General features: G+C 55.2%; 17 protein-coding genes and 2 non-coding genes across 33 annotated transcripts; 11 read left to right on the forward strand and 8 right to left on the reverse strand.

The window, feature by feature from the left end:
* Window positions 1-21,982: 21,982 nt before the first annotated feature.
* Window positions 21,983-35,468, reverse strand: SLC13A2 (solute carrier family 13 member 2). The gene is made up of 12 exons (XM_038157973.1): window positions 35,321-35,468; window positions 32,134-32,262; window positions 31,667-31,803; window positions 30,377-30,597; window positions 29,270-29,447; window positions 28,931-29,053; window positions 27,748-27,969; window positions 27,549-27,646; window positions 26,816-26,937; window positions 24,495-24,656; window positions 23,506-23,643; window positions 21,983-22,769 (listed from the first exon to the last, which is right to left on the reverse strand). The coding sequence occupies exons 1-12, from the start codon at window positions 35,420-35,422 to the stop codon at window positions 22,638-22,640; spliced, it is 1,764 nt and encodes a 587-aa protein (XP_038013901.1). The 5' UTR covers window positions 35,423-35,468; the 3' UTR covers window positions 21,983-22,637.
* A 2,675-nt stretch (window positions 35,469-38,143) lies between these two features.
* Window positions 38,144-43,218, forward strand: SLC46A1 (solute carrier family 46 member 1). The gene is made up of 5 exons (XM_038158411.1): window positions 38,144-38,545; window positions 38,983-39,835; window positions 40,172-40,255; window positions 41,185-41,341; window positions 41,877-43,218. The coding sequence occupies exons 1-5, from the start codon at window positions 38,303-38,305 to the stop codon at window positions 41,950-41,952; spliced, it is 1,413 nt and encodes a 470-aa protein (XP_038014339.1). The 5' UTR covers window positions 38,144-38,302; the 3' UTR covers window positions 41,953-43,218.
* Window positions 43,219-44,100: 882 nt separating this feature from the next.
* On the reverse strand, window positions 44,101-54,150 carry SARM1 (sterile alpha and TIR motif containing 1). The gene is made up of 9 exons (XM_038158401.1): window positions 53,513-54,150; window positions 50,435-51,053; window positions 49,615-49,827; window positions 49,401-49,492; window positions 48,149-48,384; window positions 47,962-48,055; window positions 46,982-47,171; window positions 46,768-46,889; window positions 44,101-46,285 (listed from the first exon to the last, which is right to left on the reverse strand). Exons 1-9 carry the CDS (start codon window positions 53,941-53,943, stop codon window positions 46,156-46,158), a joined length of 2,127 nt encoding a protein of 708 aa, XP_038014329.1. The 5' UTR covers window positions 53,944-54,150; the 3' UTR covers window positions 44,101-46,155.
* A 958-nt stretch (window positions 54,151-55,108) lies between these two features.
* On the forward strand, window positions 55,109-60,645 carry VTN (vitronectin). Of its 2 annotated transcripts, XM_038158397.1 has the most exons (9): window positions 55,109-55,345; window positions 57,022-57,152; window positions 57,621-57,740; window positions 58,224-58,508; window positions 58,615-58,754; window positions 59,000-59,156; window positions 59,264-59,413; window positions 59,977-60,249; window positions 60,424-60,645. In XM_038158397.1, the coding sequence occupies exons 2-9, from the start codon at window positions 57,092-57,094 to the stop codon at window positions 60,540-60,542; spliced, it is 1,305 nt and encodes a 434-aa protein (XP_038014325.1). In that variant the 5' UTR covers window positions 55,109-55,345; window positions 57,022-57,091; the 3' UTR covers window positions 60,543-60,645. The 2 variants fall into 2 exon arrangements, with proteins under 2 accessions (XP_038014325.1, XP_038014324.1); XM_038158396.1 differs by lacking the exon at window positions 55,109-55,345 and having other exon boundaries at window positions 56,932-57,152.
* Window positions 60,625-65,372, reverse strand: KIF12 (kinesin family member 12). Of its 3 annotated transcripts, none has more exons than XM_038158393.1 (17): window positions 64,884-65,372; window positions 64,496-64,561; window positions 64,290-64,368; window positions 64,087-64,208; window positions 63,860-63,935; window positions 63,613-63,747; window positions 63,393-63,528; window positions 63,070-63,161; window positions 62,708-62,843; window positions 62,504-62,622; window positions 62,281-62,385; window positions 61,934-62,193; window positions 61,574-61,808; window positions 61,401-61,484; window positions 61,203-61,324; window positions 60,962-61,098; window positions 60,625-60,830 (listed from the first exon to the last, which is right to left on the reverse strand). In XM_038158393.1, the coding sequence occupies exons 1-17, from the start codon at window positions 65,318-65,320 to the stop codon at window positions 60,766-60,768; spliced, it is 2,406 nt and encodes an 801-aa protein (XP_038014321.1). In that variant the 5' UTR covers window positions 65,321-65,372; the 3' UTR covers window positions 60,625-60,765. The 3 variants fall into 3 exon arrangements, with proteins under 3 accessions (XP_038014321.1, XP_038014322.1, XP_038014323.1); XM_038158394.1 differs by having other exon boundaries at window positions 61,574-61,757; window positions 64,884-65,371; XM_038158395.1 differs by having other exon boundaries at window positions 61,574-61,700; window positions 64,884-65,366.
* Window positions 65,373-65,471: 99 nt separating this feature from the next.
* On the forward strand, window positions 65,472-66,453 carry SEBOX (SEBOX homeobox). Its single transcript, XM_038157610.1, has 2 exons — window positions 65,472-65,757; window positions 65,882-66,453. The coding sequence occupies exons 1-2, from the start codon at window positions 65,473-65,475 to the stop codon at window positions 66,128-66,130; spliced, it is 534 nt and encodes a 177-aa protein (XP_038013538.1). The 5' UTR covers window position 65,472; the 3' UTR covers window positions 66,131-66,453.
* A 363-nt stretch (window positions 66,454-66,816) lies between these two features.
* Window positions 66,817-69,198, reverse strand: TMEM199 (transmembrane protein 199). Of its 2 annotated transcripts, XM_038157609.1 has the most exons (6): window positions 68,916-69,187; window positions 68,769-68,842; window positions 68,599-68,688; window positions 67,693-67,729; window positions 67,303-67,415; window positions 66,817-67,219 (listed from the first exon to the last, which is right to left on the reverse strand). In XM_038157609.1, the coding sequence occupies exons 1-6, from the start codon at window positions 69,085-69,087 to the stop codon at window positions 67,124-67,126; spliced, it is 582 nt and encodes a 193-aa protein (XP_038013537.1). In that variant the 5' UTR covers window positions 69,088-69,187; the 3' UTR covers window positions 66,817-67,123. The 2 variants fall into 2 exon arrangements, with proteins under 2 accessions (XP_038013537.1, XP_038013536.1); XM_038157608.1 differs by having other exon boundaries at window positions 66,817-67,415; window positions 68,916-69,198.
* On the forward strand, window positions 69,192-78,371 carry POLDIP2 (DNA polymerase delta interacting protein 2). Its single transcript, XM_038157605.1, has 11 exons — window positions 69,192-69,403; window positions 69,786-69,867; window positions 70,452-70,549; window positions 71,300-71,396; window positions 71,866-71,941; window positions 72,534-72,641; window positions 72,857-72,993; window positions 73,941-73,967; window positions 74,153-74,278; window positions 74,685-74,764; window positions 76,245-78,371. Exons 1-11 carry the CDS (start codon window positions 69,228-69,230, stop codon window positions 76,357-76,359), a joined length of 1,122 nt encoding a protein of 373 aa, XP_038013533.1. The 5' UTR covers window positions 69,192-69,227; the 3' UTR covers window positions 76,360-78,371.
* Window positions 78,372-78,509: 138 nt separating this feature from the next.
* Window positions 78,510-84,920, forward strand: TSR1 (TSR1 ribosome maturation factor). The gene is made up of 15 exons (XM_038157603.1): window positions 78,510-78,665; window positions 78,742-78,845; window positions 79,132-79,345; window positions 79,426-79,560; window positions 80,288-80,715; window positions 80,971-81,130; window positions 81,439-81,608; window positions 81,896-82,095; window positions 82,504-82,666; window positions 82,892-83,002; window positions 83,276-83,408; window positions 83,761-83,877; window positions 84,143-84,283; window positions 84,392-84,466; window positions 84,563-84,920. The coding sequence occupies exons 1-15, from the start codon at window positions 78,560-78,562 to the stop codon at window positions 84,739-84,741; spliced, it is 2,436 nt and encodes an 811-aa protein (XP_038013531.1). The 5' UTR covers window positions 78,510-78,559; the 3' UTR covers window positions 84,742-84,920.
* LOC119710019 lies at window positions 82,155-82,245 on the forward strand. Its single transcript, XR_005259478.1, has one exon. It is a non-coding gene; the product is annotated as a small nucleolar RNA SNORD91 family (small nucleolar RNA).
* Window positions 83,456-83,548, forward strand: LOC119710018. The gene has a single exon (XR_005259477.1). It is a non-coding gene; the product is annotated as a small nucleolar RNA SNORD91 family (small nucleolar RNA).
* Window positions 84,921-85,249: 329 nt separating the features above from the next.
* SRR (serine racemase) lies at window positions 85,250-87,364 on the reverse strand. Its single transcript, XM_038157607.1, has 7 exons — window positions 87,168-87,364; window positions 86,870-87,005; window positions 86,564-86,667; window positions 86,371-86,490; window positions 86,205-86,279; window positions 85,794-86,003; window positions 85,250-85,533 (listed from the first exon to the last, which is right to left on the reverse strand). The coding sequence occupies exons 1-7, from the start codon at window positions 87,345-87,347 to the stop codon at window positions 85,336-85,338; spliced, it is 1,023 nt and encodes a 340-aa protein (XP_038013535.1). The 5' UTR covers window positions 87,348-87,364; the 3' UTR covers window positions 85,250-85,335.
* Window positions 87,365-87,382: 18 nt separating this feature from the next.
* On the forward strand, window positions 87,383-193,124 carry SMG6 (SMG6 nonsense mediated mRNA decay factor). Of its 2 annotated transcripts, none has more exons than XM_038157601.1 (19): window positions 87,383-87,521; window positions 88,379-90,122; window positions 91,977-92,169; window positions 92,863-92,973; window positions 93,678-93,784; window positions 94,416-94,494; window positions 95,201-95,311; window positions 95,895-96,107; window positions 110,507-110,568; window positions 114,143-114,288; window positions 138,020-138,136; window positions 138,641-138,809; window positions 147,036-147,237; window positions 175,586-175,762; window positions 178,710-178,859; window positions 185,700-185,853; window positions 189,015-189,226; window positions 189,478-189,559; window positions 191,092-193,124. In XM_038157601.1, exons 1-19 carry the CDS (start codon window positions 87,431-87,433, stop codon window positions 191,220-191,222), a joined length of 4,251 nt encoding a protein of 1,416 aa, XP_038013529.1. In that variant the 5' UTR covers window positions 87,383-87,430; the 3' UTR covers window positions 191,223-193,124. The 2 variants fall into 2 exon arrangements, with proteins under 2 accessions (XP_038013529.1, XP_038013530.1); XM_038157602.1 differs by having other exon boundaries at window positions 178,713-178,859; window positions 191,092-191,228.
* A 295-nt stretch (window positions 193,125-193,419) lies between these two features.
* On the reverse strand, window positions 193,420-197,969 carry HIC1 (HIC ZBTB transcriptional repressor 1). The gene is given in 3 exon segments (XM_038157604.1): window positions 193,420-196,128; window positions 196,130-196,878; window positions 197,579-197,969. Coding segments are annotated over 3 exon segments (1,998 nt in total). The 5' UTR covers window positions 197,631-197,969; the 3' UTR covers window positions 193,420-194,931.
* Window positions 197,970-202,412: 4,443 nt separating this feature from the next.
* LOC119709882 (lysine-rich arabinogalactan protein 19-like) lies at window positions 202,413-209,941 on the forward strand. 10 transcript variants are annotated; one of them, XR_005259435.1, is made up of 4 exons: window positions 202,413-202,987; window positions 203,902-204,089; window positions 205,015-205,065; window positions 206,888-209,941. XR_005259435.1 is itself a non-coding variant. In XM_038158178.1 (3 exons), exons 1-3 carry the CDS (start codon window positions 203,920-203,922, stop codon window positions 209,804-209,806), a joined length of 252 nt encoding a protein of 83 aa, XP_038014106.1. In that variant the 5' UTR covers window positions 202,413-203,919; the 3' UTR covers window positions 209,807-209,941. The 10 variants fall into 10 exon arrangements, 3 of the variants coding, with proteins under 3 accessions (XP_038014106.1, XP_038014104.1, XP_038014105.1); XR_005259438.1 differs by having other exon boundaries at window positions 202,413-202,629; XR_005259433.1 differs by having other exon boundaries at window positions 202,413-204,089.
* LOC119709880 (collagen alpha-1(I) chain-like) lies at window positions 205,084-209,941 on the forward strand. The gene has a single exon (XM_038158174.1). The coding sequence runs from the start codon at window positions 205,133-205,135 to the stop codon at window positions 206,180-206,182; it is 1,050 nt and encodes a 349-aa protein (XP_038014102.1). The 5' UTR covers window positions 205,084-205,132; the 3' UTR covers window positions 206,183-209,941.
* Window positions 209,942-210,309: 368 nt separating this feature from the next.
* Window positions 210,310-211,922, reverse strand: OVCA2 (OVCA2 serine hydrolase domain containing). Its single transcript, XM_038158175.1, has one exon. The coding sequence runs from the start codon at window positions 211,551-211,553 to the stop codon at window positions 210,537-210,539; it is 1,017 nt and encodes a 338-aa protein (XP_038014103.1). The 5' UTR covers window positions 211,554-211,922; the 3' UTR covers window positions 210,310-210,536.
* DPH1 (diphthamide biosynthesis 1) lies at window positions 210,486-229,196 on the reverse strand. The gene is made up of 12 exons (XM_038158173.1): window positions 229,105-229,196; window positions 228,239-228,385; window positions 225,952-226,015; window positions 218,486-218,607; window positions 216,615-216,769; window positions 215,874-215,995; window positions 214,606-214,674; window positions 213,741-213,897; window positions 212,766-212,866; window positions 212,456-212,534; window positions 212,019-212,150; window positions 210,486-211,688 (listed from the first exon to the last, which is right to left on the reverse strand). Exons 1-12 carry the CDS (start codon window positions 229,151-229,153, stop codon window positions 211,614-211,616), a joined length of 1,272 nt encoding a protein of 423 aa, XP_038014101.1. The 5' UTR covers window positions 229,154-229,196; the 3' UTR covers window positions 210,486-211,613.
* A 1,399-nt stretch (window positions 229,197-230,595) lies between these two features.
* On the forward strand, window positions 230,596-260,448 carry RTN4RL1 (reticulon 4 receptor like 1). The gene is made up of 2 exons (XM_038158363.1): window positions 230,596-230,983; window positions 257,315-260,448. Exons 1-2 carry the CDS (start codon window positions 230,971-230,973, stop codon window positions 258,676-258,678), a joined length of 1,377 nt encoding a protein of 458 aa, XP_038014291.1. The 5' UTR covers window positions 230,596-230,970; the 3' UTR covers window positions 258,679-260,448.
* The last annotated feature ends 246 nt before the right edge of the window (window positions 260,449-260,694 follow it).

Genomic DNA, 260,694 nt, shown 5'->3' on the forward strand with positions numbered 1-260,694 from the left:
CATATGGGTAATTTCATGGAGTTCACTCCTGACACTTCCCACCTTCACTTTCAGTATTCACAGATTCCACATTTTCATTCTCTCTTGAATTCCACTTTGCCTTTATTTCACTTTTTTTTTTTTTTTACCTTAACAGTGTCTTTATATGTGGGAAAATATTCTATTCCTGTGTAGCTGATATTTTTTCCTATTTTTGTTGAACAGATTTTTAAAAATGGCTTTTTTCTGAGGAGCCTTTCAACAATGAGGAACGTCATCAGTTTTAGCCAAATTTTGCAGCCTCCTTTGCAGTTTTGTTGAACATTCCTGCATAGATAAATCTGACTTATTTTCCCTGTTGAAAACAGTTTCCTGCTGGATTCCTGTAGAATCAGAGAGGAAAAGGAGCAGGTGACAGAATTATGCTGGGTTTTAGCTGTTAAGTTTGCTCAACACTGAGCTTCAGGGCACTCTCTCCTCTGTGAGGATGAGCAGAAATCTAGGAAATTTTACCTTTTTTAAGGAAGAATTCTAGAGTGTTTTAACCACTAAATTTTTTTTTTATTTTGAGGCAAAGAGCTTTTCCACATAGGTATTTTATGCTGTGTGCTGAAGTGGTAAATACCCACGAACAGTAAATTTCCATAGATTTAAATAAGTGGCATTATTGCTCAACACCTCACAAGACTGTGTGCAGACTATCCAAAAAAAAAAAATTACTTTGCATGAGTGGCTAATCTTGGGTAAGTTGGTCCTGGTTTATAATTTTTCAATCCTTTGAAAGGTTCTTATAAAAGATGTTGGACAGTAATACTTGCTGCATGTTCCCAAAACAGAATCCAGGTGTCACAAAGCTGACCCCAAACCCATAGGGTAGAACAGGTGCTCTCTAGACACTCTGCACTTCAAAGAAAAAAAAAAAAAAAAAAAAAGAACCCATCCCAAATCTATTCCTGGGTGGAAAAGTAGGGCAAACATTAATTACTGACCTTAAAGCACAGTGGAAAACTAACGGGGCATTGCCAAGTCAGAGGATGAGAAATTCTGGAATATTAATGGTGTTTGCCTGTGATCTCACCCGTGGAAGAATACCTGTGTTCTCACCTCCCAGAGGACAGGGCTGGGGCTTTGTGAGGTCTCCAGGTTCAGTGGCCCCAATTAATTTAGTTCAGGTGAATTTTAGAGAATCAGCTGAAATTACTGCAGAGCTGCAGGTCTGAGAATTGCCTGGCTACGAGTGGATTTACAAGGCTCAAAGGAGGTAAATCACTCCCTGTCATCAAAGTAGAAAGGGTGAGGGAATTACTGGTGGCAGATTTAAATGTAACTCCCAGAAAAGGACAAGATTTTAAACTCACTGAAGTAAGGGGGAGAAAAAAAAGGCAGAAGTAGAAAAGGACAAGATTTTAAACTCACTGAAGTAAGGGGGAGAAAAAAAAGGCAGAAATAGAAAAGGACAAGATTTTAAACTCACTGAACTAAGGGGAAGAAAAAAAAGGCAGAAATAGAAAAGGACAAGATTTTAAACTCACCAAACTAAGGGGGGGAGGAAGGCAAAAGTAGAAAAGGACAAGATTTTAAACTCACCAAACTAAGGGGGAAAAAGAAGGCAAAAGTAGAAGCTCTTGTGAATTTGCCAAGGAGGAATGGTCCTGGCAGTGTAGTTTCCCTGGATCTCGTCCTTGCAAGGAGAGAACAATACAGATTGTACAGCTGGGTATTAGTGAGGCTGCTCTGCTTTTGCCTGTGATGTTCCCATAAGCAAGCTGAGAAAATGTATTTGAGATAAAACTCTAAGAGAGGAGGTAAAGCTGGGTGGAGCAGAGCATTAGGAGGAGTTGGAGACTGGCTGCTGTCAGAATGAAAGGGTATTTGGAGGGGATTTCTTCAAGAGCTTGCCACTACTTGGTATTTTCACTAATGACTTGAGTGCTAGGCTGCAGAGGAGCTCTAATCAGATTTGGAGACAACTGGAGATGGGAGGCTTTGCCTCTCTAGGTGGAGGGCAGGATTAATATTCAAAAGCAGCCAGGAAAAAGAGTCTGCAGACAGCAAAATAGAGTTCAGTGATAACTGAGCTCGGCATCCAGGCAGGAATAAGAAACCCTGCAGACAGTGAGGGAGGAGAAAGCAGCAATTCTGCATGGGAACATCTTGGGGGCTTAAAGGGTTGTGAGCTGAGCCTAAAGCAGCCAGGCTGTGGCATAATGGAACAGGCAGACAGGCTGGCAGGAATGTGTCCTGTGAGACCTGGGAAGGGAAATGCTCTTGGTCAAGTGTCAGCTGAAGGTTTGGGGTTTGGGTCAGAGCATTTCAGAAGGTTGCTCTCCAGTTTGAAGTGCACAGGAGAGGAGGGAGAACGGTCAGAGCCCTGGGGATTCTGGCTTGTGAGGAAAGACTTACAGAATTAAGTTTGTTTGCTCTGGAGGAGAATTTACACTGCAGGACATTCCAGCTCTTTCCCCCCCCCTCTTCCTTGCTCTTCTTTGCAGCAGCTCAGGAGGACAGTGCCTCGCTGTTTAATTATTCCAGCTGGGAAAATAGTAAATTATTTCCTTCTATGAATTACTTGCATTCCTGGGAGAACAGGTTCCTGTCTAATATTTCTGGCATCCTACCATTTGCCCACAGAGGGGAATGTTGCAGGGACCTGTCCTGGCAGGTCTGTTGAACCAGCAGTTAGGAGTTTGCAGGGCAGGGATACCTACCCATTCCAGGAGTAAAGTACTGGATAGGTGTGGAAGTTGTAAGCTGACACTGGATGAGCTCCTTTGAGAGGCTCTAACAAACTGGTGAGGCAGCAGTACAGAGGGAAACAAATTGGGTTAAAATGACAGCATGTTCAGCTTCATTACATGACTCTGATGGAACCTCACCCTCGATGCTTCATTCATTTCTGAGCACTTCACCAACAGAAAGATAATAATGCTCTGCATTGCAGTGGCCCTGTCTCATCCAAACACCTTTAAATGATTTTACATATATTTACTGAGCCTCAAAAGGCACTGCTGAGATTTGTAAAGGCTGCCCAGGAATCACTTTGCTAACCACACGTTTAGCAGCTCCCTGCAGTACTCAGCAAACATTCAGCAGGGCCTATAGAATGCAGGTTTGGTTTGAAAATGGAGGGAGTTTAGGTAAAAGACATTTAATGACCTTATGTGTTATTATTTTGTTCATAGAATGCAAAAAGAGGAACCATGCCAGATAGCTCTAAGCCCTTGCATCCTGAATAAAATAAAGAATAATATATTCTAGCACAGCTGTTTGGAGCAGCCTGGTCTAGTGGAAGGTGTCCCTGCCCGTGGAACAAGATGAGCTTTAAGGCTGCTTCCAATCCAAACCATCCTGTGATTTTATGGTTCTGTGTGGGCTATTTTAATTGCTTTTTTAAGGAATAATAGTGGCACATATTCCCCTGGGAAGGGGGACTTTTTTCCCCCGAAAAAGAGATTTTTTTCTTGCAAGAAACCAGCAAGCACAGAGCTCTGGGTCACCCAGGTCTCAGCTCTCTTGGCATGATGGAAACAAGCACTGCTGGTATCTCACGTGTGACCAGATCACAAGATGGGTGAAAAAAACCCCAAAATGGGCAATGTTGTGTACAGGACTCCATTGATTTTAAGGGAAACAACAGAAAACCCAGGATGTTTGTCCATGGGGTGAAGAAACAGCTGGGGAAGTAGCAGAGGATGTGCTAATGAGGGCACGACTTGGATTTATGTCTGAAATGCGGCAGAAAAGTTAATTATTGCCCCAGCCTTATCAGAAGTGGCAAAGTGTCTTTGATCTATAGGACTGGCCAAGACTTTGCTTTTAGTTTCCAATATTCCAAGCAGCATCCCGTGGCTGGCAGCACAGCAGGGCATTGATCCCAGGGTGACTCAGCAGGAAGAGCAGCACCTCACAGCTCTGACCCTGACCCACAAATCCATGGAATTGTTGGGGTGGGGAAGGACCTTAAAGCTTAAACCTTCCACCAGAGCAGGTTGTGGTGATTTGCTCAGGATAAATCACTTTGCTCTGGCAGCTCCCACCCTGCTCTTAAAGCAGTGCCACCATGAAGAATTCCTTGGGAAGACACAGCCCTGGCTGTGCTCACGGAGGCAGCAGAGGAGGATGTGATTTGTAGCTCCCTCCTAATCTGCATTATCTCCATAATTAATCTCTTTGTCTTTGGAGCTAATGATTTTTGAGGTGCAGGAGAGCAGGGAGGTGTGTTTGACCCAAATCTCTGAGCTGGGGCTGCCTGAGGAACGAGAAAGGGCAAGGCCACCACCAGCAAATCCTCTCTGCTGGGAAAAATCCCCATTTCCTGTGGCTTGGGGACACTGAGCCCCACCTGCTGCTTCACCACATTTTCCTCACATCCCACCCAACTTTTCCTGACTTTCCAAGGGGCACAGGCAGCAGGAGCCAGCTCCAAAGCTGCAGCAGGAGCCAGGCTGGAGTGCTTTGCATGTGTAATTGTTTGGTTTGTAAGCAATATCTGTAAAAATCCTCCATGAGACACTCCAGTGCTTTGAGTCCCTGCTTTTTAAAGGGTAAATACATGTAGTGGTTTTAATTGTCTTTTTCATTTTGTTTGGGTCTATTTGTAATTTTATGCTTTTGAAAATGTCTTGCATGGACTAATGCAGGACTTCTGCCTCCCAACCTATCGTGGTCACTTTAGGCTGTAACCAAAGGATCAGTTTGGTTCTAACATGAATCAATTATCAATATTTCCTGCAGGGGCTTGGAAATTTCTGTTTCTGATTTTTTTGAGGCTCTATCTCTGCCTCCTGTCCTTGGTCATTTACCAGCACATGAAATCAGGTTATGGGAGTGATTTCATGAGTGAAAGTAGATCTGACACCACTTCTTGTCTGAAGTATCTGGAACTTTGTGGCCAAAAATATCAGATTATTGTTGTTGTGGTTAATGTTTAGTTTCCAGAAATCCTAAAAAATTACATTTTAATTTCTGTTTTACAACACAGATGCTCTGAAAGGACAGAGAATTGAAAGGACATTTTCTGATTTTTTTATATGTATTTTTCTCATTATCCCTTGTGCCTGAGCTGCAAACTATTGTCCTAAAAAAGGAAAGCCTGTTGTGACCAGGGATGGATCTGAAGGATTTTGCTCCATGTAGGTGAATCTTCCCTCTCTCTACACTTTCAGGTCAATAAAAGCAAATGTTTTGTGTCTTCCTGGCAGGTTCCTGTGCTCACCTACCACAGTGGCATGTTACAGATATTTCCATTTGCTCCCCAGAGTGCTGGACTGACTCCTGTCTCTGGCACGTGGCTGCAGTAACACCCCCAGGACCTCAGCAATGTCACAGCAGGATCTCTGCTCTTCTACAAGCCAGCACTTTCTCACACTCTACTTTTACATTTGAAGCTCAGATTATTTCATTTACATTTACCCTTCTTCTGCCAGTGCCCATCTGCCCTCACCAGGATAAACAATCTGCTTCAGTGGTGTATTTTCTTGGCTATATATATCATAACTGGCTGACAGAAAACTTCACAATCCTTTGCTCTATCAGAAATGTACTTTATCCATCCAACATTTTTTCCCTTTATGCCCATAATTAGTTATTAACAAAATAAATACATTTGCAGCCTACACCTCACCCAGTTCAACATATCTCATATAGCATTCAAATTAGAAACATATGATCCTGATAAAGCAAACTGAAACATTTATAAAGTCTAATTCCCCAAGATTTAATCTGCTGTCCAGGAAGGCAGGAGGGTCAAGAGTTGAATGACAGATGGTTGTTATTTATAGGTTTAGATAATTATTGTGTTTGTAACACAAACAGTCCCTTCTTGCTGGAAATCTAACAGTCTGAAACTAAAAAGTGAAAAGAAAGCGATAAAAATAAATAAGAATTCAGTTTCTACTGGCAGTGCTCAAATTCAGCCATTCCTGCCCTTAACACCTCCTGGCTTCTCTCTGGATGTGACTTCAGCCACCTTTCCATATGGGAACAAATCCAAACAAAGTTTTCATCCTCTGCTACAAACCACGCGAGGCAGGAGCACCAGATTTCAAAGAGCAGCAAAAACAAGCTTGGTTTCAAAACGCAGAACTTCCCAAGGTTTTGATTCCCCGCTGGAAAAGTTTGACACAAATCTTTCAAGAATTGGTGAGACGTGGGGCTTCTTGTATTTTTTTCAGCAATACTTTTCGTGGTTTGTTGTTTAATTCCCCCTGTTTGTTTTTGCCTTTCAGGTAATGCAAACACTTCCAGCTTTCTTTATAATTATGGAGCAGAAGGATTGGATTAAGCTGCACCCGAGACGAGAAAAGCGACTTTTTTCCTTTGGGAAGTCACCTCCAATCTTCCTTTCTCCCAGCACCAATGGATCCATGAACTCACCTGGATTTCCTTGGCTCCTTCTCCTGCTCCTCTGCGCTGCCGGCTGGGAAATACCTACAGGAGCTGCCGAGGAACAGGATGGAGGTGCTGACCTTCCCTTCCCTCAGCCTGGAGTTCTTCAAAGTCAGCCCCAGGGACTTCACATTAAATAGAGGAGCCAAGGCAGGAGAGCTCTGCTCCCCCTTCTGTTTGGCTTTCACGGCTGAGTTCTAAAAAGCTGCACGGAGCTGTCAGAGGTTTCCTCTTACCTTTCTACTGAAGCACAACGGCGTGGTGCTGCTCCAGGACAGGATTAGGTCATTCAAACAGCCCTGCAGAGAGAGTGGAGCTCAGCGGGCTCCAAAGGCTGGAAAGATCTGATCTTACATCAGGTGAGAGAAGGCAGCTGGCTGGGCAAGCCAATAATTATGATATCAGCTCTTGTTCGCCTCAGGCACTCCTGCATTTAATAAGAATACAAATATGACTAAGCTGCATTTTTTTTTTAACTTGTTCTCTTGGTAATTCCTCAGAGAAGTTGGGCAGGTACGGAGCTCTAACTGTCTGGAAGGAGAGAGCTCCCTCTCCACCTCTCTGTTTTCCTTTTGATTTAAAACACCCATCTGTTACCGTGTTTTGCAAACCTATTATCCACCTGTGGTTATTAAAAACACTCTTTCCTGGCATGGAGCTTGCCAGAGGATCCCAAAAGCCTCCAGCTCCCAGAAATAGGTGCCTTTCTTGCATTTGTTCAGCCTGAACTCTCAGCATGGAAAGGAGCCGTGGCTCCACGTTGGAATGTCAAAACATCTTGCACTGTTTAAAGCCTCAGAGGAGCACTACAAAACCAGGGCACTCGAGATTTTATTCCTTCCCAAAACCAGAGTGTCTTACACAGGACTAAATCAGAGGACTAGGTTAGTGTGGGCCTGATTTTGTACATCTATTTATGCGGAGAGGTCTTTTTGTGTGCAGAGAGGAGCAGGAATTGCAGTGTGCAGTTGCAGGAACGTGTGTTCTGCTGCCCTTACCTGGCTTTGTGCACACTCTCCAATCCCCTGATCACACCTACTGTAATAATACTCACCTACCTCATAGGGTGTTGTGGGGATTAATTAATGTTTGTAAAGTGCTTTGAAGATGAAAAGCCCTGAATGAGTGCTAAATATAATTATCATCATTCCACAAAACAGTAGAAACATCTCCATGGCCCCCAGGTCATTGTATAGGTACACCCATGTTTATCTCCCACGATTATGGTCAGATACTGAACCAGGTATTGAAACTTTGATAAAAATTCCCTCTCTGCTCTGGAGGATGTATTTAAATTCATGTTAAGTTCGTGCTGTTTGTGAGGTGTTTTTCTGTGATACCTGTTGGAGGATATTTTGCACTGATCTGTGATAGAAAAGCTCTGCCAGGGCGTCCACGTGCCACAAAAACAGGAGGAGGAAAATCCATGTTTTCCCCTGTGCTGAATCATTTCCTATCATAAGTTCTCCAGTTTGATTTTATTAAATCTATCAGAGACTTCTGATACTAGAAATGAAGACTTTGTCAATTTATCTGCTGGATCTTCTAGTAATGTGGCGTGTTGGTGGATATGCTCTTTCCTGTCTGGAAGATGCCAAAGATAGTGCTGGGTAATGACTTGTCTTTTCCAAGGATTCCACGTTTGATGTTCCTCAGAGCTGTGTGTCTAAAGCTGCCAGGGAAGGCTCTGAGATGGCTGGGATGGCACTCCACGTCTCCACTTCATTATTCCCAAATTCTGCACCACCTTTAATCTGCACTTCTCGCTGCGATGGCTGCGACAGACAAATCTGAGATGGTTTTTGTGTGGTGCCAGCCCAGAAGCAAAGGCAGCCCTGGCCTGGGTGTCCCCCCAGGCTGCTGGGGTGCAGCTGCTGGCCCCTAAATTTGCTGGTTTAGCATCAGCCTGGTGGGTGGGCTCCCTCCAGCTGGAGCGGGTCGGTTGCAGGGCAGAGATAAGAGCCTGAATGAAAGTGAGCCACTGACTGGAGAGCATTGTCTCCTCACTCCTGGGATGAGTATCAGGAGGAAACACCCCGAGGAAAGCAGGGTGTCAGGATTTGCTGCACATTTTTCTGTTTCTTACCAATGTGGGTCACAGCCTTGGATCAACACCCACTTTTGTGGATGTGAGGAGCACAGCCCAGCACTGCTTCCTGGGGTGTCTCCTTTCCAGTGGCACAGCAGTTTTGTGGCATTTAAAACCAGCAATTTTTTCCCTTAGAGAGTTTTGTTTAAAGCAGTTTTTTTCTTCAGGAGACGAAGTTGAACAACAGGAGAGATCAAGATGTTTAAATCAGAACAACCTTGGTTTTGTCAGATCCAGACTAGACTACTGTAATGTGATAACTTTATATCTCCTTGGTCTGGGCTCTTAGGGAAAGACTGAGCTGTTGATTTGCTGTACTGGCAGTGATGCTAAACTGATTAAATTGTGTTCCCTAATCTTATATTTAATTTTAGGGGGGAAAAATTAAAATTACAGCCATCAAAGTTGTAAAGTAAATATTCAAAAAGCGAGTCAGTGGAACCCATTCAGTGCTGTCTGACTGTGTCTTCAGCCTGAAGTAACAATGTCAGGTGGAAATAGCTCCTATCCACTTCCAGCAGAGCTCCTTGTTTTCCACAGTTTGATCCTTGTCCCAGAACTTTTCCCTGGACTGGTGCTTTCTGCTTTCCGAAGGAAGAGGATAAGCTGAGCTCAAAGCTGTGCATGACACCCTGTGTGCAATTCAGAGCATTTGATCCATTTTAGCATTAAATATTCTTCAATTCCTTGACATGGAAAAGCACTGCTGACCTCATTATAAACCCCTCCTGCTATTTATAATTGGCAAGAACAGTCTTGTTGATCTGGAAATTTGTCAACCAGTAGTTCTCCCTATGAACTTCACTTTTTGCCCAGCCAAAGCATAAATTAATCCCTTTGATTCAATATTCCTGCTTAATTTAGCAGTGGGATAATTGCTTATTTTTAATACATTGTTTATATTTTATTATGCAGTGATGGCAGCAGTATTTGTTATCACGAATAGCTTTGTAGGCTTACAATTTTTGTGTCCTAACATTTGGATGATAAGCTTCCAAAATGACTTAGGACGTAATCTAACCAGCTATTCTGCCACCATTAAATAGGAAAAGTGGCCCAGCATCTCTCCCTTGGGATCACCTGAGGGAAGACACACCTGGGTGTAACTTTACCCGTCTGCTGGGCTGCCTTTAAATAGTAGTTAGGACTTGCTTTTTATCTTCTGAGATATCCCTAGGGAATACACACCTTGGTTTAACCTACATACACTGCAGTCCATTTCTGTCCCTCAGAAGTAATCACAAGTGCATTTATCTGGCAGTTTGATGTGTGGAGAAAAACATATTGGTTCAACCAAGCTCGGCAATGTCAGCATCCCAAATATTGCACCAAATCAGGGAATGGTTTGGGCTGGAAGGGACCCTGAAGACCATTTGTTCCACCCCTTGCCACGAGCAGGGACATCTTCCGCTCAACCAGGTCGTTCCAACCTGGACTTGAACAATTCCAAGGATTTAAGAGAGTACAGTTCTCACTCCCTCTTCTTTTGGCAGAATTTATCTGTCCTTTGCCCTGTTATTGTTATAGAGGAGCTGTGAGCTGGAAGAGTGAGGGATAAAATTCACCAGGGAGATCTGGATGACAGCCTCCAAATCTGGCACACACAGAAGATGCTCTTTTGTTGGCATTTGCAGAACTTTCAGCTTGCTAATTGTTCAATCTTAAATTAAAATACAAAGAACCATCATTACACACGAAATGTCATTTCCTGACCAGTGATTTAGTGCTGCCCATAAAGCACAGCATGAGGAGCAGTGTGGCAGCCACCGGAAGGTGTTATTTTGTTATTTTGGAAATGAGGCTGAGCTCAAGACGGTGTTAGACTTGACTCCGTGCCTTTCTGCTCTAGGTGAAATTCAGGAAGGTGATCTAGGCACGTGTTACAGTCATTGTGTCACCAGCACTGGGCTTTGCTTTGCATTTTTGACCAGACTGCTCTTAGTGTGCAGCTTGCAGTGCAGAAGGGAGATAGTTAATTAAAGAGAGGCAGAGATTGGGCTAATAATTGGGAGTAATAATCTCTGATTGCTCTCACAGGTTTATTTTGTCCCGTGCTGAGTTATTTGGTCCTTCTATATTCAGTAGCAGGACCCTGCATTGTTTCAGGGTAGCTGGAGCTGGAGCCTCCTCCTGTCCTCAGGGAGGAATTCTCATTCCTCCTTGGAGCTGATCACTGTAGAAATACGGAATTTCAGACCTCAGAACCAGGCTGGAATGCCTTGTGACAGATCATAAACCTTCTCTCCTCACAGAAAACACTTAGTGAAGAGTTGGCAGCATTCTGCGAACTTTCCCCTTTTTGTTGACACTGCACTTCAGAAAAAGCCTTTTGTGATTTTCCCCCTTTTTATTTTTTTTTTTTTTTGTTACGAGGTTAACAGAAAGAGAGCAGGCTTTCCTAGCCTGCAGCTGCTGGATAAGTGGTAGCTTGGCAGGCTGTCTTTGTTTGTTTGGTCTTATGGCTTCTGCATTTTTGGCTGCCAGGCTGTTTCCAACATCACAGAGCTGTGCAGAGCGAGGCTGTCGGGGGAGTTTTGGTGACATGACAAGGAAAGGAGAGATCCTGCCTTCCACCAGCTTCCAGAGCATGGGAATTGGATGGATGTCAAAGCCAGGGCTGTAGAAGAATGTGGCCAATGTCACAAGACAATGATGGAATCCCAGCAGTGCTGCTGATATTGGAGGGGTTGTTCTCTGTCTCAGCTCCGGCTCCTCCATCTGAGCAGGACCTTCTGAAGGTGAGACCACGGGAGATTCAGAGGAGAATGCTGCTGCATCCTGGTTTTAAGGCCCTGAGGGACTGTGGGAGTTTCAAGAACATGTGGATCTCCAAGGGAGACCTTTGAACCACATGAGTCTTCCCAACCCAGTCCTGTCACACTCCTGACTCTGAATATGTCATGCAGGTTTGGCCACTTAGTGCCCAGGCATGAGCAGGGAAATGATCACTCATCCATGACTTCATTCTGTTGTTTCTAAGGCTTGCTGCCTGCTCTTTTTATTTTCCATTTATTTGAGGCTGAGTGGTGATTTCAGAGGTGTTGAATAACCCACGCCTTCCCCCAGTAGTGCCCAACTTTTTATTCTTGGGTTCAGTTTTTTTTTTTTTCCTGTACCTCCTTGCTGATGCTCTGTGGTGAACATACAGCCTCATTTCTGGAGCTGTGGCAGAGCTCAGAAGCAGAATTAGTTTGTGAATAAGATGTAGGTTGGTGGTTCAGATGAAAATGTTTGCAATTCCCTGCACTTCACAACCCGAGGTGAAACACTGTGCTCTGGCACTGCTCCTCTACAGCAGCAGAAGAGAACCTTGTCGGAACTGCTGGAGTGTCTCTCCACATCCTCAGCTTGCAGAGCCTCCTAAATCCCTCCCAAAAAATTATGAACTCAGGAATATTGCTCTGGATTTTGCCTTGCTCAATGTATTTTCTGTAGAAGTCAGGGAATCCTTCAGCTGGAGATAAAACACTAAACTCTCTTGGCACCACAACCTTTAACCAAGTTTCTCTCCAGTTAGTGACATGATTGGTTCTAAACAGGATGATTAATATTTAGCCAGCTAGAAGACAGCTAACAGTGTTTTACTCCTGCCAGAGGCTTAGGCTAGCACATGATTATCTTCTTATAACTGGCTTGGCAGAAACGTGTGTGTGTGTGTGTGTGTGTTGGTTTGGTGTTTCTTTTCTTTTCTTTTTTTTTTTTTTTTTTTTTAGCCCCTTAACCATGTCTAATAACCAGAACAACTGGTCTGTCTTCTTTCCTTCTTGGAGTGTGTGCTTGGATGTTCCTGACTGCTCCATGAGCAGCCAGTGCCAATACATGCACACCCTTTTCTGTGTTTCTCCACTTCCAGAGAATCCGGGGGAATGTTTTTCCCAAGCTTTCCAAAGTATCAATGGGAGAAACACAGATGCATCAGCAGAACTGTATTTTATTGCAGAAAAACTGGTTTAGGAGCACAACTCAAATTTAGCTCTGGAATCACAGAGTCCCAGGATGGTTTGGGTTGGAAGGGACCTTAAAGATCATCCCATTGCAAGCCCTACCCAAACATAACCAGGCTGAAGTGTGAATTTCTTGAGATCTCCTGAAGAGAACACAGTTATACCTGCAGGACCAACAGGGGAAGCTGACGGGTGTGTGATCTCACCCCTCCAAGGTGCTGTCTCAAATCCTACCAGCCATTCTTGTATTGATTTTGAAACAGAAAGGAGAACTGGGAAGAGCTGACCTGGGACATTGGAAAGCACTGACCTACTTGGGTTTTCCTGGCCTGGGATGAATTATTTGAGCCAGACTAGAGCAGTGCCTGGATTTAGGGAAATAAGCAGCATGTTCAGCAGGAAGGTTATGGAGTTATAGCTGTCTGTGGTCAGGCTTTGAGCTGACCTCCCAGCTCCTGTGTTCAGGACTTTGGAGCCATCAGGTCAATAATCAGAATTCCCAGGTTCTCCCAATCCTGTCCAAACCATTTCCCCATCTTTCTTGGACTATCTTCATCTTCACCTTCACCCCTAAAAGTGGAAAACACAAAAACTCAGTGCTTCCTCAAGCAGCCACTGAAATCATCCCAGAGGTATTATCTTAAAAATGAGAAAATGATTCAATGAAAGAAGGAGTGAATCACGTAAATACCCAGAGTGTTGTACCTCAGCAATGTCCCTCCCTTCTGAGTACAAAGCAAAGAACAAAAGCAGGCTGCTGCCTGGCATGGGCCCCTCCTAGATGACTTACTGGGACTGTGAAATCATCAGAAGCCTCAGAAAGAAGTGCTTAGGCAGCGTTTATAACTTGATTTTCTTCTCTTCAGTCCTCTGTGAGCGTGGACCTTCTCACTGTGCTTAGTGCAGGAGATGGATGAGGAAGGCAAATATTTAATGCTCACAGAATTCTGGATGCCTGTTACATTTTAGAGGCTGACAATGGGTTTTTTAGAGCTAAAACATTGCATGGAGGAAGGGGCATAAACATTACAAGGTCATGAAAATATGAAACCGCATTTTTACTGTTGAGGATGATTTTAAACACACTCTTAGAAAACAGGCAATGTGAAATCTTGTGGTCTGTTCAAATGGAGAGTTATAATGGGAGGTAAAAAATCCTCAGCAGGCCATTAATTCCTCCCTGGCAGCCAAAGCAAGATTGCTTCAGCACTTAGAGGAGCTTCAGTTAGAATGAAATATTGATCTCAGATTGCCAGATTTAAAATTAAGTGAGTGAGACACAAGAGTCAGAGTAATCCACTCCAGAAGGTGTTCAGTGCAAAGCATGCTGTGAAAGATCCTAATTATTTTATGAAAAATCATTGCACAAAAGATGAAAAGACCCAAGGAGGATAAAAAGGAAGTAATTGCAACCCTGAGGTTTCCATTCTAAATTCAGTTAAAAAGGGTTTCAACTTAAACCAAGTGTTTTGAGTTCATGTGATTCTCCACAGGCTCCAGCCCATGCAGCTCCTTAGGAAGAACAGGATCAGCTCTCCCTCACTGTCAGCCCTCTGTAAGCCCTGAGTGTTTAATGGTTTATTCAGTGAGATGGGAATACTCTGCAGCTACTCCACACTGCTGAAATGTCTTTGTCAGTGGTTTTTTTTTTCCCTTTCTCATTGCCCTCCTCAGTTGTTTTTCTGCACTGTGTGCTTTTCACTCTGGCTCTTGTGACATCAGTGGCGAATGTCTGTGAGGAATTGCCTCGGGCCAGTGTGACTTTCAAAGGATAAGACAATTTGTTCTCTTGCCAATGAACAGTTTATTACATTTCTAATTATTGTTATTAGTCTGGCAGGTGGTGCCATGCATGATATTTTTACAACTGCCAAAGATGCAGGTACTTCTTTCATGATGAAAAAATAACCTGGGCAAGATTTAAAGGAAAACCAGGTGCTCTGCTGTTGTATGTGCTGGATAATTCTTTGCACTAATGTGGTGTGCTGGTTATTTTCAAATCTTAAGTTGAAACATCCTGACTCCTGAAAGATTTTGTTGTGAGACCAATTGTAATTAGAGTGTGTTAGCAGCCTAGGTTAGATATGGAGATTTCTCTCCCTCCCTCCCTCTCAAGTTCTTTCCTCTAATCTTTATTACTCTACTTGTTGTGCAAATTAAAGACTCATCATATTTATAAACTCTAACTCAGAGTTCACGTTAATCACTGCCTAAGAATATTAAATACCCCTTTCCCAACGAAGATCTGGGTTCCTGAACACAGAGTTTGACTTTCTCTGCTCTGTGGGGTTGCATGCAGTCAGATTAAAGACATAAAAATGATATAAATACTCTGTGCTGGTGCAATGCCTTAATTTCCCTCTGGAGCAGCCCAGTCCAGTTCCACCCACTGCTACCTGTGCAGAGCAGTTTATAAAACTCTGAGTGACCTGGTCTAGTGAAAGGTGTCCCTGCCCATGGCAGGGTGTTGGAATGAGATGGTTTTTAATGGTTTTAGCCTCAAACACTCCATTATTCCATGATAAATTGTGTCATTTGTGCCTTTTGCACTCTCCTGGTATTGTGTGGCAAAATACACTTTCCTAAAGCAGTTTCACACTGTTTATCCAGTGAATCTGGATGATTTCATGTTACTCTGCCACTAAAGAGAAGAAGTGAATTCAACAGCAACAGAGAAATAAAACTGATTTATTCACTGATGGTTTCGATAGCCCAGCTGGCAATAATTAGAAAGGCCAAAGTCCAGCTAGAACTTAATCTGACCGCTGCTGTAAAAGGCAATAAAACCGTTCTATAAATACATCAGTGACAGAGGAAGAGCAAAGGAGATTCTCCCTCCTTCACCGTTTGTAGAGGGAAGCCCAGTGACAGCAGATGAGGAGGAAGCTGGATCCTTCCAAGGACACTGAGGGAGCTGCTGGAAATGCTCCCTGAGCCCCCTTTTCCATCATTCCCCAGCAGCCCAGGCTGACTGGAGCTGGCAGGAGATGTGGCAGCCACCTCCAAAAAAAAAAAAAATCTGAAGGGGAATCCAGGGCGTTACAGAGCTGCCCTTGGTGCCAGGACAGGCTGCAGAGCAACCCTCAGGAATGCCATCCCATGGCACAGATGGGACAGCCAGGTGATGGTGCCCAGCTGGCAGAGATCCACCAAGGGCAGGTCCTGCCTGACCAGCCTGATCTGCTCCTGGCAGGGTCAGGATGTCAGGACAGGCTCTGACACCGCTTCCCACAGGATTCTCCTGGGGAAACTCATGGCTTGGATGGGTGCACTGCTGGTGGAACACGGCTGGAGCCCAGGGAATGGTGGGGAATGGGGTCACAGCCATTCCCTGCTCACCTGAGCTGCTCCCCAGGCTCAGGAGCCAGTCCTGGCTCACATCCTCATCCGTGGTCTGGGTGGGGAGGGTGGGACAGCCTCAGCAAGATCGGATCTCAGGAGAAACATCTTCACTGGAAGGGCCATCAGTGGTGGAGTCACTGGGGACTGACCAGAGCGTGGATGTGGCACCTGGGGACAGGGCTGAGGGGTGGCTTTGGCAGAGCTGGGTTAACGGTCGGACCCGGTGATCCTAAAGGTCTCTGCCAACCCAAACAACTCCATCATTCCATGTTTGGATTCCATCAGCATTGCAGCAGCAGCCACCTTGCTGTTACTCGCGTGGCTGCTGTCTTAGCAAACACAAAGCAGCTCTCTCTGTCATTCTCATGACAAAAAGAAATTTATTCTGGTGAAAAATTAATTTAATCTTTTCATGTATACTCCTCTTTTATTCTCCTTTTGCCCAGGAATATCAAACAATCCTATTCAGTAAAACCAGACACTCAAATTTGCTATAATTAATGCAAATGGATTTTACTGAATTGTACTTTGGTTTGAGGAGTTAAAGAGGTGGGACACTCTTCAGCTCTGTCCCCTACCCTGATGTTTTATCGTGACAGGACACGTTTCTTTAATGCCACATTTTTACTTCATAAAAATGGGTCATCAACTGGCAGCACCAGAATATTAGGAATGTCCTGTGAGAAAAACAAATCAATAGAATAATTCAGTACAAAACTGAGTGTGAAATTTTGTCTTTCTGTGACTTGCAGGAGCTGCAGCTGTGCTGGGATGGGTTCAGGATTTGGCTGACTTGTGTCTGCACCCGCCAGGGCTCCAGGAAAGAGCAGATCCTGCTGGAGCAGGGAGCATGGGCATGTTTTGGAGTCACTCCCTGCAGGGGCTGTTCAGCAGGTACAGGAGGCCAACAGTGGCACTGAGTCAAAATAGAGGCCGCAGAGATATTCCAGAGCCGACTGCACCTGGTGCAGAGGAAAATAAAGATGTCAGTGCCCTCCCCTTTCCCCATCACTTGTCTCATATTTCTGAGATACAGGTGTGTGGTTACTGTGTAAACACAGCAAAGATTTTTCTTCTAGGCTAATAAGCTGAATGTTTTGGTTTGGGTTTGTTTTTTGTTTTTTCTTCCTTACAGTATCTCTGCCAAATTACAAAAGCTTACAGTGTGAACTCCTGCACTTCCACACCCCCTGTGCTCACTTGGGAGAAAGGCTTTGGTTTCTGAGCCAGGATTCAGTCAGAGCCTGCTCCTCTGGCAGCTCTACCTCAGCCTTTTCTGAATACGTTTCAGGAATTTATTTTTGCCTTGTCCATGCACCGTGTAACCCACCAGCAGTCAGAGCATCTCAAATTAACAAATAATGCATGAGCATGAAATTGGTGCTTGTTTTTACTGCCCCTTCACCAATCTGCTGTGACTATCCGGGTCGCTCTGGCTGTGGTCATTGATTTTTGCCAATAACTGGGGGGGCAAACTGCCCTATCTGCACCCTAAAAGTCCACAGAACTAATTCTGCTGATCTTGCTATCTGCCACAGAGCCTGGGTGATAAAACCATGACACTGAAGGGATTACAAAGGTTATTTTGGGTTATTTCCATGGAATCTTGTGGGACTGCTCTTTCTCCTGTGCCGGCTGCAGCTCTCAGTGCCACAAGAGCACTTGCTGAGGTCTGAGGAGAAAAGCAAAAGCACAGGTGGGAGGAGGCTGCCACTGCCCAGCTGTGTTATCCGGGATGCACACAAGTGATTTATGGTTGCAGGTTTCATGTAGCAGCAATGACATTGCCAGGGGTAAGAGCAAGGAGGAAAACTCAGGCTCCCTTCGGGTGACAGACCAAAAGAAAGAGGATCCTCTTTCAGCTTTCTGGCAAGTCTCATCAGGAGAGTCCTGGAGCAAAAAAGGGAAATGTGGCTTTGCTTTTGCAGTCACTGAACTGCCCCAGACTAACCAGTACTCACCAAAGTCCTCTCAAGAGAAAACTGGGAATCCTGGTGCCAGTGGAGCTGACTGGAACACTGCACGCACCCTGCTGGGCTCCCATTGTGCAATTCCATAGAAATGCACTTTATTTCCATGGACAACCCTGAGCACTTCTCCTTGTGCTTGATGGAAAGGAACAAGAATCAGCAGAATTACTGAAATTGGGTTTCTGAACTGGGAAATTACTGAAATCGCTTTCCAAAGAATGGAAAGTCCTAGATGGGGAAAACTTGGAATTGCTCTACTCCTCATGGACTGGACAGGGACCAAGGGAAATGAGGAAATTCCTGAAATTTTTCCATTTAATTCCTGAAATCCAGGTGATTTCAGGATGATTTCAGGACCTGAAATCATCTGAATGGTATAAATTGGGAGCAGAGTAAGTTTCTGATGGTCTAAATAATTGCAGTTAATATTTCAAGTGCAGTGCTAACTAAAAGTAGTTGTGATTCATTGTTAGATCACAAATACCTCACACAGGCATCCAACATCTGAGCCTTGAAGCAGTTGAATCTGATCTGATTCATAAAAATAAATGTGTTGAACCCCTGAATAATCACTCTGTTCCTTCTCTATTTTCAAGTTCATTTGGTTTTGCTGTTTTGATTTTTTTTTCCCTTTGAACAATTTTCATAAATGTTATTAAATGTATGACTCTGCTGCCCTGCATTGATTTGAGAAGTGTTCCCTCATTCCATTCCTTTTAAAGGGAATTTTCCAAGGAAAATCAACACCAGGCCAGGTGCTTGGCCTGGATTTGGGGACCCTGGGCATGGCCTGGTGCAGTGTCTGCAGCCAGGAGGTGACACGTGGGGAGGGAACCTGCACCTCCTGCACGGCACCTGGCTGGTTTTGGTGTGTTCATATGATTAAAGGATAAATAATACTAAATGTTTCCTTAATAGGAGAAAATACCCAGCATTGACAGTAGTGATTAAGTTCCATTAAACAGTTGTTAGTTTGAACACCAGGTGATTAGTACATCCAAACCACTTCATTTCCAGACTTTGGCACCTTGGTCATTATGAACTCAAGCCATAAAGTTCAGTGAATCAAGTTGTAAATAGTTTTATTGGTCCCATGTTGAGAAAAAAAAATAAAAATTGAGGGTTGTGAAATTCCTGGGTGATTTCAAGTTAGGTATTTCTTAAGTCCTTAAGTTTCTGCTTTCTGTTCTTTAGTTATTCATCATTGCAGAGGGTTTAAACTCTGTTTCTGCTTTGGCAAGCAGTAAATCCAGTGGGCAAGTTGAGAGCAGAGAGTTGTATTCCTGAAATAAAATAAAGCAAATGGAGAGAGGGCTGGAGGTGCACACAGCTGCCAACATGCCATAGTTCTCCAAGGGAGGAATTTCCTCAAGGACACAAGAGGAACAGCTTTTACAGCTCCTGGAGACAGGTCCACAGTTACCCACTTGCTGCTAATTATTGAATAAAACACAGAACCTCACGTTTCTGTTTGTCTGCTGAAAAGAATTTTCACCTTTTTGAGAATTGTTTAGTGTCCATTTTATGATAAGGTGTCCTTCCAAGCAGTTTTTGTTTATTTACTTTTATTTTTAATGAAAGTTTCGGAATTGAGTTGTATGTCCTGGACAAATTTCAGTGTGGCAGTGCTATGCAACAAGTCTCATTTTAATACCTCTTAAGTGACTGGGAGCAAATTTTTGGTTTCTCCAAAGCAATTTGAGGATTAGAAAGATGTGTTGGCTTCACCCTGGTTTAGCTTTCAAATTGCCATGTGTCCTGTTAAGTCTGTTTATGATTTCAGTGACCCTTGCATCACTCCCATGCCACTTTACAAATTGCTGCCGAGGTGTTTATGGCCAGGTGCCTTTCCCAAATGTAAGCAATTTTTCAGCAGCCTGCCCAGAAACCATCAGCTTTTATGGTGTGGTCACAGAAATGGTGTTTTTTCACCAGGGCAAGGCCTCCCTGCTCCCTCAGAGTGCATGTGTGTGCCTGCAGAAGCTGTGTGTGTGCAAGGCAAGGCAGGACAGCTCCATAACTGCAGGGAGAATCAGGAGGTGACTCCGAGTCACCCACTTACTCACTGCTGGAAACCTGTATTTTGTGGTTTTGCTGGGTAGTTTTTTAGGCCAAGGCAGGCAAAAAAAAAAAATACACAGGTCCCCTCCTCGTTACCAAATTTATCACTTGTGGAAAGCAAACTTGGTCTCAGCTGGGAGATGAGGAGCTGCAGTGGGAATCCCAGCTAAGCACGGCAGGTGCTGAGCTGGCAGTTTCACAGCAGATTGTGAAATTCGATCTCACAATGGGAAATGGAGCCACTCCTTGAGGGCAATATCTGGAAACATAATGGGGAACCACCCTTCAAAGGTGATCCGGGTAATAATGGGGCTTAGAAACACTTTCTACCTGCTTTGCTTAGAAAATTATGAAAATTTTTAATAGTGTTACTGGTTTTTGCACAAGCACACTATATTTAGCTGTACCTCGACTGGTCCTGAGCTCAGACACACCCAAGGCAGTAAACTGCCCAGTGCCACCACCACTGCAAGGTGGAAAGTGGTCACGGAATTCTCAGTTCTCCTTGAGTCCTGTTTGTTCTTCTTCTCTTCTCTTCTCTTCTCTTCTCTTCTCTTCTCTTCTCTTCTCTTCTCTTCTCTTCTCTTCTCTTCTCTTCTCTTCTCTTCTCTTCTCTTCTCTTCTCTTCTCTTCTCTTCCCTTCTCTCTTCTCTTCTCCTACACATTTTCACCCCTATTTTTTTCTGGAATTTGGGCATTTTTACACCCTCTGAGTAACTTCCACTGCAGATACTCCCTGGTAAATCTGTGCTCACCCACGTTAATGAAGGTGGAACACCCAGCATTAATGCATTGGCCCCATGACACTCTGTGCTACTTGATGTCTCCCTCCTTTCTTCTTGAGATTGGCATAAAGATTGCACCTGTGCTCCTGCAGGTACTTTATGCACACCACAGCCTCTGAATAATGTAGACTAATAGAAAAGACTTCAAAGAAACATAACAGAGTTTTAAAAGGGCTGGAAGGAGAGGCTGACGGGAAATGTTATAAGAATTCCACCTTTCCTGCTTAGCTAAGCAGTAATTTAGGAGGACATGTAAAGTCTACGGGAGGATTTCAAAGAAAACAAAAAGCAAACAAAAGCAGAGCACACTGCCCTGATGCTGGAGACAAAGGGAGGGAGAAGGGAGAGGATCTCAGCAAATCATCTGCTCCAGTCTGGCTTTTGGAAGTTCTCATACAGACAGTGAGCAGAGTAAGGAAAATATTTAGAGAGGTTTGGGTGTTATTTGGTAGAGGTAAATGCAAAGGGAAAGGAGAGTGGTGTAGCAGTGACCTGAGCAAGTCATTATGTGATTGAAATCTGTTACCCAGGAGCTCATTAGCAGCAGAGGATAAATGCCTTTCCTTCTGGAGCTGTGGATATTCTGCTGGATCTCTATCTCACATCAAATTAAAACTGTCAAAGCCACAGGAGGATTCACACCAGGCTGTTCTTTCCAAGACAATGATTTCCACAGAACCATCAGTGCTGAGGAATCAATGAGTGGCAGACACCAGAATCATCTGGATCTTTGGAATTGGAAAAAAGCTGCTGCAAGTCAGTGAATTTGGACATTTGCTGAATCAAAATTACACTGCAAACTGCTCTCATTTCCTAATAATTAGGGTGGAGAAAGAAAAAAGAAAGATTTCCATGAAAACATGCTGCTTTAGAGTGAAATTCCCTCATTTTCACTCCGATGGAACCAGTAGGGAGATCCCACCAGAGTGGGATTTCAGAAATGCACGTGGTGCACAATTGAAGCAGGTAACAACAGAACAAAGGTTTCAGGGCAAACTTCAGGGGCACACATTGAGTAACTGCTCTGCCTGAACCCAACCTCATTTATGGCACCAAGAGATCGTTTTGGCAAAGTGCTTTTGGACATTTTTCACTTTGGTCATTAGGAATTTATCTGCTACTGAAAGTCAGCCCCAGCAGAATAGGGATTAGATATGGAACAGCATTACATAATAGGCTTTTACAAAGGAAAATCTTGGGCTGCACAGTCCAAGAAAATTTGACTCAGTAATCATAACAACATAATTACTACTTTAAAGATAAGAGAAAATCAACTGTGCTGATTTCTCTGATTATTTAAAGATATTGTAAGTGAGAACATGGACAAGCAGTTGATACCTGGAAGATAGAAGCAGTGATTTATAATTAAAAAAAAAAAGCCAACCCTCTAGAACACAAGGGTACATTAAAAAAAAACCACTTTAATTCAATCATACATATTTTAGGACACAGGGATTCTCTCCCTTTCGAGGAAATGTCTTACCATGAATTTGCAGGCTGTAATCTGACATAAATAACACCGGGGTGGATATTCTGGGAGAAAATTAATCTTTTACATTCCTAACAAGGGGACTGCAAATAAATATATTTCAAAATAGGAGGGGCTGACAGTGATTTTTCTGTGATCACACAACGCACAGCTTGCTGTCAGTGCCCACAGAGTATATAACAATCATGTACACCTTGAACATTTACACATATACAGGTGGAGAGCTGTGACAGCACAGACCTGTGCACGAAATCAGGAACTCAGAGTCTCTCTCCTTCCTTTTCTCTACTCACACCTCTCTCTTTTTTCTTGCTGCAGATTTCAGACTTACTGGAAAAGCACTGGAGGCAAACACCCCTGAAGAGGCAGAAAACCTAAAGGTGGGAGGGCTGGAGAGCCAAAAATCACCTCATGCTCCTGCAGAGGTGACAAACCCCAACAGCAACCGGGCAGTTTCCCTGCTGTTACCATTGGGAGGATTTTGCTTGTCCTTTCCCACAGAAGAGGCTTTTCTCCAAACCTCTGCGGGTGAGAGCCCTGCTCTCCTTGCAGCTCTGCCAGGAGCAGTCCTGGCTCTGTCTCCTCCCCACGTCACAGGCAGGTCCCTGTCCTGTTGGCCCACGAGGGGAACGTCTGCAGCTGGAACAAGGATGAAGCCCAGGTGTTGATGGCCAGAGTTATGGTCAGAACGCCCAGAATGTTGAGTACAAACCCAGCTTTGGCCTAGAATTAGAAAGGAGAAGTGTTGTTAGCAGCCCTGAGCACTTTTTTCCGTCCTTGCTGGTTAGGATGGTTTGCATGGTTTGATTTTCTCTTTGGTGATTTTTTTCATACCCCCACCAAATTATATTTAAGTTGGTTTCCTTCACAAATATAATTTGTATAAAGGGAAAGGTTTCCATTGGATAAAACTCTTAAAACTAGAAGTCCCCAAATCCTTTTAATCCACTTCTCCTCTGACCTGGTATTTCTCTTTAAGTTACTTTGGGCTTCTTCTTGGATCAATTATAACTAGAGAAGTTATCAAGAGACATGGCACTGCTGTCCTTGCATCTTTAGTGACTTCTTGAGGCGTCAGGGCACTCAGTGAGCTGTGCCAGGCTGTTCCCTGTCCCTGCAGAAGGACTGCCCAGCTGACAGGGCCCTTTGACTCCCTCATGCTCCACATTTGGGGTTTTCAAGCAGTTAGACATTGACGGCTCTTATTACAAAATCTTCAGGAGGCCCTGGCTGTTCTTTAAAGGCTCATTAGCACCTTTCTAAGATTCTCAGAGTGTGTTAGAGACAGTGTGACCCTTCATTAATGCACACACATCTTCTTTCCACTTGACATAAGCCGGGCACACTGACTTTTCTAACGCTCCCCCGAGAAGAACCAGCATTAGGAAAATGAAAGATCAAACTTAGGGGTGAAAATTCTGGGGAAAAAAGTGTTGTTGTTGTTGTTTTTTTCTCTCACCATATCAATAACCCTGAGCTGTCCGTAGGAGAAGACAATGGCATTGGGAGGAGTTGCCACGGGGAGCATGAAGGCCAGCGATGCAGAGAGTGTGCAGGGCAGCATGACATAGAGAGGGTTGAGGCAAATGGCTTCAGCCTGGGCACAACAAGAGAGCAGAGGTGATGGGTTTGACACCCAGAAATGCACAGAAACCTGATTGCATTTGTCCATGTCAGAAGGCTCATTCTTCCCCCAGCACTGCAGCCACTCATGTTTTGGTGCTGCTTTAGACACTTCCAGCCTCTTTACGCAGCAAATGCAAGAATTGATTTTGTGGTCAGGCCTTTGTATAAATGGATAAATAATGCTTATATTCAGCCATAAACCCTGGCTTTGAATTGGTTAAGAGCAAAATTAAGTTATCAGGGGAGGCAGGTGAAGCTCTGGAGGTGAGAGCTTTGGTTTAGGGGCTGGCTGGAGCCTGTGGCCTATGCAAAAAGATTTTGGAGGAGCCCATTCCAGTTTCTGTCTGGAACCAGCTTTTCAGTTTGCAGAACTCTGTCTGCCCCAGCAGCAGGAATCTCCTGTGGAAATGCAGAAGTCTGAATTAGGTCATGCTATCACCTTCAGAGACTTCTGCAAGGCCTTGGTGGGGGTGAAATACACTCATGGAATGTTGCAGGCGAGGAAATCCTGCTGCTGCTGTCTCCGTGCAGAACAAATTGGAAAAAACAAGTACAGCTGGCAGTGACCTCATGTTTAGGCCAGAAGGCAAAGTCTTCATATGCCAATGAATTTAATCCCTTTGCTTTTCCCCAGCAATGACTTCAGAAAGGTTGAGCTCAGCACGGTGTGTGTTCCTATATGCACACACAGATTTTAGGTTTAGCCCTGGTACCTGTGATGGGATACAGGAACCAGCGCTTGGCTTTGCCAGCCAGATCCTTTTGGCAACTGAGGAGCTGAAAACTGCCCTTAGAAGAGCATTTTGACAAGCTGGGACTCACCATAGAAGCCAGAATGGGGAGGAAGAGGGTGGTGGTGGCCACGTTGCTGGTGCACTCGGTGAAGGTGGCGATGAGGAGGCACAGCAGGAAGGCAATGGCTGGGTGAGGGATGTTCTGCAGAGGGGTCAGTTTGGTGCCCAGCCATGCAGACAGACCAGATTCCTGCAGGAGAGCAGAGAGGGATGCCAGGTTGGAGAGGGAAGAGCCACATCAGTGTTCTGTTGCAGTTCTCAGGCCAGTTCAGCCCTCCCTCCTCAGAGCAGCTCTCGTGCAAACTGCAGGAAAACACAGCCTGTGCTCACAGGCAGGACTGTCCAGTAAGTTAAACAAAACAAACAAACAAGAAACCCCCAAAAAACCCCACAAACAAACGAAAAAAAATCAACATTATTCCCCATCCAAGGAACTGGAAAGTAGGAGATCCAGCATTTATAGAGCATTAAGGACAGCAGATAATTATTTCTCTGTTCAGATCGTTACTTGTACATGATCAATATTTGAGGTGCTTTTTTTTACAAATAAGCAAACATATTTTAATTGATTTCCTAAAATATTTTAATATAAATCTTATCAGATGCTGTAGTGATTTAATGTCATTTCATCACAGTGTCTGAGATCTTGATAACTGCCTGAATCTTTTCACACCCTTCATCCTTGTCATCACTGGGAAGTAGCAGCATCCTCCCTGTCATTCTGGGCTTTCTGCAGCAGCTTTTATGTATTTGGTTAATTATTGAGGATAAATTAACGTAATTTCCTAAATATTTCATTTTCCAAACATGTACTTTTCCATTTTAATGTTGATCTTTGAATTCTAAACTAGTATTTCTAGGCACTTGAAGCCTTTCAGAATTTCTTTATTGTCTATGGATTTAATAAATGGATTGTCAGTTCCATCACTTAAATCATTACTGAAAGTTTCTCTAGCAAGCTCTACATTTCTCTTCTAATAGTTGAATTTAAATCCTATTTCCATAAATCCTTGGTTTGAAATACTTTGGAGACCCCTCCTGGGTAAATCATTCTCCTCATGCTGGCTGCATCAATAACATTTTGTTTAAAATAATATTATTTAATGTGTTCATTAAATAATATTCTTAATATTAGTTTAATATTAAGATATTAGTTTAATATTATTCCTTAATATTAGGGCAGTTTCTTAATCAGCCACTTTTCTAGAAACACGTTTAATGGAGCTGGCATGGGGAACAAGCAGGATTTGATGCCAGCACTCCAAGGATGGTCCTGCTGCCAGGAACTGGGGAAAGGAGCATCGGATGCTCCCGGTGTAGGAGCATTGGATGCTCCCGATGCAGGAGCACGGGATGCTCCCGGTGTAGGAGCATTGGATGCTCCAGTGCAGGAGCACGGGATGCTCCTGGTGCAGGAGCATTGGATGCTCCAGTTCAGGAACACTGGATGCTCCCGGTGTAGGAGCATTGGATGCTCCCGGTGCAGGAGCACGGGATGCTCCCGGTGCAGGAGCACGGGATGCTCCCGGTGTAGGAGCATGGGATGCTCCCGGTGTAGGAGCATGGGATGCTCCCGGTGCAGGAGCACGGGATGCTCCCGGTGTAGGAGCATTGGATGCTCCAGTTCAGGAAGACTGGATGCTCCCGGTGTAGGAGAATCGGATGCTCCAGTTCAGGAACACTGGATGCTCCCGGCGTAGGAGAATCGGATGCTCCCGGTGTAGGAGCATTGGATGCTCCAGTGCAGGAGCACGGGATGCTCCCGGTGCAGGAGCACTGGATGCTCCTGGTGTAGGAGCACGGGATGCTCCCGGTGTAGGAGAATCGGATGCTCCCGGTATAGGAGCATTGGATGCTCCAGTGCAGGAACACTGGATGCTCCCGGTGTAGGAGCACGGGATGCTCCCGGTGTAGGAGAATCGGATGCTCCTGGTGCAGGAACATTGGATGCTCCCGGTGTAGGAGCACGGGATGCTCCCGGTGTAGGAGCACTGGATGCTCCCAGTGTAGGAGCATGGGATGCTCCCGGTGCAGGAGCACTGGATGCTCCCGGTGTAGGAGCACGGGATGCTCCCGGTGTAGGAGCACGGGATGCTCCCGGTGTAGGAGAATCGGATGCTCCCGGTGTAGGAGCATGGGATGCTCCTGGTGCAGGAACATTGGATGCTCCCGGTGTAGGAGCACGGGATGCTCCTGGTGCAGGAACATTGGATGCTCCCGCTGCAGGAGCACTGGATGCTCCCGGTGTAGGAGGATTTGATGCTCCTGCTGTGCCCTCTTGTGTCCTGGGAGAGCACGAAGAGCAAGGTGGAAAAGGAACCAGCCGGGAAGACACCCAAGGAATGTTACCTCACTGCCTTTGGCCAAGGCAAAGCCACCTCCCAGCAGGAACACGATGTTCCACGGCATCTTCTCCTGAACAACCTTCCAGTCCAGCAGGGGTGGAGGGGCCCGGAACTTTGCCCTGCCCCCTGGAACCCAAAAGAGATTTTGTGAAGCCACAAAAAAGCCCAAAGAAAGGACAAAGAACTTCTTGGTGGGAGGTGAGCTTAGTCTGAACGTCAGGAATCCCTCCTGTCAGCAAACTCTGGAATTATCTCCCGAAGCAAAGGCTGGGAGCACCAGCAACAATGGTTTTAAAACTTGACTTGCAAAAGCCGTAATGAATGATCTGTAGCTGCTCCAAGAAGCACAGCAGGAGGCAGGGAAGGGTGAGTTAAAGGTGTGGCAGCAACTCTGTGTGTTTCTGGTAAATTGTTTATTCCCTCCTGAAGATTCCAGCTCGGAATCCTTTACAAATGTGAATAACAGTGGCAGGAACACTGCTGGGATAAGAGTTTCCTAATTAGCTGATGAGAAACGGATTAGTTGGTGAGTTCCTGATTAGTTGATGAGTTTCCTAATAAAATGATGAGAAACAGAGAATTTTATGCCATATGTGCTTTGCCAAACCTAAAGCACACAGCTGGAAGAGCAGTTTGAAGTGTTATTTGATATTTGAAATTTCCTTTGTAAACCCAAAACGTGAACATTTCCCACATGCCTATTCAGACAGCAGATTTTTGGTGCTTCTGTGACTCACCTGTTTGCTCTTGGTCTCTGTGCTGGTTGGAAAAGCCAGAAGGGAGGATGAAGAGCAGCATTGAGATGAAGAGGGCGACTGTGGCATCAGTGACATAGCTGCGGGAGAGCAGGCAGGAATTTAGTCAGCTGTGATTGCAGCTGGATAAAACCCACCCTGCTTCATTTTCATTCAGAGTGAGGAGGAGAAGGGGCACTACCTTGTGTTATCTTTGTTGAAGAGAACTGTTGCCCAGCCTGGGATGAACCCAGGTTCTCTGGTAAACCACAACACCACCAGGAGGATGAAGAGGATTGACACTTCTATTTCTGCAAAGTTCATTTTGCCCAGTTTCTTGCTCTCTTCCTTGATGATTGCATAGGCCTGTTTCTCCTTAGCCTTGGCAGCAGGACTGGCACCACAACCAAAATTCTTCTTAAAACTGGAAGGAAATGGATGAGAAATGTCAGAGAAATTTGCCACGTATCCAGAGAGTTAAGAATCCAAATTTTATACTCAATCATAATGTTCTTATATGTATTTATATATGAATATTGAAATTAAATATATTGTAATTGCAACCATGGTGAGTAGGAGCTGCATGTCTTGACAAGATGATTAGAAAAAAAAAGCCCCTAAAAGCTCATTACTTAAATGTAAAGAAGTGAAATATCTGGGCACGTGAGGAAAAAAAAAATTACAGAATCACAGAATGGTTTGTGTTGGAAGAGACTCTAAATTCCATTTCATTCAAATGAATGGGCAGGGACACTTTCCACTAGACCAGCACACTGTTAGTATGATTGACAAGGCTGTTTGATCACTTTACTAGGAAGTAAGGAGTTGCCAAGCTTTTTAAAATGACAGAAAATTTTAAAGGAGGAATTTTGAAGGTGAAAACACCATTTAATGTGTTACAGCACTCTTTCCATGTAGCATGAGGGAAGTTGGGAAAACACAAACATGAAAAGCTGAGTATTAAACAGGCAGGCAATGCAGGCTGGATGTGTGGGGTGATCTGCCCCAGAACCAGCCCAGAACTAATCCTCTAGGTCTGAAGCAACCCTGGTCACAAAGGCATTTACAGCTCTCTGTAGAAATCAATTTCCTGCTTTGGAGCACAGCAATCTCCTAGGACACGCCAGCAATGCTGCAGAACAGGTCATGAGCACTCAGAGCTCCCTGTTTTCATCTACAGAGTACATTTGGCTGGGATTTAATCAGATTCCTCAAAGGAAAACTTGCAGAATTTTAACAGGCACCGAGTGCTGTTCTGGTCTCTGTTGTGTGTCTGGACTTTGCCACCTGCTGTGTGATTTTTCTCACCAATAAAAAGGTCACTGGTGTTGAACAAGTCCTGCTCAGAGCCCCCCAGGTGGATGGCAGGGGCTCAGGGTACTCACTTGAAGCCCAAGTACAGGATCTGCAGCCAAATCCAGGCCAAAATCAGCAGCACCAGCATGGTGGGGAAGGCGAAGGAGAACCAGGAGGCAAAGTTGATGATGCCACCGTTGTCTTTATAGATGCTGGAAAATGCAGGTGGCTGTTAGCATCCCAAATTCCACACTCTCTTCTGTCCTTCATTAATGAGTCAGGAAAGGGGAGGTTCTGTGGGGCCCATTAAGGAAGAGCAGCTCACTTCCCAGGAAAGGGACCAAACTGACATTTTCCTTCTCTGTGCTGCCTGGGAGCCAGCTGGAGCAGAATGCAGCACTTTGGAGGGTGTGTTATCCCAGACTTACTCATTAACTTGTCCTTGCAGCACCAGATTTGGGGTTGTCCCAGTCAGAGTGGCAATCCCTCCAATGCTGGACGAGTAACAAATACAGAGGGACATTCCCTTGGACAGCTTCAAGTGTTTCTTCTCAGTCTCTTCATTTCTCTTTCTCTCCTCCTCAACTACCAGGACATGAGAATTACCTGGATCCCAAGGAACAAAAGAGATGCAGGAGCTATATTGGACAGGAAAAGGCCTTGGGCCTGCATAATTTAATTTTTCAAGGTTAGGACACAAAGGATTCAAAGCTGAAGGAACCAAAGTTCCTCATTTTAAGGCTGGCGTTGTTAATTTTTTTGATCTTCTGCCCATTCTCACTGGTTGTCTTGACACAGAGCATTTTTTCAAAGGGGAATTTGAAATGTGTACTAAAGTTTGAACCCACTGCTGCCACTTCCTTGTGAATGAGGGTGATGTCTGAACTGCACATGGAGGGGAGTGGGGCAAGAATTCGGGGAATTATAACAGAGCTGGAGGAGCTGGGCTAAAAGGAACTTTTTCTGCACCAGCTCCTGTCTGCTGGCACTGAGATTTATGTTCAGAAACTCTGGAATCAACTCAAAAATGGGGAGAGGGCAAGACAGCTGGTAAAGAGATATTGTTGCTTGATTGTGTACCTTTGGATTAGAAAGATCTTTTTAATCCCTAACCTTCCAGCTGGAAATAGGCCAGAAATTTTGCCTTGGGAATCCCCTATTATATGATAAGTTACACAGTAGATAATAATTGAACTAACATAAATATGCAGGGAAATAGCAAGCCTGATATAAAGGCTTCCCCTAGTGGAGAGTTTGTCCTTTTTTGTCAGTTTGTTGAGTAGTTATGACCTTTTTGTATTTTTGATTTAACTCCGGCCAAGTCAGAATAACAATAAAAAATAACAATAAATAATAACAATAAATTATAACAATAAGTAACAATTGTGGTTTTGTCTGGTTCATGGAAGACCTTCATCAGGGCTGTGGGGTGCAGTCAGGATGCTTTGGGGACAGCCTTCTTTTAGGATTTACTAGGAACTGCTAGGACAGAAGAAAGGTCACCCTGAAGAAAAAAACACCCCCAACCCATTCACCTTTTTCCTCTGGCTCTTTGAAGCTGTCAGGTGACTTTTCCTGCAGCTCAAAGGCTTTGTTGGTGTGTTCAGACCCTTGGCCAGCAGTGCCAGACTCTGCCTCTGACTTGTGCAGCTGCTCCATCACGGCCTGTGCGATGGGGACCATCATGGCAGTGGTGGCTGTGTTGCTGATCCACATGGACAGGAAAGCTGTCACCACCATGAAACCCATCAGGAGTCTGGAATGAGAAGGTTTGGGAAAGCTGGATCAGAACTCAGCCCCTCAGTGCTCTTTGTTTTTATTACAGAGTCAGCCACAAAAGCTGGGTTTGGAGAATGCTCAGCAATCCCCACCCAGCATTTCCTCCTGCCCTGGTTGGCTTTGTGAGCGACCCAGTTAAGATTTAACATCAATTTCTCTTTTTCAACCAATTTTTTGACATTCCTATGGCTAAGGAAGTGGAAGCTGGTAGCTTGGAGCAAGCAGTTTATCCAATCAGATCCTGCTTATCCCACAACCTTCAGAGGAAGACATTTCTCAATAACACATGTTAATGCATTATAATAGGTTTTGGAGAGGGATTGCAAGCTGAATTTGATCCCAAATGGCAATCAGTTTAAGCCATAAGGAAGATGATCTCTTTTTTTTTTTTCTCATGTTATTTTATCCCACCTCTATTACTGAAGATTCTCTTCTGACTCATCTAAAATTCTAATCCTCATTTCAGTATTACTCTGTTATTTGTCTCAAAATTATTCTTTAGATGAGATGCAGATTATATATGAGATGAAAAGGGGTTTATCTTGTATGCATTTTTATTCTATTGCTTTGTAATTTCCTTCAGTATTCCCTCTTCTTATGAGCTGAAACTGATTAAACAGGGTGGTGTAACCTGCTCATAGCTTAAAGTTCTAGTCTGGAAAACATTTGTTGTTTTCCACACAAGCATCCTCATATTTTCTCTTCTCTGTGCAATCAGCAGCAGGCAGAGAGTCCAGGTTCCTTGTGTTCCAGCTGTGGTTTTTCCTGACTGTCCAAAGCTGTGCTCCTGGCCCAGCCTGGCAGCACCCTTCTCTTTCCAGCATTGACTCTCTTGTTGCTATTTCTCCACCTAAAAGCCTTTTGGAATTAAAAAATCAAATAAAAAGAAGACACACCAGGTGTGCAGCACCTCAACATTTACAAGGCTTGCTCAGGCACTAACTCACTCGGGCTGCAGGAAAGCATTTGCAGGGAAAGATTTGCAGGTTCCCATCAGAGATGGGGTCTAATGCCACAAAACCCTTTGTCCCACCCCTGTCACTCACAGGGCTGGCCTGACACCCGTGATCAGCAGGACCCTCAGAGCCACTCGCTTGTGCAGGTTCCAGGTCTCAATGGCAATGGCCATCACCAGGCCCCCCAAAAAGAGCATGTTGGTGTCCTTCAAGTACTCCTGACAGACCTGTGAGGTGGGAGAGGGGAGAGGGAGAGTCATAAGAGAGGGGGGACATTTCCTGAGGGAGTTTATTCCAAAGGCATTAGCAGGGAGTAACTTTGGGGAGTTGAATGGGGAATTTGCTTTGACTTCAGATTAGCAGCTCCACCCAGAGCTCACTCTGGGCTCATGCAAGTCCCAGTCCATGGAGAAGACAGAGAATAATAATAATAAAGTTAAAATAAAATAATAATACTATCAATAATATAAATATAATGATGGTCACCATATAATCCCAGGGAATAAGCCCAGAATAAAAGCAGCTGACTGATTAATACATGGAACAAGATCTCTTACTGTTGTTGAATCCATGATATTCATTAGTGGGAACAGCAGGACGGGCAGGAGAGCTGTGACAGCCAAAGGCAGGGCTTCTGTGCACCAGAAAAGTGCCATCACTATGATCACATAGCCACACAGTGCCTCCTGCCAGGGAAGGGGACAGGCTGTCAGAACACAATGAACATCGAACCGGGGCTTCCCCCAAAGCCAAGGCCCCACAATTACATTCACTGCCTGATAAAGGGATTAGAGAAAAGGTTATTTCCTGTGCTTCTCCCCCATCTAGCCTCTGACCTATGCAGATCCTAATCAAATGTCAAACTGTGCAGCAATCTCATCAGAACTCTGAGGAGCAGATGAGACCTTCAGCGGGGGCAAAAATAGTGCCAGAGGAAAAGAAGCATGGATGACTTTGGACCTTTCATGATAAGGGATTGGCAATCACGGAATTCTTGATTGTGCTGATGGTGTTCTATTCTGATATTCTGATTGTGCTGATGGTGTTATGTTCTGTATTTATGTCCTTGAGCTGTAGAATCAGTTGCTGATCCAGTCAAGGCTTCTCCACCTGTTTTCACACGGGCTTCAGGTCATGGCCCAGGTGAGCCACAGCTAATTTCAACAGCCTGCACTCCTTGTACTGTAAATACTTTTATAACTTTTCACTGGATTTTTTAGCTTAGTAGAGACTTTGAAAGGCTTACTGGCAGACTGGTCACAGATCATTTCAGCTTCCACTGACTTTGTCGTGTTGGTTTGAGGAAAGTGAGAAGCCCTATTTCATGTCACTCTTTTTCTGAGAAAACCTTGATTTAGTTCTGCTTTGGACAACCACTCCAAATTTCATGAAAAAATGATTCAGACAGTCCCTGTACACTGAAAAGATTCAAAGTTACTTGTCACAACAGTGGCATTTGGTTGGGCTGGGAAAGAATGTAAAGGAGGTTTTGGTGTCTTCTGTGTTTTGGAACTTGCACAGTTATGGGAGACACCAAAGCCAGAGGAAGAAAACCATGGACGTGTGGTCTTGGATAAAGGATAAAATATACTGCTCAGTCAGAACGAAACTGCAGGGCTGCTTTTGGAGGCTGGATTACCGAGGATTAAAGCAAGGAGCTGGAATAATGGGTGGCAGGATTGAATTTGAGATGCTTGGGAACAGGCTCAGGAATTCTGGATGTGGTGGGGAGGTTACAGAGCTGTGAAGGGAAAGGATGAGCAGGGAGCTGAGCAGTCCAGAGGAAAGAAGAAGACAGCAATCTAGGAGTGAATTATCAAAGCAGCCAGGCTGAAGAAGTGAGTCTGAGAGATTCCCAAAGATACTAAAATATTCCTTTTTGAGCCTAGTTTTTTGAATGAGAGCATTAAGAACCTTAATTATTCATTCCACTGATCACTGAGATCAGTGATCACTTTTTACAATCCCTTTTCTCCATTTTTTGTTATTAAAAGACACAGATGGGTGCCTTTTGAGAGGCCCTAGCAGAGCTTTGGGATGTATCTCACAGGCACAGTGCCATCGTCTTCCATCCTGCTGTGAACAGTCAAAGCTGGAAAAAGGGTTTTCCCAAAGTCAGCCATCCTGTAAGGACATTCTTCTGCCTTTAAGCAAGATTTTTAGCATTGTTTGCCCTCAATTATAATAGCTCAGTGTCCAGTGCTATGTCATTTTAGGGCAGGTTAATAGATGAACAGAATAGAAAAAATGTGAAATTCCACCCTGTAGCTGCTGGCTCACACCACTGTGTGCAGAGGCACCAGCTTTTCCTGCTCAGCAGTGGCACAGTGCACAATTTAACCCCAAAAAACCCTTCTCAAAGGCTTCCTTGAGTTGCAAAGGGAAAGATCCAGGACGTTTAGGACTTTTTTTCTTGTTGCTGACTGCATAGAAACCAGAGAGAGTAATTTTGAAGGAGCAACTGAACCAAGACTGCCAAATCATTCCACAGGTAACTCCAAGGACTCACTGTATGTAACAATGCCTCCAGTAAGTGAGTTTGAACTCATGGCTTTAGGACAAAAAAAAACCCAAAACAAAACAATACAAAAAAAAAAAAGAAAGAAAAAGAAAAAAAAGAAAAAACTCTCTGTCTCCTTAGAACTTTCCTGATCCTGATCTCTTTTCACTTCAGTGACTCCTTTGCCTACTGAACGTTAACTAGCAAAAAAAAGGTACTTCTTATTTTTCTTTTTTTTTTTTTTTTTTTGACTTCTCGGTGAGCTTTTAAGTAATAATTTAAACTATTTTATTTACCCAGCGAGGGAGTGAGACGCCACACCTGACCAGCTGCCACACTCGGAGCTGTGAGGAGGACAGAGCTTTGGGACAGGCAGGGAAGGGTTAGGGAGGTGGGGAATGGAACTTGGAGAAGAAATCCAAACTGGGAATCAGCAGGGAATTGGGAGGCAGAGACCAGGGGAAGAGGAAGGATTTGCTGTCCAAGGAGAAGCGACAGGAGGGGCAGTTTGGGATGAGCAATTCCGTGGCACTGGGGCTGTAATAAGAGACCAGAGATCAGATCTTTCTGCATGAAGAGGTTGGGAGTGCAAGAAACAGAGAAGAAGCAGCAGAAGACTGGGAGTCTGTCAGCTCACAGCTCTCTCTTTAAATGATCAATACCCCAGAAATACCAACCCAGCTACTGCAGCTCCTCAGTCAACTTTTCCTGAAGGAACCCTAAGCCAGGTCTCTTCCAGACTTGGTATTTTAAATTTAAAATCCTTGTTTGGGAGGATTCTTGCAGAAATAAGTTAAAGCAAGACTGAAATATATGTTATTTTCCCTTATGTATCAGGATGCCTTGTCTCTAAGCAGCAGTGACAACAAGGAAAAAAATAAAAGAAGATGTGGACTGAACACTGTTAGAAAATAAAAAGGGGGATTAAAATTGAGCTTTATGTCCACATGAATGTCTTCAGCATAGAATAGATCAGCCAGATGCAACGCAAGAGTCCCAAAATCTCTCTCATGTCACTGGGTGCTCCTCTAGAAGATGCAATCCCAGATGTAGCTCCTCATCCATCTGTGCCCCACTGCTGTTTTATTGCCCCAATATGCTCAGGAAAAAAAAAAAAAAATAAAAGAAGAAGAGAGATCTCCAAGCAGCAGATGCAGGTGCTCTGAGAAAGAACCTCTTCACCCTCGAGGAGAGCAGCTCTGAGAGGCGGAGGCTTTTAGACTGAATTTTAAAAATTCCCTTACCTTGGTGGGCAGAACCAGAGGCAGAGGGAGAAACACGAGGGGTACCAGGACGATGATGAGGTATTTCCTGCAGGCCAGCACTGCCTGCCAGGAGAAAGCCATGGTGCTGGAGCTAGCCCAGTGCTGAAGGGCCTGGAATCTGCTCTTGGAGCCTATATAAACACCAGGGAATATTAACCATTGACCCTGGGAGATTGGGTGTTGTTTTTGGAACTGTAATCGGAGAAAGAAGGAAGCGAACAAAGAAGGGAGGAGACAGTAAAAGAGTGTCAGAGCAGGAACTTTCTGAAGAGAATCTTGCAGAAAGGTGATAAATCCATCAGAGAATTAATTCCTTGTGGTGCAAGTGGGTTTTGAAAGCATGACCTACACTTTAAAAAACATAATATTAATGATTGGGTCTCTAATAATGCCCTCTTTGAATAGGTACTGTTATTCCTCCTATTAAAAAAGAGAAACTTATTCCTCCAAAACAGGTTGAAAAATAATTTCATTTTTCAAAAAACATGGGGAAACACTGAAAATGGCATCTGCAATGCTCAGATACAGGGATTAGAAACACCAGTGTAAAATGTTAAAAAAGCATAATTGTTTATGATGTTTATGTTTGTTCACTGAGAAATTCACTTTGGGCAGCAAAACCCACTGGGCAGAGCTGCTGTCACCAGGTGCCACATCAAGTCCCCAAACAGAAAGGGACTGACAGGCCTTCCCTTAGGTCTTAGAGGATTGGGAAAGACTTGACTACAGGAGATCTCTTTGCAGACACTGGGCTATTTTTTATATTTTTTTCCACGTGTTTGATCTTGCAGGTTCATAGGCACAGCTTTGGAAACTTGCAGGGAGTATTGGGCTGGGGGGAAATTAAGAAGAAAAAGTGCTACAGGGAATCATCAGTGATTCTTGTCCCAGTTGCAGGCAACTTCCAAAATACAAGCTGTGAATCACTAGATTCTATACCTTAACAGGAATAGCACTAAATATTTGAAGTCCAGAGGATAATAATAAGTTAATGAAAGTAATAATAAAATAATAATAAAATAAATACAATAAATGAAGTCCAAAGGGTAATTTCTTATTAATGCCACGCTGATGGCTTTATTAGATCATGCAGGTAAATCCCTCAGCTAACGATGATAACATTTCCATTTTATTGCAATAAATTATCTCGGTACTGTTTGTAGCTTACTCAAGAGAGACAAAGGGAAGCACAGCCATCAGGTCATCTGGTGTCAGCTCCACAAAAAGCTTCTGCTGTTTCTGCCTCTCCTCCCTTTTCTGCCAGGGCTTGTTTTCTCTCAAGAATGTGCTAATGATGGAAAATCAGCTGCCAGATTTGCAAGCTGGACTTGGGCATGCTGCTCTCAACAAACAGCATCACATTTCTTGGTGCCAGCCCTGAGCTTCAGCATCTCACCCTTGGTACAAAAAAGAATGAGAAAAAGCTTTCAAAATAATTCTGTTCCCCCACATCTTGCATCCATTGAATGTTTAATTGCTGTCTGACAAGGTGCAGTGACAGCAGCCAACAGCAAGGTCATTTTTCTGCTTTTTACTCTTATGCCCTAAGGCTGCAATGGAAACCTAAAAGAACACCTCGTTTCTGTATCTCTGCAACACAAATGTTGGCCTCCAGCTGCAGCCTCATTCATGGAGTGTAAATACCAATGTGGAAGGGTCTCAGCGGAAGAATTGTGCCTGTGTTTTAAAAACAGCACCTCCACAGGGATGGTTGCTGCTGTCATGTGAGGCACAACACTTTCAAAGACACTAAAAATGAGTTCTAGAAGTGCTTTACTGCAAAATGAGTGGTTTATAGCTTGTCCAAGCTTTTCCTGTGGCCCAGGAGCACCCCAGTGCTGTCAGAGGAGTGAGGCAAATTTACAGTAGTTTGGAACTGCTCCAGTTTATATAAACAGGTTCGTACAATGCTCTGAATTGTGTGCTTTGAATTTCAAGGACAACTTGGTCTTTGCTTCCTGATCTGCTCTTCGAGGCAGCCAAACCTCAGAGGAAACCAAACAGCACAGCCAAAACCTTCTTTATTAACTGAGTTTCTAAGTTATTTTGTCCTTTATAAAAAGCAGTATTTTCTAACGCACTGTGAATTAATGGAAGTGATCGTACATTGCTAAATACAGTATTTTGCTGGTCCTAGTGCAGTTAAAATGTTGGGTTTTGTTTTGCTTGGTTTGTTGAGCCTGGAGAACACTGCGGGGAGCCTTCATCGCATCCTGCAGCTTCCTCGTGAGGGTGTTGGAGGGGCAGGGGCTGTTCTCTCCTCTCTGGTGACCAGTGACCATGAAGGCATGTCAGGGGGTTTAGGCTGGATATTAGGAAACGGTTTTTCACCCAGAGGGTGTTTGGGCACTAGCACAGGCTGCTCAGGCAAGATGTGGATCCCCATCCCTGCCGGGAGTTAACTGTGTGAAGATGTGGCACTCGGGGACGTGGTTTAGCGGTGGCTTTGGCCGCGCTGGGTTAACCTTGCACTCACTGATCTCAGAGGGCTTTTCTCGCCTCAAAAATTACATGATTTTGTGGAACATCATCCCCGGAGAGCTGCACCTTTAGCACCTGCAGCGCCAGCGCCGAGGGCTCTCGGGAACCCCCGCGGTCCCCGGGCAGCGGAGGGAGCGGAGCCGGTCCCGTCCCGGGCGGAGCCGAGCCTGGACCGCTCTGAGCGGAGCCGCTCCCGTTCCGGGCGGAGCCGAGCCTGGACCGCTCTGAGCGGAGCCGGGCCAGTCCCATCCCGGGTAGAGCAGAGCCAGTCCCGTTCCGGGCGGAGCAGAACCGGTCCCGTTCCGGGCGGAGCCGTGTCCGTGCCATCTCGGGCGGAGCAGAGCCAGTCCCGTTCCGGGCGGAGCAGTGTCCGTGCCATCCCGGGCGGAGCAGAGCCAGTCCCGTTCCGGGCGGAGCAGTGTCCGTGCCATCCCGGGCGGAGCAGAGCCAGTCCCGTTCCGGCGGAGCCTCCGCCCCTCCATGGCCGCCATGGCCGCTCCGCCGCCCGCCGAGCCCCCGGTGCCCCCCGGCCGGCGCCGCCTGTCGCTGCTCGCCGTGGAGCCGCTGCTGTTCCTGGCCACCTTGTCGCTGGGGCTGCAGGGCCCGCTGGCCACCCAGTACCTGTGGGACCGGCTGGGAGCCGAGCACGGCTACAGCGACCGCAACAGCACCGACTCCTCCGGCTGCGGGGACGGCAACGCTACCGCCGACCCCCTGCGGCAGGTGGGGACACCGGGGGACACGGCGGGGCCGGGGGACGGGAGAGTCCGGGGACTCTGGTGTGGATGAAGAGCTGAGCGGGAGAGCCCAGGGGAGGCACGGGATGGATGGGACCGGGAGGAAAGGCGGGTCCGTGCGATTGGGGAGCCCCGGAGGGAGCGGGAGGCTCACGGTGAGCAGGAGGTCCCAGGGGAGAGAGAAGCTCTGGTGGTGCAGGGGAGGAGAGGGGTGCCACGGGGGAACAGGGAGCCCCAAGGGGAACAGGGAGTTTGAGAGGAGCTGGGAGTCCCTGGAAGCAGAGTCAGGAGGGAACATGAAGCCCCAAAGGGAGCAGGGAGCCCGGAGGGGAAGGGGAGCGTGGTGGAAGCAGGGAGCCCCAGGAGGAGTGGGAAGCCCAGTGGGTGCTGTTGGAGCTCCTCAGCTGCCTGTTTCTCCTGCAGGAGGTGGAAGCTCTGGTGTCCCACTGGAACCTCTACATCAACCTGGGAGGTTTCTTTGCCAGCCTGTTCTCCGTGACTCTCTTGGGCGCATGGAGCGACAGCGTGGGCCGGCGCCCGGCGCTCATCCTGCCGACAGCAGGCATGGCCCTGCAGACAGCCATCTACCTGCTGGTCATGTACCTGGAGCTGCACGTCGCCTTCTTCCTCCTGGGCCGCATCCTGAGCGGCCTGACGGGCGACTACAACCTGATCCTGGCCAGCTGCTTCTCCTACGTGGCCGACACCAGCGAGCGGCGAGCGCGGACGTTCCGGGTGGCCATCCTCGAGGCGTGCCTGGGCACCGCGGGCATGGTGGCCAGCATCGGCGGTGGCCAGTGGCGCAAGGCCCAGGGCTACATCAACCCCTTCTGGATGGCCTTTGCTGCCAGCCTTGCTGCCACTCTCTACGCCGCTTTCTTCCTCCGCGAGTCGGTGAAGCAGAAGAAGGCGGCCAAGCTGTTCACGCTCAGCCACTACAGGGCTGTGTTCAGGCTGTACACGGCCCCCGAGCAGCCGAGCTCCAGGTGGAAGCTGGCTCTGTACTCCCTGGCTTTCTTTCTGATTGTCACGGTGCATTTTGGAGCCAAGGACATTTATGTTTTGTACGAGCTCGGCTTCCCTCTGTGCTGGACTTCTGATCTCATCGGGTACGGCTCGGCCGCCAGCTACCTGGCTTACCTGAGCAGCCTGGTGGGGCTGAGGCTGCTGCAGCTCTGCCTTGAGGACACCTGGGTGGCAGAGATAGGATTGATCTCCAATATTGCTGGGCTGGTGGTGATGTCCCTTGCTACCACAACGCCACTGATGTTTACAGGTGATGCTGAAGGCTTAAATCCCTAGTGCTGGTAGTGTGCTTCACGGGGAGTTCAGGCATGTGAGGAAGTTCTGCCTTGTGCACCAGCAAAACTGTGCCTTGCTAAGGGCAGTGTTGGCCAAACACTGAAGTTGGAAGTGCATCCATGTAGTTCCTAGAACATTAGGCTTCCCAGAACTGCAGACACAGACTGAAGTGCCTTATGAGATCCAGGAGGGTGAATTGTGTCTAAATATAGCAGGGAGACACTGCCAGCAGCTGCAGATTTCTGGGACTGACTTGGGAGGCTTTATTTTTCAGGTGAGCTTTCCCTAACGTGCTGTGTCTTGCTCACAGGTTACGGAATTCTGTTCCTTTCCATGGCAGCCACTCCAGTCATCAGATCCAAGCTCTCCAAGCTGGTCAGTGAGACAGAACAAGGTAAGGAATAAACCTCTGTGCTTAAGCCAGATCCTGAAACACTTTTTTCTTGGAATATTGAAACCAGACTCTGGGGAGGTTAGGAGTTCCCTGGCTCCTCTGGACTCATGTGCCCCTGCATTCACCCTCAGGCCCACGGTAATTTTAATTTTTTTCCCCAAATAATTGTCTTTCCTTGATTCAGACTTGCTGCGTTTCCGAGATGAGAACAAGGGAGGAAAAGCAGGAATAGCTCATTCACCCATACATTCATTTCCAAAACTTTTACAAGGAGCAGGAGTTAAAATGGATTATATAACAAAGAGAAAAGAGTCATTCTCCTGACCATAACTTTCCTCTGTAGATCAGTAACAGTGGGGAGAACCAGGTGCTGTTGGAGGGTTATATCATTGACCACGGTGAAAGATCACGGATAACCCACAGGAGGAGCATATTTGCCTTTTGTCCAGTTATGTGTTTGGAGGGTTTGCACTTGCTGTGAAACACAGCACAGGAATGTCTCCGGGGCAGACAGGAGGAGGAGGGAGTCCAGGTGGCAACAATGAGAGGTGATTTTGCAATACTCAGGTTTCTTATTTTAGAACGGCGATGGCACGTACGGTGCATTTATGGTGCTAAATCTTGTGCTGTACTTAATGTTTAACAAGTGATAAGAGGTGCCCTGGCCTGGAGCATTTACAATCCAGCTGATGGATGATATCCTGGTCATCTCCTGATACAAATCCTGCAGGTTGGTGAGGTGGTCATGGCCGCAAGGCTGGACGTGCCAGGCCAGTCCTGTCCCACACTTGATATTCACACACCTTTCTGATGGCAAGTGCAAATCCTTGGCAAGATTGCCAGAATGCACTGAGGGTGATGTGTTACAGCTGTTTACAGGCAATAACCACCTGCCTATCTCACCATTAACCTCTTATCTCTCTTTCCAGGTGCTCTCTTTGCTTCTGTTGCCTGCGTTCAAGGGCTGTGTTCACTCGTGTCTACAGGAGTGTTCAACTCTCTCTACCCTGCCACCTTGAACTTCATGAGGGGATTCCCATTTCTTTTTGGGGCTATAATCCTCCTTATTCCAGCAGCTATCCTTGGGTAATTTACTTCAAATGTCCACGCTTTGCCATGCAGTGTTATATGGAAAACACTGTTTACTCTTAGGATAGAAGCTGGCAGTTTTTAAGGCATATTCTCAGTTCTGGTTGTGAGAGAATGTCTGGTGCTCCAGTAAAAAGAAGTGCAGGTCATTTCCTTTGGAATCTGAATCCTAGGGATGAACCTGCAGCCTGAGTAATGTAGCTCCCAGTATTCAAAGTGCTTCAAAGCCTCGCTGCAGCCTCAATGGAATCCAAAATCTGGAATTGAATTTGAGAGTTCTTCATGGAAGAGATGGAGCTCTCTCAGCAGTTTCTCTTCCTGTAATTTCTTTAGTAATTGAAGCAGAAGTTTTGTTGTGATAGAAAACAAATCCCTGGCAGGTTCTGGGAGAGGGCATGTATTTGGATTTGCAGAAGTCCAGCAGCTCCTGGCGGGGTCATTTTGTTTTGTTCCTCTGAAACTTTTAAGACTCACCAGATTCAGCAACATCTCCATGTGCCTTTGGAAGCTGAAACTGTTCATTCTTTTCCAGGGGGATACAAATTTGGGATTCAAAACACGACTACGACGACTTCCAAGAGGCTTCCCTGTCCCCCCCAAAAGACTGAATTTAGCACCAAGGGATCGGCCAGCATGGCAGTGTCCACCTGAAGACTGCACTTTATTCTTCCCTCGAAGGACTGATCAGTGTGGGAGGGACACTCTGCTTGTCCTTACTGACTTTTAAATGCCAAATAATTGGAAATCACAGGAGGAACTTGATTTGGAGCTGTGAATGCCTCCTCAACATTGTGTTGGCTCATCTGTCAGAGAAAACCCAAGAGACCCAAGAGCCAATCAAGCTGTTGTGGGCCTTTTGCAAGGCTGATTCGTGGTTTGGGGTTTGGTGGGGCCAGAAGGCTCTGCCATGCTTTTAGTGGGGAGAGGGGACTGAGTTCTGCTTTAATTGCTGAGCATTTTCCCCTCAGGGTTTTCCAGTGTGCAGACATGAGCTGTTGGTGTGGGTGAGGCACAGGCTGAAGCAGAGGCACCCAACAGTGTCCTGCTGGGGGGAGAAGATCTGTGCTCCAGAACATCGCATTGCCAGTGAAAACCCAACAAATGTGACATGCCAGACCACAAAACTCCTTATGGAGAGGGGTGGTTTAGCACAGGAGTGCTATTGCTGTCCTTACTGACTGAACCAGCTTTAGTTTTGCAAGTCAGAGGTGTCCTAAGAAGAGGATCTAGTTCATGAAGCGTTGGTGGGAGTGCCAGTGGTATGTCCTGCCTGTCTGCAGCTCAGCCCAGGATCTCAGAGGTGGTTTTGGGAAGTAGTAGATCATCTGAGAATACTGCAGGGCCAGTAGAATAAATCCTGGGTTGGGAGGGACCCACGAGGATCCTTGGAGCAACTTCTGCAGGTGCCTTAATTGACAGCTGCCAAAAGCTATGAAGTCAAGGAGGAAATTGTCAGAATTGTTCTCCCCTTACACTGCAGATCTGAGCTCCAGTTTGAAAGGTGTGCCCCAGTCATGTGAAATCCCTGCTGTGCTTACCCAGAGGCCTTCCTTAGCAAGCTGGGGATAGGACTAGTGTCTTTAGGATTAATCTTTTTTGTTGTATGTGGCATAATCTTGTGTTAATGACCTCAGTGCTGCTTGCCCTGGGCTCTGTTGAGGCCAGCAAGCAAACCCCATGTCCATGGTACTTCTAATTGTTCTTTCCAAAGCATTACATGTGTTGCTGCAATCCTTTTTTTTTTCCTCTTCAACGTGCCATAAACCAGTTCTGTGTACACTGCACTGCACTTGCTGTTCAGGTACATGCAGTAATGACTTTACTGTTACTTTCAGAATGAATAAAACCTCCATGCTCTTTTATGGTTCATAAAACTCTGGATATCTTGTGCAGCTGTTGATATCGTTTGTCCTTGACTCATTTGAGGTTTCTCTCCATTATTTTACTTCTCAGTCCTTTATTGAAGACTGCAGTAAAGAAGGGGCAGCAGGAATTTATCTGTCTCATGGAGAATGAGTGTGTGAAAGTGAAAAGTCAGGGAAAATGCAGGTTTGGGACTTGCAAGCAGCCAAAACTTGCTTGTCCTGACCACCGGAGTAAAGCTTGCAGGAGAGCTTCATCTGAAACCTGTCCTTCAGTGTGCAGAAAATGTGAAATGCTTGTACTCAGCTTCATCCCTGTCCATTGGGAGTTTGTGGTAAAAGCAGAACTGGGGAGCAGAGAAGCAGGGAGGCTTTAAGAACTTGGTGTTATGCCACTTGCCCCAAGCAGTTTTGCCAGGGAAGGTTGGAGTTACAGGTCTGATTGCTGGGCTCAGCCTGGAATTGGCCTCCCTGAGGAACAGGGCATGCTGTGAATGTTGCAGTAGATGTTTGTGGCTGAACTGATTGTGAAGTGAAGCCCTCTCCACCCCGTGGGTGCCAATTCAAGCAGCTGCTCAGTGTTGTGCAGGGAGGTGAAACCTGGCTCTGCATGGGGACAGATTCAATGGCAGCTATTATGCCTCATTAAAAAAATTAAACCAAAGTTTTTCTAGGCTGTCCTCCAAGAGTTGCAGCTGTGGAGCCATGGCTGGTGACAGCAGGCAGTGTTCCTGGGGGTGCAGTGCCTCCATCCATGCAAAGGTGAGTGGGCAGTGAGGGGTTCCTGCAGGAATGGTGCTTGGGAATGTCAGTTCTGCTTCATGGTGGCAAGGAAAAGCAAGTGTGAAAAGCCTGCAGGGAGAGAAACGCATGATACAGACAGAGAGGAGGGGCTTTAGAGTAAAAACCAGATTTATTAATAATGCCTGATTGAATAACATCAAACACTTTTGACGTGGCAGAGCAAAGGAATGAGGGAGGGTGAGGACAGAGGAATTCATTTCCTTGGGACTGCTCCAGCTGGAAGGGGCTGGGTATGGGATGCTTTGCCAGAAGCAGGGCAAGTTCATTAAGGTGAAGATAATGATGGGGAAACAGGAGGAGTCACAGTCCGGGCAGCTGGAGCAGGAGATGGGATCTCGTGTCAGGTGAGACACCTGAGCTGTGGAGAACAAGTAAAGCTCCACACTTGAGGAGGCTGATTGCTACAGAGCTCCTGGCAAACAAGACACAATCATCTTACCAGATTATTGCAGGGAGAAAAATCCTTAGGACTGTTTGTGTAGGACTCCTTCAGTGGCCATGGAGGCCTTGACATTCAGTTACTGAAGGCTTTTCCCTGAAGCAGCTCCCAAGAGGCTTTTATCCTTGGGCAGATTCACCTTTGGGCTCATCTGCTGCCTTCTTGTTATTTATTCTGGAGATTAGATGGATTCTAATTCTGATGAATGCTGGGCAAATATGGCTATTAACCTTTCACTGGAGAGCAAAGATGCCATTAACTGTGAGCTGATAAGAACTATCCATAAAGCACCAGAATTAACTTTTTTTTTTTTTTGCCTTGATATGTTAGTGGATCCAAGCCAAAAAGAAGAAAGTGTTTGTGTTCCTGACAGTTAAAGCAGGGCTCCAGGGAGAGCCAGGAGGAGGACAAGGTGGCTGAGACTCCTTGTTACCTCCCGAAAAGGTTGAGTTCTTCTTGAGCAAGGATAGGAAGAGGAGCCTGTTGCTTCTGCAAGGTGATTCAGCAGCCTGGAGTGTGGAATGCAGGGATTTGGGTCAGGATGCCCATGGTTCCTCACCTGCAGTGTTGGCAGCAGGCACTGATGGTCCTGGAGCATCCTTTGCCAGCCCTTGGCATCAACTCCACTTTTTCTGATGTTTTAAGGTAAGGAGCTGCAAGGAGCCCAGGTGGGTGTTGAGAAGAGGTTGATAGGAAGAAGCGAGTGCTACTTGGAACTGCATCCAGCAGTGAGTAGGGACAACCCCAGGGAGCTCAGCCAGGGCTGTGGGGGTGTGGTGGTCAGCAGAGAGATTCACCAGCTCCTGCTGAAGGCACAGACCACAGGAGCAGGATAAAATACAGCCACAGTGTAGAATAACTCCACAAGTACAGCGATTAGCATCTTCCCTGCATGTATTTCAATTTTTCCAGGGTCACAATCCAGCCTCCAGTGCCCTGGAAATACAGACCTGATAAAGTGGTGAAGCTGAGACTTCAGATGGAGGGAAGGAGGGTATTTTAAAAGCACTTTTTGCAGGGATCCTGCAGAAGCTTCACGTGGTCTAACCCCAAATTTCCACTGCCAGAGGTAAGAGCACAAAGTGGTTTTGCAGCACTGGGAGGTGGAAGTCTTTTGAGGAGGGAAGGTGCTCTTGTGATAAAGGGACATTGCTGGGAAAGATAAAGCACTTTGGAAGGCCTCTCTGGGTTATCTTTCCCAAACACAAAGATTTTGTTAGGGCTTAATTTTTATTTGCCCTTTCCTGCTCTCTGTTTCTGACCACAAGGATATTCCTGGGGCACACGGCACAGCCTCACCTTCCTCTCAATTGCTCTTCTCTCCCTTGTGTCCTCTTACGATGGATTCTCAACACTTCTCCAATTTTCAGTCCTCCAAAGATTCTCCCTCTGTGGACGTGTTTCTGGGGGAAGCTGCTGCTGCCTGTGGGGGTCTGGATGGTGCCAGTCTCCCTCACACCCCTTGCATGTCCTGCCACCCCACAGCAGGACACAGAAGACACATAATCCATCCCAGAGTCCAGCCTGGCTTGGCTCCCCAGGCACTGGGGGGGTGAGTGCTGGGGCCAGGGGCTTGTATTTGGAGGGAGAGGAGGGAGTAAGAGCCACAGGTTTTCTCTCAAAGATAGGAAAAAGTCAGGAGGGATAAATTTGGACTCCTACAAAAAAAGGGGTCACCTGGGAGTCTCTGAGGCTGCTGTGCTGTTCTAGCTCTGCCCCAGGGAGTGCAGGCAGTCCAGCCCGTTCTCCGAGCCGGCCGAGGAGTCCCGGGAGGAGCGGCCCTGCAGGAAGCGGATGATTTTATCAATCGTGGCCTCCTGGTACTCGTGGGACCACCTGTATCGAGGGGAAAAATGTGATGCTGACGTTTTCTGCTGTGTGTGGGGTGCCACAAGATAGCTCAGTTCATTTGGACCAGGAGCCAGAGACCCCTTTCCCCACCCCAGCTCTCTAGGGGCTCCCTTTTCCCATGGGTGCTGCAGAATGCCCTGCCAGGCCGGGATGCACAAAGGGAAAGCAGGGGGGAAATAAACCCTGGTGAGCTGTGAAACCTGCCAGCATCACTGAGGATGGGTGTCTCCCAGCAGTGACCCCTCTGTCACCCAGAGGAGCCCCAGCACAACGCCAGCAGCAGGGATGTGGTGGGAACCTTTGCTCCCTGCAAGCTCCGGAGCACCTGGAGTGACTCAGTGTCCCTTTGACCTGTTCTGCCACCCTCATCTGTTTGTCTCAATGTCCTCGGGCTCTTTGCTGCTCCTTATGCAAGCTGTTCTCCCCAGGTGTCAAGGAACCCCATGGCACAGGTGGCTTTTACTTACATGATACCATTGAATTTCAGGACAGCCCTCATGTCCTTGGGAAGCGTTTCTGGGTCTGGCCACTCAAAATGGTCTGTAACAGGTACAATGTTCTTCCCAGAGTTCAGGGCTGTCACAATCTCCTGCAGGAACAGAACATGCAGGTGCTCTCTGCCTGTATCAGCCCCTCACCAACTCCCTCCCACCAGAGGTCCCACCTGGTGGCATCTCTTACCTTGTGTACCCAGTCCTTGCACTCGGGGTCCTCCATGCATTTATCCAGTGCGTTTGGTGAGAGGACCAGCACAAAATTCCGGGCACTCAGGACGCTCTGGATCAGCTTATCCTCAAACTTCCCTGCCTCCAGCTTCTCCACGTCGATGAACACGCTGAAGCCGTGGAGCTGCAGGTGGACCTTCAGCAGGCTGGTGGCAAGAGGGGACAGCACCATGAGGAGAGGTTTCATTCGCTCTCTCACCACGTTGGCGGAGACACCGTGAGACAGAGGAGCAGGGAATGGGATCCCAGCTCCAGCCCAGCTGTCTGGGCACATGCAGAGGACACGAGGAGCTGACATTGACTCTGTGCTGTGATCCCCTACAGCCATAGGAGCATGAGGAAAAGGTCACTCAGAGCCAAAGTGGTATTGTATCAAGGCCACCCCCAGCCAGGGAACAACCTGCATTGACTCCAGTGATTTCAGAAGGCTGAACAATTCTTTATGAAGTTATACTATATACTACATACTACACTAATACTGCACTATATACTAAAGAAAAACCCTTGAGCCCTTACAGACAGTCACGACACAGCTTTGACCTATTTGGTCAATCAATCAAAACAACCATCACCAGAGTCTAATTAAAAAATCCCTTTTGGTAAACAATCTCCGTAACACATTCCACATGCGCTAAACAGCAGGAGCAGCAAGTAGAGATAAGAATTGTTTTCTTCTTTGTCTTTGCTGTCTCACAGACTTTCCCCAGGAGAAACCCTGGGCAGGTTGTGCCTGCTGCTCTCTGTGAAGAGAGCTGCGGCCACAAAGCGGCGGTGACAGGACTGGGCACTGGCCTGTCCACTGCGCAGCTCATCACATGTGCTGTCCCCATTTCCTCTGCAGCTTTGGCCAGCCTCTCCCTCCTCCCCATTCCCCACTTTTCCCACAAGTGACCACCCGCCTTCCCTCTGTGCTTCTCCATTCCCCGCAGGCCCCACCTGGCCAGCTGCGAGCCGGTGCTCCTGCGGTAGCTGATGAACACATCGGTCCCGTTGCACGTGGTTTGCAGCGTGATGGGGGAGTGCAGCGTTTCTACACAGCGCAAAACGACCACCAGAAGTTACAAACCACCCCGCAGCTCATCCCAAACACCCCTGCACCCCTTCCCTGCCCGCGGAGCCGCACCCCTGGCCGCGGTGAGGATGCGCACGCGGTGGAAGCCGGTGTGGATGTGGCAGTCCTCCTGCAGCTGCTGCTCCGTCACGCGGTGCAGGAAGTTGCGGTCGATGCCGCAGGTGAGCAGGTTGTAGGTGTACTGCCGGAATTTGGGGTCGATGCCCCCCAGCCAGTCGGCCAGGTTGCTGCGGTCACACGTGGAGTAGTTGGCGAAGGTCTTGAGCTCCGTCAGCTCCCGGAAAAACCTGGTGGAGGGACAAGTGGAGCACCAGGCAGCGTTTAGAGGCACGTGGTACCGCTACGGGGATTTTGGAAGGAGTTTTGAGTGAGTTAGAGGCGGGACCTCTGAGTTGTTTTAGGCGATGTGGTTTATTTTTCTTGTCTTCTGCATAGGTAGGAAGGGTGAGTTTGGCTCACATCTTTACTGTGTGGTTCAGAAGGTCACAAGACTTGTAGTTACAAGACTTTTTAAGGATTTATTGGCCAATAAAGCACTGCTAACAAGGATATTTATGCTTTTAACTTAATCCTTAAATATTTTGTCTTATGGGCTCATGCTACAATGTAAGTTTTCTTAACCAATTATGTTATAACACACAAACCTACAGTACTACATTCTAAACTTCTTGTCTACCTTTGTAACTACTTTTTTTTCTATATCAAACTCTAAAACTCTAAACTTTCCTCTTCTTAACTTAACGTGTCTTTAACCTATAAATCCACATTCTCACTTCTAGCACCTAAGTTTGGAAGCTTTTTCCAAGGTCTCAAATCAAATCCTGTGTTTAATTCTAAACTTTGGCTTACAGGCCCAAAGTTGTGAGAGTTCCCTGCATTTTGGATTCCAACATTTTACCTGCTCAGGAGGGAGTGCAGCTCCATGCTGGGGTGAAGGATGAGCTCCAGGAACAGGAAACAGAGGAACAGCTGCATGGGAGCGCTGGCCCTCAGGACACCGAGGTGTGAGGAGCTCAGCTAAGGGTCAGTTCCCTTCTTTCTGGATAACTTGCAGGATCCCACCTGCCCTGTGCCATAGGTGGTCTTTCCCCCACCCACACCTCTGCCATGCAGTGATCCCATTACAGAAATCTCTCCGGGACTGCAAAAAGTGCAGTGGAAAAGCCCTGGCAGTCCAAGTTTTGCATTTGGAGGATCTCCATTCCTGGTTTTGCAAGAATGGAAAGGCAGAGACCTTGTCCCTGGCTCTCCCACTGTGGTGATGGCCCTGAGGCAGTCCAGTGTGCCCTGGTGGTGGTCCTACCTTTTCCGAGTGATGCTGGAGTCCATCCCCAAATCCTTCTGCAGCTCCTGCTCTGTCAGCCTCAGGAGAATGTCCCCATCCACCTGGTGATCCTGCCAAGAGAAATCCAGGCTGGAATGGTCCCAGGAGAAGCTGGGTGAGTTGCTTGCACCTCTGCTGTGAGATGGGGCAGAAGTGTCCATCCATGTGTCCCTCCCCAAGCACAGAGCCCTACCAGGAATCTCTGGCAGTATTTGTTGAACCCGATCTGCTGCAGCCACGTCTGCACCTCGCAGGATTTCCAGTTGGGAACCGTGGGCAGGATGCGCCGAGGAACCTCCTCCCCTATCATGCGCAGCACCTTTTTGGCCAGGGAGGAGGTGGTGCTGCTGGTGGAGTAGCACACAATCCTCTTCAGGCTCTGCGTAGCCCCGATCTCACTGAAAATCTGGGGACACAAAGGGAGGAGACGTCACTTTGCTTCTCCTCATCCTCTTCCCTATTGTGTTTGTGGGGTTCCCAGATGAAGGAAGGAAGGATGCATCTGACTCCATGTTCTCAGAAGGCTAATTTAATATTTTACGATACTGTATTATATTAAAGAACACTAAACTAAAACTATGCTAAACTATACTGAAGAATACAGAAAGGATACTTCCAGAAGGCTGAAAGATACTAATGAAGACTTGTGACTCTTTCCAGAGCTCTGACACAGCTTGACCATAACTGGCCAATGAGTCAAAACAATTCACATGAAACCAATTAAACAATCATCTGTGGGATAAACAACCCCCAACCACATTCCAAAGCAGCAAAACACAGGAGAAGCAAATGAGATAATATTGTTTTCCTTTTTCTCTGAGGCTTCTCATCTTCCCAGGAGGAGAATCCTGGGCAAAGGGGATTTTTCCAGAAAATATGACTGCCACACTTCCCAACAAGCTGTGCTGGGCCAGGCGAGGACCAAGGTGTTTGGTGAGCAAAAGACACCGAGATGCAGCTGTGCCACCCCTTCCCTTTGTCATCACCTTCCTCCAGGCCAACCTACCCTTTACCTGTGTTTTCTTCTGCCTGGCTTTGATGGCAGCCTCGGTGCACAGGTAGAAGGCGGCGATGCACTGGGCCTCCAGCCGGGAGCTGTCCAGCAGGGGCACCAGGCGCTGCAGGTCCTGCGCCGTCCTGCCCTGGATGTTGTCGCTGCTGCCCAGCATCTCACGGGCGAACTGCTCGGGGTCCAGCGAGGCGATGAAGGGCTCCACCAGAGCCAGCGTCCCCGAGCGCTCCACCTCCTTCTCGATTTCCTTGTTGGTGGCCAGCACCGTGATGGCCAGGCAGGCGTGCAGCCGGATCAGCTCGTCGTCTTTGGAGAAGGCCAGCGGGAAAAGCCACTCTGCTGCCTTCTTCTCGATCATCAGGCGCTGGTTGGCCTGGCCCCCGTACATGGCGCAGTTGGCCAAGGCCATGGCGCAGTGGCGCAGCACGGCGGGGTCCGTCCAGCGGCACCAGTACAGGATGGTGTCCAGGCCCCCGTCGGAGATGAGCTGGAAGCAGGTCTCCTCCGTGTGCTTGAACATGTGCTCCAGGATCCCAGAGACGCTCCGGGCCAGCTGGGGGGTGTCCCGCTCCTTGGCTAGGTTCAGGATGACGCCCAGGCCGATCCGAGCGATGCGGTCCCTGCGGGGAGGAGATGGGGAGGAGGGGCAGGTGGACGTGCAAGGGGTGACAGCAGTGACTGGCGTGGCCCATGCCTTGGTGACATTTATCCCAGAGGTTTCCCTGTAGGACACAGCTGCCAGATATGCAGTGCAGCAAGGTGCAACAGGCTGGTGTTGGAGGAACCTGTGTGGGTCTGATGGAGGAATTTGTGATGGCGTGCACAGCCCACCTACCCTTGCTGGATGCTCTCATGCTCGAGGTGGGATCTTCATAGCAATTAACAGGCAGGGTGGGTTAATGCCAGGCTGGAAATGGATCTGCTGGGCCAGCATTGCTGTGGTGTGGAGCTGTTTTGTGTTTGGGAGTGAAACTTGTTTGTCCCCTAAGCACTGCTGTCAGTGCTGTCAGGACAGGGCTTTCACACCTGGATGAGCAGCCAAGCAGCCCTGTCCACAGGTGGGACACAGGGGTCTGTCTGTCCTGGGATAGCAGCTAGAGGGAAGCTCTTTATTTCCTCACCCTGCACTCTTCTGGAAGAGAACAGCAAGAGCCTGGGGTAGGTGGCCAAGAGCCACCAGCTGCTGCTTGGCCATGGCTGATCTTGGGAGGCCTGTGCTTAAAATGACACCTGAATGGGGCTGTGCCCTGAAAATGCAGTGAGGAAGGGGGAAATCAGGGTCATAGAACGATTTGGGATGGAAAGGATCTAAAAACTCATCCAGGTCCAAGCCACGGGCAGGGACACCTTCCACCAGACCAGGTTGCTCCAAGCCCTGTCCAACCTGGCCTTGGACACTTCCAGGGATGGGGCAGCCACAGCTTCTCTGGGCGCCTTGTGCCAGGGCCTCACCACCCTCTGAGATGAGCTCTTGGCTGTGCTCCCATGAGTTTCCTGGGGTGACTGGCAGCTCCATCCCCTCAGCAGTGGCTGTGTGGTGCCGTGCTGGAGCTGCTCTGTTAGTGAGGCAGCACTGGTGCCCCACACCCTGCTGCTCAGGAGGGCAGTGCCACGCTCGGTCCCCAGCCATGGTGGGGTGATGGCACGCCAGCCTCTGTGCTGGCAGGCAGGAAGAGCATTTCTGGGAAACCTGTGACCCACAGGGCTCTCACTGACCTTGGGGTGGGTTTGACAGGAAATGTTGTGGAGAGCTCTGGGAAAAAAAAAAAAAAAAAAAAAAAAAGAAGCCCTCAGCCTGGGTCTGGCTCCGAGCCCGGACTCAGCCGTGGAGCTGGATGACAAACACAGGTCCCCGACTCCCTGCAGCTGCAGATGGAGCCAGGACCTGTCCAGCTCCCAGCTAAACACCTCTGCTGTGCACAGACTGGGAGAGTTCTGCAAGTGAGAGGCTTGGGCCCAAAGGGGAGCCCCACTCCTCCCTGCCATGGCTCAGGAGTTGTGGGAAGCGAGGGGCTGGAGTGCCGTGGCTGCTCCAAGACCATGAACTGCTCCTGGAGCAGAAACAACAACTCCAGCAAATGCTTTCTCTTGCTAAGGAGCTGAGTGCTGAATGCAGACCATGCCAGTGATGCTTCCTGGGATTAAATTCCACCCTAATGGGCTTTCCTGATTTAGCTGCCGCTTATTTTTGCCTGCCAGTGCATGAAGTGAGGCCCAGGCTGCGAGTCCACAGCCTTCCAGCAAGAGACATCCCCCAGCAAGCCGGAGCAACACTTTGGCCAGGCTTTGCCAGAGGGCAAAGGGCTGGGTTGGGGTGCTCTGAGGTAGAGCAGAGCTGTCAGAGTGCATTTGGGGTGTTGGAAGGGTGAGCTGTGTGTGGGTGCTGTGATTTGGATGTGTCAGGTGTGCTCATGCACCTTTGTACACACACACACACACCGTGCCCATGTTCTGACAGAGACATCACAGCACCTCTCACCTGTCCTGGGCAGCAGCACACACACCTGAACTCGGGGCTGAGGGCTGCTAACCAGCTCAGCCCTCCTCATGGCTTCATCCCAGCCCGGGTCAGCAGCAGGGAGGCTCTGGGAAGTGGCTTTGTCCTCCTTGTGCTGCAGTTGTGGCTAAAGGAGAGTCACATCTTGTCCTTGGGATGCTCAGAGCCAGCCAAACTGACTCAGCTCAACCTGGCTGAGGGGGCTCAGGAGGACACCCCAGTCCTCAGCAGCATCCCTGGGCTGGATCTCCTCCCTCCAGCTGTGGGGGAAGGCTGGGCCCATGGTCATTGACACGAGCCAGGGACCCTGTGCACAAGCACTGGCTGTGGGGGGATGCGGTGGGGATCCGAGGGGGTTTGTGCAACTGAGAGCACCCCCAGCAGGGAAATTTGGGCGTGTGGGGATGGGTGAAGGAAGGTCAAGGTCAGGTTGGATCGATTTGAAGCAACCTGGTCTGTGGAAGGTGTCCCTGCCCACGGCAGGGGGCTGAGATGAGGGGGTCCCTTTGAACCCCCACGGTTCCGGGGGCTGGCAGGGCTGTGCCTGGCAGGGTGAGGCTGAGGGGCTCTTTGCAGACTCACCTGTTCTCCGCCACCAGGATCTGCTCCAGGAGTTTTCCTGCCTGGCACTTGGTCTCCAGCTCGGCGGTGTAGAGCAGGTTGAGCAGCAGGTCCAGGCCCCCCTCGAGGCGGATCACATCGCACAGCACCTTGGCCACGTCCCTCCCCACGGCGGGCATCCCCCAGGCCTCCTCCACCAGCCGGAACACCTCGGACAGAGCCGCCCGCAGCCCCTGGGCCGTGGCCGCCTGCGTGGCGTGGGCGATGGCCCGGCGGAGGACGGGCAGGACCCGCTCCAGCGCCTCCCGTGCCTCGGTGCCCACCCCGGGGGACACCCCGCCGCCCGCCCAGCCGCCCGCCCGGCTCGCACCCTCGGGCACAGCCAGCCGCTCCGCGCTCGCCATGGCCAGGGACCGGCGCAGGGCGTGCAGCGACAGGAGCAGGGCGAGCATCGGCGGCGCTACCGCGGCATCCCCGAGCTCCCTGCCCGCGGGGACCCCCCGCTCCCGCGGGGGCGCGGGTGGGCGGCCGGGGGGCACGGGCGGGGGGATGCGCCCCGCTCCCCCCGCTGCCCTGCCGGGATGCGGAGATGGAAGCGGAGCGGGATCCGCCTTCCCCGAGCCGGGCTCAGCATCCCGGTCCCCCGGCTGATGTCACCGGGCGCAGGCGCCGCCTCTCCGAGGAGGGGCTCGGTGCCGGTGGCTGCAGCCCCCCTCCCGCTGCAGAGCCCCCCAGAGCCCCCCAGAGCTCTCCTGCCACCAGCCCCGGAAGGATTGAAGAGGATCGTGGATGTGGCACTTGGGGACGTGGCTCAGTGGTGGGCTTGGCAGCGCAGGGATAATGGCTGGAGTCGGTCTGAGAGGGCTTTTCCATCCGTAATTTTATGTTTCTGTGATTGTGGCCTCTCAGTTCTTAAATAGGGCTCATCAATAAAAGCGGAAATGACTTTTTACATGAATAGATACCGATAGGACAAGGGGGAGCGGTTTTAAAATAAAATATGAGAGATTTAGATTAGATACTAGAAGAAAATTTTTACTTGTGAAGTGCTTGTTTAGGGAAGCTGTGGATGTCCCAACCCTGAAAGTGTCCAAGGCCAGGTTAACGGGGCTTGGAGCAACCTGGGATAGTGGAACGTGACAGGATTTGGAACTAGACAGTTTCATTTTCAACCCAAACCATTCTGTTCCACAGCCCTCCGTGTCCAGCCCGAGCTGGGACTCGTCCCGCTGTCCCCATGGCCCACATCCCCCTTTGTGCCCGAGCTGCTGCTGCGGTGTCACCCCCATGGCAGGCAGCGACCCCCGCGCTGATTTTGCAGGACACCTCTCCAGGACCCTCTGTGACCAGCGAGGGGGCTCAGGGTGCAGGTAAAGGGCACCAGGCACCGCGGTGGTCACGGTGAGGCTGTGACCACCCTGGCACGGTGTTTTGAACCCGTTTGGTACCAGCAGGAGGCAAACACCCATTGCTCGGTGGAAATTCAGAGCAGCTCTTCTGGGTGGGCTCGGGATTTGCATGATAAAAGAAAGAGCAGAGGCAGCCTGGGCCTCTTTTGTTTTCTTTTTTCCAGGCCAGACGTGCTCAGGGCAGAAATGCTGAAATGCTTTGGGCATTTCTCGGATGTGCTGGGAGGAGCAGCTTAAGGCCTTGACTCCAAACCCAGGTTGTTGCCAGGTCAGCCTGAGACTTAAATTCGAGTTGATGTTTGGATGTGACAGAGTCGCTCTTAATCCTCTCTGAATCCACTGCGGAGGGACAGACTGAGGAAAGGGACATCATCCCACCAGGAAGGACGGCGAACAAGGCACCCCGAGCAGCACAAAACTGCAGGAGAAGCTCGGCTCAGAACCAGTAAGGAATTTCCCGATAAATTATTATTAATCAGGGGTAACAACAAGGGCTGTTGCAGTGTAGAGCAGCAGAGGGTTTGCTGCCCGAGGGCAGCAGAATTCAGACCATTCTCTTAGGCTTGTCCTGACTAGCCCAGAGAGCTGAGCTTTGCTTTGCTTTTAGTTTTGCTTTGCTTTGCTTTTTTTTGGGGAGAGATTTCACACCTAGCAGCCTGGGCTCTGGAACTGCAGCGGTTCCCAGCCTTGCCCTGGGGGATCAGCCCCATTTCCCCAGTTCTCCTCACCGGCTCTGCTCAGCCCTTGGCTGCAGGAGCTCCCCGGGGCCCCTTTATCCAACCAACCCCTCTCCTGGGATCTGCTCCTGGCAGGGAAGGGCTCGCTGAGCCTTCACGGGTCTGTGGCTGGTGGTTGGGAGCCTGGAGCAGCAGGAGGGAGCTTTGTCTTAGCTGATCAGCCAAAGCAGCTCAGACAATGCCCAGCCCTTCTCCCCCGGAGCCTCCTGCAAGCCTCAACCCTCGCAGGGCTGTTGTCCCCCAGGGCTGGCTCGGCAGGGATGGGATGGGATGAAGCCCTGGCACAGCACTTGGGGACAATGCCAGCCCTGCCATAGCTGAGGCCAGGGACAAGGAGTGGGGTGAGGGCTGCAGGAGAAGTTCTGCCCCAGAAGCCGGTGTCTGGTAGGTGCCCTCAGCTCCCCAGGGCTTCCAGGTGGAAATGCCTGTCTCAAAACCAAATGAAGCTCTTTCCAGCAGGATGCCAGGAACAGACAATGCCAGGAGCTGCCTGTGTCTGAGCTGGCAGAGGAAAGACCTCTGGAGAAGTGGGCACCCTGCTCGGGTTTCATTCCCCCCGAATCTTGCATCATTTAAAGCCCAAAGCTGCACCACTCCTGCCCGAGCGCTGGGACAGATTCCTTGGAGCTCCTGTCCCAGCAGAGGCAGAAGAGGCAGGATTGCTGCAGCCTCGTGTGCATTTGCTCCTTGCCCCGATTGAATAAACATCCCAGAGTTATCAGGAGCTGCCAAAAGAGCTGAGTCGACATTAATTAGTAACTGAAAGATTGGTTGGAAGGGGAATGACGGGAGCAAAATACACTGGCTTTTGTTTGCCTTCTGCAGTGAAAGTGCTGAGGGCTCCTGCCCCCGCCACTCACCTCTGGCCTCTGGTCCCCACAGACAGAGGTGGCACCTGCCCCATCCCAAGCCACCTTGTCTTGGAGTTCCCCAGGTCTGTTCCCAGCCTTGACGTTGAGAAAGCTGAAATCCCAAGAGTAAGCCCTCCAACATGGTGATATTTTGGGCAAACATAGGCCCAGGGCTTTTCCCTTTGTCTTCTGGGCATCGCTCCCCCGTCCAGTCTCATTTGGGTTTTTGGCTTTGCCAAGACCAGGCTGGGAAACAGCTGGTTGCTTTTACACCATGAGGTATGTTATGAAATGAATGTGGAAGGACCTCAAAACTGGTTCCTGGCTCTGCCTTTCTGCTGTCTCTCCCCACTCTCTGAACAGTGCCCAACCCGCACCGGGGCCGGGGAGGAGCTGCTTACACTGGTGGCAGCCCTGTCCCCCTGCAGACACTCCCAGTTCAGTGTGGACTGTGGGGGAAGCTGCGTGGGAGATCATCTCTGCCCCTGTCCCCTGTTCCGACCTTGGGCTGTTTGCTTTCCCCTCCGGGGCAGGCTGAGCAAACACTGGACGCTGGGGCTCTGCTGTGCTCCAGCCCGCACAGTCGCCGGAGGGACACCCAGGATGAGGCTGCTCTTCCCTGCCCTCGTGCTGGCCCTGCTGGCCACCACCCGTGCCGCAGAAGGTGAGCTTTAGCCAGCCAACCCCTCGCCAGGTGCTTTGGGGATGGAGAAAGAGCGCTTCCTGGGCTGATGGAGGGGCTGGGCAGCCTGGGCAGGGTGGGGAGGGAGCGGATGGTGGCCATGGCCGCGTTGGCTGTACCCTGCAGGATGGGGAGAAAGCAAGTGGGCAGCACATGGGTGTCAATGGTGCCTTGGCAAACCCCTGCCCATCCACAGCTGGGCTGCCAGCACGGAACTGGGAGCATGGCACAGCCCAATGCGTGGCTCCCATCCCAGCAGGACCTGAGTGGGAGCAGGGCAAGGAGCTGCTGTAGGCCCTGGTGATGGAGTTGACCGTGAAGGAGTGGGGTGCCCCCAACCAGGACATCCCCAAGTTTGTTTTCCCCCGTGGGGCTGGGCTTGGGAGGAGGCATGGGCCCCACTGCCCCACTCCACATGACCCCTCCTGAGCTGTGGGGTGGCTTTTGCAGACTCCTGCGAGGGCCGCTGTGAAGAAGGCTTCGATGCAGGGCACAAGTGCCAGTGTGACACCCTCTGTGTGTACTACCAGAGCTGCTGCAGCGACTACTCCACCGTCTGCAAAGCCAAAGGTACTGTCCCCATGGCCTCCCTCCTGGCCAGGGCACAGGGGGAACAGCGTGGCTGTAGGTGCTCCACACCGTGGGGTCTGTGCTGGGTCAGCTCTGCACCCACCTGTGGCTGAGGGGTGAGGTCAGCTCCAGGATTTGCTGCAGCCCAGGGGGTTTTTCGGAGCTGCCCCATCACCATCTGGAGGGTGGGATCTGTGCTAATTGGATTGCGCTAGTTAGTAGGAAAAATGTCTGCACTGAAAGGGTGTTCAGGCATTGGGATAGGCTGCTCAGGTGGAATCACCATCCCTGGAAGTGTTCTAAAAAAAAGTGTACTTGTGGCACTTGGGGACATGGTTGGCAGCGCTGGGTCGAATTAGACTTGATGATTTTAGAGGACTTTTCCAACTTGAATGACTCCATGATTCTGTAAATCTCTGTTGCCTGGGAGGGAGCATCTCCTGCACCCAAACCCAGGGGGAATCAACCTGCTCCCTCCTGCAGTGACCCGAGGAGATGTCTTTGCCTTGCCGGAGGACGACTACCTGGACTACAACCTCACTGTCGACTTTGTCACGGACGAGGTGCCCGTGGCAGACCCCACAGAGCTGCCCACAGCCCCAGTGCTGGTGGAGACCACGCCAGAGAGCAAGCCAAACCCCGACGAGACACTGCCAGAGGTGCCCAACACCACCCCAGATGCATCTGGGGAGCCCGAGGAGCTGTGCAGCGGGAAACCTTTTGATGCCTTCACCGACCTGAAGAACGGATCCCTTTATGCTTTCCGAGGTACTTTGGGGAACTTCCTCAGGCACGTGGGATGTGCTGCCATGCTGTCAGCCTGTGCTGGTGTCTGCAGTGCCTCCTGCTGCCCCTACCTCTCCTCTCTCCCCAGGGAAGTACTTCTATGAGCTGGACAAGACCAGTGTGAGGCCTGGCTACCCCAAGCTCATCAGTGATGTCTGGGGCATCGAGGGCCCCATCGATGCAGCCTTCACACGCATCAACTGCCAGGGCAAGACTTACCTCTTCAAGGTGGGCTGCAGGGCTAGAGGTACCCCCAGGGTGGCCAGCACAGCCCCCCAACCCACCCTATATCCCCTTCTGACACCTTCCATTCACGCAGTGATTCCAGAAACCCCAAATCCCTGTGGTTGTTCTGGAACCCCAAGCAACCACAGCCTCGTGATGGGGCTCCCCAGCATCCCCTCGCTCCGCCTGGCAGACCCGTGGCTGGGGGATGTTGAACCTGTGACCCCTCTCTGTCCCCCACCCCCCAGGGCACCCAGTACTGGCGCTTTGATGACGGAGCCCTGGACCCTGGGTACCCGCGGGACATCTCCGAGGGATTTGAGGGCATCCCCGACAACGTGGATGCAGCGTTCGCCCTGCCCGCCCACAGCTTCCACGGCAATGAAAGAGTCTACTTCTTCAAGGGTAAGGGGGGCAGCCCCTGCTCCTGGCAGAGCCTGGCACCACCGGGCACAGGCTGGACACCCCTCCAGGGCTTGTCCCCCACTAACAGCCTGCTCATCCTCTCCTAGACAAGTACTACTGGTCCTACGACTTTGCCCAGCAGCCCACGCAGGCCGACTGCGAGAAGTCCTCGCCCTCCACGGTGTTCAAGCACTACGCCTTCATGAACAGGGACAGCTGGGAGGATGTTTTCCAGCTCCTCTTTGGCAGCAGGATGCGTAAGGGCTGGGCCAGCCCCAGGGGGAAGGGTTGGCGGGTCCCAACAGCAGGCACTGACTGGGCACAAGGAATGCAGACAGCCAGGGAGGAGGGAGTGATGCCTGCAAGCAAGGGCAGGCAGGATGGGCCATCACCTCCTGCCCCCAGGCCATGCACAGGAACCCCCCAGGCCACAGCTGCACCTCCCACAGCTCCCGAATCCCACCCTCACTGCCCTTATGCCCCCCATTACCAAACCCATCACCGGCTGCCTCACACCATGGTGTCACTGCTGGGGACTGTTTATTGTCACTGGAGCTGGAGATGCCACAGCAAAACCCCAGCCCTGGGCAGGGGGAATGAAAGACAGAGAGAAGGAGAAGGGGGCTCAGCAGACCCCAGCCAAGGGGGTGGGGGGCCACTCCTGGCTCAGCCTGTCACTGTCACATGTGCCATCCAGGCTGGGATCCCCTGGAGCATTCCTGTGGGTCTCAGAGCAGGTGCTGGGTGCTGCCTGGGGGGGTGGGCTCAGCTCACCCCACAAGCTGCCGCCCCTCTCACTCACCCTGTGCTCCTTCTGCAGCCGGGGCGAACGGCCCGTGGTACATCAGCCGGGACTGGCGGGGGGTGCCCAGCCGGCTGGACGCTGCCATGGCTGGCAGGATCTACGTGGCCTCCCACCAGCCCCGCAGGAGGAAATCTCGCCGCCAGCGCAAGAGGTACAACCACCACCGGTCACTGAACTTGGGATTCTGGAGCTGGCTGCAAAATGACCCCGACTCAGCAGGTGTGGAAAGCGATGGGCTGTCGGGCTCCACGTGTGAGATGCTCCAGAGTGTTTACTTCTTTGTAGGAGGTGAGTCTGGCCTGGCAGGATCTAGGAATGATGCAGGATCAAGGCTGCCGGAGCATGGGGAGAGCTCCTCTCTCTCTGCAGTGGCTCTGGGGTGCAGTGGGAAGGTGCTGGCAATGAGGGCTGGCAGCTCCCCAGAGCTGGGGACAGCCCTGACTGCCATGTCCCCTTCCCCAGACAAGTACTACCGTGTCAACCTGCGCACCAAGCGCGTGGACCTGGTGCGGCCGCGCTACCCCCGCTCCATCGCCCAGTACTGGCTGGACTGCCCCCAGCCCGGGGAGGAGAGCACCTGATGGGATCCATGGAGCCACCAGCAGCACAGCCCCAGCTAGACAGAAATAAACTGTGAGGGCCATGCAGGCTGGAGAGCTCTGTCTGTCCATCCATCCGACCGTCTGTGCCGTGGTTTGTGCAGTCCTTGCAGTCCAAGGTCCCTGTCCCTGAGGGCTGTGGTTGTCCCCCCAGTCTGTGCCAGATCCCCGATGCTGGCCCCATCCATGGTGTACCTGTGGCAGCTCAGATCTGCTCTGCCAGCCAGTCCAGTGCCTCTTCCCACTGGAGGAGAGGGACGGTGCTGGCAGCTGCCAGTGGGGAGCAGCAGGGTCAGGTCTCCATCTCCCCAGGATCAGGGCACAGCCCCACGTGTGACAGCTGTGCAGGGAGGGGTGCCCATCCAAGGCCCTGCCTGGTCTCCCAGCACTGCCCCGCTCACCTCTGGGCTCTGGCAGCCCCGGCCACGGCGGTGCTGAAGGGATGACCCTTCCCTCGGGGCTGGGGACGCGCTCAGGGCCTGGCAGCTCCCGCTGCAGCGCGTGCTGCTGAGACAAACTCCTGCTCCTGCCACGACTCCTGCCATGAGGACACATGAACAAACCATCACCTACCATTCCACCACTCCCTGAAACTCCAGGGAATTCCTGAGCTGCAGCTGATGCCCAAGGAGTGGCTCTCACCTCTGCCTCTGGTGCGGCTGGGGGTGCCCGTGGGGGTGACGGGAGCCAGGCAGAGCCGTGTCCTCCTGTCCAGCACTTCCCTCGGGGGGCACTGGCTGTGGCACAGCGGGCACTGGCAGCACCTGGGGGTGAGCAGAGCGGTCAAGGTGGCTGTGCCACCCCTGTGCCACCCCTCCAAAGAGACCCCTGGGGCTGTACCTGGAGCATGGTGGCATCAGCTGGCCCAGGGCAGCGCTGTGAGCACCCTGAGCAGCTGGGGCAGCTGGAGGCAGGAGGGAGCTTCTGCAAGTGAGGACAGCAGTGGGTGGGTGGTGTGTGCATGCTCAGCCTGCCGTGGGCAGGATGGCTGCAGAGCCAGGACCCCCTCTCACCGGCAGCCGGGGGACAGAGCTGGGGGTGGTGTCGGGCCGCCGGTGCCTCACCGAGTGCCCGCGGGGGACGTGGAGGCTGCGGGCACTCCGGAGCAGGGGCTGGCTGTCACAGGAGCTGCGCGTGGCTCTGCGGGATGGGCCAGCTGGGATGTCACCACTGAGGTGTGGGGACAGACGGGGCTGCCTGGGCAGCAGTGAGGAAGCCCGGCAGGGCATTGGCAGCCTCCAGAGAGCCCTGCCCAGCCCCATGGAGTCACTGAGGGAGGCTGGTTGGTGCAGGGTGCTGCCCAGCCAGGGGCTCTGGCTGCCCTGGCAGCCCCTCGATCCCCTCTTCAGGGGTCCCACACAAGCCTCCCATACCTCATCTGCTCATTCTCCACCACGAAGTCCCGCAGGAGACCGTAGAGGCTGGGCCAGGCTGGGGTTCCCTCTGGTGGAGGCTGCCCTGCAGGGCCGTACCTGTCTCCCGAGCCCACCCATGCTTTTGGAGGGTTTCCTGTGACCTCCGTGCCCCTCACTGGCACTCTGGGCAGGCACAGCTGCTGGCGCAGGGAGAGGTTTTCCAGCTGCAAGGCATGGATTTCTCGCTCCAAGGTTTGCAACAGCTTCTCCCGGGACACCTGGGAGGGGTGGGTGGAGAAAGGGGTGGGTCAGGGAGGTCCCAGTAGTGGGGAGAGGAGCTCAGAGGGGGTCCCTGTCTCCGATACCCTGTTGGCCAGGGGTCTGGTGGTGACCCTCCGGGCACGGCTGGCGTAGTGCAGCGTGCTCAGGGTCTCTGAGAGGCAGCGTGAGGATGGGGAGATGCAGGCGACCTGCCAACGAGGAAGAGATGCAGGTAGACTGTCATCCAGAGGGTCACCATCCTTTTTCAGCCCTCCCCTCCACGGGTGAGGGGGTGAGACCCCTGCCCAGCCTCCTCCATGGTTTTACCATCAGGGTGATGCCCGAGCCGCCCAGGGATCGAGCCAGCAGCCGGGTGAGCTTGCTGTCCCGGTAGGGGATGTGCGTTCGCTTCCCTCGGGGTTTGGCCAGCAGGGAGATGCAGTGTCCTGCCGGAGGATGAGCCACAAAGGATGTGACAAGGCGCTGGTGGGGGCCAGCAGGGCGTTCCCAGGGCGGGTTCCCAGCCCTTACCCAGCGCCAGGAGGCTGCGGTTGATGCTGTTGGCCTCCACGGAGAGCTCCCCGCTGGAGCCAGTCTCCTTCACCCGCTCGCTGCCAGCCAGGTCCACGAAGCACAGCGTGCCCTGCTTGCTGGGGCAGGCGCTGGCCTGGAGAACCACGTTGGGGGGTGATGCTTTGGCCCTCATCACCCCTTCCCCATGGCCCACAGCACTGCCCCGACTCCTGGATCTTGGATAGGATTCCCGGCTGCTCACTCCAGCCCCACCCGGGTATCCTTGAGGAGAGCATGATCCCCCCACCGTGGGGCTGTTTGCACCCCTGGGCTGAGCCCCGAGCCCCCCAGCCCTGCCCAGGAGCAGGATGCGTGCTCACGGCTCGGCTGCAGACGTGGATGGTCAGGAGTGCGTGGCTGCGGCTCGAGTGCCTGTTGAGGGCGTGTGCCGAGGTCCGGCGCCTCTGGGATCCTGCCGGGGGAGGAATTGATTGCATGGACCCCACATCCCTGCCCCAACCCCACAGCATCCACCGCCCAGCACCCCTGCCAGACCAGAGCTGTCTTGGCTCTGTAGCTCTACGGGGAGCCGCTCCTCTTGCTGCCATCAGAGCGCCACCAGCCCTGGGGACAGTCTGAATCCCCCCACACCGGGTCCAGCACGCCCTGACCGTGTCCCAGCCCCGCGCCCGTGGCTCAGCACCTTGCAGGAGCAGGCTGACGATGGCCTCCAGGCTCTCGAATTCCACACTGAGCTGGTTCTCCACGTAGAAGCCGCGGGTTTTGCTCCAGCGCAGGGGCAGGGCGCACGGTGGTCCCGGGCTCAGCAGGTCCCGGACCTGGCATGTGGCAGAGGGAAGGCAGGGGAGAGCGGGGCACCGGGTGCCAGCGGGGCCGGAGCGGGCGGCTGGGCAGGCATTTACCTGCTCGTTGTAGATCTCCAGGTAGGAAGCGCTGAGAGCCAGGTCAGAGCCACGGCTCCGGCTCTGCTCCAGGAGGCAGGTGAAGGACCTCTGCATCAGCCCCAGCAGGGCCGGGGACGCCGGCTGGGTCTCACTCTGCAGAGATGCCAGGATGGTGAGCGGTCACATCGGGCACCCGCCTGCACCGTAACCGGCTGGCAAGAGTCCATCCCGCCACCAGGATCAGGTCAGACGGTCAGCGTTGTACCTGGCCGAGGGGTCCCATCAGGGTGTAGGTCTTCCCCGAGCCGGTCTGCCCGAAGGCAAAGACGGTGCAGGAGAAGCTGTGGAAGGTGCTGAGCGTCAGGCGCGGCCGCAGGCGGTGGCACAGCGATGCCACCTCCCGACACAGCCCGGGCGGTGCAAACGCGCCGGAAAGGGCCGCCGTGGGGTGGGTGGAGGGTTGGGGTCCGCGGGGGGCTCTCCAGGACTCACCCGTCGATGGCCAGCTCCACCAGCTGCCTCATCCCGCTGCCTTCGAACACGGCCTCCTGCGAGGCGCCGGCGTCGAACACGGCGCTGAAGCCAAAGGTGGCATCGTGCCTGGCCGCGCTTACCTGGCCGTGGGGACAGCGGCGGCTCAGGGGGTGCCGCAGCCCTCCCCAAGCCCGACACCCCCACCGGGAGGTGGCACTTACGTGGACGGCACCGTCACCGAGGCTGTGCACAACTTGCTGGTCACCTCGCCGCGTCTCCGTGCAGGTCAGCGGCCGGACCCTAAGGGTGGGGTGCGGACGGGGACACAGAAGTGTCGCTGCACGGGGACCCTGGGGAGCCCTGCTGTGACCTCGTCCCAGGCAGGAAGGTTCCTGCCGCGTCCCTGAGCCCTTTCGTCTCCCCTTACCTTAGCACCACTCTCAGGCGCGTCTCTCTGCCCTCCACGGGCGCCCCCCGCTCCTCTCCAGGACTCCTTTGGGGAACAGAGGGCAGCAGGGTGGTGGGTGCCCCCCAGCTGGGGGGTTCTGCCCGCGGGCACCCCGGGGGCTGGGGTAGAGGAACCCCCGGTCATGCTGTGCTTGCACTGTCCTCCCACCTCCACTGTGCCCTGAGGCCTGGCAGGGGACAGAGCTCACTGTCCCCGCCGTGTCGCCGCAGAAGGACGGTCCTGTCCCCCCTCCAGCCCTTTTGGGATGCCGCCCCCCGGTGCCTGTATCAGTCGGGCAGTCACTGCCCAAGTTCTGCTGCTCCAGGACGGGGTGGCCTCTGTCTCCTCCGTCTCCCCGCCAACTTACGGTCTCTCCTGGCCCCGTGGGAGCGTTCTGGGCCGGGGGTCCGGCTGGGGGTCCCCGTCCCGCTCCTCCTCTGGTTCCATGCGCCCCCCGGCACCCGGTGCTCGGGGTGCCCGCAGCGCCCGGCCGGTCCCGGTGGGAGCCACCCCCAGCCGGCCCCGGCTGCCCCGCACAACCGGTACCACCGCTCCGGTTAAACATTGACCGGTGCCAGCCCTGCGGGAGAGCGGCGGTCGCACGGCGGGGGGCGAGCGGGGGAGGGCGGGCAGCCGGGGAGGGAGCGCAAGGGGCGGGTGGCAGGTGGGTCCCCGAGCCCCGGCATCCTCACGGGCCCCACCGTGCCCCGACGGCGGCGCGGGGAGAGCTGTTCGAGCAGCTGGTGGGGATACTGGTCCCCGAGGATGCTGGGGAGTCAGTCGGGGCTGTCGAGGCTCTGCCATCGGGGGCGCGGAGCTGGGATCGGCCCCGGGAGCCCTTGGGAAGGGCTGGGGGGGGGGACAGCACCGCCCGCTCGGGGCGGTCCCAGCCCGCCGGGGGGGACCTGGGGGGGATAAAAGCCGGGGCGGCGGCGGGCCCGGGGGAACCGGGCAGGATGAGCGCGGCCCCGGGCACCTCCCGCGCTCCCCAGCCGCTGCTCCGCTTCCCCGACGGGGCGGGCGGGCCGGGCGGCGGGAGGGCGGCGGGCGGGGGCGGCGCCCCGGGGCCGTGTCCCTGTCCCTGTCCCTGTCCGGGGGGGCCGCGGAAGCGGCGGCGGACCACGTTCAGCCGGGGGCAGCTGTCGGAGCTGGAGCGGGCCTTCGCCGCCGTGCCCTACCCGGACATCGCCACCCGGGAGCGCCTGGCCGAGCTCACCCAGCTGCCCGAGGCCAAGATCCAGGTGAGCCCAGGCGGGACCCCCCCCCTCCATCCCTTCCTCCTTCCCTCCCGGAGTTCCCTCTCCTCCGCGGGGCCACCCTGTCGGGGCGCTGTCGGTGTCTCACAGTTCCCCTCGCCCGTCCCAGGTCTGGTTCCAGAACCGCCGCGCCCGCAGGATCCGTAGCGCCAAGCCGGAGCCGCCACCGCTACCGCCGCTGCCGCCGCCCGGGGAGCGGGGTCCCCCCGCGGCACCTCCCGACGGCAGCATCCCGTGCCCGGCCCCTGCCCTGCCGCCGCCGCGATCCCACAGCCCCGCTCGGGGCCTCCCCACCTCGCTGGGCTCCATCTCCGACCTCATCTACAGCGCGGCCATCACCAACCTGGGCGAGCCATAGCCGTGGCAAGGACCCCTGGCTTCTAGGGACCCTCCTGGCACCACGGCCCCCCCCGGATTAGCGCCACGATTTCATTAGGGTGTGGAATTACCGCCGGTCCCAAAGGCTCCGAGGATGTCATCCAATATCCTAAATGCCGGTGCGGCCACAGCAGGGGCAGCTCCCCATCAGCTCCCTAATACCGACTAATCTTTCGGAAAAAATACCTTAATCTGAGGCCCTATCCACGGATGATTGTGGCGCGGCCGCCCCTAATCCGCAGGCACGCTCGCAGGTGCCGGCAGATCTCCCTGGATCAGATATTAAACCGTGTTTCCAGGGGGGCTTAGCTGCCATCAAAGCATTAATCACTGTGTCTGGCCCTGGCAGAGCGCCCACCCGGCAGGTGTCCAGGTCCCCAGGGCCTGCTGTGGGTGTCCCCTCCCCGCTGTGGGTGCACCAGGCTGGCTCTGCTCTCTGTCCCACAGCACCTGAGAAAACCCTGGGCTCAGCGTGGAGGGGTGTTCCCTCCCTACCTCCAGAATCTGGGCACTCTTTGGCAGGGGTTGGGAGCACCGTGTATCCCTCACTTGTGCAGGCATGGGAAGGTTTGGACAGGAGATGCAGAGGGAGAGAGAGGATTCACATCTCTGTAGTGTCTTAGATGCCACATCAGTGTTTCTCCTACCAACAGACATCTCCCGACATGCAGGAACACACAGTGTTATTTATTCCCAGAATAAAAGGACAAGAATTTCCCAGAACAGGGATGGCAGGAGCTGATGCCCCTCTCCCTGCTGGGGTGGTTGGAATCCACAGCCATTCCCTCTCCTGTTCTGCAGCTCTGGGAATTCCAGCCCATGATGCATTTCAGGAGCAGGAAGCAAAGGACGAGCCTGAGGAGTGCAGCAGTCTTCCCACAGCAGGAACAGGTACAGACAGGACAAGATCTGTCCCAAATTAGCAGCTCCTGAGGAGAACAAAACCCTCCAGCATGAAGCCTGCAGGTTATGGTCACAGTTTCCCAAGGTCCCCTTCGAGGGTCCGCACCATCACGTACAGCTCGGCCAAGCCCACCACCGAGGCCACAATGACAGCTGACAGGACACGCTGGGGACACAAAAGAGACAGAGGTGAGCCCGGGTGTCCGGCCTGGCCAGCTCAGAGGGGCTGCCAGGGGCTGGCTCACTCACCGCCGCCGTCTCTGCGAAGATGTACTGGCTGCCCAGGTAGGTGCAGGCAAAGGCGGCCACCACGGTGACAATGAAGTTGAAGATGGTGATGACAACGGCTTTCACGGAGCGAACTGGGGACACAGGGGTGAAGGGGCTGGTTTTAGGTAAGGCTGGGGAGTAGGGCTGGACACAAGGTGTAATCATGCACAGCTGCCTCAGCTGGGAGATGTAATCCTGGGGGAGTCACACGCTCGGTGCCTCCAGGAATATTGGTAAGAATGACCAAGAGGCTCCTTTATTGAAAACCTCCTGGTGAGATATTCCAAAGGGAAGGGCTGTCACCAGCTGGAGATGGAACAGTTTCCATGCCTGACCTGCCACATGTCAACAGGACAGGGAGCCACTCACCTTGCCTCCCAAATTCAGCCAATGGCCCATTCATCTCCTGAAAGAAAGGATTGAAACAGCTTGTGATCACTTGTATTTTCATGTCGATAGTAATGTTATTACTGTGTGTGCAGAATAAAAGCAATGCCAGTGCCCTGTCCTGTCCACAAGACTCTGAGGTTTTGGGTGGGTGGGCTGTGGGGGAGCAGCAGTTTCACAGCACATGGGTTTCTCTGAGATTTTGCACAAGCTCTGCTAAAACCACCCTGGATTATAGATCCCAGCATGGTTTGGCTTGGAAGGGGACCTTAAAGGCCATCTTGTTTTAGCCCCTGCCATGAGCAGGGACACCTTTCACTAAAACAGGTCAAACCTGGAGGGGCCCAGCTTGGCAGAGAGCAAAGCAGATCTTCCCATGGGAATTAATGTGCACCTGGATGCCAGGTACAGTGAGGAAGGGCAGAATGGGATCCCAAGGAATGCCAGCAGGAAGGGATGCTGACTTGTCTGAACAGTTACCCTGCCAGAAGATCTCAGCTCTCTCAGGAAAGAATGAGTGCCCACATATCAACTTGTATTTTCAGCTTTTACCTTGACATGAACGAGGCAATTTTAAAACTATGACAAAAATTTAACCAGCACACATGCTCCCAGTCAAACATTTACGGCATGTGCTCAGTCTCCCAGAACAGAACCTGAGCTCTCTGGCACAGTGAGCAGCTCCCAAAAGTCAGTATGTCTAATTCACCATCCTGTTAACCCTATCCTACCTCTGTCCTCAACATCGGATCTGTTGTTCCCGGTGTGTTTACAGTGTGCTCTCCTCCAGAGCATGCCACATCCCCTCTGCACTGCACTCACTCTAAGGGAGAAAACCTCCTTTGCTCCCAGGTGTTTGAGAGACGAATCCTGGCAGCAGCCCCTCACCTGGCCGGTGATGTTGCGGGTCATCCGCTGGTACTCCTGGTGTGCCAGCCTGGCCTTGATCCGCTCCAGCCGGGCCACCAGCTCGGGGTTCTGCGGGAGGCACAGACCCACCGTGAGGGCCGGGAGCCGCCGCCGCCTCCTCCCGCGCCTCCGGGCCGGCCCTCACTTACCCGCGGCGGCACGGGCACCTCGGGCAGGTGGATCTCGCATCCTTCCAGCAGCTCGTGCAGGTGCAGCGGAGACCCTGCGGGCGGGACACGGGGCGGTCACGGCGCCGTCGCGGCGCGATCCCGGCGGCCCGGCGCAGCGCGGCCTACCTGCCTCCCTGAGCGCGGCGTGCAGCCCCCGCAGCAGGCTGAACGGCACCAGCCCTCCTTCCTCCGCCAGCGCCGCCTCCAGCTCACCCCTCAGCCCGGCGGCCAGCGCCGCCAGCTCTCCGGCCCGCACCGCCCGCCGCAGCCGCGGCCCGGCCCGCACCGACGACGCCATGTTGGGCCCGGCCGGCGTTACCGGGGCGACCGGGAGGGGCGGCGAGGGGAACCATAGAGACGGCGGGGCGGCGCGGCGCGGGCCGCGGGCGGGGCGGGGCGCAGCGGCGGCGCGGGGCACTGTGGGCCGCGGGCGGTGGGATGTCGGGCGGCGCGGCGCGGCGGTACGTGGCGGCGGCGCTGGGCCGGGCCCGGGCCCGCGGGCCGCCCCCGCTCTGGGAGCCGCCCCCCGCCCGCCACCTGCGGGCTCTGGGCACCGGGGGGGCGGCGGCGCTGCCGCCGCTGCTGCTGCCGCCGAGGCGGCACCTCTCGTCGCGGTGAGGCCTGTGAGGGGTTGGGTGAGGGCAGGGGGCGCTTGGGGGGTGAGGGGGTGATTGAGGGTGCTTGGGAGGGGGTGAGGGGAGTTGGGGTGTGGGTTGGGGTCTGTCGAGTCACTGGGGGAAGACTGAAAGAGCTGGGCTGCCGCAGATGTGGGAGAGGGGGGATTGGGCTAAAGGGACAGCTGGGTGAGGGTGCCCAGGGCGGTGGGGAGAGGGGACACTGGCAGAGGGTGGAGGGTAGGGGAGGGAACGGGCAGCTCGGTGCGCAGTGGGGCTCGTGTGGGTTGCCCGAGGGACACACAAGGTGGAGAGCAGTGTCCCCCTGGGCTGGGGCTGCTTCACCCCCTGCAAATCCTCCAAGCTGCCTCTGTGCTCCCAGGAACCGTCCCGAGGGCAAAGTGCTGGAGACCGTGGGGGTGTTCGAGGCCCCGAAGCAGCACGGGAAGTACGAGACAGGCCAGGTGAGGGGTTCTGGGGGGCACAGCTGACCCTACAGGCTTGTGCCACAGGGACTGGGCAGCTGAGGGATTTCCTGTAAGGAAAAGTCAGCAGCAGAAGGCTGGAAGTTTCACAGCTCGGTGCTCCTTGTCTGTGCTGTGTCTGCAGTTTGTCAGTCATCTGACAATAGCAGCTCGATAAGAATCTGCAGCACAACACAACTGTTGTACAATGGCGTTTGCTCCTGTGTCTTACTTTGGGGTTTTCTCCCTCAAGGATCCAAAGAAACAATCAGTGAATTTGAGAAATAAGAACTAAACTTGTGATTCCTGTCCTTATGACTCTCAGATCTGTTTGTGAGCAGTCTCTCCTTTCTGCTGCTCTATTACTGCACTACTCATTTAGTCTTTCCCTTTTATGGGATAGAGAGGACATGGATTTCTTCTTCCATCCCAGACTGTTTCCCTCTTTCTGCTCTGGGTCATCAGAGTAATGTTTCCCCCTGTGTCCCCATCCCACGCATTACAGCTTTTTGCAAATGTTTGTAGTTTTACCTCAGATAACAGATTTTTAAAATAATTCAGCTGCAATTCTTTGTTCCTTCCAGCTCTTCCTTCACAGTGTGTTTGGCTATCGAGGAATAGTCCTGTTTCCCTGGCAAGCCAGGCTTTATGATCGGGATGTGGCTTCTCCTGTGACAGAAAAGTAAGGATTTGAGGATTTGGACTGTAAGACTTGCATTTTGTAGTGAGTTTCCTATTTGGGGTAAAAAAGTGTTTTTAAGGAGGGGCAATGGCATGGGTCTGTTTGCATGAGTGTAAACTAGGAGAGGTCATTAAAGAGGAGATGCTTCATTACTGAGTATTATTAATTAGAGACATGATGGAACTATGAAAGTGTGTGTATGGAGGAAATAAAAATCAATTTAAAATTATGCTAATGGCATTTTGTATTCTACAAAAAGACCCTTTTTGAGTTAGATCCAGGCTCCTGTGTTACCATTTGGAGGCTGCTGTAGATTGCCACTGAGTTGGGTTTGTCAGCTTCCTCCTCAACTTCAGCCCACTAAGCCAAGCTCATCCTTCTTGAGTTGCTGTTCAGTTCTCCCCTCTTGCATCTGTGTTTCCCCTGGCCTGTGATAAGTTGTGGTGGGAAGGAGTGAGGATCAGAGAGAAAATCAGAGGGCAGTAGGAGTATCCACCCCAGAGAGGAGCCTACACTGAGCAGGAAAAACCTCTGAGCTGTTGTGCCTGTGCCAAACACCACTGATGGTCACCTCAGCTGGTCTGTCATTGTGTGGGTGGCTCGTGGGGCTTTGGTTTGGGTGCAGCCAGATGATTACAGGCTGCAAAATGTGGCTTTTAAATAAAATCACTGTTTGCAAGTGCTTGGTGCTGGTAACAAGAATTTGCTGCCATCCTGGGCTTGAGCTCAGAGCTTTGCTTTTCTCTTTAGGAGCGAGAATGTGGCAGGCCATGGTTCCAAAGAGGTCAAGGGTAAAACACACACTTACTACCAGGTGTTAATAGATGCCCGGGATTGTCCACATATAGTAAGTAATGAGTAATCTTGGTATTGAAACTTGAGTATCTTCTCCTCCATGAGTGGTTCAGAGGGACAGGCCCTGAAGGAAAATTACTTTGGTGGCTAACTGGATTGGTTAGGATTTTTGGATAAATTTGTTCTTCAAGGCATGTTTTTCCTGAGAGAGATCATCTGGAATGTCATACAACTGTTTTCTGGATCATGTTTCCCCTTTCCAACCCCCTTTCTTCTTCCTGGTGCTGTTCCCACGCTGTTGCACACAGGTCATTAGGAGTGTGGGCTGCAGCACTGAAAATGCTTCTCACTTGTTTGAGAGGGGAGTTAGCCCAGAGGAATTAAATGGAGAGAATTCTGAGGTGAATTGGTTAAATGAAATAAACATTGCATTCTTTATAAGCCACAGTAATGAGCTGAAATATGACTGGAAACTGTCCTGCAGCAATGCACACAAAGACATAAACCTCCCTGTTTCTCAGTCCCAGAGATCACAGACGGAGGCAGTGACGTTCCTGGCAAATCATGATGACAGCAGAGCTCTCTATGCCATCCCAGGTGAGTGAAATCCTCCTGCAGCCTCTGCTCCTTGTGAGGTGAGGTCAGAAAAAATATCAGTGGTCAAGCCCTGCCAGTGAAGCAGCAATTCCTGCATTGGAAGGACATTCTGTAGCCATCTGTCCATAGCTTAGGCCTGTGCTGGACACAGCAGAGTGACTAAAGTACAGGAGGCCCTTGGGATAGCTGCAGGTTGGGCCCTCTGTGATCAGACACGCCCATGATTTGAGCTCTCGAGACATAGATGCCATACCAAGTTGTATATGGGCTGTTCTACTTTGTCATCAGGACAGCTGGATTTGTTCCTGTGCTGGGCATTTCCTGCCCAGAGTGCTTTTGGGGCAGTGCAGGCACTTTGCAGGGCAGTGTGTGTTTATCAGAGGAGTCACTCCATGAAAAATCTCACAGGAGAACACTGCCAAGAGTTATTCCTGGCACATCTCCTCCATTCTTCATTGCAGTTATGATATTAGCTTGGACCTCTGCTGCCAGAATCCTTTTTTCTCACCGGTGTGATCAGTTTTTCTGCCAGGAGACTTCTGTGCTGCACTTTGCCGGGAAAGTTCCATAACTTTTGGGGTTTCTTTTTCAGGTTTAGACTATGTAAGCCATGAAGACATCCTTCCCTACAGCTCCACTGATCAAGTGCCCATCCAGCATGAGCTCTTTGAGAGGTTCCTCATGTACGACCAAACAAAAGGTAAATTCTGGTTGCACAGGCAATTCTCCAGAGCCAGATGCTTGCAGTGCTCTGTAACAAACACCCAAACTCCACCATCTTGGATATGGTATAAAAACCGTGTCTGGCGTGGGGTTTGTTACAGTGAAGCTGCCTTTGAATATTTCTTTTAACCATGTGAAAGGAATTGTGTTGAGGAGAGAGCGCTACAGTGTTTCACCTTTCCTTCCCCACAGTCCCACCTTTTGTAGCAAGGGACACTCTGTGTGCGTGGCAGGAGAAGAACCACCCCTGGCTGGAGCTCTCGGACGTGCACCGAGAAACCACGGAGAACATCCGTGTCACTGTCATCCCCTTCTACATGGGCATGAGGGTAAGTCTGTGCTGCTCTGGTAATTCTGCCATTTCTTTCACTGCCTTGTTCTTGTAAGATTGGTTTGCTGCCTGAAGGTCCCTTCTGCTTACTGGAGAAGTGACATCTAACCACAGTTGCCATTTCATTCTCATGGATATAAACATGAAACTGTTTTGCCATGTATTTTTGGAGAACATCTCCTGCATATTGGCTTTTGCTGGTTATCAGTAGGATGAGAAGTAACCTGTAATGTTCTGTACAACAGTGCTAGCAAGATATTTGGGAAGACTTTTGAATTGGTCTTGTTAGTGCCTCAGTCATGTGAGGTGACACTGGGGCCATCTAACACGTCTGTTATCCTGCCCAGTGATGGGCTGTGGTTCCCTGCCCATTTCCTGCCTCTAGTTTGGCTTAAAGGGTTTGGCTAAAGCCTTCTGGATTTAGCTGATAACTATGGGCTCTTTATAGCACAGAACTTCACGTGGACCATCCAAAATAATGTGGCCCAAACAGACTCCTGCGTGGGAGAGCTGGGAATTCCCACAGCAGTTTGTGATTTCTGAGCACGGCTCTTGGGGAGCCTGAGCTGTGGCAGGTGCACGTTTTGGTGTGGATTTGCAGCTTTTGTGGAGTGCAGCTGATGTTTGTCAGAAAAACAGGTGCCCAAAGGCAAGGAAAGGGGTGTTTTTAGATCTGTAGAAAATGCATAATTAACATGGAGATGAACCCTGGGGGTTGTCACGAGCTCCTTGCAAATCTCCCACGTCATGATTCCTGTAGAGCAGAGCCAGTGCCAGGCTCTGCTGATGGGAGGCCTCAGAGCAGCTGTCTGTGCTCATGTGAGTTGTCTGCGTCACCCTGGCACGGAGTGAGAGCCCCTGTGCTGGTGCTGTGGTGACAGCTGAAGAGTTTTTGGCACCAGGCGTCCAAGGGCAGCTGCTAAAGTCTTTTGTTTCTCTTGACAGGAAGCCCAGAATTCCCACGTCTACTGGGTAAGTGCCTTTTGTGTCACGGAGCAGCTCAAGGGAAGAAGTTAATTTGCTGTGGCATCACTGCCGCTTGATAAGCTCTGAGGGAGAGTAGCCTTTGCCTGGCAACTGTTTCCCAGTACCAGCTGTAAGTTATCAACTGGTTGCAGCTGATTCCAGCTCTTGATAAAAGTCTTTCTTCTGCCCAGTGGCGCTACTGTATCCGCCTGGAGAACCTGGACAGCGAGGTGGTGCAGCTGCGAGAGCGGCACTGGAGGATATTCAGCTTGTCTGGCACCTTGGAGACAGTCCGGGGCCGTGGGGTTGTAGGAAGGGTAGGTACCAGGCAGCCTTTTTTTTTTTGGGAATCACGACCCTTTGTTGGAGTTCTCTCACTTGATTGTGTGGATTTGCCAGTACATTGCTTAGTGGGCACTTGAAATAGATGGAGTGGGAAGCTGGCAGTGAAAAAAGTCACACGAGCTTTTCATCTGTTGTTTGTCTGCGTGAACTGAAACTTCACACTGAGTATTAGAGGATGATCCTAAATGACTGGTGGTTGGAAAACTGGAACTGTAACAGGATTCTGGTGCTACTCAGTGGACAAATTGTTTGCTGTGTAATTGGGGGAAATGCTGGGGTGTAAGTCTCAGTTTGGTTTTGTTGCATGCTGTATAAATTTCCTGTTGATGCCTGTCTGTGGTAGAATTGCTGATGCCCAGTGGTCTCTTGTCTTCTCAGGAGCCAGTTTTGTCCAAAGAACAGCCAGCATTTCAGTACAGCAGCCACGTCTCCCTGCAAGCATCCAGTGGTCACATGTGGTAAGAAAAGAAGCCCTTATTGCTGCAGCAGTGTTTGGGGTGTAGGGCCCCCCAGCAGCGACCTGGGGTGCAAATAGCAGCCTGGGGTTGTGGCTGAAAGCTGGGTGGAAGTGGAGAGGACAGGGCATAGTTGGTAGCTAAAATCTGATGAGCTTCTCTCTAGCTGTATCCTGGTTAGTGATAAGATGATCTGTTGGTTCTCTGCACCAGGAGGGGTTCCAGGATAATTTCTGCTCCTGCTGTGTTCTGTGCTAGGCTGGATTTAAAGACATTAAGCAGTTCTTCCTTTTGTCCTTGCTGCAAGAGCCAAGGCCTTGTGCTGGTGATTCCCTCAGCAGCAGGGATGTGTGCTCTGCTATCTCCTTTCTTGAGAGAGGATTGGGCTTTAACTCCATGTCCATGCACTTCTGTGTCAGGGATTGGCATGCAGGGTTTTCCCAGTTTAGACCAGGTAAGGACTCCAGTCTAACTGGTGTTTAAGTTTCTTCTCCTGTAAGTGCAGGGAGGGAAGTGCCCAGCTGAGCTGTTCTTTTCCTGTGCCTTGGGGTTAAAGCAGCTTCCCTTTATTTGCCTTTTGGCTGGGTCAGCACATTCAGTGCCACCTCTGTGTGGACAAGGATTGCACAGCCACCTCTTGCCTTCTGTATGACAGGTCCTTCTGCATTTCTTTAAGGAAATCTCCTTCAAAGTTAGGTTGCATTTGAGTTGGGAAAAGCAGGAGAGCAGCTCTTTGCATATAGGGCGTACCTTGTTTGCCATGTGAAGTGTTTTGAATTGCCTGAATGGATGCCCTGGGGAATAAAACCAGTTTTTCCCTCTCTGCATACATCCTGAAGATGAAAAGACAAAGGTTCTGCAGCTCAGAAGCTGCTCAGCTTGACTTCTGGTGTTGAGTTGTGTCCTCTCTGTCCTGAGAACCTGTTAATTTATCTCCACAGCCCTCCTGCCCATGTTGTGTTCTGCAGTACAGTTGTCTGTAGTTCCGAGCAGTAAACAAATGGTTGTACCAGGACAGGCAGGTTCAGCTGAAATGCAAAGCTGAAGCTGTTCCAAATTACATCTGTGATGGGATTTCTTAATGTCATAGACAACCAGTGGAGCTCCTGCCAAGAAACACAAATCTGAATTTCCGTGTAACCAGTCTGTAAAAATAGCTCAGATGTCTCTGTCTCCTGGGGAGTGGGAGCTGGGTAAACACCACTGCAGGTGCCTGGAGGGTGCTTGACTCCTGTGGGCTGCAATCATCACAGCTTGGTGCAGGAAATGTGTTAGGGATGTGCTGCAAAACTGCCCAGGAGTCCTCCATAAATGAGTTATCTTGGCAGCAGATGTTTGCAGCTGAGCCCATGTCCTTGCTGCTGGACCAGCCTTGCAGATGGACCCCCAGGATGTTGAAGGGCTCAGGTCTTACCTTTTTGCTGATGCTTCCTAGGTGTGTTTGTCCCTGGCCTCAGTGTGACCTGTGCCATTACTTTTGCAGGGGCACTTTTCGATTTGAGAGGCCTGATGGCTCCCACTTCGATGTCCGAATCCCACCCTTTTCCCTGGAAAGCAACAAAGATGAGAAGACCCCTCCCTCCGGCCTTCACTGGTAGATCAGAGGAGTGCCCAGAGCCACGGAGGCCGTGTGTGTTGTAGACCTTTGCCTCCCCTTTATGCTGCAGCCAAGAACACGGAGCTTTTAAACATTTTAAACCATTTTTGTTTTAACCGTTGTCTGCCAGGGAGGCTTTTTTTGGAACTTTACTACTGGCTCTTCTCTCAGGCTGCTTGTAAAACATAAGCTGTGCTCCAGGTAACCCTTCCCTCTGTAGCACCTGCTGGGTTTTTGGGGCTGGGGGATGTAGATCTGTGCTGCTGCAGAAGACTGGCCCCCCTCAGCAGGCCTGGACCCTTTCCAATGTGTTGTGACTTCTCTGCAATGTGAGGTTTCTCTAATAAACTGGCCCTTCCAGTTGCAACCAGTCTTCCTTCCTAAGCCAAGGCCATGGCTTTGCATCCAGCCTGTCCCAGCTTGTTGCTTCCCTCGTGTGGAGTCAGCCCAGGGTTCTTGCTGCTTCAGAAGCAGCTGCTCCTCCTTTAGGGAACAGGAACGTGAGCTCAGCTTTCCTGCAGTGCAGCTGCTTTTTGGGATTCAGCCAGGGTTGGAGCAGCCCGTGAGCTCCGCTCGTGGCACAGCTTGTCTGGGCTTTGCTGTGATACAAAGCCCGTTCTTTTTGGAGAAGAGGGTGCAGAGGGGACAAGGTGGGTGACATATGGTGCTGTCACAGCGTCCTGTGTGTGCAGAGCACCTTGCTCTGTGTTGTGATGATACAGGGGAGCCCTTCCCCTGCCAGGGCTTTGCTTTGCTGCAGGGATTTCCATCTCAGCTGCTGCAGGTTATTCCCTGCTCTCACTGTGGCTGCATCCGTATTTCCTTGGTAGTTCCTGCTTTGTCAGGATGCTTGTTTTCACCTGGAAATGCTGTGAGGCAGTGCTTGGCTTTGTGCTCCTGCTTGCTCTGCTTGGCAGGTTGTGTTTTTTTGGTGGCATGTGTCTGGAGGGCCCTGCAGGACTGTGAAATCCCTGTGAGATGACAACGGATGGGTGTGTGGGAAAGCCAGAGCAGCTCTGAGGGTTGCAAAGATCATCAGCCCCCGTGCTGTGGGACCCTTCTGGCTGCCCCTGGGTTTCTGCATGACTCAGGGGCAGGAGTGCTTGGCTTTGTGATAACCCTAGCAAGAGAATTTCCAACCTTCCTCCTTTCCCTAGTCTTGCTTGAATGACGAGGTGTAACTAACTCATAGGATGATTTAGAAGTATCCCAGTTATTCCCTGTTCCCTGGAACTCCCTCTGAGCAGCCTGTTTGCCTTTGGCTCTGCAAGGCAAACAGCCTTTGGGGGAGACTCTCCTGCTGTCCACAGCCAGTGGATTCCTGTTCAGAGAGACTCAGTCCCTGCAGTGTTTATCTGTCACCAGCCTCTTCAGTTTTGTCTTCCTTCCTCTCAGGTAGTACGTGCTCAAATTTAGAGTTTCAAAGGTTTAAACAGCCAGTCTGCTTTTAGGGGTAGAAAAGGATCCCTAAAGACCATTCACAGCTGACAATCCTACACTGCTGCTGCCATGCTGATTTCCTCTCAGGAGGAGGAGGTGGGAAGATGCCTCGAGTTCAGAGGCAGCAGGAACCTGTAGGAACCTGCTTTTCCCTTCCCATGCGGCTGCCCTGCCCCTCCCTTTCAGCTTTCCTGGCCATTGCAACACCCTGTGAATGTTTAACCTCGCCGCTCCACGCCGAGGGGATGGAGCGATCCCGGGGCAGGCTCTTCTGGGCTCTGGGGTGACATCCCATGGGGACTGAGTGCTCTGCCTGGGAACGGACATTCCTGCCTGGATAATCATTGGCGAGAACGAGTCACCGCGGTACCACACCGCGGCACGGGAGGAATGTTTCCACTCCAGCAGGCTTTGCCGTCCTGTGCTGGCGCCTGGGCGCGCTGCCAGAGGCTCGGCAGGGCCTTTCCCCAACCGCTTCATCCCTGCGGCGCCATCCCGGAGCGCGGCCGAGCCCTGTCCCCCTCTCCGTGTAAATACCTGTACAAAGAACCAGCCAATAAAGCGCTCAACGAACGCCTCTGCCTCCCGCCTCTCATTGCCCAGCGGCGCTGCGGCCACCGCCCCCGCTGTCCTTCCCTCCCCGCCCCGGTGCCGGTGCCGCTCCCGGTGCCTCCTCTCGCCGCCCACGTGGGCTCCCCGCAGCCCCCGTCGCGCCGGAAGTGGCGCAAGCGGCGGCGAGGCGGCGGCGGCGAGGCGGCAGCATGGTGATGGCGGCGGCGGGCGCGCACCGGCCCGGGCCGCTCAAGCAGCAGAACAAGGCGCACAAGGGCGGCAAGCACAGCGGCTCCTCGCAGCGCCGCGCTGGAGGTGAGGCGGGACGGGCGCCCCGCGGCTTCCCCGCCGCCCTCGGCCAGCCCTGACCGTTCTCTTCCCTCACCCCCAGGCCGCGTCCCCGTCAAGGCCCAGCCCCGCCGGCGGCTCCGCGACCTGAACCGGGTGGACCGGCGGCACCAGGCGCTGCAGCTCCGCCGGCAGCGCAAGGAGGCGGTGAGGCACCGGGGAACCGGGCCGCGTGTTGCGGGGGAGCGGGAAACGGCTCCGTTCGAGTCTGCCTGGGGGGCTGAGCTGGGCCCGGGGGCTCTGGGTGTGGGCGGTGCAGCGCCGCCGCTTTGGGTCTGTGCGGGGGAACGAGCGGGGGCCGGGCCCGGCTGGGTTTGGGTCAGACGAAGCATTGTGCACCGGGCGCGTTCGGGCTGCGGGGTGGGGGAGCCTGGCCCGGTCCGGGGGCGGGAGAGGAGCCGCGCTCGGGTCGGCATTGCCCGTGTGCCCGCAGGTGCTGGCGGAGAAGCGCAGCCTTGGCAGCAGGGACGGGCCCCCGCACCTCGTGGTGGTGGTGCTGCTGCACGGCAGGGCTGCGGCCCAGGACTCGCTGCGGCTGCTGCAGAGCCAGGACTCCGTTGTCCGTGCAGATGAGGGCGGAGCTGGTGGCTTTGCCCTGCTCTGCCCCCGGCTCAAGCAGCGCTGGCGCTTTGTCACAGCCCAGGCAGGTGAGGAGGTGCCGCTGTTGGTTGGATTCTTGCTTCTGGTGCCTCTGGCAGCCCCACTAATGGAGGTGTTTTGGGTGCAGGGGATCTCCACGCCGTTCTAGATCTTGCCAAGGTTGCTGACTCCCTGCTGTTCATCCTGGACCCTGTGGATGGCTGGGACAGTGCAGGGGAACACTGCCTCTCCTGCCTCTTCGCACAGGGGCTCCCCAGTTACGGTGAGAGATGCTCTGGGTTTCTGGGGCTGTGTCACCATGATATTTTCATGAAAATCCTTTGCTGGGATTTTTCTCCTATTCTAGCTGAGAAGCCTCAGAAAGGAAATGTAAACAACAGCTCTCTGATGGCTGTGGAATGTGGTCTGGGGGTTGTTGACCAACAGGTGCATCTTTGATTGGTCTGTGTGAATTGTTTCATGGTCCAGCTGTGTCGACTCTCTGAGAATCATGAGCTTTTGTTATTCATTCCTTTCTACTCCTTTCCAGCCTTCTGATGAATCCTTTCTCTCTGTTCTTTTAGTATAGTTTCAGTACAGCATTTTTAATATAATAGATACCATAAGATAATGAATCAGCCTTCTGAAAAACGGAGTCGAAATTCTCATCTCTTCCCTCATCCTGGGACCCCTTGAACACAGCCACAGGGGTGCTTAATGGAGATTGACTGTCACAGTAATTAAATTTCAGGGCTCTGCCACCTTCAGTGAAAAGAATATTTTTCTTATGTTGAGGTGGAAGTTGTTTTATTTCTATTTATGGCCATTGCTCCTTGTCCTGTTGGGCACCACTGAAAACAGTGGAACTCTTTTTGTACTGAAAACAGTGGAACTCTCCTGGTGCAAATCTGGCCATTTGGGCTGCTGACATCCAAATATTTGCCTGGGTTTGGTAAAAAGAACAGCAGGAGGTTTAGGATCTGATCCAAGCCCTGTTCTCTGCTCGCCAGCTCTGGCTGTCCCGGGAGGCACTGACCTGCCCCCTAAGAAGAGGATAGATGCCAGGAAGAAGCTCTCCAAATGCATTGAGAAGCGTTTTCCCGAGGCCAAGCTGTTCCCGCTGAACACGGAGCAGGAATCCTCGCTGCTGCTGAGGCACCTGAGCTCCCAGAAGCAGAGGCACCTGGCGTTCCGGGCCCGCCGTGCTCACCTGCTGGCCCGTGCTGCTGAGTTTGTGCCCAGCCAGGACAGCCACCTGGTTGGGACCCTGAAGGTGTCTGGCTTTGTCCGGGGACAGACCCTGAGCGTGAACAGCCTGGTGCACATCGTGGGGCACGGGGACTTCCAGCTGAGCCAGGTGGATGCTCCCCCTGACCCGCTCTCCTTGAACCCACGGGTGGTCAAAGGACACAAGAGGAGTCAGGACATGGAGGTTCAGGTGTGTGGGGTGAGAGCTTTGTCAGTCCTTTCAGAACATAAGGTTTCTAAAATTTCATTGGGGAAAATACAGCTGTGGGAAATGTGTGGGTAAGGAGAGGGGAAAGGGAGTTTTGTCTGTGCTCTGCTGCTGGGCTGAGGTGCCTGCAGTATGTAATGAAAGTTCTGTCACATCGTGAAGGGAGTTTCACCTGAGGCTGGCTGCAAGCTTCAGTTAGGTGTGTTCAGATCTAGGAGCTCTGCTCTTGCCCATTAGGATGACTCTGGAAATGGTGCTGTCGAGATGGAGGAAGATGTCAAGGTGCTGATGAAGGCAGATCCAAGCAAGCAGGAGTCTCTGCAGTCAGAAGTGGTTCCTGATCCCATGGAAGGGGAGCAGACGTGGCCCACTGAAGAAGAGCTGCAGGAAGCAGAGGGTGAGCAGAAGCAATAGTTCTGTAGCTCTGCCTTGTCCCTCTTAGGAGGGTTGTTAGAAACTTCTGTCACCAGGGTGGCTGAGAAGAAACATCTTATTTGGGATGGCTTCCATCCCTAGTCCCATCAGGTGGCCAGCAGGCTGTGTGGTTTGCCTGACAAGTTAGCAGGTTTTGGCTGTGCTGACAAATTCTGTGCTGGAAAAAAAAAAAAAGCAATTCCAGTCTAGATGTGGTTTTGGCTGTCCTGGTGTAAATGCTGCTGAGGGAAGGGAGAACTGTTCCTGTACTAACCACTGGGAATCCTACAGATTCTCTGAAGGCAAACAGGAGGGTGGTGAAGGTCCCCAAAGGCACATCCAAGTACCAGGCTGCCTGGATTGTGGATGATGGAGAAGAAGGGAGTGAGAAAGATGATGATGAGGATGATGACGAAGATGACGATATGGATGATGATCTGATGGAAGAGGCAGTTTCTCAGGTACCTCCAAGAGCTGATAGTACAGGTGATCTCCAGGCCATTGCTGCATGTTCTAGATAGATTCTGTCCTTCCAGCTTGCTTTGTCTGTGCAAGGGCATGGTGCAGAGCCAGGACTTGCCTGGATCTCCACTGTTAAATCCCTGCATGTATCACATTGCTTCTTTGGCCTGCCAGCCCCCAAAATGATGGGCTGGGGTCCCAAATCCCTCAATGTGAGCACACCCAGGGTGCCGGTGCTGCATGCACAGCTCTGTGTGCTCACAGGCTCTGTGCTGCCCTGTGCCAGGAGGGGGAGAGCAGTGAGGAGGAGGAAGCTGGGGAGGAGGAGAGCGAGACCATGACGGTGTCCGAGTGCCTGCGGGATGACCAGTACGACGAGAAGATGGAGGAGGATGAACAGATGCTGGAGAGATACAAGCAGGAGAGAATGGATGAGATGTTTCCAGACGAGGTGGACACGCCACGGGATGTGCCTGCCAGAGTCAGGTAAGAAATGGGATGCTTTGCAGGGAGAGGAGCTGGAAGGTGCCTTTTGTTTATTTTGGTGAGGAAGCCTGTGATGTCTTAGCCGTGGTGTCTGAACCTGGCTGAAGGACTCTTGTGAAGACTCTTTTTGGCTCTGAGGCTTCCAGAGCAGGCACTAGTTGGTAGGGAGAGCTGGGTCCTGACCTGGGAGAGAGAGGAGGATGGCCCTAAGGCAAGGACAGGTTGTTTGGGAATTCGGCTGCTGGTTTTAGCTCTGTTTGCACTGACATCTTTCCTGAGGGCTAATGTTTGCTTTGCACCCTTTGTCCTCCCTGAGGCTGTGAGACCTGCAGACCACAGCTGGTGGTGAAGGATGGGATTCACCTCAGTTGGTGAAGTAATTTGTCTTTCCTGCTCTCTGTTCTCAAGGTTCCAGAAGTACAGGGGGCTGAAAAGCTTCCGGACTTCTCCTTGGGACCCCAAAGAGAATCTTCCGAGGGATTATGCCAGGATCTTCCAGTTCCAGGACTTCTCCCGAAGCAGAAGGAACCTCTTCAGGCAAATAGAGAAAGAGGAGACTGAGGGAGCTTCGGTAATTCTCTTTGGCTGATCTCTTTCCCTATTGTGTTCCTTTGCTCCCAGTAGGAGTGACTTATCAGGGAGGTGGTTGGGTGGATCTTTCAGCCAGCTGGTTCTTATCAGGGAGCCCTAAGTTCAGACAGTTTTCTCCTGGATTCCCTCCCTAAGCAAGGCACATCTTCTGACACTTTTTTTTTCCTGTTGAGAGAAGTGTTCCCAACTGCTCCTGTCTTGGCAGGTGGGCTGGTACGTTACACTTCATGTCTGCAATGTCCCTGTCTCTGTGATGGAGAGCTTCAAGGAGGGGAAACCCCTGGTCCTGTTCTCACTGCTTCCCCACGAACAGAAGGTGAACACAAGGGGTGTGCAGCTCCCTGTTCCTTCAGGCTGCATGGCTTGGGGAGGGTCTGGCTGCAGAGGGTTTGGGCTGAAATCTCCCCATGTTGCTCCTGTTTCAGAGCAGGTCAGAGCACGCAGAAACTGCTGGGGAGCAGGTTAGGAAAAAGTGTCTGAGCCTGGCACTGGTGACCAGTGACCTTTTGGGACCCCATTTTGGAGGACATTCATCCTTGCTGCAATGTCCTGTTGTTTTCTGCTGCCCACCATCCCCTGACTTTTCCAGATGTCCGTGTTGAACTTCCTGGTGCGTCGGCATCCGGGCAACAGCGAGCCAGTGAGGGCCAAGGAGGAGCTGATCTTCCACTGCGGGTTCAGACGCTTCCGAGCATCCCCCCTGTTCTCCCAGCACACCTCAGGTTTGTCAGGGACTGGCTACAGCAGGAGTGGAGTTGGGAATTCTAGAGCAGGAAGCCTGTGATGTCTTAGCCATGGTGTCTGAACCTGGCTGAAGGATTCTTGTGAAGACTCACTCCTAGGCTCTGAGGCTTCCAGGGCAGGCACTAAATCATGGGGAGTAGATTGGCTTGGGAAAGGTGGTTCACTGATCCAGGCAAGGTCCAGGTTCCATGCCAGAGGATCACCTTCATTCCCAGATACTCAGTGCCAGCAGAGGGGTGTTTGTTGAACAGCAAAGAATGAGCTCTGGGGTTTTGCACAGCTCTGAGGACTGCTCTTGGCCTGAACTTGATCATTGCTGTCCTGTCCTAGCTGATAAGCACAAGCTGGAGCGTTTCCTGCGCCCAGATGCTGCCCTGGTGGTGACTGTCTATGCTCCCATCACTTTCCCTCCTGCCTCAGTGCTGCTTTTCAAACAGAGAAGTAATGGTGAGTTGATAAATGCTGAGGAGGGGATATCTGGGAAACAAACTGTCCCCATACCCTGCTTACAAGTGCATCTCTCCAGAAAGCATGACTTGAAAAAGCTGTTCCCTTCCTGCTGTTTGAGATGAGCTCATCTCCGTCCCTGTTGTCACTTGTCTGTCCCTGCTGTGGGGTTGCACTGGGCCTGCAGCCCTTTGGGGAAGGGGTTTGTGGTGGGGAAGGGTGATGGAGGCACCTGCTCTGGTGAAATGGTGACTCTGCCTGGCAGGAATGCACGACCTCATTGCCACGGGCTCCCTGCTCTCCGTGGACCCCGACAGGATCGTCATCAAGCGCCTGGTGCTCAGTGGCCACCCCTTCAAGATCTTCACCAAGATGGCTGTCGTGCGATACATGTTCTTCAACAGAGGTACAGCTGCTCTCTGGTGGCAGGAGGGGTTCTGGAAGTCCTGTCCCTGTGCTTATGTTGGTGCAGCACAGCCTGTTCCTTACCTGCCTTCCGTGTTTCCATCTGCAGAGGATGTGATGTGGTTCAAGCCCGTGGAGCTGAGGACAAAGTGGGGCCGCAGAGGGCACATCAAGGAGCCGTTAGGTAGGTTTGATTTGGTGTTTATCTCTGTGTTGCTGGCATGGGGTGATCCTCCTGTGCCTGAGAGACTGCTAATGGCCTCTTCTGCCCTCTGCCTAGGGACCCATGGGCACATGAAGTGCCACTTTGATGGGCAGCTCAAGTCCCAGGACACGGTGCTGCTGAACCTCTACAAGCGCGTTTTTCCCAAATGGACTTATGACCCTCACGTCCCGGAGCCCGTGCCGTGGGTGAGGAGCGAGAGTGCACTGCCAGAGCGGGAGGTGGAGATGGAATGAGTCTCCAGCATGGCTGGAGTTTGTGCCTTGGCTCCCTGGATGCTGTTCTTGGCCCGTGCACTGTGAGGACAGCACTGATGCCTTGGACGTGTTACTGCTGGGGTCTGTACAGGGGCAGCTGCGCCGCCAGCTGCTGCTCAGGTACCAGCTATAGCTATTTATTTTAATGGAAAATGTCAAAAATGCCTAAGTGCCTCTGTCGTGGTGGTGGCCAGGAGGCTGTGTGCACCCCTTGTCCACTGAACCCACTGGGATTGTTTCAGTCCCTCGTGCCCTGCCACGTGGGGTGTGTGGGATTTTGCTGTGTGGAGGAGTTTGCTGGCAGTTCCTGTGATGCTGAGAAACAAGAGCCAAGTAGCAGCTGGGGAGGGTGACTGAGTGCAGCTCTCTGGAGGCCTGGGCCAGAGCAAGGCAGCTGGGGAAGGGAGAACAGGCAGTGCTTTGTTTCCAGGCCCCCCACAGAGACCAATGCCAGCTTCCCTTGTCCCTCCACAAAAACCCCCAAACGTTTGGACTCGATCTGTTTTTAGTAGCGCGCAAACCACCGCACAAGTTCAGAGCGAGGTTTTCATTCCTTGAAACGCTACTCCATCCTCATTCTGCTTTCCCAGAGAGGTCTGCGAGCCAGGTCAGGGATCTCAGGTCCACATTTCCCCCACACAGCACGATGCAGACGTTCTGCACGTCCCGGGGGACTGCCTGGAACTGCTCCGAGAGCACGGCCGCCAGTCCCACGCCTGCTGTTGGCTCAATCAGCAGCTTCATCCTTTCCCACACCAGCCTCGTGGCTTGCTGTAGGGACAGGGCAGCAGCTGTCAGCCCAGCAGCCAGCACAGGCTGCTCCAGGGCATCCCTGCAGCGCTCTGGGAAGGGAGGGCAGAGCTCCCAACAGCCCGTTCCAGCTGGAGACAGCGTGGGTGTCACAGCTGCAATGGTGCACGGGGGTTTGTGCTGCTCTGGGAGTGTGTTGGGGTGAGAGCAGAGGGGCAGGGCAGGGGTGGAGGCAGCTGCCTGCTGGCAGCTACCGTGAGAAGGGAGCTGAGAGCCTTTACCTTGATTTCTTCCTCTGAGACTGTCAGGACATCATCAACCAAATCCCTGATGATGGGCCACGTGTTGGGTCCGATGCTGGTTTTTACTGCGTCTGCGATGGTGTCCCGCGGGTGGAGGTTGGGGGTCAGCTCCCCTCGGACCTTGGACTGGTAACAGTCATCCACATTGCTTGGCTCAGCAGCAAACACCTTCACATCTGGCCTCAAAGCCTGGGGAGAGCAGGAGGAGCCGCTTGGCTGACACCAGTGCGTGTGCCTGTCCCATTTCTGTGTGTGCAGGGGGCTAAGCAGGCCCTGCTGCTGCTGCCATGCAGACTTTCACTGCAGGCTCTTTCTCAAGTTAAAAGCTGCTGCCTGCCTTGAGCATCCTGCCCTTCCCACAGGGAGATTCCTGGATGAGCTGTTGCCTACCTTGATGGCGACCGCTATTCCCGCAACCATTCCTCCACCTCCAACAGGAACCACCACTGCATTTACCTGGGGTGCCTGTGCAGAAAGGAAGTGTGAGGGCCTCTGACACTTCGTGTCCCCCTTTTTGCTGTGCCCCTGCAGGGGCTGGGCTGTGCATTTCCCTCACCTGCTCCAGCACCTCCAGGGCGATGGTGCCTTGCCCTGCAATCACTGCCAGCTCCTGGTTGGGGTGCACCAGGACTCCTCCTGTCTCCTGGACTACACGGGATGCTGTCTCAGCTCTGGACTAAGGGAGAGCACAGCAGTCACCTCTCACTCTACCTGGGCAGCGTCCCTGGCCCATCTCCCCCATGCCTTACCTTGTCACTGGGGTCACAAGGCACCAGTGTGGCACCGTAGGCACGAATGGCATCTTGCTTGCACTGCGGGGCAGTCCGGGGCACCACGATGTAGGCAGGAATCCCTGTGGGATGAGAGAGGAAGTCAATCCAACAGCCCAAAAGCCTCAGCAGCCACTTCAAGCTGCAGGAACAGGCAATGCCTTGCCTATGCCAGCTCCTGCATGGCTTCAGGAGCGGGATCTCCATCCTCTCCAGCAGAACCAGCTCTGCGTTTACCCCGTGCCTGCCTCTGGGAGCTGGGCAGGAGCTCGGGGTGCAGGTTACCTTCTGCCTGGGCAGCACAGGCGAGTGCCTGCCCGTGGTTGCCGCTGCTGTGTGTCACCACCGCGCGGGGCAGCTCCCGGCCCGTGCGCTGCCTCTCCTCCACGAGCCCCCTCACCGCGTTCAGGGCGCCGCGGATCTGCAGGGAGAGCGCAGGGCTGTGTGTGCTGGCTGAACGTCCTCCTCACAGCCTCCCTGAGCCCTGGGCAGGAGCCGGTGGGTGTCGGCGGAACGCGACTTCTCCCCCTTGCCAAAAGCGACCTTTGCCCCGGGGCTTTGCGCTGCCGCCATCCCCGCGCACCTTGAAGGATCCGGTCTTCTGCAAGAGCTCGCACTTGAAGAGCAGCCTCCTGCCGGCCACGCGGTCCAGCCCGGCGCAGGTGAGCAGCGGGGTGCGATGGATGCGGCCCCGCAGCCGCCGCTCCGCATCCCGCACCTCGCCCAGCCCCAGCCGCGGCGGCGCGGCTCCGTGCGCGGCCATGTGCGCGCCCCCGTGCGCGCCTGCGCCGGCGGTTTGTCCCTGCGCGGCCGCCGTCGGCGCCGCCCGCCCCCGGCGCAGCCAAGATGGCGGAGGGGCTGGAGCGCGTCCGCGTCTCGGCCGCCGAGCTGCGGGACATGGTGGCGGCGCAGGCCCGCGCGGCCGGCGGCGGGCGAGGTGAGGGGCGCCGGGGGCACTCGCGACCCGCCGCTGGGCCGTGCCTTCCGTGCACGGGCAGCTGCCCCGCGGCCGCGCACGGCCCCGCGGCCGCGCTGCGCCCGGGGTAGGGCTTGGGGCAGAGCTGCCGCCCCGCCGGCGCCGGCACGGGGCTGTCCGGGTGGGAGCGCCCGGCACCGGGAACGGGGAGGCTGCGGGGCGGGCGGCGGCGGCCGGAGCGGCTTCGCCCCGGGATGGTCGGTCCCAGCCCCTCGGGGGTCTCCGGGCCGAGCCCCCGGTAGCGGCGGGGGTTCGGGGCCGCGGTACTGACAGGGAGAAAGTTTAGCGAATGCAGCGGGGAGCAGCCCGGCTTCGGTGGGTCGGTTAACCGTGCGGGGTCCGGCCTGGGCTCTGTAACGATTTTTTTTTTTGTAAATACGGTTAAAGGAGGAGGAGAGAGACGTTACCGGATTATGAGCAAGGGGGAAAGGCGCCTTTGGCTCAAACGGTCCGGTGGCAGAGCGGGCGCTGCTGGGGATGGCAGCTCCTGCACCCACAGCAGGCTGGCGGCTGCTGCTGAGCCTGCGGTGATACAGCTTCACTCTTGCTGCTTGTGCTCAAGTCTGGTGTTGTGCTTTTAGGAAAAACCTGTTGCAGGATGGGATTTGTAAATGGTTCAGGCCAAGGATTTGGTCAGTTGTGTTAGACTTTCTCATTTTCTGCTCTTTCTCTGTGATTGCCCGTAAATATTGACATAGATTTTCAGGTCTCTCCTGGACCAGCCCTGAGGGTGGCAGGCTCTTTGCCTTGAATTGAATATTTGTTGTGGTATTTTTTGGTCCCTGGGAATAACTTTCTTCTGTCTGTTTTTTCCCCAGAAAACATGAAGGAGGTGAAGGAGCCGAGGCATCGCAAAGACAACAGGCGCCCAGACCAGGAGATTTACAAGCCTGGCCTCTCCAGACTGAGGAGCAAACTTGTGTCACCAAAGCAAGAGGCCTTGGAGAAGGAAAGGAGCAGAGCTGAGGAGGACAAGGTGGAGAGTGCTGGGGACAAGGACTCTGTGGGAGTGGGAGCTCCAGCTGTGGAGGACTGTGACAAAAGCAATGGCCCCAAGCAGAATGGTCCTTCAAAGGAAGAAACAGAGACCAAAGGCAGCCTGCAAAGCCAGGAGAGCTCATCCAAGCAGCCCCTTGTGGATGAGTGGTGTCCAAAGGCCCCCAGGAGAACCAGGAAACCAGACCAACAGATCTACCAGCCTGGGAAACGCCTGCACTCCGCTGCTAAAGAGCCCTCCCTGCAGTCGGCCAGCGAGGAGATCACCGGCAGGATGGAGCAGCTGAAAGTCGAGGGAGATGAAGAGACTGAGAAAGGCGCTGGCAAAGACAGCAACAGGAAAACTAAATCCAGCAAGGAGGATAGAGAGGGGAGCCAGGCAGGGGAAGCAGTGAGAGCCTGCCGGGGGGATAAAGGGAGGCGAGCAGAGCGGGGTGACAGGGTGAGGAGGGCGGGGGACGAGGTGCTGCCGGGGAAGCTGGGCTCCACCAAGCGCTATTCCCGCACGGACAAGCGGCGCAGCCGGTACCGCACCTGCAGCACCAGCTCCGCTGGCAGCAACAACAGCACGGACGGAGCCCTGCTCGTGGACGGCGTGGAGAGGAGGCAGGAGCGTGCCAGGGAGAGGATACGTCCTAGGAAGCAGCTCTCTGTGTCCTCCACGGACTCCTTGGACGATGACAGGATCGATGAGGCTGAGGTGTACGTCTCCAGCAGGAATTCGGACAGGAGAAGGCATTCGGAGCAGAGCCGAGCTTCCAGGAGCGAGAGTGAATGGAGCAGCAACGGCAGGGAAGTCAAGGGACCCTTTCGAGTGACATTTGACAGCAGGACCATGAACAGGGACGTCAACCTGGCAGATACAGATAAAAAAAAGTCCCTGAAGGCCTTGGATGTTTCGGAGGCGAGGAGCCAGAGCAGGGAGCCCCAAGGGAGGGGCCGTGGGATTCTGTTCCTGCCTGCCAACACGGACCTCTCTGCCAGCTCAGTGGGTGTCCCTGAAGCCACTCACCCCGGGCCCAGGCTCCTGCTGGGCGGGGCTGGCAGCAAAGGCCCCCGGAGCCGGGGCCGAGGTGGCACTGCCCGCCGCCTGTGGGACCCAAACAACCCGGACCAAAAACCCGCCCTGAAGAGCCAGACTGCTCAGCTTCACTTCCTAGACACGGATGATGAAGTGAGCCCCACCTCCTGGGGGGAAGCCCGCCAGGCCCAGCCCTCCTATTATAAATTCCAAAACTCTGACAACCCCTATTATTACCCTCGTGCCTCCGGGCAAGGCCCCCAGTATCCCTACGGTGGATATTCCCTGCAGTATCCTATGGGTCCAACCAACGGGGTGTACCCAGGAGCCTATTACCCCGGGTACCCTGGCCAGGCAGGGCAGTACCTGTGTGGCACACTCCCTTCTAGTCTGAGCCCCGAGGTGGAGCAGCAGATGAGGAGCATGCAGCAGCAGGAGCTCAGCAAACTCCTGCGCGAGGCTGGGAACCAGGAGCAGCAGCTCAGCAACCTCCTGTCCAGAGACCGCATCAGCCCCGAGGGGCTGGAGAAGATGGCCCAGCTGAGGTTCGTGGGTGGGCTCTAGAGGGGGCAGTGAGTCATTTCCAGGGTGAAATACAGGAGAATGGTGTCTGCTCGGGGATCTCAGTGCTGGGAGATGTGGCACTGGGTTGCCGGTTTTTGATGTGCTGGGTGTTTGTTGTGTGCCAGTGGTGTGTGGGTGGTGGAAGGGAGCTGTGGGTGAGGATGGATGTCACTTCCCTGGGCTGGGAGCTAAGCCGTGGCTTCTTGTGCTTGGTGAATGCCTCGCAGGGACACAGAGGAGCAGGACAAGCACCTCCTGAAGATTTTTAGCTCTTCTGGCTCTTGCTGGAGCTGATGTTTCTCAGTCCCAGTGCTCTCAGTGTTTGTTGTCAGACTTCTGCTTTCTTACCTATCCTTTGTGTGTGCTCAGGAAGCATTTTGTGTGTTCCTGGTGCTGTCAGTGGCAGTGCCTTCCCAGTGCTGTGTAGTTTTGCTCTTGATGCCACTCAGCATGGCAACACTCCAGTGGGAGTAGCCTGGTGATGCCAGTCTGTCAGGAGAGAAGTAACACTGTGCTCTGGGGGGTGATTAATATGGCTGTAACAAGTTTCTACTTGGCATCTTTCACATTTATTTATGAAGTCTGTGTCTGCAGGGCTTCTCTGGAGGCTGTTTGTCACAGCTGACTGACAGCAAATGTAGCAAGTGAGCTCATTTCAGGGCTTGTTCTGTGTTTTGGGCACTTGCTCTGTAAACCACCGGGTGGGATATGTCTGTGATTGAAGCAGTACTTGAGGTTTCAGGTCTTCCTCAAGGTGCTGAGGTCTCCCAGAGCTGTTGTGTGGAGGGAGAGGAAACACTGGAATGCTGCTGTGGCCTGTGGAAGCCCACCCTGCCCTGGGAACGTGGGCGCAGTTGACCCTGTCCTTGCTGGCAGTGCCCCTTGTGTCCTGCCTGTGTCTAAGTGCACACAGTCCCAGCTGTGTGGGGACTCTTACATGACATCCCTCTGTGGAAGTGTCCAGTTCCCTTGGTGTTTGTGCAGTCCAGGTGTGTGTGCAGGGTTTGGGGACCGTGTGGGGTCAGGCAGCCCATCCTGGCTCTGTGCTTTGTGCAGGAACCCACCAGCATCCTTCTGTTATCCTGTCAGGCTCTTCCAGGCATTGTCATCTGGCTTCACTCCAGGCTTTACCATCCACACTCTCCTACTGTTTCTGTAGGACTTTAATGATTATAAGGAATAAGGCAGGAACCACTGAGGATCCCTTTTACCAATAACTTGCCCCACATGTTTCATGCTGTTCTAGCCTGCAGCTATTTTATTAAATTTGGGGAAGGAATTCTGCTCCAGCATCCAGGCAGGGCTGTAGGCACCTGAGAAGGGGAATGTGATTTCTGGGACTCTGAGGCTTTATTTCCATTGTCCACAACTCGTTCATTTTTGAGGAAGCAGGGTCTATGTCTCTGCTGTGTATTTTGGTTGGATGGAAGAGGGGTGGGAATCGTTTTAATGGCAAGATCTCTGTTGCCCTGTGGTTCTTTGTGTTCTGTTTCCTGGCCTGGGCCCTGTGCTCAGAAGGAGCAGAGCCTTGTTTGTGTTCAGAGCAGTGTGTGTGGTCTCTGTGTTGGATCAGGGGACACTTGTGCCTTGCTGTTGGCAGAACTCTTTGCCAAGCCTCGATCCGTTCTGAGTCACCTGTACAAGGGAGATGCTCCTTGTGGATTTGCCCTCTTGGAGCAGGAAAGGTGTTGGATTGCAGCAGCTCCCATCTCCCTGGGGGATGTGTGTGGAAGCAGTGAGTGCTGCTGGCAGCTGGATGTGAGCAGCAGGTGGTTCAGCATGTGTTCCCTGTGTTCCTGTTGCATTGACCCCTCCTTGACTGTGTTCTGCTGTAGGGTGGAGATGCTGCAGCTCTATGAACGGTGCATCCTCATGGATATTGAGTTCTCTGACACCCAGAACGTGGACCAGTTGCTGTGGAAAAATGCTTTCTACCAGGTGATTGAGAAATTCCGGCAGCTCCTCAAGGACCCTCAGGGGGAAAACGCCCAAGAAATTCGGAACAAACTGCTCTTGCTTCTAGATGAGGTAAGAAGAGAGAAACATCCCCAGATTCCACTAAACCTTTGGGTGGGATTGGCTGGTTTTTAGAAAGGAATGGTGTAATGGGACAGCTGGTCATCCTGATCTTATTCATGTCATCCTTATGCAAAGAGGATGCTCAGACATGTTACGGTTTAGTGGGGCAGGTGTAGGTCAAGGTAGACATCTGTTACAATTTAAACCAGTTTATTTTGGTGTGTTTGTGTTAATAAGAAATTGATTTAAGCTAAAATGAAATGAATGCCCTGAAATGAAGCTAAACAGAAGCATTCCTGGAGGTGTTTGTGACAACTTTACCAAATTTGCTTGGAAGTCATTCTGTAAAACTGCAGCTCAGTTTGGTCTTTGTACCAGGCAGGCTGACAGACCTGAGAAGATGTGTTTTAAAGAATTAGGCTGAGAAAAGGAACTGCTGGAGGCCTTTAGCTCACCCTCCTCTTCAAAGCAGGACTCATTAAATGCTAAATCCAGTCAGTCCTGATTTTGTGTAGCTCAGTCTTAAAAACCTCTGAGGCTGGAGATCCCCCAACCTCCTTGTTGTGTTTTGAAGAGGAGCAGCCCAAACCTCAGGGAGCTGGAGCTCCTTTCTTGCACGTGGCAGGGCTGGTGGGGTGATTTCGTGCTTGTCATTAGAAAGATCATAACATCCAAGTGTGTGTGTGTGTGTGTGTTTTGCAGGGCTCTTCTTTTTTTGATGGCCTCCTCCAGAAGCTGCAGGTCTCCTACCAGTTCAAGCTGGAGGACTACATGGATGGGATGGCCATCCGCAGTAAACCTCTCAGGAAAATGGTAGGTTGGCTTCCTCCTGGAGGCTTCTCATCCTGGTAATCCTGTGCAAGGTGCTGCACTCAGTGTGCTGCCCTTGCTGAGGGGCAGGCAGCTGTACTCCAAACAGAGCCAGTTTGTTTGCAGGGAATCTTTCTCAGCTGCTGGAGAACTCTGCACTCTGGTGCTGTAACATTTCTTAGCAAAGAATTTGTTTTGTACCAGCTCTGTGACCAGAGCTAATAAACCAAAGAAGTGTCCAAAGGCACACTGACCTTTCCTGAGATATTGACCGTGGTTTTTTTCTGCCTGTGGAATCCAGAATAATGAGGGGAAAGCTGGCAGTTGTGCTGCCTCCCTGACGTGGTGCCCTGAGCTGTGAGTGCAGGTGCAGGGACAGCTGGGAAAGGATATTTTAGTCCAGCTCCATTCCCACAGAGATGTGTTTATCCAACAGCTGTCCTCAAATTGGTCGTGGACTGAACACAACCCCCTTCTGGAGAGAGGTGGGGTATTGTGTCAGAGAGGAGGTGTTTTGGGGATTGGCTTGCCCCTACAAATGCTGAACTGGTGCAATGGAACCTTGTCATTTCATTCTGCCGCCCTTTTGTGAGACCTTCAGCGTGCCACTGACCTCCTGTTGGCTCTGTGCAGCCCCTGTGGGCTCGCTGGGTCTGCAGGTGAGGTCAGGGCTGTGTCCCAGGTGCTCCGTGGCTGCTCCTTTGCAGGTGAAGTACGCCCTGATCAGTGCCCAGAGGTGCATGATCTGCCAGGGGGACATCTGCCGCTACAGGGAGCAGGCCAACGACACGGCGAACTACGGCAAGGCCCGCAGGTAGGAGCTCAGCTGCTGTGTCCTTCCAGCACAGCTTTGCCTCTGGATACCAGGGATGGATGTAATTTCATCCCTCAACTTGCCTCTAGCCAAGGAAGTTTTTCTCTTCCTTTTTCAAGTCTTTCCACTCCTCTGTTGTATCGCAGTCCTGTAAAGCTGAAAGGTGTAGCTGGGTTTTGCTGTTCCAGAGAGCAAGCTGCCAGATCCAGTCATCCTCCAGAAGTGGAGGTGGTGGAAATTGTCCTGTGCTGATCCTGCAGTAGGGAGGAAGGGTTTAGACCACTGAGCCTGGCAGATTTGCTCTTGTATTTTCTGGTGGCTTTTGCATCCATATGCTCTCACTCCATCAGAACTTTCCAGCACTTGTTGTCCCCTGCTCACCTGTGGGGTGAGCCAGGGGTATTTCCTTCTGCAGAAGGATCTGCTCTCTCTTGCCCAGTGCCCCATCCCTCCCCAGGATGGGCACAGCTCACTGTCTGTGCTCACTCCTGCAGGCAGAGGGCACTTGTGGGAAGGGGCAGCTCCCTTCAGAAATGCCAATTCCAAGGGGAGTTCTGCACCCTTGAGGACAAGGAAGACAGCCTGATGTCCTTTCAGTGACCTTTTTTCTCTGTTTTTTTCCCTTCTCCAGCTGGTATCTGAAGGCTCAGCAAATTGCTCCCAAAAACGGCCGCCCATACAACCAGCTGGCACTTCTGGCCATCTACACGGTAAGATGCTCCTCAGGCAAGGATATGCAGGCACAGGGAGAGCCTCTGGGATGGCTGGGAGATTCCATCTGGTGGAAGAAGGCATTGTTTAGGGCAGTGCTCAGATGGTTTGGGTTTTTTCTTAAAAGAAAAAAAAGGCTGATGGCAGGATGTGCTGTGTGGATTCCAGCTGCTGTGGCTTCAAGCAGCTTTGTCAGATACACGCTACTCCCTCAGGGATTTTGGGCTGTTTTGTGAGCTGTTGAGAGTGTAATTGTTTTAAGTTGAAAACACAGCCCACTTTTTGCGTGAGATTTTTGTGCTCAGAGCCATCTGTTTGCCATCTTATCACTGAACCTGTGGGCATTGGTCTGAGCAACATCCACACGTGATTTCCCCTGGTTTCAGTTGTGCTGGCTGCTCCAGCCATGCAGGAAAACTGACTTCAGGGAAAATGTGGCAGCAGATAATGTAAGCATCATGCTGGGGCACAGAGGCTGGCAGGGACCTGCCAGTTCCCAACACTGGAAGATGCTGGTTTAAAGTAGAGCACTTCAGAAGCACCTTTCCTTCATGGCTGGGAAGGACCTTCCTCCCTGTGTCTGTCTGTCCCAGGCAGTACTGAAGGAGAGAGAAGGGGAAACACATGAGAGCACCGGGGCTTTGGATGCCCCGGAGGACTGGCAGCTCTGAGCCACTTCTTCTTGTTTTGTTGTGTTTTTTGCAGAGGAGGAAGCTGGATGCTGTGTACTACTACATGCGCAGCCTGGCTGCCAGCAACCCCATCCTCACAGCCAAGGAGAGCCTCATGAGTCTGTTTGAGGAGACAAAACGCAAGGTGAGTCTTGGAGCTGGGCTGTGGGCTGCTGCACCTGCCTGTGCTGCAGAGCATGGAGAGAATAACAGCTTTTGGACTTGGAGACACTCCTTACCTACTTCTAAGAGATTTAATGAGCGAGGCAGCCTTCAGAGTGGTGGTTTTGGGGTGGTTTGGACAGCTGAATCTTTTGTTTCTGGGTCACAAACTGATTTAGCTGAGCTCAGCAAGGGCTGTCGGTTGCTGTGGTTTGCAGCATGGCCTTGGCATGCAATCATTGCTTTGTTCCATAGGTGCCCCACACTTGTGGGGATGGATAAGGGAGGCTGCAGTGCCTTTGTGCCCCAGGGAGTCACCCCAAATACAGCACGTGGGCTGCCACATGCTCCTGGGACTGGGCACAGCTTTTCTTGTCCCGGGGTAGCTGCAGTTGAAAACTGCTCACCTGCACTGTCCTGCAGAGTCAGAACCAAATTCTGGATGTGTCCATGAGTTACTGTTGTTGTGCAGCAGGGGAAAGGGCTAATTTTTCCATGTATGTAAAATGATAAACTTCCCCTGACCCTTGATCCCTGGGTGATCTGAATGTGTCCTGTGTGCCCAGTCCGAGCAGATGGAGCAGAGGAAACATCAGGTGCTGGACGTGAGCCCCAACCGCCGGGGCAAAGGAAAGAAATCCACCCTGAGACAAGTGGGAGATGATGCCACCAGGCTGGAGATCTGGATCCATCCCTCCCACCCCCGCTCCTGCCAGGGCCACGAGTCCAGCCGGGATTCTGAGCAGGACAACGGGCTTGGGAACCTCAGCCCCAGCGACGTGAGTACTGCAGGAGGCGGCGGTTGGCTTCGCTCTCATGTGTTTGGAATGCAGTGGAATGACACTGGATCTGTTTTGCTTTCCTGTTGCTAAATTTTCCAGTGTTTTGGCTTTCCCTGTGGGAGCTGTGCCTGGGTCAGGCTGAGGAGCTGGTGACCTCGTGCCTCTCGTGTTTAAGGCATGTTGTTACCATCCCCTTCTTGGCAGCGCGCGCTGGCGTGGCTGATGTGGAACAGGAGAGAGGCACAAACAGAAGATGCTGTAAAATGCTTCTGCTCTGAGGGCTCTAACTTGGGTGAGGTTCCCAGTGGGAAATGAGGTCAGGTGCTGGAGAGCAGGGTTAACAGTGACCCTGGCAGTTCTGAGGCTTGTTCTGGAAGCGTGTCACTTGTCCCATTGCCAGAGGATCACTGCAAATGTGAAAACCGTGGTTTCAATTTCCAGTGTAGGTGTGACATTTGCGTAACTTGCTCTGCTGAGAGGCCAGAGCAGCACCTTTCTTTTGCAAGAATTAAAAATATAATTAAGTGGTGGTGTCTCCTGTGAGCCTGTCCAGCTGTACCTTGCAGGAGGAGCACGGGTGAGCTCTGTTTGTCAGGCCCAGGAATGCGGGCAAAGGCAGTGGTGGTTGGGAGCTCATCCTCCAGGAATCTGCACTGCTCTGGCACATTTGACTTGCAAGAGAACTTGCCAGGGAGTTCTGGGCTGCCTGTCCTAAAATGGCTGTTAAGGATGGGAGTTTAGGAGAGCTGGGAAAACCTTCCCTGCGCTGTGGGGCCCAAGGCTTCTCAGATTTGTGCTTCTGTAATGAGTTTGTGACTTCAGCTGGGTGGAACTGGGTGAAGTCTTGGGGCTTTGAAAGATAAGCTCTGGCACGTTGCTGCAGCATTTTTCAAATGTTCCTGCCCTTGGTTATTTTCCCTCTCCTCAGCTTTTCTTCTGGGGACTTTTGCTTCCTCAGCATCACTGAAAGGAACGTGCCAAGCTTTAGCTTCTCCATCAATCACAGATGAAGCTGCTTGGCATGAGATACCGTCAGTGTTTTTGGGGCACTGGTGGGGGTTTCTCTTTTACAGTGCTGTCACAGGAGGCAGAGTAGCAGCTGGCAAAGTGGGAGGCAGAGATGTGTTTGTAGTGCAGCACTTGGTGCTGGAGCTTCCCCTTGCTCTGTTCAGTGGGGTCTGTGCTCTCTGAAGTGCAGCTTGCTGCCACTGTCTGATATTTACCATTAGTCTTGATTTCTTTCTGTTTGAAACATTGGCTCCTGAAAAGCACGAGCTTTCTGATCATGGAGAAGCCACCCCACCAGAAATAGAATGGCAAAAAGGAGCTGAGGACCTGGGTTTGGGCAATGTTGGTTTTGGCAGCCAAGATATTTATTCTCAGGCTGCCTGTGCCTACTGTGGGGCAGCACTGGAGTTGGCACAACTGCTTATGGGGCCTTATCACCCAAAATAACCACGTGGAAAGGAAACCTTAAATCTGTGTCGCTGCCAAACTCCCGAGCTGTGAAGCCGTGGGCTGGATAAAGACAGCAGCTCTTGGGGAAGCTCTGGACTCCTTCCTCATTGAAGTTGTAGCCTGTTAGCCTGCTCCTCGCAGCATCCCCGGGTGTTTTGGAGCTGCTGGGCTGGAGAGGAGCCGAGCAGCCCCGAGTTGCCACTGTGTGGCAGTGTTTGGCCTCGGAAGGGAGCAGGAGCAGCCCCGGTGCTGGCAGCACCTCTGCCCCACATCCCCGGCCGGCCGGAAGGGAACAGCTCTGCTCCCAGGGGACGTGTGCCAGCGTTTGTGTGTCATTTTGGGGAAATGAGGCTAAATGTGTCCTTGCCTGCCCAGTCCCTTCCTTGCCAGCTTCAGCCCTTGAAAAGGCAGAGGCAGGCTGTGTTGTGTGTTGGCCCTGATGGCTGTGCTCTGCAGGTAGCAGAGGCATCAGCCTTATGGCAGCTGTTTCTGGGCATTTTACAGGGCAGAATGGGTAGGTTCAGATGCCAGCAGCAGATAAAACACTGCAAGCAGAGATATAACAGCTCTGGATGCATTCTGGGCAGGCTGTGGGAGAGAGAGGCTGCTTGCACCCTTCAGCCAGAGGCTGTTGTTTCAAACCCAGGCACAGGTGGTTTGGCTGTGAGGATGCTGGCTGTTCTACAGGTGGCAAGAAATCAATTGGGGATGTTTTCTGTCCTCAGTAGTCACTGTCTTCACTGTGCAGGTGGTGAGGTGCCAGTCCTGTGACATGACACACTTTGCAGGGAGATGCTGCACGATTGCTCTCCCAGGACCTGCTGCTGTGTGTGCTGTCCCTGTCAGCACATGCTCACACATCTCTGCTCAGGACTCACTTCATTCTCCCTTACACAGCTCTATACAAAGACCCCAAAATTGCTTTATTTCAGGGTCAGGAGCCCACAGGCTGCAGTTGGTAATGTGGGATGGCAAGGGTGAAAAGGCCAGCTCAAACCACAGCCATTTCTGGGATGAGGGAAGCGTGTGGGGCTGGCAGTTTGCCTTGCACTGTGCTTTTAGGTAGAGGCTTGGCAGAGCTGCCTGTTTCACAGTTTGCTCCATTCCCTTTTCTAGGAAGATGCAGAACTGCAGGAACACACCACCTGTGCACACCAGGGGGTGTAAATCTGCGTTTGGCCCCTTCCCCTGTCGCTGGATTTAGCACTGCTGGCACGCAGGACAAGGGGCAGTTTCAGAGCGAGCTGAGGAGGTGTTTGAGTTGCAGCCTGGCTGTTTTGTGCTCAGGGTTTTGGCTGTTTTGGCCACAGCCTTTTGGGGTTTCATTCTGTGAACGGCTGCTCTCTGTGGTCTCTTGTACGTTTCTGGGTGTGCAGGGGCAGGAGGGCCCAGGCTGACCCTTTACCTGGCAATATCTGGTCACTTTGTGTGAATTCCAATGAGAAATGCTGAAAAAGGAGGCTGAGCAAGTGAGCAGTTGTTGGTGAGCTGAAGAGCTGAACCTCTGCCATTTTTTCTCTGCCACTGGTTTCATTTGCCATGGGTCTGTATTCATCTTAAATCTGATAGTACTGTGAGCAGTTTGCTCTGCAGGCTGTGAATTGGTAAAGTAAACAGGGCAAACGGGCTGTCAGTCTCTTGAGAAAGTGCTAATATTACACTGAGTTTGAGATTTTAATCACTCCTGTCAGGAAATGCTGAGTTAAGGTTCTCACAATTGCTGCTGCCTGCTGCCTGTGCTCTGCAGTAGACACTTCCTTGTGTTACACACAGCATGCAGGCACTAATAAAGATTGCTGCAGCTAAGATTAGGGAAGAGAGGTTTTCCCTTGGCAGGCCAGTAATTGAATAATACTTCTCTCCAGATGGCTGAATACTTCATCATCATTAAAGAATTAAGTCTCTTAGCCTCTTTGTGAGAGGTCAGTCTTGTAGAGCCATCAAAAGTTTGGTAGGGCCACCAGAAAAGCTCTTGGGAAAGCAAAGGCCAGAGTCAAGATCTGCTGTCACAGCCCTGAGCATCAGCTGCAGGAACATTCCCGTTTTCCTCCAGCCTGCTGGTCAGGGATAGAGGTTTTGGGTTTGCCTGGGGCTGGAGCAACAGCCCCTTTGCAGTGGCAGGAAATTGGGGTGGAATCATTAACTCTGGAATTCAGAGCGGGTTTTAACTTCCATTTCTTTACCCAGACTTTCTTCTCAGCAGCAGGGAGTGTGGAGCACTGCACCAGGGCTTCCATGAGTGAGCCATAAATACCACCAGAAGGCAATTTTGGGAATGCATGTGCAGGAGCTTGGGGCTGCCCAAGCTGCTTCCTCAACAGAGACCTCGTGTCCTTAGTGAAAAGGGTCCTGTCCCAGTCAGCTCCTGCATGTTTCACATCCCTTTTTCCCTGGTGATGTTTGTTGTTCCTGCTCTCTGCACTTGTTCCTCTTGGGCAGCAGCCACTTGGGTGACTGGGCTGGCTCCTTCTCCTGCCTGGTTTCAATCCATGCAGGTTTTCATCTAGTGGAGCTTGGGCTTTGCATCCGGAGGGATAAAAACTCCTTTTAGTCTGGGGGCAGCTGTGGTGGGGGTTTCTTGGCCATTTGTCACACACGGGGGCAGAAGTGACCCAAGTTCAGAGTTGGGGTTGCCTGGATGTCACTGCCTCTGCTCCCCGAGAGTGTCTGGTTTGTTCAGAGGCTGTTGTGGTGTGAGCTGGGTGTCTCTGAGCATGGCCAAACTTTGCTCATGCAAATATACCCCACAGACACCCCTGTTTCTGAGGGCTTCCCCCTGCACTCTCAGCTCTTCCCCTCACCTTGTTACTCTGTTCCATTACACATGGCTAGAGGTAAGTGACAGGCAGAAGTGGAAATGATGTATTGCTGTAATGATGGTTGTTCTTCCATACAGATGCACAGAGAAGGGGCTGCTTGGGGAACTCATTATTTTTGGTGCATCCCTGCCAGGCTGGTGGGAGCATTTCTCCTCACTGCCAGCATGGTTGGGTGGTTTCACTCAGGACAGTGAAAGATTGATCTTTTCTTTGCAGACTCCTATGAATAATCTTTGCTGGATGAAGTGCAGGGCTCCTGCAGGGCTCTCTCATTTGATCCTTCCGTGGTGTCAGGTGGGCAAAGCCCTCAGAATGCTCCATTTTAGGATCTTGTGATCTGGAAAATGAGCCCAGGCAGCTGGGGCTGTGCCTGTGGTTTAGATGGGCAGGGTGAAAACACAGACTTGCTGCCTTCTCCCCTCTGCTGGGGCATGGCTCCCCAAAAAGGTAACCCTGCAGGCTGCACATGATGTCCTGTGCTGACTTTTGCATGCTTTTAGGGGTTTTTTAACCCAAAACTAGATGCTGGTGCAGAGAGTGGAGGGAATGGGACCCAGTAGCCCAGCAGTGCCTGCACATGCCCTGTGTGCTGCTGCTGGAGCTGTTCCCAGAGCAGTTGAACACCTGAGCCCCACCAGAGCTGTGGTGTAGGTGTGTCCCCAACAGGAGGGAGTGTCCCCTGGGGTTTTTCTCATGGAATGAGCCAGTGGAATACACACAAGCTCTTCAAATGTCAGCACCTTGTCACAGGAGGGTGGCTTGTGTCGGGAGGTTTGTCCCCTCTATGGTTAGCTGCTCTCTAGTATTGGAGTGAGGGATCCCGTGTGAGGTGTGCTGTGTTCTGGGCTGTCCTTGCTGTCAGAGGATGGCAGTGCTTCCCCCCCAGCCTGCTCCTGATCCTCACCTCTGCAGAGCTGCCAGCCCCTGCTGAGCCTCCCCTGCAGCACTAGGAGAAGCAGAGATGCTCTCTGGGGTGGGAATGCCAGGCACCAGCAGCCAGCTGAGGGCTGCCTTCCTTATTTCTGGCCTTTTTCCACCACCCACATGAGAGAACAGCAAGAGCTGTTGCATCCTTCATCTTTGTGCCCAAAGCCAGTCTTGAGAGGGAGAAGTGTGGAGTTCCCTCTGTCCTGCCCTCATTTTCCTCACCCCCACAAGCTTGCAGGAAGCTGTTGGGTTTGGTTACTCATTCATGGAGGTCAGGACTAGGTCTGGGTTTTTTTTTTTTCCCTTTGTGTTTAGGAAACAGTTTACAAACTGTTTTGAGCACGGGGGAGCTGGTGGCGTGTGAAAGAGGCTTGTCAGCCTCTTTACTGCTGGACTTGCATTAATTCTGTGCCCTGCCTCCTTTTCTGTAATCTCTTTCTTGGTTGGCAGCGTGAGTATTTCTGAGTGCTTTCCCCTGCCTGCAACCCCTCTGCCTCCTGATATGACCTCAGCCACCAAACCACCTTGGGGCTTTATTTTTACTCAAGCCGTTTTGTTTCGCGTGATGAGGTTGCTTTCTTTCCCTCAGCAGTGAGAAGAGTTCTCTGCAGAGGAAGTAAAAGAGTGCCAGGCTGCAGTTGAAACTGGTTAAACACCAAAACCACACTCCTGGTCTCGCTGGGTTTGAGACGTGACACTCAGCCATGCAGTTCAGCCCTGGCTTTTTTTGCCTGCCAGTTGTGCACCATCCCTGCTTGCACTTCGTTGTTTTTTTTTAATAAATTGTGTTTTCATCAAATTGCTGATAAAAACCTTCTCAGCTTCAATTCCTGTGTTAGCAATCCAGCCAGAAAATGCTGTTTCCACTTTGCCTGGGCTTGTGATGTTCTGTGGATGCTCAGTGCTGCTCCACCAGAGCCCAATCCAGCCTGTGCACTCATGTCATGTAGAACCCAAATGATCCTTTCCAGCACAACTTGACCTTTTGTCACTACCCAGAAGGTGAAGACTGAGCTATTTGTAACAGTTTCCAGAAGTTGGTGTTGATAATTTCCCCTCCTCCTCTTCTTTTTTAGTTGGTGGTTTTATTTAGCTGTGAAGAACAAGGCAGGGACTAATGTTGCCTGAATGGGAGAGACCCTGGCATGTTCTCCTTCTGGCAGCAGGCATCTGGTGCTAATGTGTGTGGTGGATCAGAGGTGGGAGCACTACAAGGACATCAATGAGCTGTGCTTTGTGAGGGGCTCTGCTCTATCCCTGTGCTCAAAGAGGCTGCGGTGAGGGCAGAGAGACTTCGTGTTCCAACAAGCTTCTCATACCCCAAAACCAAGTACAATCATCCAGAAACCGCCTTTCCCTGTCAGTCACTCTTCCCTCATTTCCTCTCCTGCTGGTGCTGATCAGGCAGGGATTTGTGTGTAACCAAACCCCTCCTGCTGCTGCACACGAGGCCTTTCTCAGAGCGCTGGGTTTGATGATCCTGGTGCTGCACTGTGGTGTTGGGAAGGGAGAGTTTGCACTCGAGATGAGAATGCTGCCAGAACTGGCAGTACTGGTAAAGGAAGTAAAATATCTTAATAGCAGGATTGGGAGATTTTCCAGAGCAGGGTGAAGGCTGTAGACACAGATTTCTCTTGAGATTTTTTTTGTTGTTAGTCTAACCTTGATCTTTGTCTGAAGTTGGCCCAGGCCAACGTTTCCTGCTGTCTGTTGTAGACTTTCTGAGATTGGCACCTCGTATCCCGCAGCCAAACCTCTTAATTCTGCCATGGGGAGTGTTTATTCCTCTTCAGTGTTGAACGAGCCATTTCCAGACAGGCTTCTATCCACTGTGGAGGTGGGTACTAGGAAAGAAACTTCCTTCCGGAGGATCAGGGAGTGGGACCTGCTGGAGTCTGTGTCATTTCCTCTGTCCTTGGCTCTCCTCTTCCTCCCCAGCAGATTTCACTGCTGCATAATTCGAAGTGGAGAGGGAGATGCAGCAGGGTGGACACCTACCTGTGGGGGCAGCTCCTGTTGTCCTGGGTGGGGAGCGTGGCTGGAAGAGTGGGGATGTGAAGGCTGCGTGAGATGATGCTGTCATCCTTCTGGAAGACTCTGTCTCTGCTCAGCCTGTTGGCCAAATGTCTCCTCTCTTGGCCCAACTCCATGCTAAGCCTTTCAGGGTTTGATCCCTTCAGTCTTCACCCTTCTTAATTTCTCACATTATCTCCCTCCTTTGTGCTTTAACCCCATGAATAATCTACTCTGGAGTAGTAAAGAAGGCTGACGGCACCCTGAGCTGCCTTAGCAGCTGATCTCCTACGACCAGAATTCATCACACGTTTCTCCGTGTCAATTTTCTGTCACAGAAAGGGGAATGCTGTTTATTCCTGGCAAACAGTGAGTGTTTGAGTATAAGCTGCTTTTGGTTGGGGCTGCTTTAGTGCACATGTGGCCTCCCCCTTACCTGCTGGACACAGAAAGCTCTGCCTGGGCTTTCAGTGCTTAACCAGATGCAGCCTTGAAGAGCTGAGCTTGTATCCTAAACGACCTGCAGCACCAGAGCCAATTTTTGAAAAGTTTTGTGTCAAAAGTGAACTTGATATCTCAGCTGAGGACTCTCTGGCGTGTTTGCATAGATTCAGAGAGTTTATGGTCAGCAGGGACCATTAGATCATCTAGTTTGATCTCCTGTATATCACAGGTCCTTAAATTTCACCCTGCTACTCCTATATGAAGCCAAATAACTTGTGCTTGGCTAAAGCAGTACTTCCAGAAAGACATCCAGCCTTGAGAATCCACCCTTTTCCTGGGGAGTTCATTCCAGTGATAATTGCACTGGTTTTGAGTCGCTTTTACCTTATTTACAGAGTGAATGTTCCCAGTTTGCTCCCATGCTTTGCTCTTCTGCAAGTGTGAAGAGCCCTTAAGTACCACGGAGGCACTTTACACCCAGCAATCCAATTGCCTCCCAGTCTTATTTTGATAACACTGAACAGATTGAGCTGTTGAAATTTTTCACTGCGAGGCATCAGTTCTAGCCTTTGAATTACTTTTATGTCTGTTTTTTTGGATCCTTACCAATTTTGCAGCATCCTTTTAAAAATCGGGGCACTAGAGCTGGATGCTGTATTTCAGTGCCATCCCCCACAGTGCCGTATTTAGATGGGAATGTGCTGTCCAGTCCCTGCTCTGCTTGCACATCCAAGGGATGTGTTTAATCCTTTTTGCTGGACATTGCCTTGGGAATTCAGCCATTGTGGTCCCTAAAGGCTTTGTGGAGAAGCTGCCTTGGGCACGATCTCCTGGAGACTTCATTTTCCATGTGGTGCCAGATGAATAACATGACATTTGATGCTGGAAACCCCCAGATTTTGAAGCTGTTATAATAAACCCTGTGTGAATGTTCTGTAGCCATCATTACTGACTGCTCCAAACGGGCAGTTTGACAGCAGAATTTCCTTTTGTTGATTAAAAATGTTGCTAGTGAGTCTCTGCCATCCTCTTTCCATCCAGTTCAGTGAGGGCCTCTGAAGTCCTCTCTTTAAGAGGTTACTGAATCAGTTTATTCGTTCAATGATAATATTTTTTTTCAAGAATGTTGCATATTACTAATTCATAGAAACCAAATTTAGATACAAGCTTGGTTGAAAAGGAAGTAACACACATATAAATATTATATTTGACCTGCTTTCATAGAGTTGAAAGTTCTGCTAGTAAATTTGTTACTAAATTATGCTGAATTTATTTAGAAGTCAGATACTTGTTCTGGAGCCAGTGAAGTTACCATAGCTTGATCTTTACGTTACTAAAGCAGATAATTTTCTTCCTTAACATTTTTCCTTTCACCTGCTCCCTGCGGGGATGAAGGAAGATCTCAAGAGCTCACTGCTTTTACCAGGGAGCTTCTTAAATTCCTCTTTTTCTCTTGCTTGGGTTGATGGCTTGTAACTCTTATAGCCATGAGATGTGTCCTGGAGCTGCTGCACTGCAAAAGACCAGGGAGCTGCAGGAGTATCTCAGTGTGTCTTTACCTGTAAATTAATTTTTTTAATGCCTCAAGGCCATGATGCATCAGAGTTCCCTCTCTCTTCCATGTCACAGCAAATTGGATTTTACGTTTGTGCAGTGTCTGATGTTAAGTAGCAGGATTTTCACTGGAATTGCTTTTACTGCTACAGAAATGAATCTGTTTGAGGGCAGGACATTGCTCTGCTCAGCAGAAACCTGCACCAAACACGTGGCACAAAGCAGCCAAGGCAAGCCCTGCATCCATTTGTGGTTGCAGGTGGTATATGAAGAGAAGTGATTATGGTAATTAGCCCAGCTGGAATTTGCCCACAGCTCTGTGGGTACCATGTAAACATTGCAAAAATGCCAGACAATTTTAACAGCCCTTTTGTCTCATCACCTTTATGTAGGTAGCCATTTGCACAAAACCCTTTCCACCAGCACTGTGGTGGGGTTACACCTGTAGCAGTAAAAATTCCTCCTGCTATCCTGCCAGTTGAGCCCACTGCAGCATTCTGGGCTTTTCAGGAATCTCTGTATCAGCGTTGGGCTGGGTGCTCTGAGAGAGCTGCCTGTGGAAAAAGAGGAATAATCTTAGTGTGCTGTATCTAACCCTTGAGCTGGGAGTGAGAATATGGCACGTTTTGAGTGCCTGGATGTTATTTCGCACAGTTCTCAGCAAGGAAGCTGTGCCTGGAAAAGCCTGACTGCCCAAGAAACCCTGAAAATATTTGGGATGAGTGTGGTACGTGTTTTGGAGCAGAGCTGTGTGGCTCTGTGGTCTGTATCCCAACCCCTTGTCACTGAGGAGACCCTCAGACTCAGGAGAACGTCCTGCTGTGCTCCAGGCCCTTCCACTCCAGTGGAGACAGCACATTTGTTACAGGCAGTTTTGCATCTGGTCTCTTGATTAATGGACTTGTCTCTTGCAGCCTATTTTGACTCTGACACCGCTTTCTGCTCCACAGATGCTTTGCTGATGTTGAAGAAAGTTTGCCTCGCTTGATAAAGACCAGATCCTGGAATTTACTTCCAAACCTGAAGTAACAATTTTTAACTTGAAACGCTTTTTCCCCAGGAGTCACTTCTCCAGAATCTTTCCCTTATTTGGTGCCTCCTTCCCAGCTGGGGCTGATGCTCAGGTGCCAAAGCCCCGTGCGCTCCTTGCCCGGAGACAAACGGGTTCCAGCGCTGCTTCCCAGCCCTGATCATGGCACTGCGTTTCCTGTGCCCTGCAGTGGCACTTCCAGCATTGCTCTGCTGGGTGGGGGACACCGTTTTCAGTGCAGGATCTGGAGGTTAAATGTTGCTTTCTTCTCTGCTGGCTGGACACAAGGCAGACCTTTCCCAAAGCTGCCTGAGCGGTTCTGTGTTGCTGTCAGGCCGTGCTCCCCGTGGCCTCGAGGAGATTTGAGCTGGCTGTTCAGCCCTATTGCTATCTCTGCTCTTTTAGCTGCTCCACAAGAAGTTGTTAGTCACTGTTGATTCCTTCCATGGCAACAAATCCAGTTGGGTTGGCCGTGAGGTGTGCGAATGCTCCCCAAGCAGCACTGGGCTGCTTCCTCTGGTGAGGTTGCCTCTTCCCAGGTGGATTTAGTCTGTCTGCACATGCTGACTCATGACAGCTGAAACAGCTGTTTTCAGCTTCAGGCACTACTGTGTGCAGGGACCCCTTCTTCTTCTTGACAGCTGGTTTGTTTTTGTAACTAATGCCTTCACTATATGCTCATAACTTCCATCTCGGTGATGCCCGCTTTTCAGCTGCAAGGGCCAAAATCCAGTTTTTGACATAGTTTTGTTGTTGTATAAGCTTTTCTTGATGGGCTTTTCCCAAGTGAGCAACTGGGACAATCCAAATTTGGTTTCCTGACCCAAGGAGCAGCATTGCCCACAAAGGGCAGCAGTGTCAGTGTGCTGGGAGTCCTGGTCTGGCATCCCGATATTGGCATCAGGACCATTTTTGGGAAATCTTTGGAGGGGAATGCTTTTGGGCTGCACAGTCAGTGAGAAGAAGTTGTTGTGGGTCTCATGGTAGCTCTGTCAGGGTAGTGAGCACGCCGACAGTGCTTTTGGGAAGTGCTCCTCTCCACCATGTGAATGCAGAGCAGCAGGTGACAGAACTTCCTCCTCTGTGCCAGGCCACTCATGGAGGAGGTCGCTGTTTCCCTCTCCCCGTGAGAAGCTGAGTGTGATGGGAGGAGCTGGGAGGGCTCCCAGAGGCTGAGGGACAGGTGAGTCAGTAGAGGAACAGTCATCCAGAGAAAAGCCCAGTCAAAGCAGCCCCATGGCCTTTGCATGAACCCGAAGATAAAAGGTCCAAAGTTGAGTGATGAGCTCGTCAAAACCTCGAGGCTGTGAGAGAAAAAGTGGTGAAAAAAGTGTGAGGTGCCTGCTTGAGATGCCACAGTGCTGGGGCACACAGGGCTCTGCCTGGGCTTGCTGGGGTTGTGATTTAAGTTGGCAAGAGGCATGAAACATGCTTCATTCCTGGAGGCAGGTATCACATTTCCTAAAAACAATTATAAGTGAGCGCATATCTCTGTCCCAGTTCTGTACTGGTTGCTGGGAGTGTGACTGGTTAGTCCTTGGGGTTGTGAGTGAAAAGGCTGAGTGTGAAACTTGCTGTGAGAAAATGGGGGTGAAGCCAATGTCCTGACAAGCCCTCCTGGAGCTGGGTGTCTGTGGACACACTCTGGGCATGTCCCTGCTGGGTGTCACTTTCCATTCAAGGCGGGGAATTTTGGTTTTACCCCACTGCCAGTAAAGTGTGGGGATTGCAGAGCACTCATGGGGCCGTGGGTGAATGTGGGTCTTGGAGGAAAATTTCTGCCTCCATTTCTTCTTTCCCCCACCTGCAGCCTGCCCACGAGTGTTGCTATCCAGTAGAGATGGGTCAGGCCACGAGCTCCTTCTCTTTTCCATATTCCCCCTCAAAGGATGCAGAGCATGGACCCCCTCTTCCAGCTCTTGCACAGGGTCCTGTTGTGGGGAAGAGCATTCCCCACCACCCCTGCAAGGCTCTTGCACTGAGCTGGGGGCTGTGATTCCTCAGATTCCTTAGGCTGTGTCTGTGTCAGGGTCTGTTGTGATTTCAGCCAGAGCTGGTCACAAACCAGCTTTTTTGCCTCCACAAGCTGTTGCCAAAAAAAAAGACCTGTTAAAGGCTTCAAGCTCTCAATTACCATAGTGTCCTAAGGTGAAGAATCAGCTATATCCAGACTTCACTGGCAGAATGAAAAAGGGCTTTGCTGTGCTGTCCCAGTATTCCCCAGTCTCTTCCGGGTTCCATCTGCAGAGTTAATAAAATGGTGGCAAATCAAGTTGAGTTCTAGTGGAAAGGGCTCTTTAGGGCAGCAGTAAAACAGTGAGTAAGCAAGAACCCCTTGCTGCAGGGGCCGGTTTAATTGGTCTGGCTTGTTTTATGAGACAGGTTTTATGTTTAAACTCGCACATGGCCCAGGAGCAGCTCTGCAGCAGGGCATCATTCTCCTGCATGGATCCTCCGGGAGCGCAGCCGGGTTAATTACACCTCACTGGAGGTGCAGAGCAGCTGGCATCAGTCATGCCTTGAGCCCAGGGGCTCAGCAAATGGGGCTGGGAGGTGGCACAGAGCTAGGATGCCAGTGACAACCGTCCCCTGCAGCCAGGCCTGGCAGAGACCTCGGGAGGCTCTGGTCAGTGCCTGCCCTGCGTGCTCTGGCGTGTGCCCAGCTCTTGGCTGGGCACTGCCACAGCCCTGCCAGGTGATCTTATCCTCCCCCTGTGAGTGGAAGTGGGGGAGTTGAAGCTGTAAAAGCCCTGGGTGGATTGGAGCAGCGTGGTGGTGCTCTGGGTCGCTCCTGGTCAGCGTCTCCCTCGCAGCACTCGGGGCCTGGCTTTTCTCAGCGTGCTGAGGCTGTGCAGGCACAGGCGAGAGAGGAAAACCTCCTGCTCTGGGGAAGGTAAAAGTGAGGCCAGTCCACTGCTGCTGTGACACAGCCACCCCCAGGGCCAGGCTGAGGGAGTGCTTACCCACCCACAGCCATCCTCAGAGCCGGAGATAAGGATTGGGAAAGCCCAGAGCTGTGCTGAGCGAGCAGAGGTGGCCTGCAGCAGTAGTAAGTAATTATTCAAGTCAGGTTTTGGGGTCAGGGGACCAAAGCAGGGCAGGAAACTGCCTTCACACTGTGTGCTGCATCCAGCTCCCCTGTGTCCCCTTAGCTTCATGTCCACAGAATCATGGAATGGTTTGGGTAGGAAGGAACCTTAAAGACCATCTAGTTCCAACCCCCCTGCCATGGGCAGGGACAGCTTGCACTAGAGCAGACTGCTCAGAGCCCCGTCCAACCTGGCCTTGAACACTTCCAGGAATAGGGCATCCACAGCTTCTCTGGGCAGTTCAGTAGCTGTTGGAAAGGCAGGGTCTCAAAGGCTCTGCTGGCACATCTGAACACTGTCTCTAACACCAGATAAATGAGGGGGTGCAGCATCACCCCAATCCTCCCTGGCTTCTGGAAGCTGCTCCTGGCAGGGCACAAACGTGTGAGTGCTGCTGCTGAGCTCTCTGTGCTGGCTGCTCTGCAGAAAAGTGCTGGGGAGGACATCCTGCTCCCTCTCTGCCTTGCCCAGCTGCTGCTCTGCCTCTGGCACAGTCAGGAGCACAGAACAGGCTGCTGCTGGTGCTTGTGGGGTTGTGTTTTTCCATCCATGGGAATGCTAGTGGGGAATGCTGCCTTTGGAGACTCCTTTTCCAGAACCCCTTAGGCTGTGCTAAGTTTTGAATTGATGAGACAGGGGGAGGAGAGCTTTGCCTATCGGTGCCTGGGGTGCAGGGATCAGCTTTGGGTTGCTGGGGTGCAGGTGTGGGGTTTGGCTGCCCAGGGTGTGGGTTTGGGGCTCTCGGGGTGTGGGTTTGGGGCTCTCGGGGTGCAGCAGCCCTGTGCAGGATCACAGGACCCGGCAGAGGGTGCTGTGTCTCCACCGCCTCTCCCGTCTCCTCTTCCAGCTCCAGCTGTTTGGCACTTGCCTCTGCCTCTGTGCATGATGTTTGTAAGAGTTTGGGCATGTCCATTTGGTTCCCATCTCCAGTGCCACCCCCGGCATCCAGGCCAGGTTCTTCTGTCACTGGGGACATTCTTAATTCACAGGAAATAGGAGAGAGTTTAATTGTTTTCTCCTCTCTCTCTTTTTTTTTTTTTTTTTTTTTTTTTTCCCATGCAGCTGAACAAAAGGTTCATCCTCAGTTTTCTCCATGCCCATGGGAAGCTGTTTACCAGGATTGGGTAAGTGTGCAGGATGTTTATTTTATTTTCCTACATTACAAGTCTTTTTGGAATTTAATATTGTTAGCAACTAAGCTGTGTTTGGAGCTGAGGGCACAGGGTGTGAATTCTTGCAGGCCTGGCCTCCTGGTTCTTATTCTCCTTACCCGCCCTCCAACCCACACTGGCTGGAGCTTGGGCTTTTCCTTTCCCCCACCTCAAAGCCCATTCCTGCCCATGCCCCAGGACCCTCTGGCAGAAGCTGAGCTCAGATGGTTCTCACATACGAGAGGGATTAGAGGCTGTTTTCTCTCTCTCCCATCACCTACCTGTGCTCCCTCCACTTGAGTTTCTGGGTTTAACCCCCTCTCTTCCATTGCCCTCACCCACTGCAGAGGTGGCTCCTGGGGCTCTCAGTGGCTGTTGCCTGTGAGGATCACAAAGCCATCGAGGCAGATCCATGTGCTGGCTGAAAGCTGCCATCCAGAGCGTGGCAAAACAAGCCTTGCCCTCCATCTCCTCGCTGCCATTTCGGTGAAAGCCCCATAGCTGAGCTGCCCTGGCTGTGGGAACTGGTTTGTACAAAGTGCCCTTGGCAGTGGCTGTCAGAAATGGGTTTCAAGTAATTGAACAGCTCCCCTTGAAGCAAAGCAAGCCTGATCTCAGCCTGGGCTGAGATCCCAGCCCAGGGGACACCCTTATGACCCCGAGGGCAGAGCTCAGCCTCGCAGCTGATGGGCTTCCCATGGAGCTGCCTCTGCTCCAGGTCCAGACTGGCCCTCGCTGTGTGAGAGCAGCTGCTGAGGAGGGACCCCATGCGGGTCTCTGGCAGTGGTGGTCTCTGCTTGAGCCTGCCAGGAGCTCGGAAACAACCAGAGTCTCCTGAGCTCTCTTGGCTCCTTCATTCTCCTCTGAACTGCTGGCTGCAGGTCACAGGGCTGAGAGGCCTTTTCCAGGCCATGTGGGTGCAAAGTGACAGCTTGTCCCTGCTGGGAACAGCTCAGATCCTGCCACACGGCAGCACCTCAGCACTTGCTGTCTCCAGTGCTTACAGGGGTGACCACTCAGGTCCACTTTGGACCCTTCACAAAAAACAGGGAAGCAGGGGCTGGCGATTTGCTGGAGATCCAAATGTCTGAGGGTCACTGCAGATCTCTCCCTGATTCGCAAGGCACTGATTATCCGCTCAGGGGCCACCAGGCTGGCCTGCAGCGAGGAGGCACAGCTGGCCGTCCTGCCTGCAGGAAAAGAGGAGGAGAACTGCCAGAGCCCAGGGAAGGTTTGGGACGTGCAGGGTCTGCTGGAGGGCAGAGCATCCGGGGAGCTGCTGGTCCCCGGCGCTGTGGGGCCGCGCTCGCGGTCGAGCTCCGGTTGAACGGATGCCAGCAGGGGATTAATGGGGATGTAGCAGAGATCAGTTGCACATTTGGCTCCTGAGGCTTTTGTGAAATTAAGATGCAGCGTTTCAGGCAGTTGCTTCCCAGGACAGTCATTTAGAAAACCCAAGTATGTTTAATGGTACAATATGCCCTGAAGTACTTAGAAGGGAACTAGAAAGTAATACCATGACACAGGAAGAGAAAATCGTCCAGCCCTGCTAAACAGCTTCCGTGCTTAAAATAGGTAAAAGGTGAGGAATAGCCAAGTCCTTTTTGGGCAGGATCTCTGGTGATTTATCTGGAAAAAATACAGGAAAGATGATTTTGTCCTAATTGGACTCTTGCTCCTAAAACCACAGGTAAGCAATTTATTAAAAGCTTCCGCTCGGCTCCTGACCTGCTGGTTCTGAGCTCAGTGGGGTTACTGCATGCTGTTCCAGATGTGCTGTGGTATCAAAGCACAGGTGGTGGAGCTCAGGAAGCCCTCACTCCTTCTTGTTGTTATTCCTTGGCAATAATCTTCATCTCCTCAGTAACAACCCATCCTGCAAAGGGCTCCTCCATCCCCAGAGTGCTGTCTGCCCTAGGAGGATGTTGCTGGATACACTGGATGTGGTCTGAGATTTCTCAAAATTAGGAAGTCTTTAGAAGCAATCAGTTTGCTCTAATTCTCTGGCTGTGCCCCAAATTCAGGGAAGTTGCCTTTTGCAGGGAAAGCAGTGCATTTGTACTGACAGAGCTACTCCATTCTGCACAGCTACAAAGTACAAGGAGACTGTTCCAGCCCATGTTTTTGGGAAGCTAACAGAGACTTTGAACTGCTCCAGCAAACAGTGCCCAGGGAGAGGGTACCCCGCTAGACAGACCCAGGTGATGAAAAGCGCCCATGAAATATGGCTAAGAAGAAAGCCATTTCTGTCTTAAAAATAAAACTATCACTGTGCTGAAGTCTGTTGGGGAAGCCCAGCAGAATTGCCCATGTGGGTTACCAGAAGCGGCTCATTAATCCAGCCTGTGGTGATATCACAAGATCTGAATCTCCTGGGGGGAAGATAGAGGAAATTGCTGTGGAGGCCCCTGAGGTCGCCTGCCCCAGTTCCAGATGCCTCACCCTCTGTGGGTTTTGGCTCCCTCACTCCCATGTGGGCACTTGATAATGTCACTGATAACTGGTGTGGGCACTTTCTGGGGGATGTTCAGTCTGCTGGGTCTGGCTGTGGCTTTTTCTAGTGTAGGAACAACAATCAATACAGCAAACTCTGCAGAAGAGCCAGTGGGACAGGAGGACCTCCCCCCTTGGTAGTTCCCAAGGTTTTGGGCAGCTTCCTGGTTGTAAAATTGTCTTCATGGGATGCCAGGTGAGGGCTGTTGTGGGCAACCGCACCTCAGTCATTTCTGGGGTTTGACCGTGCTCTTTGCAATAATTTCTGGGAGGTTGCTGAGGATCCAACAACTTTGATAAGTGACCTCAGCTAGTTCTCTCAGCGATGAGGAGCAGGATAAAGGTGTCAGATTTCCGTGGGTGCTTGTGAGTGGTGTTGAAAGCTCACCCCATCCCCAGGCGTGGCCCCGCAGCCGCGGGCTGCCGTGTCCTGACGCGCGGCAGCGGCTGCGGGGACCCGCTCCAGCTTTGACACTGTCAGCAGCTGCACCAGGCAGAGAGTCCCTGTCCTGTGGGGCTCGAAGTGATGAAGTTTAGGGGCTCAATCACAGTGCTGGGGAGTGTGCAGCCTGGGGGAGACAGGGCTCGGTGCCATGGGATCCGATGTTGCAGCGAGGAGTTCTGGAGGAAGCACGCTCTGGCCGGCATTCAATGCACTGGAATTGCCACATCCGCAATGTGGCACCAGTGTGTGCATTTTGCTGCAGCCTTGGGAGTCCCATGGGCTGCTCCTGGTCCAAGTGAGCTGCTGGCCCCTTGGCACCTCTCCCAGATTGGTAGAAGTCAGTAGAAAAAAATGGTTGGTCAGAAATGACTCATAAAGGCCGTGTTTTCCTGCCAAAAGAATGCTGCCTGTCGGTCACAGAGCGATTCTCTCACTGCCCTCTTTAAGGAAGCAGCCTGCACCTTCATTCCTCACAGCTCCTGGCTGGGAGACAGCGCCCCAGGGATTCCCCCTTCCCCAGGAGATGTGACACGAGCTAAGCCATGCCCACCTCCCACCCCTCATCTCAGGGCACAGCCTGCTCTCACCAGCCCCTCTCTCTGTCTGCAGGATGGAGACTTTCCCTGCCGTGGCCGAGGAGGTCCTGAGGGAGTTCCAGGTGCTGCTGCAGCACAGCCCCCCTCCCATCGGAAGCACCCGCATGCTCCAGCTCGTGGCCATCAACATGTTTGCAGTGTACAACTCCCAGCCCAAAGGTACCACGTGCTGCTGGAGGGGAAACTGGATAGGGATCAGCCATTCCTCATGTGGGGAAGGGTGGGGGACACACCAGATGGGGAGGTGGGAGTGGTGGTTGGATGCCTGTGGGTGTCAACACAAAGGGACCTTGGCTGGGCCTTTGGAGCTGGCTGAGGTGTCTGAGGAGTGAGGAGGCATCGCATCCCCCTGGAGCCTGAGTCATCAGCACAGAAGGAAAACGCTGCCTTATGGCTCTGCCTTCCCAGTGTTTAAGCTGGGCCCTGCTCAGTGCCTGTGCTGGCACCAGGAGGGCTGGGACAGTCTCAGAGGCCTCAGCTGTTGGCTGTGTCCAGGCAGGTGGGTGGGGATGTGATGCCACTCTCTGGAACCCTGGGTTGGAGCCTGTGCCCCGTGGTAATTCAGAGAACAACACAGATCTGTTGTTAATTACTCTCCTCCTCCCACTTCATCCACCCAGCAGCCTGGATGGTCTCTACCATTGAAAGTTTAATGTGCTGGGCAAGAGAGGTGCCACCAAACCAGAGCCTCTTCACTGAGTTTAAAATGATCCTTCCAGGGACTGTACTTTTCCCTGTGTCCCTCCAACACGCACTCAGCAGCAGGTACCCAGGTCTGCCTGAGCTGTGAGTCTGGGAGCAGGGATTGGGCTGCTCTCCCTGGGTGGGAGGAAACAGCATTTCACATCCTGATGCCTTGGGATTTAGATCCCAAATATGAAGGCCTCCAGCTGATGGATTTCAGCTAAGGCCAGCATGTGGGCAATCAGGCTGAGCCCCAGAGAGCTGCTGCTGGAAGATCCCTCCCTCGTGAGCCAGTTGGCCACTGCTCAGGCTGGTGGTCAGTGGCCAAGGTCAGCTGATGGAGCAAAGCAACACCAGCTGGAGGGCTGGGAAGTATCTCTTGTGGCTGTGCCTGCCTTGCAGGCACTCTGCTCTTCTGGGAGAAGCTGTCAATCCCACTGGTGAGGCAGCCATGCCCTCCTGCCTGCCAGATGCCAGCCAGTGATGGCGTGTTTATCTTTGAGCTGCAAAGTACTTTGTGATTATAAGCAAATGCCTCTGCGTGACAGTAATTATTGTATTCATAATATTAATAATACCCCTGGTAGGTGAATTAATAGTGGTGTCTGTGCCACAGACAGGGGCGGGTGGGAAGGAGAGGATGAGATTTGTCTGGGATGCATGGCAAGCCCCTGTGGCAGAGCTGGAAGCAATCCCAGCTCTCAAACCACTGGGCTGAGCCCGTCCCTCCACAGCCGAGTTGTGGATGTGTGTGAGTGATGGAGGGAGTGCTTTTTATCTCATGAAAAATAAGTATGCTCGGAGTTTTCTGCCTCCTGTGTGGGTAGCTGCCAGCTGCTCCCAGCTTTCGGATCTCTGGAGAAAGCAAACCTGTTCCTGCCGAGGGCTGCGTGCGGAGCAGGTGGCAGCGCTCGTGGAATGCCCGCAGGTCGGATGGCACCACGGCTGCCATCTGATGCCAAGGGCCCTTCAGGGATTTCCCTGAGGGCTCTTTGCTCTGGTGACCCTGAAATATCGCTGAGAGTGTTGTTGGCAAAGCAAACCCTGCTGTCAGCACAAACGCCCCGGTGGTCTCGGAGCGCTCGTACGCCGAGTGCTGGCACGGCACGGGTTGGGCTCGCTGCCGACGCTGCCATCCTGGGAAGAGCTGGGTGCGGATGGAAATCAAAAGCAGAGCAGCAAAGGGTCTGGAGTTTTGAAGGAAGGCAGGAATGTTGGAACGTTCCAGAGTCCCCTGCGTGGAGCGAGGGCGCTGGCTCGCTCCCCGGCGTGTGGGCTGCTGTGGGCAGAGGCCTGGCGGGAGCGCGGCGGGAACGCTGTCGGGAAGGTGCGGGTTTCCATTTCCCAGCACATGAGTCACCTCCCTGTGCTGCAGCAGCAGGGGCAGCAGGGAGCCAGGGGGCCGAGCCGCCCCTGTGGGCCTGTGGGAGGCTGGCAGGACGCAGGGAGCAGTCCCACCCTGCCTGCATCCCAAATTGCCAGGAAGCCTTGCTGGGGAGCCGGCTGTAGTCAGAGCTTGGCTGTGTCCGCTCCGCAGAGCTGGATGTAACTTTGCAGTTGGACCAAACAGCCTCTGGAGATCTCCTCCTACTGAAATCCTCCTGCAAATCTGGGAGCAGAGTGTGTCTGTGTCCTTCCCATCTCACGGGCCTGACACTCAGTTTGCAGTAGCAGGAGGAGATCTGTGGGTTTGGGGCTGGGAGGGAGGTGTGAGCCTCTCTTCCCTGCTGTTCTCTCTTCCCTGAGTGTTCTCTTCAGGGAGAGCTGCTCCCTCCCTTCCCTGCTGTGTATTTCCAGCTCTGGAGCCCCAGCTACTCCTGAGAAACTTGTAGATGTGCTTGTTGGTCCATGTCTGGTGTGTAACAAATCCTGGTGCTGAGGTCCAGTGGTGCTGGCAGTCATGGTGTGGTGTCACTGGCATAACAGTCACAATGTGGGGAATTCTGTGAAATTCTTAACCCCTGAATAAGAACTTTTAAGTAAAGAGTCAGGTATTGAGAAAAAGGGAACTTAATTATTAAGGCTGTGTTAAGCACCTGTCCTCCCTCTTCCTTAGGCTTGCACCAAACACAATCCTGCCCCATCTCAGCCTCAGTTTCTCCCATTTTTGGATTGTGCTCAGTCTGCCCCAGACCTTCAGTGAGGTGATGGGCAGCACAGGAGGTTGGGGCTCATGCATGATAATTTGTATCTGCTGCTCTTTGCTTTTTTACTCCTATTCTTTTGCTGTGGTGTGGGTTGGCCGTGACCCTTCGGGGGTGCCCTCGTCCTGGCACGTGTCCCCTATGGGATATGTGACATGTCCTCTGTGTCTCTTCTCCCAGCCACTGCCACTGTTTCATAAACCAACCAACCGCAAGGTCACCGTGTGCTCTTCTGACAGGGTGACTTTTTTTGTGCTGTGTTTAAACTGGTTTCAAAACCAGCCAGCTGTGAGCTGCACGTGGCATTTCACATCCTCCTCCCACGCAGCTCCCTGCTGTGGTTACCTGAACCCTGCAGTGGGTGCCAGGGCTCAGGTGAGCACAGGCAGGGCTCCGTGGCCCATGCCCAGTGCAGCTGAGCTGTGCTTGTCCCCCGGGACAGCACCAGGCACGCTGGAGCTGGTCTCAGCTGCCTGTGCAGCCGGGCAGCACTGGGAAGATCCTGGGAGATGAATTGGATCAGTTGTTTTCTCTGACAGAGGAAGCCAAAGAATTCCCACATGAAGTGCATCCCCTGCTGTTCAGCATCAAACAGTGTGTTCCTGCTTTGTCCAGGGAGGCATGCAGCCAGTGAGGGTCCCTCTGACCTTCCTCCAGGCTGCTCCTGCCAGGAGCACTTCAGGTGTGAAAAACCTTCTTGCAGACCTCAAACACATGGGGCAAGGAGTGTCCCCCTAGGGGAGGGAGGCAGAGAGAGGTGGCTGCTCTACGTGGCAGAGACTTGCAGTTGCTGGTGCTTTCCAGGATGGGACATAGGTGACTAGCCAGTGTTTTGGGCCATCCTGGGCTCTGGCTGGGGCGGGGCCCTAGTGGGGTGGCCCGTTTTAACAGTTTGGTAGCCATCTGCACAACCAAGTCGTAGAGAAGTTTGGATCCCTTTATCCCGACCACAAACACTCCAACAATTTTAATTTTTTTTTAATTCTGTAATTTGGGGAAATAAAACTCTGGTTTCTGAAAAGACTAATTGAAGCCGTGCTTGCGGCAGGGGCATCTCGGTGAGTGGAGAGAGAGGAACCCTCTCCCAGCCCATCTGTGCCCAATTTACTCCGATCTGGCCTCTCTGAGGCTTTTTTCTTTCTCTCTCTCTTTAATAATTTGTTTTATAATTCCTGGAATCAAACCCATCTCAGACACACTGTTTTATTTTACTGTATTATTGGATTATACTTCCTATAAATCACTGGATGTTATTCATAGGCCACCACCAGAATAACTTCCCCTCTCCCCCCAAACCCCCCCCCTTACGGCCCCGCATTCCAAACAAGCACACACCAAGGTGGGGGTGCAGCAGCACGGGGCACCCTGGAGACACTTCCCGGAAATCCCAGCAAATTTGCCTGGCTGTGGGTGTGAAGCATCAGGCTGCAGCACCTGGATGCCTTCTGGCACTCTGGGCCGGTCGAGCTGTGCCGTGTGGAGGTTGTTAGGAGGTCGGGCTTAGGTGGAAGTGGAGAGGGGAGGGGGATGCCATATGTGCATCCTCAGCACATGTAGGGAATGAAGTTGCATCCCCCAGGGCCGAGCAGAGTCAGGGCACAGAGGCACGAGGAGGGTCTGGCCAAGTGTGTCGCTTTAGCTGAGGGTTGGGAAAGCGGAAAGTGACGGTTTGGGCAGGGTGAGCCGTGCACAGGGCATCTGCTCTGCCAGGGAGGAAAACCTACTGGCTGTGCCCTGGCAGAGGGAGTGTGCTCATGTGGGTTGTGAGGACGGCTCAGTGTGGCAGGGGCAGGCTGAGCTTTGCTCTGCAGACCCTGAGTCTGTCTTCTTGAGTGGAACAGAGTCGGGTTCGCTGTGCGAGGTGGTGTCAGCTGGGAAACCTTGAAGGCTCGTGCAGAAAGGAAGGTTTCACAGCAGCAGCTTCAGAGCACTATCTGTGGCTTTTGCCACACTGCTGTCCTGAGACCTGGCCCGAGCAGGTCGGTGCTGCAGGGGTTGGAGAGGCTCTGCCTGGCTCAGAGAGGAGCTGCTGTCACACAGCTGTGACTGCAGCCTGTGCAAGGTTTGCTAAGGCACGTGGCCCTGCTTGTTCCTTGAACACCGACACCAGCTTGAGATGCGGATCTTGCCCAAATCTTGATACACACAAGGAAAGATCTGTAGGTCAGTGCAAATCCCCTGCAGTGCTTAAGCAGGTCCAGGACTTTCTGTTTTCATTGGAGAGGTCAGAGCCCTGAGATGAGGCTGTGCTGTGGTAACCAGCAGCCAGCTCTGCTGCCATTCCACCCTACTCAGAGCCCTGTGCCGGACACGGCAGGTCTCGCTTTGCTGACCGCACCTGCTCAGGCTTGCAGCCTGAACCCTTAAAATATCCCTAGAGATGATGCAGAGGCTGGTGGTGTCTGCCCTCAGCAGAGCCTCAGCTCTGACCATTGCCACGGGCTGGTTTCTGCCGCTCAGACCCAGCTCTGTTCAAAGAGCTGAGTGCAGCATCAGAAGAGGCTCAGAGGCAGCACCTTCTGATCACCTGCGGCAGCCTCATCTCCACCTCTTCTCGTGAAGCTCTAACCACATCTTACATGTTGGAGCTGACAAAAGATGGGGGCAGTCAAATACAAGAGAGTCCAGTGCGTTTGCCCGAGTTTAAAAATAAAGCAGTGTTGTGGGTAACTGCCTTGGTTTGGTGGAGTTTTAAAATTAGGCACAAAAGAAAGCTTAATAAACCTTAGGCTATAGATAGCAGTAGAAGCAACTTGATGTTTCCCTATCTGGGGAGCAGAACTGAGTCCTTTTCTCTGAATTCCCCTCTTTGTGTGGGAAATACACACTTTAGCTGTGGGCTGTGACACCTTTGGGCTAAACAACCAGGAGGGTGATGAAGATGTCACATTGCAGGGCTGTGCTGGGGGGACGCTGAGCATCTGCAGCTCTGTGCTCCGTTGAGAGCAGAGCCTGAGGTCCCTCACCTGCCTGGGGGGCTCGGTTTGTAGTGCAAAGCCCACTTGATGCAGGGAGGCTGGAGCTGAGCAGTTTGACATCTGGCTTTCTCTGGGTGCTGGGGCTTTGGTTGATGTACAGCAATTGTGGACGGAGGTGCGTGCACTGAGACCTCCAGCTGCACCTGGAGCCGCTGTGTGACTTTCCCTCTGAGACTGGGCAGTGCTGTCTTTAGTGAGGTGGTGTTAAGACGTAACACTTCCCCAGGCCTTAAGTTTGGAGGAACTGGATGTTTAATTTATCCTTCCCCTCCTTCCACATTGCTGCTTGTATTTGCTTTGCATTTGAGTGGTACTTAGGAGAGGAAACTCAGAGGAGGGCTGGATGATTCTGGTGGCCATCCTTCCCCTTGCTGCCTGCCTTGCACGGAGGCTCCTGAGCAAGCTGAGTTTTTGATGCTGCTGCCTTGGCAAAGGGCTTTTACACTGAACCTGTTGTTTAGTGATGTCTGCTACTCCCTGTGTCCAGACACAGCCCATACCCTGAGCTGTGTGAGCAGGAGGAAGTGCTGAAGTGGTGCAGGGAGCGTTACCTGCATTGCTCATCTCAGGAGCCACCCAGCTTCCTGTGCCGAGCCTCCTAAGGGACACGTACGTGTCCAGAGATGGCAGCTGACCCTCCAGGGTTTCTCCTCTGAGCCACTGGGAGTGTTGGAGGTTGGCACAGTTGCTGGGAACTGTCGGCGCCTTTCCCTTCAGGGAAGGAAGCTGTCTCGGACTTGAGACACATCAGTAAAGTTCAGGTAAAATAATTCTGGCCCAGACGTGTCTTCAGAGTCTTGCTCTCGGGCTCTTGAGGCTGGTGGCAGCAATGTTTAGACCAAAGTCTTCCTTTGCTTATTCCCCTCTGTTTCCTGTTTAAAAGGCAGATTGTCACATATTTGGGGATTTATTTACCGTAATTGGAGTTATTTTCCTGGCTGCTGGCTTCTGCCCTCTGATGCAAGACTCCTTAGTGAAACGTGTGTCCAGAAAGCCATGTGACTTTTTTTTCCCCTTGCCACAAGTGCCAGCAGGAGATGCAATAATCAACGCGCTGCAGGGAATTTCCACTGGCAGTTCAGGTTTCTGAAATCTAGACGTTGGCTTGGGAGGCAAAAGATTGAGCAGGGCTTTGTGGCAGGATAGGGAAAGGTTTCCAGCAAAATTGAGCGTTTGCTGGTGTGTCAGACTCTCCACTCCTGCCCTCCAGCTCAAGTGCAGCAAAGTCCACATCAAGTGGTGTGAGATGAGCTCGCTGGGGGCTGCTGCCTGGTCTGCCTGTCACACAAGCACATCCTTACATCTGCCCTTGAAGCTGTTCCACGAGGTGATACCGGGATCTCATTTCAGGGCAACAAATCGAGGGGAAATGATTTGTAAACACAAAGCCTGAGTCTGCTTCAGAGCCAAGCTTCAGCAGCCCAAGCAGCAAATCAGGACAATCAGTGACAGGTGAGGTGAGCTTGGAGAGGCTTTGCTGTGGTTCCAAGGCACGGCCAGCTCTGCAAACACTGAATCCAGCCACTGTTTGGATGAAGAAGCAGCGTTGCTGTGTAAAATGAAAGGCAGGAAATGGAGCAGTGGCACACTGTGTCCATCTGTCCTGCTGTGGAACAAGAAAGGAGATGCTCAGGCTGGTCCCAGGTCTCTGCATCTCCCCAGCTTTGGTGGTGGAGAAAGAGGGGTGCCAGGCAGTCAGAGTGAGGTGCACCAGGTGCAGCAGCTTTGGTGAAGCTTTAGATGTTTGCAGCATGACAGGAAGTCCTTTTGCTTTTGAAGAGATATTTCTGATTCTTTAATGTGCCTTGCACCTTTGATTTCCTCATGCTTTTAAGTAGCACCAAGTCAATTACTGTATTTCTGTTTAATTCTCTGAGAGAACACTGTATAATTAGGCTAATTATGCTGCTTTGTGAAGTTGTAAAACTCCTGATTGAGCTTGAGGGGCTGTTTCATAACCTTCCAGGTGTAGGCAGGGAGGGCTGCCCGCCCTGTGCCCTGTGCAGGTTTGGGTGCAGCTTGCCAGCTCAGTCAGGGCAGTTCCTTCCCAGGGGCTACCCCACAGGCTCATCCTCTGCCAGCTCCATCCTGCCTTCCTCTTTTCACAGGCTGCAGTCCCTCTGGGAATGCTGTGCCCAGTGCTAGGGGGCTTGTTGAGATCTCTTCTTGCCTTAATGTTGAGATCAGGAACGGCAGCACAGACGAGGCTGTTTCTGCTCTTGAGTGTGTCTGAGGAGGTGACCCCATGCAGGTTTAGGTGTGGAGATCTTTTATTTTCCCTAATTAGGCTGTGTGTGCCCTGCAGTGGGTTCTTGGCAGCACAGAGCTGGCTCTGCCTGTGCTAAGTGACAGTCAGGAGGAGATGTGACCTTCAGGTGTCACCCTGGCTGTGTGATGCTCACTCCAGCTTCGCTGACCAGGACAGTTTAACCCCGGCTGAGTGACAGCCCTGAAGGCACATGGCCCCTCTCTAATGGAAGGGTCGTTTTTAATGCTGGTCAGTGTGGCTGATGATGGCCGTGGTGACCTTAGGGCTGGCTGCTAGGTGACACACAGAGGGCACAAGTGATTTGTCTGCCCCTGGGGCTCTCGGGTCCCACCCCAGAAAAGCAGCCAGGAGCACGTCACTGTGGAATGGGAAGGATATACCCCATGGGGATGGGTTTGGCTGTGGAGTTTCTGCATTCCCCCTTCTCCCATCCCTCCTGGGATCATCTGGCCCCCTGACCCCGGCTCAGTGAACTCCCGGTGCTTCTCCGGCAGCCCCGGGAGCGGAGCTGGGGCGTCTTGCGAAAGCAGCGCCTGCTCCCCGGGTAATGGCACGGCGATGGAGAGGGAGGCTCCGGCTGCCAAAGGCGGGTTGGGAACAGCATAAACCCTTCAGCCCGAGGAGCCAAGGGCTGACAACCCTCGTGCCTGGTGCTGGGAGCGGAGCTCGTCCCGCCCGGGGGGCCCCAAGCGCGCTCGGGGCCGCGGCGGAGAGCGGCCAAAGGCGGCCACATGGGCGCGGGTGGCTCGGCAAGCAGGCGCAACGGAAGTGATGCTCCAGGCCCATCTGCACGGGGAGCGGGAGACGCGCCCCAGCTGGTGCGAGGCCCTGGCAGCCCCGGGAGCTGCCGTCTGTTGGGCTTTACTGCTGTCTACGTTGAAACACGGCTTGGGAAGGACGGACGGGAGGGGGGTCGGTGGCACGGTGCCAGTCCCGGTTCTCCTGGCCTTCTCGTTCCTCTCTCCTCCTCCTCCCCGCTCCCTCCAATGCTTTAAAGTCACATTTCCAGGCCAGACATAGAATTAATCTCTGGGCACTTCACATTGCTGGCAGCGCAAAGCAGGATGTGGGATCTTTTTTTCTCTCTCTCTGCGTCTTGGCTGACTTTTTTACCTCTCGAAGAATTTGGAAGGGCCGTGAGATTCCCCCCACCCCCCCTCGCCTCAGTGCCGTGCAGTTTTTCAGCACGCTGATCACCCTGCTGTGGCTTCACCCTAATAGATTTCATATGCTGACACAGTTGACATCAGTACCAAACTATTTTACATGTGATCTGGTGTATTTCCTGAGGAAATCTGCAAGATATTTATTAAGAACTAATAAAATAAACCTCTCCATGAGCTTTTAGGTAGTTTTCAATTTTTCATGTCTCTCTCGTTTCCTCTTATCAATGAGTTTCTATTTTCTCCCTCCTCTCTGACCATTGCACAAGGAAACAAAAATAAATGTTTTAAACTGTTCCTGAATGGACACTGGGAATATTTCTGTAGTGATGTATTAGCAAAGTCGTATTTTTAGGGCTGTATTGTCAAGACTAAAAATATCCCGCTGCAGTGCATCCTTTTTATAGGGCTTTGTGTGTGTGTGTGTGTGTGTGCTGAGCGTTGTACAAGTTTGCACCAACGTGCAAAGGTCTTTGTACTACTGCAGCGTTGCCTCCCCATCACAGCTGGACTCCATTAGGCCTTGGAAATTAGTGTAATCCTGGTTAAGAAAGGGAAAAAAAAAATTAATCAATCTTGCAGAGCCGCGTTTCCCCAGCTGAGCCGGGATACCTGCGTGGCAGCCGCGCTCCGGAGGGCTCCAGCAGCCGGTGGTTTTGCCACGGCTTTCCTGCCACGGAGGGTGTTCCCTGATGGAGAACAGCGGCTCTGCTCTCCCTGCTTCCCCCGGAGCAGCGGGGTTCAGGCAGGACGGGCTGTGGGCTGCAGTCACCCGGTGGGTTCTGCTCATTTGTCGCACCCGGGAACCCCTTGGGGCTGTGCTGTGCTGGCAGGCAGCAGCGTGTATGTGTGTGTGTGTAGCAGGGAGCAGGCTGGATGCTTCGCGTTCTCAGAGGGATTTTCTGCCTTCCTGCTATTTGTGTCTCCTTCAATTAGCTGCGATTGGAACAGAGAGAACCAAAGGTGGGCGCCGGGCTGAGAAGCCACCTCCCCTGCGCGCTGCTTGCGGGGGGACCCCTGTGCCGCGCTGGGAGGCGGCTCAGCCTCTCCGTCACATGTGATTGATGCAGCCCTTTCCAAACACGATTTCCCCTCCGGCTCGCGTCCGCGGATGCCGGCGTGGAGCTGCGGCCGTCACTCTTGTCCCCAGCAGCGGCAGCCTTGCGTCACAGGTGGTGGGTGCAGCGGCTGACGGGGGCTGACGGCCGGGCCAGCGCCGTGCGCATGGCACACGCGCCGCGCTCCCCCTCCGTCCCCTCCGCTGACTCGCGGGCTCCTCGCCGTAGCTTTCCTGTCTGCTGCCGTCTGGAGAGCCACAGCCTCTCTGCTTCCTGTAGAGCAGTTCAGCGAAAGCAGTAATTAGGGCCCGTAAAAATTTGTTTTATTAGCGAGAAGTGTTGGTGGATAATTGGCCATAATTTGAACCCAGCCAGATTGGAGATTAATAAAAAAAAATTCACATATACATATATATATATATATATATATATGTATATATATATAGAGAGAGAGTAAAAAAAAAAAAAAAAATCACAGAGAGATCTTTTTACCAGAAACACCAGGGCTGTGAGCTGGAAACCCTTCCCGAGGCGGGTGGGACGGGACGGGATGGCGGCTGCGGAGAGGGCGGCCGGCAGCGAGCGCCTGTGCTGTACCCGTCCTTGAGGGTGTTTGACACTGGCATGGGAAGAAAGGAAACCTTGTTTTCCAAGAACTCTGCTCTTTCTCAGCTTGATAAGCATTTAAAATAAAAGCTGCACAATTGGAATTGGCAGAGCATCCTCATTCTTTTGTCTGTCTGTTTATTTTTTTCCCCTCATCCCTCGACATGTGTGCTACAGCCCAGGGTTACTACACCCCGTGGAACCACAGGCCTGGAGCTCTGCAGGCGCTCGCCGAGCTCTGCCCACCCCCGGCCTGGCTCTTTGAAGCCTGGCAGAGCAACAGAGATCCAGCCCCGACCCTGGCAGCCTCCTGATGGCCAGGGCACTGAAGTCTTTGACAAAACGTGTGTTCTCAGCCCCTTTTGGCTCCCCCTTCGCTCGCAGGGCAGCAAACCCAGGGCTGCGCTTGGAGCCGGAGCGGTGGTTTGGAATCAGGCTGCGACTGCACTGTATGGACCCGATGGCTTTGGTATTTATAGGCTTGGTTGGAGCAGCTTGAGCGTGGCCAAGGGAGCGGGAGCGGCTTGAGGGCCGACGCTCATCCCGACGGAGGGTGATTGGAGAACTCCCCGCTCCGCGAGGACGGAAGAGCCAAGCCCCTCTGCACACATGTCACGCGCGGTTACTGCCGGTTGAATCACACCAGGGAGTTACTTCAGGCTACTAGCCCTGCTTGTTGCTTTGGTGTGAGTTACCCGGGGCGTTCCTTCAGGTCCGTAGTGCTTGTTTTTTTGCTTGGCAGCCTCGGGGCTGGGACCTGGTGTAACCGTTTCCCAAGGAATATTTTTGGTTTGAAAACTGAAGGTCAGCAGTTCGCAAGGGCTGCGCTTGCAGCCAACTCTGTGGTTCGCCTTGTGCCACCGGGCCAGCAGCACTTGAAATCCTGATCAATTGATCTGCAACAATATGAAACCACGAAGGGTGACTGCCAGTTAAAACTCCCCGTCTCGCCCCATTTTCCCCACCCAAAGTGTCTTTCTGCCCATATCCCCTTTCTTGCCGCCTGTCTCCCTCCCTCCCTTTCGGCTGTGTATTGGAGTTTTTGTCTATCTTTTTCCATCTCTCTGTCTCTTTTCATAACAGTTTTTAATAATGTTTTAGTTAGTTCCAGCCTTTTCCCTCAATGGATCCCATTGGAAAATACATTTGAAAGGAAACAGTTATACACTTCCCTTCCTTTGAAACTCTGTTGGCACCTTTTCCAGTGCAGTAAACCATACAACATGGATTTTCAAAGTTTCCAAACACAGACATGCTGGCGTTAAATTTATGAAAAAATATTTTATTCGGCTGTATAGTAACTATGAGTCTCCGAGCTGCTGGTCACAGTGAAATCGAAGCTCGCTTTGGAACTGCAACAGGTTTTCAAATCTCTGCAGGAAACGGTGCTGGAGCCTGCAGCTCCCTCGTGTCCCCCTGCCAGGAGACACAGCAGCAAACAAAAGGGGTGCTGGGGCACCCCATGGCGAGCCCACCAACCCCCAGCACAGCCTTTCCCTCCGTACGGCCAACGGTAGCTGCAGGGAATATCACAGTTGTGCCAATCCTGTCTGAGATCACGGGGGGAAAGAGGAATTTGGCATAAAAGCGTGATGCCTTAGCTTGTTAATGAATGTGGAGGGTTCAGGCTCTTCAGCTGCTGGGTGCCGTGGCGGCGGCTCCATCGCCTGTGTGAGCCCGCACGTGCGCGGGGAGCCGAGGCTCCGGCTCCGTGTGAGTTGTTGGAGCACTGAGATTGTATTTTCTAATGGGGGGCTCGGATGTTCAACTTCCTGGAATGGTTTCTCTGCGTGCTGTGGTTTGTGCCTGTGGTCATGGCTCTTCCCACAGGGAATCGCTCGCTCGACACCTGAGAACCTCCCTTTGTGTGGCACTGCTCGCAGCTGGACTTTTTCCAAATTTCCACAGAAGACCGCGGTCCCCGTTCACCACCAGAGGTCTGGTGGGTGAATCCGGCTGTATCTTCATGAGGAGCATTTTGAGGGGTTGTTTCCAAACAGAGCCAGCCTCAAAGGCTGTGCCCAGTGGCACTTCAGGTATGGTGTGAGGCACATAAAGCCTCCTGTGATAGACAAGATGATGACAGAGATCCCAGGCTCAATTTTCTTGTTGTCCTTTTGCTTGTAAAATTTCTTTCTGTTCTCATGGGAGTTTTCCAGAGAAGCCACTAATCAAGAGTTACTGTCATGCTCAGTGCCACATGGAGTGCAGGAAAATCTACAAGATTCAGGTCCAAATAATTGGAAGATGTAAACTCACTGGTGTGTGCTCAGAGCTTGGGTTTGGGTGCCTTTTTTCATGGTACTGATGGAGAACTGAGCTTAAGGAAAATACCAGATTTTCTAGTCCTTTGTCTGCTCACTTTGAGATGCAAGAGATGGAGTTCTCCTAAAAACATAATCATTCAGGAGCTGCCTTTGATAAAAGCAGAGTTGCCCAGTGTCTGCAAATTCCATCCCCTCTGTGTCACCAGCCAGCCAACACGTGAGGGACACAAAAATAGCTGAGCACATGCGTTGGGAGGAGTTAAAAGGACTTCTGGATCTCCCTGAAAGTTCAGGACCAAGGCAAGGAATGGAACCAGGTTCTCCATCTTAATCCCCCAAACCATGACCTTGTCCTGCAGCCCTGAGGCTCATTGAACACGTGCACATTTCAGCACATCAGAACACTCTGCAGGAGGGTCTCTGCTGCCTGTTAATTTTCTGTGTTGACTGAAAATGGTACCTTGAGGGGAGAAAAAGTGACGTGTCGTTAGGACGGCTTTATGGTGAGTAAGTGCGATGGAGTTGACTTGAAGCTGCATGGATGCCTCCAAGTCTGGTGTGCTGAGATTTTCTTGCATGTGTAGTTTCCATAGTTTTCAGAAAAGCGAGCTCCCCCGTGGAACCAGGCTGACCTCATCTGGGATCCTTGGCTGGCACGGAAATCTGGATGCACCACGCAAGGCTCAGCCAGGAATGCTGCGTGTGTGGGGCTGGGACCCTCTGGGGAGAGCAGCCACTGATGGTGCCAGCAGAGCCGTGAGGGGGCTGGAGAAGGGGCTGCTGTGCTGTGCCTCTCTCGTGCTGCTTCAGCCCCCTTTTCCACCTGCTTTTCCCTCTCCGGTGCCTCACCTGGCTTGGTTTATTCCTCTCTCCAAGCAGGTGAACCAGCTGCTGCTTTGGTTGGAGTGGCATGAGAGAGCTGTGTGATAGCGAGCACCCCAATTTCCAGAAGCCTCCACCTTGGCAAAGCAGGATGGAGATGGCAGAAGGCACACCCAGACCCCTCTGCTGTCCCCTGCCAAACTTCTGGTTCCTGCTCCAAGTGTGAAGGTGCTAGGGATTTTGCTGAAATGGTCAAAGAATTTTTAACTTGAGAAGAACAATATATTTTCTCTAACCTCATTCTGGCAAATGGCTGAACCTTTGTAGTTGAAATTTTCCCAATAAATTCAGCTCGAAGAAAGCTTTTGGCATGAAGGATTGCAGCCTAAATGGTTAAAGTTTGGCAAAGTTCTTAGGAACTGAAATCAAGGTCTCATAATGGAAATTGTTAAATAAGCATCACTGCAAGGCAGAGTGGCTGGGCTGTGCCCCTCTTGGTGAGGTGTCCTGGGGCTGGGGGTGCCACTGCCATCAGCCAGGAAGGCTGGAGGGACCAAGCAGGGCTGGAGTGGGAGGTGAGGAGGCAGTTCAGGCTTGCAAGCATTTGATGAAGACCCTGGGATTTCCTGCTTCCCAAGAGCTGGGAGGAGGGCACGGATTTCACTTCGTGCTTTGGCATTCGCTTTGCAAACACTGGGCCCTCAGGAAGCCCTAAGAAGACGAGCAGCAAAGGAGGGAATGTGCTGAAAAGGAAGCTCCACACTTTGCTGTTCCTGCCCCATCAAAGGCTCCTTTCTCTGAATGCTCCTGTCTGCAGGCACTTGCTCTCCTGAGCTTTGACTGCAGGCTCGAAGTGCTCACCCAGGTTCACACCCAAGGATGCCAGTTCCAGGCTGTCTGCTCACATTTTGCTGCCCACCCCCAGCAAGAGCTTGGGGGGTGCAAATGCTGCCTGTTATTTGCTGCTGTTAATTGTCCTTATTTGTAAACTTCCCTCAGGGCTGGAGGAAATCTCTTGGGAAGCCCTGTTCACACCTCCTCCCTGTTGTAAGTAACATCTGACACAGTTATGGCTGGGCACACACAGCTCCTGGGGGGATGCTGGTAGCTCTTGCCATGCTGCTGTGTAACCCAGCCGAGCTCCCCAGCTCCTCACTGGCTCTTTTGGTGAGTTCATAGCTCTGGCATCTTCAAAAAGAGCTGACAGATCTGTGCAGACAGAGGATAGGCCATCAGGGGTTTTCTTTTTTCATTCTGCAGCACTGCAGTGCCCCTAAAACCATTTTCCATTTCTATCATCCATGATTTCTCTTCTTTCATGCAGGATTCCCTGTTTCATCTGAACGCATCCTGCTCGTGCATTTTATGGCAAATATTCCCTCCACAGGAAGAGACAGCTGGTGCCAGGCTGGTCTGGAGCTATAGATATGCTGATGAGCTGGCATGCCAGCTTGAAGGGACACGCTTCCTTATGAGCCAGCCAGGAGTTACATACATTTAGATTTGCCAGCCTTTTAGCTGCCAGACGGGTCAAATTCACGTTGCTGTCAGTTGCTGGCAGCAGAACCTGTGGCTCTGGGGATCTGCTGTGACACTGCTGGCACTTTGCTGTGCCTGTGTCACAAGTGCCAGCATCAGCTCCTGCGCTCAGAGCGGCTCCAGTGAGGGCAGTGCTGAGAAATGAGAGTTTCTCTGGCAGTTCTCCAGGTTTGCCAGCGTGGATGAGCCTGGAGGTGGCAGCTCCAGCTATGATGGTCAGGGACTGGCGCGTCTCAGTGCAAATGTGACTAGTGACAAGTGGGATGGATGTGCCTCCCCAGGCAGGGGGAGTGTTTCTGACTCTGTATGGGCTGTTCCACGTCCCAAACTGACTCCCACAGCCTCGCTGGGGTCAGGGGGGCAGAGCAGGATCCTGGCCTTGCTGGCTGGGTCAAGCACCCCAAGCGTGTAGGGAGAGCTCCAAAGTGCTGCTTAGTGCAAGTGGAAATGGCTTCAATCTGTGTTTTGACTGATGGGTCTTTTCAGGAAATTTCTGAGAATAACATTTCTAAAAATGGCTGCTTCTTTCCACTGATATTTCCTGGAAAAGGCTGTAGTTAATTTTAAACCACTATCCTTTTCCCTTTTCAAGTGGAAATGGCTTTGTGCTTGTCCTCAAGGCTAATGTCATTCTTTCTGACCTAGCCTGGGTTGTGTGGTGGGGAGGGACATTGTGCCACTACCTCTTGCAGGTCCTGTTGGTCTCCCAGAGCTTCAGAAATTGGGGTGTTAGGGACACTCTGTGCACGTGTCTGCTTTCCCTGTGGAAATTAATAACTTCTTATTAAGTTAGTATTATTAATAGTCACTTCACAATGATGTTTTTTGTCGTTGACTCCTGGCCAGCCCCGAGTACACAAGAAAGCTGTCCCTAAAGTCATTCCCTAAAGCTTTGTTCATCAGGGTCAGGAAGGATATACTGAGCTGGTTATCGCACCCCAGGTGCAAGGATCCAGCCCTGCCTGGGCTTAGGGACAATCAGAGCCAGAGACAAGCTCCTGGATCAGCCAAAGGGAGCTGGCAGCACAGAGCTGTCTGGGGCAGGCAGCCCCTTCGTGTTGGGCAGAGCATGGCTTCCCCTGTGGCTCCTGGGCAGGCTCTCTGCTTCGGGTGGGAATAGGTCATTAATTTTTATACCTTCCCCTGTAAACCATCGACCCTTTTTATGATGTCATGAGGGATTCCTTAATTTTGCAGCTGCTTCCTGGTTACGTCAGAGAAGAGCCTCCCGTCCTAGAGCCCAGCGCTGCAGTCCAGGACGGCTGGAAACAAATGAAGTGTTGAATATCTAATGGCTTCCACAGGGAGAGCTGCTCCATCCTCCCCAGGCCCCCGGCATTCCTCACCTCCTAGGCCTCCCTCCTTCCTTCCCTCGGACAAGTCAGGGTTGCAGAGGGAGCTGCAGGCTCCTGGGCGGCCCCAGCTGCTCTGGGAACACGTGCAGCGAGTTCCCCGGTGCTGCTGCTGCCACCGAGACCCTCCCAGGACCTTCCTGCCTCTCCACGGGGGGACGTCAGTGCAGGGAGGTGGTTTGGGGGCATCCAGGTTATTACTAAAATCCTGAGGTTGCTTTGGGAGGGGTCCAGCTCTGCGTGCTGCAGGTGGTGATGTTCAGCTCGGCCACAGTGCTGGAGGGGCTGGAGCTGCCATCCTGTTTGCACAGAGTCTGGGAGCGTCCTTCCAGGAAAGCTGCCCATCATTCCCAGGGTATCAGCCAGGGCTGAGCAGTGCCTGCAGGTTCCCAGGCTCTCTCGGGGGCAGATGAGTGCGTGTGTGACTCGCCAGTTCCCAGAGCTGGGAGTGCCAGTGACTCACAGCTCCCCTGCCAGGGGGTGTCGGGGAAGTGCCCCACAGCTGTGAGCATCCCCCTCACTTTTGCTGCTTTATATTCCCGTGGTTGTGTGCAGTCGGCAGCAGGGCTCTCCTCACCCATTTCCTGCAGACAGCCCCACGCCGGGGGGCTGCCCTGTAGCGGTGCCAGGGCTGTGTCTGGCGGGAGTGACTCACGGGGAAAGCTGTGTCTGAGAGTGAGGGAGCAGAGGAATTGCCTTCAGGTGGTGTCAGCTCCGAGGTGACCCCAGCTCGGGTCTCTTCCCCTCAGGGCAGCAGCCAGCTGGTGAATCAGTTGTCTGTGCCTCCAGAGTTGTTGTGCTGACACATCAGCCGGGTGCCTTCGCCCCCAGCCCTGCGCTCAGCGAGCTCCTGCAGCTCCTGTGTCCCCTGGCCAGCCTGTTATGTCATCCCTGGGACTGTGTCCATAGAACTGTTCGTTCTTTTGAGTGCCTTCCCATACAGTCCTTCACCCTGTCACCAGGAAAGGTGGCTTCAGCTGTTGTTCCCTGGGAGCGAAGCACATCCTTGCTGCTCTGCCAGCACTGGGATCACCTGCTGCCAGCGCTGCCCTGGGCTTCCCAGCCTGGAGCCACAGCTCAGGTGAGGACAGAGAGGCCAGCATGGAGACTGTCCCACTGGAGCCCTCCTGACCCTTGCCTGAGGCAGTCTGGTTGCTTCAATCAAAGGAATCTGCTCTCCTTTGAGATGTGTTGGCTGGGATTGTTTTATCTGTGGAAGGTTCAGCATTCCATGTGTTTAGGTAGCTGGGATGGATGGAGGAGCATGTCCTCTGCTTGCTTGTAAGCTTGGGGGTTGCTGTGGCTCCTTTCCACCCAAACCGGGGGCACACTCAGAGCAGCACAGCTCGGGGCCCTCACTCCCAGCCCCTGCCCCATCCCTGTGAGCAGCCCACGTGTCCTGTGCTGGCTGTGCCCCGATTGTCCCTCGCAGGATTTCCTTCAGCACATGCCACTCGAGCAGCCACGAGAAGCTTCCTCCAGCAAATCCTTCTCCTCGTGGGCGGCTGCCCCTTGCTCTTTTCCCATTCCCATTTCCTGTGGTTGGTCGTGTTGCCCTAATAAAGGTTTGGCACTGCTGTTTTGCACACCCTAGTGGGAGAGGGGATGTGTTTATCACTTTTCCTGGAGATTATCTGTTTAAGCACTCTCTGACAGTTACAATAACAAGGGCAGCGCGTTGTGTTTCCCAGCAAAAGGACACTCGCTGCTGAAAGATGTATAGCACTAATTAGAAATACATAACATCCGGCCACATGGCAGCCTTCTCCCGGCCGCTCCATTTCCTGAGCTCAGACGACTTTGACGACAGTTGGTTTATGTTTTCCATGAATATAACGTTCTCAGAGAAACACAAATTTCTCCCCGCTACAAAAGTCCCCTTTCTCTCTGCCTCTCACCCTCTCCCCTGTGGAACAGGTAGATTTATGGCTGCAGGAGTCCTGGGTCGGGCTCTGCTTCAGGCTGGGTGGGAGCAGAGCCCACAGAGCCCGGGAGGATCCAGGTAGGAGCTTGCAGAGGGCGCTGCAGCTGCTGATCCACCCAGCTCCCTGCAATCCCTGCAGGAAACTGCCTCCTGCTAGGAAAACAGCGCTCTCTGTGCAGCCCAGATCTCAGCTGGGAAAAAAACCCTCTTTCCTACATGCAAAGAAACAGGAGGACTCCTCTTCTTGATCTTCAGAAAAACCACCCATCGCTGGTTCCCAGTTTTGCTCTGTTCTTGCAGTCTGATGCTCATCAGCTCCCACTTTTTCCATCCCATCCCTCTCTCACCCTTGGGCTCTGCTTCAGAGCAGATCTCCTGGGCACCAGTTGGAGGAGGCTGGGTCCAATCTCCAGCTCAGGCACTCGTACAAGGACATTTTTACACGAGTCCCCACCTGCTGGATGGGAGCAGGGCAGTTGCTCTGCTGCCTGTAACACAGGTGAAGGGAGCTAGGAAGATGGAGGTGAAATCTTAGCAGGTTTTAACTGTTGAAACGAATTCCTATTGAGTATGGAAAAACTGCTGTCTTTCAGATGTTTATAGCTTGGCTAAGTGTGGACAGATTTCTAGTAGGACAGGAAAACTCTCTGTTCAAAAGGTTATTCTGCAGCAGAATCTCAGATCCTTGTTCCAGGATTTACAGTTGCTAGATTAGCTGAAAATCTTGAAAAGGTTGTAAGTGTTTTTTTACAAACAGGGGTAAGCCACTATCTTGTTTCCTAGCCTCATTCTCACAAGTGGCTGAGCTGTTTTGGCTGAAGATTTCCAGGAGAATTCAGGCTGACACAGGCACCTAGCATGGAAACTTCAGCAAAGCCTGAGCCAGCTAGAAAGAGGGGCTGACAAGTGGCAAGTGTCAGGCAGGGTGCTCAGAGCTGTTGCAGCTCGTGTCCTGCTGCCAGTCTGGCCTCCAGAGCCCTGACCTTCACAGGGGCCTGCAGGGCTCTCATTTATTTTTCTGGTGCAGAAAGACAGATCTTTGAGGCAAATTCAGCCTGTGAAATGTGGGGTAGTGCAAGTCAGTTATTTCAAAGTGTTTGGTGACTGCTGTGAAATGCTCTGCCCGTTCCTTCCTAGCCCCATGCAGCGTTCCAGGCTGGAGTTTTGCTGATGTTGATGTGGGGCTACAAGTGGTCAAGAAACAGCTCCAGCCCAAGGAAGCTCCCCAGAGGAGGCTTTTTAGGCCAGCTCAGCTCCCTGCAGCGTGGCTCCAGGGGCTGTGTGTTGGTACAGCAGCACAGACAAGGGGGTGCATTTACCCTGAGTCAGTCTTGGCTGCGAGCGCAGGAGCCCTGACCTTAGGTTGTGGTTTAACAAGCAGTTACTGAGGCAGCAGTGCCAGCTTTGCCCACCTGCCTCTGCACCCACGCAGCACCTCTGAAGGCAGTGGCACAGCTGAGAGGTGACATTTGTGAGCCTGCTGAGCACTGGTGTTCTCAGGGTGGCTGCGCAGGCGGGAGCTGCGAGGTGACGTGACAGGAGCTGTTTATCCAGGGCTGGCATTAACAGGGACGTTTGCTGGCTTACGAGGGGAGAAAGGTGGAGGGGGAATGTGTTGTGGTTGGTGGTGTTGGATGATTTCCTGTGGAGTGTCACTGCTGTGGCTGCTGGTGGCACAGAGGAGCCACAGCTCCAGCTACCTCATAGCTTGTAACCTCGTGGCCCCTTCCTTTGTCTGTGATTTCTTTCCACAGTTGCCTGACACCTCCAGGGTGTGCCCCAGCTGCACAGCGTGCCTGGGTGTGAATTGGGAGGGTTATCTGATTACAGCCCCATTTGGGGTTTCAGGGGAGGAAGTGGAGTGGATTTGTGGCAGCTTTAGCTGTTGGGCTGCCATTGATGCCACTTGAAGCCTCTGTCACCGAGCTTTTGGTGACAACCTGCGGGGTAGCATGCAGGGTTGCCTGTGGACCTGACACTCATTCTGCTTCACCTGCACCCACTGGGGATCTGGGGAGACAGATCTGGGAATTACAGCTTGCCCTGACTTGGGCAGTCTCTCTGCCTGCTTTTTTTGGTCTGGGGCAGCTGGTATCTCCATTTTTACTAGTGCTGTGCAACTGCAGGGACAGAAATGACCTAAGTGTCACTCCAGCCTCCAAAACCATCTCTTTTCCAATAAGTTTGTGTCTTACTGTGCATTACCAGCAGCACAGAGGTAATTACCAGCTCAGCTCAGAAGTAATGGTGCCCTGTGGGCTCCAGAGCAGATTTGTTGCTCCGGCCCTCACTTCAGCATATTTTCTACAAAATGTTTTCCTCTTAGTGCCAGGGCGGGCTCAGACACTGAGTGGGTCCAGAGAGTTGGTTTCCTTATTGCCCATCACTCAAAACATTTTACAAGTTTCTGTTTAAAACACCCCAAGTGCTTTGCCCTTTGATTGTACCCTAGCCTTGTCTGTCTCCTGTGGCAGGGGTAGCCTGGGGTTTGTCCCCACATCCTCTGTTAGCCCTGGCCACTGGCTTGAGCTTGGGGCAAGCCAAAGCTCCCAGCCTCCCGAGGAAAGTGGTGAAAAAGCACAAAGAGAAAGTTTCTCCTGATTTATGGTGCTTCCCTCTTTTGTCCTACAATTAAGAGCTCTTAAGAGTCTTTGCTGGTGCATGTTCAAGGGTCTTGAACAAGCACCCACCTGGATGTTTGTCTTTCTCTGCTGGAGGAGCCTCCTGGGAATGAGGCTGATGAGCTCATCCGGTGAATGAACTTTCAGCACTGGGGGAGTTTTGTGCATTTTATGAGTTTAATGATGAGCTGACAACACCCATGGTAGCTGAGCTGGAACCGTGTGACAGCAGCCCTTCAAGTGTGGGTGTCCTAATGCTCTTACCTGCACAGTGGGCAGCTTTGCAGGCTGTACCAGGGCTGAGCGTTGTTGGGGTACATCAGGGCACTGTGGCTTTATGAGCTGGCGGGCACGCAGTTCGTGCTTGCAGCAGCACAAGACGTTTGATGGACAGCTGTACCTGCCACAGCTCAAGTGCAGGAAACTTTTTACTGTATTTTGGCTGTTAAATGTTGTGTGGGGAATTTGTAGCCTGCAGCAAGAGCTGCTGGTGGCAGTGGGAAGGGCTGGGACCAAGCCTGGCCACAGCCACCACAGAGCACTGGTCCAGCTTTTGGAGCCAGTCTCTGAAATACACCCTGAAATATGGGATGCTCGTCAACTTCACCATCACAAGCACTGAAGCAGATGTTTTAAGCTTTGCCTCTTTTGGAGGGGGTCAGGATGTAGCTTTTGCACCAGCTCAGTTTGGGGGGTCACTGTGAGCGCAGTGCCTGGAGTCCCGGGGGCTGCCCACTCAAAGTGTGGGGGTCCATGCTGAAATGCCCAGAGATTTTCACCACCCAGGGGACTTGTCAGACTCAGGTGTGGCAGCTGGACCACTGTGGTCTTGTTGTGTGTCCATTAAAGACAAGAAGTGAAGACAGTACAGCATCTCACCCGAGTGCAGGGGGAGGGAGCGCGGGGAAGATGACTGCAATTTCTTGGACTGGACTGTGGCCAGAGCACTGGGACTAACACTCTTAATTGTGGGAAAGGCTTCATGAAAGAGATTTACTGTCCCAGAGTGGTCACATCTTTAGTTTTATGTTTCCTCCAAAAGCTGACAGCCCCTGCAGTACGGCACTTCCTACCATTGCTCTGCAGCACCAGCTCAGCCTGGCTCCATGAGCAAAGCACCCTCTTGCAGCTACCAGGTGCCTTTTGGTGCTACCCTGGGTTACCCTCCACAATGGGTGCTGAACTCCTTGACAGCTGTAAGAACTGTCAATCCAGCCTTCAGATGTTCCTCCCTATTTTTCCTGTATTTTCTTGGTGCGTTCTTGTCTTTTCTTGGATGTTTTTAACCTCCCACCCCACTCCTCTGAAATGATCTGTCCTTAAAACCCCACTGTTTATTCTGTGCACCTCAGGTGTTTTGCTAGCCCCGGCTTAAACGTGGTCTAAGTGTCTTGCTCTAATCCTCTTGCTGTTTGCTCAAAATCCCTGCTCTGCCACATCTGGGCAGTTCAGCTCCCAACACCTCCGTGCTAATGTCTCCAGCAGAGGTGCCTGGAATCTGGGGGGCTCTGGGGGCTCTCCCTCTCTATCTCAGCCCTGGGGCTTCACTCAGCCGTTCAGAGTCAGTAGCTGTGAGTTTGTGAAAATCCTCTGCCTGGCTTGGGACAGCTGTTCTCAGGTGGAAGCTCTGATGCTGCAGTAAGCCAGCGAGGAGCATCCTGCGCAGAGCAAGCAGCACTGATGGGTAGGAGCCCAGTAAATGTGTGGGTTCTCCCCAGCCAGCCACTCCCCCACATCCTGGGAGGATGTGAGTGGGGAGTAGAGGGACTTGGGAGGGCAGAGGCTTCCCTTAAGGTTTAAACCCCTTCTGAGAGCTCTGGGGCAGGCTGGCATGTCCCGCGGCACTGCTGGCCTCCCCAGCCTAAGCCAGGGCTGGCTCCAGGCAGTTCCCTCGAGCCAGCTCCCCGCTGCTCTCAGCAGCCTCAGAAGTGGTTTCTGGCTGGGTGTAGATGTGCCGGGGGGATTTGCTCTCACTCTGAGCCAGCTCTCTTTGGAAGAGCTGTGGTCGTGTGGCATCTCCTTGAGTAACAGCTCCAATTAAACTCTCTTGACAAGCTGTTGTGTGACTGTGAAACTAATGGGAGGAGCCCCCTCCTCAGCTGCTGAGGTTAAAACTCCAGCAGGGACAGAGATCAAACATGCAGCTAATTACCCTTTTAACACTTGAACATCCCCTCCTCCTCCGGGGAAGGCATCAGCCCCAGCAGCAGCTTCTGTGCTGGGAACCCTGAGTGCCAGCATGGTCCTGACTGGCTCAGCACATGCCATGGGGGTGGGCACGGTGTGGGCAGGGGGGCTGCAGCCTCTTCCTGCTCCAGAGCAGCTTTTTCCTCCTTACATGGAACAATTGTGTCTGGGACAGGTGTAAATTAGGGAATTGCTCACCCCTGCCCCTCATGGGATGCAGAAAGGGAGGCTGTGAAGGTGGAACCAGGTCTGACCCAAACCCTCTGTGTCTCCTAGAGTGCATCTCTGAGGATTGCCGCTCCGTCATCCAGGAACAGGCCACGGCCCTGGGGCTCTCCATGTTTGCCCTCCTGGTGAGGAGGTGCACCAACCTGCTGAGGGAATGTGTGCCAGGTAAGGGCTTAGCAGCAGGATCCATGCAGGGGCTCACGAGGCAGCCTGCTGGGGGTCAGGCTGCTTTTTACATCCCTTCCCCTCTCTTGGGGCCTTAGGATTCTCCCCCAGCATCCCAAGTTCTGCCCAGGTTTTAGCTAGATGAGCTGCAGGAAAGCCCCTGGTGTGTGCAGACAGAAATGTTAGGAAGAAAGGGATAGACTGAGGCCATGCTTTCTGCCAGCAACTGGGAAACTTCCTAAAACTGGGACCTGGGAGTCCTGTCTCTGTGATTGGTGCAGTGGCACCCTGCTGTCCTCAATAAAAGGGATCACAAACACCCTGGCTTGGCCTCCAGGGCAGTCCATGGAGGGAGAACAGATCTGTCTTTGTGCTTGCTGTGGGTTGTGGCTGTTCTCTTGTGCGTCCCAGGCTGGGATGTTGGGATCTGTGTCATACTTTCCCAGTCCCTGCCTGAGCCTGGCTGTGGTGAGCTGCCTCAGCTCTCACGTCTTCTATTTGCAGTTCAGCCACAAGAGATGGAGCAGGAGGATGAGGAGGACGACATCAAAGTCTCTGCCTTGCCCCAGGACCTGAAGGAGCTGCTCCCCAGTGTGAAGGTCTGGTCGGACTGGATGCTTGGCCACCCGGACACCTGGAATCCTCCTCCAACGTCTCTTGAGCTCCCCAAACAGTACGTGCACCCTCTGGTTTCTGCTCCCTCCCTGAGCTCCTCGTGCCACCCTTCCCCCTTGCTCATGCTTTCCTGCTGGCTGTGGCACTGTGACCTGAGCGCCCAGGCAAGGCCCACTGCCCAGGGAATGTTGGGAATTTGTCACCCTTGGTGACTCAGTGACTTCTTCATTGGTGTGTGAGTGGGGCTGGTTTCCATGCGTTAGAAGATGGCTTATGAGGTGGATTTTTACTTTCTGCTTAGGATGTGCATCTGGTTTTGTTGGGATACCCTTCCTTTAGGTGTTCTGCTGGCCCAGCCAGCTGGACAGGCAGGGCCTTCCTCTGGACCAGAGGGAACTCCAATTCCAGCATAAGCGTTTTGTTGCCTTTTTTTTGACTGAGTCAGGCCAACCTTGCTTGGGCTGGGCTAGCCTGGAGCAGCTTGCCTGTTCCTGGAGCTCCAAAAGTCACCTCCCCTCTGCTTCAGAAACCGCTTGTCCCTACCCTACAACGCACAAAAGGGTTAATTTTCCAGACTGCCCGATTTCAGCCCATTAGTCCGTAATGCGGACTAGGCAATTTGCATATTTTTGGACAGAAAATTGAGCGAAGGGGCCAAGTATGGAGTATGCAGAACGGCGTCTGAGCATGCTCCGGAGCCGCCTTCCCGCAGGATTTTCCATCTGCCTCCGGTACTCCGGATCCAGAGCCTGAAATCACGTCTTATTGTTAATCCAAAGGAGCCAGAACCCTGGGTGATGGGAAGGAGCATTAAGAGTAATCCAGCAAAGTGGCTTAACCATTAATGGGTCCCCGCTCCGTGCGTCAGGTCCAGTCCTGCTCTCCTGGTTTATTGCCTCTTACTCCAGTTCTTTTTCATTTGGCTGAGGAAATGGAAATCTCACACAGGAAGTTCTGGGCCTCATTTTGTGGAGATGGAGTCTGTTTTCTGTTTGTCGGCTGCTCGGTGTGGGACCGCTGCCTGCTCATGTGAACTGCTGCCCATCTTTGGGCAGGAACTCAAACTGGGATCCATCACGTGAGCCCGGCTGCACCAATCCCCCCTTCCCCTCGCGCTGCCTGCGCAGGGAGCTGCCGAGCCCTTGGCCACGGGCAGCCTCGAGATGGAATTTCTGATCGGCTTCACGCAGCCGGCGCTCGGCGCCTGCCCTGGGACCAGCTGCTCCCCCTCCTGCAGGGCACGGGGCTGTGTCCCCGGGGTGATGGAGCAGGTGCTGGCTCCTGCTCACCCCTTGGGGTGGGAGAAGGTGGAGGTGGTGGTGGTGGTGGTGGTGGTGGCAGCCCACCCCAGGGCCCTTGAGGAGTGGTGGGCATAGACCACACTTGGGGCTCTGCTCCACAAGATCCTGGTGTGTTCAGTGGAGCAATGAGTATCTCTTGTCTTGCTTGGCCTCTTCATGGAGGGTGTCCCACTTGTCCCCTCTTGCCCCACTGTGCCCATCCTGTCCCCCATGTTGGCTCCCAGCTCCTCCACTCTGGTGCTCTTTGGCTCACATGGAGAATCTGCCTTAGCCACGCTGCTCTTCCAGCCCAGACCTCGTGTATGGGTGGGTGTTGGTGGTCCAGGACTCTGGGACAGCAGTGGTTGAGCTTTCATGGAGATGCGGGTAGTGATGAGCAGCAGGGAACCAGCTCTGCTCTTGGGCATGACCTGGAATTTGCCGCATTTGCCCTGGGGGTAGGAAAAGAAAAGGAGAGCACTGGGTTAGTGTTTCAGTTCTCTATTGACACAAGCCTGCTGGCTGCCCTGCGGCTCTTCAGGAACCAGGTAGAGCCACCGAGTCCAAGGGTTTAGATAGGAACGGCTTCAAAGAAGTTTAGAAGTAAAACATGGGTCAGAGCAGCAGGCGTGGTGGAGTAAGCCAAGGTTTATGGGCAGGGTGAGCTCAGGAGCAGGGAGAACACGTGAGGAGCAAGTGCAGATGCCAAGTTACAGAGCTGAGTGAGGGGTCTGAGCCGTGTCACACATGCTCCTGCCTCTGGAGAGGCTGTGAGATCCACCACTGCCAATAGAGAAGCTGGTTGGATACTCTCAAACCACTTTCCTTGCCTCTTGTGATGGCACGGGCACAGAAAAAGGATGTAGAAATCCCCTGAAGCACAGCAGCGCCCTGCAGAGATGCCATGAACGTGCTAAAGCTTCTGGAAAAAACAGGCCTCATACCCACCTGGAAGCCCACTCAGAGTCCAGAGCTCGCATCAAAGCACAGCTCATCCAGGGCCAGAAGGCTGGGCTGGGCTCGTGGCCAGCAGGGCAGCTTGGCAGGACTCGGCCGGAGCTTTGGGCTGGGGCTGTGTGTCCCAAGGCCTCTCTTGCCATGTTTGCAATCGCTCCTTCTTCATATGGGAGAGAGCTGGGGGACTTTGAGAACGTCTAAACTCAGCCCAGCTGTGGCAGTTGGTTTATTGCTTTCAGCTGGTACTTGAACCCGGGTCCTGGTCTTGGAGTCTTTCCCAGGTTTAATCCCCGGAGCTTTCTCTGCAGCTGTATGACACTGCGCTGACCCCGAATGAGGATAGGAAAATAGAAACGGTGCCAAGCCAGAGTCTCTTTTTCATTTGGAGTCTGGCTGTCTGCCCATGACCAGGGTTACATAATGGGAAACATAGCTGGGGCTCTGGAGAGCCCGCGTTTCACCACGCTGCCCAGACCTTCGCGTTCTGATGCTATATATCTTCCTAATTGTAGCTCGGATGCATTTATCACACTGCTGGATTTGAGTCCTTACAATAAAAAATTTAAAAAAAAAAGAAAAAAAAGAAGCAAAACCAACCCCACACCAAATTCCTCAGCTCGCTGCTTTCCCCCTTGGACAGAGGCGGAGGGAAAGGTGTGAGGGGTGAGCGCTGCCGAAAGCCGGCAGATGGATGTGAGCCATGCAGGAGTGGGCTCCGTGGAGTGGGATGAGAGGCTCAGGAGGCTGTGTCTTCATGGTCCTTTTTCTTGGTGGGAGCTTGGGAATGAACCCTGCTTCCTGGCAGGCAGCCTCTCCCTACCTGGGGGCTCAGCAGTCTTGAATTCAACCCAAGCGAGAAGCTCCGTCTTTCCCCAAATCCACCCTTCTTGGTCTGGTGCACTCCTGCAGCTCCTGGCCACACTGCATGGTCATCACGGCTCAGGGGATGTCCTGGAACAGATTTTCAGTTGTTGGACTTCCTAACTACCTCTCTGTGTGAATTTGAGAGGTGAAAGGTGTCCTTCCTATTTTGGAAGAGATGCTCAGCGAGCTTTCCGTGACTCTTTCCTCATGTTCCTCATGTCTTTCCAGAATAGGAGCTAAACTTAACCTTGGACATCTCTGCTTCAGTGCCTCAGGAATTGTGTGTCTGAACCAGGTGTTGCCAGGTCTCCTAGCAGCAAGCAGCTGTCACTTCTGTATCTTAAAATTAATTTCTGTCTTCATGTTTCATGGCAAACCTTGTGCCGAGTTCTCTGCAGGTGGTTGTTTAAGGCAGTTGGAGAAGCATCTTTCAGACCAAATGTCTCCAGGAGTGAATTGCAGAGATTAGAGTGTAAAAGCAGGGATTGTGGGGAAAAGGGAACAGGGTGGCTCCCCTAAGGCAGAGATATTGGCAGCAGATGGGTCAGAAGGTGGATCTCCAAGGAGGCTGCTGTAAATGACTCCATCTCCTTTTGGGGCATGTGGCTGTGAGGAAGGTGAAGAGAGCTGGACAGAGCTGCTCCTTGCTCTGTTCTGTTGCCACAATTAATCCACTGCTAAATGAAGCACAAGGACTGGTGGGGAAGCCACTGCCTAGACACACACTGCTGCAGGGCTGACCCTGGTGAATCCGTGCTCCTTCCACACGGGGCCAAGGGCCTCTCAGTTTGTGGAGACTGTCTGCAAGCATTTAAAAATGGTTAATTTAAACCAAGTATTAAATTAAATCCAAAAGCTGTGAGCACATTCTAGAGCTTACCTTCCCAGAGAGATGTGCCAGATCGCTCTCATCACTTCGCTCTTGCAGAGAAGTGTCACTGAGATGGCAGCTCCCACTGGGAGGGATGGACAGAGTCTTGCACAGAGGTGCCAAGACATTGCTGGAGTTTGCTGGAGACTAAATGGAAAATCCCTTTTGCAGATCCCATCCTCAGTAACTCTGGCCACCAGAGTTTCCCTATCGAGACATCAAAGGCAGGGTTCAGAGGTGTCTCAGTAGTGTAAACCTGGCTGAGATTGGAGATAAAGTCAACCAAAGGAGAAGCTTAAAGTCTCTGTGGAGAAGGGGGCTGTGGCAAAGCAGGACTGGCTGGGAGGAGACTGCACCTCTCCTGGGTAAAGAATATCCCTCCAGCTCTAAAGTGGGTTCCTGGGAGAGGAGTGGGTTTATGGATGCCTGGCTGGCCAGAGGGACCATGTGCAGGGCAGAGTGGGGGAAGTCACTGATGCAGCAGGGCTGTGACCACCTCATCCTGCTGTCTGAGCCCAGACCAGGGCTGATAAGGCCTTTGGGAAGAGCTCCTGTGGCCAAACCTTTTCACTCCTTGCAAAGGAGCCGCTTTTACTTCAGCTTCCCGTGGTCCTGGAGAGAGGAAAGGCGGGAGCGGGAGGATGCAGAGCCGCTCATCCGGCGGGCACCGGGAGCGGTGCCGGGCCCCGGGAGCAGCGGCCCGAGGCATTTGCCATCTGCACGGCAGCGCGGCTCGGCAGCCGCGGGGAACACAATGCAGGGCTTCTTCTGCGCCGCGCTTTCCGGGCTTGTGCTGCAGCTGTGCAGTTTGGATGTTAGTGTTTAAACAAGCTGGTATTACACAGGAAATGGCCACCTCCACAGGCCCCCGCAGGCTTGTAACGTGGGGTCATTGTGCTTGATATTAATCACCAGGCAGCGCGCGCCCCCGGTGAGGATGGCGGCGCCCCGCGCGGGGATTCGGTGAGCATCAGGCTCGCCCTGGCATCCTCTGCTCTCCCCACGCTTTGCTGTGTGCCTTTTGCCTTGTGGTGATGCCCATCTGGGCATCGTCTCTGCCAGGAGCCCTCCCCAGCCTGGCCGGGGCCGCGGTCCAGCTCGCTGCGCACTTGCGCGGCTCTCGCCGCTGCCTGGCCGGGCCGTGTCCGTCGGCGTTGCAGCTGGGCTGCGCTCACACTGACAGCTACATTAAACCTGGAATCCTGAGGCAATAAAAAAGAAATTAACTCTTATTTTTTTTTCCTGTCCTAGTGGAATAAGCAAATGTAAATGTGTCTGTGGGGAAGTGAATGAACCCCCGTTCCGAGGAAAGACCTCGCGCTCACCCCCTTCTCGCTTCCTCGGTTAAAAGCTCTGGGAGCCTCGTCCCTGTACCTGGGAGCTGCGTGCCTGGGCTCGGTGTCAGTAATTCGGGGCCTCCCTGCGCAGAGGGACGGTGAAGCCGTGGCACTGTGCGTGCACAGAGCTTCCAGGCACCTGGAGCTGCCTGGGCTCTGCACGCAGGCTCCGGCGTTGCCGTGGGGTGACATAAGCCAGAAATGCCTGGGGGTGGCCGTGAAGTGGTCCTGGGCAGAGGCAGTGGGAGAAGGAGGCTGACAGGGCTCACAAGTGTTGTGTGACCTCCCAGGGCAAGTGCGTGTCCCAGCAGGAGATTCCCAGGGCCGTAGGTGTCAGTGTGAGCCGTTTGTCCTTGCTGGCTTTGCCAGCAGTGGCAGCTGGTGAATGATCTTGGTGGTGGCAGTGATGGGAGATGAGCTGCAGAGGAGGAGCTGCACCCAAGGGGGTGGCAGAAAATGGTCAGAATTGATCTCTGCAGTGCTGCCTCTGCCATCACAGGAGAAAACCAGGGAAAAATGCCAACACTACTTCTTTGTTGGCTTTCTGAAGGCTCTGCAGGGTGCTGCTGGGGTAGCGGTGCAGTGAGAGCTGGCTACCCAGGGAGCCAGCAGTCTGAGGTTTGACTGAAGTGAGCCCAGGCTGGGAATCTGTCACGTCCAGGGCAAATGGGAGATGTGGCAAGGCACTGTCAAGCTGTAGGTGAAGGATGAAGTGACAGGGGCTGCTCTCACACTCAGGGGTGGTGAGGGGTGCCCTGCCTGGCAGTGCTGCTGAGGGGGAGAGGAAAGGGAACTGCTGGGCTGGGTGCCTGCAAGGGCATTAGCAGTGCCAGCTCAGTGACTGTTCCTGTGGCATTTTTCTGACTTTGGATGCCAAGCCCTGTGGAGGGAGATGCTCCCTGTACCTTATCTCTGCTGATACTCCTGCCACCACCACCCTGGCCCTGCAGTGAATCCCAGTCCAGCCCAGCATCCTGCCACTGCTCTCTGCCTCCCTCTCACCCTCACTGTCATCATCATCCCCTGCCTGCAGCTCTGTTTTTTGGGAATATGGGTGAGCTCTCTACAATGTGTTTCTTTCCCCTCTCCTCCAGCACAGCCCCATACACCTGGCTGTCCCAGCCCCCTGGAAATGTCCCCTGCATCTCTGCCTGTCCCCAACACCCCGGTGCTCTCATTCCCCAGCAGTTTTGGGCACTTTTCCCATTCCTCTCCCTGCTGATGCCTCTGCACCTCCTTCATCCCAGCGAGCCCTCGTGGCCGTGGGGCCCCACCAGTGCTATGTGACTGGCCTCAGGCAGCCAAGCCCAGTTGCCAGCAGGGCACTGGGGGAGGCTGAGCCTCCCAAGCCCTGTGCATCTCCCATGGGCAGAGCTCGCCTTGGAGGTGGCCCAGAGCAGCCCTATCACATCCGGTGCTTGTCTCTGCAGCCTGGGCCGGAGGATAAACTATCAGGGCTGTGGGGCAGTGGATCATTCCTCTTATTATTTTCTTCTTTTGCAGATAGGGGTCGTGGAAAGTTCAGTTCCTTTTAACCCTCGCAGCTCTGTTTATTTTCCAGCTGGTAGCACAAACGCAGCGTTTCCCATTACATCACAAAGGGCCTCGGACAGATCCCTCCGAAAAACGTGTTGCAACTGTTTATTTTTTTCCATATTTAAACATTTCTGACAGCCAGACCTGGCTGAGCCAAGCAATGGAGCTTTGTGAATGAACCCAGCTCCTGGTGTCTGTGAGCAGAGGGTTTTGAAGGACCTCTCCTCCTTTGCAGGACGTGGGCTAGGGCTGGCTCAGGGACGTGGGCGACTCTGCCTTACATGTGTGCTGATTACGTGCCGGGCTTTGATTAATGGCTCCTCATTCTGCCTGGCTCCCAGGACGCTCTTGAAAACAAGATGTTTCATTTCAGTGTGCTTTCCTGGTACATTGATTCCCGTAAATAACCCAGTGCAGACTCTGTCCACCTGGAGCAGTTCAAAGAGCAGGGGGCCTCCCTCCAGCCCTGGGCTGCCTCGGCCCGCACTGGTCACTGCTGCACCCCTGGGGATGCTGGATTCCCTGTGCTTTTCTCCAGAGGTGTGGGCTGGAGGAGCAGCCTACCAGAAGCACATCAGCCCCAGTTTCCCCTATTTCCTACTTAAATCCCAGTTTACATCTTAAAAAAAACCCCAATCTGAGTGTTTGTAGAAACAGGAGGGGGAAATGCAGTGCGAGGCAGCCTGGTCAGCTCTAGTACCCCCGTGCTTGTTGCTTGTTTCCCTGCTTTCTCCACACTGCCTCTCTCTGGGGTCTTCCCTGGGCTGTGCCCAGCCATGGGGATGTGTGATGGGAATGTGTGGAAAGCAGGCCAGGGATCCTGTGTTTGCACCCTGGACGTCACTGCCACTCTGGGAACGTGAGACATGGCAGAGGCAGCTTTGCAGGTCACTCGTGAGAGTTGAAACCCACGGCCAGAAGCAACACACAGCTTTAACCCTGCCATGGCTGGGGTTTAGCTGTGAAAATCTCTGTGCCTGCAGCGTGTGGTCACAGCAGATAAGAGCTGTGTGAAGGAGAGGATGCTCCAGGCTGGGCTGGAGCCCCCCAGGGCGGATTGGAGCCCTCCAAGAGCCCCTTTAGCCCCGACAGCAACGCGGGTGTTCGCTCTGACCTTCCAGCAGGCTTTAAAATTGAGTAACATCATCTGGAACGAGCTGGGGCAGCCGCTCCCCGCGGGCAGAGGTGGGCAGAGCAGCGGGAAGGGGACATCCCGGGAGCTGTCCCCGTGCAGGGGGACGGTGGCCGGGGTCAGCGCTGGCGGGTGAGGGTCAGGGTCCCTGTTGGGGTCGGTGCCAGCGCAGCTGGGCCGGGGCTGTCCCGCGGGGCAGGGCAGCAGCGGTGCCTCGCCTCACCTCTCTGGTATTCGCTGCAGCATTGCAGGCAACTCCCAACGCATTCCAGCCCTGAATTGCTCACGTCTCTCCTCGTTCTCCCAGGGTCTCAGTAGATGTGTGGGCGACGCTGGCTGACTTCTGTAACATACTGACCACAGTGAATCAGTCGGAGGTGCCCTTGTACAAGGACCCAGATGACGACCTTGCCCTGCTTAGCCTGGAAGAGGATCGGCTGCTCTCGGGCTTCGTTCCCCTGCTGGTCGCCCCCCAGGAACCCTGCTACGTGGAGAGGACCTCGGACAAGGTCAGCAGTAGGCCAAACATCCCCCCTCGATTCCTCCAGACTTTTATTCTTGGGAAGTTTTCTGTGCAAACGGAACACGATTAAGTCATTGAGAAGGGTGTTAAGGGAAAATATCGACCTTTCAGCCGCTGACATCCAGCTCTGTGTCATGAAAACCCCTCTCGACTTCCTCTGGTGTGTGTGTGCTCGCTGGCATGTTGTATATACGATCATTTCCTCACTTGTTTAAATAGTGCAGCTTGTGTTGGCAGAGCTCTCGGTGCACTCCAAATGGTTTGCATCATGCTTAAAGCACCCTCCCCCTCCCCCCGGCCACAAAACTCTGCCTTAGGAAGGCAGCCAGGACTTTTTTCCTTCTCTAAAGAGGAGAGTGATAAATAGGTGACTAGAGAGAAGCAGACACCATGTGTTAACGTACAAAAGGCTTTTAGGAATATGAAGCATTCCCCACTGCCCGCTCTCTATTTTCCTTTCTTTGCTCTAGGAGCCCATTCTAGGCTGAACTTTCCTTTGGCTGTTTGTTTTTAGAATAATGAAATCAGTTCCCTTGTTGATGTGGGGTTTTGGGTCTGCTCTCTGCCACCACCTGGCCAGGAGGGATCTGGGGGCTGCACTTGGAGATTGTGTCAGAGCCTGGTGGGGGATGGAGGAGGCACAATGGCATTTGTTTTGCACGCCCTTGGAGGCACGGCAGGATGAGAGTGGCTCTCAACAGTTTCCTGCTCGGAGGCAGAACTGCAGCTCCAAAAACGTGGCTCATCTGGGAAGCTGCAGTGTCCCCTCCCTGAGGGGTTGATGCTCCAGGAGGAGAAGTGGGGATGCAGAGCAGGTTTCTGTGGAGAGCCTGCATGTGACAGTGACAAGGTGCCTTTCCCCGTGCCACTTCTTCATGATATTGTCCTGAAATGACAGTGAAAAATTCAGGACCTTTCTCACAGAGGGACCCAAAGGTGCAAATTTCTGTTTCACTTCTCTGTCTGCCCCAACCTGTGCTCACAGCACTGCCTGCAGCACGGGAGCACAGGCTTCCAGTAAAACCAGGAGCCCTCTCCGTTTGGGGAAGCAGCTTAGTCCAGGAAGTGTCTGTGGAAGCATGAATTTTCAAGGCTCTATTTGACAGGGTTAAAATAAGAAGCCTGCAGTTGCCATTGCTGCCCTAAGGTTTGCCCAGTGTGTGTGGTGGCCTCAGGGGGGTTCTGCTGGGGACAATCCAGGTGTCCCTATACAGAGATTCTTTTCCCAGCAGTCACAAACCAGAGCCCCCAGCAGGCAGGTGAGGTGGCTGAGCAACTCTGGTGCCCTGTAACTTGTGGGAGGGGGTCAGTATTCCCTGAACTCTGCCTCCTCTAACCACACACCACTTTATTTGGAGTGCCATCTACCTGCCCTGCCAGGCACTTGCACTCCTCTTTGTGTCTCTGTCCTGTAGCTACACCTGAGCTAGCGAGCTGAGTTCTCCCTGTCCCAGCTCCCTTTGGCTCTGGTGCTTTGTAAAGAAACTGCACAACTCCACAGGTGGGGGAGTTGGTGCCCTCACAGCTCAGCACCAGCCCCCCAGGAACTCTGGAATATCAGGCATGGTGTTATCTCAGTTCTGCTGAAAAAGCAGCACCGATCCCAGAGGGAAACAGCCAGGCCTGCCTGTGCCTGTACCCCTTTATTTCTTTCTGACCAGTGTTTTTATTAATGTCAGACAGGTGAAACAGCAGGGGTGCATGTTCACTGTGCAGAGGACACCTGAGAGGATGAAGGAGAGGACAGTGAGTTAGCAAAGAGAGCTCAAAAGCCTGATTTCCAAGAAGGGCCTGGGTGAACTGAGGCTTTTTAGTCTAAAGGAAATTCAGGGAAAAGGCAGAGAGGAGAACAAGGTGTCCTCCAGCTCCACGCTGAAAAGCAGAGGAAGGAACAGGCAGAAATTGTAGCAAAATAAATTAAGAAACTTCAGGAAAGGTTTCATACCTTTGGGTAGTTCAGCACTTGAGAGCAGCCTCCTTAGTGAGTCTTCAGGAACTCTCCAGCCTTGGAGATTTTAAAAGCAAGCTAGGTGACTCTATCAGGTACAGCTTGGGCTGAGGTAAACACCTTGGACTGGGAGGCAAAGTGACCTCTTTGGATGAACTTAGCCCATTTTCTGCCATTTGGAAATGCTCTGGAAAGAGACTGCAGTGGCAACTGCGTCAATACAGTCAAGTGACTGCCCTGTTCCACAAATGTTATCCCTCTGCAGCATTAATGAAGGAATTGCTGGGCCCTGCAGGAGTGGGGTGTTGCAGAAGGCACTGCAGAGCCAGCCAGGACTGAGAGGCACAAACCCACGTGGGAGTGGCTGTGAGCAAGATACAAAAAGGCACTTTCTAGCAAAGAATCCCCCAACCCAACTTGAACTCGTGTGCCATCTCCACTCCACCATCTGCTCCCTGCCCTCCCTGTAGCAGGCAGAGCCCAGGTGAATCCAGCTCCTTGGCAGTTCATCAGTTCAAGGTCAGGCTGGACAGGGCTTGGAGCAGCCTGCTCCAATCAGTAGAAGGTGTCACTGTCCATAGCAAGGGGTTGCAACTGGATGGTCTTTAAGATCCATTCCAACCCAAACCATCCTGAGCCTGTGGGATGCATCTCTGGGCTGTTTGCAGTGGAAGGTCTGTGCTGAGCATGGTGGCATTTTGGGATCTGTGTCCCTGAGCCTCCAGCAGGCAATGGCAGCCGAGCAACTCTCTCTGGCACTGATTTTTTTTCCCATACTGATTTTTCATTGCTTTTTAGCAGGAGTTATTTTTTGCACCAAATTTCTTTCTGTTGTGTTCTCAGTCTTGGCCCAGTTTTCAGCCCAGATTCTTTGCTGGAGAGGCAATAAGAATGTGCTGCTCTTTATATGGCACAGTGTGAATGTCTTGTGGGTTCTGGGGTGCCAGAGTGACTCTGGGTCCCTTTTCTACCACTTGCATGGCTAGGAAGAGGCTTTTACTACAAGGATATCTCACCTTGCTTGCTGATGTTCCAAGTCCTTTCCCCATTTTTTTACCCTCTAGCTTCTTAATTAATTTGTAACATTTCAGGGGAAAAGAATCTGTTGAAAGGCAGAACCAGAAGAAATTGGGCTTTAAATGGTGTTGGACTCTTTGCTCTACCTAGAGGGTGGTTGTTTTGTAAGCTGCATAGGACAAACACTGTGCTTCCCACTCCTTTTTGTTCTCCACGTCCCATTTAGCAGATGGAGTGCAGAATTCAGCCAGAGTTGCTCAGTAAGTTTTTGAGCATTTGGCCTGGCTCTTATTTTGAGTGAAAACGTTCTGACTCCGATTGCTGCCATGAAGCCGCGCGTTCGAATTCCTGCTGGAGCCAGTGGGACACTCAGAGCTTCCCATCGTCTCTTGCACTGTCATTGGAGCTGTAACCAACAAAAGCTGGCTCTGGGGTGAGCAGAACTCAGAGTTGTTTTCCTGGGTGTGTGTTGGGCACATCTCCACTGCAGCTTGTGTGATGGAACACCACCGACCGTACCAGTCAGCAGCAAACTATGCAGCCTGGTGCCTGAGCTGTCAGCTGTGTCTGCAGCCTCTGCAGCCCAAGGAGACACTGCCAGGACCTCCCTCACCCAGCCTTGGACCCCAGGCAGGAGCAGGGAGCAGCAGCATGGCTGAGTTAAGGTTGGGAAGGGGGAAGTTGGCAACTGTGGAGTCATAGTGCTGGTAATGGAAAACACTTGGGTCGTGTTGAGGTTGAAGAGAGTCCTGGTGATGGTGCGTGGGTGCAGCCCTGGGAACCTGGGGCACGTCGTGGATTCCTCAGCTCTCACTGGATGCTGTTGTCTCGGGAGCATCCTGCTCTGCAGTGACCCCATGGAGCTCATGGCAAAGCTGGAAGAAGTCTGCAGATATCCCTGATGTGGAGCAGAGCAGGAAGGTTCTCCTCTCTGCAGGCAGGGATTGCCCACATCCCTGCAAGCTCTTCATGGGCTCGGCGTGTGCATCCCCCAGGATGTGTTCCTCCAGCACACCCTCTGCCACATACCCCAGCCATGGGCAGATGTGGAGGAGAAAGTGTTAATGTCCCTTCCCACAATAAACCTCTCTGCATGGGGGGTCCTGAAACCTGAGCCTGTCTCTCCTCCCCCAGCCCTGACACACGTTAATAAAAGGTTTTTAAACGCCAATAAAAAGGCAGCAGCCCCAGCTCACCAGGTCCGGGGCCCAGGGTCCTTGGGAAGGCACTTCACAAATGTGTTTTTTGCATTTTCAGGCTTTTGGCTGGTGAATAAGATTGAGGAGAAATACTCCTTCCCCTGATAACAATACAGTGAGACGCAGGATCAGCAGTGTGTGGATTAAAACCAGACGGTGCATGATTAATACATGTGCTTATAGGGCCAGTCACCGTGGTTCCCTCCTCTCAAACAGAAAGGCACTTTTTTCCCTTTCCCTCATGTGCATGCTCATGTGTGGAGTGGACTGTCTCAGATACTCACCACTCAACTGGTCTCAACCCTGTCTCACCTCACCAGGCAAATGAAAGCCCTGAAACGCGAGGCTCTGAAAATTAATTAGCAATGTTTTACTGCCAGACCTACAAGCTGGGTATTGCGTGGCTCCTCCTGCTCTGGGGTGGCCAGTGAGCTTCCCACACTTGGTGCTGTTCCTTGTTTCACTCACCTGTCAGTGCAGATAGCCTAAACCCCAAGCTTTATTCTCCTTAGAAATCCCAAATCTCCTTCCTCTGCTCTGTCCAGCCCAGGTGGATAGTTCAAATGTGACCCTCTCTCTAGTTGCCCCAACATGCTCGAGATTGGGCAGTAGCCTTTGGATTAGTTGTTTAGGAGCTAATTATTATTTAGACTTGGGCTAAAATTAGTCCTGTCTTGTTATTCACTTCACTTATTTATGGTATTTCAGTCTTCCTAAGACTCTCAGAGATCTCTTGGCAGCGTGTAGTCATGTCTGACGCTTCTTGGAAAGGGAGCCCCAGGTTTAAAAGCCCAGGAGGAGTAGCTGTTGGAGTGACTGGGCTCTGTCATGCCTCTAAACACCAGGCTTTTTGTCTTTTCTGAGACCTAATGACTCCTGGAATGCCAGGGATTAAATCCACCTTGGAGTGGCCACACTGTAGTGATTTTGGGAGGACTTTTTGCAAGGCATCAGAGAAAAGGTAACAAGACCAGGGCTCTGAGAGCACAAACTCTTTGTAAGGAGAGAGAAAACCCCAGTGAGCAAATGTAACTTGTTTTCTCAGCATCCTTTCCATATTCCCATTCCATAGCCTTGGAGCATCTCCCTCCAGCTGGCAGGCAAATGCTTTCAGCCCATGAGAGCGAGAGCTTCCAGCTTGGAGTTTGGTCCAGAGAGGAAAAGGGAAACTGTGAGCAGAGATGGGAGCCCCAAGGAGGAGAGTCCAATGAGGAGTCATGCTCGAAAAACTCCTTCCATTCCTGCCTGCCTTGGTTTCCAAACAAGCAGGGAAAGATCCCTGCCACGGGCAGCCCTGCTCGGAGCAGGGGCTTGGCAGGAGCTGGCAGCCCCGAGGCGGCAGGGTTGGAGATGTTTACATTCTCTGACCAGTATCTGAACTCCATCCCAGCCTCGACCTTCCCTTTCATGTGGTGCCTTTGGGTTGTAAAAGGCAATTAAACTAAATTATGGGCCATGTTGGAAGATGATGTCACGGGGTGATGGAGGAGAGGCTGGATTTTATGCCACCATGAAGGTAGTGTGGGGAACATCACCTGCTTTGAACTCCTCAGCTGTCCTTGGCGTCACCTTGGACCACGAGTGCCAGGGGCTGTGTGGGCATCACGGGAGCCTCTGTCTGCCTTTGCCAGGTGCCTTTAGCACAGTGGGAAGTGCCAGGCTCAGTCCGTGTCCCCAGGTCTGGGTGGTGCTGGTGTCTGTTGTGCTGTTTTAAACGCAGCATTGTAGCAATGGGCACAAGTCCTGTCCAGTGACTGCTGCAACATCTCCTAGGGCTGTGCAGGGCATCTTCAAGAGAGGAATCCTGTTCAGTTATTGTTTGGCCTCAGTTTTTAATCACTTTTTAAGCCAAGAGAGTTCTGAGGATATTCTTAAAATTGAGTTTCTGCAGCTGAAGGTGAAGTGAACCGATGGCAAACAAGCACTAGCACGGCCCAAGGACGCTGAATCCAGCACTGGAGAAATCTGCAATGTGGAATAATAGTTCAGCCTCTTGAAGGGGGGGTGGGTTAAAAAGAAAAAAAAAAATCTGCAATAAATCTAGCGAGTGGAATCTGCGGGAAATGATCCCATCTGGAAAACTCCAGTGCTGGTGCTGCTGAAGGCTTAAGGAGCGATGCAGATCACAAAAAGCAAAGCCTGCAGTCTGAGGATGACAGGCTGCTTAATTGATGTCCATTGCAACTGGTACTCTGCCAGTTTATGTTGGCCTCCTGCCAGCGTGCTGTAATTTTGGGGCCAGGTGTGAAGCGTTTCTGTTCCATCTTGTTCCCAAGCACCTACAGAAGCCTCACACATCTCACTCGAGGCTGCAGCCCTGTAGGAAACAGCTGTACAGGTATAGGTGAAAGGAAATGTCACAGCTGGGCTGGGAGCCCTCCCCCGTGCCTTGCCCGGGGCTGTGTTTGGGGGGCCACCCCCTCCCCTCCGCCCCCACACGGGCTCTGGGGAGGTGGTCACTGTCACAGGCACACCTGCCTGTCTGTCAGCAAGGTGCTTTGAACATCAGGGAACTTCTGGGAAGAATGTACAGGTCAGAAACCCCCTCTTCAAAGAGGAGCCCACGGTGGTGTGTGTCAGTTCTGGGAGTGGGGAATCCAGCCCGGGAGAGCCCCGGATGCTGGCCAGCTGGGGAAGCTGCGGCCATCTCCACTGGTTTTTTCTGCCTCATGAAACCACAAGGAAATTTCCAACAGCAGGTCTTGTAGAAAGCACAAACCCTTGATTCTGGAAGGCTGAGAACCCTTCAGGATCCTCAGCAAATTGTCACCAGGCCCAGTTTCAGGCACTGTTAAAAACATGCATTATTTCCCGGCTAAATTTGCTTTGTCTCAGTTTCCAATAGTTGAATTTTGCTGTAGGTTGGGAAGTCGTGGGTTGCTGCTCTGTGATATGTAAATGTGTCCCAAGTCCCCCCAGTTCCCATCCTGTTTTTTTAAGCTGAATAGATGGAGTGAGAGGCAGAACAGTCTGGGGCATGGTTTGGATCCCCTGGGCTGCTCTCCTGGTGTGTTTGAGCTGTGACTGTCCAGGCTCCACATGTTGCTCCTCAGGAGGAGGTGACACTGTGCTGTCCCACTGTCCTCTATACCCATGGGCACTCCCAGTGTCCTGCAGCCTTTGCTCCTTCCTGCAGGCACAATTTGGCATTAACTGTGGTAAATAGCATGGGGTTTGTTCCTAAGTAAGTGACTGAGCAATCCCAAGTTTTTGCCTGTTACTGAGCTGCTCTCTTGAAACCTCGGGAGGGTTTGAGTCAGTGTCTAATCTGCTGGCTTTATCAGGAGAGGTTTTCTTTGTCCAGGTCACTGAACCTATTGTTAAGCAGCATAAGCCAGAGCAAGTTTCCCTGTGGCCCCCCCCAGCACTGCCCTCCTGTTTACTCTGACATTTTAAGACCTCTGCTGACCAGATTTTAATCCAGGCCGTATCCTGTGCACTGCAGTCTCTGGGGCATAGGAGCTTTTCACATCCTCTGGCCCGGCCATGCCGAGTGCTCGGGGCTGCTGACGCACGGCCGTGGCATCGGGCTGTGAAACGGCGCTGCAGGCGGCAGGAGTTCAAAGCCCTGAAGCCCCCTTGCCACAGCCAAGTGTGAACAGGTCCTCCTGTAGCCCTGGGCAGGCAGGGGGGCGAGGAGGAGCAGATCTAAGAGCAGCCCCCTCATGCAGAGCTGGGGTCCTGCTGCTTTGCCCGGGGCTGAGGGCTGTGTGTGGGAACTGCAGTCGCACTGCGAGGTGAGGAACCACCTGCCAACGTGTTAAGATCCAGTTACACGTGTTCTCTTCACCCTCGTGTCAGTGAGAGGCAGAGTGGCTTTGTGGTCTGGGCACAGCTTGCAGGGAAGTACAGGCTGCTGCCTTCCAGCAGCCCCATCTCCTGCGGGGGGGAGCAGGGAGGGAAGAACCAGCAGCTGGTGGAAACAACCTTCCCTGTCCCTGAAATGCCTCTTTCCTGGCATGGGGAGGGAAGGAGCGCTACCACGGTGCGTGGGGAGTTTTCTCAAGTGGCTTGTGATGTTTCCATGCCTTCCTCCCCAGCCTTGGATGCACCTCTGCCTCTCCTCCAGGCTCATCTTGGACAGGGCGCTTCAAGCACAGGGTGAGCTCCAAGTGAATCAGGGTGTGAGCTGTGCACGTGCCCCAGCACGTGTCGGGTGCTCAGCCAGCCCTGCACAGCTTGGCTCTGGTGTCAGCTGAAGGCTCTTTTAAAGTGCTTTCTGGAAGGGAGATGGGATCATCAGCTCGAGGCAGAGACTGACAGGATAAATCAGCCTTGTCCCATGCCTGGGGTTGGATCTTTCCGTGCGGATCAGATGACGCTCGTTGTCCGACGGCCTCGCTTGTGTCATGGTCAGGCCAGGTTTGTGTAATGAGATGGGAAATTTACTTGTGTTTAGTCCTTTTGTCCTAAAAAACTGCTTCCAGGGGTTCAGCACAGATTCTTGGGAAACGGAAAATGTCCTATTCAAGAAACTCGCTGAGCATGTGTTCCTGGAGCTGGGAATAGTGGAGTGACCTAGGAAAGGACAGGCAGACCACGTGCAGCACCTCCTTGGAGCACACTTGTGTGCACCCTTCACTTCCCTTGGGATTTTGCAGTGGGAAATGGCCTTGCTTCTGCTGCCCCAGCACCCAGATAGCACAAAACCTGCCACCTCTTGGCAGGGCATCGGGCCCAGAGAGGGCACAGCTCTGGCTGTGCAGAGGTGTTGCCACAGCTGTAGTGTACTGGGAATGACATATTGGAGCCCAGACCTCGTGGAATTTGCTGATTAGTCTATAAGTGTATGGAGAGGCCTCATTAAAACACCATTAATGCTGGATCCCCTCCCAATGAGCCATCTCTTATTGCTACCCAGAGAAACTCTGAGGAAATGGAAAGGCTGCTCTGTCTGGCTGAGCTGTCCCTGGGCATGAAGCATGGCCTGAGACAATCTTTGTGCTGCTCAGGTGTTATTGTGGTGCTTTGGATCACATGAGAGGTCCCTGGGACTCAGGGTTGCGTCTTTGCCTCAACTTTGCCATCTGGATACGTTGCCATTGCTTTTTTCAGACTCTTCTTTCTGGTACTAAACTCAGTCCTTGACGTGACTCTTGGCCTCTGCCCAAGACTCAGCTTTAGAGGGACCCTCTTTCATGGCACTGTTTTGTCTCTGCCCAACTGAAATGCTTAAATCCCAGGTGAAGGCGAGGACGGCTGTGGTATCCACCAAGGCAGCTATGGGAAGGACCTCAGGAAACCCGAAAAAAGACCCAATTAATAACTCCTCATTGTTATCCTGAATAAGAAAGATCCACGTCCTGCAGAGCTTGCCAAAGAAGTGGACGGGGTGGAATGCAGGGAGTGGTCAGCCCAAATAACAGATGGGGATCTACTCTGTCTCTATGGGAGACGGAAGGTGACCTCTGTCATTGAGCTTGGAGTCTGCTCCCCACGTTTCTGCTCCCAGCTGAGGCTTGTGTTGTTTTTGTGGATGCCAAATCCGTTTGCCAGCTCTGGGCTGGGGCTGGGCGAGGCTGGAGAGCCCAGCTCCCATGGCAGGACAGAGCTGTCACCCTCAGTGCCCTCCTGCTGTCACATCCCAAACCCCAGAGAGAAGAAGACACCACCATAATCTTATTTATTGATTTTTTTTTTTCTCAAAGTCATTGAAGTCAAAGCACTTCCCAGGCATTAATGAACATATCTCCACAACACGTTGTGACAGAAGGAAAAGCAATTTCCTTGTTAGGGATTGGCAACAGAGGTACACAGGGCTGAGGGACCAAGCTGGTCCCACAGGAAGCCTTGGCTTCAGGATGAGAACAAACCCCTGATACCCAGGATTTCAGGCCAGTGCCTCAGCCCCAGGCCACCCGTGTCCCTTAGGAAGACAGGGGGGTACTAAGGGAAGGTTCATTGGGAAGCATTAAAATTCTTCCCAAACACAGACCCCACATGAGCAGCTTGACTGCTGCTGGCCTGGCTGTGTCTGTGGTGGGACATGAAAAATGTTGGCTATTTAATCCAGCAGATAATTTAATCGCGTTTTTCCCCATAACATATTTGCATATATTTCCTTAAACATAAGGTAAAAGCCATAATTTATTTAAATTAACAAAATTTGCCTTAACATTTTACATACCAGCATTTTACATAAAGCATTTTCTCCACCATATGTAACAAATATTTGTCTATATGTTTATATATTATGAATAGTGACAACTATGGTTCTTATTTGTAGTCATTTCATTGATTTATTTTTTTAAACTTACCCAAAACTTCGTTGTACTTGGAATAGGTAGATGCACATATAAACACAAGTTCTCAGTATGGAGACAAATGTGTTTTCTGAGGAGTTACTGCCTGCCTGCTCTGTGAACAGCAGAACAGATTTACATTCTGGTTCCGTATTTATCTTCAGCATAAACGATGTGATGTTTATTACAGCAGCCATTATTAGGCAAGGAAGGAGATTTATATCCATGCACAGAAAAAGATGGAGTTTGCTACATCCTTCCAGAGCTGTGTCACTTCACCTGGTCCCTGTTCCATGTGTGAGTGAAGGATGTTATGTCTGTTCATCCTTCCAGAGCTGTGTCACTTCACTTGGTCCCTGTTCCATGTGTGATTGGAGGGTGTCTGTTCATCCTTCCAGAGCTGTGTCACTTCACCTGGTACCATGTGTGAGTGAAGGATGTCTGTTCATCCTTCCAGAGCTGTGTCACTTCACCTGGTCCCTGTTCCCTGTGTGAGTGAAGGATGTCTGTTCATCCTTCCAGAGCTGTGTCACTTCACCTGGTCCCTGTTCCATGTGTGAGTGAAGGATGTCTGTTCATCCCAGAGCTCTGTCACTTCACCTGGTACCTGTTCCATGCGTGATTCCCATGGAAAAGTGTCTCTGGAGCAGCTCCCAGGGTGTGTCAGGGACGTGCCTGCTGCTGTGCATTTCTGGAGCTCACGCAGTGACCTCCCAGCTGCGGTGACGTGCCACGTGTCTGGTGCTGAGGTCACTCCTGAAGATCATTTTTGCACTCTTAAGTCACCCAGATGCTTCTGGAACTTGCACCCCTTGCCAGTTTTTATTATTAGCTCCCTCTGGTACCAGTAACTTTTTTTAGTTTTAATGAGTAAAGATTTAATCAGCAGTGATCTGAGCTTTGCTGAAGCCTCGTGGATGAAATGCTCTTTTCAGTCCAGGCCGTGGGAGCTGAATTTGCTCAGCACTTGCCTTTTTTCACATTCATAAATAAAACTTCCATTTGGACATGAGCATCCTCACCAGTTTCCCTGGGGCTTGAGTTAGTGACTGTCCTGATGGTGGGAAGGAGAGATCCTTCAGGTCTCCTCGTTTGGGAAGTATGGAATACCTGCTAAACATGCTTTTCTTCCTGGGAATCTCTGGAATCTCTGACCCTGTGGAAGTAGCAAAGCCCTCACCACAGCCACACTTTGCTCCACAACATCCTCCCCTTTCCAGGATAAAATCCACCACTTTGGAGAATGGTTTATTTAAATGAGTTCATTTCTTACGTGGGTTGGGTTTTTTTTTTGTGCAAAATGAAACATCTTGGCATGGTGAAGTGTGAGGACAGGAGAGAATTTGCTGGAAATTCTGAGAGACTTAGCACGCGTGTGCTAATGGGATATAATTTCCACCCTGCCATGTCTTTCCTCACACAGACTGAAGGGCATGGGCTGTTCCTCCTTGTGATGAAATCCTGGAAGCCTGGTTTACATGGCTTCAGGGCAGCCTGGTGAGGAAGAAGAAGCCTGGCAGCACTACCCCTCAGAGATGCCCCATCCTGTCTTGGGCAGTGCCACCCCTTTCTGCTGGCACCTCGCTCCTCCCGGAGCTTGTTCCCTCAGGCAGGATTCCCACTTTGCAGCTCTTCCCAGATTTCACCTCGGTTTCCCCCTTTTTAATAGGAATGTTTGGCCTCTTGCACTCGGGCTCGGGGAGGAGCAGCTTGTTTCTGTAGCTGGCCTGGTGCCAGATGTCATCACTTCAGGCAGTGCCACGCTGCACATCTTCAGCAGTTTGAAATGGAGAGACAGAGAGAGATAGATAAGATCAGCAGCTTTAGGTGATGGCATTGTTTCAAATAAACCATGCATGACCCAAAGCTTCCACTTCAAATGGGGAATGAAATTGCTTCATCCTTTGACAGCTTGCTCCATGAAAGAAATTTATCTTCACTTAATTGCTTTAGATCCCAAGAGGCTGTGTACAGTAATTTCTAGGAGATAATTATATCAAATTAAAAAAAATATGTGACTATCCGGCTGCTGAGCATGAATGCAATGGCCAGAGAGGAGAGCAGGGAGGAAGGAGGCACCACAGCTGAGCCCTGCTCACAGGATCCTTCTCCTCATGGTCCAGAGGCACTTGGAGAGCCCAGGAGAGTCTGCTGCAAGGCACTGCGAGCTTTGAGCCGAGCAGCGAGCTTGGAGCTGGGAATGCTGCTCTCCCAGAGCATCTTCAGGAGCAGGGAAGCCTTTGCTTCCCTGCTGGGGCATGGCAGGGATGTGTGTCACCCCTGCCTTGTCCCTTGTGGACAGGACACCTCGCCAGGAGAGCTTGGCAGTGCCTCCATCCGGTTCGTTCTCCCGTGTGGATGTACAGTAGAGCTGAGGAACAAGAAAGCTTGTTGATTTAAAAACATGTATATTTAGAAGCAGAGTGTAAACTTCCTGCCCAGGCTGGGATTGGATTCTTGACTATGTTTGAGTTTCCAGTTTTCATTTCCTTTGCCCTCATACTTAACATTGTGTATCTCCCAGAGTGTGCCCCAGACTAATCTCTCTCTAACCCTCCCTTGCCCCGCATTTTTCTGCCATTATTTGCACATCAGTTCCAACTCTTCCAGGAAGCAGCATATCTCCTGATTGTCACTCCATGCCACGGCTTAGCCTGGGCTCCTGCAGGTCTCCTGTGTCCCTCTGGAAGTGACCTCAGACCCCAGCCAGCGGCAGATCCGAGCTGGGGACTGCAGCAGGGACAGAACTGCTGGCAGTTGCCATCCCTCAGAGAAAGATGAGCTCTTGGCACGGGTTTGAAATCCTGAAGGGACACTCATTCCTCTTGTTAGCTCATGGGAAACAGTCACTGACCAGTCCCAGCAGGGGTAAATCCATCCTCTAAGGCTTCTCTTTCCTTCACATCAGGCTTCACGCCCTCCCTGACTGCTCCTTGTGACAGCTCCTGCCCTGCCATTGCCTTTACAGCCCATATCCTGGGGACAAAGAGAAAGTTGTTCCCCCCAGGGCTGTGACAATTTCTGTGTGTGATCCTGCGTGGGCTTTGAAAGGGTTGACAACAATCCCGAGCCAGAACTGAGCTCCTCCCCAAGCCCTGTGATGTGCAGGCTGGTTTTTGAAGTGCAGTGCTGCTTCAGCTGTTCCCAGGAAGTCTGCAGGGGAACCGTGTTTGTACTAACGAGGTAAAGTCCCCCTGTGTTTCTGGAGGGGATCTGCTCAATGGGCTCTTTGATGTCATCTCAGTTTTTGGACTTACATCAAGTAAATCTAAAAAAAGAAAAGAAATGTTTTGGCTTAGCCCAGAACATTTGCACCTGAGCAAGATGACCTGTGGCTGTGCTGAAATCTGTGGCCACCAGTAGAGCTGTGGCCTGGAGCAGGGAGATGGAGGCTTCTGCTCCCAGAAGCTGCCTGGGTTGTCTCGAGTGGTGGGAGAGTTGACACATGTAAAAAAGCTCCTCAAAGCAGTCCTCAAACATAGCACTGTCCCCCTGTGCTGATCAAGGTGCTGCTGATGGTCAGTTTTATACCACCCTGGGTGCAGACAAAACTGGGCAGTTCAGGCCATTTGTGCCACTCTGAACAGCCTCTCCTATCTTTCCCTGTGGCTCTAGAGCCCTGAGAAATGTTATGTTGGGCTGACTGCCCCTAAATATCCTCAGATTTCATGTGTTGTCTCCTAGTTCAGACCTCACAGTGCTGCCATGAGGTTTGTAATGAATAATGGGATTTTTCAGTTGTAGAGGGGTTGGAACTTTAAGGTCCCTTCCAACCCAAACCATTCTGAGATTCTTGGTCCTGGCTGCCCGAGCCCAGCTCCCTGACAGGTCACACATCCTGATCTTCAACTCTAGCTTGTTGTTACTTTCTTTTTTTTTTTTTTAATGAGATGTCCTGACAAAGCCCAACACATCACAATGGGTAGCAGCTTCCAGTGCTCTCCCTGACAGCCTCTGCAGCCCAAGTAGCCTTTGTCCCTTTGTGTCCTCCTTCTGGGAATGGCAGAAACTGGCAGAAGAGCAGTTAAGAAATGGAGTATCCAAGGAGCTCATCTGGCTGGAAGCTGCTGCTCACAGCAAAGTCAACGTTTTTGTTTCAGAGGCCACGAGTGAAGGAGTTAATGATGATCCCAGATGGCTTCAGACTTTGCCTCTTGCCACCCCTTCCTGTTCCCCCAGGATCTCAGATGGTGGCGGGAGATGAAGTAAAATTCTAGAGTTTATTGTAAAGTTCATCCCTCTCCCTAAATCATGCTGGAACTTGTGTGTGCTGTGTTGGCAGCTTCAATGGGATGCTACCTGGTAATTAATTAGTTGTCAAGAGACAGCCCAGAGCTTCCAAGTCTTTATATTCTTGCTAATAGAAATTGCTCTGATTACATTTTCCCCCTTGGCTGGAGGGATGAGGAGCAGGAGTGATGGTCCACGGGCAGCTGGAGCACGCCTGCCTGGCCTTTGCTGGGACTCCTGTGAGCGTGCTAGCACACGCTTCCATGAGCACAGACCCTGAGGGAGCCCCTCCTGAGCCAGGGCTTTGCCAGCCTGCTCTGCTCACGTTTCTATCACACACTTCCCTGCCTTTGCAGGTGAGCCCTGCCACAATTCCCCTTCAGCTGCTCCTCGGGGTCTTCCCTTGGCATCTCTGTTCCCTTCCCCTGCCAGGCAGAGGTGCTTTGCATGTGCTTTTAGAGCCCTTTTTCTGGGCTAAGCTTAGAGAGACATTCAGTGTCTACAGAGGTTCCTGGTGCTTTCCTTCAGCCTCACTTCTGTTTCCTTTTCATTTTTATCTCCATGTTTCTGCAGTTAGTTGTCAGCAGATTTGGGTTTTTACCTGCAGAGTGTGGTCAAGGAACAAGAGGTGCCTGGATTTTGGGCTCAGCCAAGCAAGGCACTGGTCCTAAGCTGGATTTACCTTACCCAATGATTTGTTAAAGAACCATTTCAATTTTTGTGCACTAGTTTATGTCTTTCCCATCTTTTTTGCAGAGATTCTCTGCTAACAGATGACAGTTCCCATTCTCCTCCTCTGTGGCCAGTGTCTGCATGTCCCCCAGCAGCCTGGCACCTTGAGCAGCCTCAAAATTAGAATATTAGGAGCTGAACCCTTCTCCTCCTCTGTGGCCAGTGTCTGTGTGTCCCCTAGCAGCCTGGCACCTTGAGCAGCCTCAAAATTAGAATATTAGGAGCTGAACCCTTCTTCTCCTCTGTGGCCAGTGTCTGTGTGTCCCCCAGCAGCCTGGCACCTTGAGCAGCCTCAAAATTAGAATATTAGGAGCTGAACTCCATCATCCATCCTTATTCTTCTCTGGTCAGCACCACCACCTTGGGGGCAGCAATGTATGACACCCCAGCTCTTTGGGAGGTGGCACTCACTGCCCTGCAGCAGGTCACAGTCATTTTCTGTCTCAGTGGTGTGCCTAAAATCAAACCAGGGAGCAGCTGCCTGGCCAGGAGCTGGGAGACAATCAGCCCATCCCTTCTGGCAAGTGCAGAGCCCAGCCCACGGGTGCTGCAGCTCTTTGGAGCCCTGGGGAGCAGCTCTGCCCTGGCTGATCCCAGGAAGCCTCCCGGCCGGCTGGGATGCAGCGTGGCTCTGCCGGATGCTCTCACGCCTGCCGGGCCGTGCCTTCCCTTCCCACCCCCGGGGAGCCCCGGGGGCCGGGCTCCGACCCACCTGACACGGCCTTCGCAGCCATGTGGTGCCTTCTCTTTGTGTTTGCTTTAGTGTGGGAGGGCTCCACGCTGAACTCCTGGAGCTTTCAAGCCATTGTTAGTGCCGACCCGGCCTGCAGCAGCCGTGGCAGTTTTACAGGCATGGCCCCATCCCTAACAAAGGCAATTAGGATGCTATTCTATTGGAGCTTTGGGGATGAGAGATTTCTAGTGTCTGGAAGGAGCAGTCTGGAAAGGGCATAATCTAATGCAGAAGATGAAGACAAAGGCATTTTGGAGGCAGGATGTGGGGAAAATAGGGGCATGAGATGCTCAGAGTGCAGAGCTGCTGCAGGATTGGGGGTGCAGAAGCCCAGCAGCTTGAGATGCAAGGGTGGAGTGAGCAGGAGAGCAGCAGAGATGCTGCTCTGGGCAGGTACAGGAAGGTGTTCCTGCAGGATTGGGGGTGCAGAAGCCCAGCAGCTTGAGATGCAAGGGTGGAGTGAGCAGGAGAGCAGCAGAGATGCTGCTCTGGGCAGGTACAAGGAGTTGTTTCTACTGGGGTCGGGTGAAGGGGGAAGGGGAAGAGTTGGGTGCTCTGTCCTTGGGCAGGAAATGATGGTTCTGGTGAGAAAAGTGTGGGGTGGAAAAAACCCCAAGGTGTGACAACCACTAGAGTGTCACCCTGCAGAGTAGTGAGCAAAGGAGATGGAGGTGACAGTTGGGACAGGAGTGTCACAGGGCTGTCGAGTGACCTTGGAGGTGGCACAGGAGGGGTGGGGGAGCAGGAGAGGGTCACAAGGGCCACCAGCAGCATGTGGTTTGGTGCGATTCACCCAGGGCGAGTCAGGAAGCCGTTCCCAGTCACAGGGCTCGAGTTGCATTTCTTGCTGCTGGCTCCTTCCTCGCTTGGCTTCTCCAGCATCTGATCTGAGTGTTTGTTTGCTTCCAGTGATTTCAGTTGTTTTCTATTTTAGCTCCTGACCCCGAGTGCCTGGGCTGGGGCAGGCAGGCACCGTTTGAAAGCCGCCACTTGGCGGCAATAACTGTTCGAGCCGCGGAGCAGCACCCATCTAACCCCTCTTTTCACACACTCGGAGCTTCCCAAACATTAACCTTTGGATTAAAATTTTCCATGCTTGGTCTCTCCCCAGATGTGATGTCTGAGCTTTTGGTTTGGGTTCATGTTTTTCCTGTTTGCTGGATTCGTATTATGGGAGAATGAAAGAAATACTTTTCCCATTTACAAAAAAAAAAAAAAATTATAGTCTTCATTTATTTGGGTTTTTTTTTTTTTTTTCATTCGGGGATTCACCAAAAATGGTTGAAGTTGGAAGCTGAAAATAATGAGCTTGGCTGCAGCAGGCTGTTGTCACAGCAGCCAGGGAAGTGCCACATCTCCAGGTGTGTGACACCGTGGGTACCAGCAGCACTGCCTGCTCAGCCCACTGCAGGTACGTGCAGGCACTGCCAGCAGAGCCAGGAGAGCCTTGCTGTGAGTCAGCCTGAGTAACTCCAGATCTGCGAGAGGGCGTCTGGCTTTTTGTTTTTTAGAAAAGAGGGGAAAAAAAAGTTGTTTTTCAGGCTCCACATGCGGGCTGCCGATGCCGGGGCCGCGCAGGCTCCCGGGCCGGGTGACTCAGGCACAGGGCTCGTCACCAGTCCCCTGCTCCCGCTGCAGCTCGTGGCACGGCCGGGAGATGACGTGCTGGGGACATGGCTGTGCGCTCGCCCCTGTGGCTCAGCTCCTGCCCAAGCCCCCTGTGCAGCGTGGCTGTCACTGCCCTCCTTTGCAGGACAACCGGCCTCCTTTCATCTGATGTCACCAAGGGGCTGCACCGTTCCTTGTCCCGAAGCCAAACACTCAGATCCCACTCTTGACACCTTCTTCTCCACCTTGGACAATGCTCTGCGTTTCCCTGCGTTGAATTTTTTTTTTTTTTATTTTTTGCTGGCTGCTGCACCCCTCCTTTGTCCTCCAAGTCTGCTCGCTGCTCATCGGGTGGGGACCTGTGCTGCTCACACCAGCACTTGTAATGTCTGGCCTGCAGCTCTGCCAGAGGCCAGAATTGGCTCTGGGTGCACGGCTGGATCGCGAGGACGGTGTTAGATGGAGGGTGGGGTGAGTGAATACCCCTCTCTTCCTACTGTGCTTTCAGGAAATGTCTCTAATGCAGCTGTAAGTGTGAATGAAGTCAAAAGTATGGATTGGTGCCCCTGCTCCAGCCCACCCCACTTGTCAGGGCCCATCCAGAGTCCCCACCCTATTGTTCTGCTTCAGCTCCTCCGTTTCGGGGCAGGGGCCCTGCTCTGCACTCAGCATCCCACTCCCGAGAGGAGGAGCTCTCCTGAAAACAAAGACACAGCGAATAGCTTTCCTTTCCCCACCGAGCCAACGTTCCAATTCCTCCTTCCCTTCCCTTCCCTAGGTGTGTTTGCAGTTCTTGGCCCAGCTGGAAGCGAGCAACTGCAAGACTCAGGCCATTAATCATTTGCCAGAAAAGCTGAGTATTGGGTATAAGTAGCAGAGCTGTGCTTGCTGCTTCCTTAAAGCAGAGCAGGATCTGCGTGGGCCAGAGCTCACGGCCAGTGCTGAAAATCACCTCTCTGCTAGGCTAAGGGAGCGTGTCCTGCTTGGAGCAGCCCCTCCTGGAAGAGGACATGGGCTCTCAGGCGCAAGAACGTCATCGGGAGTCCCCTAAGTGGCAGCATTTCACTGTAAAGCAAAACAGAGCGTTTGTCCCTCCCTGAAGCTGCTGCTGGAAATGGTGTGAGCCGCTCCCGCCCTGCCCCGAGCCGGGAGCGTGCTGCCAGCACGGTTCTTGCGGCGGGGGGGAAATGCCAGTGTTGGTAATATTTCTGGGGCTGTGGTGTCGCAGCCAGCCAAGCTGTGGTGGCATTTTTCTGGGGTTATTCCATTGCCTGCTGTATCCCCACCCTCTGTTTTCAAGGGAATTCAACGCTGGCCCCGACAGAGCAGCTGGCAGTCGGAGGAGCTCCTCCCTGCACATGGCAGCCCCGTGAGCTGCCCTTTCACCAGGGCTTTGTTAGTTCAAAGCAACGCTTCTCCTTCCCCTTCCAAAGCTGAGGAGAGCAGAGTGCCCTGAGCTTCCCAGCAGCATCCAGGGCTGGTGAGGCGTGCGAGCAGCACCGGGGCAGCTCGGCACTGACGTTGCTCCGTCTGGCTTCTGGTTTGTGGAGCAGAGTTTTCTCATCCCATGGCTCTGACTCAGGTATCTGTTTCCTCTGATGTGGGCAGCCATCGCTGGAGCTTTTGCCCTGGGCATGCTGTTGTTTTGTGTCCTCCAAGGGGTGGTGGGAGCTGTGGGAGAGCTCCCCGAGTGCTGCCACAGCTGGCCGGTGCTGTGGATCTCTGGGATGGGAAAAGCAGCATTGCAGGAGCAGCATCCCCTGTTATAAAATTCCCCTAAAACTGGTGGGATGAGCATCCAGTTTGTGTCCTAGACTAAAAAGTCTGATGGAAATGAAATGCAGACACACCTTGACTCAAGCCGGTGCGTGCACTTTCACTCAGATTTTGGGCTGTTGCTGGGTGTCAGCTCAAGGACCCTCAGCTCTCTGCTCCACATCCAGCTCCACGTAACAGCAACACCAAATTCCTTTGGCACTGGATGCTTAGGAAGGATCTTTTGTGGTATTTCTTTGGCTGCATTTTCCTGGCCAAGCAGCCTTGCCTGAATTCAATGCCGTTGTGCCACTGGCACTAAGCACTCTGACCAGTTTACCTAGAGAGGGGTCCCAGTTCAGCAGGTTGGGATTATCACCCGCTGAGAATTGCTGGTGTTTGAGGAAGTGAAAACCCTCTGGGGAGGCTGCAAGCAGTGGCCAGGTGGGAGCTTTGCTGCTTTAGGAGGTTTTAGTGGTTCTCATTAAAACAGTCTCCCGTAGACTCAGTTTCCTAAAAGAAGAGGAGAAAATTCCAAACGCTTTCATCCCAGTTCAAGTATCCACCGGGGCTGTGGAAGTTACGGTGGGATCTCAGATGACATTCTCTGGAAAGAAAACTTAATAGAGTGCAAGTATGAAATGCTCAGGCCAGAGCAGCTGTGCCCTCTGCAAGGGCTTGGCCAGTGCTTGCACCTCTCCCTCGCCTGTGCTGGGTAAGGAAGGGCAGAGAGGGGGAGATCAGGGGGCTGCTGGAGGAGCCCCTCTTCTTTGCAAGCCTTTGGCACCTCCGTGAGATATTTAAATGACAGACAGACATATAGAGATCTGTAAATACTCATTTGGTGCCAACTAAACCACAAAGAAGATACAGCATTTGTGGTCCAAGGAAGTTTAAATATTTGTGGTCAAACTTAAAATTCGACATAAAACTCTCATCTGCAGTGGAAGGCAGCCAGGAACTGCATGGAGAACGTATAAGCTGTGTAAACTCACAGAAATGGCTTCCCAGCCAGCTCTGCCAGGACCAGGCAGAATATTCCAGCTCTTGCCTCTCTGCCTGAAGCAGAGGTGACACAGGAAGGGCAGGAGGTGGATGGTGCAGGGTGGGCAGGTGGGGGCTGTCAGGGCGAGCTCTGGTTTGCACCTTTATTTATGCTGTTTTTATATTGTAGATTGCCAGCCCTGCTTCCCCGTTCCTGTGTTGTCATGCTTTTCCTTCCACCACCCAGCTTCCCACTGGCACAGCACTCTGTGACACGGGTGCTTTGTCCTGTGGGACAGGAATCTCTGAGTTACTCGTTGGGTGAAATCCTGGGGCAGTTTCTCATTGTCTCCGTGGGGAATCCTTGGGAAAGAGTTTGTGCTGCGGGTGAATCTTCAGGGTTTCCTCCTTGTGAGCCCCCAGCAGGGCCAACTCCCTCCTGCCGCTGCTCCAGAGACGCATTCCAGAACAGGGAGGGTGCCAGATAACCCCAGCAGTGTCCCCACAGCATGGGGCAGCCTGCACTGGGCTCCTGCCCCTTTTTTTTTCCCCTCCACATATCCTGCAGAAAGGGCTCTGTCTCAGGGCACTGTTGCAAAAGCGCCCTGAGATTTGCAATCGAGATGTTGGATTGAACATTCATCAGCCGCATTTCCCAAATTCCAGGAGAGACAGATCCCGGTCCTGGCACAGCAGCACAGTCTCTGGTCACCAGCGTGGCCCCACAAGCAGATGTACCCAAAAAACCCCCGGGGTGGAGAGGTGTGGGGGTGGCCCTGCCTTGTCCCCAGCGTCCTCTGGAGTGGTGGCCTCAGAGGAAGGGCAGCGTGCGGCTGCTGAGAGCAGAGCGGTCGCCTTTCCCTTACTAAGCAATCCTCCCTTCCTCCACCAAAGAGCCTGCTAACCACTTTCTTATCTGTCTGAACTCTGCAAAACAATCTCTGGCAAGGCAGGCATCCTCCGAAATGGCAGAGGAAATAAATTCCCCCAGTCCCTGAAAAGGAAAAGACTGGAGGCTCCTGCAGGAGGGAGAGCAGCCCGTGCCCTGTGAAAGCTGTCAGTGGTGCCATGTTGGCTTTGCTGAGGATAAGGAGCTTGCCTTCCTGCTTCCCCAGCCTGGGACCACGGGTTAGGGCAGGATTTCAGGGATTTGTCTTCCCTGGTTCATGTTCCAGTAGGATTTGCAAGGGAGAAGCAGAGTGGGCTCCTTTGGACTTGGCTTTACTCATGGCCTGACTTTTTCTCTTTCTCTCCTTGGGAAGTTAGGGGATGTGCTGGGAGCTGGACTGGGAGACAGGAAGGCACTGAGGTGGCTGTAACAGGGAGTCCCTGTGTGTGAGTCACTGTTTCTCCAGGAGTCATCTGCCCCTTTCACAGCTGTGATTTTTCAGCCCCTCGTTCACATGACAGACAATTTAAATGCGTGGTCCTGTGCTCAAGGCTTCACCTTGAAGAGCAGAAATGCCCTGGATATGTCACTGCCGTGGGGATCAACACATGTGGTCATGGTGGGTGAAAGCAAATTCTTTCTCCAGTGAAAATTCTGGCAAAAATTCCAGCAGTGAGTTATTGGAGGCACCATTTTGCTCTGTGGAGGAGCCCACAGCCTCTGCTGAGCTGTTGGCACAAATGCCTGAGGGCACGAAGAGAATCAGACACTCACAAACCAGATGAAACATCCCCATTACTCACTGGAAGCTTCCTGTATCCCATCATCTTCTCTGGGACTGCTCTGGTGGGGGTAAAATTAAACAAGCTGAAGAGCCACCTCCTGCCTACGAGGTGTCAGATGCAGCCTGGAGCCAACTGCTCCGTGCTGCAAATGCTGCTGCTCCCTGGATCTGACAATGAAGTTCTTTAGCACATTTAACAGGTGAGTAAGACATTAGAACAAGTCTTTCCAAGCATCAGCAAAAGCCAAAAGCTTGGTTTGGAATCCAGCAGGAACTTTCCTCTCCAGGCTGTGTAGCTCCAGGGAAGCAGTTGGTCCTGGGCTGGGCTGTGTCAGCTCTCCAGGCCATCCTGGGCACAGGAACTTTAGGTGGATCTGGAGGATGGTTTTTCATCTGGAACATCTGCTTTGGCTTTGGTGCGACTCTTCCACAAAATTAACTAAAGGTTCCTGCAGCACCCTCAGAGGTATTTTGGCTTCAAGCCCCAGAGCTGCTCACAACTTCCCCTGTGTCCTACACCCTGATGTCCTACAGCTGCCTGCAGTGACAGGTACCAGAACCCTGGCAGGAATCTGTGCAGGCTGCTCAGGGCTTCTTCTGGTCTCTGACCCCAACAACTGGGTGACTCAGCTCAGATCCATCACTTTGCACCTTTATATCACCCATGTGTATTCTCTGCATCACTGCACTGGATGAGGCAAGCCCAGCAAGCCCTGGGGATGGTGGGCAGCTGGCTCCCTTTCCGTGCTGCTTTCCAGTTTTAAAGGCCAGTCCTGGCTGAGCCGTGTGGCCTTTAAAGCTGGAAAGACGGAGCTGTTTGCCAGGCCACAGCACATCTGCTGTGATGACTCGTCTGAGACTGTGTGCCCCAGTGCAGAGGCTGGAGCTGTGCCTGAGTGAGGCTCAGGATGCTGGGAGAGAGTTTGGGATAAGACATGGCCACACTTTCTCTTCGGAGAGTGGTTCTCCAGCTGTGGCCACGGGGAAGAGCAACTGGAATGATTCTGCTGGACTTCTCTGTCTTCCTTGGGTGTTTTCTCATGCTTCTCTCTGTGATGGAGCATCTGGCATGGATGTGGCAGATCCTTTCCCCAGATGTGCTCTCTGGTTGGTGCACAGGATCCAGCAGTGAGATCCATCCAAGCCAGAGGTGCCTTGGTTTAGTCCCTGCAGCTTGGTTTGGTCCCTGCTGCAGTCACAGTTGCTCTCTTGGGTCACGCACAGCATTGAAGGCACGTGGGAACCACGTCCCCCAAGCCTGCTTGTGGGGTTAGTTGAAATTAAAAGTTTCTCTGAGACCTGTGCCTGCAGGCAGCTCTCAGCTGCCGAAACCAGGGTTACACCCAGCTGTGAGTGCCTCTGCCCAGCTGGGATGGACACCTTGGGGCTCCCTGCCCAGGAACCAAACCCCTCCGAGCTGTATTTGGGGCTGGGCAGAGCAAAGGGCTCCTCGGGTGGGGAACCAGCCCAGAGGAGTTGGGCTGTGATGAGGCCAGGGTTGAACCCAGCCCAGCTTCTGTGCAAGCCTGTGAGATTAAAACACAGAAGGGACGAGACCAAAGGAGGCAGGCGCTTTCCTTTGTGCTCCTCCTCCGAGCTGGCTCCCCAGGGATGGGAGGAGGCAGCCCAGGGCACAGGGAGGCACTGAGCCATGGCCTGCCTGGATGTTTTGCAGGGTCAGTGCAGAAGTTTCAGCTGGGCAGTGCAGTCGCTGCGTGGTTCGGATTGTTTGGGGCTCACTTGGTCTCAGCATCGTTCAGCTACTTCAGCTAAGACATGTTTAAAATGATGTGGCAGAAACAGTGTTATCCCCACTCTGGATCGTGCTGGAGCTTGGCTCTGAGTCCCGGTCCTATCCCGTTCCCATCTCCCAATCTGGGATGGGATCTCTCCATGCTATGACTCAAACTTCTCATGTCCTTTTCCCCTTCTGAATCCAGCTGTCAGGATGTGCTGGTGTCTCCCCCTCGCACACAGGAATGCAGAGCCGGCAGTGGCAGCCTGTCCTCCGAGCAATCGCTTCTCCAGAGCTGCTGCCTCCTGTTTCCTTCTGGAGTCGCAGGTTTTGCCGAGGGAGAAGCTGCCGGGATCCCCGCACGCCCCTCCAGCAGCAGTGTGGCAGTGCCAGAGGGCATGGGGCACCCCCTCCAGACCGCGTCCCCCCGGGATGTGGCAGGTCCCCGCGGCTGAGCAGGGCTCCCCTGGCCAGCTGGCTGGGCTGCCGGAGGCTCTTTGGACTAGGAATCTGCATTCCTGCCTCCCAGTTGTTTGCTCTTTAGGACGCTGTGTAAAATTAACAAGTTGTAAAAGTTGATTGAAGGCGGCGGAGGGTGTGACAGCGATTTTGGGAGCTGCGGGAGAGCCGCGTGCGGAGCAGCGGGGCCGGCCCGGGGGCAGAGGCGCGGCCCCGGCTCCAGGCGCTGCTCTGACCCAAAGCGAGAGCCGGGCTGGTTTCTGCTGGTGTCACCCCGCCAGCACCAGGTGCAGGTGTCCCCTCAGGCACAGAGCTCACAGCTCGCAGAGCAAGCCCTTCCCTCCCCTTAAATCTTCTGGCGGACATGTGGTGCTCTGGTGCGGGAGTTCTTCGCCCTCCACAGTGCTCAGGGAAGCTTTTCCCTTCTGCCTGTTTTATCAGTGAGGGGAAATAGAGCTGAGACCGTAGAGGGGATCAGCTTCATTAGATCTGGGAAGCGCTGGTTAGACTGGGGAACCTCACTGACTGCTGGCAGGAGGTGACACTAGTGAGGTCCTGGTGGCACTGGCACTGCAGAGTGGCTTTGAAAACACAGCAGCTGGTACAGTTAATGCGCAGCCCTCTGGGTCTCAACAGGCAGTTAGTGTGTGTTAATGTGTGTCCCGCTGTGTCTTACTCAATGATCAGTATGTTAATGTGTGACCCATGAATTAGCAGTTGGCTAATGAGCCTCAGCAGCCCGGCCAAGCAGCCGCCAGCCCCCAGTGGGTGGCTGGTGCTGGAGCTGCTGGTGAGCCTGTCTGATGGAGCAGGAGATTGGAAACGTCTCCCCTCCAGCGCCGATGAGAGATGAGATGAGATCGGGCTGGCAGTCAGGGCTGCTGCAGCCGAAGCGCCTCAGTCCCACGCCTGGCCCGCAGCCACGTGTCCCCGAGAGGCACCGCGGTGGCGAGGGGCTCTGGGGTGGCTCTGGGGAACTGAGCCCGGGTCACGGACGGGGGCACCAGACCACTTCAGCAATTCTCGTTTTCGGTTTTCCTTTGAGAGCGGCTGCGTTCGTGTCAGGCCTATTTTCATACCCAGCAGTGACTCGGAGGCAGGCTTTCGGTTCCTGCTGTCGCGCTGCACAGAGGGGGAAGGGCTCTATTCCCCGCTGGGGCTGAGGTGTCTGCTGCCACATCACCAGAATCATCCCCACCGTGTCATTTCACGCTGCCGTTCCTTCGGGAAAGTCGGGCACAGCTCCTGGTGTCCCTGCCACGCCCCGCTGGCATTGCCATGTGCCGGCGAGCACCTTTCGCTGCCATCGCGGTTATCCCGGCGCTGCCACTCACATTTCCACCCTGAAACAGGAAGTTTGTGACCCAGGCGGGTTCTCGGCGGCACGCAAGGTCCCTCTCCGCCGTTCCAGAGAGCCCTGGGTGCCAGTCACGGGTCACTTCTTTCCCAGCCTGGCTGCCGGCAGCCCGGGGCTCTGCCGCGTCCTCCCCGAGCAGGGCTGCACGTGATGGGGATGTGCAGAGCATTTGCTCCTTCCCTGTTTTTCATTCATGTGGGCTGGAAAAATGTGTTCATGAGACGAGTTGCTGTGGCATTATGTCATGGGCCTTCAGTTGGGCTCTTTTCCCCCCAGCAGATGAGCTGGATTTAAGCATGTGCTGTGCTGGCTTGGCAGGAAATCTGGTGTTTCCTACTGGTTTCTTCTTCAGGGGAGGAAGGAGTGATCCCACCTGCCCTTGTCCCCAGCCCCAGCCAAGGGTGAAGGGAGCTCTTCTGCTTTTTGCCCAATCATTTCTGATCCAAGAGGCTCAGATTTAAGCCTTTGTGGAGCAATGGCTGCACTGCAGCTGTGCCAGCGCTCAGCCCCTCCTGAAAACCTCATGGATGTGGCTTTTATTTCTGGAGATGTCTTGAGAAATCCCTCAGGAATGGGGTCAGGATGGGGCACCCATCTCTTCCCCTGACACAGGCAGTTCCTGCATCCCCTTCCCCACTGCTGCTGTTCTTGACCACATCCTGGCATCCCCTGGCACGTGGCTGGTGGTGGTGGGCACTCTGCTTGCCCAGCAGCCTGGGCACAACACAACTGCAGATACCCAGACTGGAAAATCCCTGGGCAGAAGTTACCCCGTGGGAATCAGGCTGGGTCTCCCATTAGCCCATGGAGCTGGGGGTGAAGCCAGCGGTGAGGTTTCCACCACTTCCCTCAGCTGCAGCTCAGAGCTCTCAGGAACTTTCAGGAGGGATGTTTCCCATGACAGCCATTCCCACTTCGCTCGTGTTCCCTTTCCTTTGGACTTTCCCCTGCACACAATCGTTCCTAAAGGAGAGCCAGGAGGTTGGGAATGTTCCTGTGGTGACACTGGCAGGGATTGCTCCTGGCTGGATGTCACAAGCAGCAAAAGGCTGTCCTGGGAAAGAGGGTCCCCAGCAGCTCCTGGAGCTGCTGAGCTGGTGTCACCTTGTCCTTTGCTCCCTTCAGTGCACCTATTCTACCATAGGTGTAGAATCAGTGTTTGTGAATCTTATCTCATTTTTTTAGGTGTAGAATCAGTGGTTATGAATCTGTTGGTCCTCAAAATACTAATTCTTGTGATCACCCTGCTCACACCACCTCACTCTAGCAGCAGCTGCCTCCGTGGGGAGGACAGGTCTTCTCCTCCCATGCAGATACAGGGGCACAGGAGGATTTCAGGGGGACACCTACCAAGAGAGGCAGCCCCAGGTGCGGGTGCACGAGGGTGCCTCGCTCCGGCAGTAGCTGAGGTGGAAGGTTGGAGGTCAGAGGAGGGTCAGGTTTTTGACACGCACGGCAGCGACACGCTGGTTAAAATTAGCCTGCAGAGAGGAAACTGGCAGTGCTGTGGAAGAGCAGAAGTTTCCTCTCTCGGCAGCCTGGTGCAGCGGGGCCAGTGCCACTGCCAGCCCTGGCTCACCGAGGCACGGCCCCATCGGGGACAAGCTGATGTGCACCACACCAGGACCAGGCATCACATGGTGTGTGTTCCTGGCTGTGAGGCACCCGGCCCTCTCCCCAGCTTCACAATCTCAGTCCTGGCAGCCTGCAGAGACCCTTTTGGGATGGGGGTCTCTGAGACTGCTTTGGTCTATGAGCACAGCAAACCCAGGGGGGTTTGGGGAGAGGGGAAACTCAGGCGTCAGCACAGACTTTGTGTCCGTAGTGTGTAGCGCTTTTAATCTCATTTGCTGACTTTCTCCCTATAAATCTGCAGCTCCCTGGGGGTGACACCAGTCAGCAGGAAGCACCAGGGGAGGGCTGTGCAGGTGCAGAGCCCTGCTGCAAGGGGACAAGGCTGAGCCAAGGCCAGGCGTGGCAGAGGTGCCGGCTGAGGCTGTGCCGTGTGGGACAGGGCTGGGGAGGCACCGGGCTCCTGTGCTCTGGAAACTCCATTTGAGAGCCTCATAAATTGGATAATTACCCAAGCTATTGAGTTTCCTTCAGGCCAGATCCGTCCCAGCCTCCCCAACGGGGCTCCCCAGTTGGTCTGTGAGATGGGCCTGTGGGACGGGGTCGGGCTGGAGGTGAGATGGGGCTCAGGTTTTCTCAAATGCCCCCACCCTCTCGCTCTCACACCTGCATCCCTCCACAGCTTTTAGGGGGGAAATCCAGCAATGAAGCCAAAAGGAAGCAGAGGGATAGGCCACATCATTGATCTCTCCTGGTTCAGCAGGATTTTCCCCCATTTGCTGGGGCTGGGCAGGGGGCTGGCTGTGCCCTGGGAGTCCTGCAGCACTGGAGTGCTCAGAGGAGGCAGGACGGGATCGGTGCTGAATGTCCTGACTTTGCCTGCCTCCTTTTCCCTGGGGACTACGAAGCGAGGCAAACCCCTCCAGCCATGTTGAGAAGAGGGGCACCCCTCACATCCCTGTGGTGCTGCCTGCATCCCACTGGGCTTCCTATCCCAAACATTTCCCCCTGGTTGTTACTCATCCATTCCCCTTTGCACTGACTTTGTTTTCCTTTCCCTCTCCCCAACCCCCTCGTCCTCACCCCGTAGGTTATTGCAGCCGACTGCAAGAGGGTCACAGTTCTGAAGTATTTCCTGGAAGCCCTTTGTGGACAAGAAGAGCCTTTGCTGGCATTCAAGGGTGGAAAATATGTGTCAGTGGCACCCGTCCCAGACGCCATGGGAAAGGAAATGGGAAGCCAAGAGGGAAAACAACTGGAAGATCAGGTACCGTGCGGGAAGAGCGCGCCTCGGTGAAGGAAGAATCACCCCTGAGGGGCCCAGCCTCTGCCTGCCCTGCAGCTCCCGCTATTTATAGCTGGCCTAGCTGCGTGTGCATTTTATGGGGGGAGGCAGGGGGGGAAAATGGTGCACAGCCCTTGTCTCCTGAGTGTGCTTCGCTCGTGCCCTTTCCTGCCAGCCCAGCCCGCCCGCCTCTATCTCGCACGCCGCTATGAGTTCCAGATGCTGCTCTCTGCATACCCAGGGTGGGGGCAGCTTTAATAACGTGCAGCACCACGGCCCCCAGAGAGGAGGTGGGCGAGGGGGTGTCAGGGTTCAGCTTCAGGATCAAGTTTATAGCCGTGGAGCTCGTTGAGCAGAGGCCTGAGCTCCAGCCTCCAGCACACGTACAGGAAGAGCTGACATTGGCGCCCCGTCCCTCCCCTGCCTCTCACATCCTGATGTGATTAAGGAATTCAACTCTTGTTTTTCTGCCCTTGCTTGTTCCTGTAGGCCTTGCTTCACTCCAGGCTCCGTGTGTGTGTTTAAGGGCCCTGCCAGCTGCTCTGCAGGTTGACTCCTTTCTTCTGTTTAATCTTGCAGTTGGAAAGGCCAGGGAAACAGGAGAGAGGAGCAGAGGCGTTGGGAACGGGAGGCTGGGTGGGCTGGTGCTGCCCAGGCTCACTCTGGCTCCCTTCCCTGTGCTGGGGCCGGGCACTCAGAGCCACGGGGATGTCACCCTGAGCAGGGACAGCACCTCCTCTCTGTCCCATGGGAACTGAAAGTCAGAAAGCTCAGAGAAGCCCAGAGCAGTGCTGTACTCAGCACCCTCCTTGTCCCAGCTGAGCAGGGGACAGCAAATTCCCAGGCAAGAGTTATCTCTGTAAGGTGGGAAACCTTGATCTTTGTCCTACTCTGGAGAAGATGCTGGAGGTTCTCAAGCTGGCATGTGGGATATGGGGAGGTGTTTAGGTTCTTCCCAGTGTCATGACAGGGATGGTCCTGTTCTTCAGAAGGCTCCTTTTGTTGGCTCAGTCCCTCCAGTTCCTGCTGGGAGCAAGCACAGTACCAGGAGAGCTCCCTCCTGCCCTATCCCCACAGTCTCTGCTCAGCTGTGGGAATCTCTCCATGAGCTCGTTGTGCAACCCTGGAGCTTCCCTCTTGGGCTCTGATCTCAAGGGAGCTTGCAGCTCACCAGAGTGATCACCAGCACTGTGGGACAAGCAGGTCCTGACCCCCCCCAGCAGATCTGCATCAGACAGAGGCTTGTCCCTGAGGCCCTGGTGTGACACTCTCCCTCTGCAGCATCCCCCCATCCCCTGTGGTCCAGGCTGTCCCAGCAGAGGGAAGTGAGCCTGAGGGCTCCCATCTTCCTCGTTCCCATGGCTGAAAGGTCACAGGGAGAGAAGAGAAGGTGGTTCTGTGGCCTGGGTGAAATGATTGAGTGCACGACTGTGCAGCACTGGGGTTGTTCTAAATTAGGACCACGAGTCCCTTCTGCTGACACGCGTTGTGGCAGCCTGCACAGGGCAGGGAGTGTAGCCCTGCTCTTATCCCTCTGTGCAGGATCTGTCTCCTGCAGCCCTCCAGGGGCTCAGAGCCGGTTTTTCTGGCCAGGTGCCATCTGGAAATTCTACCCAGCCCCATCACAACCCTTGGATTTTGTGCAGAGAAGGGAGGATGGGTAGTGGCATGGCTTGGGAAGGCCACCCATGGTCACTGGGGAGCGAGGTTGGCTGCATGAGGTGAGGGGTCTGCAGGCAGCAGTGGAGAGTTGGGCTCCTGGGCAGCACATGTGGGACACATGCTGAGGAACAGGCACTTGTGGGCTCCCCTTTGGGTGTGGAATGACTGGGGAGAGCAGCAAAGCTTGGGCAGTACATGGTTGTGAGTGATGGCCAGTTAGACACCAGCCACCACCTCCCACCCTCGTGTATCCCAGAGATTTGGGCATGTGGGGAAAGGCCAGTGTGACCTCCACCTAAGGTAGGAACAGCATGGCTCCTTCTGGGATCTCCAGGCAGTGCAGGCATACTGGGAATGGTCTGCAGAACTGGTGGGGAAGGGTCTCTAGGAGAGGAAGAAGATGCAGTATGGTCCAGATGTGCTGGTGTGGGCAGGAGGTTGGAGAGCCAGGGACCCTTGAATTTAGCAAAGACAAGGTTCCTGGACAGCAGGAGCACGGCAAAGGCTGACTAGAAGTAGGGTGGAAATGTTAACAGAGGAAGTCATTAACTGTTAAAATGAGTGACCTTGAGACACGGTGGATGCTCCATCATGTGGAGCTTTAAAATCAAGATTTTGGACATCTCCTTTTGAAACATCTGTTCCAGACCAGCTGGAAGTTTTGGGGTGGGGGCAGGAATCTCTCTGGCCTTCTCAGAGGTCAGAATGGAGAAGGGCACCTGAGTTAGTGGATCTGAGGTTCCTGTCAGGATGAGCAGCCCGTGTGCCCTGTGGGATGAGGCAGCAGTGTTAGAGCAGCCTTGTACTGCTCTGGTGCAGGGAGGTGGGAAGAAGCAGCCTGAACAGGGATGTGCAGCCTGAGCAGCCAGGCAAAGCAGGGAGACAGGGAAATACCATGATTTCACAGAACTGGAGGCAGTAAAACATCAGTGACTCACCCAAGGCTGTGGGAAGAGCCTTCCAAGGTGAGGAAGAGGGTGTGATTTTAGAACAGAGCATAAAGCTGGGCTGCCCCTGCCCAGCCTGGCCGCTGCCTTTCCTGCCCATTACCTCCTGTCTCACCTTGTCATTTCCTGAAGGTTTACTATTTATTTGGCTTCTTTTGGATGTTTAGAAATAGTCAGTCACCCATCAGCAAGGGGTGATGGACTGCTGACAGGGATTTGTCTGCTGGAAAAGGAAGAGCAGAACAAGAATGATCCCTGCCACCGGCATCCCTTACAGTGACTGCCCTCCTGTTCTTTTCTCTTTCTGCATTTCCTGGAAGAAGGAGGATGATGTGAGGATTGAGGCCTTTGAAGATGACTCTGAGACTGAAGGCAGTGGAGGAGAGATGGACATCAAGGAGCTCAGAGCCAAAAAGCAAGCACTGGCCAGGAAAGTCGCTGAGCAGCAGCGCCGTCAAGACAAGATTCAGGTAGGATGGGCTGATCCCACCTTGCTGTGCCAGTGGTGCACAGCTGTTTTCCTACCCTGCTTCAAAGGCCTCTTGGGATGTCCCGTGGCTCCTTAACCTTCCTGAGTGTAATGCCACGTGCTGCCTCTGTGAAACCCAGCAGAAAACAGCTTTGGCCCTTTGGAAGGTCCAAATCTGAGTTGCTGTCCTCACCCTGTGTAAGAAATTAGGGTTTCTGCCCTCCCAGGCCTTGAAATGAACACTTTGGGGACCCTCTTGAAGGCAGACACAGCTTCCCTATGGAGCTGCCAGCACACCCAGGAGTGGCAGGGCAGTGCTTTGGCTGCTGGCTGTAGTGCAGTGTGTGCCAGGCAGCGAGCTGTGCCCCAGGGCAGCAGCTCCTCTGTGTGTGTGCCAGTGAGCCGTGCCCCCACCCAGGGCAGAGGCTCCGTGACAGAGAGATTTGGTGAGAAATCAGCCTTCCTGTGCAACGGGGCACAGGCAGACAAGGGAGAGGGTGGGACGTGAACAGCAGAGTTCATGCAGGAGCCAGCGGTGGAAAAACAGTCTGCGAAGGGCTGCTGCAGCCAGAACGTTGCCATCGTTATGGGGACAAACAGACGGGATGCAGGTGATCCTGGCCCGGCCCTGGCCTGATGAGAGCGTGTTTCCCAGTGGGAGCTGGTGAAGTAAACTGGTTGAACTGGGAGCAGATGCCTGGTGATGCACTCTGTTGCTTTAAGAGCAATCTCACATGCATGGATGGCTGTTGGCTGCCTCCTCACTCGCAACCCCTCTTCCTCCAGCTCGCGGCCCAGATGAGGATTTCTCAGCAGAGGAAAAATTCTCCCTGGCTCCCCTCCCCCTCACCTCCGCCCTCTCTAATGCCCAGGGCCCTTCACTTCCATAATTCTTCATTTTCCAGCCTTGAACGTAAGCCAGACACATCTGTCTGGCCATATGCGTGAACTCTGCAGTGTGTGCCGAGGTGGTTGTAAAACAGGGCTGCTGAAGGCCCTACTGGGAGAGCCTGCACATGTGTACCCTCGGGCTACTGGCGCCGGGCCCAGAACCACTGCGCTTCGCTTTTCCAAACCCACCCCAACCTTTGCAGATTTCGCCTTTTTTCTCTTTTTTTCCTTCTTTTTTTCTTTTTTTCATTTGAATTCGGAGCAATCCGTATCAAGGCAAAGGTAGAAGTTTGTGTGCCGGGAGGGAGGGGCCGCCCCCACAAGCCAGTCCATTATTGTTGGCAGGTACCTGGGTCACGTTAATACGAGGAGGAAGAAAGCAGCAACCAAACGAGTGAGAGATTGGAGAGATGGGCTGTAAATTAAAGCGGCCTGAAGCCTTCCAGCCTCCCATGGTTGTTAAGCGGGAGGTGTAAGTAAATTCCCCACTTCCCAGTGCCTTGTACAGACACAGCAAACAGGAACTGCACATGTTCGGGGAGGGCAGCGCGCCGCAGCTGCGCCGGGGCCCCCCCGGGATGGCCGCTGCCCATTCTGCAGGGAGAGTGGGGGCTGCCTGATGTTGTCAGGGGCTTGCTCCCCCCGGCCTGCTCCTCCCTTCCTCCTCAGCCGTGCTGGGGCCGATGCTCGCAGGCGGAGAGAGGTCAAAATGAGGGTGTGGGCAGCTTCAGGGGCTGCACAGCTGAGAGCTGAGGTGCACTTGGAGGCTGAAGGCGCGGGGTGGAGGAGAAGTCCTCGGGGCTTCAGTAAAGTCATCCAGGCCGTGGCTGGCTGGGAATGGCCTGGAGCAGAACATGTGTGCTTGCCCCAGTGCTCTCCCTGCCCGGGTACCGACCACGCAGCTGGAGCAGCAGAGGAGCTGGGGTGGAAAATGCTGCTGGGGGAGGCCAGGTTGGAGCCAGCTCAGCATCCACCCCCTCCACTTTCCCACTTATAACCTGTGATCCTTGACCTTTCTGCTCTTCCCAACAGATTTAGTGTTTCATGGGAGCTGGAGACCTTTTCTCTTGCCTGTTACAGCCTCTCATTCAGTGCCCACCTAGGGAATGTCAGCCGCTCTCCAAGTCACCCTTTCATTTTTCTGGGGACAAGCCACAGCTCCATCCAAGTCCAGCGGATTTGGCTCCTGGCTCAGCACACGGGACTCAGCACCTTGGGTCCAGGTGCTGTGACTGCCTCCTGTGGAGTCTGTGATGGTGTGTGCAGTCCCCCAGGGTGCAAAGCCTTCATCTCTTGGCTGCGTGGTTTCTTTCTGTGCCCAAGGAGAGCGCAGTGTCACAGCCTCTCCTGGGACTTGCAGAGTTGTACTTCTCATGGATCAAGTCGCTGCCTTCTCCCCTGCAGGTTTTCCTGCCTTTGCCCTGCTCCCCAGTCTCTGGCAGCCCAGCTGTGCTGCTGATTGACACCTCGAGGGGGATTTGAGCTTCACTGCTCTCCTTAGGCCCCTATCCCTGTCCTGGCTATCTGCAGGACTGTGGCTTGAGCTGCTGGGGAAGCACAGATTCAGGCAGGATAAATGGCAAGTGGGGTGGCCCTCAGTCAGCACCAGCTTTAGAGGGAACTTGGCTCAGCTCCATTCCCTTGCACAAGCACAGACCCCAAAACCATTGCACTGAAAGATAGACCAGAGCAGAGCAGGGTCAGGTTTCTCGTGTCCCTGGTCAGCTCTACATGCAGAGCAGCTCCTTGGCTCCGCTGCCAGCCTGCCACTGCCCTCACCACCTTCCCACGCTGGGACAGAGCTAGTGACAGCTGCTGACAGCAGGGATTCATCAGCACGAGGTGAAAGACCAGGCACACCCCTGGGTGCTGCTCAGGTGTTCGGAGCGAGGAGAGACCAGGCAGGCAGGTGGACAAGAAGAGATGCCAGCAACTCTGCTGGGGCAGGCAGCTCTCTCAGACAGGGCTGTCCCCAAGCCACAGCATGTCCTGCTGCTTGGCCAGCCCTCGGTCCGTGCTGTTCAGCGTCCCCTGTCCTTTGTGCCGCCGCTGCGCGCTGGGAGCGGTCGAGTTTCCTGACCGGTTGAAAACATCCCACCTGAAACATAACAGGCTCTTCCTCTGGATGCTGCTATTGTTTTGCTCAGCATTACAGAAGCAGCTCAACCGGGGCGGCCAATTATGACATGTCTTCCCAAAATAGCCGCTCTCCTGTCCCTTCTGAGCCCACGGAACGGCCGCCCCCTTAAGATGCAGCCGCTCCTTTGTGGCGGTAGTGTGAGTAAGTGGCTAAATTTAGCCGTGTCCCATTCACGCTCTCCCTCCCCGCAGGAACAATGCGGAGGGCGCACACGCACAGCACCTGCCTGGGAGCGGGTGCCTGCTGCCTGCGGAAGGCGCACACCCACCCACGGCGGCTCCGCCACGGCGGCGGCCCCGGTGTGCTACCAGGCACGGGGCACGTTTACTCCCGAGGAAGACGCTGGGGACGAGCCTTGGGAGGAGGAAGCCCTGGAGCAGAGAGGCTTGGAGGAGGCATTGTTCTCGGCCCTGGAAAATCCGATCCCCGCGGAGAGCGCGGGCTTGGAAGGGGCAGCGGCGCCGGCTTTCGCCGCGGTTGGGGAGAGGGTGGTGGCGGGAGAGAGGTGGTGGCAGGATGGTGGCAGGCCCTTCCGTCCTGGCTGAGCGGCGTGACCCCGTGTGACCTGTCGCTTTTCTCGTCCACCTCTCTGCCATCCCGGCACCACGGGCACAGGAGTTCTGGGGTCCACGTGCGGAGCTCCGGGGTCCGTGTGGAGCCTTCTCCTTTTCTGTGCTGGTGGTGGAGGCTCTCAGTTCGCCCCCCTGTCGCTCTGCACAAAGTCCTGGCTTTTGGGGGACCCGTCTCCTGCCCACGCTGGGAGACTTCACTCGGGCATCGGCTTCCGGGGAATTCCCCAGGTGATCCCAGCTGATGGATGAGCTGGGAATTTGGGACTGTGTGTGCAGGAGTGTCTGATCTCAGTGCTGCCACCAGCTGGGGCAGCCGGGGGAGCCACCTCCGGCTCCGGCCCGGCTCCTGGGAGAAGCCCCCGTGGCCGGAGCAGCGGGATGGGGAGGGGGCTGCGGGTGGGATCAGCCCTGGCTCCGCAGCGTGCGGGTGCAGGAGGCCAGGGCGGTGGAGCTGGCAGCCCAGGGGAGGGCAAGGAGCCCCTGGTCTCAGAGGTCCACTGCCACGTCCAGCACTGTGGGGTCACCCTGCCACTGAGTTGAGCCAAGCCGAGCCTATTTGTTTAACCCAAATAAGCCAAAGCTAAAATCCGGCTGTCCCAAAACACTTGGGCCAGGGCGAGGCTGTACCTCTGCTGTTCCATCCACCCTGTGCTCCCAAGGGTGGTTTCCAAACCTCACCTCCCATCAGGACACACAGGCCACCGTCTCCCTCTCCTTGTTTTAGGGACACTGAGGCACCGTGGCACCAGCAGCTCGCTTCTGGCAGCCCTAAAAGCACAGAAGCTGAGTCCCAAACATGAACATCCCGATCCACACCCGCATGCCCCCCCTCCTCCCCACAGGACCGTGCCCCACTGACCGGCAGAAGGGTTAAGGCAGAACTGGCCTCCCCGGTTCTGCCGCACATGGGCTCCCTTTCATCTCTGGCGTGGGGCCAGCCAGCGTCCGCATGAATCACAGGCCACTCCTCTCTCCCCCAAACCCCTTGGCCGGAGGCTTCTGCAGCCTTTTACTCACACAAACAAAAATAAATCTCGCTGCCGGCCTCTGAACTCTGCAAAGGCGAGTTTCCCTCTGGCTCCCCGAGCGGCCCGGAGCTGTGCGCGGGGACTTGGCACGCTCCCCGCCGACCTCGCTCTTTCACTCCCGGCGCATCCTGTGTCCTTCTCTCACCGGGCGGCCCGGCGAGCGGAATGGGACGTGACGGCCGGCACAGGCGTTGCTGGCGGCTGCCAGGAACCGGCCGGGTACGGCCCGCGAGGGCCGCCGGGGCAAATGCCACACACGAGGGTACTGCCCTGCCCGCCGCCACCCCGGCCGCGGGGGTAGGTGAGCGTCCTGCTGACCCTGCTGAGGTCACCTGCGCGGGCTGGGGTGAGTCACAGGCTCAGGAACTGTATTGGGGTCCCCTCCTGCCACCAGCTCTTGTTCACATAGGATTGTCACTGTTCAGTGGAGACTGCGTGGTTTCAAGCCCACTTCCTGCAGCTGCAGGGCCATCGACCTCTATGGCAGCCCCACGAGGGACTTGCCACTCTCTGAGTCTCTGCACTGGTCGCTGGGGCTCTTCTGTGTCTCCCCAAGGCAGGTGGAGCAGGCTCCAGTGCCTCCCAGGGACGAGCAGCTCTTCCCACACCCCAAAACCCTGTGGAGACACCCCAGCTGCTGTTCTCCTTGCGGTGAGGGGGCAGCAGCAGCTCCACGCTGGGGTTGGTTCCAGGTTGTCCCTGACTGTAGCAGTTCCTGTGGCACCAGTGAGTGCCAAGGCAGAGCGCAGGCAGGGATGGCATCTAGCACGTGTCTGGTACCGAGCTGCAGCCTGGGGACACTGGTGTGTCCTCTTTGTGATGGGCAAGGCACGTCCTCCCGCTGGCATGCAGCAGACAGGACCTAGCATGCTCCCTGCTCTGCCTGCCACCCCTAAGGGTTTGTGGGAGCCACATCCCCAGGACCAGCACTGCCAGAAGGAGGGTGGGAGGCACGTGGTGAGGTTCTGCTTGCTGCCTTGCCTGGAGACACTTGTGGGAGGTGGCAGCATCAAGCCGCCTTGATTTAAAGCCAGATGACAACACTTGGAAATGAATTAAAAACCACTTCTTTCCATGGCCACTGCTGGCCCATGCAGCTCGTTGTTCCAGTGCGCCTCCGAGGGTTTGGCATGACTGAGGGAGGGTTGGGATCCTCACTGTGGGCAGGGGGAGCTCCCCATACCGTTGGGCAGGACAGGGTTGGTGGTCACCACGAGTGCCCAGGGCACATCTGGTGGGTCTGAGCCCACTCTCAGAAGGGTTTGCCTGGTGGATGTGTTCCACAGCAGCTCTGCTGTGCTCCATGGGTGACCGGTTCCTATTAGAGGCAACAAACATCAGCGAGTCCAGGGAAGCTATTTTTAAGCAGAGGAAGCACTAGAATAGCATCCTGAGTTTTTTAAGCCTGTGGCTTACTGAAGAGCCCAAGTCCTTCGAGAGCCTCGAAAGTCATACGTGAGCTCTGGGGTCCCGTTTTGGCAGCTGGCTTTGGCCAGAGGTCCAGGTGCAGCCCAGAGGGCAGCCAGCGAGCCCCAGCAGACCCTCCCTCTGTGACTGTGAGCACCTCTGGTCTCTGTGGGTGTGAAGGGCTCGACCAAGGACAGCGCTGTGAGTTTTCAGGGCTGGAACCCACCTGGTTTCCCAGCTGGATGGAGTCGGGAAAGGCAAGGCATGTGCAGGAGGTGGTAAGACAGTGAAGGAGATATTCAGCCAAGGATTCCTACCCCAGAGACCTCTGGCTGCCTGCTTGAGGTCCCTGTGTTAGGAGGCTGTTGGCAAGACTTATGCATCCCAAACTGGTTTGTTTTGTCTCTTGTCACCTTGACCTATTTCCATGTGAAGCCCCAGAACCCCTGTCCTCCCTCCCCCTTGGCACCAGTGCAGATGATCCTGGCAACTGCCAGTCCCATAAATAGGACAATTCCCAAAATACCTCCGTTTTCAAGGCTGGTCCCAGTTCTCCCAAAGCCTGGACAGGGCTGTTTTTCTAGGAGAATGTTTTCTTGGCTTTTGCCATCCTGCTCCCATGTGTACTGTGGGCCTGCAAGAGCTGATGTTTGGGGTGTGCAGGTGGGATGGTTGCTGCCTCCTCCCAGTCCCCTTCCCATGGATCTGTACGTGCCAGCCAGGCTTATCTTCTGCTCTCAGGGTCCACAGGTCGTAGGACTGACATCCTCCTCACTCACCATGTGTCCTTCCTTCTCCTCCAGGCTGTGCTGAAAGACCAGAGCCAAATGAGGCAGATGGAGCTGGAGATCAGACCTGTCTTTCTGGTCCCGGACACCAACGGTTTCATCGACCACCTGGGCAGCTTGGTCACGCTGCTGGACTGCAGGAAGTTCATCCTGGTGGTGCCCCTGATCGGTGAGTAGGGCCAGTGCTGTGGTGTGGGCTTCCCCTCTCCCCTGGTGTGGTCTGTCCCTCCAGGCTGGCTGCCTCTCTCCATGCCCCACGTGCCCTCAGTGCCTGTGTGGTCTGGAGCTGGTCAGCTTGTGCCGTGGGACTTTATCCTGCCCTGTCTCATCCCAGTCGTTGCTGGCATTCCTTCAGCCCCTGTCACCCTGCTCCCTCCCTGCCAGCCTTCTGCCCACAGCACTCAGCAAACTTCTCCTGGTGCTGCATTTGGGGGTGCCAGGGGCTGGCAGAAAGCAGATGGGTGTCAAACAGGATTTGGAGGGAATTTTGAAGGGAGCAAGGAGGAGGAATTGTTAAACAATCAGAGCAGATAGCTTATCCCAGCTGAGCTGGGGCTTAGGCAGGCTGAGCAAATGGCCGGCCTGTGTCCCAGCGTCTCGGAGCTGCTCAAGCCCAGCCCTTCTTTTTATCCTTATAAAGCTCGCAGTAAAACAGCAAGCTGGTTCCCGTTATTGGTAAACACTCACCCTGGCAGATAACGGCTGTGCTGCTGGGTGGTCTCCCGGCTGGCGGCAGCCTTGGGTCCTTGCCTTTGCTCTGGCTGTTTGATCCCGCTCCGGGCCGGAGGTGCCGCTCCTCCTGCCAGTGGCACCGCGGCGCCTGGCACGTCCCGGTGCCAGCCTGGCACTCACAGGATCCCCGGGGACAGCAGGAGAGGCTGGGGCAGGAGGGGGCTGAGCGTTGCAGGGCCCATATCCCATCCACGGCCCGCAGAGGCTGGGGGCAGCTGGGTTCTGTGGGTGTCCCGGCAGTGGGGTGGCACAGGTGCACCCCGTGGCATGCGGGGGCGCTGCCCTCCGAGCCATTGCAGGGGCTCCTTCTCAGCTCGTGGTGTCCAGCAGACAGCTCTGCCCGTCCCGGAGCCAACATGCAGCTGCTGCCCTTTCCCTCAGGCTGAGCAGCCCAGCTCAGGAGGGATTCTTGGGGCTGGCACCCCTGGGTGGGGAGAGCAGGGCTGGATGCCTGCCCGGCTCAGCACAGGAGCTGCCAAGTTGCTCCGTGGCTTGGCACTGCAGAAGCCAAGGGAAGGCAGTCAGCAGCACCAGCAGAGCCTGGGAAGCCCTGGGGGCTGTGGGGCATGTTAACACCTGGGAGAGCTGGGACCTGCCCTGGAGCCATGGCTTTACCTCCTGGTGCACTCCAGTGGTTGCTGGGAGGCTTCTCCATCAAACCCCAGCCAGGGGCAGCAGGAGAGCTGACAACTCTGGTCCTCCCCCTGTGCAAGATACTGCTGCCCTCAACCTGCTAAAGGAGCCTGGCCTGTGCTGCCACGGGTTGAGCACTTTAGTGGCCTCCTGTCCTTCTGCCTTGTCATATGGGGACAGAGTTGTCCCACTGCTGCCACAAGCCCCCCAGAAGCACCCCAAAGCCAGCCCCTCCCTGTCCATGCACAGGTTGGTCACATTCCCCCTCATCCCCTAGGACAGCCATCAGTACGGGCAGGAGGAAGCCATCCCTTGGGCCTGTGGCTGCTGGGGACAGAGGCCTTGGTGCCATGTCCCACGGGCAGAGTGGAGAGAGGCCCAGTGCCCTTCCCCCGGCGCCGCTCCCTGCTCTTCCTGGGGATGCAGCAAGGGGTTAAGCGCTTGGCTTCTCGTTGGGTTTGTTTCTCTTGCTCTTTAACCTGCTCCGTGCTCCTTGAGCCTGACCCCGCCATGGAGAAGCCAGGCCTGGTGCAGAAGCACAAACAAGCCTCCCCTTTGAAGCCTGTTTAGCTTGGAAGCAGGAAGGCGGATTTCGGGAGGGAATACCAGCTTTTCCTGTTTGATGTTCCGTTCTTGCACGGCTCCCCCCACCCCGGGCCCAGCCGTGCATTGTGTGGAAATGGCAGCATCAGGTCGGTAGCAAGAAGAGTCTCCAGCCAGGGAAGAGCAAAGCAGCTCCACGCAGATTTAATTGGAATACCCAGACAGTGAGTGCCAGTCTCACCATGGAACAGAGCGATCACGCAGGCTCCCCGGGCAGTGATTCACAGCACTGGGGAGAGGCCTCAGACCCCGAGCTCTCTCCCCGAACCCCCCAAGGAATGCATAGTTCCCACTTGAACTCAGGACTTGGCTCCAAGCTCGGAAACAATCTTCAGAAATGAAGCCATGGCTCAAACACACACACACACACACACAGAGAGCGTGGAGGCTCCCTCGCACACACGTGCACACCAGCTCTGTGCACACGCAGCCCCACACACCAGCGCAGCCAGGGGACACTCGTTTGCACATCTGGATGCACATTTGTGTGCCCAGCCCTGCTGCCAGCTGTGAGGCCAGGCGCACAAGGGTGTGTCCAGATGTGCTCACGAGCGTCGTCGCTCGCACACGCAGGCTGGCTCTTCCAGCAGCCCCAGCACCCAAGGGTTGGTCCCTCCTGGAGCTCTGGGTTCCCTTGGGCTCGTCAGGATGGAGCAGCTGGAGTTCCCAACCACTTGGCAGCAGTACAAGAGGTTCCAGTCAAGGTGAACAGGCTGGGAATCCACCTGGATTCCAAGCTCGTCTCGAGGCAGGACAGATGCACGAAGCCAGATGGGTGAGGTGTTGAAAGGAGCATGTTCCCTGCCAGGAGCACGGGGTGGTGGCTTCAAGTGGGAAAACAGGCCTGGGATTTGTGTGGGAAATAGTGCCAGGGTGGGAACTGCCTGCTTCCTGTTCCCATGTGCAGCCCTGCAGTCAGAGGCAGGCCATGCCACACGGGCAGGAGGCACGGTGCCACGGGCCATCGCTGTGCTCGGAGATAGAGGAGCAGGATGCAGGAGTTCAGGGTTTCCTGACACCCCCGGGCATGGATGTGCTGTTGGCATCGTACAGCAGTGTGGGCTGGGGGTCACAGCGATGCTCCCCAGGGTTTGGCAGGGCAGAGCCCGTTGTCCTCACCAGCTACACTGCGGGGGTGAGATGCCTGTGCTCCAGGTGACCCACGGAGGTGGAAGGCAGCAAAGCTTTTCCAGACCTGCAGCCAAGTCCAGGAGCACAGGGACGCTGCAGCAGCTGAACCCAGATTTCCTGAGCCAGCTCCCAGTGCCCCGGCCCTGAGGCCTTGGCAACTTGCGTGCTCCAGCAGCAGGTCACGGGAGCACCTTGTCCCATAGTAACTGTACCTCCTCTTCCTGTTTGAAGTGATAAACGAGCTGGATGGCCTGGCCAAGGGCCCAGAGATGGAGCACCGGGCTGCAGGCTATGCCCGCCAAGTGCAGGAGAGAGCCAGGAAGTCCATCGAGTTCCTGGAGGAGCGATTCGAGAGCCGGGACAACTGTCTGAGGGCTCTGACCAGCCGAGGCAACGAGCTGGAGTCCATCTCCTTCCGCAGTGAAGACACCACTGGCCAGCAGGTGAGGGGCATCGGGGAGCTCTTGCCACCACCTCCTCGGGGAAAACCAGGGACCCTGCGGTCTGTGAGCTCTGGCAGGGGGTGGCTCTGTGCCCTCACTTTGCAGGTGGCTGAGCAGGCCCTTGTGGCTCATCTTGGGGCAGCCCTGCTCTCACTGAGCTGTGTTGGGGTGTCTCGAGGCGGTGCAGCAGTCAGGGTGGTGGGGGTGCCAAGTTTTCCCTGCCAAGGGTAACCTTGCCCTTTCTTTTCCAGGGAAACAATGACGACCTGATTCTGTCCTGCTGCCTCCACTATTGCAATGACAAGGCCAAGGATTTCATGCCCTCCAACAAAGGTGGGACATCCTCACATCCTCTTTGTCCCTTCTCTGTTGCATTCCACAGACTCCTCCCGTTTGTCTTTCATGGCCCCTGGATCTGTTCCCTCCTGCATTTTGCCTCTTTCAACACCAAGGTGCCACCTCCTGCCTCCGGTCAGCCCCAGGCTGTGGCCCTCCCACCTCATTGCCAAATGTCACCTCATGGCACCTTGGGGATGGCCCGGCCTGTGACAAACCCACCATAAACATCCACAGATCCATTTTTGTGGTGACAAAGGGCCAGAAAATGCCTCCTCCCCATGACCCCCGGTGCCTCCTGTCCAGGATTCTTTTTCCTCTGCATTCCTGGTTGGCATCAGCCATGTGTGCTGGGACCAGACAGCCTCCAGGCTGTTGCCAGGGCGGCAGGGATGGGAATCACATCAGCAGCTGCCCAAGAAATCAACCCGCATTTGTCAGCACGAATTCTTAGCAGCTTAACTTGTCAGATTCACAGAGAAACCGTCACCAAATGTTTATGTGCAAATGATGCTGAATTTTGAAATCATGAGGATTATGGGGAATGGGGCCTGACAAGCTGACAGCCTCTGGTTTGTAACAAGGAGGCGCGTCACCAGCGCGGGGCAGAGGATGTTTATTGTTACACATTTCTTAAAGTGTCCGCGCAAAACCTCCCGGTCCCACTTGAGGCAGCTCTCAATCCCTGGCCTGCCTTCCCACTAAGCCCCCAATTCCCTTTTTTCCAGCAGGGGCCAGCCAGGTGCTCACCTGCCATCCCCAGCCCCGGCACGGTGACCATAGCCCGCGTTCCTGGCCACCCTCCCCTTCCCCTCGTCCTGCTGCTCCCTGCGCAGCCAATCTGGGCCCATGTTGGGCTCCCATAAATTCTGTTTTTTCCATTCCCGTCCTGGCTCGGAGGCACTGCGTTTCCTGTGCTCATAGGAACAGTACTCTGGTCACAGGACCCAGCTGCTTACACATAGCCCATATGCTTCCCCTGCCTCGCACACACGTAAGCGTGGCTCCCACATCCCGGCCCGGCGCGTTGCGTGCGGGGCAGCTCATCCATCTGGGGGCAAGATCCCTTCGGTTCTTTCTCAGGCATCAGCTCTCGGTGTCTGTCTGAGCCCCAGCCAGAAACGCCTCGGTGTCAGTGGCGACTCCAAAAAAGCTCCGCAAAAAATAAGGGGTGGCTTTAGATCTTATAATGAGATCAACAGAATAATAGCACCAGCTTCCTGCTGGAGCCAGGGTCGCAGGCCGTCTTCCTGGCCTGGGTCAGGCAGGGACCTCCTCTTCCCAGCCTGTGGCCAGTCCACCACCCCTGTGGGCAGCGGGCAGTGGTCACAAACCATCCCTGGGCAGCACAGAGAAGGGAGCAGATGGCCTTGGGGATGCAGGGCTGTGCCCGAGGCCCACCAGGAAGCTCGGCAAGGAGCAGGGAGCTGAGAGCCGGGAGCAGGGAGGGTAGGGGAGCGCACCGCGGGATCCTGGAAGGCCCGGGGCAGGTCTGAGCTTCACCGTGCTCCGCGTGTGTCTCGTTGCAGACGATCCCATCCGTTTGCTCAGGGAAGTGGTTTTGCTGACGGACGACCGGAACCTGCGAGTCAAAGCGCTGACCCGCAACGTGCCGGTGCGGGACATCCCCACCTTCCTCAAGTGGGCTCAGGAGGGCTGAGGAGGCCGAGGCGGGCCCAGGGCCCCTGAGCGAGTCACGCAGCCCCTGACGGCGGGAGCCCGGCTCCAGCGGCCGCCTCGCCGCGCCGCCACCGCCGCCAGCCCACCACGAACAATAAACGCCACGTCTTCAACCCACCCCAGAATGGCCGTGCTGAGGAGGGCCCCCCGAGGGCAGAGCAGCGGGGAAGGTCATTGCTGTGGATGGTTCACGTGGAGGCTGGGCCGTTGAGGGTCCCGCCAGCCTTTGGGCAGTGCCGGCGCGGAGCTGGAGAGCCCCGCTGGCGAGGGAAGCTTTGGGTGAGCCCCGTGCTGGATCACCAGCCTTTCGCTTGGTTTGCTTGGGTGCAGAGAGCTCGAGTCACGCCTTGGTGGCTCTTCGGGTTTGTAGGCTGCGTAGGGCAGAGATGGGGGACACGCCGGCACAGACTTTGGGATTGTTTAGTCCAGCCTGTACCCCTTGGAGAGGCCATGGATTTCAAGGGCAGGTTTCCTCCTGCCCCAGCCTATTTGTCCTGCATGGCCAGACAGCCCCAGGTCCCCATCCCCTTGCCCAGCGTGTGCTGCCCCATGCAGGAGTGCTGCTTGCAGAGGGGTTTGTCCTCTCCGTGCTGCGGGGTTTGCTTGTTGAGTTTCATTTTTTCGGTGTAGGTTAGTTTTCAGGTGTGTGCCCTGCCTGCTTTGCTGGGGGAGGCTTTGAACACCCCCACAGCTGCTTTGTGCTGATCCCCTGCCCACCCCAGCTGTTTCTTGCCCCTTCCCTTCTCCCCCAACCCCTTAGTCCTGCCCTGCTACCTTTAGGCACGCTTTTGACCCAGGACTCAGTGTGAGGCTAACAAAATTCTCCAAGGACCCCAGGACCGGCTGTCCCATGGGTACTGTGTGTCCTCACATTGCCACAGGCTCCTCTTCATGTGGGATCTGGCTTCTGCCTGTGGCTGCAGAGTCAGAGAGAACCACAGAAAGGCTCAGCCCCATTATTTGCCTAGCTGAGAGGGTCCACGGATGGAGCCATTGCCTCGTCCCTGGGTCATTTTGCGCTTGGATTTGGGGTTGGGGTGCTGCGAAGCCTTCCACACCCCACGTTGTCCCATCACCAAGTGTCCCATCCCCAGTGACACACCAGATACAGAAGCTAAGAGGGAGCATTAACCCCTGAACCAGAGCCCCTGGAGCTCTGTCAAGTCCCAGTCCCGTGAGCCAGGGTGGGAGTAGCCCCGAGGCCACCCCTGCTCCCCGCTGGGGCGCCGCAGCCATGGCAGGGAAGTGTCGGAGGTGGCAGAGGAAGCAGCAGGACAGAGCCAGCGTTTTCCTTTCCTGTGTGGGTGGCTCAGACCCAGAGTGTGCATCAGGAAGCCCACTCAGCCCTGTGCCAGCCCCCCAGCCCACGGGCAGGGCCGGCAGCAGGGGCAGAGCCTCGGCAGCGTGATGGACGCTGGATATCCCGTGCCAGAGCAGCACCCAGCCCGGGGCAGCGGGCACAGAGACTTTGGGGTGCCCAGGGCTGCCGCGGGGCACACGGAGCCATTGGCACAGCACCCACGCCCTGATTCCTTGCCCACGGCCGTGCTGGCTGCCAGCTTTGCAGAGACTTTGCCTTCTCCTCCACGCCGGGTGTGTTTCAGTGTTTGTTTTCTTATGGCGCTGCCCCAGCGCTGCCTTCCGAGGCACTTTCCGAGGTACCACCAGCCTGGAGGGCCCTGCAGCTCTGCCAGATGTGTCACAGGCTCGGCCATGGGACAGTTTTGGTGCCGCCAGAGCAGGTGGCACAATGGAGAGCAGAGCTTGAGCGCCTGGGGCCATCCCTGCCAGGCTGCTGGGAGCCCTTGTCTTGGGGCAGCGCCCGCGCTCGGGATGTGAATTTGGTTTTAATAATTTTTAGTATTAAACATGTGTCAGTGCAGCGTGCTGTGTCATTTTTTGTCAGCCCATGAGTTGCTGCTGAGGTTGGGGTGGGGGACACCGGGGAGGGACAGCAGTGGGGCACATTCTAAGGATGACAACAGCTCTGTCCCACCTGCATCTGCTGCTGCCCCCCAGCCGAGGGGGTCTGGGCTCACCAGATGCACAGCAAAGCCCTTCGGGTCCCCTCCCTGCAGCTCTGCACCCACAGGTGACCCCCGGGGTCACTCCCAGCCGTGCTCAGCTCCAGCCCTGCACCAGCCAGGCCCCTCCCCAGAGAAGAACGCGAGGCCACGCGTGTTAATGTCACTTTATTGCTCATTCCGTTTCGACTATAGAAAAAAAAAAGGGCGAGAAGCCCGTGTACAAATTGGACGTGATACAGGGGGGGCCGGGGCCCCGCTGGGCGCTGCCAGCTGTGCTTTGGGTGCTGCCACCGCCGCCAGTCACCCCGCGGCAGCTCCGGGGGACACTGCCGGCCCCGGGGGACCGGGACAGCCCCGGGAGGCTCGGGGACAGCTGGGCAGGAGCGGCCAGCTCAGGCTAAGGCACAGTGGCTGCGAGGCCGGGGGCAGTCGCTGCTGGCGGCCGCCCGGAGCCTCGTGTGCAAAGGAGAGGAGGGGGCTCAGGAGGGGGGAGAAGCTTCACATTAGCCCCAACGGAGGGGTCAGGGCACGGGCCGGGGGGGTCCAGGCTGGGGGGACTTGGCCCACACCGAGCAGAAGGTGGGAGGGGGTGCGGTGGTGGCAGAAGGTGCCCGGGGGGGACTCGGCCCCGGGTCACACGTACCCCCCGGGCTCTGCCCCACGCCCCCTCCCGCAGCCCCTGCCCACCTCCCGTAGCTGACAAACCAGAGACCGCTTTGTCTTTGTCATGGACCCCCCGGCCCGGCCCGGCCGCGCTGGAGACGGGCGTCTTTGGCAAAAAATAAAAAAATAAAAAATAATCAAGGCGAGTGGCCGCCCGAGGGCGAATCCGCCGGGTCCCGGGGCTGGCCCGGTTGCCCCGAGCATCCCTGATGGCGAGGCAGGGCCCAGGGGCTCAGTCTGGGACAGGCCCTGCCCCACCTCCCAAAAACACGGCGAGCAGCCGGCTGAGCCCCTGCGCCGGGGACGGGAGGTCAGTGCTTGCTTCGGGGCGAGGAGCATCGCGATTCCCCGGCCTCCCCGGCACGGCCGTGACCGCCGCTCCCCCGCCCCGCGCCTGCTGCTCAGCCCGCACCGTCCCCTCCGTCAGTCCGTCCCGAGCCCGCGGGGGGTTCGGGCACACACCCCCAGCCCAGCGCCGGCCGCTCCCGCTCGCACGGAGGCGTCGCTCCGGCCCCGACGGACGAGCTACTCACGGCCCGCGGCGGTCGCGGAGGCACAGTCCGGGTCCCGTCGCGGCAGTGCCGAGCGCCGGCCGGGCCCGCCGCGGCTGCCGAGGGCGTCCCCTGGCCCGGGGGCAGCCCTGAGGTAAGGAGCGGGCTCATGTCCTCCATAGCCTCGGGGCGCAGCCCGGCCTCACAGCTTGTGCGTCGCTGCCGCCCGGCGCCGGGGTCCCGGCACCCCCCACGGCAAGGGGCGGAGGTGCCGCGGGGTCAGTCCCTGATTCATCGGCTTCTCCCGGGCAGGCCGGGGCGCTGCTCGAGGGACACGCCGTCCATCCATCCCGGAGCAGCTCTCACGGGACCTTCGCTGCGAGCGAGTTCTCCGGGACCACCGGCAGCGCCTGGGGACGAGCACCCATCACATCTCGCCCCCCCCCAGCTCCACACGGGGCAGCGAGGGGAGCCCAGCGGCCCCCCCAGCCCCCCGGCCAGGCCGCTGCTAGGGGGGCGAGTATCGCTCTATGGTCCGGGCGGCCTCGGTGTGGAGGTGTGGAGCCTGCGCCAGCACCTCGGCCGCCTTGTCCTGGCTCAGCCCCAGGTGCTCAGCCGTGAACTTGGCCAGGGGGTAGAGGCTCTCCATGGCCTTGGGGTCGCTGAGGAAGTGCGAGGTGTGGGAGAGCAGCTCGGCCGCCTTCTCCTGCTTGAGCCCCAGCTGGTCGGCGGTGAGTCGGGCCATGGCGTAGACGCTGTCGGGGAAGTCCAGCTTGGCTTTGCCGTCGGGGCCGGCCGCGTGCATCTTCATGTGGCTGATGAGGTTGCGCTGCTGGGCGAACTTCCCGCCGCACACCTGGCACTCGTAGGGCTTCTCGCCCGAGTGGATGCGCATGTGCTCGGTCAGGCGGTACTGGCGGGTGAAGCGCATCCCGCAGGCGTCGCAGGCGAAGGGCTTCAGGCCGAGGTGGCTGCGCATGTGGCGGGTCATGGTGCCGCGCTGCGTGAACTTCTTCCCGCAGATGGTGCAGGGGTAAGGGCGCGTCAGCCAGTGCGTCTTCTCGTGTTGCCGCAGCGTGGCCGGGTCCTTGTAGGACTTGTCGCAGGAGGAGCAGCGGTAAGGCCGCAAGATGTCACCCAGCCCCGGGCCGCCTTTGTCCAGGAAGGGCACGGCCTGCTCGGCCGCCGCCTTGTGATAGAGCTCCTCTTCGTTGTGGGCCTCCACGTGGGCGTTCAGCTGCTCGGAGCTGGGGAAGCCCTTGCCACAGGGGATGCAGACGTACAGGTTGTCGCCCAGGCTCTCCGGCTCGTAGCCCAGGTGGTTGCAGTAGCGGTCCAGCGCGTCGCCGGGCGAGGGGCCCTCGCTGCTGCCCGTCTCCTCGCTCGTGCTGTTGTCGGGCTCCAGGTCGTTGCTCTCCACGCTGGGGTAGCGGGGCTGCGGTGCCGCAGGCGGCGATTCGGCCTTCTCCTCCCGCTCCAGCTCCTTCTCCGCCTCCCCCTCGTCCAGGTAGGGGCCCAGGGGCTCGTGCTTCATCCAGCGGTACATCAGCTCTCGCCCGTCAGCGCGGGGCAGCGGGGGCTCGGCGCAGGGCGGCGTGCTGCGGAAGGGGTCGGGGGCGTGGGGGTGCCCCCCCGGCTCGCCGCCCGGCGGGGAGTCCTTGTAGGCAGCGGCGTGGCTGCCCAGGAGGCCGGCGCTGACGGGGGGGGCTGTCGTGCCGTGGGGGCAGCGAGGGCTCGCGGGGCTCGCTGGGCAGCAGGCGGTCGGTGGGCAGGAGCTGGGCAGAGGGGCCGGTGGGGCTCTTCTTGGAGAGGTCGAGGCCGCAGGGCGGCGAGCAGTGGCGCTCGGGCGGGCACAGCCCGTGGGGGTGCAGCGGGGCGCCCTGGGCGGCCGAGGCGTACAGCTCCCCGCACTGCGTGTTGAGGGGCGCCGCCGGCTCCACGGGCGGCAGGTCCACGGGCCGCGGCGTCCCCGAGTAGCAAGCCTGGATGACCGGCGTGGCGGCCCGCAGCCCGCGGCCCAGCTTGTAGGGTGCGTAGCCCCCGCGCAGGTGGCAGTACTTGCCGCTGCGCTTCAGCTTCTTCTTGCACAGGGCCACCAAGCCGGGGATCTGGAGGTAGCTGGCGGCAGCCAGCACAGCACCCAGGCTCTGCTCGCTGCCCGGCTCGCACTCGGCCAGGCGGCCGGTGTAGATGAAGTCGAGGATGAGGCGGAAGATGCCGGGGCTCACCATCTCATGGTCCAGGTTGAGCAGGTTGTCGTGGACCACCAGCGACTTGAGGTAGGCGCTGCTGGCGGCCAGGATGTTCTTGTGCGCGCGGAAAAGCGCGTTCTGCACCACGATGATCACGTCGCACAGGAAGCCCTTGGTGCGCTGCGTGTTCAGCTGCAGCAGCAGCTGCCGCGAGTGGCTCGGCACCTCCATGGCGTCCAGCATCCCGCTCCTCGCCCGCCGCCCTGCAACACACCGGCCGCCCCGTCAGCGCCGCCGTGCCCGGCCCCGCACGCCCACCGCAACGCGCGGGGGGCTCGACGGGCGCGCCCGGGGCTTCACCCACGCGTGGGGTGGGCGGCGGGGGGGGGGGCGGGTCGCAGCCCCACGCAGCGCTGCGTCCCGGCCGCTCTGCGCGCCCGCCCGGCCGGTGCCACCGCTTATATGGGGGCTTGTTTCTCGGCGGGTCGGGGGGGCGGGAGGGGGGCGAAAACCCCCGGAGGGTTTTTGGAGAAAGTGACATCACCCGCCGCCGCCGCCAGTGCCGCGCCCCGGCCCCGCCGGCCGTGGGATCCCGCGACCCCGCGCCCACCTGCCGGGGGAGAGCGGGGGGGACGCCCCGAGCCGCTGCCCGCCGCCACTCGCCCGCCGATCCCCGCGCCCCGCCGCTGTCCCGCTCCCCGCCGCGCCTCCCCGCTTCTTATGCGCCCCGGTCCCGGGAGGCGGCCGGCCGGACCCCCCGGGCGCCCCCCGCCCCCGTTTCCTCTCCCCCCCTCGAGGTGAGCGGGGGGACGGCCGGGGGTGTGGGGGGGAGCGGGACCTCCCCTCCCCGCCTCCGTCCCGGTGCCGGTGCCCCCCCGCCCAGGTGCGTAAAGCCAAGCGCCCGCGGAGCTGCTTTTTCGGGCGATTTGCCCCGCGTTCCGGGGTGTTCCCCCCGCCTTTTACCTGGGCGTCCGGTGGCCTCCGCCAGCCAGCTGAGGTCTCGGTGAACTCTCATGGCTCAGCCCCGGGGGGGCCGCCGCCGGTTGCTGCTCCCCTCCACCCTCCTCTTCCTCTGCTGCTTCTCTTCCTCCATACCCCGCGCTCCCGGCCGGTCCTACGGAACGGGAGGAGGAGGAAAAGGAGGAGGAGGTGGTTGTGGAAGAAGCAGCAGCGGTTCCTCGGGGTTCCCGACGCCGCCAGCTCGGAGGTGAAACCCGGGCTGCGAACTCCCCCTGACCCCGGCCTGAACTCCGAGCAGCGCCGCTGGCTGTTAAAGGGACGGCGGGAGGTTTTCCTCCTCCCATCCCCGGGCGGGGCACCGACAAGCCGGGCCCCCCCCTTTACACACCCCTCCCTCCCCATCCCGGTCTCCTCCTCCTCCTCCCAGCCCGGTTTTTTCCCTCCTCCCGGTCTTCTCCTGCCGCGCCCCGGCCGCCCCCTCGGGGGTCTCGATCCTCAGGACATCGCTCTTCGCCCGGGGACAGCCCGGGCGGGGCCGGGAGCCCCGAAGAGGGGGGGACCCGGGGTGTCCCCGGGCAAAGGGCGATGTGTCCCCCCCGTCGGTCCCGCTCGTAGGGCGCCATCTAGCGGCTCCCGGTGCGCGCCGCCCCGCCCGTTACCGGAGGCGGCTCCTCCCCGCGCAGGTGGGACCCGACGGGGCGGACGGGGCTGGGGAACGGAAAAGCGGAGGGGTTTCGCTTGCCGCCCCACCCGGGGAATGGATGCTGACACGCAGAGCGGGGGGGCACCCATCGGTTGGGAAGGCTGGGGCGGGTGGCGGCGCTTTGGGGCGCAGAGGGTGGAACGCCGCGTCCGATGAGTGGAGATGATGTGGGAAAGGGTTCTGGGGAGCAGGGAGGAAGGCAGACGGGCACAATTTGTTGGTGAGGGGGGAGCAGAGAGCGGGAGGGGCGCGCAGCGCTGGCGCCCAGATGGGCCGTGGCGGTGGCGGTGGCTCGGGGTGGGCTGGGGGCTTGCGGTGGTTCGGGATGAAGAGGAGGAGGAGGGGCCGGCGCCCAGAGCCACGTTTTCCCCGGCTTTATCCCTCCAGCCGTCGCTGAAAAAGCTGCTGGGCTTGGGGTGCAGCATGGGGTACCCCCCCTTGGCGCGGGGGGAGCCGCCTCTCGCTTCACACTTTCACTTCTCCTTTCTCACAGCCGCAGCCTCTTGCACAACCTCCTGGTACAGCAAAGCATCGTGATGGGCTTCCCCAGGCCGGCTGCTAATCCTGGGGTGTCCTGCTGGCACCCCCTGACCTGAGCAGGGCACCCCGAGCAGTGCCATCCCTCCCATTTGGGCTCTCGGGGTTTCACCCCATAACCCAGCTCCCCTGGTGAACGGGAACCGACGGGGGGGCCCCGGTGCCGGGGACGGGGTTTGGCCAGCCCTGAATTTGGGACAAAAAGTGATGGGTGCTGACAGGGAGGGTGCAGGCTGGCGGCAGCCCTTGCCCACGCAGCTCAGCATCACTCACCTGGAGCTCACCCCCAGATCCCCTTCAGATTCAGCGTGTCCCAGTTCACTACGGAGACATCACCCTGGAGACCGGGACGGAGTGTCACTGCCCCTGGGCTCATCCCAGGCTCAGAAATTCCCCTCCCTGCTCCCCATGCTGGGCTCTTGCCCACAGGAAGCGCTGGGATCCTGGGAGCGGGACGTGGGCGACCCTCGTTAGAGCCGCGGTTTAATCCCAACTCCCCGGGCACTAATTTCTCCCCCTCTCCCATTTTTTTTTTCCCCCCTCTTCAATTAACGGCTGGAAGTGTTTCAGGTTCTGGCAGCGAGCTCTGGACGTCGCTGTGAGCGATGGTTCCCGCGGGCTCCGTCCCGGTAATTTATGGGGCTGAGCTGCATAAATCACGGCAGCCAGCGGCTCCCAGACAGCTGCATCCCCCGGGGCCGGCCGGGACCCCGGGCTGCCCCAGCTACCTGCTGAGTGACGCCGAGCCTCGGGGGCAGCGGCCGAGGGAGGCAATGGAAAAACCCTTCACCTTTTCCACCCTCCTTTGCAGCTCCTCTCCCGTTCCCGGCCTCTCCCAGGAGCGGAGGGGCGGATCGGTGCCCGCAGGGGTTTGGGGCAGGTGGAGGGGGGTTTCTTGTACGAGTATCCCCCCTCCTGTCCCGCCCAGCCTTCCGGAGGGATCCTAACGCAGCAGCCTGAGCCAGCGATCCGCACCCAGAGCTCTCAAAAGCTGCCGGGTGTCCCCAGGGAGCTGCAGCCGATGTCCGGCTCCGAGGGACATCGGGGACGGCCGGGCTGCAGGACCGCGGGAAGAGCCAGCGCCGGCGAGCGGCAGCGCGCAGCCAAAGGGGCATTTTCGCCTCAATGTGCTGAGCAGATTGGAGCCAGCTCTGGTTAAGTCATTGGCTCTGTTGGGAGGTCTGAGCTGGAGCGTTTCCCGCCTGTGCCCCCTCCCGACGATCAATCAAAGTTGCAGCAAATTAGCCCAGATGCTGGGAGATTCGGTTCAAATCCAGCTGTGGTTTGGATCGCGTTCGCATGCCTGGCTTCATGTGGGACCTGGGCTTTTGGACAGGATACAGCCCCCCGGTCTCTGCAGGGCCCTGTTTCCCAGCGCAGCCTCTCCCCAAAGCCCACACACATGTCTTCCATTACTGCCGTTGGCCAGCGGGGCCGCATCCGGCAGCGCCAGGAGCCTGCAGCCCCCGCTGGCAGCTCCAGCTTCTTTTTCCCGGCGGTGCCGGGGTCCAGCAGCCCCGAAACTGCGCCCCCCCTGCTGTGCGTGCGGGGGGATGCGTGTCCCCTCCACCTGGACCGGGCTGGGAAACTCGTGACAGTGCTGAGCCCACTGCTGCCCATCTCCTGAGCTGTCCCAGTGCCGAGCCCCGCCTGCTGCAAAGCAAGGCTGGGGCAGCCACGGGACCCTGCCGAGCTCTCCCAGGGTGCCCCCATCAGGAGAGGATCCCTGAAAGGCAGCGGGACGGGCAGAGCATCCCTGGCACAGCACAGGCCCAGCCAGGGTGGCTGCTGTCTGCTGGGCTGCCTGGGTGGCATTGCTGAGGTGGACAATGGGAGTCGTTCCCTGTGGGGTGATGCTCAAGTGGCTGGGGGGCCCTTCTCTGTGGACCAAGGCTTGATGGGGCAATGGGACCTTTTTCTTTTGGGGTGACACTGAGAGGACCCTTTTTTGCAGAGTGATACTTGGTCAGACAAGGGCACCTATCCCTGCAAGGCGATATTTCATGGAGCAGGGCAACCCTTCCTTGTGGAAGGATATCCAGGTGCACAAGAGACAGAATCAAACAGCAGGAGCTGAGACTGGGAGAGACCTCAGGAAGTCACCTCCAACCCCAGCAGGGTCACCCAGGGCTGGCTGCACACAACCTTGCCCAGGTGGTTTGGGATATCTCCAAGGATGGTGACTCCAGCACCTCCCTTGGCAGCCAAGGGCTGTCCTCCCAGTGTGGAAGGGCTCCCTGATGGTCAGAGGAAGCTGGGGACTCCCTCTGTGCCACCTGCCCCTGCTCTTGGCACTGGGCAGCAGGGAGTTGTCGGGCTCTGCCCTCTGCACACCCTCCCTGCAGGGGTGTGTACGCACTGATGGGTTCCTGGAGCCTTCTCTTCTCCCAGCTCTCTGCCTCTCCTCATCAGGGAGATGCTCCAGTCCTTCACTCAGGGCTCCTTCCTGGACTCTCTGCAGTATTTCCATGCCGGGAGCCCAGCACTGGACCCAGCACCCCAAGACTGAGCAGGGGAAGGATCCTCTCACTGCTGTCAACCAACACAGACCAGGACACCATTCACCTCGTCATCCCAAGGACACAGGGCCAGCTTCCTGTCCCCCAGGACCCCCAAGGTCTTTTCCACTGAACTGCTGTCCAGCTGGAGGTCCCTGGGATATCCCAGAGCTCAGGGATCTTCCTCCCCAGGAGCAGGGCTTTGCCATTCCCCTTGTTGGACTGGGGGGATGTTTGGGAAGACAAGAGCACCCCTCCCTTTGAGGTGATGCTTCGTGGAGCAATGGGACCCCTTCCTTGTGATATGGTGCCTGATGGGGTGACAGGACCCGTCCTCTGCAGGCAGCTGAGGATCCTGTCCCTGCGGGCCAGAGTTTGGTGAGGTGATGGGACCCCTTTCCTTATGGGTGACGCTTCTTGGGGGCAATTTTCAGTCAAACAGGGCACCCATCCCTGCCAGGTGTTGTTTCCTGGGGCAGTGGCACCCCTTCCCTGTGGGATGACGCTTGATGGGGGGATGGAACCCCTTCTCTGCATCCCTGTGGGATGATGCTTGGTGAAACACTGGGACCTTTCCCTTATGGGTGATGCTTCGTGGGGCAGTGGGACCCCTTCCTTGTGGCACAGTGCTCAGACTGGGTGAGGACCGCTTCCAGCAGGGTGATATTTTGGGGCTTGAGGCAGTGAGAGCCTTCACTTTGAAGCGATGCATCGTGGGGCAATAGGATCCCTTCCTTGTGGGGTGACGTCCAAGCAGGTAAAGACCCCACCCCTGTGGAGTCACGATGGCACAAGGAGACCTCCTTTCCTCTCTCCCTTCCTCCTTCAATCCCCCTCATCCACCACCCCCTTCCCACGCCCTGCAGGTGACCTCCCCCTCGCCACCCACCTCACCGGCTCCTCTCCCCCCCTCCCGCGGCGGGGACACGGCTGTGTCACCGGTGGGAAGCCCACGAGATGGCAGCAACGGGCCGCGCTCCGGGATGCGGCACCCCCTCCTCGGGGGCCGCGACCCCCCCACTCCACGTCCCGGTCCCCCGACAGGCACAGGGAGCTCCTCGGGGGGACCGGGACGTGGAGTGGGGGGGGTCGCGGCCCCCGGAGGAACGGCGGAGCTGCGCAGCCGGTTGCGGGTGGGCCGGCCCCAGTTGCTGACTAATCCCGGGCTGAGTCACGGTTGCGGCGGGGAGCGCTGCGGCAGCGATTCCCCACCTCCCCTTCCCGAACCGGAGAGCCCCGACGGGGCGAGCGCCGGTGCTGCGTGGGGGAAAAAAAAAAATGGGGGACAGGAGGGGGACACCCCCATCGAGCAGGGGGTGGGTAAGGCGTTTTGGGGAGTTCTAGGGGGGTGGCAGCGCCTTGGTCGGTGGAGAGTGGGGAGGTGCCGGTGGGGTTGGGAGGGGTTAATTCTCTGAGGCGCTCTGCAGGAATTTGGGGGTGCGAGGGGTAAGGGAGCGGGGGGGTGGTGGCTGGAGGCCCCCGTGGCAGCGTGTGGCCTTGCAGCAGCGCGGCCTTGCGCAGCGGCGGATGCTGGCGGGCGCGGATGCTGCTGTCAATGACAACGCCGCTGTTGCTGTGGTTACCGGTGTGATGCTTCGCCAGAGCAGAGTGAGGTCAGACGGCTCCAGCAGGAGTGGGGGGGATGCATGGATGGATGGATGGACGGACGCACAGGTGCATAAAGGGGGAAAGGATGCTCACAAATCCCCCTGGATATGACTCTAGGCCCATCTAGGGGGGGGAGTGCTGCCACTTAGGAAGGAGCAAGGGGCCAAAATTAACTCACCCATGAAGCCACAACCTTCTTCTGTAGCACTGACAGTTTTTGGGGGACCCAGCCCTGGTGGGAGTGAGGGCCAGGCTGCATTGTGAGGCTGGAGGGGTCAGGGCAGCACGGTGCTGCAGTGGGTTGCTCACCTCATGCATTCCAAACTGGCCCCCCACCACTGCTTGTGCTGTCCCATTGTCCTGCAGCGCGTTGGGGTGGCACCCGTGGGTGCTCGTGACACTGCAAGGACAGGGGGTTATGAGAGAGGTGCTGCTCAGGACATTGTTGTGGGTGGGGGATGCAGGTGGGCAGGGGGCACCCCCAGGCTGGTGCTCGGGTCTGGGGACCCCTGTGCCACCCCTTGCCGTGACGGGGGGCTCAGACAGCCCTGAATCAGCAGCCCCGTGGTGATGCCACGAGCCAGGAAGGGGCCACGTTCTGGCCTGGCAGGGTGGCGATGGGCACCCTGGGCTCCCGTGGGTGCCTCGACGGACCCCTTGTGTTTGGGGCAGTGGGTGCCCCACGCTGCACTCCCAGGGGGACAGGACACTCACGCTGTGTCCCAGTGGGTGCACGGCCCCTGGCTCTGGCAGCAGGTGCCGAGGGGATGTGGGGTGCCGGGTGCTGCTCCACTGCTCTCCTGGAGCAGCCAGGGAATGGGGGGGCTCCGGAGGGGCCGGGGGGAGGGCCGGGGTCCCGTTGCAGCCCGGACCCCCTGCCCGGCTCCGGGCCGCTGTCCTCCCCCCGCGCCGATATAAATAGTAGCGTCTTCCCGTTCCCTAAATTTCCTCGCTGACGTAGCGCTCACGTCATTGTGTAGGTTGATGCTTTTCTATGAATGAGCCGAGATCCCCGTTACTACGAGCCCGATCCTATAAAAGCCCCGCGCGCTGCGGACAGCGCAGCACCGACACCGGCGCCGGCCCCGCCGGGAGCCGCGGGGCCCCTGCCCGGCCCGGCAGCCGCGGGGCCCGCAGGAGGTAAGGAACCGGCTGGGTTGGCCCCCAGGTAAGCGGGGACGGAGCCCGGTGCGGGGGCGGGAGGGGGCAGCGGAGCCCCCGCGGCACCGGGCGCTGCACCTGCCGGCGGCGGGGCGGGGGTGAGGCGGAGCGGAGGGCACGGGGGGCCGGGGCCGGGGGGGAGCTCTGCGGCGGGCGGGGGCGGCGCGGTGCCGCCTGGCGCAGCCCCACGTGCGGGCCGGGCGGCGGGGGCGGCGGGGCCGGGCGGCGGCGCCGGCGGGGGCGGTGCGCGGGGGCGGGCGCTGAGCCGGGGCCGCCCCGGGGGGGCGCACGGCGGGGACCGGCCGCCCGCACCTTGCAGGGGTTGGGGGGGCGGTGCGGGGAGAGGTGCGGAAGCGCGGCCGTGTGCGCGGCCGTGCGCGTGTGTCCCGCTCCGCGGTGACACCGGCGCCCGCTGTCCCCCCTGTCCGAGCCTCCCCGCGGCCACCCCCGACGGGACCCCCCCATCCCCATCCCGCGGTGTCGCCGTGCCAGGCGCTCTCCACCGCCGCCTCCCTCGGGTTCCCCCGCAGCCCCGTGTCCCCAGCCCGGGTGCTGCCGGCTCCGCAGCCCGGGGAGGGGGGGGTCGATCGCCTTCACCCCGCTGCGTCTAAAGAGCGCGGAGACCCCGTCGAGGAGAGCCCGAGTCAGAGCGTCGGCACCTTGGCTCTAGACTGCTTACTGCTGCGTAGGGACAGGACAGTAACAGTCTACAGTCATGGCTACTGAAGCATGACCCACCGCCGGCACCGGCCCCGGCCCCGGCCCGCACCGGCCCCGGCCCCGCCGCAGCGCCGGGGGGGCGGGCGCTGTCCGTGGTGCTGAGCCGTCGGGGAGCGCGCCCCGACGGGGGCGGGAGGGAAGGCGGGAAGGGGCGGGGATGGGGGGGTGTCCCGGTGCCCGCCTGACCCCGCTCTCTTTTTCCCCCCCCGCAGACACCGACCCCCCCACGGCGGACGCCCCCCCGCCTTCCCGCTGCAGCCCAGGTAGGGGGGGACTCCCGGCGGAGCGGACACGCGTGGGAGGGCAGGGGGCGGGGAGGGGGGTGGGCGGATGCTACCGATGCTGCCGATGCTACCGACACTCCCCCCCCTTCCCAAGCACCGGGAGTCCCCCCCCCGCGCCGCCGGTGGGGGTCGGGCGCGCTCGCTGCGGTGGCGGGGCCGCCTCCTCGCCGTCGCCAAGGCACCGGCTGCCCCCTCCCAAGCCGCCCTCCCGGCCCCCCCCCCCCACTCCGACGCCGCCCGGGCGACCGTGGCTTTAGATTGTTACTGTGCCGCTGGGGGGGTAACAGTCTACAGCCATGGTCGCCGGGACAGGCGGACTCGCACCGCGGGCAGCACCGGCTCCCCCCCCGTCGCCCACCCCCGGGGGTCCCCGAGGCGGCGGAGGCGGGGCGGCGGGGGTCCCGTCGGGGGCGGCCCGCCTCCCGGGGCAGTAGGAGCTCACATGCAGGATGCAGCTCACCGCACATCAACTCTTACTGTTCGGGGGGGCGGGCGCCGAGCGGTTCCTTCTGGGGCAGCGGGAACGATGGGGACCCCCTCCTCGGATGCCCCATCCCGCCCCGCAGCCCCTCACCTGCCCTCCCGGCGGGGACCCGGAGCCCCTCGGGGACCGTCCCCGCCGGGCTCGTCCCGCCGCATCTGCGCGCTCGGCAGTCGGGGTGCCGTGTCCCCGTCCCGTGTCCCCGTCCCGTGTCCCCCCGCCTCGCCGCCGGGGCGCGGGGGGACCGCGGGCCGTTCCGGAGCGGGGCTGGCGGCGGGGCCGGCGCGGCGGGGACTGAACGCGGCCGGCGGGGCCGGGGCGGGGGCGGCCGGGGGCGGTCGCAGGTTGCACAACCCGCCCGGCGCGGCCAGGAGATTCCTGAGCGGCGAAGTCAGAGCGGCCCGGCCTGCCCCGGCACCGGGCACCGGGCCTTCAGCAGCCGGCGGCGACCGGTGCTGGCCGGGCAGGGCTCCTCGTGGGGGGCACTGGGGACTCACGGCCCTGGAGACGGCGAGAGGGGGCTGGAAGGGCTGGAGATCACACAGACCCCGACGGGAGGGATGCACCTCATCCCATGGGGACACCGGGGATGTAGGGTCAGGCCCAAGTGGGTGAGGGTGGCAGTGGCAAGAGGGACAAGAAGAGTCCCTGAACCTTCAGTCCTGGGATGCTGCAGCGCAGGGCTCCTGTGGGTGTCCCATCTAGACTGAGTAGGGGTCATGCAGGGTCCCCTGCCCACACTCTCCCTCTCCAAGGCAGCCCCATTAGGATCCCTCACCCACCCATGGGGTCATGCACCTGGCAGCTCTGCCCTCACCCAGACAGGCATGGCCATCACCAGGTCCCCAGGGGCCAGCAGGGCCACAGTGGGACATGGGAGGATCGGAGGTAGCAGGTCCCCGCTGTGCCCTGCCGTGTCTCTTGCTTGTTCCCTTTGACCCCTGCTTTTCCCATCGCTGCCATTGGTGACGGGACAATGGCACCCTCACACCTCCAGGACAGGGATTTCTGGGCAGTCCCACCAGCACTCAGGTAAAACCACAGCTACATCCAGCACATCCATGCTGCAAAGTTGCCACTGCCACAAAACCCACCCTCCATCCCCTGGGAAACACCTCCTTGTTTACACCCCATCAACAGCATCGCAGTGAGGTCCAGGCCATGGTGACATCAGTGTCCCTGCCAGGGTACCCCTGGATGAGGGGACATGTCCCGTGGGCAGCGCTGTGGCCCCTTGGACCCCACGCTCCAGGCCGGGAACGTTCCAGCTGCACTGTTGTTTTGAAGGCCAAGTCTCTCCCGCTGACACCCTGGAATCAGTTTTTCTTCCAGAGTCCTTAAAAATATCCTGGATTCCTGACACAGGACTTGTCTTCCAACGCCGCTTCCAAGCCGCTGGGCCCGGGGCCAGCCGCCAGCGCCAGGGGACAGAGGCTGTCCAGCTCCCGTGCTCCTCCTCAGCGCAGAGACCGCAGCGGTGCCGGGAAGGAATGTGGTGCCAAGGAGGATCACAGCCCCTGCCACGGCCTCCTCCACGGTGGATTGGTGCTCAGCAGGGCACAGGCACGGCACAAACAGTGCCTGACCTCGGAACGCACCCAGCGGCTTCAGAGCGTGGCCCTGTGCACAGCCAGGAGGGTGGGAAGGGTCTGCCTGGCACCTCCAAGCCATGACCCTGCAGAGCCCGGCGGCTGAGGACAGGGGTGGACACTGCCTCAGCGAAGGTCCCAAGGGACTCTCCTGGATGGGATTTCCCTGCGCATCCCCAGGAAAGCACGTGGCCCCAGAAAACTTCTAGACAAAACCTCTCCTGGCTTTGCCGAGCGGCATCCTGGCACCGTAGGAATTTAGGGTGGGCCCGGGGGGGCTGAGCCAGCAAAGCTGGTAGGGGCTGCAGGAAGAGGTGCTGCTGTTGCCCCCCCAAAGGCCGGGCAGGTGCCCACTGGCCCCACACGCTGTTGCTGCCATCTGACAGCTCTTGGCAAAACGGCCTTTTGTGATTCAGCCGTGTTTATCCCAGCCTGCAGCCCGGCCCAGCGTGGGTTTCCATGGAAAACTTCCATCCAAAACAAGGAGAGAGAAGGAGCTACAGCAGGAGTGACTCAGCCACAACTGGAAGCTTCTGCGAGTGAAGCAGGCAAGGGGGGGCTGTTCCCTATGGCTCGGTCCTGCTCCAGCAGCGGGGCCCAGGCATGGTCCCAGCCGTCCCCTGCCCGTGCCACTGCCACTTCGCAGGCAGGACCTTGGCAGGTTTGGGAAAAGCCTCGCTGTAAAACCATCTGGGAAACACACCACCCTCCCGGAGCGCCCCCTCCCCACGCCTCTGGCAGGGCCTGCCAGCCGGGACAGAGGAGGAAGAGCGTGAGATGAGTAAGGCTCAAACCCTGGCACGAGCCGCACCTGATGCCAGGCTCGGCGGGACGTCGCTTTTTCCAGCGCTGCCCACAGGAGCCTCTACCTGTGCCTGGTGTGCCCCACGTGGGTGGCTGGCAGGGTGGGCAGTGGCAGTGGCCTCGAGGTGGCAGTGGCACAGGGGAAAGGCGTGCGGGGATCTGGGGAGAGGTGGGAAAACAGCCGGGAGTTTGCAGGGAAGCAGCAGCACTGGCAGCACTGGTGGCACCTCTGCTCATGCCAGGCTCCTCCTGCCCTCCCTGGGACACTGGGGCAGGGCTGGGGGCTCTGCTCAGCCAGGGAAGGGGCAGCAAAGCTCTGCCTGGCCGAGCCCTGGACTCCGTGCCCACAGCAGGCTCCTCACAAGCAGGGCCACGGCCAGGGTCCTTCCTGTCCTTGAGGTCACACAGGTGGCTCCAATGGCTGCACTGGGGTATGGAAAGGCACATCTGGGGACAGGGTGACATCCCTCTGCTGAAACACCCAGGCTCCAGCTGCTGCTGCTAACACTGGTGATTGTCCCCAGGGCCCTCTTGTCACTTGCAAGTGGCACAGCTGCCACCCAGATCCCGGGCTCACTCCATCACCCCCTGTTCAGCAACAGCAACTGGGCCACGCTGTTTTGGGGGAAAACCAACTCCCCTGGGCCACGCCAGGTGATGGAAAAGGAGCTCCCAGCATGAAGCTGAGTGAGGGGTGGGAGGACATCAGCCAGTCTTGTCTCCCGGCTCACCTCTGCGGGCAGCCAAGTTCTGTGGCTGCATCCCAAGAGCAGACCTGGAGAGGCAGGGGCCAGCCCGAGGGCATCCGGCCAGGAAAGGAGGGAGAGGGCAGGATTCCCACGGCAAACCCCTCCGAGCCGCTTCCCTCCTCCCACCACACCGGGACCTCCCTGCGCTGCCCACACAGGCACCTCCTGAGGACAAAGGTCGCGTTTATCTGCTTTTATTAAATTTATTTAAACCGCTACAGCAGACACCCGGCAGGAGCCACCTTGATGCAGACCCCGGGAAAGGGGCAGGAACTGCAGCACCCCAGTTCGGGTCACCCATCCCTCCCCACCCCACCAGCCTGCAGAGCTGGGACCGTGCTGCTCACTCACCGCACCCTGAGCTTCTTCCCGTTCCTTCCCTCTTGCCAGGAGCTGCCGGTGCCTCCCTGTGCCCGGGGCCGCGGGGCCGCAGTGCGGGCGGGCGGCCACAGCTGCGGTGCCTCCCCCGCGCCGGGAAAGCACCGGGAGCTCGGCGACAACCGAACACCTCCCGGGACTGCGAGCGTCCCTGCCCGGCGGCGGGGAGAGAGCGGGGACAAAGGCTCCGGGGCGCTGTCACAGCTGGTCGCTGTGCTCGGCCACAGCTGCAGCCGGGCGTGCAACCCCAAAAACAGCCTGAGGTGTCACCGAGGGGTGCAGACACCCCACGCTTTCACATCAGATGTGACACAGCCCACGTGGAGCGGCACGGACGGCCAGCACTGCCCGAGGCCCCCAGGGCAAAAGCAGAGCGGGTTTGGGCTGCGGGGAAACAGCCACATCGCCCTGCCAGCATCACCACCGTGCTGCAAACCGGGGCAAAACGCGATGGGGCTGAGAGCTGCTCACTGCTGCCGTGGGGCTGAGCTGCTCCCTGCTCCCGTGCTGCTCTGGGGCTGAGCTGCTTTAACCCTCAGCACTGCCAGGCCCGCTCCCAGCTCAGCGAGCACAGGAAGGGTTTCAGCAGCACAGCGTCCTGCAGCCCTGCAGTGCTGACACTGCGCTGCCCTGCTGCTCAAGCAGGGGGAAAATTCACTTTTTTCACTCAATTTCCCTCTTTTACCAGCTCTACACCCCCCAAGGAAAGCTGTGGTTAGAGAAGCTCTGCTAGCTCTCCTCTCCTGAGACTGGTGCCCAGTGCTGAGCGGGGCAGAAGCTAAGCAGGACTCCTGCAACTGTTACAGCAATAAAGATTTTCCTGAGCTTCTGGATAAGAGAGCCACAAACAGCGACAAGCTTGTCTTGTTCATGGAGGCACTTTGTGCAAGGAAGACTCAACACACGCACACCGAGCCAGCAGGCATTTCATTCCTGAAACAGGAAGGGCCAAGGATGAGAGGGTTTTCCAGGCCCAGACCAGCTGGAAGCTTGGCTTAACAGGTTTTAAAAACCATGAGGTTTTTGGGTGTCAAACTGCAAGAGCTCTGAGCTCTGCAGCCACTTCCTGTGGCTGAGCAGAGGAACTCTCCTTTTGGGCAGGTGTTTGAGTCTCTGAAAGCACCTTGCCCACAGAGCAGCGTCACCCTCCTGCCTTCAATCCCCTCACTGTCACACCCCCACACTCATGTTACATCATAATATATAACTTTATATACATATATATACACACACGTATATATACATATATATTTTATACTGATGTATACAACAAAGCTGAAAAAAAGGGAGATAAAGAACCATTTAGCCTGGCCTGGGTGAACACTGAAGAGCAGAATGTGCAGTGAGCTGTTCTCTGGTCCCTCTGGAGGCACGGACACAGTGATGTTTCACGGGATGGATGGCTGCACGCGGCTCACCAGAGCCCTTTTTTTATTACAGCGCCCGTTCTCAAACCTCCCCAGCCGCTGGGCGCTCGGCCTGGCCCTGCCGGGGGCAGAAGCGTTCCAGGAATTCCAGGTAGGCTTTCTTCTGCTCCGCCGCCGCGGGGATGAAGTGCCCGCCGGGGTGCGTGAGCACCACGGGCTCCACGAAGCACTGCGCCAGCTCCCTGCTCAGGGGCGCTGCGATCACGGCGTCCGTGTCGCCCACGACGTGCAGCGTGGGCAGGGCGATGGGCTCCCGGTAGAAGTGTCCGTGTGCCGGGGCGCGGCTGGCGAACGCGGCCACCAGCACGGCGAAGGCCACCGGGAAGCGCGGGTCGCCGCGGGCCCGCAGGGCGCACACCATGGCGGCCAGCGCCGCGCCCTGGCTGAAGCCCAGCAGCCCGTCGAAGGGCCCGTGCTCCGCCAGCGCCGCCGCCACGGCCGACAGAGACTCCTCCAGCCCCGCCGGAGCCGCGGCCGCTTCGCCCGCCTCGAACGTGCCGGGCCCGGAGAACCACCAGCCGCGGGGGGGGTCATCCGCGTCGGGGTCGTCCTCGGCGCCGGCGGGCAAGCGGTGCGGCGCGTCGATGGCCACCAGCTCGGCGCGGCCGCGCAGGGCCTTGCGGAGCGCGCCGGTGCGCTGGCGGAGGCGGCGGGCGCTCTGCCGGTACCCGTGCAGCGCCAGCAGCCGCAGCGGCCGCGCCTCCGCCATGGCCGCGCCGCGGCAGCGCCACTTCCGCCTTCCCGCCGGAACGCCGCGCGCTGATTGGCCGGACAGAGGAGAGCGAGCGGAGCGCCTTCGCGGGGGTGACGCGCGCCGCCTGGCGGCGGGAGGTCTCGGGGGGGTGAGGACGGGGCAGCCCCGGCGGGGCGGGCGGGACGCGACCCCCGGTGCGACCGCGGGCAGGGCGGCGGCACGGCCCGGCCCGCGAGGGGCAGCTCCCCGCGGACAGCCGGGGTCGGTCCTTGCGGGCAGGGGTGCTGTCGAGTGACGGGGTGTGCCCCATCCATCCCAGCAGAGGGGTCCCGGTGGTGCTCGCATCAGCGGTGCCCCCGCCTCTGCCCACGCCACGTCCCAGAGCGCGGCAGCGGCGGGCGACACTCACGAGGCTGCGAGGTCCCCGGTGTTTGGGTGCTCCCCACCCTCGGGCGGGGCGGGGAGCGCGGGTGGCTTCCCCTGCAGGGAGAGGGAGGGTCAGGGATATCCCAGCCCCAGCCGGAGCTGCGATGAGCCAGTCCGTGCCCAGCCCGCAGCACCCCCGGGGGGAACCCCCCCTTTCCCGGGGGCTCGGCAGGCCCTCACCCCGACAGGGCTGGGGGAGCCGCGTGTCCCTCCCCCGGGCCGGGCTGGCATTGTCCCCGTTGCTGTTCGGTGGCAACGACACCACGGGGTGGCGCTTTCGGTACGCGGCACCGGGCACCGAGCGGCACCGGCTGCTCAGCCCGTCCCGGGGCTCTCACCGGCCCGAGGGACCCAGCGGGGACCCGGTGTTCCCCCGCTGCCCACCTGTGCCGGCCGCCCGCGGCGCGGGGGCTGTGTGCCACCGTGGTTCACCGTCCACGGCCCCAGGGACTGGCTGGCGTAGAAGTCCATGGGATAAGGCTGCTGCCACTCGATGTCCTGGAGAGCCACCGCAGCCTGCGGAGAGGAGCGGGGATGAGTCCCCGAGCGGTGCCCACACACGGGGAGCTGGTGCTGCTGGGAGAGGTCCCAGCATCCAGCTCGGTGTGCCGAGGAGGGCACTGCCGGGGCAAAGCTGGAGGCACTGGGAATCCCACCGGTTCCACAAAAGACTGGATATCCCAGCAGCGTGCCCGGACTGTGCACAGAGCACAGATGGAGAGAGGAGGGGACACTGTCTGGGTGCAGCGACATCCCCAAGCCTGCTCTGGTGCATCACCCCAAGCCAGGACTGTCCCCCCAAAACAGAGAGGGGTGCTCACCTCATAGGGTGTCAGCAGTGGCTTGCTGAAAGCCTCTCCCCAGTCGATGGAGAGCCGGGGACAGGCTACCTGCACCCACCTGGAAGGGAAACATCACAGTGGGGAAGAGCATTCTGGGAAGAACAAGCCACAGTGAAGCCTCTCAGCAGAACCCCAGAAGGTCCTTAACTGTGCCAGCACCACCCTGGTAAGGACAGCCCTGCCTCTTCCCTGCACAGTGACAGCAGGACAGAAGTGTCAGGGACAGCTTCAAGTGGGAATTGCACAGGGACGGGGCACCCTGGGGCTGGAGGGGGTCAGCAGCACTCACACATCCACCTCTGGGAAGAGCTTTAACTTGCTGGGGAAGATCTCAGACAGCAGCACCCGCACGTAGGGCCGGCCCAGGGCACGGAGACGTGACTCCAGGTGCTGCGGGGGGAAAAAGCACCTGGCAGGGTTAGGGTCCTCCAGCAAGCCCCCCAGGCCCTGCTCACAGCCCCTTCCTGACCATCACACCCTCTGTGGGTCCCAGCTCTGCCCCACGTGTCCCCTTGGCAGTCATAGGCCAGACTGTGGCCGTGGCTCCGGCTTGTGCCCAGCTCTCCCCAGCACGTGCCTCAGCCTAATGAAGTAATTACCGCTCAATGACAACAATCTGTTCTCGTTAGCAGCTGCCTGCCCTGGGACACCCGCCTGTCATGGGCTGGCTGCAGCCAGAGCTTGCAGGAGGAGGAGAGGGGCCAGAGATGTCCTTGTCCTCCAGAGCCGGCACTAATCACCCCCTGCCCAGCCAGCCCTGGCCGTGCCCGTGCCCTGCCCGCTGTGGAAGAGCAGCTGCTGGGACCTTGCTGCCCTGCTCTGCTCACTGCTCCCTGCACTGCCTCAAATCTCACCTGTGGCTACCCCAGCAATTCTGGGTGTGAGCAGGGCCACCGTGCTCAGAGGGCAGAACCCTGCTGTCCTGCTCCCCTCTCCCAGGCGGGGTGCAGAAAGCGCCAGCACGGAAGCTGAGCAGGGATGCTGAACCTGATCGGAAGTTCATCCAATTAAAACAAACCCAGCCAATTAATTGCCGAGCTGTCTGGGCGAGGGGGGGTTCTCCAAGACTGGCCAGCTCTCCCCAGGAACGGGTTTAATGAGCCCTTGTCCAGCCTCCCTCATCTGCTGCTAATTGCCCACGCAGACCGGGGCCAGTGGCCACTGATGGGTTGCCAGCGGTGCCACATCCACCCTCAGCAGTCCTTCCTCACACCCAACAGCAGCGCCTGGTGCCCGGTGGGGACATCGGGGAGGGGGCTGGTACCTGGAGGATGCTGGGGGAGCCCTGGCGTCCCAGCGTGCCCAGGATGAGGCCCCAGCAGCGGGCAGTGCTGGCAGTGCGGATGGCGTCCTGCCGGGCGCGGTGCATGCGCTCGTGGCTGTAGTGCTCCTGCGAGAACACTTTGCTGTAGGGGTCGTACCTGCGAAGCACAGCCAGGCTCACACGGGCTCCATCACCTGCCCTCCTCCCAGCGATGCCCGTCTCTCATTAGCACTAATTGCCTCCCACGGCATCTGTCCTCCTGGCTGGTGTAAGACCCAGCCGGCTCGTTAGGGGACAAGGACAGGGATAGGGACAAGTGTCCCACCACAGCACCCCAACGCCCAGCACAGCCTCGGCTCCGTGCTCGGCTTCACACTCGGCTCCCCCCCATCCTGGCTCATCAATTATAAAGAATTCTTTGATTTGTTGCTTTGTTTGACGAGGAGAATTTTAATCAAATCCCACTCGGGTTTCGGCAGCTTCACCAGCGCCATAAACCTGACGTGCGCCTCCCGTTCGTAACAAACGACCTACTAGGAAATTCAGATTCCTCCAAATGGGCCCAGCCTTTCACTCCTGATATTTCATCTGCTTTCAGCGGCCTCATCATCGCGCTTTATGGCCTCTGCCTGCAGCAGCCGGGCTTTAATGGCTGCACCTCCACGAGCTTTTCAGGTACTTGTCAAAATGTTTATATTCAGCTGGAGTAAATGGCTGGTGTTCATCTCCCCCAAGCACCTCCTCACCCACCTCGTGGCCTCCCACCTGCCCATGCCTGCTGCTGGCAGCTGCCTGCCCAGCCCTGGGGGGCACATGGGGACAGATGGGGTGGTCCCCACCATGGGATTGGAGTGGGTGCCTGTACCTGTATGCAGGTATCCCCGGGTTGGCGATCATGATGGACTCCAGGTGGAAGCGCCCGTCGCCCAAATACCTGCCGAGAGGGGAGGGAGAGCTGTGGCACTGGGAAACAGCAGCACCCCATCCACGTGTCCACAGGTTTTCTAAACTGCAGCACAGTGGAGATGCCAGGAATCCAAACTCCTGCGCTGGGACCCAGGGGCAGCAGGCACAGCCAGGGCGCCCCGGCATGGCAGGGCTGGAGAAGCAGCCATGCTCGGAGCAAGGAGGGGTGCTCACACCAGCACGGGGTGGCTGGGAGCTGCTCCATCTCAATGGCTGGTTCTAGACGTTGCTGCTTCCATTTCTAATCGGATTTCCAGTCAGCAATTACATTTCAAAGCCTTTCATTCAGCTGCCCTAATGGAGTGAGGGCCTGGAAAATGAATTCAGACGTAAAACTTGACTAGATTTTGCCCTTAATTGGAGAATGACATTTTGGGAGATCAAAGCTAATTTGTCTGCAAAAGTTAGCCCCAGAGACGGTGCAAAGAAGAAAATAATAATGCAGGGAGGATGCAGGTAAGGCCGAGTGCACCTGCGCGGGTTGGTACCGCACTGCCGCTCCTGTACCAGCTGCAAGGACCCACTCTCACCCATGCAGCGCCAGCCTGGCTGCCCCTGCCCACTCCTGATGTCCTTGGAGAGACAGAAAGTGGCTCAGGATGAATCCAGAGCTCTCACTGCCCCTGTGTCCAGCAATCTGGAGCCCAGCTCCCTGCATGGCCGAGCTTGGAAAGGCACTGGTGCTGTTGGCTCCCAGCAGCGTGGGCAAGGAGCAGCTCAGCAGGGCCCAAACCCACACCTGGGCTCCCCGGCTCCCCCCAAGGGTGGGGTCTTTGTATTTATTTATTCTGCAGCACACTGTATTCACAGTACATTAAGCATTTCCATTACCTAAAATAATTAGGTGATAGGAAGCGAAGTGCTCCCTCTAATTTGCTGTCCTTAAATAAAATTAATGTTGCTGTGATGTTGGGCCCCGGCCATTTGTCTTTTCCAATTATCCACCCGCCCTTCCATCTATTATCTATTCTGATATACGACTCAATTATTTCCTCCGTGCTACAAGCACACGCCACTTAAAGCAGCATGAGGAGCTGAAGGGGGCCCATCCCAGCCTGTGGATAGCCCTAACCACCCCCTAAAACTGCACAAAACCAGGCAAGGGGTGCAGGAAGGATGGCAAGTTTGGGCCAGGCAGAAGGGTGCTGGAGGAGCTCAGGTACTTACACGATGGCATCGGTGTCCTGAGCGAGCCGGGGTGACGTACAGCCCAGGATCTCTCCCGGGGACAGCGGCTTACACTGGGGCACACACACCTTGTACTGGGAGCGCAGCTCCTGTGACACTGCCTGTGGGAGATGAGGGTCAGCAGGGACAGGCCGTGGCACAAAGGGTGGCTGAGGACCCTTGGGGACACCCCAGCCCTGGCAGTCCCAGCCGTCGTGACCCAGCGGAAGGGAACCAGCCCGCTCGGGGTGCCACCAGAACAGCCCCGCGCAGCCGGGGATGCTCAGCGAGGCTCAACCAACGTATCAATTAAAAGACAAGGGGAAAAGCTTAACGCTCGGATAGCCCCGTGTTTTGATAGACATGGCTCAAGAGGCTCATTCATCTCCTCCCCTCCTGCCCAGCCGGCCGTTCAGGGGCAGACAGACAGAGCCGCCGGAGCTTCCCCGGCCGCTGCCGGCACTGCATCAAAATGCCAAGTGCTCCACCGCCTGCCCTGACATTTCCAGAGCAGCTCCCGGGGGAGCTGGGGAGGGGTGCTGCCATGAAACATTGATCAGAGTTATTATAAAGTACTTGATCAACGTTATGGCAGCACCACATTATTGCAGCGACTCGTCAGAGGGGAGCCGGCTCCACCAGCACCCCGGGGCAGCCGCTCCCGCCACCGGGCTGGGACAGGGAAGGGCTGAGCCAGAGGAAAACTCAGGGGGAGACAAAAGCTGGGGGTTTCCGTCTCACCTGCACCGTGGAGACAAACTGGATGGTGCTGACCAGGGCCAGGGAGGTGCCTGCTGCAAAGTTGAAGCGAATGGTCTCAAGAAAATGGGATGCATCGATCTTTATGTCCACGAACACATAGAGCATCTTCAGCCCCTGGGTGGAGTCGATGGGAACTGGTGACAGGAAGGAAGAGACAGGGTCTGAGTGTGGGGTACGGTACACCCGGGGCTCCAGTGATACCCAGGCTGTTGCTGCCTGCATCTGGGGGATAAAGCGTGTTGGTGGGGCTCCCTGTGCCCCAAACTGCCCTGGCACAGGCAAGGTGGGCTGTGCCACCCCTCTGCCTGTGCTGGCACCCAGGGCAGGGGGTGCAGATGGGAGCCACAGAGAGCACCCGCTCGTTTCTCTCCAGATAATGGCAGCCTGGGGAATCAATGAACACAAATCTAATTACCCCTGGTGCTAAGAAGCCTTTGTCACCACGATTAAGTGAATAATTAAAGTACACAGAGTCCACATCGATCCACAGCTCCACGTTCACTTCCCATTTTGGTGCTCTTTGCCTGATCACAATTAAGTGCAAATTACTCCCTCCTGCGGGGCACGTGGGGCTGGGAGGGAGCAGGAAGCATCGTGTGCCTCACATTGGCCACCCTGGTGACAGGACCACCGTGGCCAGCTCAAAAGGAGCCCAGCATCCTCACAGCAGCCCGTGGGTAACCCAGGGTGCCCTGTGACCCACCCAACTCGGCCCTGTGACCCACCCAACCCAGAGCAGGCAAGGAGGACAAGGCCACGGGCAGCAGATGGCAGCTCCTCTGGTGACAGTCAGCCTGGCAGTGCCTGCCTGTCCCTGCAGGGAGCAGCTCCAGCTGATGTGACTCCCATTCCCTGGAGCAGCCTGATGGATACAGCTCCTTCCTCCCCTTTCTGCTGTTCATTCATGAGCAGCAGGCTACAAACCAGGAGTTTTATACTCCCTGTTCCAGTGGTGCCCATAACCCTCCTGACATAACAAAGCACCTAGCACACATATTTATCACCAGGAACGCTCACACCGGCGTGGTTTTCAGGACAGAGTTCTCAACTGGGGAGTCAGTATTTCATACAGAGCCTGATGCAATTCTTCAAACCCTTTTATAGGGCCCCATAAACGTTCAGGAGGGCTGCCAGGTGCTGGGAGCGTGGCAGCAGCAGGGATGCACACACCTCCTACTCACTATGGCAATTCTGCAGATCCACCTTAAAACCCAGAGCGTCTTATTGTTATTTTTGGGCTGATTCCATCCTGGGTGGACTTCAAAGTTAGCAGCATCTGGGACAGCAGCGCAGTTTCCATGGCAACTGGATCCAGAGTACTGTCCGCCTGGGGAGCACACAGCCTCCTCCTCCTCCTTTCCCCGCCCAGCCTGCACTGTACCCACAAAGCTGTTTTTCCTGGCCCCGGGGCAAGCGGGACCCCCAGGCCCTTTCTCTCCTCTGCCATCATTCCCTTTGTCATCACTCCACAGAGGCCAGGTGGGGAGCAGGAGCAGCCTCATCCCCCGGGCCAGCGGGGTCCTGCCAAGCCATGGCCCTGCTGCTCTGCTCTCGGGGACACGGCTGGATCCGTGCACTGCTGCAGCAGCTGAGCAGGATGAGCACGCCCTGCTGCGCCCAAAATCCTGCCCGTGAGCAGCCGCCCAGCCAGCCTGGCCCCATGCAAAGCCAGCAGCTGAAGCTGGAGAACAGAAAGCCCTCTGGGAAGGGATTAGCCTTTGGTGCTAAGTCTCCGAGCTGGCGTCCAGAGCGGAGTGGAGTTGCTCAGCGTGGCACGGTGGCAGCAGCACAGCCTTCACAGTGCCACACACGGCCACCCCAGCAGCACCCCCGGACCCTGTGTCACCTACTTAAGCAACTGTGTCCATAGTGCACCAGGAAGTCGGCGCCCAGGGCCCGGGCCGTGTAGTCATCCACGCAGCAGGCGCCGTAGGTCACGTCACCCATCACCACTGCCTCTGCATCCGTGAATCTGTGGGAAGGCACGGCACTGAGGGTCACGGCCGTGTCACCACAGCCCAGGTTCTGCCCCCCAGCCCCGTGGCATGTCACTATGGGGGGACCCCGCGCTGCCGCCGAGCCACGCGCCGAAGAGGACAAGCACTGGCTACTCTCCGAGATGTCAACATGATTAAGCTGGAGAGCGGTAATCCGCCTCTTCAATTGGGTAAAGCTGTTTGCAATTCAGCGGATTATCCACTCATCAAACAATACGCTGCCAGATTCCTAATGCTCCAGCGGGGAGAGCAGCAGAGGGAGACCCGGCACAGCGTGGCGCCACCGCTTCCACCAGGCAGTCCTGGGGACTGGAGCCACCTGGATGGGCAGAATAGCTGTCCTGGCATCTCTTGTGGTGCCAGCCAAGGCACCATCACCCCATGCCTGGGCACTGTGTGAGCTGGTGAATCTGATCTGCACCTGGCTGTGTCAGCCCTGGATGCCAGTTTGGCCAAGCTGCGTGACCTCCAGAAGAGCTGGAGCTTAGGTGGCTCTTGGCGAGGGAAAGTACCAAACCACCACTGGTGCTGTCCCTTACCCCGGGTGCTCCAGTCCAAACCCACCTGGCACCTGCCAGCCTGTGGGTGAAGGGGCACACACCAGCATCTAGCAGCAAAGCCAGGGCTCTGGCATGAATCAGAGGCACCACCTTTGTGGGTATTTATTGCACCATTTTGGGGGATTATTAGCTTGGCTCCCTTCCCAGGGAGCCGCCGCAGCAGGATGAGAGCAGGTATCGCGATGACAAAGCCCCGTGCCTGGAGGGGCTGCTTAAACCAGATGCTAATTCCTTATTTAATTGAGGCCTGCTGTAGCTCGGTGCCAGCGGAGTCCCCCCTGCTGCTGGCACCGGGGACCAGGGAAGGAGGAGGCCCTGGCACAGCGTCACCCCCTGCAGCACCCATGGCTGGCTGGGGGCCAGGGTCCCGCGCTCCCCCCGAGCGCCAGGCAGGGAGCGTTACGTCGGCGGCAAGAATAGAAATGGTGGGCAGAGCTGGGCAGATGGCAGAAGGTGGAGAAATGGCGGAGCGTGCTGAATATTAACAGCTCCGGCCCATCCGTCAGCGCCCGGGGAGGGGGACAGGGGAGCAGCAATGCCGGAGCATCCCCGAGGAGGGGGCACAGCCATCCTCACCTCTGAGTCAAGTCTGGGCAGCTCCCGCTCCACAAGGCTTGGGGAGCGTCAGAAGATGGGCAGCGCCCAAATCCCGCGATTCCTCACGGCCAGCGTGGCCTGGATGGGAGGATGGCTCCTCCACTGCCAACGTGGTCACACCCTGGGGCTGGGGACTGCCAGAGAAGGTTCGAGAAGGCTCTTCCCACCCTTCCGAGCCCCCAGCCCCCTCCTCTAATGAGAGGTGATGAGATGAACATGAATCAGACTCCACACATCTCAGCAAAAGTGGAAAATTATTCAGCTCCTTAAGATTCAGGATGGGGAGGTCTGACTCAGAGCGGCAGCCAGCGCCGCTTAATTTTTTATAGATTAAAATGTATGCAAATTGGCCCAAACCCCAGAGAAAGTCCCTGGGGGTGAACAGCAAGAAAGTGAAATAGCAACAGTGGAAGGAGGAGGGCAGAGGTGCCCGTGGCCCTGCCTGGTGTGTGGGGCTGCAGCTGGGCAGGGAGAGATGAGGCTGAGCCCTGCACTGGCCATGGGCAAGATTCCTCCTCTGGCTGCAGGGAGTGCAGTCACAGGTGAGCAAAGAGGCCACGGGATGGTGCCTGGTGAGGAGGGAACCCAACGGTGCTGGCAAGGCCAGGAGCCTGGCGGTGCTGCAGGAGGGGCTCCAGGATGGCACACACCGGGATCACCCGCTCCGGCTGGGCTGGACAATCGAGCGCAGCCGTAATCATCTCCAGAGACAAATCAAAGGCAGGCGCCAGGGCCTCCCCTTGATGTTTTAATCAGTTCAGTGTCGCCAGAGTCTTTCATCAAACTACAGAGGAAGGAAATGTCAATTAGCAGCCACCTGCCTCCAACGCGGGCTGGGGAGCTGCTCGCCAACCAGCCCGGACCAGGACGTGGGCAAGGAGAAGCCACGGCAGCATCTCTGTCAGTGTTTTGTGGCCCTGGAAGTTGTCACAGCCACGGATGGGTCCCAGCAGCGTGCTGGCAGTGGTGACAGGGATGTCCCCACCCAGCGCTGAGACGCTCATTACAGCTGGGAGCTCATGAATATTGAACACGTGGGGAGGTTATTCATCTTTTACGTCCCGCAAACCCCGGCTCATTCTGAAAAACCGCCTGGCCTTAGCATTTTTCTCATCTCCCCCTAATTCATTATCTGCTCCTTTAAACAGATGGCTCCCAAAATCCCATTTATAAAGAGCCATGCTCAGCACTGGCAGGATGTGCCCCAGGGCAGGCCAGGTCCCGGCCCGATCCCAGCTGGGACCCCCAGGCCCTCCCAGCCCCGCTCCCCAGTGCAGCGTGGAGGCAGCAGCAATCCAGGGACAAGTTTTGGGGCTGAAAACGCTGGGTCAGAGACACGCACACATGGGGAGTGCATATCTCCAAGCACGGGGTAGCCAGCCCCTGTCACCTGAGCACAGGCACTTGGCTGGAGCAGCCCTGATTTATCCCAGCCCCTCGAAAAATGAATGAGAGCATTTGCTGCTGGCAGGAGCGGGAGGTCCCTTGGCAGTGTGTGAATGATACACTGCTGGTCCTCGAGCCATGAGGCACAGCTGCTCTCCCCAGCAGGGATGAGCCCTCAGCCCCTGTGTGTCCACCAGCCCTCGGTGGGAGGGGATTGAGGGGACTGGGCTGAGAGGGGCCAGTCCTGGCACCCCTGTGCTATGGGAGGACAGAGCCAGCACTGGGATGCCAGGGTGCCTACATGTTTTGCTGGGGACAGGGACACGGTGCAGACTGCCCCACGCCCCACAGCCACCTGCCTCACCTCCACGTGGCCTTTCAAATACCCCACAACCACTTCATAATCACCCCACAAACTCCATCCCCAGTGCCTGCCCTGTGCCCAAGCCCAGCGTGTCCCAGGACACCCGTGGCTGCTGCTGTCCTGGGCTGTGGGGGCTGAGCCCAGCCCTGGCTGAGAAGAGTGCACTTAATTAGCAGAGAAGCCCATCACCAAGCCCCATTACCAGACTCCCAACTTCATTAGCACAGGAAGGCTGCGCATAATTAAAATAATGAGTTTGCAATTTTATTGCAATTGGTGCTGGAAGAGCCCGGCTGCATCTGGGCAACGATGGAGCCCCACGGAGCTTCTGCAAGTGGGGCATGATGGGGAGAGGAGAGGTGGGTGTCCCCACAGCCCCCCAGGAGGAGCCATCTCCAGCTGGGTCCCCTCCCCTGAGGGGACTTCCCACTTTGTCCTCACTACAGGTGGCAGGGCAAACACTACCTCACAAGGGGCATGTCCCAGGGCACCCCAGCTTTGCTGGTCCTGTAGCAGCAAAAAAAAAAAAACCCAAAATAAGGCAAAGAAAGGGTCAGAGCATGTTGGTTGTAAAGGCGCCATGACCATCCTGTGTCTGGGTGGTGCCTGTCCCCTCTTCACAACAGTAAGGTCACAGAGCTTGGTGGGATACAAGGAGGTGGCATGGGGCACCACAGCTGTGCTGGCACATCCCAGCCCTGGGAGGTGACAGTCCTATAGACCCCACACATTCCCCCCAGCCCAATCCCCCTGGCGCAGCCACCACCCAGGTAGAAGGTTTTGAACATCTCCAATGAAGTGAGAACTTCATTCCTCCTAATGATGCTGTTGTGTGGTTAATGACAGTGATTAAATTCCCCTGCACAGCGTGCACCCGCTGCCAGAGCCTCCAGGTTGTGCTGAAAAGGACGAGGGAAGGCAGCTCTGGCCAGCAGAGCCACGGCACTGTGCAGCTGAGGCCAGATCCTGATCTCTGTCAGTGTCCCGGGGCGGCCTTTCGGGACCTCCTGGTGATGCTGCCAGCTTCATCACAGCATTCAGTCCCACACGGCAGACCTGCCTGGCCAAGGGACCTGGTGCCTGCTGGCACTGGGAACCTGCTGGGCACACCAGCCACGGCACCGGCACCGGGCACTGCACGCTATCCATCAGGGCCTCTTTTGTCCTGGCCATAGTGGGGCATTTCAAGCTCTGCCAACAGCTGTTGGGCTCTGCACACAGATGTTTAACTCTTTATTGCTCAACCAGGACCTGCTGTCACTCCAAAAAGTCCCTGTCTGCTCCTGAGTCACCAGGATGAGACTAGGATGGTCTGTGCACCTTCAGCACCGCCTCGCACGGATCTTCAAAAGCCACTGGGAGTTGGGAGGTGTTTAAAAAGGTGTTTAAAAGCCACTGGGAGCTGGGGGTTTGTGGCAGGGCAACCTCTGCAGGCATCAGGACACCCCTGGCCCCCACTGCCATTGCCCATCCCCACCACCAAGCTTCAGCTGATTAGCAGGAGCCTCTCACCCCGGCGTGGCACAGGAAGACAGAGGGATTAGCAGCTGCAAAGCCTGACAGCCGACTTTATTAACACGGAATCAAAAGCCCAGCTGAGAGCCCAGCTGATCCTTCTGCTCCAGCCCCGGCAGGGAGGGGAGCAGGGGTCCGCTCCTGGCTGCACAGCCCCCAGCTGCGAGCCGGTGGCGCAGGGGGACACGACTGCCACCTCCCCGGCATGACAGCGGGCGGGCTTGGGGGGGGCTGCCCCTCCCCGAGCTGTGGTCCGAGCTCCCCCCACGCGGCTCTCCACGCTGCCGCCCCCCAGCACGAGTTCCTCTCTGCCGAATTACATCAGCCGTGACAAATGCAGCCAATTTGGAAGGTGCCGCGGGAGTGTCGTGATGTGGCGCCGGCAGCGCGCAGACCCCGGCCCCGACGCCCCCCTCCGCAGCCCGGCCGCTCGCCCCGGCACAGCTTTGACAATGACAAACCTATTAACGGTAATTAACTGGCCTCACACCGGTCAGCGCTCCGAGGGTGCTCTCGATTTCAAAGGCTCCAGGCTGAGAACCCCACCGGCCTTTCCGGCGGCGGCTGCGATGCTTTGGCTACATCTTCATCCCCGCAGCCCCTCGGGGCTCGGCCAGCGCCGGTGCAAGGCTGGGGAGCTCAGACAGGCTCCACCTGGAGCTCCCCCGGGGGCCTGCTCATCCCACACGGCAGGGAGGGACGTGGTGACACTACCATCCCACTGCATGGGGACAGACAGACGCGCAGCGAGCACCGCGTCCCCCTCGAGCCGCCTGTGATGCGGGGGAGTGAGCCACATCCCCGCTCTCGGCTCCCCCCAGCACCACCAGGCCACGGCACAAATATTCTATCAGAAGGCAGCTCCAGCAGAAGGGATAAATATTCTGTCTGAGTGGCAGCTGACACGGCTCCAGTTCAACCGAAACACACAGGGGTGGGCACTGTCACCCCAGGGGCACCAGCCCCGGGCACGGCTCTGCAGCCAGCAGCAGGGGAGGGGGAACTCAATCCCCAAACTCCCACCAGCGAGGACGGGGCAGGAGGCTGCGGGGATGGGCTGCGGAATGGGGCTGCTCGCTGAGCAATGCCCCCAGTGGGCACACAGGTATTCCTGTCACGCTCAGCCCTCACATCCTCTCTGTCACCAGGAGGAAGGGGACACCAGCCCAGGGCTGATGGTACCCCAAGCCCCTGTCCCCAGCCTGGTGACAGCAGCCAGAGCACAGAGCTGCAGCGATTCCTGTCACGTTGGAGGCTCATCCGGCCCCAGCACTGGGTGAGGAGGGCCAGCAGGAGCGGGTGGCCGAGCTTCCATTCCACATTAATGCTGGCGATGAATATTAATAGCAGGAAGAGGCAGGAACTAACGAGGCCACCTGCCGATTCACACCTCACCTCCAGCAGTGTAAATGGGTCCCCAGTGTGTCCCCAAGAGAGCGGACACAGGGCTGGGCTCACCCGTGCCCACAGCCACATCCCAAACCAGGGTCACAGATGGCACCCAGTGCTCCCAGTAAGGGAGTGGCAGTGGGGTGTCTCTGAGTACTCCATGGTGGCAGTGAGGGAAGGATACAGCCCTCCTGCTCAGCCTTGAAGCCATCCCACATCCAAACACCATCCCATCAGTGCCCCCACATCCCCTCCCCTGCCTGGGCACCTCCACCCACGCAGCACCCATCTCCCACCAGCACCCCTCACCAGCCCAGCAGGGATGCCAGCACCCTAGAATCCAGCGGCACCCTGGCATTCAGCACCCTGGAATCCACCATCCGCCGGGAAGTGGGGCTTAAGGTTTCATTCAGATAAAAGAGCCCCTTAATCCGCTGCCTTTGAAGTCGGAGACATGAAAGCGGCTGGGTGCCAAAGCCGGAGAGGAGGCAGCTCCACTTAAAGGGACAAACCCACGCGGAGCTGCCCACACTCGCACCCATCCCCTGCCCCCCGCGCCCGTCCCCTGCCCGCGCCCACCTTCCCACCGAGTGGGGGACGATGGCAGAGCGGGGACAAAGCCCCCGGGCACGGCTGCCTTCCCACCCAGCCCGGCAGCGGCGGGGAGGCGAGGCTGCCGGCCTCGGCAAGGCAGCTGCTAATGAGTGCCACGACCCCGATGGCAGACGAGGCACGAAGTGCTATTAGCACTAATTCATTGTGCTAAAACAGAGAGGGGCTGCGGAGGGGGCTGCGGTGGGTGGGGAGGAAGGCAGACACGCTCAGCAGGAAAGAGATCACGGCCAATTTCTGCAAGGTGCCTGCATCCACTGTCACTGCACAGCCCAGCTCTTCTCTGGTGCCTCAGCCTCGCCTCTCAAGCGGCACGGAAAAATCAAGAGAGGAGCCGTGGCGAAGGGGTCACCCAGCAGGAGTGACCCTTTCCGTGCCATCACCGTGGCCTCAAGCCTCCCCAGCCGCAGCAGGGCTGCCCCTGCACATCTCCGTGCAGGGCAGCGTGGCTGCAGAGGCAGGACTGGGCCGGGGGAGGAGGCTGGGTCCATGCCGCAGCGGTGGCCCCGCTGCCGGCCCTCCCCTGGCTGCCGTGGCACCGGGCTGGCGTCAGCCGGTTGTTAACACGGCTGCTCCCGGCTCCAGCACCCCTGCGGGGCCCCGGCACGCTGAGCCTGTCAGCAGCTCCCGGCACAGCAGAGAGAGAGGGGAGGAGAAGCTGAGCAGCGAGGGCTGGGCTGGCACCGTGCGGGTCGCTGTCCCCAGGGCTGGCAGCAGGTCCCCGTGACCCGCCGCAGGGCTGCCCAGCTGTGCCCAGCCAGGCTGTGGCCTCAGGAACAGCACCTCCTCATCCATAGCCCTGGGACTGTTCCTGCCCAGTGGCCAAGGCATCCCCAGCAAGAGCCCCCATGCCCTGGCCAGCCCCAGAGCCCCGCAGGGAAAAGCCGTGCTCTTACCGCTCAATGATGTCGGCGATGGTGCAGGCGAACATGAGGAGCCCTTCTGGCATCTGCAGGGCCACTGGGAAGAGAAACAGCCACGGGGTTAGGAGGGGCTGGAAGGGACATCCTGAAGTGGGGAGCAGCTCAAGGTGCAGCCACAAACCACCCTCCCCAAACCAGCCAGGTGTTGGCCAAAAATCCGGGTGGCTCTGGCAGCTGGGGTGCAGACTGCCCTGCCTTGGGCTGCATCCACTCTCCCTGTGCACACACCTCATCCCTCTCTGAACCCGCTGACACTGCTGGTCTCTCCCACTTCCCACAGTAATGACTTCCAGGTTTTAATTATGTGCTGCACAGCAAAAGGTACTTTCTTCTGTTTATTTTAAACCTGCTCCTAATAATGTAAACGTGTGCCCCTGGTTCTCCTGGTACAAGAAAGAGTGAATAATCATCCCCTGTTCAGCCTCTCCACATCATTCACAATTCTACATCCCTATCATATCCCCTTTCGTTCACCTCTTTTCCAGCTAAAGGATCTAAACCTATTTAATCTCTCCTTATACAGAAGCTGCTCCAAACCTTTGATCATCCTCACTGCCCTTCTCCACACCTCCCTCGCAGCTCCTCTCTCCATTGCAGGAGGGTGGCCAGCAACAGCCGCAGCATTGTGCCTTGCAGGAATTTATTCAACAACAAATTTATGTTTCCTCATTTGCTCCCTCCTCGCAGAACAATCAGAACAATCCCTCTTCCTCCAAAGGCCAGCAACTGCCTGGGGTCCAGCCAGGAGCCCCCCACAGGGTGGTGGGGAGGAGCAGCGACCATGATGGAGGATGTAAACGGAGGAGGCCCCATTAATCCTGTTGTTGTTTCACCTCCCAGTCCCACTAAGATATCCCAGCTTCCATGCTATCTATGCAAACACTCTCTCCAGATCCCCCTCCAACAAAATCCCCACGCTTCCAGGCCCAACCCACTGGCCAGCGTGGAGCCGTGTACAGGCCTGGCTCAAATTCGACTGATCCCACTCTGTTCCAACGTGCAGGGCCCAAGGAAAGCTGCACATGCTCTGCCAGCCCCTGCCTGACCTGGCAGGGATGAGGTTCCATATCGCAGCATCCCCCACTGAGCCCATCTGAGACTATTCTGGCCCATTTGGGGCTGCAAAGAGCAAACTGGCAGGAGGCAGCTGGGTTTCTCTCCTCTGTCACGGCACAATGAGGAAAGGGGGTGCTCCCCAGCCCCCCCAAACCCCCCAGCAGGCAGGGCACAGGCAGGGCCGGCTGCAGCCCTGTGGGAGGCTGCGTTCCCCCAGCAACGAGCCCCTGGCTGGTCTCTGCACACGCGGATTTTTAAATCCCAGCACGGCTGGCTGGCTGATGGGCTCGGCTCCCAGCTCGGAAGCCTAAATCCCAGCCGCATATTTACATTTAATTAGGAGGTGCCAAGCAGCAAAACACAGCGAGGAAAGGCAGAGCAGCAGGGCTGGGCGGCCTCGCCGCGTCCTGGTGGGACACGCCCAGCCCTGACTCCCACCCACAGCCGGGATGGGCCGGGCAGCCCCACTCCCTCCGGCCCTAGAGCACCGCAGCCCCGAGCAGCTCAGCTTCCAGAACGTCCCCGTGACGCCCGCCAGCCCTGCCAGCTCGGTGGCAGCAGGCAGAGACGTTCCCAGGTGGATACAAAGCATTCCAAATCCGGCTCTGCCACACAGAGCAGCTCCTGCCTGCAGCTGAAGTCAGGGTGGGGACGCTGGTGACACCCGGGGACGAGGGGGAGGCTCTGAGCCCTGCTCCCCGTAGCTGAGCACACGTTGGGATGCACAGGCTGAGCAGGGAAAGCCCTGGCACCACTCCTGAAGCCTCCACAATCATTCCCCACTCCTCTGGGGGTGCACAACCCTCTGAGGAAGGTTCAGACCAGGGAGCAGCAGAGCCCAGCTCCCTGCCAGCCCCACCCGGTGCCCGGTGTAGTGGGGCTCCCCCTTGCCAGCCCCAGCAGCGTGTCAGAGAAGTGCAGCGAGAGGAGAGAGGCAACAGGAGCACAGCAGGGACCTGGCCAGCATCCCAGACACATCTCCAGGCTGACAGGTCCACGCAGCTCAACCTGTCCTGTCCAATGTGATTATAATCCCGAGATACAGATCTATTAACCCCCCTCGAGAGGAGCAGAGCTCGCCAACACAGAGCCTAAACACACCGGGGGCGCAGCGGCAGCTCAGCCCCAGCCTCACCTGCCCCACAGGGGGGCTCAGCGGCACAAACCAGCCCCAAAACCCCTCATCCCCCGGGGCAGAGCTCACCCTTCCTGGCCCGAGCCTGCCGGATGCGCCAGATGGTCTTGGGGATCTCGAAGTTGTAGTTGGGGGGCAGGGCCTCCGCTGCCTCCCGCAGCTCCGCGTTCCCGAGGATGTCCTCGGGGATCTGCTGGGCCACCTGCCGGGCTCGGGCTGCGGGACAAACCGGGGGACCCCGAGGAGCCGTCAGGGGCAGCGCAGCCCGCAGGCACGGGCCACCCGCAGCCGCGCTGCCCTCATGCCAGCCCCCGGGTCGCTGTGCTCACACCCCTAGGGACAGGCGGGGAGAAGGGCTGCGGTCCTGCCCTGCACGCTGGGGGCAGATTGCCGGCGCTTTTTGGGGAACAAGGCGGCTTTTGGAGCCCAGAAATCACCGCAGTAACTACGTGAAACCCTATGAGCGCAGCTGGCTGTCCCCACAGCGAGGGGACAGCACGCACAGCCCCTCAGGGCCAGCGCCCCGGTGACACCCTAATGCACACCCGTTCCCCAACACGGAGATCCCGTTATCCCAGCGGGAAAGAGGCACCCAGCGCCCGGTGAGCCATCCCCGGGAGCCTCATCCTGAAGCCGCCCCCCGACAGCAGCCGCCCCCCTACATCGCGGCGATGCCAGAGTGCAGCGGGGGAGTGACAGCAGGGGGATTATTCACTATTTCCAGCCCAACGCCGGCACTCACGAGCCACCAAACCCTCCCCGCACGGCCCACGGGACAACCGACAAAGGGCCAGCTGGGCCGGGCCGGCGGCGGGGGTGGCCGGGACGGTGGAGGAGCCACCTCCCGCCACCGGGCCGGCCTCCCCCGTCGAGGCAAGCAAATCGGCGGCCGGTAGCGGCAGCGGGAGCCCCGCGCCGAGCCGGGCCCAGCGCACCTGTGGCGGGCACCGGGGCCGCGCTCCCGGCCCGCACGGGGGCCGCCATGGCTGTGGCGCACGTGGGGGCGGGAAGGCAGCACTAAGCGATCCCCGCGCAAGGCCGGAGCAGTCGCCGGCCGAGAGCTCGAGCTCGGGAGCGCACCGGGCGGGCCCCGACGGGACGGGCGGTGCGGCGGGGACCGAGCGCTCTCGCCACGGTCCCGGCGGGACTCTGGGAGTGCAGTGGGGTGTGACAAGCGCTGCGATGGCGGGGCTGCTCGCCCTTCGCGTCGCGGACGTGGTCCCGCCGCATCCCTCGCGGTGCTGGCGGTTTCGGGGTGAACGGTCCTAACGTTAACGCAGGGACGGGGCGGGGGCACCGGGGACCTTGTCACGGTGACGGATCTGTGTGTGTGTCCCCCTCACGCCCCTGCGAAGCATGGGGCAAGAGGGACCCGAGGGTAATGGGGACCCCCTGGAGACAACGGGGATCCCGACGGTGCAGTGAGGACAGCGGAGCTCCCCGTGGAGCAACGGGACCCCCTTGGGGCAGCGGGGACAGCAGCGTTCCCGAGGGGTTAACGGGAGCCGCGGTGGGACAGAGGGAAGGAGGCAAGAGGGACCCTCGAGAGGCAGGAGGGACAGCGGGGACCTCCAGGGGACGACAGAAGACCGAGGAGGCAGCGGGGATCCCCCGAGGAAAGCGGCGATCCCGGCGGGGCGGTGGGGACATCTCCGTTGCCGGAGGGATAACGGGACCCCCTGTGGTGCACGGGGGAGGAGGCAGGAGGGACGCTCTGGGGACAGCGGGGACAGCTCGGGGGCACCGGGGTGACGGAACCGCGGCGGAGAGAGCGGGGGACAGCAGGGATCGGGAGACAAAGGGGACAGCAGCCACCGGGAGGCTGAGGGGACAGCAGAGCCCCCGGTGACCCCGGTGGGGCGGAGGGGACGAGAAGGGGCGGAGGGCACCGTAGGGAGCGGCTGGGACCGTGCCGGGGCGGCGGGGACAGCGCGGACGGCAGAGACCCGCATCGGACGGCGACATCTCGGCAGGACACGGCGACACAGGGGGCAGAGGGGACGATAAAGGGCCGAGGGGACGGTCCCCGGGGAGCGGCAGGGACGATGCTGGGACAGCGGGGACAGCCGTGATCGCGGCAGGCGCGGGGCGGCGCGGCGGAGCCTCGGCGCGATAACGGGGCACCGTGTGCACGACGACGGCAGAGGGGACAACGACGCGCCGGGGGTGACAGTCGGTCCCGGGGGGACCGCAGAGCCCCGGGAGGGGCGGCGCTGGGCCATACCCCCCGGTGGGGCGGAGGGAGGGCGGCGGCGCGGGGAACGGGAGCAGCGGCACTTTCACGAACTGTCCACGGGAGGCGGGAGAGGCGGCGGCGGCGGCGGAAGGGGGGGGCCCCCCCCCGGGGGGGGGCTCGCCCAGCCCGGCCCAGCCCAGCCCGGCCCAGCCCTGCCCGCCCCGTCGCTGCCCCGCCCCGCCCTGCCCAGCCCTGCCCGCCGCTGCAGGCAGCGCGGCACCGGCACCGGGCACCCCTTTATAGGCTCTGCCCGAGGGGGTGGGGGGCGGCGGCGGCCCCAGCCCCGAGGGGGCGGCTCCCCCCTAAAAGCCGGCGGCGGGACGCGCGGCGGGCAGAGGCGCGGCCGGCGCTCCCCGGTGCTCCGGGGCCGGCGCTCCCCGGTGCCGCTGCGGCTCGGCCCGCCATGCCCCCGCGGGGGCCGCTCGCCCGGGCTCCGGCTCCTCGTTCCCGGTACAGCAGCAGCCGCCGCCGCCGCTACCGCTCGCCGCCGCCGCGCCCGAGGCTCTGAGCGCCGCCGCCGCCGCCGCCGCCGCCGCCGGGAGACCGCGCCCGCCCCGGCTCCAAGATGCTCCGCCAAGGTGAGCACCGCACCGGGAGGGCACCGGCTGCCGCGGGCACCGGGGGCAGCGGGGCCGGCCCCGAAGTTTGTCTCCCCGCCGAAGTTGGGGGCCGCGCCGCCGGGCGCCCCCCGCCGCCACCGCGTTACCGGCGCCGCCACCGGGGCTCGGGCACCCCCCGGGGAGCGGCACCGGCGGGAGCGCAGCGCGGCGGGGGAGGCGGGAGACCGGGAGGAGCGGAGGGAGGCAGGGCAGGCGCCGGGTCCCGCAGGACCGGGGACGCGGCGGGTCCCGCGGGCACCGGGCTACGGCGGGTCCCGGAGGCAGCGGGCATGCGGCGGGCGCGGGGGGGGTCGCTGCTCGTTCCTCAGGGCGAGGGAACGGGAAACGGGGCTCAGCGGGGAGCGCGGGGGGTTCGGCGGGGAAGTTGGGGCGAGCCGTCCCGTTCGGCCCCCCCCGAGGAGAATCGCTCCGCTGTGACATCACGCGATTTCCATGGCAACCGCCTGGGACATCATCGGGGAGCTTTGTGACATCACGGCGAGGGGAGCAGCCGGCCCTCCCGGGGGGTCCGGGACGGTGGGCGGGGGGGGGCAGGACCCCCGGCCCCGCTGCACCGGGGCCAGTCCCGGGGAGGCGCTGGGGACAGCGGTACCATGCGGGGGGACATCAGCCGGACCCCCCCACTGCCGTCCCGTGCCCCAGGGAGGGGGCGGCCACCCAGCCCCAGGCCCTGCCCTCGCCAGCAGCAGCACATGCCCCTCTCCGACGAGGCTCGGGCAGCGGAGAAGGTGCCAGGGCTGTGCGTGCAGCATTGGGGTGCAGACCCCCGGGCAGGGCAGAGCCCCCGCTGCCACCCCAGAGACGCTTTTTCCCGCTGGGGGAAATGTCACCTTGCGGCTGTGTGGCCTCGCACTCGGATGCTCCTTTCTCTGGCTCCCGCCTCAGCTTTGTTTGGTGGATTCACCCAGCCCGGCTGCATGACTTGAGAACAAACCCCAAGCCTTTGGAGCCGGTCCTGCTTTCCAGCCTCGAATCCCAGCCCCGGTGCAGCCGGCTGGAGGAAAAGCATCATCCAGGCTGGGAAACTGCGAGCCTGAGGTGGAGGCAGGCAGCGAGGCTGCCGACAGGGTTGGATCCCACCAGGGGTAGCCTGTTAAGGTCAAGATCTACAGCTTTCATTTGCGGAGCTAGAAAAACAAAATGCAAATTGAAGAGCCTGTGGGCTAAAGCAAAACCTATTCTTAAAGTTTTTGTCTTGTTAAGCAAGGAAATAGAGTGCCAAATAGGCTTTGTTAAGTGGCAGTCTAATTAATAATTTAAAATCTTGTAGCTGTCTTTCATTAGAATTTATCTGTACATCAACCACAAAATCAGTCAAACACACTCATTTATAAGTTAATACCGTTCCTGAATAATTCAACAGGCAGTTAGAGGAGGCCTCCATCCTGCCGACAGGTTCTCCCCTCCCTGCCTCACCGTGGCCAGGTGTCCCTGGGCAGGGCGTCCCCGGCCCCTGCATTTGCCCCAGGCGGGGTGCAGAGGGGACATGCCACATGTGAAGCGAGCGGACAAGGGGACAGCTGCTGCTGGGGCGCTGGGCTGGGGCCAAACTCCTCTGTGGGGCTCTGGGGTGGCTGATTTGGTCACGGATGGTGGCAAGGCAAGGCTGCGCTGGTGGGTGGCAGCGCGGGCTGATGGTGGCACTGCCACCGCCTTCCACGTCCCACTGCCGGGGACCAGGCTTGGGGCTGGGGCCACGGCAGGGCTTGAGGCAGCAGGAGCTGTGCCATGGGTGACACCTCCAAGGGAGGCAGCCCCGAGGGGATGGCTTCACACGCGGTGCCACACAGGCAAAGTCGTTTGCAGCAGGATGGTGACAGCGTGGCCGGGCAGGTGCTGCTGTTCCTGAGGGCATTTTGGGCCTCTTGCACCCCGTGAGCTTCATCTGTGGAGTCCCTGGTGGGGTTCAGTGTGGGTTCTGTGCGGTGGGATGTCACTGGTGCGTGGCAGTGGGTGACAGCGTGGGGTGCAGCTCCATTTGGGGTGAGGGTGTCACAGCCTTGTCGGAGGTGGCCGCAGGCAGCCGCAGGCAGGAGTGCAATACTGGCGATGCAGGAGAAGGAGATTTCCAGGTCAAGGATGACACCAAGGTCATGGGCAGCCACATCCCTGTCCCTTCCATCGCTCATGCCATCGACGGGGCGTCCAGCCTCCATCCCTCCCTGCCAGGGCAGCAGTCAGTGGGCAGCGTGCAGGCGCAGGCTGGACTGCGGTTCTTGCGCCGGGGAGCCAAGAGCCCAGAAACCTTTCTGCTTATAAAAGTTTAATTTCATAAAGAGCTGATAGGAAGCCACAAGCTCTCTGTGCCCGGTGAAGCAAGGGAGGGGGTCAGGATGTGGCCTAGGCTGTCCCTGCGGTGGTGCTGGGGGGAGAGAGGAGGGCTCAGCAGACGAGACCTGCCTGGACCTGGAGTCGGGACGCGAAGGAGCCGTGGCTGCTCAGTGACCTGCGCTGATGGAGCCCGGCAGGGTCAGAGCCACGGCCACGCTTGGCTGGATGTTATTGCCACCTTTTGCCTAAAATGCCACACCCGGTGCCCCGCAGTGCCATCTGGGTGCCGGAAGCTGTGGGTGACACTCCAGGTGGCCTGGAAGCACTGCCCTAAAAACATCAGTGAACCTGCTGGGGAAATGTAAAAATATGCATTTTCCTGTGTGATTTCACACCCATCTTTCCCTGAAGCACCTGGCAGTGCTGGAGCCAGTGGCACAGGCCAGCAGCAGGGGCAGTGGGGCTCCATGGTGTGCAGGATGAGGCCATGAGTGGGATGTAATTGCCTTGGGGCCGGGCAGGAACTTGGGCTGCTGGAAACTGCTGGAGCGCTGATGGGTTTTGACAGCAAGAGCCAAAATCTTGTTCGAAGGAAAAAACCAGGCAGGGAAGTGTGGGAGCCTGGAGGGATGTGGTGGTGGCCAGGTGTGACCAGGGCTGTCTCCCACTGGGGTGTCCCCTGCTCCTGGCAGTGCCCCTGTGGGAGTGTAGAGGCAAAGCCCCCTCGCAGAGGAGTGACCCAGGACACGGCCACTTCAGCCCCACATCACCTGTCCCACTGTGCCCCACATCGGGGCACCCCTGGGTGACGCTGCCACTCATCCCCACCCCAGGGAGCTGCTCCAGTCTCCCCCAAACAGCCAAAAACTTGGGCTTTGCTTGCAAAGTGCAATTCCAGGGTTCAGCCACGATCAATAGAGACTTGGGTTATTAAGAGCAGATTATGTTTGCAGAGCACTTTGCTGGAGCAGCAGCAGCACAGGCACCCACACCCCAGCTGTGGTGCCTGTTTAGTTCCCAGCAGGCTGGGATGGGTGAGGTGCTGCCCTCACTCAGACCCCGCTGAAGGAGGCTGAAGTCTGATTTAAGAGCAGCTGCAACAAGTGGGAGGCTGCAGGGAGAGCCACGAGGCCAGGAGCAAGGGGGATCCTGGTGGGAGTCAGTGAGGAGGAGCTGGGGATCCCTGAGCTGGCACGGGCAGGGGTGCAGGGCATGGCCTCGGGAGCACCACTGGGATATAGGAGCATCCGTGTCCTCTCCAGCAAGGCTGCTCTTCCCCTGCTATTTTGGGTGATGCTGCTCAAGCCTAAGGTGGAAAGAGCTGGCTCAGCCTCAGGATCCTGTGCCAGCAGCGGGGCTGGTGCTGTCCTCGCTCCGGATGTCAACACCACGTCCCATCTCCCAAACGGAGGAAGCACCAATCCCACCGATCCCCCTGTGCCATCCCTGCGGAGCAGCATCACCATGGAAACCCACAGCCCTGCGCCTGCCGCCCGGCAATCAGAGGGGGGACACTTTTAGGAGTATTATTTTTACTGATGACAAATGGTGAAGGCTCGCTGCTGGCAGAGGAGATGAGCCCGGTGCCAGGCATCGCCTGCTTTTCCCGTGGCCGGTTTTTCTCCTGCTTTTCCTGCCGGGGGCATGTGCCGATGGGGCAGCCGTGGCTCTGCCCGGGTGCTAAGTGCGGGCAGGGAGAGCGGCAGATGCAGGACGGCAAGATGCGGGGGGCAATCTTCTTTGCACAGATTAGGATTGGGGGTTATTAAGCGGAAAATGCTCCATTTGGTGTAGAAAGCTCCTTTTCCTTTTGAACAGCATATGTGCCCGCTGGCTGCTTGCTTCCCGGTGGTGTTGGCACAGCGGCTCGGAGCCGGCACGGCAGCTTGGAGCCCGCCCAGCTTTGGTGAGCAGCTTTTAGCGATGCTCCTGCCTGGGCCGGGAGAGCCGTGACCCCTCTGGTGGCTCACGGTGCCAAAAGCTGGCTCCTCTCACGGCCCGTGTCTCTCACGGCCAGCGGGATCTGGCCCCGGAGAGGCGATGGCACGGCAGATCCGTGCAGGTCCAGCACATCCAAACAGATCCTGTGTGTGGGGAGGGCTGGGTGCTGGAGCTGGAGGGTGTCAGAGGTGCTCCACGTGCTCCCGAAGTCCCGGCATCGCCATCAGCCGGGGAGGATGCGGCCGCTGTTTACCGGGGAGGGAATTTGGCTGCCGCTGCTCTGGCAGGGCTCCTTACGGAGCAGCCCTGCAAGCGGAGGGGAGGTGCCAGCGGCTCCGCCAGCCCCGTGTGCCGCACTTGGGAACCGCTTGCTATTTTTTTTTTTTTCCAGCTGCATTTGCACCAGCGTTTGCGTTGGTTTGCTCGGGGAAACCCCATCCCCGTGACCGCGGGACCCCCACGGTGCCACCCGAGGGGTGCAAAGCCCGTCCTTGGGCACGGAGAATGTCACCGGGCTTTTTCTTGGCCCGAGGTGACCTGGGTGAAGATGTCGCCCGTGAGACCTTCACCCAGCTGGGTATCCATGTGCGTTTGGTACGTGCTTGCACCGGGCAGATCCCTTCTGATCCCCGCGGGGGGAAGGCAGAGGGGGACAAAAGCTGCCGGCTGCATCCGCTGCCAGCTCCTGCCTCCCTGAGCCTCCCTGCTTCCCTCCCCGCTGCCTGCAAATTCGGCATCCCATCGGGTGCTGGATACAGCCACCCTGCGGGAAGCACACCCGAGCCAGCAGAGGGGCTGGGATGATCCCCCCTCGGCAGGGATATGCTGGGGTGTTTGTGCTAACAAGCCCAGAGTATTATAATTTCAATGGAATTTAAAAAACAAAATAGTCCTCAGACAAACGACTCTGCAGTGCCTCTGCCAGGGCCTAAGATCTGCTGCTATCTATTTTTTAATAATTGAGGGTAATAAATATGTATTTCTTTCTCCTTTCTCTCCGTACGCCGCAGCTTGTCAGCTCCCTGCGTCTCTCCTCTGATCAGACCCCATCTTTGCCGCACGGAAAGGAAAAGAAAGGGAAAAAAAAGAAAGAGAGGGGAGAGGGAAAAAAAAAGATTCTTTAAGCAAAAAGGATTAAAGCCTTGAAAGTAGGTCTGCCCGAGCTACTCGGCTCTTCCTGCTCCCTGCCAGCCGCAGACAGGGCCAGGGACAAGAGGAGCATCCCCAGGTGGTGCAGTCCGTCCCCGCGGGGTGTTTTTGGGTGCAGAGCCCGGCTGGGCAGCGGCAAATCCGCCGGGGCACGGGGCTGTGGCTGGGCAGAGCCGCCGGGTAACTCGGCACACCGCTGCTCAGAGCCGGTTCTGCCTCGGCGGCAGATACTCCCCGGCTTATTATTCCCTCTGGTTTTCAGATGGAGATGTTGGCTCGAAGACGTGGAGGGGGTTTGGCAGTGGGGCTGAGCCCGGGCCAGGCTCCGGGAGCCCCCCGGCCTCGGGATGCTGGGGCGGAGGAGGCGCTGGTGTGAAGGAGGCGGCTATTTATAGCTTCCCTCGGCTTTTGTTCCTTTTCCAGTAGAGCTCCTCTCGAAATAGAAACAGTGCCGACTGCGCGGCCGCTCCCGGGGCCCAGCCTGGATGCGGGGGGCACCTCCCGGCCCGGGGCGGGGGGATACCCCGACCTATGAGATGCTTTTGCCTTGGGCATCCCTCCCATCCCGCATCCCTGGAGACGGGGCTGGTGTGGGATGGGGAGTGGATGCTGCCCCACTGCTCCCCCCGTGTGCTGGTGATGCCCATGCCGACTCTGAAGGGGATGAATGGCTCTGAGGGGGAGCATCTCTGTAGGGTGACAGCACTGGGTGTCCCTTGGGAGAGCAGGTGAATCCCTTGGGAACGCCCTGACACGGTCTGTCCCCGTTTCCCAGCTCAGTCGTTTCCTCTGCTTTTCCCTCCCAGCATCCAACAGCACCCCCTTGCTCCCCCCACGCCCCTCCCCACTCCATCTCTGATCAATATAGCTGGGAAAAACAAAACAAAACAAAGTAAATATTTAATACGATCCAGGGAGCCACAGCGAGCGCTCCCCCCGTCTGTCTCCTGCAGCAGCCGCTCGCAGCAGCTCCCCGGCCCTAATGAGCCTGAGTGCAACAGGGATCGATGGCAGAGGCAACCTCTGCAGAGGGGTCAGCTCTGCCACATCCCCTGTGCTGCTCCGGGGCTCAGGCTTGGCCCCCTGCACCCCCCCAGGGCTGCCTGCCCTCCTCATCCTCTTCCTCGTGCCCCGATTTTCCGCTCCTCCATCCCCTTTGTCATTTCCAGTTCTGGGCGGGATGAAGGTTCTGCTGCTTCATCACAGCCACACGGGACATGAGCTGTGGCAGGCATCAGCTCTGGGCTGGGGGCTTCCTTGGGGTGTGGGATGGGGTGTGTGTAGGGCTGGATCCAACATGGGATAAGTGTGTCTCACCCCACACTCGGGGAGCAGATCCCTTATGGGTGGAGGTGGGAGCCTTTGGGAGACCCCAAATGCCTTTAGAGCCGGTGCTGGCTTTTTAACCACAGCCAAGACAGTGTTTGTGGTGGGACTAAGTGTGCGTCTTCCTCCTCATCCTCTCACCCCTGTGTCCCCTGCTGTCCTCCAGAGACCCCAGGTGCTGACAGAGTTTGGGAAGTGCCAGTGCCAGGTAACTGGCAGGCTGGAACTGGCAAAGCCAGCGCAGGACCTGCCTCATTGCACTCTAGCTCTGCATGTTCTCCAAGTTTGGATGGTCCCTGTCACTCCAACAGCGATGGAGCTGCCAGATTTCTGTCACCCTGGCCCAGCTGCCCTGCGCTAGATGGTCCCTGTTGTGCCCACCGCCCGTAGGAGAGGGACCAAGCTTTGCCCCAGCCAGGCATTCCATCAGCTGGACCTGTGCATCCCCATGCAGCCTCATCCTGCCCTGGTGTCCCAGCGGGATGCAGAGGTGGCACACGGGAGGCAGAACCCAGGAGGGGCACCAGGCTGTGTTCCTCTGCCACCACAAGGCTTTGCAAATTGTTTTTCCATGGAAAAGTCAGTTGTCCTTGGTAACACCTGGGATGAACCCTCAGCTGAATTCCATCCCTGGATGTGGTGAGAGGGATGCCCACGCTGCCTGATGCCCCTCACCCAGCACTGCAAACCCTCAGCCAGGCTGTGCCTGGGGATGGGAACTGCATTTACAGCTGGAAACAGCCCAGCGTGCCCCGAGCACAGCACGGGGCTGGGAATGTGCATCTCCTGCCTCCCAGGTGATGCTGCTGAGCATCTTCCTGCAGCTCAGGGTCCCCCAGCAGGCAGAGGGCTGCAGAGGTGCCAGGGCAGGGCTCCCCCTGGGAAGGGCAGCAGTGGGAGCACGAGCTGGGACAGCGGCGCAGGTCCTGCGTCACAGATGCAGCTTGTGGCAAAGTGCCGAGGAAGTTTTGCAGCAGCATTAGAAAATGTTGACATGTTTTTTGAAACAATTTCAGATCTGATATCTGCGCCAGATTGAGTTTGTAACCAGCTTTATTGTTTAAGCCTGCTGGGATTTCATCAAAGGCGTCTGCTGTTTACCCAGAACCATTTCATTGGAGAAAACAGCAAACAGACCTGCATTTCTATCTGATTTCACTTTTTCCTTTTCCTCCTGAATTTAAGTGCTTGTGAAAAGCATGGCTGATAAGGCAGAGCGGTGTGGATAAATCCCGAGCCCTGGCGGTGGATGCTCCACCAGCTGCTCCAGCTTTATTAATAGACTGAAGGCAGTTGCTGGACCAGCTGCTGGGTGCCAGCCTGGAGCCAGGCACCCGCCTCAGGGGCAGCTGGATGTCCCCAGATGGTTTTGGGATCTCCATCCCGGCAGGCTGAGCCGAGTCATGACTCCTCAGGATGCCCAAGGCTAGGAAGAGGATCCACGCAGAGCTTTTTTAGCGCTTTCAGTGTGAATTCAGATTTAAACTGTGAGGGAGCCAATGCCTGTCCCTCCCCAGGGAGTGACCCCAGCAGGCAATGTGCTCTGTCACTCCCTGACAAGCTGGGCCAAGGCAATGCAGCCACGGGAAGCAGAGAAGGATGAAGGAGAAACCAAACGAGAAAGGGGCTTGGTGTAAACTGCATCAATCCTTCTCTCACATCCCTGGGGAATCCAGTGGCTGCCGGCCTGGCTCTGTCTTTTGCCCACTGCTGACCTTGGAAACACACTGGAGAGGAGGATCTGGGGCTTGAGACAGAGCCCAAGAGGCTTTTACAAGGAGCTGACCTGGGGGCTGCATCCCCCTCTGCCACTGACTGCTTTGCTCCAGGCACCTTCCCACGGCTGCATCCTGGTCACCCATCACCAGCATCGTTTTCTCCAGGCATCTACCTCACTTGGGGATGGCCTTGGTGGCTGTTCCCACTTTTCCTGGCTTTTGGGACAGAGACACAAAGGGCTGGGGTTGGTGGAGTACATCCCACTGCCTTTCCTGGAGTCCCTTTGGCATCTCCCAGCTGTCCCAGGTGCTGGCACTCCCTGGGCAGGTTGTGGCAGTGGCACCTCGCTGGCACTCCGAGGGCTTGTCCTGCCCATCGATCACACCTGCACGGTGACAATGTAATTTTTATCTCCAGTTGTTTATTTCTCAGACAGAACTACTTGTAAATTCTGAGAAGAATATATATCCCTGCGCATGACGGATGCAGCACATGGCGATTAATCTGCCCTCTTAAGACCTGAATACAAAAGTGTCCCAGTGTCGCCCCTAGATGGGGTGTCAAGCCCTGGGGCAGCACTTTGGGGATACGCAGGGACCTGGTGGCAGAACGTGCCCAGGTCCTGGTGACGCTTCCCAAATACTTAGTGCACTTCCTACCAGCTCCAGTGGTCCCTGACTGATATTCCAGCTCTCCAGACTCAGGCTCCAGCTCCTCTTTTTCGGAAGCTTTATGCAAATAGGCCTTCTTCTTTTTTTTCCTTTCTTTTTTTTTTTTTTTTTTAATTCCTCGCCGCTGCTGCTCTGCTGTGCCCCAGATAGCAGAAGTGCTGAGGACAGGTGTTTGCGTCAGGTCCTGCGGCACCAGCGTCCTGCCCGGCCGAGGGAGGGGAGGAGGGACCTGCCCAGGGGATACCCGGGGGGGAAAGGGGCAGGGAGCAGCCAGCAGGGGCCAAGGATGGAGAGGGGAATCTCCTCTAATGGCTGCACTGCGCTAGTGAGGATGGGCGTTGATGCCAGTGCAGTCTGTTCCAAGCCCCCAGGCGTGGCTTTGTCCCCAGGACAGGGATTGGGGTGTCAGTTTGGGCTCTGCAGCATCCCACAGGCCCGTTGGCAACACCCCGTGTGCCATAAAGCCTCTTATTTACAACGTCCTGCTCGGGAGCATCTGGGAAGCGAAGCGCGTCATTTCCAGGGAGAGCAAAAATGCTGCATATTTCAGTGTCTTTTGAATTTTTTAGGTTTCCCTGAACTGTGCTAATGGGTTGGTGGTGGCGGGGGGGAGGTGAGGGCCCAGCCCAGCTCCCGGCCTGCCTTGCTGCTCCGCCGCGCGGCCATCACTGCATTGCTGCTCTTAAAATATTCAGCGCTGTTGGCCACAATTTCACAGCGGGTCAAAGCGCGCCGAGCCAGCAAGAAGGAGGGAAAGTGTGACAACGAGATTAACCCCGGCCCGGCAGGCCCCGGCCGTGCTCGGCAGGCTGAGCACGATGTGCTGCAGCCACCTCGTCCCAGGGGACCAGCAGCGAGTCCAGAGGGGCCACGACACCCAAAATCCCTCTGGCTGCCCAGTCTTGCTGAGTTGGTGGCATCGCCTCTGCAAAGTGGTGAAGGGGCATTGAGGGCACGCAGAGTCCTGCTGGGAGCACTGAGCATCCCCTCCTTCTCCAAGCTGCTGCAAAGCAGGAGCCTGGCGATGCAGTGGGGTGAAGAGCTGAGGATCCCCCCCAGTTCTTGGGGACGTTGCTGAGAGCCCTCAGTGCTTTTCACCCCAAGAGGTTGTGGCTCCCAGGCCTTGCACAACCATCAGTTGGTGCAAAGAGTGGAGCAGCGGATTTACAATGCAAAAGAGCAGCTGCTTGAGCCCTGTTTGCTGACAGGGATTTAGTAATCCTGTCGTCATCCCGGAGTTTGCTCTCGGAGTCGCTGGCTGTGGCTGCCAGGATTTTCTAAGAAAACTTCTGAGGCTGGGGGAAAGAGGTGAAGCAAAGCACATGGTCTATGCAAGGGGGATGGTGGGTGGTGTCTGTAATTCTGTGTGGAGCCTGAGGGGGATGAGGGATGCTGCCACAGGGAGAAGGTGTGTGCCAGGCTCAGTCCTGGGAGCCACGCGTTGTTCAGAAGCTGGAGACCCCCAGGAACTGCCTCTTGCGTGGGCTGCACACCCTTGGGCTGACATACCCTGCGTGGCCAGGTTGGCTGAGGCTTGCTTTTGTGTCTCCTGCACTTTTCCTTGGATTCTTGGTCGCGTGCCACGACTTCAGAGCTCGCCACCAGCAGCACGGATGGCTGTGCACGCAGGCGTGGTGTCACCTGCAGGAAGTGCTGCAGCTGATGGGTGCTCTCCTGGGGTTTTAAGGACACTGTGGCTGATTTATCAGGGTGTCTCCAGCAGTCACGGTCATGCCACAGGTTTCCATGGACAAGAGGTGGCCACTGGGTTGGGTGTTCTGGCAAGGAGTTGGCAGCACTGTGACCATCCTGCTGTCCCGGGCAGCCACCTCCAACCCGAAGGCAACCAGCCCTGTGGTGACACCTCTGTCACTGCCTCGTTCCCAGACACACCCACTCATTCCCAAAATCACGCTTCCCAAGGGTGCAGGGATGTGTTGGTGTCTCTGCCAAGCTTGGGGCTGGACCAGCAGTGCCCTCCTGGAGCCAGCCCCGTGGTCGCCCTCCCGCACCCTGTGCCGGCGCCTGGCCAAGCTCTTCTCCCTAATTCTCCTTCATCCCTGTTAATGTACCACCAGATGTTCTCATTATCCATTTAAACATATAATCCTCCCCCGAATCCCACTAAGCTCCTGGCCTCCCCGATACCTCATGGCATGTGTGTTCCACAGGTTAATTATGCATTTTTAATTAATCACCAAGCAGAGAATGACCCATGAATAAGGGATATGAAGATCCTTCGACTGGGAATAGTTGGCAAATTGTCCCCAGGCGGGGCCATGCTGGTGTCATGGTCTCCTTGAATAACAAGAGTAGCTCTGAAAATTCCTGGTTTGTGGATCTGACATGACTGGAGGTTGTGACAGAGCTGTGCCTGTGTGGATGGGACCCCTCCTGTGCCTCATGTCCCCCTCCAAATGGGGAGGAAACACATCCCCACCAGAGCTGTCTGTGTCCCACCTGGAAGTGATGGAGCAAGCGCAGAGAGGAGGAGGAGTGAGGCAGAGAGGGGAAAAAAAATTCACATGTTGTTTTAAAAAGGCATTTTTGAGTGAATGCTGAATAGGGTTTGGGAAAATTGCCTTAAAGGCCTGTTCTCTGCAGGGACGGAGCTTTTCATGGAGCAGGAGTATTCTGAAACTTAATTGCACATTTGCACGGGCTAGTGTTTTTATTTCTCTCAGGTCTCCGAGGTGGTCTTTGAAGATTGCTGTCTCTCTGTAATGGTTTTCTTTATCTCAAATAAATTCCGCACACCTGCGAGGTGGAGCTGCTTGAAAGAAATTATGTCGGAATTGGCTCTCGATTTAATAAATCTGCAAATGGAACTGGGATGCAGAGAGGCGAGGCGGTTGGTGGGGCTGGCTGCACCTCCTCCCTGCTCCCCGCCTCTCCTCTCCCTTCCCTTCTCCACCAGCCTGCTCTCCGCCTCCCTGTGGGCCGGGAAAAGTGTGGGGCTGAGCAAAAGGGTCCAGATCCTGCCTTTTCCCCCTGCCAGCCGCTGCTGGCACATCTGAGGGGGCTCCAGCTGAATGTCTGGCAGCACAGACCCCTCTAATGCCCACCTGGCTGCCTCCCCCAGGAATGTGCAGCCCTGGCACAAACCCATCTGTGCTTCCAAGTTAAGATCCCTCGATCTAAACACTCTCTTGATGGAGATGATACTACCAGCTGAATGCCCAAGGGATGTCTCAGGACTCCCAAGGAATGTCCTCAGGACCCTCCTTCAAGGAAGTTTGATGCCAATATCGTTCTGGCCTCAGCTGGGAGCTGTGGTTTGCCCCGGCGGCTCCTCCTGCAGCCGCCCATCACCCGCTGCCACCGTTTCTCCTTCTCCAGGAATCAGTTCCGCGGCTCCCCGGCTCACCAGGGGATCTTCGGCCAGCGCTCCATTTTGGAAGCAGCGCGGAGCACGGGAGAAAAGCCTGCGGCAGGGCCGTGTGCCGCTGCACGGGCAGACACAAATCCCCGGGCAGCCGGGGCAGCGAGTGCCGGGCAGCCCCGGCTGTCAGGCGGAGAGGGATGGGCGGCCGCGGGAGTACACAGACAGGTTAATGGCAGCCGTGGATGCTGCACAATTGGATTTCACCTCTCCGCTTCTTAAGGAATCAGCAGCTCTCCCTTGCTGAGAAATCCCGCCGTCCCCCTCCTCCCGTGAGCCTCGGGATGAACTGTCACCCGTCAAAAGCTCACCAAGGGCCATCCCAAACCCTTGCCGGGCTCCCCAGACACCAGGCTGCCCGCAGAGGCCGTGCCATCTCCTGTGTGAGCCCCGGCTGCTCGGGCTTCAGGTGAACAAGGCGCCGGGAGGTTTTATTGCATTGCTGGGTTTTGTTCCACTCTGTTATTTGCCACGATTGAATTTGCTGCCGCGGAGGCAGGAGCCGGCACAGCCGGAGCTCCCTCGCCGCCCGTGCCGCTCCGGTGGGACTGTGACCTTGTCTGGGTGCCTCCCTCAGCCCTCGGCTGGGTAATTCTGTGCTGGTGTGGGAGCTGGGCGTTCCTCTGCCTCCCTCTGAGCATCCCGGCTGGTTCCTCTCCCCTGCCTGAGCCAAATCCTCGCTCTGCTCCACATTTAAGCGTTGACCTTGGAAGTGCTTTCAGGGAAAGCATCTGCCTTCCCAGCTCTCTCCTCTCTTTCCTACCTGATTATGTCCCTCTGTCCTCATCTCCCTGAGCAGCTGCTGAGGTTTCAATGCCGTAGGCATCACCAGAGTGCCTGAACCCCTGTGCAAAGCATTCCCAAGTTTTAGTCACACTCGCTGGTTCATGGTGTCAGCTGGGAAACAGCATCTCACCTTCCTCCTGCCCTGCTCTTGCACTTACGTAAAAAACACTTCAGTTTCCTGAAAATGTACTTTCTTGGCTCGTTTTCTCTTTGGACAGAAAGCTGTGTGGCAGCAGAGCTGGCAACATCCCACCTTTCAGTGCAGGTGGCCTCGGATCAGAGCAATCCTGTGTGCTGGCTCTGATGCCACACCAGCACAGGACCAGACCCCAGCCCTTAACAGTGACACGCAGCCATTCCTAGTGCACTGGGGGGTCAGCGGGCAGAGCCATCCAGGAAGCTGTGGAAGCCTCATTTTCTCTGTGTTGACAGCGACAGCTCTTCTTCCCCACCAGCTCTGCCCCGTGATTGAATTAGGGGGCTGTAACCCACCCCCCGCCCGCCCGGTCCCCGGCGCGCTGGGCTCAGATGCTGAACTCGAGAGCCATAATTTAATAAGTCTCAGGCAGACAGTGCTCCGATAGCCGTCGGGATCTCTCGCCTCTTCCCTGCCCAGCCATGCGCTGATTGATGCTCCCAGGTGATGGCTGGGATTTTGCCTGGGATTTGTGGTCTTCTGGGGTGATCTTTCCCCAGAGCAGGATCTCGTGGGGTGAGCCGGGAGCAGGAGTGGGGTCACGCAGGCTGGGGTGAGCGTGGTGCTCATGCTTCACCAGGCTGACCCTTTATCTGAGGAGCAAGGAGAGATGGGGGGCAGAGGGACCCCGTTCCTTACAGCAGCTGCTGCTCTCAGGCTACCTGGGCACAAGGAGTTAAAAGTTGCAATTAGTAAAGTGCTGACGGTGGAAAGGTGGGGTGGAAGCAAGCGGCACTAAATGAATCCTGAAAGGTTATTCCAATAAGCAGCGGCACAGTTTCCAGCTGCGCTCACTTTCCTGGGAGCTGGGGGACAAGGGAAGGGATCCAGGATGAGAGACACCAGGTGGGATGAGGGATGTTGCTGGAGGATGCTCAGGTGCCAGCAATGCCTGCTGGAGTGGAAAATTCAGCAGGGGAATTAAAGCAGGAGGGGGAGAGGCCGCCACATCCCAGAGATGCTCATGCAGGGGTGTGGTGGGCGAGTCCTGCCCATCCTGTGCCCGCAGTGGCTTTTCCACATGGTCCAGACCCTGTCACAGGTGTGGAGCCCCGGGGCAGGGTTTGGGAGGGGTGTGAGCCACGCTGCTGGGGCAGGGAATCCTTGGAGTGTGGAGAGGGGTCTGTCAGCCGCAGCGGGGGCTGCAGGGAGGAGCATCCCGGGAAAGGCGCTGTTCTTCCAGCTGAGCAGACAGGAGCCAGCGGTGGCCTCTCCCTGCCAGACGTAGCTGTTCCAGCTCTCTGCTGGTGCAACACCACGCAGCTATTATTAGACTCCAATTTTCTGTGGGTAGCTCTGAACTCCCCAGTGCCTCCAGCAGCTCGGCAGATGCCAGGGCAGGGCGGGATCTGCTGGCACTGGTGGGGACAAGGGTCCCTGGTGAGTGCAGAGGGGTGTGGGTGGCAGTGAGGTGTGGCAGAGCCCCCCAGCACAGGGGCATGGAGAGCTGAGCACCACAGCCTGCTCTGGAGCTGCAGAGCAAAAGGCAATTAGCTGTCTAATGAGAGGTTTGGTTGATGAGGAGGGCACAGAGCTCCTGGAAACACTCCTTGGGTCAGTGGTAGGTGAGAGACATGCTGTCCCAACAGAGATGTGGTCTGCAGGGCTCTGCACCTCAAAGCACATCTGGATTTCACAGCATCACTCCAAAATGGAACCACTGCATCCCCATCACTGCATCCTTGTGGGAGCACAAAAGGGTTGTGGCACACCCACAGGACAGCCCATCCCGTGTCAGAGGAGGGCTGGGGCGGGGGTGACATGGTATCTCCTTGCTCCCACCCTCTCCCAGCCTGGTTTCCAAGCAGGAGTGTTTAAATGCCTTTTATGTTGTGACTCAAATGATGAAAGGCCCGAAAATGGGACTAACAAAGACGAGTTGTACTTCAGAATAAAAAACCCATGAAAGCAGCAGATGCTGTCATAGGAATAAATTGTATCAACAGCAATCAGATGGGAAGTGAAAAGTCAGAATGGAGTCGTTCTGTCTTTCACGCTTCCAGTGAAAATTTCTGGGTCCATGAATTTAGCCAGAATCAGGTAGGATGAAAGACTTTGTCTGACAAGGCATTTCAAAGGATCTGGGAACCTCCAGAGATGTGACCACTTGGACGGGGAAGTGGGGCCCTCAGTTTTAATGAGCATTTCAGTTGCCTTCCTTTATCCTTCTGCCAAGATCTTATTTTTGTTTTCTTTTCTTTTCCCTTAAAACTGCCGATTTCCGCTCCTTGCAATTTGTTTTAACTTTGCAAAACGTGCGTTTGAGCCACACGACATGGGGAGGAGGAGGGTAGAACATCCCCATCGCTCCATCCAGCCCAACCTGTTGCTTCTCACCACAAACCCCTCCTTGCTGTGGCCAGCCCAGATCTTTTGGCCGCTGCCGGTCGGCACCACCAACCTTCAGCACCTTCCCGGCCCTGCAATGATTTCCCATCTCCCCATCTCCCCTTTCCACACTGACAGGATCCTACCCAGGCTGTAATTAATAGAAATTAGACTGTCAGGACCTTGCAGCCCCATCCCATAATTACTTGGCCTTGCTGTGTTGGAGGCACAGGATCGGCGGCGGGCTCGAGAGCTGCCGGTGATGGGAACACATCCCGTTATCAAGCTATTTTTATTAAGCTTTTAATGCAGGCATTTGCGTGGTGCTGGGGGATGTGCAGCATCTCCACCAAGTCCACTCCCAGAGGGATGTTCAGGGGGATATTTTGGGATGGAATACCGGCACTGGAGCTAGACAAAGCAGGATATTAGCAGAGTGCCGTGTCCTGACCACGTTCATCGCTTGCGCATTAATTCCCAGCACCCAACTGCTCCAAACATTCGGATTCCAGGGGGTTGGCAAAGCGTTGCTGCTCAGTCCTCAGGTCCCCCACATCCCCACACACCCCAAGAGCTGTGTGGGAGAGTGACAATGCCCAACATCCAGCTGGGCACATGGCATTTCCTACGGGCTCATTAAGCCTCCGAACGGCCCCGGATGCCGGCCAGAGGAGCAGCACAGCTCAGCTATTCACACTGCTCTGCTTTTATCACTGCCTTTTTCATGAGCTGGTAAAAAGTTGAGTGCAAAGCACAGGAGAGGTCTCTGAAAGGCAGCCGTGCTCATGACCCAGCATGCTGGCTCCAGTGGGGATGGGGTTTTGCTGGAATCTGCAGTGCTCTCTCTGCTGCTGACCCGCAGGGATGTTCACTTGGAGGGCTCGTGGCGTCGCCCTGAGAGGAGACCAAGGGCACAGGGAAAGGTGCTGCTGCCCTTTTTGGGTGTGGGAGAGAGACCTGAGGCTGCGGGCTGGGCTCCAAATGACGCCAACACTTCTTTTTTGGTTGGGGGGAAGAAAATGTGACAGAGCCAGCAGCTTTGATGCCTGCCTGTCCGTCTCCTTCCCCCCTGCTGCAGGCAGAATGATGTGCTGCTGAATGAGGAAGAAGGTACACGACAGGCTCCAATTTGCCCTCTTCTCCACCAAACACAAGGACATCCAGTAAATCTCAAATGCAGAAAGGCTGAAAAGGGATGATGAAAGAGAGCCCATGTGGCACGGTACAGAATTCGCCTGTGGATCTCGGCGGCGCAGGACACTGCTGGGGTCGGGACCTCAGCAAGATTGCAAGTTTATAGGACTAATGCCCTCCCTATTAGCCATACCTGCATGAAACCATCTTTGCCCTCCCTGTGTTGGGTTGCTGTCCACTCCCAGCTCCAGCCAGGTGAAGATCCATCCAGCACATCCCTGCTTTTCCAGTTTTTCCATCTCCTGTGGATGTGTGTTGGATGGGGCAGCCAAGCGTGCACTGAGAGCCCGGGCAGCTGTCACTTTGCTCTTCCATCTCATATTTGCTCAGTTTTGGCTGTATTTCTGATCCTAAAGAATCCCTGCGTAGCTCCTGGCCAGCTGCTGGCAGGGAAGCGGGCTGGTGAATCTGCTTTCTCTACACATGAGCTTGTTCAGCGTTTGATACCGATCTGGCTGGTGCTCAGCTGGGGTGGGTTTTGTCATTTCATCTGCAATTGTTTTGCTGTAAAGCACCTCTAAGGGTTCACTCCCCGGCTGTTTGACAAAGGACATCGTTCTTATTACTGCTGTGAATGAACTGCTTTGCATTTCTGTGAATGGGAAGGAAAACTTGTCACCTCAGGACAAAAAGGGAGTGGAAGTATCTGATGATCCCCTGAGACGTCTCAGACAATCCACTAAGCTCAAGACATCCTGTATTTCTTTCCTCGGGGGCAATTGGAATTATTAGTCCCTTCTCAAGGACCTTGAGATCTCCCTGTCCTTTGCCAAATTCTGTCCCGGCTTCACTGCAGGCTGCTGGCAAGTCCTGCCAGACCCTGTCCTGTGCTGGGGACCAGCAGGGGCTGCCTGCTGCCTGCTGGGAGACAGGACAGCAGTGCCAGTAGCTGGTGAAACCCCAATCCATGCCTGGAATCCTGCTCAGGGTGTTCCGTGGTCCATGCTGTTCTCTCCTGGAGAAGCAGGAGCATCCTGGTGTGCACTGACACCTCCAGCCACAGCAGGACCCAGGGATTTGACTCATCCATGCACAGAGGGATGTGCCTTTCTCTCCAGCATTCCTGCACTCCTAAATCGTCCCAGTGGCTTTTGAGATGCGCAGTGGGGCGAGACACAGGGGCACAATAAACCCTGCAGCAGAGCCAGGAGAAGAGGATGGTCTGTTTCCCCTGATGTCCAGGGACAGGACATGTGGGAATGGTTGCACCAGGGGAGGTTTAGACTGGACATTAGGAAGCGTTTATTCACTGAGAGGGTGGTCAGACCCTGGAACAGGTTTCCTGGAGAGGTGGCTGATGCCCCAAGCCTGTCAGTGTTCCAGAGGCATTTGGACAGCCCCCTTAATAACAAGCCTTAGCTTTTGGGCAGATGGAACAGATGATCATTGTAGGTCCCTTCCAACAGAAATATTCTATCCCATCCCATCCCATCCCATCCCATCCCAGATCTGTCTCCAGCTGCTACAAGCAGCAGCACAGCCTCTGATTTAACACTCTTCTCCCAAACCTGAGGTTCTGGGGTTGTTCCCTGTGCCTGCAGCCACGGGACCAGCAGCATCCCACTGCAGTTTTCCACCAAGGGCATCCCTGCCACGGAAGATGTGCTCAGAACTGGGGTTAAGCAGAGCAGATTATACTGGGGAAACACACTCTACACTCCCTCTGCTTCTGCCTGTGTTAGTCCTGAAAGCAGCATTTAAATTAAACAAGTTTCTATAGCCAAGTTTCAATCCCACAGCCACTTCCACCATTGACCTCCTTTTTTCCCCCTTTTTCTTTAGCTTGAGAGCAGGAGGAGGAGATGCAGACAGAGAGGAGTGCTAATTAAACAGGGAGTTCCACATTAGGATACAAATCCTCTGGACTAGCACAAACCCTGCCAATTTCTGCATTTATTTATTATTTTTTCAGTACAATTGTAATTTCCAGTGGTGCCTCCAGCACCAGGAGAGAGTTCAGGGGCTGCTCTTGGAGAGGATTAGCACGCTGGAAGCATTATTACTTTCCTTCGCTGTGAATTCAGGAGTGATTCCCTGACGGCTGCACTCTATATAGAAGTGAATCGGTGCTAATTTGTTTTTGAGGATCACACATCCACCAACATGTGAAAGACAATCCTGCTTCTCGATGTATATTTTGAGCCAGTGCTACAGCAAACAACGGAAAATAAGCAAGCAGAGGAAGCCAGACCTCGCTCACCCAAAAAGCCAGAGCTGGAAAAGAGCGGACTTCCATTGTTTTTTGTCTGTGTGAGTTGGTTCTGCATCTTTCCAGAAGTATTTTGGGTTTTGGCCCTGCTGCCCATGGCAATAGAGAGCAGGGTTTGGGCAGCTCTCACATGGAAAGCCTCAGGGACGCCGTGTTGGACGGGATGTCAGAGAGACTGAGCATAAAAGGCTCCTTATTTTTTCCTGTTCAATCATCCTCGAGTTTAACTGCACGAGAGGAATAAATGAACTAATTGAATCTGTAACTATGGAGGGACTGGGCACCTGGCAGGGGAGCAGCAGCCCCGCCACCCATCGCTCCTCTCTCTTTATTTGTGTGATTCAGAGGGACGTGGTCTGTGGGGAGATATCAGAGCCGGCTGAAATGGAAGACAAAGCTATTGTTTCAAACAGAGTTATTGATTTTTACATTATTACACTATGAAATTTATGGTCTGGTTTCAAACTGCAATAGGAGTTAATGACCACCATCCAGAAACTTCCAGGTGACCTTGGCCTTGACTTTGGTGGGGGAAGGTGAGCAGCTCCAGTTACCAGGTCAGCAAATGTAAATTGAAGTTGCAACACCCTAAAGGACTGGATTTTGGGGTGCTGCTGGCCCTGGGTCTCCACCCTGAGCTTGAGCTCACTGCAAACTCCAAGCTGGTTGACAGCCATGATGGAGTGGGGAAATTGGACCTTCTCAGCTCCAAACAAAAGTTGTTCCTGCTGTTGAGCCACGTTTTACCCCCAGCCAGAAACCCCATGATGTCCCCAGAGCTCCTGAGCACGGTTCTCCATCCTCAGCTGACCTCCCAGCACAGCTTGGCTGCCCAAGGGTTGCTCCTTTCAGTCACGGCTGGAGAAATGCAAACCAAGGGGCTCTGGGATGGGTGAGCAGCACCCAGGGAGAGGAGGCAGCACAGCCCAGAGCAGGAGAAACCCTGTGAGAGGAGAGAGCAAAGGGCAGTGCCCAGGGCAGGCAGCTGCCTGCAAAGGCCACTGCCCATTCCTGATTCCACCTCCCCCATCTCAGTCACAGGAGGAGGATTTGCTCTGAGAGGGACCAAGAGGACGTTTGTACCAGTTAACACACGAGGTACTGGTGACACAGAGGGGTTTGCAAAGGCACTCCCCAGTCTACAGCCTTTTCCTGGCTTTTCTTTAAAAGGTACCTCCTGATGCATCTTTTGGCACCAGTCTCTTCCCAGAGCTTTCCTTAGCACTATTCCTTCCAAATTTCCTTGTATGCTTCTTCCTGTGGGAACAGTGTTTCCACTTGCCAGCCAAGGAAGGCAATTTCCAGCTGCTGGAGAAGGTTTTTTTTTCCTTGTAGTGCCATCTCCCTGGAACATCCCTGATGCTGCACCCCGAGCTAAAGTCGTGTGAAGCCAGTAGCCTCCAAGCTCATCTTCTGCCTCGGAGGTCATAATTGCCATTAAATCACAGCTTGCCTAACCAAATTATGCAAAACCGAAATTATCTCCAATGATTTTTATGTTGCTGAAATGTTCCAGAACTGCCGGGGTGATGACTGGGGGATTGGGAGCAGCTGTCACTCCATCAGAAACCATAACTCCAAACAGCTGGGATCTGTCAGTTATTTATGACACCGGTCGCAAAAAAAAAATAATAAAATGATGAAGGTGGATGGGTGGCTGCCACTGTCTGGCTGAAAGGCAGCCCGTGCAGAAAGCAAAGCCTCGTGTCCTGCTGCTGGGAGCTGCAGCTGATGTTTTGGGAGCAATCCCAGAGAGGATGCTCCTGCTGCAGGACTGTGGGGCAGCACCTAAGGGGCTTTGCACAGAGGCTGAAAGGGAGCTGCTGCTCGCTGGGGAATTTAGGCTTTGTGACAGTCAGCATGGGCGTGTTTATTTTATCCTCTGTGTTGCAAAACAGAAAAAAAAAAAAAAAAAAGAAGAATAAGAGGAAATAAACCCTGCAGCTGCTAAGCAGGGTCTGACACTGCTTTGTCGAACCGTCCCAGATCCTGAGTTTGGCTCTTGGCTCGTGCCCAGTTGCTTTTGCTACTCTGTCCTTGCCTTTCATCGTCCTTCACTTAGCTGATGGAATTGTGAGCGTTTGAGGCTGCTTTTTCTCCCTAAACAACAGTTTCTCTCTATGTGAACATCCAATTCTGAGGTCGTTCCCAAGTTTCAAAGTGTACTTTCCCCCCGGGGTTGTAGTCATGTCTTTGTGCACCAGCTTGTTAGGGTTGGGTTTTGAAAAATCCTTTGATAGATCCAGGGTGGGAACAGGACAGGAAAATCTCTGTGTAGAGCTCAGTGAGGTGCTGGTGTTAGAGCAGGTGTGAGTTTGGCCTCAAAAGAGGGTGAGTGATGAGGAAGCTTCTCCCTTTTTGATAATCCTGCCTGTGAGCAGATGCTTTGTCCCCACTTGTAGCGCACTCTGGTTAAGTATTATTATTTATATTATGTAGTAGCTATACATAGTGTTTTATGGCAGTAAAGATACATAAATCAGCAAGCAGAAGACGAGGGCTTTGCTCTAAAGAGCTTATAAATCTAACAGCTTGAGCAGCCCTGGTAATGGACACAGTAAGCAGGCAGTCAAGTTGCATGTAGACATGAGCTAAGATGGGTCTCCCAAAGCAGATGGTGGGTTTAGGAGAGATTTGGAAGAGAAGCAACCTGCTCCATCCTCGAGAGCGGATTCTCCTGCTGGAGAATTAGACAGGCTCTGACCCATATAAGCTCGTCCGGGTGGAGAGGTGAAAATATCCATCTGAGAGAAGCAGCTCGCCAAGAGGGGGTGCTGGGGTTTGTGGCAGGGCTGCCTTTTGGGGTGGTCCTGCAGGTGCATCCCCCCCAGGGACAAACCCATCCTTGTCCTAAGTGATGTCTTGGCCTGGAGTCTGAGCCTCCTAATGAAAGTAAGTGGCATCATCTTCTAAAGAAACCGAGTCCCTGCCTGGCTCAGAGGTAGAGTAAAATGTTCTAAACCTTAAAAAGCAAGAAAACTGCCGGGGCAGGTACACCTGGCTCTCTGGAGCAAGTGGCACTGCGGAGTCAAGAGTCCCTGCCGTGGTGGCAGAGAGGTGCTCCAACCCTTCAAACCATTTGTCTTTGATCCTGGGTATCAAACCAGGGTTTTCTTGTTTTTTTTTTTTTTCAAATTTCTTCCTGTGCTGGCACCGGCCTGGGAGGAACCTGGTCTGGGCTGGAGAGAGATGTGCAGTGTCTGGCCGATCATGCTGGCTCCGGGTGTCTGCATTCTTCTGGCTGCCTTCAGCTCTTGCACAAATTGAGGCTTCACGCTAAATGCATTACACTGTATAACAATTAATCCCGTGCTACATATAGAAAGTCCTTACTCATCAATAATGCATGTGGGAGGAGTGATTTTCACTCTCAGTAATAAGGCTAAGACAATGGAAACAAGCAGGTAATGGAGAACATTTATAAAGATGTTAATCTAATAATGAGTCTAATGCTGTTAAAAGTAAGACTGCAAACTGGACGCATCCAAAGATAAATTATTTCAAGCATTCATTAACTGATGCCTAATTAATGCCCAATTAGAGGGATGTTACATGGGAAATGGTTTGGACAGTCAGACGAATTCATTCCAATCACTGAAACCTCAGTCAGAAGCAGGAGGCAGCAGAAGGACTCGGCGAGCAGAGGCCGGGGTGACACAGCACGTCAGTGGGAGAAAGGCAGGAGATAAACACCCCTTTGCTGGTTTTATCCATGTCAGCAGGGATTTGGTTTTACTCACTTCACCAGCAGGTTTCTGGAGGATTTTTCTGTGCTGCTTTTGAAGCTCTCCCTCCCCGGTGAGCTCCGACACTCGGGCCGGTGACCCTCCGTGTGCCTCACAACCTTTACAAGATGAAGTTGAAAGGGCTGAGTCAGGAATAACAAGTTAGACAGGGTCAAACTCTCAGGAGAGCTGGGCTGGGGCCTCTCAGGAGGCTCCATGGTGTTTTCCAGTCTGGGAAGCCCAGTGAGACCCAAGTGCTCCTGGCAGTCGTGCCTCGGTTGGATTTGGCAGCTGGATATCCCAGTGCTGGGGTTACCAGCCTCAGGAGCTTCATGGCTTCATAACCTCTTTGCTTTTTGGGGATCTCATTCCCAGATCTAAACTGGGACCAGTCCCAGAGCATGCCAGGAGCAGCTTCTCACAGCACTAAGCAGTCAGCAGGTTTTACAGACTTGGAGGGAAGGCCTCCTTGATGAGACCACAGGCCTTGTGCGCATCCACTGGGGAGTCCAGACCTTCATGGAAAAACAGATTGCTTTGGGTTGGAAGGGACCTCAAAGGGCATCTAGGGCAGGGTCACCTTCCACTAGGACCAAGTTGCTCCAAGCCCCATGCAACCTGGCCTTGGACACTTCCAGAGATTGGGGCAGCCACAGTTTTTCTGGGCAGCTTGTGCCAGGGCCTCACCACCCTGGCAAGGAAAATCCGTTTATTATACCTAATGTAAACCTACTCCCTATCCAAGTCCTGCTCCCCTGTTCACCCATTTTTTTCTCAGTATCCATCCTTCTGTTTCCCCATTCCCCTTACTCCCAAGATGCAACAGGGGGAAAGACATCCCTGTCTTTTCTTCCCATCCTATTCTCGGGGAGCTGAGAACCAGTAACAACCCCAGCCTATCCTCACCACCACCCCTGGCTGCAGGAATCCCATCTCTCTCTCCATAGAAGCTCCAGCCATTAACTCAGAGCTGCCTGTTAATTAAAGAGATGGACTCAGTTCCCTCTGACCTTTACCTCCGGAGTTATCCCCGCAGGCAGCGAGCTGTTAAACGCTGCCTTCCCTTTCGGCAGGAGCCTCTACCTTGGCCATGCTCCAGGGAGGCCTGGGCTGCCTTGGTCCATCACCACGCATTGCTAACAGCCTCCTGTCATCACCATCCCTACACGTGAAATCCTGTATGCTCCCAGATCCCTGCCCAGCTCCACCTCCCGTCAGTAATCCCGTTAGCCTGGCAACTGTCGTGTCACGGAAGAGCGCATAAAACTGTTGTTTGGAAGCAATATGTAATCTTCCAACCTGCTGCGTGTAGCTGGGAGATGGTTTATTGATTCAGACCCTTGTGATTTGGTATTTGCAATAACAGACTCTGCATGTGGGAGATCGTCACAGCACTTGTGCCTGGCAGGGTTTTACTAATAAACATCAGACCTACGGAAGGCGCCGTGCTCCGGTGTCACCGAGGTAAGACGGGGGACGTGGAGTCGTCCCACCTTGGCGGAGCGCATCCTCAAGTTAAAAAATCCAGCGGAACATATCTGCAAACACTGCTTCTCTCTCCCATCGCAGGATAATCACAATATCCTCAGGACACCGCTGTTTCCCGGGCTGTGAGTGGCAGCCAGGGCTCCCGTTTTGGCAGGGAGCTCGGGGTAGTCAGCACGACGCTCCCACCAGCGCAGCCCCTCGCTCATCGTGCAGAGGCACGACAGCAAAGCCAAAATGCTACGGCAGTGACTTGGAGAATGTTCCTTTTCCTACACAGCCGTAGGAGTTGTCGCGAATTCAGCGTTCCCGACTCACCAGCCCTTTTTGGCAGTGGCGCAGGGATGAGACATCCCTGCTGGTAGCCCGTGCTTCGTTTCTGAAGGGCAGTGCCTGGAAGTCGTCCCCCTCATTCCCATTCCCAGGCAAGGCTCGATCCCATGCTTCGGGCAGCGATGCTATTTTTTCCCTATTAATGCCCCAGTCAGCGATGACTGGCTCTTACTGGTGATTTATGGAGAGTCTGAATAACCCAGTTTATCTAAAATATGTGGCAACTTTGCCTTGAAAGGATGGGTCTAGATGGACGGGTCACCTGCTGTTAACTAAACGGCAACAGATCTCCATACCAGGGAAAAGGCAACAGCAACCACCCAGTTATATTTCAAGCACAATTAATAAGAAAACAGTGAGGTTTTTGTGCCTCCAACTCTTATTAGGCTGTAGGCACTGAAAAGAGGGACTGTAAAAGCCCAAGGGGTCCTGGCTCTTGGACTAGCTGGTGATAACGACGTGGAGTAATTAGAGATGAACTCTACTTCCACTCTCTTTTTTCAGATTAGTACAAGCTGAGTAGGACTCGTGGGCAGGATGGCACCGGCAGCTGTGCGCTGCTCCGCTGTTACTCCTTTTCCCTGTAAAGTCCAGAGGCAGAATTCATTAGACATGAGCAAATTTTGCGTGTAAGAGGAAAAAGCCAAATCTAGGAGGAAAATCTGAATGAGAAATGACAAGTCTGGTGCAATGAGTCTGAAAAGCCACTCGGCGCAGAAGGAATAGCCCGAAAGCAAGCCTGGTGCGAGGAGTGGGAGCGAGACGGGAGCGGGGGGCGAAACCGGAGCTCTGAGGAGCTGAGCAGAGGGAGGGGACGGTTCTGCCTCGTTCTCTGCTTCTCTGCTGCGAGAAAGCCCCAGTCACAGGCACATACTGTAGCATTAGAGGATGCAATATGCTTTGCCACAGGACATCCATTTAAAAATATGTCTGAGCATCCCACTTCCAAACGGAGTTTTCGGCTCAGCCTTTTCCACCAACTGCCGACAACATATTTCCCTGTAAATCACTCGGGTTTCGGGGTGGATGGTGGTGTCTAACAACTGTAGTGAAAGGAGACGGTGGGGATGGGTCTGTGCCTTTGGGGGGAGTGGGATGCGCTGCACACGTGTAATTTTAGGTGGTTCGCCGGGAATTGCTGAATCTCTGCAGCTTTTCCTCTCCGAGATTTAACAGATGCATTTCAAGAGGAGTGGGGACACCTGCGAGGGTTTGAATTTCCCCTGTTTGCTCTCACACCGCGGCGTTTCCTTGCCTGCAGGCAAGGGGCTCTGCTGCCTGCTCTGCCAGCGTGAATTCTCACCGAGAAAGTTTCTCCTGCCCGTTCCGGGCTGGGAACACAACCAGCCGCCTGTTGCAGGCAGGGAGAGGAGGCAGGGAGTACTCCATACATCACGTTTTAACTGCCGTGGGTGATGAGCCTACTCATCACAGCCGCGTGGGTAATTCATGAGCAGAGAGGAGGGCTGAGCTAATTGGGGGCGTTTTTCACCCGGAATAGTCTCCGCAGCAGCGATGGGTGGGCGGGAGGTGCCCGGTTCCCGCTGACGCCGCTCTCCCCTCTCTCCGCACAGGGGGGTTTGCGGAGCTGCTGCTGGTGCTGCTGGGGCTGAAGGTGCCCGCTGCCCTGGGCTGCCCCACCGACTGCGTGTGCTACCCCTCCCCGATGACTGTCAGCTGCCAGGCTCACAACTTCGTCACCATCCCCGAGGGCATCCCCGAGGACAGCGAGAGGATCTTCCTCCAAAACAACCAGATCACCTTGCTGCTGCGGGGCCACTTCAGCCCTTCCATGGTCACCCTCTGGATCTACTCCAACAACATCACCTTCATCGACCCCAACACCTTCGATGGGTTCATCAACCTGGAAGAGCTGGACCTGGGGGACAACCGCTACTTAAGGGCTTTAGCTGCAGACACTTTCCAAGGGCTGGTGAAACTCCACGCCTTGTATCTGTACAAGTGCGGGCTGAGCTCTCTCCCCAGCGGGATTTTCGGTGGCCTCCACAACCTGCAATACCTTTACCTGCAAGACAACCACATTGAGTTCCTGCAGGATGATATTTTTGTTGACTTGGTTAACCTCAGCCATCTTTTTCTCCATGGAAACAAGCTCTGGAGCCTCCATCAGAACACGTTCAGGGGACTAATAAACCTGGATCGGCTGCTCATCCATCAAAATCAGCTGCAGTGGATTCATAGGCGGGCTTTTCATGACCTCCGAAGATTGACCACCCTTTTCCTGTTCAATAACAGCCTCTCGGAGCTGCAGGGGGACTGCCTGGCCCACCTGGGAGCCCTGGAGTTTCTCAGGCTGAACGGGAACCCATGGAGCTGCGACTGCAAAGCCCGTTCCCTCTGGGAATGGCTGCACAGGTTCAGAGGCTCCAGCTCCAGCGTCATCTGCGAGTCCCCCGAGCAGATGCACGGCAAGGACCTCAAGGTGCTAAGAGCAGAAGACTTTAGGAACTGTTCAGGGTCCGAGTCGCTCCACCAGATGAAAACACACACCTTCTCCACGGCGGACAGAGGAGCCTCCAAATCCCACCACCCTCACCACTCCTCCAAGGAGAAGGGGAAGGAGCGAGGGGCTGAGAACAGTTTGCACAGCAACCAGCCCGCCGGCCCCCCCGGCTCCCGGCCGGGCTTCCGCAAACCCGGCAAGAACTGCACCAGCCACAAAAGCCGGAACCGAACCTCCAAACCGGTGTCCTTGGGGCCGCGCAAAAACGGGCAGGAGGTCCCAGACTATGTGCCTGATTATCAGCACAAATACAGCTTCGGGGCCATGCCCACGCTGTCCCCCAAGCGCAAGGGTAAGTGCACCCGGCGGACGCCCATCCGCCCGCCCAGCGGGGTGCAGCAGGCGGCCGGCTGCCCGGGGCTCAGGGCGTCGCTCCTGGTTTTTATGGTGGTGTTGGCGGCCGTCATCCGCTGAGCCCCCCCAGCCCCGGCCGCGGACGGAGCGGAGCTGTACTGCCACCAATCTACAAAGGACCAGAGTTTCTTTTCTTCTTGTTTTTTTGTACGTGGCTCAGCGTTGGCCTGGCGAAGGGAAGAACGTTGTCTCGGCTTCTGAGGGTTGTCTCCGTGCCCGGCCGGACTGTGCCGAGCGCGGTGGGAGCAGATTAAAAGGCATTATCACACCTTGTCACAAACAGCCTAACCGAGCACCTACAACAATAGCAACAAAAAAGCCAACCTTACGAAAAGCAGATAACGGGGATGGTAACCAATTCGTCGGTGACAACACCCAGACAAATGGACTGTATCCATGCTCTTGTGAAATCCCGTTCGTTTGAGAGCGCTCCGAACGACCCCTCCAATTACTGAAGGAACATAATTGCTGTAAAAACCATCACCGATTAAGCCTACACTGTTTCTCTCTGAAAGTGAGTGCAAGGACACTGATACCGATGTAATAAGGACATTTGGTTCTCCCACGTTTTAGCCCTTTTGGCTCCAAACCCAGAGGCCAAAGTTGGCTGGGAATCTCTTAGAAGACAATCTCAAACCCCTGAATATCTCAGGCATTACAGCAGAACAGGGCTTGCCTGCTGGGCTTGGAGTAGCCGACAACCAAAGGAAAGACTGATTAGAGGTGGAATTAAACAAGAAAAAACCCAAACCCCAACAAACCCAACACATAAAGAAATGAGGTACCTGCAGGAGGTGTGTTTTTTGTAACCATGTTCACACATCTGAGAAAAAAACCCCAACAATTGCACAGGCTCCCCCTCTTCCCCTCAATTATCCATATGTATGTCTTACAATGTTTATAAACTATATGGAAACTGTATCTTCAGAACTAAGGATTGTATTATTGAATTTATAGCAGACCAGTATATGATTTTTTTTTTTTTTCCTTGAGAAAACAAACCGGCAGCAGTGCCTACAGATGCTGAAAGCCATCAGGCGGGCTCAGTACACGCGGGGGAACCACAACGGACCAATGTTCTCAGCAATTCAGAGCACTAAACTTTGGGAGGGGTCGGGGGGTGGTTGTGTGCGATGCAGCAAAGTCCATACCCAGAGAGCCAAAATTCACCCTTACATCCTAATTTGTAACTGGCATGGGGGAGAGAGAGAGATTAATTAGCCCAAATAAATAGAGCCATAGAGCTCTGTCTCCGGAGAGCACGCGAGGCCCCGGGGAGGAAAGGGGCTGGTTTTGGGGCTGGAGGCAGAGAGGGGCTTCCCAGCCGTGGCAGTGGCGTGAGGACCTTTATAGCTGGACTAAGGTTTTCACTGGGGCAGCGAGGAGCAGCTCCCAGGCTGCAGACAGACCTGACAGAGTCAGGAGGGGTTTTGTTTCTTAAAAGGAACAGATTCTGGAAGAGTCAGAGTAGGGGGAAGCTACAGCTTGCAGAGGACCGGCGAGAAGCGCGGTGCCCGAGGTTTCTGGTCCATGGCAGGAGAGAGAAATCCGTGGTCCAAGAGAGCTGTACAAAGGGGGTTGTGGGGAGGTGGGGGAGAGGGAGCAGAGCATCCTGCTCCCCTCTTCCTGGGTTAAACCAAGTGCTGGAGGGATGTGTTTGCTGGTCGGGGGCATGGCAGAGCTGGCAGCTCCACCGACGGCAGCCCATGGGCTCGGGGAGGTGCTGCCCAAATTCTGCAGTTGGTGTGAATTCCCTGTCAGCGTGGATGTGTGAGACCAAACAGACACTGAAGTTAATGAAACAAGGGAAATAAAAGTGATCTTGGACAAGAAAAGGCTTCTGTTCTTTCCATAACCATATCTCAGTGGTGGTGTTTTTGAGCCTGTGGCTCAGGTGGGGGGCTGGAAATGCTGAAAAAAACAGCTGCACTTTTCCATCAGACACACAATTAGCTCCAGGAAGGATGGGCCAGCTGGGGAAATCTGGTGTCCCAACCCAAATCTGCTCTTCCACTTTGGGGAAGGGGAGAGGGTATTTACACAGTGGCAGATCCCTTGGAGGTATCTGGAAATGGA

This window comes from Motacilla alba, chromosome 19 (genome assembly GCF_015832195.1).
Source record: "Motacilla alba alba isolate MOTALB_02 chromosome 19, Motacilla_alba_V1.0_pri, whole genome shotgun sequence".
Taxonomy (NCBI): domain Eukaryota; kingdom Metazoa; phylum Chordata; class Aves; order Passeriformes; family Motacillidae; genus Motacilla; species Motacilla alba.

What these genes read in the sequence shown, in the direction of transcription:
- SLC13A2 (XM_038157973.1), bottom strand. Translation starts at nt 35,422, where the DNA reads ATGGCTTTCTCCTGGCAGGCAGTGCTGGCCTGCAGGAAATACCTCATC. An exon ending in TTCAACAAAGATAACACAAG is followed by an intron (nt 27,647 to 27,747) that starts GTAGTGCCCCTT and finishes GCTCTCCCGCAG; the next exon opens with CTATGTCACTGATGCCACAG. An exon ending in CCTTGGCCAAAGGCAGTGAG is followed by an intron (nt 24,657 to 26,815) that starts GTAACATTCCTT and finishes GCTCTCCTGCAG; the next exon opens with GAATCTGGTCTGTCTGCATG.
- SLC46A1 (XM_038158411.1), top strand. Translation starts at nt 38,303, where the DNA reads ATGGCCGCCATGGCCGCTCCGCCGCCCGCCGAGCCCCCGGTGCCCCCC. An exon ending in CCGCCGACCCCCTGCGGCAG is followed by an intron (nt 38,546 to 38,982) that starts GTGGGGACACCG and finishes TTTCTCCTGCAG; the next exon opens with GAGGTGGAAGCTCTGGTGTC. An exon ending in GGTCAGTGAGACAGAACAAG is followed by an intron (nt 40,256 to 41,184) that starts GTAAGGAATAAA and finishes CTCTCTTTCCAG; the next exon opens with GTGCTCTCTTTGCTTCTGTT.
- SARM1 (XM_038158401.1), bottom strand. Translation starts at nt 53,943, where the DNA reads ATGCTCGCCCTGCTCCTGTCGCTGCACGCCCTGCGCCGGTCCCTGGCC. An exon ending in CCAGGCAGAAGAAAACACAG is followed by an intron (nt 49,828 to 50,434) that starts GTAAAGGGTAGG and finishes TTGTGTCCCCAG; the next exon opens with ATTTTCAGTGAGATCGGGGC. An exon ending in TCCAGCATCACTCGGAAAAG is followed by an intron (nt 48,385 to 49,400) that starts GTAGGACCACCA and finishes TCCCTCCACCAG; the next exon opens with GTTTTTCCGGGAGCTGACGG.
- VTN (XM_038158397.1), top strand. Translation starts at nt 57,092, where the DNA reads ATGAGGCTGCTCTTCCCTGCCCTCGTGCTGGCCCTGCTGGCCACCACC. An exon ending in ATCCCTTTATGCTTTCCGAG is followed by an intron (nt 58,509 to 58,614) that starts GTACTTTGGGGA and finishes CTCTCTCCCCAG; the next exon opens with GGAAGTACTTCTATGAGCTG. An exon ending in GCAAGACTTACCTCTTCAAG is followed by an intron (nt 58,755 to 58,999) that starts GTGGGCTGCAGG and finishes CCCACCCCCCAG; the next exon opens with GGCACCCAGTACTGGCGCTT.
- KIF12 (XM_038158393.1), bottom strand. Translation starts at nt 65,320, where the DNA reads ATGGCAGAGCCTCGACAGCCCCGACTGACTCCCCAGCATCCTCGGGGA. An exon ending in CCACGGGGCCAGGAGAGACC is followed by an intron (nt 64,562 to 64,883) that starts GTAAGTTGGCGG and finishes TGTTCCCCAAAG; the next exon opens with GAGTCCTGGAGAGGAGCGGG. An exon ending in TGGAGATCTACAACGAGCAG is followed by an intron (nt 63,529 to 63,612) that starts GTAAATGCCTGC and finishes GCCACATGCCAG; the next exon opens with GTCCGGGACCTGCTGAGCCC.
- SEBOX (XM_038157610.1), top strand. Translation starts at nt 65,473, where the DNA reads ATGAGCGCGGCCCCGGGCACCTCCCGCGCTCCCCAGCCGCTGCTCCGC. An exon ending in TGCCCGAGGCCAAGATCCAG is followed by an intron (nt 65,758 to 65,881) that starts GTGAGCCCAGGC and finishes CGCCCGTCCCAG; the next exon opens with GTCTGGTTCCAGAACCGCCG.
- TMEM199 (XM_038157608.1), bottom strand. Translation starts at nt 69,087, where the DNA reads ATGGCGTCGTCGGTGCGGGCCGGGCCGCGGCTGCGGCGGGCGGTGCGG. An exon ending in AGGTGCCCGTGCCGCCGCGG is followed by an intron (nt 68,689 to 68,768) that starts GTAAGTGAGGGC and finishes TGCCTCCCGCAG; the next exon opens with AACCCCGAGCTGGTGGCCCG. An exon ending in CCCGCAACATCACCGGCCAG is followed by an intron (nt 67,730 to 68,598) that starts GTGAGGGGCTGC and finishes CCTTTCTTTCAG; the next exon opens with GAGATGAATGGGCCATTGGC.
- POLDIP2 (XM_038157605.1), top strand. Translation starts at nt 69,228, where the DNA reads ATGTCGGGCGGCGCGGCGCGGCGGTACGTGGCGGCGGCGCTGGGCCGG. An exon ending in GGAAGTACGAGACAGGCCAG is followed by an intron (nt 69,868 to 70,451) that starts GTGAGGGGTTCT and finishes TGTTCCTTCCAG; the next exon opens with CTCTTCCTTCACAGTGTGTT. An exon ending in CCCGGGATTGTCCACATATA is followed by an intron (nt 71,397 to 71,865) that starts GTAAGTAATGAG and finishes CCTGTTTCTCAG; the next exon opens with TCCCAGAGATCACAGACGGA.
- TSR1 (XM_038157603.1), top strand. Translation starts at nt 78,560, where the DNA reads ATGGTGATGGCGGCGGCGGGCGCGCACCGGCCCGGGCCGCTCAAGCAG. An exon ending in AGAGCTGCAGGAAGCAGAGG is followed by an intron (nt 81,131 to 81,438) that starts GTGAGCAGAAGC and finishes GGAATCCTACAG; the next exon opens with ATTCTCTGAAGGCAAACAGG. An exon ending in GTTCTCCCAGCACACCTCAG is followed by an intron (nt 83,409 to 83,760) that starts GTTTGTCAGGGA and finishes GTCCTGTCCTAG; the next exon opens with CTGATAAGCACAAGCTGGAG.
- SRR (XM_038157607.1), bottom strand. Translation starts at nt 87,347, where the DNA reads ATGGCCGCGCACGGAGCCGCGCCGCCGCGGCTGGGGCTGGGCGAGGTG. An exon ending in CTGTGCTGCCCAGGCAGAAG is followed by an intron (nt 86,668 to 86,869) that starts GTAACCTGCACC and finishes CTCATCCCACAG; the next exon opens with GGATTCCTGCCTACATCGTG. An exon ending in CCCTGGAGGTGCTGGAGCAG is followed by an intron (nt 86,280 to 86,370) that starts GTGAGGGAAATG and finishes CTTTCTGCACAG; the next exon opens with GCACCCCAGGTAAATGCAGT.
- SMG6 (XM_038157601.1), top strand. Translation starts at nt 87,431, where the DNA reads ATGGCGGAGGGGCTGGAGCGCGTCCGCGTCTCGGCCGCCGAGCTGCGG. An exon ending in TGCTCTTGCTTCTAGATGAG is followed by an intron (nt 92,170 to 92,862) that starts GTAAGAAGAGAG and finishes TGTGTTTTGCAG; the next exon opens with GGCTCTTCTTTTTTTGATGG. An exon ending in AAGACACCACTGGCCAGCAG is followed by an intron (nt 189,227 to 189,477) that starts GTGAGGGGCATC and finishes TTTCTTTTCCAG; the next exon opens with GGAAACAATGACGACCTGAT.
- LOC119709882 (XM_038158176.1), top strand. Translation starts at nt 203,920, where the DNA reads ATGAGCCGAGATCCCCGTTACTACGAGCCCGATCCTATAAAAGCCCCG. An exon ending in AGCCGCGGGGCCCGCAGGAG is followed by an intron (nt 204,062 to 205,014) that starts GTAAGGAACCGG and finishes CCCCCCCCGCAG; the next exon opens with ACACCGACCCCCCCACGGCG. An exon ending in GCCTTCCCGCTGCAGCCCAG is followed by an intron (nt 205,066 to 206,899) that starts GTAGGGGGGGAC and finishes TTTTTCTTCCAG; the next exon opens with AGTCCTTAAAAATATCCTGG.
- LOC119709880 (XM_038158174.1), top strand. Translation starts at nt 205,133, where the DNA reads ATGCTACCGATGCTGCCGATGCTACCGACACTCCCCCCCCTTCCCAAG.
- OVCA2 (XM_038158175.1), bottom strand. Translation starts at nt 211,553, where the DNA reads ATGCGAGCACCACCGGGACCCCTCTGCTGGGATGGATGGGGCACACCC.
- DPH1 (XM_038158173.1), bottom strand. Translation starts at nt 229,153, where the DNA reads ATGGCGGCCCCCGTGCGGGCCGGGAGCGCGGCCCCGGTGCCCGCCACA. An exon ending in GGCCCCGGTGCCCGCCACAG is followed by an intron (nt 228,386 to 229,104) that starts GTGCGCTGGGCC and finishes TTTGTCCCGCAG; the next exon opens with CCCGAGCCCGGCAGGTGGCC. An exon ending in CTATGGACACAGTTGCTTAA is followed by an intron (nt 216,770 to 218,485) that starts GTAGGTGACACA and finishes TCCTGTCACCAG; the next exon opens with TTCCCATCGACTCCACCCAG.